At 38.1% G+C, this 288,358-nt stretch overlaps 3 protein-coding genes across 5 annotated transcripts in view; 1 reads left to right on the top strand and 2 right to left on the bottom strand.

Annotated features, from left to right (window-relative positions):
• LOC309435274 (PHD finger protein 7-like) overlaps nucleotides 1-63 on the bottom strand; it is a gene marked incomplete at both ends in the record, with an annotated part of 3,659 nt that extends 3,596 nt beyond the window's left edge. Inside the window, one exon of the mRNA XM_082043336.1 lies at nucleotides 30-63. Coding sequence (XP_081899462.1) covers nucleotides 30-63 — 34 coding nt within the window. The remainder of the gene's footprint in view (nucleotides 1-29) is intronic.
• A 104,662-nt stretch (nucleotides 64-104,725) lies between these two features.
• Nucleotides 104,726-241,871, top strand: SGCG (sarcoglycan gamma). Of its 3 annotated transcripts, none has more exons than XM_082043377.1 (9): nucleotides 104,726-104,888; nucleotides 143,584-143,675; nucleotides 171,224-171,421; nucleotides 189,155-189,256; nucleotides 193,268-193,355; nucleotides 208,280-208,399; nucleotides 215,765-215,837; nucleotides 236,933-237,056; nucleotides 238,610-241,871. In XM_082043377.1, exons 3-9 carry the CDS (start codon nucleotides 171,227-171,229, stop codon nucleotides 238,781-238,783), a joined length of 876 nt encoding a protein of 291 aa, XP_081899503.1. In that variant the 5' UTR covers nucleotides 104,726-104,888; nucleotides 143,584-143,675; nucleotides 171,224-171,226; the 3' UTR covers nucleotides 238,784-241,871. The 3 variants fall into 3 exon arrangements, with proteins under 3 accessions (XP_081899503.1, XP_081899501.1, XP_081899502.1); XM_082043375.1 differs by having other exon boundaries at nucleotides 236,918-237,056; XM_082043376.1 differs by lacking the exons at nucleotides 104,726-104,888; nucleotides 143,584-143,675 and adding an exon at nucleotides 145,464-145,548 and having other exon boundaries at nucleotides 236,918-237,056.
• Nucleotides 241,872-244,950: 3,079 nt separating this feature from the next.
• SACS (sacsin molecular chaperone) lies at nucleotides 244,951-278,183 on the bottom strand. Its single transcript, XM_082043374.1, has 9 exons — nucleotides 278,124-278,183; nucleotides 277,706-277,856; nucleotides 274,745-274,832; nucleotides 271,628-271,713; nucleotides 267,978-268,089; nucleotides 266,562-266,708; nucleotides 263,944-265,426; nucleotides 261,477-261,568; nucleotides 244,951-257,736 (listed from the first exon to the last, which is right to left on the bottom strand). Coding segments are annotated over exons 1-9 (13,722 nt in total). The 5' UTR covers nucleotides 278,126-278,183; the 3' UTR covers nucleotides 244,951-246,175.
• Between the last annotated feature and the right edge of the window lie 10,175 nt (nucleotides 278,184-288,358).

Below are 288,358 nucleotides of genomic sequence, written 5' to 3'. Positions count from 1 at the left end.
AGGGATGTGTGGGGTCACTTTGCTCTCACCGTTCTCCCTTGTATCAGGGGCCTTGCGCTTCATGACAGACACCGTGACAGTGGCAGCGAGTGCTCCTGAAACCGCCCCAGCAGCGCCGGGGCTTCTTCAGACTCTCCTCTGCTGACTCTGTGGGGGAAACGGCATGAGACGCGCTTCCAGCACAGGAGCCCAAGAGCTGCAGACCCGCTTCTCCCACAGCGCCCTCATAAGCCCCTTGTCCCCTGCCCAGGGCTGTCCCAGCCTCAGGCAAACACTGGCAGTTCCACATCCGCCTCACTCACACCCGGGGCTCAGACCCCCAAAGGCAGCGGCTCCTCCTGGCCTGGCCTGGCCTGGCCTGGCCTCAACTCACCTCACCTGAGCGCTGGGAGGTTCTGTCTCCCAAAACAGGGCCTGTCTGTGCCCACACCCCTTTTTATACCTGCCTGGGGACCGTGTCACAACCACTGTGACACCACTGTGACGCCATTGCCACACCCCCACTGCCACCCACTAGCACATGGCCACCACTTCACCGGGGCTGTGGCCAGGGCCCGGTGAAACACGGGCTCCTGAAACACGCTCTAACGCAGGGGCACCCACAATCCCCATAGATTCAGCTCCTGGGGTACATGGCCAACACACAGAGCCTGCGAGCGCTCCCCTCTGTGCAGGGCCAGCCTCCTTCCTAGGGCTGTGGTGAACCTCGCAGCCCCTCACTGTCCCGTCCCACCCCTTCCCACCAGCCCTCAGTCTCCTCTGCAGTGGCAGGGACTTGGGAGAGGGAGGTGGAAGTCAGCAGGAAGGGACAAGAAAATAAATTTGATGTCTAAACACTTGGGGAACAATTCAGGTGCTTACTGTGTCTCCCGAGAGCCACTGCAGCTGGTTACAGACAAATAGCCTGTGAGCATGACCGACAGGGACACCTAGGACACTGGGCACACCCTTTTCCGTCGGTCGGCTGGGATACTCTAGGGCATCTCACATTGCAGAGAGTATGTATTTTAGTTTCAACTGTAATGCTGAGAACTCCATTCACTCTTGTCTACAGGGCATGAGCTCACACCAGGCTGGACAGAGCAGGATTCGGTTGCTTGAAAACAGGCTCCACGGTGTCACTTTGGGTAGTGTGGGGAGTCTCACCTGACCTGGAGCTGCTGCTCCAGAACAGGGCAGGCCTGGCACAATGCTGGGATGTGCAGGTGTGCTCTGTCCAGAGGTCTCAGGCCCCCCAACATCTCCCAAACAACAGGTCTTTATCTGTAGGCAGATAACTGTCCTCCTGTCAGCAACCCTTCCAGTGGGAGACAGAGCTTGGGGTGAGCGTCTCGGGCTGGACCAGCACAGTTCAGCTGTCTTGGGGGTGCAGTGGAGGGGCAGAAGAGAACCATGGTAGAAACTATTCTAGAAACTCCCCAAAAGATAGTGAAGACCAAATCCATCTTGCTGGGGCTCATAGGGCAGGTGGTGTTGACATGCCTGCCAACATGGCAACTGCACTCCTTTAAGAGATGGAAAATCATCACAGGCTCATTTGACAGATGTTTTGTGGGGCTTGGTCCAGATGGGAGCTTTTTTCCTGTAGCTCCTCCACCTTAAGCATTCTTGGAAACAAGAGTTATAGATATCAGAAATGTGTTTTTTCCAGCTGTGTCTTTTACAGTGGTAAATGTCTTCCTGTCTTCAGTTTACAAGCTCCATTTCCACCCATCTCATAAAGAGGTACATTTTTTTTCATCCTTAGTACCCCTTCCTCTGTCATGACACTGCCTCTTCCTCCATCCCTGTCCCTGTATCTATCACCTATGGGTTTGCTAAGGCATCTGTGCCCTTCCACCTGTCTACAGTCTTGCCCTGCATAATCCAGTAATGCTTTTGTATTCATTACTGGGTGACTTCAGGCTCAGCAGAGTTGCTGCATGCATAGTGTATCACTAAGGAAGGTGGATCTAGTCATATACCAGGGCTTCTTGGGGTTTCACTTGTGGTGGGTTGACCTTGGCTGGATGCCAGGTGCTCACCAAGCTGTTCTATCACTCCCCTCCTAAGCTGGACAGGGGGAGAAAAATATGATGAAAGTCACATTGGTTGAGATAAGGACAGGCAGATTACTCAGCCATTACTGTCATAGGCCAAACAGACTCAACTCAGGGAAATTAATTTCATTTATTATCCATCAAATCAGAATAAGATAATGAGAAATAAAACCAACTCTTAAAATACATTCCCCCCACCCCTCTCTTCTTCCTGGGCTCAACCTCACTCCTGATTTCTTTACCTCCTCCCCCTGAGTGGTGCAGGAGGATGGGGAATGGGGTTTGTGGTCAGGTCATCATGTGTTGTCTCTGCTGCTCCTTCGTCTTCACACCCTGCTCCAGCGTGGCTTCCCTGCCATGGGAGACAGCTCTCCCTCAACTTTGCCAATGCGGGACCTTCCCATAGGCAGTAGTTCTTCACGAACTGCTCCAGCGTGAGTCCTTTCCACTTGTCCCTTCCATGCAATGCAGTCCTTCAGGGACAAACTGCTTCAGCGTGGGTCCCCCACAGGGTCACAAGTCCTGCCAGCAAACCTGCTCCAGTGAGGGCTTCCCTCACAGAATCACAGGTCCTGCCAGGAGCCTGCTCCAGCGCAGGCTCTCCACAGGGTCACAGCCTCCTTTGGACATCCACCTGCTCGAGCATGAGGACCCGCACAGGTTGCAGGTGCATCTCTGCTCCACTGTGGACTGCAGGGAGACAGCCGACCTCTCCATGGTCTGCACCACAGGCTGCAGGGGAATATCTGCTCTGACACCTGCAGCATCTCCTCCTCCTGACCTTGAGGTCTGCAAAGCTGTTCCTCTCACATTCCTCCGCCTCCTTCGGCTGCTGTTGCACAGCAGGTTCCTGCTCTTAAATAAGTTATCCCAGAGACATTACCACCATCACTGATGGGCTCAGCCTTGGCCAGCAATGGGTCCATCTTGCACCTGTCTGGGATTGACTCTATCGGATATGAGGGAAAGCTTCTAGCAGCTTCTCATAGAAACCACCCCTGTAACTCCTCTGCTACCAAAGCCTTGCCACATAAACCCAATACACACTGAAGCAGTATTTCCATGGCTCAGCATAGGCAAGGTTACTTTTCATCATCCTCAAAAGTAGTCCAAGGAGGATGTGTTGGAGGAAGCCTGTAATGAGCAGAGATGCATTGCAAATGCATTGTGATTGATCACTGCTGCATCTCGATGAGTAAGAGCATGGTGTGTCCTGGTGGTGTGGTGTACAGGTCTTTGACAATCTTTTTGAAGGTGTTTTCCATTTTCACTAGAGCACCCAAACATTTCAGTCCACTTATTCCAAGCAAGGCACAGCAAAGAAATACAAGTCTGGGACACCTACCATGCACGTAGTAAATCATCGTCTGCCTCACTGCTTTGCATGACTTGACTTTGCATGTCTTCTTGTCCAGGGAGGCACAGAGGTGGTCCTAGGACATGGCTGTCTCCCCCAGTCTGTGAGATTCTCATGAATACGTAGGAGTTTATCCTGTTTGGAGTTTTTCTTTGATTACACTCTTGAGAATGAGTCTTGTCCAGATTCTTTCAAACACACCTGTACATTTTTGCTTGAGGATGCAGGTATGCCTGGTAGGGAACAACAGAGCAGATGCGTGACAAAGCTAGGGACTGACATGTCAGATTTTTCCTTTCATACAGACACCTGAAGAGGATCCATTGCTGCCAGGCCATGGCAGGAAGCCACACTGAGGGCTGGAACCATAATAAGCAAGGAGAGAGCTGAAGGGTGTGCTACAGAGGTGTGGAAGTGAGTAGGTGCAACATGCAGTGGGACAGAAGCTGAGCCAGGATCTGCTTCAAGGCCTGCACCATGTAGGGGGAGCCAGGGATGCTTCCCTGGGACAAATAAACACCCTTCAGGCAAGTGGGCACAGCCACTGCTGTGATGTAAGCTGTTTACTTCTCATCTCATCCATGAACAAGTGATGATCAAAGTGACTTACAAAACTAAGATAATAATCTTATAGTCACTTTTCCTAACAGATAATACTTCTTAAGCCTCTTATTTCATTTGACTGTTTCTTCCAGGCTCTCTTCAATTTGTTATCATCCATTAAGTAAGATGTCCAAACCAGGCGGACTACCATCACCTGCATCCTCACCCAAACCAAACAGAGCAGAATAATTACCTCCAATGTCTCACAGATGACACTACTATTAATACTTCCCAGTATGTGATTTTTCTTTTCTGGCAAGTGTGTCTCATCATTGACTCCTATTGGGTCTGACTCATCACTGAGTCATGTTCAATTAGCTTTTCCAATCAGAGTGATTTCAAGCAGCCTAATCAAAAGGTAGGAGCAGTTCCTTCTAGAAAAAAAAGCCTATTAAAAAAAAGGGGAGGGAGGGAATTAGCTAGTCAATTATTTCAGAGTACTTTATTACTTTGCCATTGTATTATTGAAAAAAAAAAAAACAAAAAACAACAAAACATTTGTTCACTGAGTCTGAAGAAATAAATTTTATGAAGGATTTTCAATCTGTAAACCACAAATTCCTGGGAGCCATGCACTACCTCTGAAAGGTCTGCAACATGTAGCTAAAAGCAGAAAGCCTTTTGTCAGTAAGGCAACTTCACTGCATGGATGTACATCTTCTCACACAATGCATATATGTTGACAAAATAAAAATAGCTGAAATTATTGTTTTGAGTAAATTGCTGAGTATGTTTACTGGGTGATGGACATGTTCTAGATACTGTCATTCAAATCTTTATGTTTTCCTTTGAAGATAAATAAATACACGGGGACAAATTTTCAAAGGCAACTATCAAGTCTGCTAAGCTGTGGAGAGTGTCTCAATATGTACTTAATATAATTACTTAAAGGAGCATAAGAATGTATTTACCAACTTGCATTTGCAGATACAGAGTTTTATAGATACAGGATGTACAGGTAGAGATTGGGAAAGATGGCCCAAATTGTTTAAAGTCTTCTCTAGCTGAGTTGCTCACTATGGTAAATGTTCCCCTTATCCTTTCCTTACCCCATTTACGCTTCTCTTTCTGTGATAGCATTTATCAAAGATCAATGAAAAAAAAGGAGAAGATTGTCAACACAAATGAATAAATAACAACCCTGAAATTGTGTAGGATAAAATGCAGGAAAGTGTCAGGAGAATCAATATTTAATTAACAACTCTACGATACATATAGTGAAAGAGACCCTTCTGATACGCATTAGCTACCAATTCAGCTTTAGGTGTTGGGTTAGCATAAAAGTTTCACCTACGGAACATAGGCTAAATAAGAAGTGAATAGTGTGAAAATAAGGATTAAAAAGCAGATTAAAGTGGGGGGAAATCTTGTGTTGCCAGATCTATAAAGTAGATAAGTAACTTTTGAGTGACACCTTGGACAGTGCAAGGGGAGAATCTGGGTTTTCTCCTGTGTAAATTGTACCTTCAAATTCTAGGGGTTTTGCTGAGCAGATTAATTTACAAAATGGAACTGAAATAATGGCAAGAAATAGATATTTAATGAAGAAATCCTGTTTTGTCTGTTAAGATTTTCTAGAGGTCAATTCTATGTTACTGGTTTGTGCTGTTTTCTGGAATGGCTGATCTAGACTTGTCTTTTAAGCACTAGAAATCACTAGGTGTGAGTGTCTTAATTATAAGTATTGCTATTATTTTATTATTGGAAAAGTCTAGTTATATAGCCCCAGTGGGATGATATATATATCACCATTTGGTAAACCGAAAGGAAAACCTACAGTTTTACACTATATGCTACCAGAGCTAATTGATATGCACAATACACTCCCAAAGCTAATTGAAGTTAATGGAAACATTACTAATTGTTTCAGTGATCCGTGGAGAAGCCACACATTAAACAGGTAGCAAAACAAGAAAATGTAAATGGTTATTCTCTTTCAACTACACATGAGGTTTTGGGCATACCTGAGGATTTGGTAAACCAGTGCTCTTTAGCCCGCGTGCATTCCCCAAAACCTGAAGTAAGCTGTTTTTTTGCTTTGTGAAAGGTCAGGTTTGTACGCAGTACTTGCACACGAGTTTCAGCCTTAAGAGTAGAAAACAATTTTTTGCTTAAAGTTTGCCTTTGAATTAAGGTTGAATATGGACACACTCTTAGCTGTTACTGGAGTTGTTAATTCTTCAGTGGTAAACTTGCACGTGTCTTCATTTTGTAATCTCAGTTTTCCACCCATCTCTCGGAGATGCACATGCTTTTTAACGCAATTCAAACAGAATAATTCCTTCAGAATTTTCTCAGTCCTTTATCACACAAAAAGGGTAATGGTAGGATATACAAACCAGGCATATACAAGGTAAGGTAGTTTAAAAGTATAACTGGAAGGAAAGAAAAATAAAAAAAGCTTTTTGAAATTAGAACCTAATTTTGAAATTTTGCTAGCAGAAGGGTTGCATAATCTAGCTCATGTTGACATGTTGTGGACACATCCTGTATTCTTGCAGGTTCAAGTTCAGTACTAGGACAATGCAACAACATTAAGGCAATAAACATTAATTTATTTTTTTTACTTCAGCATAGTCTAGCTTTCCCCTTTTTGCATTACGGTTTTTAATCAACAACCTTTTGGATGTCACCATTGCCTACCACTCTTGCTGCATTTTCGTATTTGTTGCTAGCTGACAGTGACTATTATGTATCTTAGCTGACTTTTGGCTGGGTCATTTTCTGATTACCATAAGATATTCATGTAGTTCCTGTTCCTTGCTTAATTTTTCTTTTTCCCTTAATAAGAAAAAAAATAGTTTGGGATGTTCCCTCCTTTAATTGGCGTTCACTGATTATGCCATCTCCTTCCTACTATGAGCCAGAGCCTAAAGAGAATTTTATAGAAAAATGTCAAACCTATCAGCATGAGAAACTTCAGCATGGGGTCAATTTGGAGTTAGTTGAAACATTCAGATAATTCATCCTCAAACATCCTCAGCTGCTGCTGCCACCTTTCGCTACACCATTTAGTGATGGTTTGAACTGTCAGCTAAGAGTGGCCAGAAGAGCAAGAAAAACTTATCTATGTCATCATCTGTACTTAAAGCAAAATGTAAAGCAAAAGAAACGTGATTGAGATTGGAATTTTTAACCAAGCAGATAATTCACACACAATAATTTGTTAGTTCTTGTAGCATATTCAAAAGCATAAGCTGACTGTGACATCCTTCATGGTTCACATTTTGGAGATGCAATATATGCAGATTTCATATATAATTATGCAGATACATTTCAGCAGCACTGTGTTTTTCATGATTGACCACACTTCTCACACAGAAATGCTTTTTTTCTACCAAGAGAATGAGGGCTACAGGCCTTTCAGCACAAATTCTTACAGTTTAAAAAAAAAAAAAAAAAAAAAAAAGAGCCAAAAACAAATAAACAACAACAATAACAAAATAGTATTCTCAGTTTTATCTAGATATTTTAAACCCCATCTTCCATGAGTATTTTGGGCCAGAAACAGTCTGTCACATCACTGTTTGTGAACTTGAGAGGGTGTTGACATTACATTTTGAACAAGTTACTTATTACTTTTAGTTATTTCTGGTCCCTAGTACACACCACTGATGCTGATGTTTAGAATATTTTTTCCTACATGCAGATGAACTCACTGATGCAAAGCAACAAGAACCATTTAATACATGTGTTTTCCTACCTTGCTTGCATTGCCAATGTATTGGTAATACACACCAGTAAACAAGGCCAGCTTCTGCAAATTAACCTGGGAAGCATTAAAAAATCAATTAGTAGCATCCTATTATCCCAAACTTTTGAAAGAAAATAAGGTTTTTAGTAACTTGCCTTAAACTGTTAATTTGCAAATTATTAGTATTATTTTAATTACATGAATGGCCTTTGCTTTAAAAACTCCCTCTACTTTTTAATAGCAAAGCTACAGGAAGATGCCAGTGTTGATTGATTGGAAGTGTTTATAGTAGAGTCCAGCAGGATCTGTTATTGCACTAGTCACAGAACACAGCAGGTGATGCACTTGAGCAGTAAATACCACCCCAAAACCCTGCTGGGGAAATGAGCCCTTACCTGGAATAGCTTAGATTGTCCACTCTCAGTAGCACCCTATTAGTTTTTATAATCTCTTCAGTTGTCTCACCAGCAAAGTTTTAAGTCTGTTGAAAATTATCAGCTTTTTTTTTTTAATAGATTTATTGTACCTTTCATTTTCCTTTGACTATTTTATGGAAAATTGTGCTCCAGCATTTAGGAGTTTTAGCCCAGATCTAAAGAACTGTGAAAGTAACTGAAGAATTCTATAGACTGATTTAAAGTACACTCATTTAAGCTAGTGACTGGATTTATATCTCTTGGTATTACATTAGGTTTCATTGGATTACTTGTTCATAAACATAGTAGCCTCTAGTGGCTGGAAAAAGGGAAACATCACACCTCTTTTAAAAAAAAAAAAGGGTAAAAAGGAGGATCCTGGGCACTACCAACCTGCCAGACTCACCTCCGTGCCTGGAACAGATTCTCCTGGAAGATACATGGAAACATATGGAAGACAGAGATGTGATTGGAGACAGCCAACATGGCTTCACCAAGGGTAAGTAATTCCTGACTAAGCTGGTGGCTTTCTATAATCAGTGGACAAAGGAAGAGCTATGGGTGTCATCTACTTGGACTTTTGTAAGGCCTTTGACACAGTCCTCCACAACATTCTTGACACTAATTTAAAGAGATAAGGGTTTGATGGATGGACTGTTAGATGGATAAGGAATTGGCTGGATGGCTATGTCCAAAGAGTTGCAGTCAATGGCTCAGTGTTCAAGTGGAAATCAGTAAAAAGTGGTATCCTTCAAGGGTCCCTGTGGTGACTAGAATCGACGCGCACCGTGACGCAGACAGAGATGCACGCACAGACAGAGATCTTGTTTAGGAAGGAGTGCCGAGCCAAGCAAAGCAGAGAGCTAAGCTAGGCTGAGGCCTTTATTAGCCATTGACAATTTATAGGATTTACAGATACAGGCCTGGACTAAGATGTTGCATAAGATGTTTTTTCAATAATTGTTATTAGAAACACACCACACTTATGTTATGTTTGTTTCAGGTACGTTCCCACTCATTCACAGACCAGGCCCAAGGACATTCACACATCATACATATGAGGGCAGTTTTCTGACTTGAGATATCATTCTCACTGGGCTGGGATATCACTTCTTACACTCATAAAAAACATATTTCTGTATAATCTGTCCAAGGCCCTTTAGCTGGAACTGCTGTTCACACAGGTCCTTACTGGGACCAATATTATTTAATATCTTCATGAATTACATAGTGGAATTGAGTGTACCCTCAACAAGATGCAGATGACACCAAGCTAAGTAGTGTAGTTGATTTGTTTGAGGGAAGAGATGCCAACCAGATGGACCTTGACAGGCTTGAGTAATGAGCTTATGTGAACCTCGAAGTTCAACAGGGCCAAGTGCAAGGTCCTAGGCCCAGATCAGAGCAATAAAATTGATAGAGAGCTGCCCTCTAGAGAAGGACTTGAGGGTACTGGTAGATGAAAAATTGGACATGAACCAGCAATGTGCACTTGCAGGCCAGAAAGCCAACCGTATCCTGGACTACAGAAAAAGAAGTGTAGCCAGTAGGTCAAGGGAGTTGATTCTGCCTCCCTGCTCTCTACTCACCTGGAGTACTGCATCCAGCATTGGGGTCCACAGTGCAAGAACGACTTGGACCTGTTGGAGCAGATCCAGAAAAATAATCCGAACACCTCTCCTACAAAATAAGGCTGAGGAAGTTGGGGTTATTCAGCCTGGAGAAGAGAAGACTCTGGAGACACTTTATTGCAGACTTTCAATACTTAAAGTGGGCATATAAGAAAGATGGGGAGAGACTTTTTACCAATGCCTGAAGTGACTGAACAGAGGGACAACAGTTTTAAACTGAAAGTGGGTACATTTAGACTGGACATGAGGAAGACAATTTTTACAGTGAGAGTGATAAGGCACTGGAACAGGCTGCCCAGGGAAGTTGTGGATGCCCCGTCATTTGAAGTGTTCAAAGTCAGGTTAGATGGGGCTTTGAGCAACCTGAACTAGGGAAATATGTCGCTGCCCACAGCAGGGACATTGGGCTAGATGACCTTTAAAAATCCCGTCCAACCCAAGCCATTCTATGATTCTATGTTACATAGACATCTCCAGCCTTAAGACTTCAAGATCATACATGTTGTACTGCACCACAGCTAGATCTACAATACTAATAAGACAAGTGAAATGCTCTGGAGACCATTTCTGAGCTCTGTACAGCCTGTATTTGGTGCTGCAGTGCCCAGCTCAGCAATTACATCTGTTATCCCAGTGACACCTTGATAAAAATTTCCAGAGGATTACAAATTTTAATATCAGCTGTCCAAACACCATCAAACATGAAAGCATCTAATGTTCAACTGAGTAGAACATGGTACATACTTAAAATAAACAATGCAATGTCCATAGACAAAATGCTTCATTTTCAAGCAGAGTATCATTTTAGGTATTAGAAGATGTTTTCAGAGTAAAAATCTCATATCCTGGCTGAAAGCAAGAGCTTGGGCAGAGACAGAAGAGAAAATAAAAATTGCTTGACAATGGTGCTTGGTACTCGCTTCCCTTGATTTCCCTGGGAAGATGAAGACAAGCCTGTTCCATATATATTCCTGCAAGATGTGTCCCTATCCTTCACTCAAGGCCCTGTACCTTTGCAGGGGGTTGAAGTTATGTGACACAATTTACAGGACAAGGCCTAGTGCTGACAATATGCATGACCATATGAAGGGTACCTAATCTCACAGCTTTATATTGGAAATAGTTTAAGAAAAATGTGAGACTGGTGGGCTGAAGCAAGGGCCAGTGGAGGAAGGACTAATCTGTTTGTCCTCAGTGGTGACTGCAGTCTGCAGACTGTACTTGCTGGGTTCCCTAAACTACAAAGCAACCTGTTTATTTCACCACTGAAGACAAAAGTGGGAGTCAGTTCACTTCATGTCTGAAGGACTCCACTGCTCCAGCCCCTAATTCTGAAAATCATATCTCTGCCAGTGTCACTAGCTGAGAAAGCATGCTAAGTAGCAAAAGGTTTGAGAGACTTCTGGCAGTGTTGTCTTCCTCTGCAAATACTTGGATGTACTCTAGGCCTGGCATGACTTTCCCTATGGGCCCGGGAAACCTGTGTCCATCTATGTATCTCCTTCAGTGGGCTGTGAAACTAGCATCACTAGCCACATTGCAGAGTCTTCAGGTTTCTTCCTATGGGTCCACAGTGTTTGGGGGCCTGTTGCCCCCTAAATCCAGTCAGTTCTTCTGGATCATGCAGGATGGGCTTTGACAGGTAAGAGCAGGAGAGCAGGTTCAGCTGGAGTTCCCTCTAGATGGGTGGATTCTCAGAAGGGTCTCATGGGACACCTACCAAGCTGTTTCTTGTCACTGACAGCCCAAGAGCAGAGTTTAGTCACACATGGTGACTCCTGCCCTTACACGACCTGCATGCCAGCCAAACTCTCCTGCGGGTGCATTTCTTTTACAGCTGCCTGTGGAAGTGAGTATGCACAGCTTGAATAATTGGCTACCAGCATCTCTTCTCAGCACAGACTGTAAGTGTATGATAAAGGTCATCTCACTGCAACAAACATCATCAGCCTTGATGAGCCGAGTCCTACTCTATGCCCACAGTGTCACCAACTGCTGGTCTTTGGATCAGGAGACTTTTCCATCTGGTAGATAAGGAGGGATCTGTTGTCTTCCTTCCAGCCCCTGGACCAGGAGATGTTTGATGGGATGAATTGTGACTAACTCTGATAAAACATATTTCTGACCTCAGACCAGCTTTGAGGAATTCCTTCAGGTACTGGTTGCTGTTGCTGAAAGCCCAGTCAGGTTTAGCCAGGCCATGCCTAATCCTGTGTAGGAGGGCACTAGACCCCTTATTCAGCCAGCTTCTTCTACTAGCTTTTAGACTCCTCCAGACCTTATAGCAGGGTTGTGACTACATCTCTTGGCTCCCTTGCTTCCTTCTGTTCTCCACAAACAAATCCCAGCCTGAGTGCAAAATAACCCCCTTCTGATTTCATCAATTTTCATCTGTTCTTTCATTTTTTTTCTTGTTTTACTAGTTCCTTTTTAGAATCATTGTGATTCATCACTATGTGTTGGGTCCTCTCCTCAGCTCCCAAACTCAAGGAGAGCTTTTTCTTTCAAGCTATCCTAAGAGGAAATCAGCAATCACAATGTCTAGCTTAGAGAAAAGACATATCCAACATGTCTGCAGAGGATAAATAAAGCTTGCCATTAGAAACCGTTGTAGCTTTTATCAACCAGAGGTCTAGACAGTGCTGCAGACAGTGATTTCCTCTATCTAGTTGTGTTTCATATCCATTGACAAACACATTGTCCATACATTTTTCTGCTCTCTTTGTGAATCTAAATTTTGGACTGCCCACTGTCCTTTGACAATCAACTTCATAATTTAGAAATATGTTATATAAAAAAACTTTCGATTTTGGCCTCATAATGTCACTGTCTATTCCTGAGTTCTTGTGCTCTAATGAGTAAACATTGCCTATTCACCTTTTCCATGCCGTAGAATATTTTGTAGACTTCCAAGCTGAAGTGGACTCACTGCTCTCTGATAGAAATTATTCAATACTTTTTTTTGTACTGGGCTAAATCCACCACTTTCTCTTATATCACTTATGGACCTTAGGACCCATAAAATCCAGACAAATGTAGCACATATGATGCAGGACCAGTAAGAACCTGTCTTCTATGGGGAACAGATCATTTCATGAATCTTCACTTGCCCAAAATGAGTCTCCTCCTTCACTCCGTCTTACACTTCAGCAGTGCCTGTACTTTCTCATTAATCCAGGTTTTATATTTTCTTCTACTTTTTTCCAAAGCTAGGTTCTCCCTCATTCTCCAACTCCCTTTTTACATCTTCTTAGTAAAACATACAACAAAAAATTTTAAAAATGTTTGTTCTGTTCAGTGCCTTAGGAAAGGAGATATGCATGAATGGCCTGGCAACTATTATGAGACCATTTGCTGGTAAATATATATAGATTCAGCCTAGATAACTGGCCAGCTGTAAAATGATACTGATAACATTTTCAAGTATTAAACAGGTGGACATCAACTGGATAACCAAAGAATTACCATACATATGGCTGCAAGTCAAAATATGTGATTCCTCCTCATCTTGCATTCAATGAAAATAATTTACAAGTTGATTTATCCCTTGGCAGCTGAGAGCAAAGATTGTTCTTTTTATTTTCAGATTTTACTTTCCTTGTTTAGGGGTGTTTTGGCCTACAATGTTTATTTATGATGGCAATGATGCTGTTGTCCAGGTCTGAGGGAACTGTTTGGTTTCTTTAGGCAAGAGGCCCAGAGTTTTTAATTTCCAGTTGAAGGTTAGTATCATATTCCAGAAAGCGTGCAGAGGAAAACACTTCATAAGTCAATACTTGCATACATGAAAGAATGGGCTGAGTGACAATTTTTAAAAAGTATCATGTAGTCTCTGGACTCTTCTAAACCAGAAAAGTTTGGAGTTTTTTTCAGAAGTGAAGAGTACAAATATTTCAGTAAAAGAGCGAAATGCTTGAATATTGAGTTGCCATTAACATCCCATGTCCTATAAAAGAGCCTAATGGCCTCTTGAACACTCTAGTAATTTGAGTCCATTAGTGTAATAGTCAGGGATTAAAAGCAGAAACAAAGAGATCATTAACCATGAAAGTTAAACACATCTGTTCATATTCAGTCATTAAAATGACAAATATTTAATCACTGAGAAACATAGATCATAGTATAGGAAGATTCAAGATAAAATCAGCCTACTATAATATTCTGCAAAACCTACATATTGGTTAGAGGAAGAATTTTACAGCAGCTTCCATCTTAGATACCAAGCAAAAGCCCTAGTACAGTTTCACCTAGTGGATACAGCAAAGGAACCACACAGGTCTGCAGTGCTCCCATCATTGCTTCTGAGACAAAACCACAAATTCAAGAGAGTCCATCACACAGAATCACAGAATCACAGAATGTTACGGATTGGAAGGGACCTCAAAAGATTATCTAGTCCAATCCCCCTGCCGGAGCAGGAACACTGAGATGAGGCTACAAAGGAACATCACCCTGATGCATCTTCCTACTGTGTTTAAAAAGTAGGAAAAAGATGATGTCACGTGTGCAGAGTCCAAATTAACAAGCTGCTTGTCCACCACAAAAGACACCTATGTGCTTTCATGTGAGGATGACTATTTCACTGTCCTAACCTCTGGGATCAACAGTTCCTAACCTGATCCTTGCAGCTTGGTAGAAACAGTACACCCCAGCTTCTATGAAGCCCCAAACCCTTCACAGGAATAAAGCACCAAAAAAATGGTCTTAGGTTTGCTGTTCCCTGAGGACAGTGTAATCAGTGCTTATGCTTTCACCTTGGGACTATATGTGTATTGATGCGGGTGTAAGAAAACAAATGAAGGTTTTGGTAGAAAAACAGTGTTTGTGCTTAATTCTAAAACTGTAATCAAAGCTACAAAAGAGGAAAATAACGAAGTGCTTTATCAGGCGCTCTCTAAAGTTTGTCCTTAGTCCTTCTTTTATCCAAGCTTTTGTTCCAGCATATGTCACTGCATCCTGTACTGAGAGTCCAAGCAACATCAGAGCATCACTTCACAGAACCACCACTTTTATGGTTTACTGTTTCTCAGTCATTAGCCAGCCAGTTCTGTGCAGTAGCTGCTTACTTTTCCCTTCAATCTGCTCCCTAGGGCTACTTATAAGAGTTTGTTAGCACTCTTCCTCCATCCAAGGTGGATTACCTTGTTCTCTCTTAAATTCACCTATTTCCTAGCTCTGTTATCTAAAAGGTATCTATATTTAGCAAGATAAATCCTCTATTATTGCTAATCAAGTAATACCTGGAGGAACAATTGTTAAATACTAGCAATGGATATTTCTATTTCTTTTTCCTGTAACATCTGAACTCCATCCATCTCCCACTCCTTGGGAGTTTTAGTGAATTTAATGTTCTATTGTAAATAGAAAAGACAGCCAGGCTAGAAGGGGTGCATTAATTAAGAATACAAGATTGTAAATGCTGTTAAAATCCCATGTAAACCAAATAGTGTGAGAAGTCCTTAATGTAATTTTAGTCCATGACCACATTAGCAGGACTCCAACCTTGAGACACAGGCTTAATAAAAGTTTCCGGAGTCTGGAACTCTCTTGTATTTCATTCCCTCGCCTTTACATGCCAGTGATTTTAGGGGACTCTGTTACAGAAGTCAAATTAAAACTAGTCTGAACACCAGATTTATTCTAATTTCAATTCCGAAGTGCTTTTCCCATTGCATCAAGTGCTTTGCCAGTGTTAAAGGGGACGATAAAAATAAAAACTGTTTATTGTACTTAGCCTAAAGCAGTCACTCCTCAATTTGTAATACCTGACCAGCTGTATCTCTCAGGCCTGAGTGCATGAACTTGTTGCCCAGCTGAGTGTGTTTCATGCAACAAGTTCAAATCTGGAGACCTTCTGCCATTGTCCTCCTGGGTGAACCTGGTCATTCACAGTATGGGAATCCATCTGTCCACAGTGTAAAGAAATGATGCCTTACTCTTGCATGAAGAAGGTACCTGAAAAAGTACATGTTTTTCTCCACTGAATGTATATGGAGCTCACAGTGACTTCCTTAGGTGCAGGCATCTATGCATTAGCTGTCTGAAGCTTCATTTCCAGGTGAGTGGTGAGAGTTACCCTGACTTCCCTTCCTCAGGCAGCAGCTCTTCTTTGGAAAGAGGGAATTGCTTTGCATTGTTTTGCCTGCTGATTAAAAATGCTAAAAGAGGAGTATCATCCATGTTAAACAGCCTCATTATTCTGTTAGCTGATGAGAGATAAGGATTGGAAAATGCTGGTTTAAAACATTTGTCATGACTGCAGCCACCTAAGAAGTTTGTTAGATAAACAATGAAAGTTTCAACCTTCACAAGCTCACTATGAGTTCAGGGAGCAGCAGTCCCTTGTTTGTATTTCTCCTCACTCTCCTGTCTATCTGTGGTCACCCTTCATGTGCTTTTCTACATGGAATATCTTGATTCTGGAAAAAAAAAAAGCATCCAAAATCTTATTAGATTATGCTTACATGAATTTTCCAGTCCAGTAATGCATATCTAAATTATTTAATTTAGATAAGTGTCCATGCTATAATCTAAAATAAAACAAACCTAAAATTGTTTTGGAGAGTTATCTATCATAAGACAGATATGCAACTGAACAAAATACCATAGGAAGCCATAATAAATACAAATCTCCACTGTTTATTATACTTCTTCTCTTTTTAGCCTCAGGCAACTCTGTAATAGTGTGTTGTAGGCTGAAAGGACCACATCTGTATTCCCGTCTATCATCTCTCTGTAAAGAATGTCAATAACTCAGAAAAAGGCAATCAGCAGAAACCATAACAGATGAACTCCTTCTGGGAACTGGTTTACTATTCCTTTTTTTTTATTTCCTTTAAAATGTAAATCTACCAGGCTCCCTCCCAAAAAATAAGGAAGGCACTTTTTATTATGTGTGATTTTAAAAGGTCTGTCCCTTTATAAAAAAACTATACAGTGATATGGAGATTAGGGCTCAAAAGGATCTTGTGGTGCAGTCCCAGTTATCCCTGGCATCTCTCAAAACAGCCTCTCTCAAGTTAGTCAAATGCTGGCTTAAAAGCAACTGCAGAGGTGCTCCTGCTGCCCTGCCTTAAGGTAAGTCCAGAATTCCACTGCACTGCTGATTAGAAATTTCCCTCTCATTTCCACTTCAGCATGTTTATGACAGTTATTTTCTTATGCCACTCCTGCTCTTTAACTTAGGGAACTCTTCCCCTTCTTTTCTGTATATACTTCCTAATTTATTTAAAGACCATATTCCATTTTGCAAAGCTGCTTAATCTGTGTTCTTTCTCTCTCCCTACATGCTGAAGTTTTCCACTGCACCTTTTCTGCACTTGTTCAAATGTGAACTCAGCTTTCAGGGACAGATAAGAACTTTCCTCATATTCCAGATGAAGTCTCACCAATGGCTTTGAGTCTTCCCCAGATTACCTTTTTCCCTAGATGGTGGTTTGAGATTCACCCACAGTCGAATAGTATACCAGCTCTTTATCTTCCTCAGTCACTTCCAAATGCTGACATTCTTGTTATCAATCCTCAGATACCTGTCCTTGAATTTCATTTTTCTGGGATCCCCCTCTGCCATTCCTGCAATATTAGGTGGGTTAGTGCTTCCTTCTAAAGAGCTCAAATCAGGTGGTTGAGATCAAGCTGGAAGGGTTGTTGCAAAAACCTGTGTGTGTGGCTGCATGTGCACATACCATAATAATGAAGGAAATTGTACCTCTGTAGATGTTTGTCTAGCTGAATCTCTGCTAAATACATTCAATGTTGACTCTCTTTAGCTGAATTGTCAATCAAGCAGTATCCTATTTGAAGAATTTAAAAGGGTTCTCCTACTTGCTTGAATTGACACAGGGAAATGATGGAAAACTAAAATGTCAGTGATTTGTATGAAGACAAGTAATCAAACTGGAAAGTTGTAGCATCTGTAGTAATTCTTCTGCAGGGAAAAAAAATAGAATTTAAGTCCTTTCAAGTCATGTTGTGCTTCATCCCTCCTCAGACAGTGATTTGTTATCTTAGGAGACACCTGTCAGATAATAGTCCTTTCTTAGACTGTAGAAACAACATCTTCTCAGACCATTTGTTCCCAATTAGGCCTTCATTTCTCTAACTCAAGGGTAGAGACAGTGTCTCCTCAGAAATCATTATTCTTTATCCATTTATCATAATGCAAATACAGAGTAAAAAAAAAATGGATTATTTTAATGCAGCCTGCTTAAACAGGACATTGTGTTTCTCTCCAAATGAATATTACATTGAAATAACATGGGCAATAAAACTACAATTTCCAGCTACTTCCTAAATGTCAACTATCCTTTGAAAAACTAATGAGAAATTTAATTGTTCAAGGCCAACTTAGACAAAACTTGAGGAAAAAATGTCTCTATGGACTGTAAGATCTGAATTTTATTAAAATCAATTATTTGATATATCAAAATACATTAGGAAATTATTTAAAAAGATGGCAAAGTAGCTGAGTTTTACTCAGAGGCTTGAGAGAAACTATTTTGCCTGAAACAACGTAAAGAATACCGAATTCAAGAAAGGAACATAATCTTTTACAACATTAATTTTAGATATCTAACTCATTTACCTTTTGGCTGTGTTTTCTCCTTTCCTTCCATCCCCAGATTTGTCCCCAGCACTCCAATACGCAAGTACAGAGGCTGCCCTGGTTTTACGATGCCAGCATCAATGAGCTAATTCATGACGTCGCATGGTAATGTATTCCTGGAGCTGGAAATAGAGCCTCAGTAGTGTCACTGGGGCTTTTGTGATATAAATCCTCTTAAAAGCAAGTCATTTAATTATCTGGAAGACTAGTAAATGCTCTAACAGTGGGATATGCAAACCTCAACTAAAACTCAGACCTATCTCACATGTGAGCTTTGCCCTTTAGTTATAGAATGTCCTCAGTTGGAAGGCACCCACAAAGATCATCGAGTCCAACTCCTGTCCCTGCACATGACAACCCCACAGTTCACACCTTGTGTCTGAGGGTGTTGTCCAGTCTCTTCTTGAACACTGTCAGGCTTGGGGCTGTGACACCTCCCTGGGAGCCTGTTCCAGTGCTCCACCACCCTCTGGGGGAAGAACCTTTTCCTAATGTCCAACCTGAACCTCCCCTGGCACATCTTCCTGCCATTCCCTCGGGTTCTGTCCTTGGTCACCAGAGAAAATAGATCAGCACCTGCCCCTCCTCCTCCCCTTGTGAGGAAGCTGTAGCTGCAATGAGGTCTCCTCTCGGTCTCCTTTATATCAGTCCGACTATAATCGATTCTTATTCTAATAGGAGAGTGTAAGTTTTGGACTAACATCTCAAATCTGTGCTAAAGTCCTCCAGCTTCTAATGAATATGCTCAGCTACTTGAAATTCTCTGGTGATAAATGAGAGCACACCTTTTCCATTCAAGTACCTTTTTCCCTGTAACAAGATGTGAAAAAATCCTCTTGACCTATACAAAGAAAATTGTGCCAGTAAATGTTAAATATAAGCATATTGAGAGGTAATTAAGAGATAGGCATCGTTCAGTTGTTAAAAATCATTACTTTGAAACTTCTATGAATTTTCTAATGTATGTGATGGATAAAAATTAGATAAATGACTGACATATGCATTTATTACTCTTTTTTTTTTTTCCTATTTCAGCCTTCTCCCTCAGCCCATGTGAATTTAGGAGCGCAGCACTGGTTTTTGTATGAGTCATAAAAGAACACAGACATTATGTAAATAGTTTCAGTGGAGAAATGAAGTGGAAAAACTCATTTTACAATAGAAAGAGTAAGTGGTATTACCATTTGATGGAGCTGAAAACCACTGAACTTTAGAGATGTCTGATCATTTCCATAAGTTTTTAGGTACAATGAGGAGCAATGAAGTTCAGCTGGTTTCTTCCTGGACACAGCATCCCACCTCAAAGAAGGGGAAAGCATGGGGGAAAGTTGGATCTGACTCCTGAACTCTGTAACACATTTGAAGTGAATAAGAAGAACTAACTTCAATGGAACTTTTATGAAGTTCTTGTACAAATCTGTACTGACTTAGAAGTTTCTGTTTCCATTTAAGAATTTAAGAGCTCTTTTCAGTTTTTCTTTCAGAATGACAACTTTTGTAGGAATTATCAATAAGTTGTGAAGGATTTGCAAACATTTAGATTGTCTCAAGATCTGGGACGGCCCTTATAAGTCATTTGGGATGATTTTCATCAACAATAATGGATTTTGGACTAGGTCTGAGTGGAAATTTATTAGTGATGGTGCAGTTGTTGAAAAACACAGGTGTGAATGAGCAGCTAGTACCACATGATATATCTGCTCTACTCCCACAGAAATTACAGGGAAGCTGGAGAACCTTAGCTAGAGTGCAAAGCTGGCTCAAGATCCTGGCAGAGGCACCAGCACTAGTTATAACCTCAGTGCCTCATGGCCACTTCTGACTTCAGTTCAAATGGGTTTTGATTGTCCGCAGCTGGAGATTTCTATTCTGTGATTCTGCAACCTTGAAATCCACCACCCACTTCAATGACAATGTGAGTGATATGAAAGGACACTTTTACTTATTTTCTGTTTTTAAAAGGAGCTGTAGTAAACTGGCCTTGAGACAATTGTATCTGACTCCAAACTCATCAGCTTAACCACAATGAAAATAATACCAAGCCATCATTTAGGGGAACATAATCTCATGAGAAGTTATCTGAGAGCACTCTACGGTGCAATGTAATATATTTATGCATAGGAGAAGTTGGAACAGTTTTTTTTAAAAAGGATGAATAATCAGAAAGGAGCCTATTGTAAAAAAAAAAATACTGAAGGCAGCATGACAGAGACTGCAGAGCAGTTTAACCTTCAGGGGCTGCTTCTGTCTCAATTTTACTACTCTATTTTAATCAGTATTTAATCAGCCATTTTAATCAGTATTATGAAATACTATTACAAAACCAATACAAAGACTCCAAATACATTGCTGTTACTTAGTGCCCTATGGAATGAAGTTAGTGATAACAAACACAAGAAAACTAATGTGGCCAATTGTCATTTTTATGCAACTTTGTTGTAGTAACACTGACACCTAATTGGATTTTTATGTGATATTAGAGGGGAAATGTGTATATTAAAAATGTATTCTGAAAGATTTCTTCATGCAGAAGACTGTTCCATCAGTTTTAACATAATCTAGGATTGCAGTTACTATGATTCAATAATTTAGTGTCTATTCTTTTTACTCATTGTACTGGGATTTTCTTAACCTTTTCCAATTAGTATTAAAGACACTCAGTAGGAAAATTCATTCCACACAGGTAAAAATATCCTCATATAGCAGAGTGATTATTTTTATTGTGTTTCTACTTTTAAGGTGCAATTATGTTACATATTGTTTTGCATGTACGAAGAAGATTAAAAGCAAGTACTTATAATTATTCCATAAACCAATGTTACAGTTACCTCGCTCAAAAATCAGACTTTACCAAAGCTAAGCAAGAATGAAGGGAGGAAAGGAATAGAGAGAGGGAATGATTGAAGGAAGGAAATAAAGTCGAAGCAGAAGCCATTTCTACCAACTTCATTTACAATGAAGGATTTCCAACATCGTTAAAAGCCCTGTCTGAAATCACTACTAACTTGAATTGCACAAAATCAATCCTTGAATTAACAATTAAGGAAAATAAATAATAGGTCACCTGAAGATGCCTTGAGGAATATGCTACAGTACAGATCATTCCATATGACATGTCTTTTTACTGATAACTTCTCAAAAAGCACTTAAATTTTCTTATTTCAATGTCTATTCTTCCTCACACAAACATAAACATTTGTTGTCACAGGCCTAATTTCTAGTGGCCAGAACTAAGGCCTGACATGGCCAATTGCTGTTCGGAAGAAAAAGTGCCCATTTCGAATTTAAAATTAAAAAATGAAATGAAGTTGCAAAATAGTTAGCATATAATAAAAATGAATGTCAGAAAGACCTGCTCCACTAACCTTGCAGAGACTCTTTAATTACACTGGAAAATTTTAATATGCTTCATTCAGAGAAGAGGAAGGGACTTTGGGTATTAGTTTTCCTGACCTACATTTGCACTCGGTTTGCTTAGCAGAAAGGAGTCAGAGAGGTGGGACTCATAATAAGGAAGGGTTATCAGGATATGAATTACTGAATAAAACACAAGATGTTCAGCTTTTCAAAAAATGATTCAGAACTTCTCTGAATTATCCAAGAAATGAGGAAATAATCATGGTAATCTTGCCAGCACTTGTCACACACTCTAGAGATTTTAGGCAGTCTGGGGGTTGAAAATAGGATTTAGCAACACAAAAAAGATTAAGGGAGAAGTTTATGTTTGGTCTGGTTTCTCTTGTTCATATGGCCCAATGACTTCAGCAGCATTATTTTGAGAAGTTTTTCCCTTCTGTGCCTGTTAGAAAAATTAGAGAAAGTAGAATGCAAAAAGCTTTTTTTCATATGTTATTTTTTCATCCTTGATCTTAAAGACTACAGCTCATGTGTCTTGAAGACCACTCCTGTTGTGAACCTTTTCTTCGTACTAGTAATGGATTGTGCCCATGGGCAGTCTGACTCATGTCAGCTTTGCATAACTCATCCAACCACAGAAATCGCTTACCGTTACCAGAAGGGGACACATGATCTGGCCCATGGAAAATCCTAGAGTTTCTGAAACATAATGTTATATGTAAAATGAATACAGTTGTTTTTTCTTTAATAAGAGGTGACTCTGGCATGGTGGAGGTCAAAAATCTATGGTTGTTCAAATAAGTAAAACAGCAAAACATCATACTCCTTTATCTATCATAAAGATCCTTTGCCTATTGAAAGGAATAAAAATAGAACTGGTGACACAAAACAAAACAGAACTTGAATAATTATGCATCAGAGTTGCAACCTAGCGAAGAAAGCAAAATATATTATTGATTTTAAGTCTCCTGGGAGTTTTCATGGTGTCAAATCAACCAATCAGTTTTAGTAATCTAGCACTAATATATATCCACATGATACACAAATTAGATTTGAATGTCAAGATTCCCGCATAACACCTTGGAAATGTAAAAGGGCTTGAAGATGGTTTAACTTTGCTTTGTGTCCATGTTTAAAAACCCTTAGTAATGCCAGTAATAAGAGAAAATACTCCAGTAGAAATGAGCGTTAAGCCTTTCATTGGGAAGCTGCACCAGTTCTCTGAGGAGCTGAGCATCTCTTGAAAGCAGTAGGAACTGAACATAGCCAACATTTTACAGGATCATATTTTACCTTGATTGAAAACTAGTAGGTTTACACAAGTTCTGTAGGCATTTCAGTAATGCCCAGAGATAAACAGGTATGCGAAGATTAAAATACTCAGAGCTATCTTCGAATTCTATTCCCTGGGGATAGTGTCTAATATATGTTAAATCCAATCAGTGCCTTTTAGCTTTCTTCCCTGTCACAGAGTTTCAGTTTACTAATTAGAAATGTTCAGCTGCAATTCCTTGACATCACTTTCTTACAGGGTAGAATTCAGCACCCTCTGAGAATTTGAAAAGGTTACACCACCATTTGTCAAGGTCACAGCAAGAAAGGATTTTCATTAATTTTAGATTGGCAAAGAATAAGAAATATTGTAATTGCTGCATTTAAGCCATTCACTGAACCAGTTCTCTTTCTACTTCACAGACAGCCAATTAGGGACTTTATTTAAAATGTATGAATTGCATGACTGTCATTAAAGCTACGGTCTGAAGAGTTCATTTGCCTTTTTTTAATGGAGGTATTAGAGAAATGCAATCATTTTTCAGGACAATGACCCAATCATTCAACATTTGGTAAATAAAAATGCATCTCTATAGATTTGACCACAGGTGGAGCCTCCATTAAAATTAGTGCTGGGAGGGTCCAGTTCTGCAAGGCACTGACTGGCCACTGTGCCAATGCTGACCATCTGCCTCTTCAGTTTGACTGAAAGACCTGGAAAATTCTCCAGAATGTTGTGCTTTTGTGGTAGGAAAAAGGGGGAAAAAAAAGTCAAACGCTCTTCATTTGTGAAAACTGCACAGAGCCATCGCCAAGACCTGTTGCTGATTAGTGCAGCAAAACTGCATCTCAGTTTCAACCAAGCCAGAGCCAGAGCAATAAGTAGACATCTGGGCTCACCCAAACAGGGCTTCAGAATTCTCCAGCACCCTGTGAGCTTTCTTGAATGAATGTCCTTCTCATGACAAACAGCGACACTTTGCATGTTCTTTCTTTTTGCCATTTATTGAAAATTAGAGGCATCATTATAGATGGCTTTGTTTTATTCCTTTCCTTTTTGTGAGACTTGGCTCAAGGGAATGCATTTCCTCTATTTCAAAGCAACACATTTAGTGCAAAGTGTTAGAACCTGGGCAGTCTGAGACTGCATTTTGCACCATCTTTTCATGGTTTTGCTTCATCAGTAAGTACATCTCTCAGGTGGGACTGCTCCTGCAGACTAAGAGCACAGGAGGTTTAACTTTCTGAGGATTATATGACTTTGCACTGGAGATACAATTTCCTGTCCTGATTTTGCCAAGAGAGATTTGCTTTTTCATGTGATAATATGGTGCTCCAAAAGCATTCCCTGGGACACACAAAATCACCATCATTTTATTTCTTTATTGAAAATATTTTGGTTTATGGACTTTTTTCTTTTTAGAACAAAACCAAAAATCTTTGTCCCGCTTGTACTGTTAGCCATATATTAATCACGCCACGTGCATGTCTTTTGCTCTCATTGCATAGTAAGTATGTTTTTCTTGGTTCCCCAAAACAGGTGTGTAAATGAGCAGCTTTTTTACCACCTCATCTCTCTCTTCTTCTCTGATCATTAGAACTACAGGAAGATGAGATATCCAAAACACAAAAGACAGCAGTAGAAAGATGAACTATTTCTTTCTCCCTTTAACTGTTTCAGATGAATTTTTTCCAACTCAAGCAATGTAGACAATACAGTTACACAAAAATTTGTGTGAACAAAAGAAGCTGCCACAAATGTATCAATTAAAAAAAAATGCATTGCAATGCACTTTTGTGCCTCACTGATATAGAAAAGGGTGAATTTCCAGAAGATTTTCACAGAATCACAGAATCGACTGGGTTGGAAAAGACCTCAGAGATCATCGAGTCCAACCCTTGGTCCAACTCTAGTCCATTTACTAGATCATGGCACTAAGTGCCATGTCCAATCTCAGTTTAAAAACCTCCTTTTGGCTTAGCATCCGGAACTGCTTACATCCTCTTCCTACAAAGGAGCTATACTTAACCAGGTTGATCATTTTGGAGGTCTATGTTCATCAGTCCACGTCCAAACCCCACACTCAATATAAAGCTCAGATGCACGAGTGTGTACCTTTGGCTGCATCACTTCTGGTGTCACTTTGCAGGGAATGAAACTGGATGTGCAGAAGGCAAAGAGACCTATGCAAGCTTCGGATGGCTACCTGACCATAACTAGCAGGTGACAGGGATTGCAGAGGTTTGGTAGTCTCCTTCCAGTCAGTTTCAGCACAGCTGAGGCAATCCAGTAATAGCCAGCAACAGACTGGCAGGAACAGAGAGGAAGTCATGCCCAGCCAACCTGGTAACCTTCTGTGATGAAATGAATGGCTTGCTAGATGAGGGGAGAGAAGGGGACATCATCTATCTGGACTTCAGTGTTTACTGAAAACAAGCCAGTAAACACTGAAGTCCAGATAGACAATGGACACTGTCTACTGTAAAATCCTCGTACTGAAGCTGATGAAGTATGGGCTGCACAAGCAGATAGGGGAACTGAAAACTGGCTGAACAGGTAGGCCCAGTGGGTGACCTGTGGCAGGAAGTCTAGTTGGATGCCAGTAACTAGCAGTGTACCCCAGGGGTCAATACTGGGTCCAATCCTGTTCAGCATCTTCAAGATTACAAGAGAAGGTGACCTCCAGAGTTCCCTTCCAATTTCAACCATTCTGTGAACAGCATGGGGTCCCTGTGGGAGTCAAGGTCCAGCAGGAAAGGAAATCCTACAGTGCTTAACGCACTTCTATGAAGAGCAGTATTTGCTTCTCAGAAAATGTACAAATTCATGAAGATGTTGGATTTTATTTTTTTACGGTCATTCTTGTTTGAAGTCTCTAAGTGGTCTAAAACTGAACGTTCAGAATCATGCAATGAAAAAAATACCCTTTTTTAATCTCATAATTTAAGACTGTGGTGGAAGGCCATAGTAAATGTTTTTAATATTTGAGTTATCAATACTGATGTAGGACGTCTTTTTCTGACAAGATTCAGTGCACCTAACAAAATCTCCCCTCATGGTCCCCTGTCTGCACCAGAGTGCAATTAAATTTATAATCATGATTATTGTAATTGTTAGATATTCTGAAACAAACAATACCTAAAGCACTTCATGGAATGCATAACATGAAAATTAAGAGAGTTTTAATAATTTCTGCATTTCAGAGCCTTGCCAACTAGCACTTTTCTAAAAGAAAGTGAAACTACAGGGGAGTTCCTCTAGGTGAGATCTTGGTGAAGACTGTCCCAATGCTGTCTCCTACCAACCTCCTGACAACCCCAGCAGAGGCAAGAGAAGGCTGAATCAGACAACAGCAACATTGAGAAAAGAAGCTGAGACATGTCCCAGGAGAAAGGCTGTGAGGAGACAACAGGACGCAGGGGTGGTCACAGATGGAAAGATGACAGTGCTGTCTGGGGCAGAGTGGCTTCATGCCCTTGGTCCTGAAGACAAGAGAAGGGGGAGCAAGTCTTTACTGGGAAGGGAGGTTATTTTGCCTTTTGCCCAATAGTAGGTTAATTATGCATGCTGCTGACAATGACCCTGCCTGGCTTTTTTCAGGAGAGACGGCTTTTTCTAGAGTAATTCAGAGCAAAGAAGTGTGTCTCAGAGACCAATTTTCCCCTCAGTAGGGGGAAATTTCCCCCCTTTGGCCATGAAATCTCACCTGTGCTATTCAAACCACAACCTGTTTAGAGTAGCTTTTAGAAATGCTCTGATTTAAGGTGAACTCCACTGAAAAGAAGTCTTGTTCTGTTTTTTCTAAACATGATTAATCACTTGATTAGGCTACTCTTATAAAAGCAATGATGGTAAAGTAAAATAAATATCCACGTAACTTTTCTTCCAGGATGTGACTGGCATCAGCAAGATCAGGGTCGGATTGAAGGGGATTGCTAGTAACACACTATGTGTAGCTTCTCTCTGGGAGGTTGTATAAATTAAACTATTTTTTCCTTTCTCAAAAACATGAATCAACTGGCTTTACAAATAGTATTTTATGCATTAAAAGTAAGTTAGAAAAATAAGGCAGCCTTAAGAGTTAATGAGAAAGAAAATAAGAGGGGAGGGGAGGATTTAGTCTTTGCCATTGGTTAAATTTTTTAAGAATTAAAATTATATGTTTAAACACTGTACCTATTATACATTATATATACACACACACACACACCAAAACCCTTTAATTTTGTTGGATACATTCACTTCTCAAGCTCAGTACATCAAAACATACCTCTCAACTTGCTTGCATACCCACCTTATCTCGGACTGTTTATTGCTCAGGTAGAGCAAGGGAGATAAGGATGACAGTATTCCTTAAATCCACATACATTGCTTTTACCTATTGTTAGTTTATTAGTAGCACTGTGAATTTTGTAAGAACATATTTTTCCTTATGAACTTGTTATGGTATTTCATTAATTCTACTAAAGCACTGACTCAGCCGAGTATTCTTAATTATTCCTAAGACTATGGTTCTTCCACATGACATTTCAAGTTTTTAGGACCTAAACATTCAGCAAACATATCCCATAGGCTCATTTTGCAAGAATGTGGGAAGCTTAGAATGTGTTTTATGCTTGCTGGGATTCTGTGGAACCTTAAAAACAAGATTTATAAGTTCATGTGATACGGAAAGATGTTTATAATGTCAGTACACTGGAACACAGTCTTGCAAAAGTATCTTCTGGTTTTATTTTTTATGTGAGGAAAAAAGAAGAAAATTGTACTTGGAGTACCTGTTTCTTTTGTTTATAAGGGAACAAGTAAAGAAAAGACTCAAATGCTTTGGTCTGCGCAGGAAGAGCATATACTCCTGAAAATACAGATCATACTTTTCTCATCAATGGAAGCATCATTTTTTCTAGCCTGTATGTCATGTATGATCATTGCTGCCTGTGCCCAGGAGGGATATGTTATTTTAAAAGATAGCATGTGATTCCATTACAACTGGTGGGTGCCTTATAAAGCCTTTATTTACTGAAAATGTGCAGGTGAGTTACTACATTTTAAAACAGGAGAAACTGAGCTCTAGCAGATTGTCCTCAGTGCATGAGGAGCCTGAAAATTAAAGTAAAATATTATTTTTATAACTGTCTATAGGATTCAGAAAGACCAATTGCAACAGCTGCTATGGAAAGTCAAATAAAACACAGCCCCACATGCTCTTGTATAAATATAACAAGTGCAATTTTTTAGCCAAACTGTTTTCTTCTTTTAGATGTTGCTGACTACAGCAGAATGATGTGTCTATATACTGTCCTTTTCTCTTTGTTGATAAGTCAGGGCAGCTTTTCTGAAAAATACAAGAAAAATAGCTTTCAGGCACTTTTCCCTGTTTTTCCACTCAACTATTTCACTTGTTTTAAACCACCCCATTTAATAAACAGTAAACATTCACTTATTAATAGTGTTGTTAGAGATTTGAATTTACATGGTATCTAATTTACCAAGCCTCTTGTGTTTGTCTGACTCACTGGTACAAATTTATCTCCCTGTTGCTGTTACCCTCTCAGGAACACAAAAAACCAGTGGTAACATCTTAAATCAATATTTATGTCAGCTTCTGGAGCTTAGGATCTGTTTCTGCTTGAGCAGCTGAAAAAGTAACACACAACAAGACTGGATCTTGCAGATGCAGAAAGCCTCATTTCTATTGATCCCAATGAGAATTTATGCTGTCTTGCAACCTGGAGGATCAGATTTGAATATATTACCATTTTCATCAGCCATTAGAAGTTAGAGCTTGATCTGGTGCTCCCTGAAGTCAATGGAAAGACTCTCATTGTCTTCAGCTTACTTGGGATGAGGTCAGAAGCTCATGGTCTGACCCCACAAGCCAAAACAAAGTAAAGCACTCCAGCAGCCCCTTTTGCTCCCCATGAAGGTTGGTCAAGCTTGGAAAGTAAGAGAGAAAAGACAGGGATTGGCAAGACAATGGAAATGAGATAAAATTAAAGAATCAGCTTATTTTAATTTCTCAGTTCAATTTTGTGGCACAAAAGAAAGTTTATTTTTATCACTGAAATATTGATGTATTTTTTAAAAGGCTTCACCCGTCTTAAGTTGAGCAAACACTGTGATTTTGAGTAGTTCAAAAGTTTCTCAGAAAAAATCAGAAGGATGGAAGAGCTTGATCTGTTGAGTATATTGATAAGGGCTGTCACAAATTGGAGCAGTTTCTCAGCTCCTGCTCATGCCTGATAAGGATACCCTCAACACCTGCTAGCAATAAGATGACTTTTCATAAGCGGTATTAACACCAGTTCTGTTTGTTTATTTTGTGATTCTGCAAAGATGCCACTACCTTTGGAAATACGGGTTGACCTTGGGAGCGTTTCTGTAACCATGTTGTCAAATCTTTCAAATCATCCTGCCAAGAAAGGTTCAGTGACCCAGCACAAAAAGTCATTACTGGATACCAGGGTCTCTGTGTAGGAAACCACATGAGAAATCTGCAACAGCTCCTCCTACATGAGCAGCGAAAGCCATTGGAGGTCAGCTCTTCACTTCGTCTCTCATGAGGCACCCAGGAACTTATTGCCTCCTTCTAACAGCAAGAAGCCCTAGATTTAACCCAAATTGAGAGGAGAGGGTCTCAGCTTCAGCACCACTTCCTGATCCCTGTGGTTTTTGCTTTGTTTTCCAGGGAAGCTTTGCTTGCCTGCTTTACCTCTCAAATAACTTACCTCCCAAACAGTGCCAGTGGCAAACTGGTGAAAATTGTCCAGTTCCTAAAGCAAAATGCTTCTTACAAGTGCCAAGACAAAAAGGCAGCCAAGGTAGCCTGTTTAGGGCCTTCACTGATGAAAAGGCTGCGGTGGAGGTTTAACCTTGATTAGACATCAGAGGATCCACATGGAGCAAGCCATTATTAATATTGTCAAGACGTGAAAAACTTCATTCATAGATTTCGCCTGCTTAGACATCAAAGTCAACCAACCTCAAAATAAATCTGTGGGGAACCAGGGATCCCTAGCTCTCATATTGATCATGTTCTGAAAGCTTCTCATCCAAGCTCTGGCAAAGCCTGACTTTGCAGAGGGAACATAATGTACAAACAAGGCAAAGAGCTGTGCTTTCTTCTTATTCCTGAAGTTAACACCAGGTGAATAATGAATATCAAATCATCTATTGGGTAAATCTTGTTTTCTGCAAATAACCTTGCCCTTCCCCCAAAAATGGCTTTTGAGAAAATGATATTAATTTTTCTAACATAGCCACATAATCTCTGATTAATCGTTGTCTTGTGGCTTGTTTGTGAAACATTTGATGTCTGCCATTTGTGAAACATTTGATGTCTGCCGTCTGTGAATCAGAATTAAAGCTTTTCAATTGGACATAAGGTATAATTTTGTTCTTGACTCAAATAGAGAGTGAATACAATATGAGCATGGACACAGCCAAAACAAATTTTGGAATTCAAGTGAATCTTTTAGGCAATTTCTAGGCAATCTATGTCCAGACGTAATCACAGGCTAAACAAAGAAAGTGCCTAGATGATACCACCCTTTCTCTTCAAGCAATAGTCTGTCTCAGAAGACATCTGTTAGATAATGCATTTATTTTGTTTGTAGAATTCCTATAGCTATCACTGGGAATACTTGCAAAGGGAGTGAGAACAGAACATGCAACAAAATTATCCATTGCTCCTACAACGGAGCTTTTAAAGATGCCATTATCCTTTTGTAAGGTTTGCAGTAGTGTTTTCCATCAACCGTTTTTAGGGAAAGGAAGTATTTTCAGAGAACGAAGCTGTAGCTGGATGAAGGACAAAAAGGCAGTTCAGGGAAGTATCATATGAAATGTGCACCTCTTTTGCTCAAATTGTACACAAAGTTTTGATTTTAAATGCAAATCTCAGAGCTATTGATGACATGGAAGAAATAAATAAATATTGAAAAGTATTTTTGCATTTAGAAGACTTTTATACATGTTAAATTTGATGAATTAACCAGAGGTAATATTTTCATTGCTTTAAACTACTGACTTCTAAAAAAAGTTTAATAAAATTATCAACAGTAAAAATTGTTTTCTTTCAAATAGTCAAAAGCAAATAAGTAGGAGTAGTGACAAAGAAGTCAGCAAATGAGGAAAAAAGCCTATGTAAAGGAGTAATCCATCCTTTGCTGCATTATTTCTCAAATATTTTCTGTGTTATATTTAAGTAAATTATCTAATTTCCTTTCATTTTTTTATTGTGATCTACAACGCTTGATAGTGAAAATTTAATTTTTCAAATTTGGTGGTGAATTATATGTTTCAGTTTTTAATTCCATTTTCAAACTATGCTTCCAAGTAATTTAAGGAACATAACCTCTGCACTGGCATCAGTAGCATTACTAGTACACACATGCAACACTTTTTATTTACTTATTCTTGTACACTGATACTGCTTTCTCCATACCATTTTCTGAATCATATGTAATTATTTCCTCTTATTTAGCAATTCATATTCTTCTTCCAGTCTCTCTCCCGAAAATATGTAATTTTGTTCTTTATCTTTCTTACAATGTAAAGGATTTGTTTGGTTTGGTTTTTTTGACAAAAATTCTTCCTGTTACTTGGAATTCAGCTTGTTTCCATTTTGTTTTCTTCAACATACTCCTGCTTTCTTTACCAGACTTCCTCACTGGGTGGGGGGACAAGACTGATAAAAAGTTTTAGACTGTGTTTAAAAGATCTCAGAGAGGAGTGTTCATATAGACACCTGCCTAGGGTCAACACCCTTTCAGGGTCCCTCTCCTCAGCACACACACAAATTAAGCTACACTCCCATGTGAACTGCTGTCCCATAGGCTGTGCCATCATTTAGGCCACACAGAACCTTCCAGAAGGACTTCCTTTCTCTCCTGCAAGTCCTGTGCTGGGCAGCACCCTGGGCTTGGTGCCTGCTTCCTTTGCCCAGGGCCAGCTTCACCGCACCACCTCGAGCCACCCGTGGGCTGGGATGATGCTCTCAGCTCTTCCCCCCTGGGCAGGTTCTCAGCTTCACCACTGGGAAGCCAAGGGGCTTTTCAAATCCCATCACATGGTCTTCATTGCTGGGCTTGCTGATTATGGCGAAATGGGGGAACGAGGCTCTGCTGGCTGCACGTTCGTGTGCTATGTTGTTGTAATTGGAGCAAAATAATTTCTGCGCTGTTATGTTTTTGGTTGGTTGTGGGGTTTTGTGTGGGTTTTGGTTGTTTGGTTGTTGTTGTTGTTTGTTTTTTGTTTTTGTTTTGGGGATTTGTTTGTTTGTTGGTTGGTTGGGTTTTTTTCATAGGTTTCACTTTAATCTGGAATGCTTGAAGAAGAGAGCAAAAGTTGCATGCTAAAAGACAAGCTAATCATAGGGCTTTATTCAGAAAATGCACATCATTTTCTAAAACTGTTATAAAATCCCACTGAGGGAAAGTGGGAAGTGGAGAACCAGAGGGAGCCCTCCCAGCTCCCCTGGGCAGTGGGAAGGGCCACCACAGTGCTCCCCATGGGGCACTTCACCCACCGGGAGCTGCTGGTGATCCCAGACTCAAGGGGCTGGAGCCACAGTGGAGGATGGTGAGACACTGAACCTTCCAAAGGCTTCTCCATTTGGGAAGACAGCAGCTCCAGCCAGGATTATTTTGGCCAGCAGATTTGTGTTTATGTGCTGGACAGGCAGTGACTCATCATTTTTGTAGGACACTGACCTTTTTCACATAGAACTTTGGGCAAGTGCCTCCTGCTCCAGAGGAGGCACAGGCACATCCTGCATTTGGGTTTAAGTCCCAAACAAAAGGTAGAATATTTATAGAAGCACAGGGCTGTGTCCTTATCCATTTGTACTTTTATGTGGCACATAACTTAGTATTTACAAGACGGTAATTATATTATTTTAATTTCTATGTCACATATTTACAAGAATATAGCTATTTGATTAAATATAAACTAGTAGATAAAGTAGCCCATTTACTGTAAACTAGCTAAATGTCTAATTAAATAGCAAGAAAATATTAATCAGATTTATTATGGTTTAACAAATATGTGAGCATTATATATTAATACTTTAAAATACACTATTGATGTTGTACCTAATTAGTTAAAAAGTCCCTCTGTTAAAAGCACATTAAAAGTAATTCACTGTCAGCAATCCTTGTTCCTAATTTATATTACTTCAGTAGTGGTTTGTTTTACTCTGTTTACAGATCCCCAGACATTCACTCAAAAACCCAACATAATATAACATTCAGTTCCCAGATGTCCAACTCTGATGGAAATAGAATGCAGAGTCATTCATTTTATGTTTTTTTTGAGGTTACAGTCCAAGATACAAAAGCTCACCTTGAAGTTATCTGAAAATATCTATGAAATTCCAGCATCTAATTGAAGTCTAATGAAAAGTGTCCTTTCTGATACACATTTTGCTAAAAGGAGCACAGCCTTACTAGTAGAGGTGGTGTAACATTTTTTCAATGAAAGTATGTTTAAAGGATTTTTCTTGTCCCATAATATCACTAGAAAGGAAAGGGGAAAGTTCTTGTTGCTTTCATTTTTAAATAGCATGTCTTGTCATGGGTTTGGCAGTTACTACGACTATATACTCAATAGATCATTCTAATCTCTTTGGAATAAATGAGTCATGGGTATGATATGTCTCTGCCTCTCTACATTATAACACTGTTAAATAATATTTGAGGTTTCATAGAATCACAGAATGGGTGGGGTTGGAAGTGACTTTTGGAGATCATCTTTCCAACCCAACTGCTCTAGGCAGGTTCACTTAGAGCAGATCACACAGGAAGGTGTCCAGGCGGGTTTTGAATGTCTCTAGAGAAGGACATTCTACAACCTTTCTGGGCAGCCTGTTTCAGTGCTCTGTCATCCTCAAAGTAAAGAAGTTTCTCCTCGTATTCAGATGGAACCTCTTGTGCTTCAGTCTGTACCCATTGCCCCTCATCCTATCATTGGGCACCACTGAAAGGAGTCTGGTCCCATCTTCTTGACATGCACCCTTCAGATACTTGTAAGCATTGATGAGGTCCCCTCTCAGCCTTCTCTTCTCCAGCCAAACAGACCCAGCTCTCTCAGTCTCTCCTCATAAGAAAGATGCTTCAGACCCCTGATCATCTTTGTAACTCTCCGCTGGACTCCCTTGAGTAATTCCTTGTCCTTCCTAAACTGGGGAGCCCAGAACCGGATGCAGTACTCTAGATGAGGCCTCACCACAACAGAGTAGAGGGGGAGGATAACCTCTCTCAACCTGCTGGTCACACTCTCTTAATGCACCTCAGGATACCGTTGGCTTTATTGGCCGCAAGGGCACATTGTTGACTCATGGTCAACTTATTGTCAACCAGAACATCCAAGTCTTTCTCTGCAGTGCTGCTTTACAGCAGGTCCACCCCCAACCTGTACTGGTGCCTGGGGTTATTCCTCCCCAGGTGCAGGACCCTACACTTGCCTTTGTTGAACTTCATTAGGTTCTTTTCTGCCCACTCCTCCAGACTGTCCAGATCTCACTGAAAGGCCCCTCCCTCCCAGTTTGGTATCATCAGCAAACTTGCTGAGGGTGCACTCAATCTCTTCATCCAGGTTATTGATGAACAGATTGAACTGGACTGGACCTAATACTGACTCCTGGGGAACCCCAGTAACTACCGGCCTCCAACCAGACTCTACACCATTGATCACAACCCAAACAAAAACCAATTATTTCATTTCTTAATACCATGTCTAATATATGTTAACAAATCTTTAGAGTTTTTTTTTAAGATGCATTGAAAGAAGACAAAATATTTATAAACGTGAAATATAACGCATTTGAGTATTTTGATAGTATCTTTCTCCTTCCCTTCAACTATAGGGTGTTTTTATGAGGAAGGAATTCCCTTTCTGACCCTGTGACAGCTCTCTGAGATGATGCTTCTACTGTTCTTGCACAGCCAGTTTTAATATGAGAACATCATTTTGCAGAATTTCTTTTTCAGTAGAAGTGCAGAGAAGCTCTTTCTCAGAAGGCAGCTCATATAAAGCCTTCTAACCTTCTGTATGCAGCTTCCTGACCTTCTCTGATTGATGGTTTCCTGAAGAACTGTGGTACTAGGCCTTTGCATCATCTCATGACCATCATACTTTTACTGCTGACATTCCATTTACAACTGGGACATTCACTCCAGAGAATCAGTTACTGATAATATGATGATGTTAAGTGTTTATATCTGGCAAAGTGTTCAGCCCATGCACTACATTTTTATCTTGTTTGCATTTGAACAAATCCTACTTCTCCAGACCTTTCCAAGTTTAGCAAGTCCTAATACCACAAAGGGGAAATTCTGCTCCCTGCTTCTTTTCATGTCCCCTTTCCTTCCTAACACTACTCTGAAGCAGTTCATTCCTCCAGTTCTGTCACTTGTGGTCTTAATTTCTTAGTATTTTTTTCTGTTTTATCATCTACTTCAAGAGCCAGCAAGTGTAAGCATTGTTGTCATTCCTGCATATGTCAATGCTGCTAAATTATTGGTTTAGCATTACCTACAAGGCAGAGGTTGCAGACCTTTACACCTGCCACTTTTGCTGTGCTTATCAGACAGTGTGTTAGATACCTCATGTGCTTGTTACCTCAACAGCACGTAACTGGCTTGACATCTTTCTTTTATCTCCATTCCTTGGTGGAACCAATCAACCAGTTAATTGCACTTTCTGTCTTCTCATGAATTTTCACTATTCTTTCCCTGAATAATGGTGTACTTGTACAGAACAATACTGAGTTCTGTTTTATCTTCCAAAAAAAAAAGGAAAAAAAAACCCTGAAAGTTTAATCTGTTCATGAGCAAAGACACCTTTTCTAGTGAGTGCCTAAGTTAATGATAAAGTAGGTTTTGCACTGTTAAAAATTTCCCAGTATCTTAGGTCACAATAATTTACGACATGAAAAAACATTCAACCCCTCCTAGGAAAGTAATGAGAAAAGAGTGGGGTCGATCAAGCCTAAGACTTTTCTTCACAACTGTGAAGACTATGCAAGAAGCTAGAAATCCTTGGGTGGGGAGGAAGATACCTACACTAATTTAATAAGCTGCTTTTCTTGACAGATAGCAGGGCATGGGCAACTACCAGGACCCCACAGTTATCAGGTAGCAGAAGTAACCATGGGGTGGCCTTGTGTCTACTCCACAGAGACAAGGTTTTTCCTTTCTGTACCCTACTGAACCCTCCTACATAATCTCGAGCTTATACTTGAAATTTGGTCTTAATGCCTATGTTTACCCAATGCCATACTAAAAATAAAACTTAATTGGGGCAATTTTTGTACTCAGTGCCTTCTCATTTTTCTTGTCTAAGAAAGAAGCCAGCCACTTCCTAAGTCCAAGGCTACCCAGCTGCTCAGAATTACTTCTTATCAGAGGAGGGTCTACACATTAAGCAATACAGCCATATGTTCAACAAGCATTAGTCTTTATCTGCCTGGTCAAATCAAACAGGGTATGCTCCAGAGGGTCTGCTGCCCTAGGCAAACTGCCCAGCCCAGCCAGCATCTCACTGAATGCCCAATCAACCTTGCTAGTTTGCATTTAACTGTGCAAACAGTTTTGCTGCCCCTGGAATTTGGCTTGCTCTTAGAAGAGTGCTTGCTCCGAGTTCAAAAGTTATTCAGAAATAATGGAAAAATCTATGTTTGGGGGGGAAAAGCATCTTCTTGGGGCTCATTAACTAATTTGCAAATGGGAAATACAACAAAAAGGACTAGTAGGCAATAACTGTGTATCTTGTTTTTCCCAAGAAATGTTCCTGGATAAAATTATGTACCACCAGTACCTTAAAACATCAATGCAGATGCACACCAATACTAATTATGTGACAGGCTGTGGAAAGCATTTGTTCTACAAAACACATCATGCTGGGAAACCAAAGGAGCACAAAGAACATTAATTTTTATCTAAACACAGAAATCTACATGGGCTAATTAGTCTTTAAAAAAAAAAAGAAAAAAAAAAAAAGATCCCACACATCAACAGCCACAACAATGGGGAGAATTAACTTTTATAATGTTAAGTTATAGAGGGATTTTCTGCACAGTCCACAATACATTTAATTAGTTCTTTTTTTCCTTCAGTTATGTAAACTAGTTTAATCATATTGGTGTTGCCATTTAAATCACACTTCTTATTCAGTTAAAGTTCTTTCAGTGCTACAATTGACAGCAGCTAGTGCTACTTGCCAGGCTTCTGTGTCCAACCTAATTAGATGCTGTTGTCCTACAAATTATTTTTAGATATGCTTCAAACTCTCTAATTATGCTCAGTGTACTGCACTGCAAAGAAAACAATTGTTGCTTTAGTGTCTAGGATACTGTCCTAGGATAAAATAATCTACAGGAAGGGCATTGAACTGTAAGGTGGCTGCACAATAAATTCTCATAAGCTGTAGATGCTGAAATTGAGTAACAGAAACTTTTTTCTTAAATGTGCATTTATTGTTTGGCAAGATACAGAATACAAATAGACATCTGGCCAGTCTAAAGGCAACTATCTAAAATGACTGGCTAAATAAGCCTGGCCATTCTCTTATGCGATCCTTGTTCAAATTATTCTCAAGAGAAATGCAAAATCAGACCACTGCTCCATAAAATCTTAAAAAGCTAATGGTGGTGTCACCTCTCACTGCCTCTTATCTATCTTCTTTGGAAAGGACCAACATCATCTTAAATTCAAAACTGCTGAAAAAAATAGAGTAAGTTCTTGCTTTAAGCTCATTGAAAAATACTTCGATGACAGATGCTTTCCATTTGATCCTCCCAGTTCTCAAGATCAAAATACACCACAGACACACTGATTTCAGGGATGCTAGAAGCCTTTCCCTACCATGCTGGTTACGCTGCTCCTCAATGGGTTAGCTACCAGGTTTCTCTGGAGCTGGGCACCCCACTGTGTCAAGGACTTTGGCCTTTTGCATCCCATAACATCACCTCATCCTGACTGGGGCCTGTGTTTTCTCTTGCTGTTTCTAAGAAGCCTTGCCACATCCCTTCTTTCTCTGATCATATTGGCTTCTAAATATAAATATGCAGTCACAGGACAAGGGGCAATGGTTTTAAACTGAAAGAGGGTAGAGTTAGGTTGGACATAAGGAAGAAAATTTTCATTATGAGGGTGTTGAGACACTGGAACAAATTGCCTAGAAAAGTTGTGTTCCAAGTCAGTTTGGATCAGGTTTTGAGCAACCTGACTTAGTGAAAAATGTCCCTGCCCATGGCAGGGGAGTTGGACAAGATGATCTTTAAAGGTCTTTTCCAACCCAAACAATTCTATGACTCTATGAATTCAAGCCTCCCTCTTGTTTCTCTGTCATGAAAATGTTGTCCATAAACTAGTCAATATCTCTGGTGTCATCTCCCCTTATGTCTCTCAGACTTCTCTGTCTACCCTACTAGTGAATAGTTGCATTTTCATCCCATCTCCCATGCTGCTTGTCATGAACGGACATTAACAATATCTCAGATGCTTCAGACGTCCTCAACTGGTGACAATGCAGATGCCACCAGCTATTTTAATGGTCTTTAGTCTCTGTGGGTGGGACTCATCTCATCTCTGTGTCTAAAGCGTATCTGTCTAAATTCAAAGTAGTCATCTTTCTATAGCCAGCCAAAGGAAACAGGCACTTTCATGGTGGCCTTCATCTGACCTATTTTAAGTGTCTATTTCAGGACTGAAGTGTCCTATGCCTTAGAAGTGTCTATTTCTTGCTCAGATAAATCCTACCTTCTGCATCTAATCAAGCTCTCTCTGCCACCAGTGACCTTGTTTTGTAATGTTCCTAACTTTTATTTCTAAAGTAACAAGACTGGGAGTCCTGGAACAGATTGTTCAAATTTGTTCAAAGTAAATCTATGCAAAAGATCTTCAAAACTAGACCTGGGTCTAGCAGGTTGAGCTTTCCATCCTGTGAGAGCTTCTGAGGTTTTGAAAAATTTATCTCTAACTAAATAGAACAAAAAGTTAAAATGTTGACATTTTACTTGACTCAACTATATTAAAAGAATAATAAAGGTTAGCTAAAGAAAAGTGTCAGTCTTAATACAACTGAAAAATTCTTTTTCATTTTCCCTTTGCTAAAAAAAACCCCTCACATCTTAAGGAAAGCAGTAGATAAAATTTGGAAATATATTGAAATTTTTATTTTAAAAGTTGAAAGGGCATGTTTCAACTATGTCAGTACCACATCAGAAGGTTTCAAAGCCCAATCCTTTCTATTGCTGAGTTTTGCTTTTTACAGATAATTATTTCCTGATCTCAGAGTCTCACCTAAAGGTTTCTAAGCAATTGCAGGGCAAGCAAAACAAACAAACAAACAAACAAAACCCAAAAAAAAACCCAAACCAAAAACAAAACCACATAGATCAAGCTAGGTCAGGCCCACATTTCATATTAGTGCTAGCATATCTATATTTATTTCATACTCATTTTCAATTACTGTAGTAAAACTGAGCAACCCAACTCAGTTAGCAGTTATCACAGATGTTTCCAGATTGAGGTGTTATGAGCTTGGATCAAAGCCAAAACTCACTCCAAAGACATGCTGGAGTAAAACCATCTGTCTTTCAAAAGAACAACACCTGTTCAAGGCAGCTTTTTAAACTTAACATGATTGACTAAATAAACATGCCACTTGAAGGCACATAATGACACAAGAAAACTCCACAGGACTAACGCTGCCTTGTGGTGTCATGGTGGCTGAACACCCAGGATGTGTCACAGTGTGTCTAGGAGAAACCTGTGTAATAGGTCACATGTGATCATGTCGCAGTATTCAGCAGCATTGAGATCTAGTCTGATTTTATTCTGCGCTATCTAGAGCAAGGTTTTAGAAATATGAAGCTAATTATTTCCCTTGTCAGATTGGCAAGAGTTGAATTTTTAATAATTTCAACAGGACTAACCTAACCATCTGTATTTCTTTCCACTTTCATTCTGGAGAAATATCTGGGCCTGAGCACAAACCCTGCTAATCCTAGTTTATATCAGATTACAGAGGATCGAACTGGGGGACTAGAAGACCAACCTCTTCTGTTGTCCTAGAATTTAGAGCTTTTAAATTAATATCTAAATGATCCACTATTAGTAAGTTAGGACATATGCTTCCCTTCATATAGTGTTTTGTTCCCTGGGTTTAAATGCAAGGCATACATCTTCAGTTGTTCTAGAAAAACCCATGTGGCCCATTTTGGTAAATGCCTTAGCTATGCTATATCTTTTCATTGTTGAATTAATTTCCTGATCCCATCAAACATAAGGTAGCCTTACGTTCTAGAAGCATCTTTCTTGCAGTACCACTATTTGAAACTAAAAATTCCTCCCTGAATAAAAATACCTTTAGGCTGAAGATTCTCATATTTTTTCTTGGCCCAAAGAATAGATTTGGAAATATCCATCAACTCCATTTGGCTGCTTGAGGTATAGAAGTTAAAAAAAAAAAAAAAAAAAGTCTATTTTACACTTTAAGAACTTTTTTTCAGATGCTATATTTATATTTGGGTAATTGAAAGCTAGCATCTGCATATGCACATACACAACTCTGTTTTGCCATGGACTTAACCTTGCTACGTTTGCCCAGAATTTTTCATTTTAAAGGGTTAATAAAAGTACAAATGTCAGAATTCTAAAAGCTTTAGTCTTCATATCTAACAACAGTCTGAAAATAAGATTTGTTAAAGGACCCTCATGGGAACCAGGTATTCTGTGTTCTTTACACAGTAGGAAAAGTAACTATTGCCTGCTGTTATTAATATTGCTTAACACAGGTGTTTTGCACCAGGAGATGCTGGTCCCTTATGATACCAGTAAGAAAGACACTCAGAGTCCATAAGGTATCATTCACAAAGCTATTTATTAGAGCTAGTACTATAAGAAAAGAATACCATAGGTAATCTTATGTCCCTTTAGATGCTGGGGACCCAAGGTAGCGTAGCACTGAAGAGGACTTTGACCTATGAGCAGCACACCATGCAGACCCTATCCATAGCAGAGATTCTGCCTTGTGTTTTAACTTGGCAGCTAAACACCACATAGACATTTGCTCACTCCTCCCACAACGTGCAATGGGGGAGAAAATTGGGAAAAAAAAAAAAGAAAAAGTGAAACTCATGGACTGAGATAAAGACAGTTGAATAAGACAGAAAAGGAGGGGGAAATAATAATAATGATAAAAGAATATAGAAAACAAGTGATGCAAAATGCATTTTCTCACTACCTGCTGACCAATGCCCAGCCTGTCCCTGAGCAGTGGCCCCTGGGCCAGCTTTCCCCCTAGTCTATATACTAAGCATGATGTCATATGGTGTGGAATATCCCTTTGGTCAGTTGGGGTCAGGTGTCCCAGCCATGTCCTCTCCCATCTTCTTGTGCTCCCCCAGCCCACTCGCTGGTGGGATGATGTGAGGAGCAGAAGAAGCCTTGTCTCTGTGTAAGCACTGCTCAGCAGTAACTAAAACATCTAGTCTCTTATCAACATTATTCTCATCCTAAATCCAAAACACAGCATTATACTAGGAAGAAAATTAACTCTATCCCAGCCTAAACCATGACAATATCCACCCTTTATTCTATATCATCTACGTCATGCCCAGGTTCCACCCTTTCCTATACATCCCAGCTAATCATCACCACCTTTTCTGTCTTTTGATATATAAACACAGATATCATACCCTTAGTCTGTGGGCTATCCCTCTAAAATGTCCATTGAGTTCATTGAGTCTATGACTTTGGGCTCCATCTGTCATAACAGTCCTTCAGGGCAGGAGAGATGGTGTGTGGTGTTGGATTGTTGCATGCTGAAGGCAGATTCAGTTCCATCAAATTTCATTCTTCATTAATCTGGTTGATCACATCCATTGGAATCTGACAATGTCCATTTTGCCATTTTATTCCTAAAAACTGGATCTCCCGAGCAAGTCCCTTGATCTTACTTTGCTTTATGGCAAAACCAGCTTTCATAAGGATTTGGACTATTTTCTTCACTTTCTCTGTCATTCAAGCTATTTCAGGATTTTCTAACAAGTAAACAACTCGATTTATCATTTCTACAGTCAAATGATTTTCACATAAGAACTTGCTGCGCTTTTAGATAAAGGCAAGGCCACACAGGTGCCATAATCGCTGGTAACAGATGGGAGTTGCCTGCAGGATGCTCTGTTACGGTAAACTGGTTGAGTTTATCCCACAGGCAAGGGATTTGTGCAGCCCAGCACAGGCCTGAAAGCGATGTTGTATGTGCAGTACGGCACAGCACAGACCTGGGCATGCTCAGGTTAACTCTTGTGTGGACCATTAACTGCTCCATGTGCTATGGTCTTCTGGTCAGGGTCACTACTACAGGGAAATATGAAGTCTTATTTAGTCACTTGCTGTTTTCTCTGGTGTTTCTGTATTTCAAAGGACAGAGGAATGACAGAGGAAATTCACCGTCTTTTAAGATAATACATAACATAGTTGGGATGAATCCTGCTGAGGAGATATCTCCTGTGAACAGGACCTAGACAAACAGCTTACATTAAACACTGAATGTCTAGACAGGGAGGGACAGGCACTATGAATGCCACGTCACACGTCGGACACTTGAGTCCAAATTAGGGTAAAACTGTGAGGAAACCTGTAGGAAGTTTGATTTAATAGTGTCACAGTAGTGCTGCAGTAACTGTGTTTGCTGTTCCCAAAATGTTACAGGTTTTGAGTGACTGTCAAGCACTGCTGATTGCGTACTAGCTGTGACTTCATGCATCCTTACAGCTTGCTGAAATGTGGGCAGAACAAGTCTCTGTATGTTAAAATGGAAAAAATAAAGGCTAAAAACAAAGAACCAGAGTGCCCTCTGGGATGAGAGAAAACAGAAGGCAAAGTGCCCAGCACATCCTGTATGGGTAACACCAGAACTTGGAGATAATTCATCCATAACACAGATAACACCATAGATGGGAAATGTACCTCTTCTAGACTGCAAAAGAAATACTTAACACATCCAGGTGTATAGTCTGGAAAGCTGTGGTTTGGCAATGTCTGCAGCCATTTAGAACTTACTTAGTTATTTTCTTCTTCTTTTTTTTTTAAGTTGAAGAGGTTGCAAGAGAGGCTGGGACTGGCAGACAATGAGGAATCAGTATGCAACATTTACAGTCAAGCCATATTCAGGCATCATCCATATGTACATACAAAACATGCCCTTCGGCAATAAGGCCTAATCCTATCAAATATCCAAAGAACCACTAAACTTTCCAGGCTTTTTGATAAATTGAAGGTATCTCTTTCTTTTAAAGCAGCAGCTTCTAATTAGCACTCTTAAAGATAAGAAAATACTGGAAATGCTAAAAGATCTGTATTTAAATTTTACCATTTTTCAAGGGGTGTAAGAGGTAATTTTGCAGACATTTATTGCTTTAGAAAAATATAATAATAAATATTTGTCAAATGTCTATTTTTGAAAACAAATATCTATTTAAGAAAAAGAAGAGAAAATTGGTCTTATTAATAGGGACATTTTTCAGTTATTAGTAACAGTTAAGTACATTCCCAATTAAAAAAAAAAATCTTACATTAGGTATTTCCTTGAATTATTGCAATAGTCTGGGAAAAATATGTCTAGAAGGACTTAATTTGTATATCATTTCACTATAAAAATAAAGGAAAATAAAAGATCATAGATAATGAAGTATTTAACCACTTTATTTTCACAGTTTGATCAACACTTTCTACTAGAGGAATAAGACTCGGTAATTTAATCAGTCTATACATTTATTCCAGACTAGCTTTCAAAGTTGTTAATGAAGTGGTAAAGATTCTGCTATTTTAGTACAGTTGGATTGCATCCCAGTAGAGGTGAGATCATATGTTTGAGAAACTAAATCTTCTCCAGCATTGAGATTGACTTGCAAAAATTAGAGGACAATGCTTTCAAATAGATTGGAAGAATGCCATAGAGATACAGAATGTCATAAAACAGTCTTTGACAGTCGGCCAATAAACAGAGCTGAAGAAAATGTAAAACTAGGAGAAAAAAATTTAAAAATGTCTAAGTGGTTCACAAGAATGCCAATGCAAAACAGTGTATTGTGAAGTCACTAATACTAGAGGTAAACAGCATATGATGACAGAAACCATTAGAAAACCCCTTAGGCATACAAAACATTTTCTGAAAAGGAAATTGAAGTTGTAACTTACTGGCACTACAGCTTAAAGTTATCCAGGAACTCTCTTATTTTACATACAAAACCAACGGGTAAGGGTTATTTACGCTCTCTAATGATGTATATGCTACTTTCGCAGCTTTTTATGAAGAAGAATTCTATACATCAGTCCTCTAAGAAATGGAAAGAAAACTCTTAGAAACAGCAAGCTTGCTAAAGCAATGTGAAACTTATAAAGAGGTAATGCAAAAGAAGCTCTGCTGATCAAGATTAAATATTCCTCTAGCCCAGTTTCTTGTCCCTGGCAATGACTAATGGTGCCTACCCAGGAAACATCAAAAAGAGGACAAGCAAATAGTGATATCTCCTGTATATATTCTTCACACATTCAAAAATTAGGGATCAGAGATTTCCTGAGCCAAATGTCAGGCATTTTTTTAATGTTACGTTTATTTAATAGTCCTTTTTCTTAGGTGCATTTGTCCTACATTTTTTTACTCAGTGTAAACCTTTGCAAGTTCTGTTCCACTCTCTTGCACAGAGTAGTTTCACAACTTTGCCATTGCTGCTTGAACAACCACTTCTTCAGTCTGTCTTCTGATTTCATGTCACTTTTCTTCAAAAAGACAGCAAATATTTTTCCTCTATTTATCTCATCCTTGTCACTTATGATTTTATACAACTGTATTGTATTATCTCTCAGCCCTCCTTTTTCCAAGCTGCAGAATCCTCATCAGTGTTATTTCCTCTATAGAAACTTCTCCATAATTTTTATCACCCTTGTTTCCTCCTCTATGCATTCACTACCAATACTTATCAACATACTTCTTGCTGTTTTCCCTGTTGCTGATCACTGGGCTAACCAAGAAAACCTCAAGGGAGTATTCAATACAAAGCCTGGCAAAACTCTAGAAATCTATTTGTTTTCCAAGTGCATTTTAAGGTATTCTAAGTAAAACTTGAATGGTTTTAATGGTGTTATATTGGGGCGAAAATCAGCAATTTATTGAGGGTTATGGTAACTACTGGCAAAAGCCTGAAAGGTATCTTGAAAAGGTCATCTAATTAATCTCTCTGTCCAAAGACAAGGCAAACTACTTTGGGACAGAAGAATTTAGTATGAACCACTTTATACACAGCCATCTCACCTGGCCATATTATTGTTGGATTGCAAGAGAAAGGGTTCAGGCAAACCAATTGGCTAGGATGGCATTTCTCTAATGTGATTTAAATCACACTCTCAGATTATAGAAACCATGATTAAGCCAGATTCATTAAGGATAAGCAAAGGTGAGATGAGATTTAATGATTATTAGAAACATACAGACTGAAAGACCAAAACTTTTTTGTTCAACAAAGATACAACTATGTAAAGGAGTATTTTATTGAGGACTGTTTTTACGTTTACAATCCCTCTGTAATCATTCCAGATAAAGCAGAGGATGCCATTGGGCTGCTTGAAATAAGAAAAGACTGACAGTGATTGAATAGACAAGAAGATTTAAATACTATTTGTCATTATCAAAGCAGCCATTTTAAAGCAATAGTGAATTGAAAATGCTTTAATTCACCTCTTAAATTTCCAAGAAAATAAAGATTATGTAAAACTTTTTAGAGGAATATAATATTTTTTAAAATGGATTCTTCAAACATATCATCACATTGTTAGACAAATGTTATCTTTTCTATGTCAGCAAGAAGTAGAGATATCAGTTACTATTGCAAGTGTTTCACCACAAGCTATAATCCCAGTATTTAAAAAATGAAAGCAGGCCATTGAATAGCATGGGTCTGTGAGCAGTCCTAAGGGGAACACTGGAAGCAAAACAATTAATTTAACAGTCCTACAGAGCAGGCATTTTGCTGTTATCAGATGTCCATTGCTATTTCCTGGCATCATCTGAATTTCTGAGGTGCATCTTCCTGGTCAAATTCCTCTTGATGTGGCCAAATCGGTCACTAAGGGAAAGAGAAACATCTCCTTGTCTCGCTGTGCTGAGAAATAGATGCAGGACACCCAGGCATTTCCCTTCTGTCTCATACTGTAAGAACAGGATTGTTGTGGTTACAAGGTGTCTTACATGTTGGACTCTCAAGACAGCGAGAAGGCTGCACACAAATGTGCCTTCATCTTCATTTTGCCACTTGTTTAGCTCTGCCTGGTACAGCTGCTTGCTGAGTCTGTGAGTATCCCAGTCACAAAGTGCTGGGCTAGCATGACCACAGCCAAACAGCACTTGGCTGGAGCTCTGGGGAAACTCTGGCCTTTATTTAACATGTATTTCTTTTCAGTGTGCCACTGACAACTGGGCCAAGACCTGGTGTTCACCTGTGCCATGTCTGTACCTGGCTGCTGTTGATGGCCTGCCCCATATCAAGATCATCATTTCACCTTGCCCACCTCCTCCTCTTAGCAGTCTCTTTTGTTTGACACCACAGCAACCAGTTCAGAGAGAACAGATAGTGTGCCACAGTCACAGAAATAATACTTGTGTGTCTCAGTTCATTATTCAAATATTTGGGGGTAAAATAATACAGCCTATTCATATAATGGAATCACCATTGTTCTCAAAGTGGGAGTCAATGATTTGCTGGTGCAGATCATGAGTGAAAGCAGCTGTAGCCATCTGTGTTAGCAAAGAACTTTGCTCATAATATTGAGAGAGGAAACTGGATCCAGCAAATAACTAATAAGGAATGAAAAGAAAAACCTTTCTGTTACCAGAACAACAAAGAAATTAATATAGAGGAGTTACATTATACTGTACCTCTATGTGGCCTGATCCTCTATTGTGTTGAGGGTTCTCAATTACCATTCACTTTAATAGGAATAATGTAGAATATTCACAACTCTCACAGACTTTGATTGTGCTACTGCGACTAGAATGCAAATCAGTAACATGTGAGTACATATTAAATATAAATTAAACTGTAAGGGGTTTATCTTTGATTTGGAAATGGAATGTGCAGGAAAAACTATCAATAGAGGTATAGTTCTTACCATATACATACATGTATGCAAATACAATTTCTTTTTGTTTGGCCCTGAGCAAATGAAAGATGAAAAAGCTCTATTGACTGCTTAATTTTCCCAAAAGAGAGCTAGAGGAACAAGTCTGAAATACAATCCTCTCATCATCAGGTTTCCGAAGTATTTCAACAGGATTATACGCAGAACAATGGGTAATGCTTCTCTTGGAACAGAGTGGTGCCAGTGTTCTCCACATGCATTGTGAGGCTGCAATGTCCAGCCTTTTCAGCCAAGGTTATTGTAACACTTCCAGACAAAAAGAAAACCTGATGAATAATACATTGGAATTAAGCTAGATTTCTAAAAGATTTTGTGTGGTACGTGTGATGGAGAACATAAAGTGTTCACATAATCAAAATCTATTGCACTTGTGAGTTTTAGTGTGCCTGACATTTCAAGGTCTGTAGATGAAGAAGTAGAACTTTCTTGCTGGTTTTCAGTTTATTTGGGGTAATGTGTTTTATTCCCTGGTATAGCCATCTTGGTAGATACTCGAAATGGGCTTGTAAGAACAAATCCTGAAATTATTACATTTCTATGAGATCAGACTGAACATGTTACAGCGAATTCAGTCCCGACCAGCAGAATATTTAAGAGTGTTCTTATTTATCCTTTAGGTTTAGGAGCATGGATGGAGGTGAAGTTTTCTGGTTTGGTGATTGTCCTGGACTTGGAGCTATTTGCCAAAATCCTGGAGAAGGACTTGCCTCCAGACCAAACTGTCTTTTTGCACTTCTTTAGCCACCTGGTCTACTAATGTAAGTACCAATGCTGTACGCCTAACAAGTCTTTTGTTTTTAAGTACAGCCACCTTCAGTTTTATATCTTTCTGCTGCACAAAAGCTGACAATTTTGGCTGGACTTCTATCTTAGTGTGAATGTGAAATTTATATTATTGCAGCTGTGCATGTAGAAATATACTCATCACCTGGAGCCTGAAATTTTCTAGACCTTTAGCCTCAAGCTAGGAAGAATGTTACTTGGGTTTACTATGAAATTACATGGTAATACCAGTCTATTCTGCTAAGAAAGGGAAATGTTCAATCGATGTTTTTCTTTAAGTATTCTTAGCTGTGTTAATGGTTCACCATAAATATATTCAGAATTTGATTTTTATTGTGTGTTGCCTCTGTATTTACTCCATAATGCAAATCTTTGAGGAACGATGTTTATATTACCTGTATATCCATATGTACAAGGAGAACAATCTTGACTTAAAGCTCCTTCAGGATTTTCATGAGCAAAGAGCAGTTCCTCTCTATCTATAGGATCACAGGACAATCCAGACTGGAAGAGAAATGTTTTGAAAATGCCCCCAAGGCACAGACTGCACAACTTCTCTAGACAACCTGTGCCAAAGTGTGACTGTCCTCATGGGGAAAAAATTTCTCCCTATATCCATTCTGAAACTCTCCTGTGCCAAAGAAGAAAAACAGACATATAGACAAAGAGGAATGACCAGACTGCCCATGGATGCATCCTAACCTGTCCTGCTGTGCCCATTCAGAGAGTCCCCATCACTCAAAAAATGATTACACAATGCTGTTAGGAGTATCTGAAGACAATGTTTGCTCTGCAAACCTGTCCATGGCAGTGAAATCTGCTCTGAGGGTATTGTATGGGTTTGCCAATGTAGTGATAACTCTGCACTTCACATAAGACCAACTAAAAAGAGATACTGATGTTCAGATCTTTAGTGGCTGTGTCACACCTGTGTTCCTGTCCTCTGATGAGCATGGGCCATGTGTTTGGTAGTTATTATATGGTTTCAGCTCACATACACATAAGGTATTGAAATTCCCTTTTATGATACACATCCTCAACATAATAGAATTTACAATGACATACAGACACCAAGAGTTTCCTAACAAAATGTTTTATTTTTGCTGTGATTACTTGGGAGGACACCAGCAGATCTGGGAAGTGGAATAAAATATAACTGTTAAAACAGATGTGAACTTGTGAAATCTTTTACTTTCTCTTTGGAAGTAAATTTATTTGGAAAACATGTCAAAGGCATTGCTTTTTAAAACTCATTTTGCACTTCTGTATCCTTGAAATACTTAAAATATTTACTTGATTAAAAACTGACCACTCAACCTTGTCAAATGCTTTCCTGCATGTAAAGACAAAGGAATGTATTGAGCTAGTAAATTATAATAATCCCATAATCCTAAAAGCATGTTTACAGGGTTTTCATATTACTAATTGCCAAGGGAGTTGGCATTTAATTACTTTCTATGATCGCCACACAATATTTCTCTTTTGTCTTAGTTTTTTAGAATACACATTTATTCTTTTTCTCAAATTACCTGGAAAGACCCTAAATAATAAAAGAATCATGTTTGTCTAGTGCAAACTATCTGTAATCTCTGAAATTTAAATACAGTTTTAATTTATTTTTCATGTTCAGATTCCATATGAATTTGCTCTTTGATAATCATGTTATTTATTTTGCATTTATTTTGTTTTCTTTCAAAGTTATTCAAGATTAATAAATACAACTCTTATAGCCTTGGTAGCTTTCCAAATCTTTTTATTAATTTTCATTCTTACAGTCCGTAATAGCAGAAGGTTCACCCTTTCTTTCTGCCTTCTTGGATCCTTGCCTAAATTCATATTCAATCCAAACTTTCATTAAAGCTAAGAAAAAGTTGCCACAATAGGATCTTAAAGATTAGGTCAAAATTCTGCAAGACATAAATAAACTGTCTGCACCAGTATTGTTTCTCTGTTTATGCATGTATTTCATAATTAATGTTATGAAATATATTTTCACTTAAACTACGCAAAAAGTGAAAAACAGTTACAATGTTTGCAAAGAAAAAATGAAAGTCACAATACTATGTGGAAAATTGTCCCCTGTACCATTTTGAAGCATAAATGTGACTGTGTCTCCAGATAGCAGGGATCTGGGCCATCTTTATGAGCTAATAATTCTTGAATGTGACACACCATTTTCATAAAGAGAGGGTGAGTGCTTGAGGGCTCCTTCCCTCGTGCATCTCTGCAGGGACAAGATGCTGCTGGGGTGGCCCCAGCATTCACTGTATGTCTCTTCGCTGCAAGGATGGAAGAGTGAGGGATGATGCCATCATCTTCCAATATTTCCTTAGAAGTCTGATTTATTGATCAGTAATGATTTTCTGCTTCACAGGAACACAGACCTGGCAGCAATAACAGGTGTTGTTGTACCAGATTATCAGAGATTTACAGAGTTCCTTATTTCCAAGGAGTGTTGCTGCGGTGTGGAGGTCACGATCTTGACAAAGAACCACTGTAGAATGTTATATGACTTTCAGCACTGTAAAACTTTGAATCTAAACAAATAAACGTGTCCAATGCAATATAGTCCTTTTTTTATGTCCTGAGCAAGTCTGCGGTTTCCATGGTTACCAAAGGGCAGCCTAGTAGAGAAATTGTCCACATTTCTTTCAATAGATATTTTTTAGGACTATCTTTTTGAAAAGTTAGTACAGAATCAATCTGTTGTAATACAAATCCATGCCTCTTCATTTTGTTCTTCAGTTATCAATTTATGCAAAGCAATTAACCAATTTTAAACAAATAACACAGGGCAACTTTGAATATTCCCCATTCAAAAACACCACCTCTAGTAATAAGTGCAGACTTTGCTCACATGCTTTACTTTAGTTTGTAGTTCCTTCCAGAATTGCAAAAAGAAAACATCACTATGAAGTATTTCATACTATTGCAAAATTATTTCAAACCAATTAAAACCATACTTTTAGAAATATTTCTATCCACTGCCATCAGTTTTTATATTTTATTTCTATTGCTTATGTCCGATGAATGTAATTGCCTGCATTATTTGTACCCCTAAAAGTCCAAGGTAGGCAGCATTCTTCCTGAACAATGAGAAAAACCCAGAACTCTAAAGTTCTTAAATGAAATGCAACTTCTTCCTCTCAGTTCTGATTTGCAAGTTCATAGCTAGGTCTTCTGCAATGATACTCAGTCTTCTAAGTGCCTAGGTAACTTTAAATATTAATAAAATTGTAATAATAATAATAATAATAATAATAATAATAATAATAATAATAATAATAATAATAATAATAAAAATAAATTAAACTATTTAATAACATGACCATAACAAGTGTCTGAGGCTGGGCTGAAGATTTCACCTTTAGTCTATTTCCCTCTTTCTGTTACAGGAAAACTGAGTAATAAAATAGTGTAGTTTATTTCTGTGTAAAGGTCCCAGTCAAGGAAACGTACTTAATGTTAGCTATATAAACTACCCACGTGGATTTAGTGAATACTAATCATGTTTGAATTGTGCTTAATTCAACATATGCTTGTCAAAGGTATTTTTCACAGTGATTTCCTAAGATGGTATGTAATCACATTCAAGAGGTTGCCGCAAAACAGTATTGGCTGTTACCTAGCCCACTTCTAACCTAGGTTGTCATCATAGAACAGTCCAGGGTGGAAGCAACCTTGAAAGACCATGTAGTCCAACCATTTGTGATGAAAGGGAGCCTAGATGAGATTATCCAGCACTCTGTCCAGTCACATCTTGACAACCTCCAGTGATAGGGACTCTATCATGTCCCTGGGGAGGTTGTTCCCATGAATTATTATTCTCACTGTAAAAAATGTTGTTCTTGTATTGAGATGAAATCTCCCCTGATACAACTTGTGTGCTTGCCTCTTGGCTTCTCCATGTGGCTCCTTGTGAAGAGAGAGCTTCTGTATTTTTTGCAGCCATCTGAGCCTTCTACAGGCAGAAAAGACCTCATAAGGCAGGTTTTCCAGCCCCTTGATCATGTTCGTAGCCCTCCTTTGTCCTCTGTCGAGTCTGTCTGCTTCTTCTTTTGAATTGTGGAGACTAAAACGGGACATGTCCTCCAGCTGCAGCCTGGCAAGTGCCAAGTAGAGTGGGGTGGTCACACCTCTATCTCTGCTAGCAATGCCACTGCAGATGCAGCCCCAGATCCCACTTGCCTTTTTTGCTTGCAGTGGAAGACTGCTCACTCATGTTCAGCTTTTTGTTAGAACAAGGACAGAAAGAGTCACAAGTGTTTAGTGGGAAAAAATCTGAATAGCCATTCTAACAGTGGCTGCAATTTTCCAAAGCAGACCTTTTCACCACTTTTCTGAGGTTTCCTTTCAGTAACCACATGTCCTGTGCAGACCTGGCTGGCATTTGTTATTCTCACTTAACATATCAAGGAGGACTCTAAAATGTGTAGCCTTGTAGTTTTCCCTCTCCTGTGTACAGAAAAGGGAGAGGCTGGAGTACAGACAATCCTTGGATTAACTCATTCACTTGAAGGCATGCAGACAGTTCACCTGTTGCTACAAAGCAGATCCAGACAGACAATTTGCCATGTGGCTTACTATTCTAAAATACATTAAATTATTACTTTTTGATTATATTTTGATGTACACAAAAGGAGCCTCAAATACTTTCCTTTCTTCATGCATTCTTGTTTTTTAACAGAACACAGTTATGTGTCTTGTATTGAATTCCCAAGACTACCACATATATTTTCCAAGTAATCTTTCTTCTGATAAAGATCAAGATCAAGAGATTTTAAGGAACCAGAGTAGCAGAATTAGGGACTGAAACCTAGTTTTAGGGTTCACCTCTGATTTAACTTTGAAATTTTGGAATTGTTATTAAACTGTTCTAAGGTCCAAAGTACTTGACATTATATTGATTTTAATGGTATTCAAGTACATATTTAGGCATTTTGAGTATTGAGATTGGACTTCGGGCTCACTACCTCATGTGTGTCTAACCATCATGTTGAATCAGACTCTTACTATACCAATACCAACAGCAACAATAATAGCAACAGCAATGAAGGAGGATGATGATTTTATGAACACTAAGAATTTACATTAACTGTGGACTTTAACGTCTATCAACAGCACTCAATAATCTAATTTCAAAATGTTTCCATATGGTCCATTTACATCTTTGAATCTGCTCTCTCCAGATGGTTCAGAAATCTCGAACTGTTTGTTTTTTTTTTTTTTTTAAGTTATGTCTGTCTATCAGACCTCAGTTTTGGCTTCCAAACATCTATTTTCCTTTTCATATATATTAAATTTCTTTATCCTCAGATGTCCATTAAAAAAAAAAAAAACAACCCTGCACCTTCCTTTGAGCACTCAGAGTGCTTCCAAGTGCTCGGAGAGTTGAGGATTTACCAGGGTAGAAAAAACTCAAATTCTGGCACAGCTTCAGCTTAGATTTTCAACTCAGTGCACAAGTCATGACCCCCCCACCTCCAGTGAAATCTGGTCTCACTAAGTACTCTGTAGCAAGCCCTCCCATACCTCTGGACAGACCCATTAAACCTCTCAGTGTCTTTGATGCCTTCCTTACGCTCTCCCACCAGATGTGCTGGTCCTATCATCTTTCCAGTTCTGCAGCACCACATGCCATGTTCAGCAGTCTAGCTTGGTGAAACTACCAGCTGTGTCAGGCACATGGAATTGGAAAATGAATTAATATTGTGCAAGACCCAAAAGATGTGTTTTCCAGGTACAGTTGTCTGTAACCCTCATAAAACCACATGCACACACACAGCCACATCTCAGAATGATCACACACCACCACTCTGCCGAGCCATGACCTAACACAGCAGTGCAGACCCTTCCTCAGCAATCGCCTGGCCAGAATGAGCAAAGGGAAATCTTACAGCAGCTTCTGTTGGAGCAGTCCTTCCTTGCAGTTGTTTTTGAACTAGTTTTCAGTTTATTTACTTCATTCATTTAAAGACAGCCCCTGAAACAAAGGCAATATTTCAGGAACAGCACTGTGTAGCATGAGACCATCACCAGCTTAATGCAGGCTTAACACAGCTGCACAGGCAGTCGTAATCTACTTTCTTGCTGTATCATGTTACAAATTAACATATCATTTGATGTCCACTATTTCCTTTGCTTTTCATATTTCTCTCATATTGATTATCACAGATGATTTTCAAGCAGGTCTATTAGCTTGCCTTTCTCTAATAGGAACTCTACATTCTCATTTACTGAACATATTAATATTTTTGTATTCTCATACCATTTTTCCTTTCTTCCCTAATATTAAGACAAGCTCTGAGTTTGGTATCATATTCACATTCAATTAGTGTGATTTCTATTCCATGATTAATGTTCCCTGGTATTTCTGCAGCTGATGCAAACTATAGCCACGTTGAGGAGATATTGTAGTTAATGTACTAAGTTTGCACTATTTCTAATACTTCTTAAACTGCTGCATTTTCTAAACCAGTGACTGCGTAGGCATACAGAAGATTGTGTTAAGTGTTCATAAGTCTTTAATTTTGTCCACTGAGATCTGCAGAATATTAATTGCTTTCTGGTCACTAAAGAAGGCTAGTATACTTCATTTTTTCCTAGAGTTTTTCAATCAGCAAATCAAGACCAACTTCAAGTGACAGTGAACTACTACTTACTAAAAGGACCTTGCACCCTCAATGGGTGTCTTCATGGTGTCCAAGGCACGTGCAAAACTATATAAGGCTTCACCTTTTTTGAACATGACTCACCACACAACATTGCAGTAGAGAATCCTTGTCTACTTACTTAGTCTTTGAGTAGAAACAACTGCGATGCGGAATCTCAGGATATAGGATCCTCTGGAGAAGGGCTGGGGCCCCATGGAGAGCATTCCCTCCATCAGTTCTACTGTGGACCATGAGCTAGTTCAGCTTAGGGCTGCCCTACGGAAATGGCCACACGGATTGAAAATACAAGGCCAGAAATTAATTGCAAATATCGCTTGTCAAGCACAATTATTTGAGGACATAAATGTTAGAATGTTAGACACATGGCACAACTCCTGATCTGTGATCTAGAGAATAAGAAATAAATTGCACCTTCTTATTCTACAGGACAATACTAATTTTTTCCTTCAATTGATTGATACTGTAATTTTTTGTGGGAATGTAATTAAAGGCCAAGCTATGGACACTCTGTTAAATTAGCTTATGACCTCATTTATTTATAGCCTTATGTATTTAGATCTGTCTAAGAATTTCAGGGTAGAATGTTTCTTCTCAGTCAGACACAACACTGCAGAGTCACTATTTAGGATCCTCTCTTCAACAAAGGAAAACAAACCTTTTGAAGTTAACTATGCTCACAATTTTCCATTAGCAACTTATTACAATTAAAGAGCCAAGAGCAGAAAGCCTCCCCAAGATTTTTCAAAATACCCCATAAAATCTAGGATGGAACAAAGTCTGAGAATCCCACTTGGATTAAAAATCTGGAGCAGGGGGTACAATTTCCAAGTATTTTCACTTCAGAATTTTTTGTGATATTTACCCTGTGTCCTGTTGAATTAAACAGAGGAGAGAAAGAGTAGAGGGAGATCTTATCTATGTGTACTGATACCTGTTGAGAGGCAATTTAGGGAGTCAGAACTGCTGCCCAATGACAGGGTGATAGACAATGGACAGAAATTAAAACACATTAAACTCCACCTGAATACAAGAAAACCCTTTTTTTTTTTTTTAATATGAGGGTGATTAACACTGGAACAAGTTGCCCAGAGAGGTTGTGCATTCTCCATGTGTGAAGATATTCAAAATCCAACTGGACACAGTCCTGGGCATCCTACTGTCACTGACTCTGCTTGAGCAGCGGAGGATGGACTAGATGATCTCAGGAGGTACCTTCCAACCTCTACCATTTCATGATTCCATGAAGCCAGTCTTTGGAATAAGTATCTTCTTCCATGCAACTTCCCCTTATTCTGTTCTAAGCACTATGATGAGTTTGACGCAAAACCCAAAACACTACAAGGAAAGACTGAGGGATTTAAGTCATTTAGGGAATTGCTTTTTCAGCCTTTTAAATCTTTATTTTTGGCAGCTTATGATAGTATTTTTAAATCTAAAAGATTCTTTATTCTAGTGAACATTTTAATTAGTTCAATAACAATTTCAATATCTGTATTAGATTGTCAAATATGTGTGTGCTTTAATGCTTCTTTGATTCACAGCTTTTAATGATGAGTTTGTTTGATCTGCAAGCTCACATTTCATTATACTTCTAATGAAACTGTGAATTATAATTTTTTAGGCTGATTCCACTGCATTACATGAAGCTGGGTTCCACAACTCTCACTCATTTTATGACTAAGAATCCCTTATTCAATAAGAAATGTTTGTATTTCCTAGTCCTTAAAATACAGTGTATTTACCTTTTCTCTGAAGTAAGAAGATTTTTTAAAAATGTATATCCAACTCACCAAAATAGAAAATGTCTTTATCCTTGAGACTTAAAAGTAAAGTTTCTCATATAACTGTCATTTCCCAGTTGTCCTATTTACTTGTCCAACTGATGGATGTGCTATTCCAGGTCAGGCTGCTGTCTCTGTTGCAATGATTACTCTCTTTCTCTTCTGGCAGCTGTAAAGTGCTTCCATACTATAATTTATTATTTTGTTAATACAATTACTAATGCAATTTTAATATTCCAATATTTTTATTTTACATCTCCACATTGCATTATCTTTGCCACTCTTTGCAGGACTGACATTTTTTCATTGTAAGGTAACAGATGTTCAAAGATAAATGTATTTCTTTATTTGATACTTAAGCATTATTTTTGCCAGCAAATCTGAAAGTAATAAGATAAGCATGTACCAGAGCTGGCTTTAGCCTGGTTGAAGTGTTATTCATCATGTCCACATAAAATAACTATTTAGTAAAGTGTAGGAATTTGAAGCTGCTTATATCCTTGAAGCAGTCCCTCAAGGATAAGTTCTTGAGTTGTTGCTCCTTGGGGTCATATATCAGTGGTACTGATTTGATCTTCTTAACTCAGTCCCCAAATGTCATCCATCTGTACAAGAAACTGTTATTTATGGATTCAGGAATACCTTTAAATTACTTTGATCTTTTCCTCTTGTTATTGTTTTCAGAACTTGCCAGATTAGCTTAAAATGTATCTAGCAGCTGTAATCTCACAAAAATACAGACACTCAGTTTATCTCCTGAAGAACTATGTTTTGGCTCAAAGGCAGATGGCAATTGTTTTGAAGGGCTTTGCCCTGAGGATGCTCTGTATTCTGAGTGCTTTGAGTACGTCTAAATGAAATCAATCTTTGACACCTGAACCTGGGTCTTGTGCTCCATTATGGCAGGAGTGCTCTGCGGCTCTTAGATTTCCTTCTGTTTCTGTCTCTGACTCTGCAGCTCATTATTTATCACAGAGCTCTGCAACCCAGAGGGAGAGTTTTATTTACCCACAGGAGGAGACTGGGGAGCACAGCCCACTGCAGAGCAGGCAGGTGGCTGAGTTGCCCAGCGATGATGCTTTGCCTGCAAAGAGCACTCTGCCCTCATTAGCACAGAGCCTTTAAAGTGCTTCCATGCTTTAAGAAACAGAGATATTCTGACACTTGATGTTATTTTCCAGATTTGAATGCTACTTAATGCTGCTTAAGAAAAAAATGCTCAGTGCTTCTTTTAATTAATCAGGTAGGTCAAAATCTCAATGTACACATCTAATGGGAGATGTTAAGGTTTTCTTCAAAAGCTGACTATTGTAGTCAATAAAAAGATTGCTGGTGAACTGGGTACATTTTGGATTTGGTCTTGAATTAATTATTTCCCAGCAATGCCTACAAGTGAACCTGCAGTTTGCCCATAGTTGATTGACTGCTACAGCGGCATTAATAATTATATCTGAGTATCTGTTGCAGATAGTACTCTATTATTTTGAAATATTTTGTATATTAATCTTTAATATTTTCAAAAGACAATCAGGTGTGGCAGAAATTTATTGTGGAACAGGAAAGAGGAGTTGAACTGTTAACACTGGAGTATCACCCCCCCACACTTTGAATGGGTTTTGCTTATGATTAGAAGTAAATTTTAGATGCAGTTCTATGGTTCTTGCCCCCTGCATGCACAGAGCCTGAAATTATGCACCTAGAGCTATGTCCAGGTAGACAGAGATGAAGACTCAATTGAACTCCACTCAATTTTCAAGGTAGTGTGGATATCTGGAGGCAAATGAGTCGTGTTGACTTCAACAGACAGCCACACAGCTAAAGCACTGTGCTGTACTTTGAAACCACAGAGTTTCAAATAGCTTTATCTTTCACTGCACAGTCATATCATTTTTCATTATTTTTCTGCGTATTCCGTTCATGGGAATTATTACATTATCAAGCAGAGCAGAAAAATGAGACACAGGAGTTACAGTTTCCCGCAAAAGAAGTGCCAGATATAATAGTTTTGTTTTTGTCACATTCACTTTCTTAGGCAGCTGGCCAGCTATTGTCTTTGAATGAACAAAGCTCTGGAAAGATTTCAGAGTCTGAAAACATCTTTTTCAAGCAAGTTCATTCATTTAAGCTGGTTTTGGGCTTTACTTACTACATTAATAATAAGGCACTTTCAGGTGTACTTATGAGCATCCCATTAGGCTGTACCTAATAACTAGGTGTTTAGTAAATTATCTAATTGACCCCAGATTTATAAGGCTACTAGTCTTTTAACCATGACACAAGACCTGCATCAGACCTGTCCAGTGAAAAAAAGTAACTTCAAACAGACTTCCCATATCTCATTGGCAGTTTTGGTGTGCTTGTTTTGGGAGGATTATTATGTCCACACCCACAACAGGCTACTTTTCTTTTTCTCTCCTGAAATATTTTTAGGGGATTAGATTCTTGTTAACAGCACTCTGCATGGACATATTCCTCTTTGTTGGCCATGTCAATGAATAAATTATCTGTACTTCCTTGGTAGGATCAGGTTTTAGTTTATCTATTTATATGGGAGGAAACAAAGGCTCCAGTTAGCACTGTAAAACATCCTCTAACAGATTTGGACACCCCATTGCAGCAAAGCACACCATGCACTACACAAGCTGGTTTTATCATTAGTTTGGACTGCAGATGGCCAGCAAGATATTCCCAGACACCATCTAAAATCCTTGGCTTCCTCACTTTTGCTTTTCTCTGAGGCATTTGAATCTGCTCTTTGTCCACACAAAACAGTTCTGAATGCAGCAACATGGCAAATGAGTTGAAACTACTCCAGGCCTTCAGCAATGGGAGCAGCAATGTGAATGGCAAGGGAAATACATGGCCCTTCACACCAGGTGCACAGATTTCTTGGTAAAGCAGCTTTATTGATCCCTCTCTCCAATTTTTGAGCTAGAGAGATCCCTGGAGCTCCTATACTGGTAGGCAGCCCAACAGGGAGAGGTTTGTGGAAAAAAACGTCTGTCTCTTTTTTTTCATCTTCCTTACAGGATTGTCTCTCACATGGTTAACTAGTTTTAGCTGAAACATTTATAGCTGCTTAGGATCACACCAATGTGATGTCTGAAAGACCCTTGGATGAGACCAGTCTGAAACTTATGTAGGTTTTCCTTCAGAGCTTGGATTACCATATTCTTCTTAATTTTGGTTGGTCTACAGTGGAGTTTCTGAAGTGACAATGTCACTTACAGAGTATGTCTTGAATTGTGAAAACTCTGTTCTAGTCATAAGAACTCTCCCTAAGTATATGCATAACAAACTTCCAGAGTAATTGAAAACAAAGTGACAACATTAAATACATTGAAAAAGTGATCTAACATGAAATAATCTGTTTCAATGATACAGTGTAGTGTATTTTTAAATTACAGCAATTGCTAGAGATTCTTTGAAGTATCAAGAAAATACTTAGTTCTTGTTCTGGAGCAAGAGGGATGTTGCTCATCACATACTATGAGATATTATATTTGCTTAAAATGCTTGTTCTCAGGGAATATTGCCTGGTGATTTGAATTTAAAGTAGCAGAACACTGAGAAAAGAGATGCTTAAGATTAATAAGGATTTGCTTATCAGGCAGATGTTCAAAACAAGTCAGGCACAACCTGTCACTTTGTGAATGCTTTTTATGTGATTGCACATACAGTGATTAGAGTATCAGGCAGACGGATGTTTTATAGTCAGCGTTTCCAAAGATCATTGCCTGAATTAGGGCTCCTCACCGCATATTTTGGTAATTTCACTAGGAGATACATTGTTTATTTGCATATTTTCATGCAAAGGCATTGCCTTTCATTAATCAAGGAAAAAAAATTAATGAAAATAATCTTTAGCTCACACAAGTAAAAATAATATGAATGTTTAAAGACTGAACGTGGCTACTTTCTTTATTCTGTGCTTGAATCAAAATCATTTTTTAACAAGGAGAAAGCTGTTCCTTTCCATAAGGCAATTCTTATGGTCTTATCAACGTCCATTTAAATGGAAAAGTGCATGAATTAAAGAAAAATATAAAAATATGTTTTATCTTCAAACATTCTGTTCTGCAATTGCTTTTCACTGGGTGACAGGTTGGTTTCATGGAAATAACTCCTATTTCCACCATCCTGGTATGCAGAATTATCAGAAGAAGCAGAGTAACCTCAGAGCAGGGACCCTCCAGCAGGGACACAGCTCAGTGACTGACTCACCTGCAGTGATGGGCCGCAGTGGTGCTACCTGCATCTGGCTGAGGGGCACGTTTCTGGGTGAGACTGGAGGTTTTCTAGGTTTGAGAGACTCTCAGACGCTAACCCCAATACAGGTTGCTCCCCTTGCAATGCAAAGGGCTGTCTGTCTCCCATGGGAGGGACCCCACGCTGGAGCAGGGGAAGAGTGTGAGGAGGAAGGGGTGACAGAGACAATGTGATGAACTGACTGCAACCCCCATTCCCCGTCCCCCTGCACCACTCAGGAGAAGGTAAAGAAAAATTGGGAGTGAAGTTGAGCCTAGGAAGAAGGAAGAGGTAAAAAATATAAATTAATTATTAAATAATTAATTCTTAGTGAATAATTTTATAATTATTAATAAATTAATTTATAAAATAATTTCCCTGAGTCGAGTCCATTTTGCTCATGACAGTAAATGGTGAGTGATGTCCTCCGTGCTTATCTCAATCCATAAGATTTTTGTTATGTTTTCTTTCCTCATTCAGCTGAGGAGGGTAGTGATAGAGCAGCTTGGTGGGTACGTGACATCTAGCCAAGGTCAATCCATCACAGCCTGACAGCACATAAAGACACAGGAAAAGGAATACTGGGCTTCCTGCAACTGTTTCTGATCACAATGTTTTTTTGGCTTCCTTTATGTATTTTTTCATGTACATGAATAATGGGGGGATGGGTTCTGCATCTGTAGGTGCTGCTGTGTACTGTAGAGGATGTTTCCTAAGTTAGTGGGTGGGTTTTCAGAGTTTGTATCTCTGTTTCTGTCATGCTGTAAAGCCATCTGGCAACATATTTGTTTAATCTAAATCACCTAGCAATGATAAGTTGTGGAAAGTTGTTTTTATTTTATTTTCATATTATTCTTCTTCTGTTGATGCAGATAATTTCATTTTCTCTACATCATCCCTGATTTTGGAACCTTAGGCTGATATGTATCTTCAAAGTATGCTTACACTGCCACTGAGTGACATAATCAAGCATTTCATAATTATTTTCTCATGCTTACAGGCTTCACTACCCTTTTCTCATCCCTTTAGTTGATGATTCTGAGCACAACGAAGAATTAAGTGGCATGAAATATTTCCAATAATTCTGACTAAAAAGAACACTTCAGTTATTCTGGGCTGAACTGCAAAAGTGCAATTTTCTTCATATTTAGACTTCATATGGAGCAGAACAGCATACCTGGACTGCAGGAGATGAAGCATCACTAAGAATACAAGAAATAATTTCATCACAAGAAGCACAGACAAACAAATGCCCCTCCTCCATACATTACAATTCACACAGGGCAACTTCAACATTCATCTTTATCAAAGTAGGTCATGAATAAGAAGAGCACGGGGCTATGTTTTTAATCTAAACACTTATTAATCTTTCAGAATACACACTTTTCAGAATGCCAACAAAATAACGTGACTGCAATCAGCGCAGAAGAAAATGCTATTCTGTAATCAAGCCAACAGAATTGTTTCTGCCTTTCTTTAGTATTCACCTGAAAACTAGATCCATTAAGATGAGAACCATTAGATGTTATTCCATTTTTCTCAGTGGTTGGTAGTTATATGTCCATTTCTATTAATTCCTAACAGGTGAAGGTTGCCTGTATAAAGCACGACTGCTAGCCAGCAGGATGCTGGCTGCAGTTTTAGGAAAAGCAACAACTCAGTTTGTGACCTTGGCAGGTTACTTGATTGCCACCCACTCAGCATCAATCAGTCCTGCTGGAAAAGTGAATGAATAACAGAATGTCACTGAAAATCACATTCTATAAACATTGAATTTCCATAGATAACGACATTGCAGCATCTTTAGGAAGTAGAAAGAGGTTATAATTTCAGTTTTGCTGAAAGTCACTCAGTATTAAAAATACATATATATAATGGCTCCTCTAAGAAGAGGGGAATCTAGCTGTGAGACTCAGGTATGTCTATGCAAGCATCTAATCTAATCTACTTTAAAGAAGTGGATTAGTACACCAAAAGAGGTAGTGCTGAGCACCCTAATCCCACATAACTTGTGACTCAGGGATATTATCTGGCTGGATTTATTCTGGCCATCATGAAGCATGCAGCCTGAAGCTGTTTGAAGTGTGAGTCTTTGGTTCCTATGTCTGTTGGAGCGAGAAAGGACTCAGCAAAACAATTTGATTCAATGTGAATCACGCTAAAGCCATTTATTACAGAAACAAGCCTCCTTATATATGCAACTATATTCTAATCACACGTCCACGCTCCAAGCATATATTCGCTAAATGAGTATCATGGGCTGTCCATGCACTGGAGTCTCACTGATGATACGTCCGATGATTCATGCCACGCCAGGACCCCGCTGATTGAGGAACGCCCCTCGTTCTCACAGCAGATTCTGTTCTCAGCTTCTTGAAGCGGCCTTGAGATTCCTTTGAGCCTGACTAATTCAGCAACAGATCTTTATCTATCAAAACCCCTCCACATATGTCTATGTGTGTTTGTGCTTGCAGTGCATTTAATGCATCCAGGAAACAAGCTTCTCTGTTCATTTCCTCCAAAAGAAAGCCTGTCCCCACCATCCAGAACTGCTTTACACATTCTGAGATGTGGGGAATTAGGACACACAGGGCCTCCCTTCAAGCTCACACTTAGTTTCAACACAAAACCATCATGGAGATCAATCAGCTGGCTCTAAATGCAAGAGGGGGCACTGGAAGTATCTGCCTTAGGTTTGAACAGAACAGAGAGACACTTTTTTAGGTTATTAGTGTGACAATAGTAGATATCAAGTAACCATGTAAATCTGGAAAGTCTGAGACACCATAGTCAAGACACATATTAGCACTAGTGATGAGTACAGCTAAAAAGAAAAAATTAATAAAAAAGAAAAAAAAATCCACAGACTGTAATATTTTTGCTAAAATGCTTTCTGGTTTCTTGTATACATCCAGCTAGAGATGAGGAATGCTGGGCTCCACAGGCAGGGAGATGAGGCTGATAAGAAAACATTTTTAAAAGTTAACTCCCACAGCCACATCTCTTTCATGTGATCCCAGGGAAGCAGATCCATGGACCCTACCACCTCTCCTCTGGTCGTTCTTTCTTCCTTCAACCACTTCACAGCAGACACACGGAAAAGCCTAAAGCAGTCTTTCTGCTGAGAGACACTGAGACATTCAATTACCAACATATCTATTCCTCACCATGGCTTAAAACATAATATAAGCCTATTCCTTTTGAACTGAGACTTAAAAGTTTGTTAAAAGGAATCAATTATTTTCTGCTTCTTAAGATCTTAAGAGTTATTTATTAATATTTATCATTGTTTAAAGTCTCCACTTTAGACTGCCAGGGCAGTCATTTAAAACCCACAATATAATATAAAACCAATAATATAATATAATCTTAATGAAAATAGAGTTGTCAAAGAAAAATGGGGTTAGAATACCAGTTTCAGGAGCAGTTTTGTTCATGTGTTTATAGAGCAAGACTGCATACCTTTTTTTTTTTTTTTTAAAATCTTTCCCCTGAGTCTACTATGCCTAAGGAAAATCACATATATTTGCATTGTAAATTATTATACTATTCAGTAAGGTCAGACGCTACAACATTTTCCAATGGTTCATATTAGTTTTTCAGAGCAAAATACCAGAAAGAATTAAATACTTATGTTATTGCTGTTTTTTCTTTCTTTTCATGGTTATTTCAAAGCACAAAGATTGTTATTCACATTTCTTAAAGACTAAAAATGAGCAAAATTGGAAGTCTTTTGCATCCCTAAAAAATTTGAAATATTAACATGAGAATATTACAGAATCACAGAATAGTTGGGATTGGAAGGGACCCCTGAAGATCATCTAGTCCAACCCACCTGCTAAAGCAGGTTCACCCAGAGCAGATCACACAGGAGTGCGTCCAGGCAGGTTTTGAACATCTCCAGAGGAGGAGATTCCACAACCTCTCTGGGGCAGCCTGTTCCAGTGCTCTGGCACCCTCAAAGTAAAGAAGTTTCTCCTCATATTCAGATGGAACCTCCTGTGCTTCAGTCTGTGCTCATTGCCCCCCATCTTATCACTGGGCACCACTGAAAGGAGTCTGGTCCCATCCTCTTGATAGCCACCCTTGAGATATTTATAATCATTGACAAGATCCCATCTCAGGCTTCTCTTCTCCAGCTGAACAGACCCAGCTCTCTCAGTCTCTTCTCATAAGAAAGATGCTCTAGACCCCTAATCATCTTTGTAGCCCGCTGCTGGACTCCCTCCAGTAACTCCTTGTCCTTCTTAAACTGGGGAACTCAGAGCTGGATGCAGTGTTGTGCACCAGAACTCCCAAGTCCTTCTCCACAATGCTGCTTTCCAGCAGGTCCACCCCCAACCTGTACTGGTGCCTGGGGTTATTCCTCCCCAGGTGCAGGACCCTACACTTGCTTTGCTGAACTTCATCAGGTTCTTTTCTGCCCAGTCCTCCAGCCTGTCCTGGTCTCAGTGAATGGCAGCACAGCCTTCTGGTGTGTCAGCCCTTCCTCCTAGCTTTGTATCATTATCAAACTTGCTGAGGGTGCACTTTGTCCCTTCATCCAGTTTATTGATGAGCATATTGAACAATACTCAGGTTAGGGTGTATTAAAAGGAGTCAGTGCTGTCACAGCACAAGGACCACGGGATAGGCAAAGCAGGGACAACCACTCCTGTCGTGTGCCACGCAAGCATTCCATATCTTCACCAAGCAGATGGTGGTGTCAGGAATATGGACACACACGGAATGTATCCCATGGCTTGGGAGTGATGGGGCATCTCCCAAAGGCAGCACAGGGCAGGTTTCCCTTATGTCATATTAACATAACGCCAAATAAAAAAAAAGATCTGCACATTAGACTTCTTTGCTTGTGCAGAAATTACTAATTTTTAATAAAATAACTATTCCAGTCCTGAGTTTGGTTCTGAGACAAGAAGGAAGCTGTAAAACTAATGATCTTTTCTTCTGTGTCACTCTATTCTATGCCAATGGATGGAGGATCAGTGACCCAAACTGCAGGGATTTCCTCCTGACATAGAGGCAATACTTCAGTATCAGTAGCACCTGCATGGCTGTTTGTACTGGCAGAATAGTCCTCTGAACTTGCCATCCCAGTTATATGCAGGTTGTGTCTAAAGTATAGAGACAGGAAGTCTGTCTTTTATGTACACAGTCTTGGTATTTAATTGCTTCGTCTTTATATAACCTTGAGAGCATGTCAAATTCTCACTTCCTAATTTCTATAAACTTATTGTATTTTAGGAAAAAGTCTACTTGTGTTTACCCAGCTGTCAGAATCATCATAATATATATACTCAATGAGAAATACCAAGAGACCTGATTTTAAAAAGCATTTTAAATCTCCAGTTTATTGCCAGTGGTTATATATGAAACAGAAGTAAAAAAACATTGTCTGTATTAAAAGTGACAGTACATTTGAAGCTGGTTCCCCAGTAATAATCCAGAATGTAGAATAATGAAATAGTATCTCATTTTAAAAAATGCCTCAAACTAATTTGAAGGAACTGTCTTGTAATTGCTATTTCAAGCCCCAAAAAGATTTAATGGGTAGCTTTGATCTTTTCAGTTCTTGATTCTAAAATATGATATTTTTTTCTAATTTGTCATAAAACAGATGTTAACATTTTTTAGATAAACCAGCCAGCAAAAATGTTACTAGCTGATATGTTGCAATTTTTGTATCAACTCAAAACAAAAGTGTGAAATGGTAAATAAGGAACATGTGCAACGAAATGATACTGATCATAAGTATACATGGAAAGCTGTTTCTGAAAAATTTTAGGCTTTTTGTACTTCAAAATACAGGAAGTTTAAATGAGTAGTTCTTCATTGTATACAAATGAGCTAACTACAAAAGATTCGGATTGCATGACTGACACTCTTTACACTCTGGATAAAAATTTCAAAAATATCTAAATGACTTACATGAAAGCCACTGGTAATTAACCTTCTTCATTTCTTGTGTTCTTTTGAAAATACTTAAGGATTCAGGCTAGAATTTTTATGAGCTTGGAACTCACTCCTGGAGCTATGTTTTCAGAAGGGCTTGACATTCACCTCCCAGCGAAATGCTAGAATAAACAGTCACATTTCAAGAGTTCAAGAGGACAGCAAGTCAAGCTCTGACAGAGCCTGCAAAGGTTATTTGAAACAGCAGCAAACATTTCTCAATCATTTTAATTAATATGAAGCAAGGAAAAAATAAGTTTTTGAGAAGGTCAAGATTAAAGATAATCTTGGAAGGTCCTCAAAACTAAATGAGTACTCGCTTCCTTTGTCAATACAGATAATGATGTTAAATTTGGGGGGAAAGGCAGGGCAGATAATGGGAATGGAAATCATTTCAACTTAAGTGGAAGCAAAACCCAAGACATTAGTGAATTTTAATCAAAGACAGATATCTTCCAAAGCTTTGGAAGAGCTGCCATATCAACTTTGAGATTCTGCAGCAAGGGTTTTTCTAACACTGTATTCTTTACCTTGCTTAAGAAATGTTTAACATGTTTAACAAAAAGGAAAACCCAAGACATTGGTAGTTTGTTTTCCCTGGTCTGTTTTGTGGCACTTAAAGAATGATGACTTTCAGTCTTTTACTGCAGCTTTTAACTTTGTTATAAGGGATAATTCTGTGGATGATTGGCACAGCTGTCATGGTGGCACATGGAGCAGCTCTTCTTCAAGTCCTTCTGCAATAAACATCTCATACACTGCTACCCAAAATTACAGATAGTGCATAGTGTTACTCAGGTAACCATGTTCCACATCCATTGCCTGGACAGTGATGTCCCATGTGTCTGGAGAGTACTAAAAGTAATACCAATACTTTAGAAGACAGGCAAATGTGATCTAGGTCACTACAGACAAACAAAAGAGGACATTAAGGAGATAAGTTAAGAGGAGGGTGCAGCAGGTAAGTGTTGAAGGAGAGGATGCAAACAGATTTCTTGCAGACTTTGCTGTGGTTTAGATCTCAGCCTTACCATTTTTAATGTTTCTATGAATGAAACTGGCACAACTTGTTGTCACGATCCGTTTGGCGATGGACTCGTGATGGTTCTTTTACCTTGATCTCAGAGCGCAAAATTAAGGCAACCAAAATGCCAAGGGGTTATGATTCAATCAAGCAGTGTTACTTTATTAATTCGCCCGTAAAGCAGCACACGATAGAGAGAGAGAAAGAAAGAGAAAAGGGAAAAGAAACGGGGAAAAAGTAAGAGTAAAGATGAGAAATGAGGTTGCGTTTATCACCAGTCGAGTTCCAAAGGCATCCCTCTGGTCTCCGGTCCCGTGGAGTCCGGCTGGTCCTCCGTCGTGGTTTGGGATCCTCTGGTGGGAAGATCTTCCACGGTGTCCATTCTGGAGTCACCTTTTATGCTTCTTCACCCCGCCTTGCTCCCATTGTTTCAGGCCAGTATCCTCCTTGATTTCGCAACCCAGGCTCGTACTGCGCAGGCTCGAAAGATTCACGCTTTCTTTTGCCAACGCTTATGTGTCCAGCATTTGGGGGTCTTTCTCTGGTCCATTGGGTGACCTCAGGACCCTTGGCGAGCTTCTGGGCATGCTCCTTTTCATTGGACATTGTTTGAGGGAACAGGTGAGGGACACGTGTAACTGAGGCAGCAGGTGAGAACACATTCTTCTGGACGGCGGCTATTGTTTCTGGGTCGAAGAGACCCTCATAACAATAGCTTTCAGGAGGTGGGGCTGGTTTGGCTGGAGAAGCAGGCAAAGTCCACACAACAGCCATTGTAAGCAGGAGCCACCCGGTATCAGAGAAACAGTGCAACACAATGCTTCTCCTCGGGCCTCTCTCCAAGTCATTGTCCATCTGTTCTTTCGGTCTCAGCTTCAGTTCTTTAAGTTCTTGATGGCGATGTTCAGGCAAATACTGCTCTATCTTTGGACCGACTCTCACACTTGTGCTGACAAATTTGCTGGTGACATAAAACAAAGAGGCACAGTTGATACCATGGGGATTTACAACACCTAGAGCAGGAGCTTGAAGACCCTAAGGACAAGGATCAGAGGTGCCATGTACTCAGATCTGTATCGATCTTTAACTCAGCACCCCACCAGCTACTTAAGAAGTCTGTTGCACAGAAGCCAATAAAAAGAAATAGAAAGAGGCATCTTCAGAGAGCAGTCCTGTTCTGAAGTCTTGCTGCAAGTCCTTACATCTCTTCATGGTCTACACAAGGACCACAAAGCCCTAAGAAAATGAGTTGGCTGGGATGAATCCAGGATTTGGAGACAGTTAAGAGGAACTTGTGCTGCAAGTTAGAAGGTAATGAATGAAAATTATCACAAGGGGAGGTAACAATGAGCTATCAGTATGAAAAAACAAAATACAATACTAGGCAGTATTGGCTCTACAGGTAGTGAAACATCAGTGCTGTTGTAGAAGGTGCTCGAGACACTTCATCCTCAGTATGGCACTTAATGGGTGTCACTAATGCTCCAGAAGAATGACTTCTGACTTGAAAAAGGTGTAGAATAGCACTCAGACAGGCCATGAAAGACTTTTCTTGTTCGGCCTGGCAAAATGCAGGCTAAGAAAATATATGTCTGCTTATATATAGATGCTGGGTTAAATGCTATGAGCAAATAGAACTGTTTATGCTGAAGAAAAACTCTTGCACAAGAACAACTGGGCTTAATAAACTAGACATGAGTATCTTTTACCACTGAAGCTTCTGAAACAAATCTATCCACAGACCTGTCTGGAACAACTTTCCAGAAAGAGTAATGGGAACAAAACGCTTTCACATGCTTAGAATTGAATTAAATAAGTTTATGAAGGGGATATGTGTTTCCTGTTTGCTCGCAAGGGCAGAGAACTGGCTGCAATGACTAAGGAGATCTTACCTGCAGTGCCTGCCTGTCAGTGAACATGGGAATGAGAGTTGCTGGTTGCTGAACTATCTAGAAAATCTATTCCAGCTGGGTTGCTGACCTTATGAAAGAAAAGCAGTCTGCAATTTAAAAATAAAAGCCTGTATGTATTTAGATACTGAACAAAGATCAGACCAAAAAAAAAGACAGTAAAAAGTATAAAACCTCCTGTGTATGAAGCTCATGATTTCTGGCTGGATTTGCATTTCTGAGGGCTGCTCTTATTCATAATTGGCAACAGAAACAATTTATCATGCCATTTCCGTAATCTCACAATCAGATGGCCAGCCCGTGATGTGCTTTTGCAGAGGTGCATACCAGGGGGAAACTTCAGATCCTTTGGTCTCTGAGAAGTGGATCATATAACCTGGGGGCTACAAACCATCTCCATCTTTATGGACAGGTCGTCTCCACTTCCCACACCTCCTGCCACAAAACAAAGCCATGAGCTCTTCATGGCATATGGCTATCCTGTGAGGAAAATAGATTTGACTTAATAGATTAAAAAATATTTTCCATGTTGAGAGTCAAGATTGGTGTTGTGGTTTCTCTCTGACGGCATCTTTTTGTTGTTTTCTTTTGTTCGAATGTCAGGACAAGGTAGGGAAGACGGATGTTAAGGGAGTTGGTAAACTACACTGACATTGTGGAGAATAAGTCTATGTTAGAAGTAGAGAACTAATAAGTAAATGATAAATGCGGTCAGAAAGATCCAGGATACCAAATAAAACAGGAAAAACTATTGGCTAGTTAGGAGTCTACAGAAAACACCATCATTAAAGTCATGAACCATAGCCTTAATCACACAGATACCTGTGTGCTTTAATCTTTTTTCAGTCTTCTATATTTTAGATTATAAAACCTTTACAGCAGGACTGTGTCTTTCTAGTGCTGCAGTCAGATTTTGTCAATCAGAGTAACTGAGTGTTTACAAAATGGGGGAAAAAGAGTAGAACACTTCATACTTGCCAAATAAATAGCACAGACAACAGCTTTTTATAATGACTTAATGACTGGTGAAATCTTTGATTACTGTTAGGAGAAACACCTTAATTATGTGCTGCTTCTAACATAATATTGTGTACTATGAGTCTGACAACAAATTTTATTTCAGTCATTAACTTCATCTAATAACCAGTTCATATCAGAGAATGAAGAGGTTTTCTTGCATTAAAAAAAAAAAAAATAAAAGCAAACAAAAATCTCTCTTGAAATTAATTTGAAACAGAAGGAAAGACATATCTGTATTTCATAAGCTGGGTAACTTTATAGCTAAGTTTTCAGCACTGTAAACTTTGTATCTATATTCTGATGCTACTTCATATTAACAGTCAGAATGAAAATTCCCATACTTATCTGGCCTTAGGAGAAAACTTTGTGTGGTGCATGTTGATGTTTTTCTGTATGAAATCCTGCCTAGGCCCTGTAACTGAAGTGCTAGACTAATCTTCTTTTTCAGTAGAGATAATAACATGCTAAAAGAAACTTCTGACAAGTGACCCATATTATTTAGCAATTAGCAACTGCCACTATAATAGAATTGAAACATCAACAAGGGTAAAGTGTGAAAAATTATTTTCTACTCCCTGGAACAATAGTTCTGTTGTAGTGTTGTGCTCCTGAGAAGTAAAACCTTTGCAGAGTTGATTTGATGAAGATATTTTGAAGCACGCAAATACATTCTATCTTTCCCCATCAGTAGCTTCAGGAAGTCCAAGAACAGCAGTAAATTTCTCCAAATTCTGTGTAATTTTAGAAAGATTATAGAGACAACCACAAATATAACTTTGCCGCATAGGAAGCACTTGAGTTGCAAAATGCAGCTGAAGAATTATCCTCTGTCTAAGATTATGTTTGTCTCGCTGGGCATGGAAATTCAGTGGCTTTTTCCCTTTTCCGGGTACGCTGCCTTAAATTAGCCAGTACAAATGAAATGAGGCATGAGTGCAGCACAAGATAAGAACACAATTCAAATAGCGCATCTCCCTCACAAGTTCAGTCTGGATTCCCGAGTGCATTTTGTCTGTGCTGAAAGAAACGTGACAGTGACATGACAAGAAGGGCAGAGACGTTGCATCCGCTGATGCTGGAGATGGGAGCTGCTGCCCCCAGCAGCTGGACGCTGCTCTGGGACTGAGTGCAGCAGACAGCAGCACTGCTAGACCAGAGTGGACCAAACCCAGAGGAAAATCTAGGCCAGCTCAACATAACATGATAAAGATATTGCATGTCTTCTTTCAAAAAGTCTAGTTAAATATGTATTACTCAAATAACAATAAGAAATTTGGGGTTTATTGCTTATGTCAGCAGATGGATCAGAGCAAGTGAGATCTTTCTCCCTATCGGTACTTAAATAAGGACAGATCAGTTAAACACTTTCCTTCAAAAAGATTTGTTATTCCAACCAAGAACAGAAAAATTCTTATTAGCCCTCAATATGTATTTATCCTGAACCATCTAATTTACACATGCTTTTGCAAACTCTGACACTATTTATGCCTCTTAGACCATACTCAAAATATTTCGTTGTAGAGGCTCATATATTTACATCACTCCTGTATCAGCAAAACTCTAGACCTACAATATTCTCAAATGTGAAAACCTACCTGGTTTGTTTTGAAAGGTATTTCATTCTAGATTACCTTTATTACCTGACATTAAACAACTTAATTCTAGAGCATAAATTCACTGAATAGTTAATTGTTGTGATAATTCCAACAGGAATAATATGTTCTAACCTGCATATTATATCTATATAATATGCTTTGAATTTTAGATTCAAATATTTGTTAGGGAAACTGGCAGACCTTTCAGGTAAGTCTCTGAAAACTTTCATTTCTTTTTATACACCTTCACAGACATGCAGTGGCATTTCCACAGAATATATGGAAAAAATAACATACTGCCCATGGCTACTTATGTTAAACATCTGATGGCACCATTTCTATCCTATAGATACAGGATGGCAAACACATGATGCAGAAGGTCATCATGTGGACACGCTCCCATGGTTCACCTCTGCTTATAAAAGTTTTAAACTGCAGAAAAATTCTAATTATCTATTTCAAATTCCAGTTAGTGTAACAGAGAGAGCACTGAGTCACAGGGCAAAGGACTTGGACATGTAGGTCACTTTCCTCCACTCAAGAAAAATGGCACTGGCACAGCTACCCAAAAAGAAACCAAGCACAGAATCAGCAGGAAAAATATCTCCCATTGTAGAGGTCAGAGTAATGCTGTGATTGCTTGCTTTTTTTCTTTTTTTTTTTTTTTTAAGGATTTTCCACCTCACTGTGATATTATTGTTTGCTTCTTTGACAGAACATGATGAACAATCCAAGTTAAACACAATCAGCACAACTTCCCAGCTGGTTCTGATTCAGTCAAGTTCTCTGGCTCATTTTAGCCCCTCTTTAGTATCTTTGATAATTGCAGTTGTACTCTTCCCTTTCATTTTCTATTAAAAAAAAACCCCAACTGCTTAATTTTTTGTCCTCATTGTAGAGAACCCAGGAGATGCGGGTCACTTTGTGACATAGGAATAAAATTAGATGTTGTTAATTCACTTCAACATCAGAGTCTTGAGAAACAGCATTGATATTCAAAAAGTACAGTGTGGAATTTTAACTGGGAACAACTGATGACAATTCTGAGGCTTCTTTCCTCTTTACAGATGAAAAAGGTTTAGGGGCACTGCTACCTTCAAATGAGTTCATTATAAGAAATTTCACTCACAGTAGCATTATTCTGACTATAGGATAGATAACCTAGCTAATATTAATTTTTTGCCATTTAAAATACATGCAGTTTTAAATTTTGTTTCTGATACCTGTAAGGTTTTCTCTAGTTACCAATTTGCCTACTTGTAATGCAAAATAATTTTCATTTTCAGCTATTCTTAATCTCTACGTGAAAGAAGGGGTTTGATAGTTGAGGTTTTGTGGTGGTTGCTGTTGCCGGTTAACCTTCCCAATAAACTAGAGACCCATCCTGCAATTAATAATGTGTGAACAGATTGCTGCATCCTTACAGAGCTCCATGGATGTCTGCAGGACTTCTTGACACTTTATCATTCTAACAGCATGCTGTTAGATCAAGACCCTGAAAGGTTAAACTGGAGTCCAATCCATGTTATTTTGATAACATAGACTATTTTTTGAAGTGTATTGAAAATCTGAAAAATGTTGAGATTGGGTCAGTTGCTGTATTTCATTTGCCATTTTGAAGGGATATTGTATCAGTTTTTCCTTTTTTTTTTTTTCACTTTAAACTTCAGAAGGGTTAAAAAAAAGGGGGGGAGGGGCTGTATTTGAGTAACACCTTAACATGAAAAAGGCTAAACTATGACTATGGACTGCTGAATGTTATATATATATGTGGGAATCTTTCAAATACAGAAAAGCTACTACTGGAGCATCACAGTTTTGCAAGATGCAAGATTAACAGATCTTTGAAAGTTATCAAAACTCTCTGAGTTTTGCAGTAGTGAAAAAAGTTACAGTATATAAAAAAGGAGCAAATGGAATGGTTTTACTGCAGTTATAAGTCATTACAGGGTTTGAAGTCAGCAGCAAATTATTTTTGTTAGCAAAGTAGATTTAGCTTACTTTGAATTGTGTGTATGCTACAGATATTAAGAACTTTCTTCATTCATTTAAGGAATTATAAGAACTTTGTTTTTTCTTTTGTTTAAATAAGACAGCAAGTTTGGACCTATGTCCGTTCCAAAAGTTAGGACAGAATATAACAGATTTTCTTTAGCAGAGCGAAAAAAAATCTGTGATTAAAGGTACAGGGAGAAAAGGGAGATGAAGCTAGAGCTTTGTATTAGGATGTCCTTCATAATGAATTAGTCCTATTTTGTTTACAAATACTTTGATATTTCTGATAATGTTTTCATTGTCCAGCTGGCAGTCTTCAGCTTATTACTGAACAACCCACCAGCTTTAAAAAAAAAAATCCAAAAAATTATCTTATTGCATGAAACTGTAATCTGGGAACTGTAATTATAAAGTCACATTATATCTAGCTACATGTTATGAGCTGACAATAACCTGTGGAGACTATTTTTCCACATTTTGAACTCTATACCAAATTTCCTGTATCTGCAGTCTTACAGAGGGTAGAAATTTGCTGAAGTGGGGCAAAAATGTCATTTTGACTTGCTTTGGGTTTTATTTTTCATACCTAACCAAAGCTTTGAATACTGGGTACTGGCTCAGTTCCATATTCATATATTCATGTTCTTATGTTATCAAAGCTGAAGATAATTAACAGTTTTGGAAAGGTCTGCTAAGATGTTTGGGTGGTTCTCTGTGACTTGAATTTCAGGAATCAAGCTGGGTGATCCTCCTGGAAGGACATTTTTCCAATGAGAAGCTATCAGTTTGAAATAGGCCTCGAGGTACAGCTGTAGAACTGCATGACCTGGGCTGGGTAGTCGGAGCAGTGATCAAAACTGTCCTGTTTGTCATTTAAATCTGTGGGGAAAAATCCAAACATTATCAATAATTGTGATATTCAGAGATGTATACGATGTGCTTAGCTCACTAAATCAATTTAAAATATTTGAAAATTCCATATAAAAATGCTATCATTTCATTATTTATATATCCCTTAATATTACACAAGTTGCTCTGCTTTCAGTATGTGGTACCATCAATACCAGAATGTTCCATTTGAATGACAAGCTTAGCCACAATCTGCTCAGGTTTGCAATTGTACTGCATTAGTATTATTTTCACAACCAGCTATACGGAAGTCAATACTGACTCAAGTTACATATTTCATATGATATCAAGCAATCTAAGCCACTACTTTCTGCAAAAAGAACGATCACTTTATCCTTGAGAATAAGGACATACACTGTCTTATTTATCATGTCTTTATCAATCTTCTGTTTCTTAAGGAACAGCAACACTTATTTATTCTTCCAACCCCTATGTTGGCAGCACGATGACTAAAGTGGGGCTTCGACTAAACAAAATCAGGTAGGAAGAGAGGTGACAGGCCAGGTTTGGGGAAATATGCTGTTCTCTTGTACTTGGATTATTCTAATGCTTTAGCAGACAAAAATGCCACATAGCTTTGTTGTGGACTTAAGGCGGGACAGCTGGTTTCAATAAAGGTTATACTACTAACAGCGAGCAGAATAAGAGATAAATGTGAGAAAATATGTTTCCTCTGCAGAAGCATAGCCAGAGACCCTTTGGAGTCAAGGTGCATGGTATTTAAGTTGTGGGGATTAGTGCCTCATGCTAAACCTGCAGTCACCACATGTCCTTTCTCACCAAGCTTCCTGAAGCCCCTCTAGATCAGGAGGAAGAGACAGGGACTACATGAGGCAATCCTTTCTTTTGACCCATGACAGCTGCCTAAAATAAGTGGAATGGATTTCCACTGCAGCCTTTCTACTCCACAGAAAGAGGCTAAACAACTATTTTATGGTAGAACTGAATGTTTAAAGAACTGGCCTCATAGCTCCATGTTCCTAACCATGGCTACATCTTGGAACCTAAGTCTCCAGCTATGATTAATGTAATAAACCTCACAGATGAGACGATAAAGAATCAGTAAAAACTGCAGCAAGAATAATTTAGCTATTTGAAAGCTTTGAAATAGTTTCACTTCATCTTTGAAGTCTAAGGAAGCAAGACTGTATGAAGTCTTACTTTTTAATTTAATTTTCCTTTTGTTAAATGAGTCATCTTTTCATAAGCCTGTACCATCATTCTGTGACAAAAATAAAAGTTTCAGACAGCAAAGTGTAAGGTCAAAGATGGGCTTTGATGACATTTGAAATTCGATGGAAGAAGCAAACAGTTTTTAGTAATTACTGTTTTCAATTGGATTAGTAGTTTATTATAGAATATTTCATATTCCAGAAAAAAATTACACTTGATAATTAGTTCCTTTATAATATCTAGCAACAGTATGTTTCACAGAGGTCTTGGTAAATTTCTCAAAGCACATGTGTAACTTAGAAGTTACGAAATACAACAGACAGTTATTAGCTCTTATGCTACTAAATCACAGACACTTATTTTGAATTTGTTGTGTTTATTCCAATTGAAACTGCAAAAACCAACTGATTTTAGACGACTGAAGATTTCACACCTATTTATATATTCAGAGGTAGGATGTTTTGATAATTTACCAATGTGTAAAATACACATTCTAAATGCAAAGGTCTTTACTGTTGAATGCCATCTAAGACCTATGCGCCATTTAAAAATCCTCAGAATACCTTTGGTAAAAGTATGACTTTTACCCAGAAATATTTTAACATAGATTAGTTAAGATTTTGAACTAATGCAAGGAGTGTAGAAAAATGCACTCTAGGTCTAATCAAAAGGAGGGTGTTCTCTTGGCTGAATAGCACTCTATTGTTGAGATTAAAGAAAAAAATATCTAGGCCAAATTGAATAGTTCTCTTCAACTTTACAACATTCAAATGGGCTTCAAAATTCTACCACCAATTCAAATAAAAACAATAACCAGGTGAACATGTTAAGAAAAAGCAACACAAATCCAAATTCAGGTGAAGAGACAGTGGGGACAAACTGAAACACAGAGGTTCTGTCTGCACATCAGGAAACTCTCTACTGTGAGGGTGACCAAGCACTGGCACGTGTTGCCCAGAGAGGTTGAAGAGTCTCTATCCTTGAAGATATTCAAAAGCCATCTCGACATGGTCCTCAGCAACTGGCTCTAGGCGGCACTGCTTGAGCAGGACGGTTGGATTAGATGACCTCCAGTGGTCCCTTTCAACCTCACAACTCTCTGATTCTATGAAATTGGGGTGTATGATGTTCTATAAAAGACTATCCGCTCCATACATGAAGAAATTATTTAAATGCCAGGATAACACTGAGTGTTAACCCCTGCAGCATAATCATGCTCTTTTTGTGTGTGTGTATTCACTCCCTTTTTTATTGAATGGTTCATCAGTACCTAACTTCTGCTACCAAACAGGTCAGCTTGGTCACAGAACTATGTACAAAGTATTGCACTTCAGAGACAAATTAAATTAGTTTTTCAAATGGGCAGTCATGTTTTAGACAGCACCACCACCTCCCCCCACTCTTTTTTCTTTTAATACATTCAAAAGAAAGTTCCTTACACAAATAAGAAGGGAGTGGGGTTCAAACAACCAATATTTATGCAGGCAGCCTAACCCTACTCTGGAACTCTATAAATTGCTTTAAAAATAGCTGCTTCTACCTGAAAGTTCTCTAGTTTGCTGAAAGCAATAGTCCAGTTCTTGAGTTTGGATTGTTTGGAAATACTGGGGAAAAGTTTACAGCAGAGTATTTAAATCCCACGTACGGCAATATGAATATAGAAAACAAGGAAAAGTCCTGAAAAGGAGCATATACTGCAATTGCTTTGTTCACAGAAAGACACTGAAAATAAACTTAACAACAGTACTTAGGCTAGAGGAGGGTACTATTGCCTAGAGGAGGGTAACTTCAACCAAACTCAGCTTCTAAGAATATCCCAAAGATATCTATTACTTGTCCACAGTTACATACACGAGGTGATCTACAGACACATGGCATGGAAGCAAAAGGCCAGTTCTGTCAGAGGTGTGTTGGTAATTCAGTAAATCAGATCATAAATGGCAGTAAAAGTAATTGCATTAGAACTATGCTAGAGATAACTTTGGTGTGGGATGAACCTCTCATTAGCTAAAATCAACACTGTTAAATTTCTAAATAGACCTGTCTGGAATGATTGCCTGGAATGACAGTGGCCTGGCCTCAGTTCAGTTGGTCTCTCCCTGCTCCTAAACTCAGCAATGTACTAACAAAAAAGGACTTTTCTAATTTTGTCAGTCAGGTCCTCAAAGTATCTCTTCTGGCAACACTCTCTCCCACTAAGTTTTATAACGATACTGTAAAACACTACTGCATTGCTGCTTGGGGCTACAGCTCAGGCACACAAACCATCTTTTCTGATATGCTCAGAATTAAAAGACCATTTTTATAACTGGTTTGTAACGTGATAATATAACAACTATCTCTTGTCCCATTTTACTCACGTAAACGGTTGTACCTAAAGCCTCCTAGCAACAGACCTATTATAATGAATCACTTTCTTTTTGATGTGTGGATTGCACACACACATATATATATATAGCTGTGTATCTTTTAATGTAGAGTTTGCTCTTGAAGTTGCGCTCAAAACGGACCCAAAGCTCCACAATGAACTTCATTTTCTTTTCAGAGAGTATTTTTAGACAAAAGCGTTTTTTTTCCATTTGAAATGGTGCAGACTAAAGTGAAGCTATAATGTACAATCACAGTACTGGAGAGAAATAACAGTCTTCAGGAAAAAGAAAGAGTCATGACACAGTCCTATGATCTTGAATATTGCAGACAAAGCCTTTGAATGAAGCTGATGGTCAGATAATCACGAAATGACTAAGTAAAATATTGCTAAGGCATAAAGATTTATTGGAATATTTTAAAGTCAATTTTGGATACAATATTTTACAGGATTTCCTTGATAATTGGAAATATTTGGGGCTCAAAGAACCTAACCAGCATGTGTAGGCAAAGTCAGGAAGAAAGAACCAGGACTTTTTCTTCATTTTGTTCCTTGTACCAACTTGGGAACTCTTCCATCGAGGAAAAGAGAAGTGCATCCCCATACCTGTGAAAAGATCTGGCTGATGGCCCTATCTGACCTTCTAGCAGCAGAACCATGGCTCTGGTACGCCTCTTCAACCAAGCCAGAAATCTTCCCCAGACTCCCACCACAGCTCTGCTTACATGAGAGACACAGAAACTACAGCCGCCTCTATTTTTTATGTGTTCTTTTTCCATGGTCAGATTAGCTTTTTTTTTTTTTTTTTTACTCAAATGTTACTGTAATATTAAGATTAAACAGAATCATTTCTGAAGAAAATAAACATTTATTTTTGATCACAAGCTTCTCTGTTCTGGACTCTATCCATGTAAAATCTTTGCATAAATGGAAAAACTGTGACTGTTTGCTTGTGGATGTTGGACATTTAATGGTGGTGAGACTATTTTTAAACAAGATCCTCTATCTTAATCTTTTTATCTGTTAGTCATATTTATTCCTTTCTTACAACTGGTTACAACTGACAATAAACTGAGCAGTTTGTAATTTCCTGCTATGCATCCCTAGGATACTTAATAAATTGCTTGTGCTGAAGTTCTTCCAATGTTCAGAAATCACTTTCTCCAAAACCCACATTCTAGATGTCTTTAAAGGGTTCATTTAACTTTTCACTTGGTTTGCACTTTTCCAGAACTATACCTACTGTTCCTTCTCAAAAATGAGATGAAGCATAACCTATATGCTATAGAAAGTCTTGTAATTTTTGCAAGGATACAAAGAATTCTTAGCAATAAGGTTAAATCTGAACTATCCAAGAAACTTCCGCATTACAATAACTAAATAACCTATTTAACCCTACTTAAGTGAATGATAATAAAATACTTAATGGAAAATAGTTTTTCCTAAAAAACATACAGTAAATATTTTCTATACTTGTCTGTATATACACATACACATACACATACACATACACATACACATACACATACATGTGTTACCTAAAAAGGCTATGAGTTTTTGAAGGGCTTTTTGCTGAACTTTTCAGAGTTTTAAATAGAAAGCTGAATACTTCGTAAGCATGCATTTTGAAATGTGAGGCATTCTCCACTTTCTGTTAAAAAGCATTCCGATTTGAAGCATTACTTCAAAAAACATAGCAACAAAACAGTATTCTGAATAGTTAGCATAAGAAGGCAACACTTAGGAAGATGCTACTAAGTAAATTTATATTTTTCTAGACGATGCTGTTTAGAGCCTGAATTCTTGCAAGAATAATATAAAAAGTGGGGTTTGGGTTTTTTGTTTGGTTGGTTTAATTTTTTTTTTATTTGGTTGTGGTGTTGTTTTTACCTGAAGTTGATGTTCCATGCCCAGACCCCAGAGGGCTGAAAACCTGGACATCACAGCGCTTTCTAACACTATGAGTTCAGACAAAAGAGTACTGCCTAATGGGCCATTGATATAATCCCATTTGGAAACATAATTTTTCCATGACAGATACATGTTCCCAGATCATGCAGCCATCAAGCGTAATTCCATCTGTCAAAATTATAGGCCAAATCAAACAGGCACACGTACCTCATAAACTACATGGAAAACACTGTTATAATTTTTTTTAAAATATATTTTTCCAAGTTTACATATTCTAATGGTAATTGTCTTTAATTGATGTTTTCTTTAACTAGATGACAATTAATGAAAAGTAATGTTGCTTTGATGTCTCAGAGGCTAAAGCAAAGCAGAATCTAGACAAAGCAGCTTTCTTATTTGTACTCTTTAATTAACTACATCATTTTAGAAGGCTTGACCCAAAATAAATTATTTCTCTCAGTACTACCATTAATTAGCTCACAATACCCATTACAATGTAGCACTAAGCCAAATTCATTGGAGGCCTTTATTCTGAATTTCAGATTTGAATAAATTACCTTTTACCTTCTCTTGAATGAAGACAAAAGAAACAGTGTTGTAGTTTATGGTTAAAGAGGAAGAAAGCAAGCAAAATATGAATTTCCTCTCTCTTCCTTACCCTGCACCACTGCTCTGATCCAAAATTGTGTTTCTCTTCCCTCCTGGGAGGTATCTGCAACTTGCCTCATGTAGCAGCTTTTTATTATGAGAGTAGAAAATGTTCCTGTAGAAAAGCTGTGGAAGTCAGGTTCAGCATCCAGCTTGCACTGCTGCATCCCAAGTGTTCTACTGGTGAGCTCAACAGCTCAGCTGCAAAGACTGAAGAACAAAGGAGGAAGATCAGGAGAGCAGGCACAGGATCTCTCTGTCGGTTACACAGAGACTGTGTAAACACCACTGTGGGACGTGGTTAAAGAGCAGAGCAGATAGACAGCGTGGGCACAGAAACTCATCGCAGAACTAAGTGCTGTTTTACACCAGCGTAGATTTTCAGCTCTGCAGGTTTGTGTAAAGGTAGGATTGGACCAAATGATGCTCCGTGGTTATAAGGATGATACCATTAAGTCCAACTAAGCACAGGCTGGCAGGGTGCTGAGTTAATTACGGCCAGTATCTTCCTCATGGTACCAGGTGGATGGCAGACAAGTTAGAGTGTGGACTTCAGCTCTGATGTGGGCAAAAGTGACCATGAGTATACCCAAGGACTACCACATACAGCTGCACAATGGCTGCTTTTTCTATCTGCTTCAGATTTATGACTCTTAAGCAGCAGGCAAGCCCCATCACTGGGTTATAAATTACTTTATTACAATATTAATAAAGCCACTAGCATGTGGAAAATCCAGAGATTTGTTTTCATTGTATAATATAATCAAATGAGAACTGCTCCCATACAAATGAACAAAGCAGAAAATAAAATTCTGAGACCTTCAACAACTGTGTTAGGTGAGATTTATAATGCAGGTAGCTGACAATTTAAAACTCTTTGAACTACAGAAAGGATTTAGGGATGGCTATTATTTCATTGTCTCAAATTGTAAAGATTTAACATCTTATTCTAGTACAAGATAATGGGAGTGAAAATATTAAAAGGAAAAAAAACCTATTTTTATCAATTACTTGTTCTCCTTTGAGGATGTAATCCCCATCAAGAAAGCAACTCGTAAGTGGAAAATAAATCCTTCAAAACAATTTTCATAGCTACTCTCAATAGAATAATTTAGACTAAATACCTCATTATATTAATGTAAATTAGGTTTTATTACACATTGGATACTTTTAAATAAAACCTTATAATTTAAATACGGTCAGGAACTATCATAATGCTCCAGGAATGTATGAGTACCCTGAACAGAGGAAAGGAAAAACAGACTTCATATGTCATTGGAACTGAGGAAAAAGATAGAAATAAATGTCACATAAATATTAAATGTAGGTTGCACATAGGTATCTATGTGCAGCACAGGGAAATGATTGGAGGAGATCACTGTAGAGTTTTCAAGATTTTCTTAGGTTCATGAGTTAATATCAGTGTTTAATATAAATTCTTACTATTTTTGTTAGTTTCTATTTTGACATTATAATATTAAAGGTCTTGTATCACCTTAAAGATATATACAGACCAGTTCTGAAGTCCTTACAAAAGGTCTTGTGTATTACAGAAGTTTTGCTGTGTTTACCACAAAACAAAATGAATCTTAAATGTTGATTTTTGTACCAAGTGATTTTCATTTGTGTTCTAATAAGGACTGATATCCATGAGAAGTAAAATGACCTTTTATGTTTCTTTTAAAAACCTCAGATATTTCCTTTTTGTATTGCACATGGGGATAATATGAATTCTTAAAAGCTTGAAAGTCATTGCCAAAGATAATGTTTAATTCCAACACATCATCTATTCCCCTAGTTTATTACCATTCTTTTTCAGCATTCCTGCTATATGATTTCATCACAAGGTTTCTAAGAATCAGATGAAATACAGTCCAACTACTAAGTATATAACATTTCCTGTCTTCAAGAGTAGACACTCTCTGTTATGGTTAACATTCCTCTAATATTTACAAATAATTACAGGCATAACTGAACTTTAGGACCCATGTAATAGAGTTCTTAAAAACAACCAAACAAACAAACAAAAAATATGATTAAAAAAAAAAAAAGGAAAAAAAAAAGGAAAAAAAAAGAGAGAGAGAGAAAGGATTCCCCTTGAGAAAAGAAAATACTGCAAATAACAGGATCACAATCTTAGATTTCAGAAGAGCAGATTTTAGTCTGTTCAGGGATCTGCTTGAAAGCATCCTGTGGGAGATCATCCTGGAGAGATGATGGGTCCTGAAGAGCTGGCTGACTTTCAAGCATCACCTCCTTCAGCATCAAGAATTATCAATCTCCATGCACGAGAATGCACGTAACAGTGGCAGGAGCCCTGCATGGGTTGAAAAGGAGCTCTGACTAAACTCAAACATCAGAAAGAAGTGTAAAAGAGGTGGGAACAGGACATGTTACCAGAGATCTCTAGAGATTGTATCCAAGCACACAACAACAGGGTTAGGAAAGTCAAAGCCTATCTGGAGCTGAATCTGCAGAGGGATGTGAAAGATCACAAGAAAGGCTTCTACAGGTATAGCAGAAGCAAAAGGAACAGTAGGGGATATGTGTTCTTGCTGTTGAATAAGACAGATGACCTGGTGACAAAGGGCTTGGAAAAGACAGAGGTGTTTAATGGCTTCTTCACTTTGGTCATTACTGGTAAGACTTTTTTTCAGGAATCCCATGCCACTGAGATCAGAGGGAAAGCAGCAGCCCAGAAAGCCAGCTGTAACCTGGGCTGCATCAAAAGGAGCGTGGTCAGCAGATCAAGGGAGGTGATTCTGCTCTTCTACTCCACACTGGTGAGACCCCACTTGGAGTTCTGCATCCAGCTCTGGAGCCCTCAGTACAGGACAGACATGGACCTGTTGGAGAGGAGCCACAGAAATTATCGGAGGGCTGGAACAGCTCTTCTATGAGGACAGGCTGAGAGAATTGGGGTGGTTCAGGTTGGAGAAGAGAAGGCTCCAGGTAGACCTTATTGTGGCCTTTCAGTACTTAAAAGGGCCCTATAAGAAAGATGAGGGCAAACTTTTTAGCAGAGCCTGTTATGATAGGACAAGGGGTAAACTAATAAAGAGGGTATATTTCATTTAGATATAAGGAAAAAACTTTACAGTGAGGGTGGTGAAACACTGGCACAGGTTGCCCAGAGAGGTGCTAGATGCCCCATCTCTGGAAACGTTCAAGGTCAGGTTGGACAGGGGTCTGTGCAACCTGATCTAGTTGAAGATAGAATCATAGAATCATTTAAGTTGGAAAAGACCTTTAAGATCATTGAGTCCAACCATAAATCCAACACTGCCAAGTCTACCAGTAAATCATGTCCCCAAGTGCCACATCTACACATCTCTTTAAATACCTCCAGGGATGGTGAATCAACCACTTCCCTGGGCAGCCTGTGCCAGTGCTTGATAACCATTTTGGTGAAGAAATTTTGCCTGATATCCAATTTAAATCTCCCCTGGAGCAACTCGAGGCCATTTCCCGTTGTCCTATCACTTACTACTTGGGAGAAGAGGCCAACACTTACCTCCTTTCGAGCAGTTGAAGACTCTTAGCTTCCTTTTCTCCAAACTAAACAACCCCAATTCCCTCAGATGATCCTCATCAGACTTGTGCTCCAGGCCCCTCACCAGCTTCATCGCCCTTCTCTGAACTCTCTCCAGCACCTCAGTGTCTTTCCTGTAGTGAGGGGCCCAAAACTGAACACAGGAATCGAGGTACGGCCTCACCTGTGCCCAGTACAGGGGGATGATCACTGCCCTGGTCCTGCTGGCCATACTGTTTCACACTGGAGTGAGTCCACTGAAGAGCTGTAAAGATGATTGAAAGGACTGAAATACCTGACATACAAATGACTAAGAGGAGCTGTTTAGTCTCAAGGAGAGGATATTCATGGCAGACTATTCTGAGTGGTGCACAGTGACAGGACAAGAGCTATGGGTACAAATTACATTCAATAAATCCCACTCAAAGTTATGAAAAAGCCTTTTTATTATGAGTGTGGTGAAGTACAGGCACAGATTGCCCACAATGGTCATGGAGTCTCCATCCCTGGAGATGCTCAAAACCTGACTGGTGACAGCCCTGAGCAACCTGCTCTACCTTGACCCCTATTGGACCAGATGATCTGCAGAGGTCCCTTCCAGCCTCAGCTGTTCTTTGACTCAGTGATATTTATAAACACTGGCCCTCCTTCCAAAAGCACTCATGAGTTTGAAAGAAAGCCAAATTATATGGTCTGAGTATTACACGGACTAAAACAAAGGTGTGTTGTGTTTTTTTTCTCTCTCATTTGTGAAAAGGAGTGAAGTTCATCAGCAATAAACTTAAAAGTTCACACAGATAATTTGTTTTACTCTTCTAAGTCTTATTCCACCATTAAAAGGTTACAAATCTGTCTTTTCAGATTTAAAATGTGGTTTTCTTTTTGAAAGCTATTCAAGAGCAACAGCTGGCAAAGAGGGTTTAGGGTTCACTGAGTTTCAGATGTTATATATCACAGCTGTGAACCCTGAAAAACTATTAATCCAACAGCCCCTTCTAATTGTTAATTGAGGCGAGAATATCCAAACTGACATGACACTAAAACTAATAGTTCCAGGCACCTGTAAAAGTCTCTCAGATTTCCACTTTAACTGTTGACTCAAAAATTCTATTGCAAGTAAGGAAGAAAATAAAATCTGGCATAAAAGTGCTTTAAAAGTAGTACTTGATTAACCAATGGATTATTGTTTGTGGGACTTGCCTGTATCTTTGCAAACCTAAGGAGTGCTCTTCATCAATAACATTTTACAATAACATTTTACAATCACAGACAATGGGGAATATTTATGGATTAAAGAAAAATCAATTAGAAACTCAGATCTCGGTTCTCCCCCAAAGAGATTAATGAGATTTTCCCCGAAGGTCTTCATGCTACAACAGTTACAGTGAGGATTAAAGATCAAGATTTCAAGCTAATTTGTTATTTATTTTTTTGATGGATTATTGATGAAAAATGCTAAAATCTGTAGAGTTAATATATTGAGTCAACACTGTAAAGTACCTAAGTTAATTGGAATTTTAAGCCACGTTTCTTTCAAAAGTTATTTAAGGTCAGATTTGCAAATTCATTTAGATAGACACAGAAGTAGCTATAAGCAATTTATATGTCAAGTAACAAAATAACATTAAATTCTCACTGAACACCCATATTTTAGGTAATCATACAGCTATTAAAATATGCTCCTTAGACATTTAAGAACAAAGTGGTTTGGATAGGAGATCCAGAGACGTGCAAATGATTCAAGAGTCTTAACTCCAATGGCAGTCTCCAGGACTTAGATTCTAAATGACTAAGTCATCTTGTGAAAATGGGACAGGCTTCGAAGTTACTTATGTGCTTTTGAAAAGGCCACCCTTTTTGGAAATGAGTTAACATTTACCCAGCCTGGTTACAGCAGCCTGAAGAACATCAGATTTCAGAACAAGGACAGTGACCTCACCTTAAAAATTTGCTTAGATATAAAAATTAATGCTTATATGTATGGCTTAGTCTGAACATTAATTACACAATTTAAAAGCAATCTAAAAGCCAAAACAAACCAAAAATATTAAGGCCACAAAGTTAACCATGCAGAGATTAGAAAATGTTAGAATTAAGGTTTGCCTGTGTAACTTTAAATTTGTTTTCAGGTGCTTAGGCACCTTATCTAACTATACTGTCATATATTACTTTTCTCTGAGGATCTGCCTCATTCAGAAAATGACAGTGCCCACAAAATTAATCAAAGTTTTGTACTTAATGAGTCTATAATGTGATTGCATGCAAAACTATATGCAAATGGCCAGTTGTGCATCTAAGTGGCTACTTGTGTCATTATCTGATTTGCATGCATAATCACTGTAATTATACAGTTTTAAAATGTGGAACCGTAATGTTTGCAGCTGAAAAATATGACTTAATTTATGTATTAGTCATGCCTATTAATCAATCACTTACTTACAATGTGTTTACATTAATCAGTTGCTCTTTGCATAACTCACATCACCTCCTTTCCTACAAGACTCATTCTGCTGCCTTTACCACATCATTGTGTATATCATTCGGGAGGCAGAGACTGCAGGCGCCTCTGTCAAACAGCAAGCTCTCTGTCTTACGTCTGCAATCTGTGGTCTATGCACTCCGCTCTCAGTTACCCTGTATAAATCCAGAACAATTTTTTTTTTTTTTTAAATGGACAGATCTGTGCATCAGCATTTGTTATTATCCTCTTTTCCAAGTAATATGAGGTTCTATTACTCTCACATTTAATGAAATTTGTCAAACACACCATGTCAGCTCTGAATTTCTTCTAACTGGCTGCTCCACACTGTAAACCAGGATTCAAACCAGGAGTCTTATAGTCCAGAGGCTGAAAAGTGCAAAAAAAGCATGAAGACATGTTACGCCACATAAAGCAAATATGCTGTATTCAATTTGTGTGACCCACTAATCTAATTTTACATTTTTCATTGACTACATGCCAAATCCTCAATATAGGCTAATCTATTTTCCTGGTTGCTTGAAGTATAAATGGGAAGACCAGATGACCTCTATATTCTCCACAGAATAGGCTGTTATTATTTTGTGATCCATATGTTCTGCTGTGTTATGCACCATTACCTGTATAAATTCCAGATGCTAAAGGATAAGATACCATGCACATGTTTTTCATTAAGTCTATTATGTGGAGCCCTTTGCCATAAGATAATTTTTACACATGCAATAGTCAGAGAGAAAAATGAAATGGAATTAAGATGTTAGCACTGATCAGCATCATTACAACTTTTTTGAAGACACTGTGGTGCAGAGAAGTGTTCAATGTTCTACTGGGAACCTTGTGATAGAAGAGTTGTGCATAAAAAGAGATCTCTGAGGCTATGAAGTTCAGTGATCAGTCAGATACTACTTTTCAAAATAAATTGAAGTTTATCTTAAAATTAATCTAGTCTCATAACAACAGCCAGGTGGCAGTATGCTTCTGCAATGACATTTGATGAGACACGTCAATGAGATTATCTGACTGAAACTAACACTAAGAGAAAGACAAGGGGGTCTGGGAAAAGGGGATGGAATTGTGCTGCACTGCACATGAACACTCCACAACTCTCATAATTAGAGCCAAATCCAAAGAGAGACTCTACAGACAAGAGGGTTACTATGTGACCATTTAATGGAGAGTCTCCTTTTACTGCATGCATTTCATTAAATTGTTACAGTTAATGAGATGAAGCATCTGTCAGGATAATCCTCATGATATACTTCCTTCAGCATAACGTATGGAGCTGAAACTGAGTACTCTCCCTGTTCTCTTCAGCCATCACCCAGAATGTCCGAATTACCCAACAAAGCATACGCGGAACACTTTTATCTGTGCAGGAGCTCTCCTGTTCCATCATGGGAAGATAAAACTAGTGGAGTTGCCATGTGTCCCTAGAGGTAATAATGCTGCAATACTGTTTGTACCACTAGTATTATAATGGTAGCAACCCTGCTCTCTCCAGCCTTTGTCTTGGTGGGGACAGGCATGATAGAAGAGCAAAAAATACTGTAACTTGGTTTACTTTTTTGTGATACATAAGTAATCCTTATAAGATCAATGCACCACTGGGAGTACCTCTGCAAGTAAACAAAACGGAGTTATGTCATGGACATGTTATATCGCCGTATGGTAATATGCATGCACACTTCATGTGGCATAAAAAAGCCTTACTTTTTCAAATATTGTCAGTGGAAACAATTTTTATTTTTTTTATATATACTGCTTATGATCCATGTTTCCTCATTTTATCCCCATTTACTCATCTAGTCCTATTCAAGACCTCTACATAGTCCAGATCTTCTCTATAGTCAATGGAAAGAGATACTAATCACACAAAGGATCAACTAATTCTGCCAGTTTAAGAAAAATGTACTGTTTGGTTTAATTCCACAAGCACTTGTGCTGAGTCACAGAAAAATTTCAAACTAACAACACAGTAAAAGACTTAAAAATTACATTTCTGAATGATGGCTGTTTGCAACTCACTCCAAAATGATGGCTACTTTACACACATCTACACACTAGCTTGTGTTCTGCTTTCATCCCTTTTATTGCTACTTCATCCCGAGTCATAAAGGAAATATAAACGTTACCTTTCTGGTCAACTCAAATTAATTTCAATGCCCATTATTCTATCAGCAACCTGATAAAATCACTTTTTTAACTAATGAAAAGATTTGTGTGAAGCAGAAGAAAATAATAAATATATATCGAAATTCAAAGATAAACTGAAATCTGCACAAGGAAACTATCTGGACAGATTCATTTGAAAGTGGGGGGACGATGCATAGCTTCTAATAGTGATTATGTGAGACTAAATGTATTTGCTTTTCTCTACAAATACACTCTCAAATCCTGTTAAAGTAGAGAAGCATCATGAACATGTAGGTGCATTGACAGGCAGGTAGGCTGTTTAAAAACAGTTCTGTATGTGACATATGGATGCTACCAGTGAAAGGAGACTAAAAAAAGCAAGGTGTCTTTGCTTGTCACAACACCAACAGTGACCTCTACCTGCTTGTTATAAAATAATTCATACTTGGTTAAAGGTTTTACCAAATTTTAACTAAACAATTGTTGAGAAGAAGCATTTATGAGGCCTTCCTTTCCCAAAGATTCAAAATTTCCCAAGGAATTTTGAGAACAAAGTTCTAAAAAAATTACTGAATCTTGCTAGCACATTTCGTAATATATCTTTAAAAATGCCATCCTTCCTAAAATTGTTGATAGATCTGGCTAGTTTAGTTTTCGTATTTCATAGATATTTTTATCTTCTGAATGCCTTTGTTATCACTTGTATGTTTTACTTCTTCACCAAACAAGGTACTCTGGACAGACTTTTCTTACAAGGAAGTTTCCTATTTGACTATGCTCCTAAAATACTGATCATAAAGCCAAATAAAAGGACTTTTTCCACTCTTTTAGACCATCTTGGACAGTCATTCAAAACTATATGCATTCTTGAGACATTTGTTATAGGAAAGATACTGATAATACAGATCTTACAGACTATTATTAGGAAACTTTCCTACCTTAATTGTAAGAATTTTTAATTTTTTTTCTTTAGTGTCAGAAGGATCTGTGCACATAATACAAAGCAGCAATAGATAAACAAAGTGCTTTTGTGAAATTCCTTCAATTTATATTTTAAAAAAGCATACAAACAAAACACTACAAATGTTTCCAATACTTAAAACAATTATATAATCCATGCATAATCCATTGACTAATGTATCATATTATTTTAAGAACTACTTATTAAAATACAGAAAGGAAATACTAATTAAATAACTTGCATTTTATTGGGGTGGGGGGATATTTTAATTCTATTTTTTTTTTAATTTTTTTACTTTTTGACCAAAAAAGTATCTTTTATTCGGATTAATAATTGCTATTTATTTCCCTCAGTGCAATTGCACTCTTTTTTTCCCCCATCACTATAATCTTTCCCCCACTTCCTATTCATACCCCAATTAGTTCTCTTCAACAGCATTTAGCTCCTTAAGAAATATCAAATACTACTTGCTAACAACTTTGGAATTACCTCTAGCTTAATTGGCTACTAACTGACTGTCCAATGCTTGCTTCTCCAGTGCTCTCTTCTCTATTTAAGTATGGGTTGATCTACAAATACTTACGTGTTATTATCATCAGCTAATATTTTGTGCTGGTCATTTTATCATCGCATGGGTGTTTTTCCATGCCAATGAAAACTGTATTCATAAGTGTGCAGATTGAGGTGTGGCAGCTTCCATTCCTCACTGAAATGAAGAAATAAACCTGTGAGAGTTATCCACAGGCAATCAACTAATGATCACTTTTCCTGCAAGCCTATTAAGTGCATCCCTGCATGAATGAGTATGAAATAATGTCACTTACTGTATCTGAGCCAGGCGACAGTTGAAACAGGGGGAAAAAGTGAAGGTAATTTCCCAGAAAAGTATTTTCATCTTCACAGGGTGTGCTTTTAAAATAAACCAAGTGGGGTAGACAAACCTTGGCAAATTAAATGGCCTGAATATCTACTGTTCCAGAAACATCACAACTATTATGAGAATTTAACTTGGAGATCCTAAGGTGTGTTATGTCAGCTGAAGTTTTTTATTTTAAATGAAATATCACTAAAGTGCTTGATGGATGTGCATGAAAGTAAAGTTTATATTTCTGATTTAACTCTCTAAAGTCTCTATCCCAGGTCCTCATCAGCTTCACATCAATAAGAGGGAAGGATCCACGACAGTTTACACCACATTGTGATCTACCTCCCATGCTTCCTGCCAGAATGATATTTAGAACCACTTTTTCCGCTTGGTTCTCCAAATATAAATATCATAGAACAATTTCTATGCAATTGTGATTAATACCTCAATGTCTATTTAAAAAAAATGGCAGAGGCCATACACAGAATATGTTGGATTTCTTCCCTTCATTTTATTAAAATACCATAAAATTGCCTATCACTGTAGCCCCTAAAGCTTCAGTTTACTTTTATAGAAATAGTTAATGTAATCAATTATATCCTATAACACTACATTCAGCTTGTTGAAATTCGTTTGGTTCTGACATTTTGATAAGGTTATCACCATGTTATTTTTTGATTACATATGCAGTTGTTCATATCACCCTCAGAGATATGCACTCTCACTGCACGTGCGTACCCTGGTGACAGTTGCATCAAAGCTGAATGCTCAATTAATAAGTTGTTGCTAGTTGTAAACCACATCCTCAGATTAATTGCTTAATACCTCTGGAAAGAAGGGGTACTCAAGAGGAAAGGTCTGCTTGCACAACAAGCAAGAGACAAACTAAGTTAGGCAGCACAAACTACAAGTAGGGAAGCAAATCCAAGCTCAGCCTTTCCAAAATAATTAAATGTCTGCAACTGGGATGAAGGGAACTGGCTGAAAAATAGTTTCAGATCAGCTTCCATTTTATTTGAATCAGGTATGTGAACTTCACTCTCCCACTCAGGATAACACTTTACAATAGCTAATTTGCAGTTCAGGATCAAGAGCCATCAGTAACTTGACCAAAAATTCCAGAATTTTTATGCTTTCCTGGTATCTGAGATCCAGAACTTTCCAAATGACCCCATGTTAATCACAGCCACGGAAGTTCAAGTTTTTAGCTACTCTTGGGGAACAGAAAACAGGAAGGCTGGATCAAAACTGGAATCCCAGTATTTGGCCTTGTCATGGAGGCACCCCAAAAGTCAGTTCAGGCAAGCAACAAGCTCTGAACTGACTTTGTTCTAACCAGAGCTGTTGAACAGAAACCAACTACAAATGGGGTTTATCCAAAATTATTCAGCGCTCTGATAACATTATACAACACGGGTTCGGATACCAGTTAGGTGTTCAATTACTATACAATGGACTCGGATCTCAAGTGGATTAGATCCCAAAACTCTAGAGTAATGATTCAAAATGTGCATCTTCCCACTCTGTGTCAAAGTGAGGATGCCCAAGGGTACCCAGGTTGCTTACCAGATGAGTAAGGTGTCTCAGTCCCTGAGGTATGTTCCTTAGATGGCCAGTCTAAGGAGAGCCTACAGCTGCATATCTGCTGCCCCAAGGAAGACCAACTCAAAGGGGGTTTCCAGCAGACTCCATTTATACTCTAGTTGAATCTCAGCTATGGTCACTTATGGCAGTTGTCCAGAAACTTCTCTCAGCCAAGGTGTCTCACTGGTCAATGGCCCTGTCTGTCAATCAAGGGGTATATGCATGACCACAGTGGTCAATCAGCCTAGAAGTTTCTGTTGCTCTCAGAGGCATGGGATCAGGGGGGGAGAGCGTATCTGCCACAGGCCTAATACAGGATCCCAACCTAGAGGGTCAGCCCTGTGCGGAATGTACTGGTGATTATTATTCTTCCTATTATGCAATTATTCCTATGCAAATTACTCAATTTCATGTGAAATCATTATATTTTCATTACTACAGAAGCTGATACTTAATACCGCAAAACAGGCTGCGTACAGACTTCAGTGAGAGCTTTCACTAGACACTCAGCCTACACAATTTGGGTGCTAGAGGAGAAATGATTTTGTTAACACCAGTCTTCCCTGAGTGTTTAAAGAGAGTGCTAAGCCATATAGCCAGTTTTTACCTTTGTGATTTTTTATTTTTTTATTATTTTTTTTTTAATGGAAATGCAGATTCAGTAGTTGCTGCATTCTCTTGTTTGGAGTAGTTGCTGTTTTCTTCAGAACACCGAAGGCTGGGTGCCAAGAGCTTGAAGTGACCAACGTTAATATCACTTTTGACAACGCTCAAAAAAATCCCTTATATACACTGCATATAAATATGTATTGCTTCAAGTGGGTGGTTAGTTTTCATTGTCTGATGCTATGTTTTTATTTCTCATAATTGTAGAAATTATGTCTTTATGGCTTTGCAATTGTCTTGCTAATTCATGACACTATTTTTTATTGTATAACTGAAATAATTATGTAAAATCTTAAAAAATGCATGAAATTTCAATATTATAAAAATCTTACATAAGACCAAAAGCCAGCTGTTAATTGAATGTAAATTTCGAATATCTGGCACCTGCATTGCTTTTGCTCCCTGAACATATGGATGAAACTTGTTTTAATACACTCTGTTTCTCATACAAATTTTAGAAATCAGAAAGCAGCTATGATTAATAAAACCAATTTTGAATGCAATTACAATGCCTGCTGAATGTTTTTTTGGGCATGTAGGCAATGGCAAATCAATTTCTAGTATGCTTCATGACAGCTGAAAGTAGCTGTGCAATACTTAAGCTGAAGCAGTTTAATTAAGCCTTGGCATTTTAACAGAATAAAAGAAAATTAACTATCCTATTTCATTTCCCTATAGTGTAAACAGAGCGCATGACAGGCATCTGTGAGATATATAATTAATCCCACTAGTCAAAAAAAGACTTTCAAGGATAGTTATAAAGACTTCAGCTCATATGTACAATGAAGTTTAGATCCCAAAGATGCTCATCATGTACCCCTCAAAATACTTAGTGAGATGATTTATTGTTGTATACACTGTGCAAGAGAAATGTATGGCTATATATATATATGTAGATACATTCTACATATGTATTTGTAACTTCAAAGAAATATGACTAAAAGGAATATAGAAAAACAAGAAGTGACTACACCTAACAAAATTGGAGAAAAAGTTTGCAAAGCACATTTCATGTACTATAAAACTGTGTGTAAGGAACGAGTTGTACTTTTCACTACATTTTTATAAAATATTTAGTGAAATATTTATTTGTTTGAAATAAGTATAGTGAAGTGTGGAAAAAGCATAACATCTTTGCTAATAATATTGAATTACATCAAAGTATGTTATTGAACTGCAATTTATTTTTAAACTGATTTTAATAAAGCATGCGATTCATAACCAATTAAGTGATAATTGAATGGTGACAGCAGGGTGACATACTACTGCATAGTGAAGTATAGAAGCAGTAGAAATGAGAAAAAGTTTCCACCACATAACCTGAAGTGAAGAAGTAAAAGAGCCAGTAACAAGTTTTCTGCAAGCCAGCAAATGGTTCCTGCAATTTGAGATCCTGTTGGGAGTTTCACCTGGCCTCCAGCTGCAGCCCCAAAAGGACAGTGGTCTCCCACAGATCGTCTCACATCTGTCAGATCTCACAGCTGTCTTGGATGTGCTAGAGCACACCACACTCAGTTGTGTAAGCAAATGAATTTAGTTCCACCTCCCCAGTGATGATAATGGAAGCGTAAACGTTTAGTTTAGATACCTATGGGTACTTGCATGAAGGTTTCTTAATCTCAAACTGAATCCCAAACTTAGAACAGGAGCAAAAAACAAACACTGAGGATAAGCATATGCCCACATACAAGTTGTCTAATGTCTTTTGAGGTGTCTTAGGTTGTCTAAGAAATCCATATGGGGTTGGCAAAATGGCAAAGGACACAGAGGGAAACTGCACACTACAGGAGTGACAGCCAGGTGTCATCTTTTATATCCCCCAGAGAATATCAAAGAGCAGTGGACTCTACAGATAGCCAACTGACATGACTCCTAAAACAATATCTGCGTGGGTATTAAGTACCTAAGACAAAACTGCAGCTAAAAAAATATTCTCTCTGGCATGCCTACTCTTATGGGGTTCCTGATTTGACGTCAAGCTTTCTAGTCACCAAAAGTTCGGCACCTACACATACTCAGAACGACTCAGCTTCCACAGCTTGGTGCCAAGATCCCACCTCAGCTGAAGCGAAACAGATGAGGCAACCTAAAGGATCCAACGTGGAAACTCTGCACAGAGAGCAGTGCTTCTATTAAAGATAGAGAGGAAAAGCGGTGGCTCTGCTTCTCCCAATATCACATAGAAATGAATAGACAGTTGGCTCTCTCATCGCTTAGGAATATACCCAATAATGTGTTTATGCAAATAAAGTTGAATAGATCCAGGAAAGATGAAGCCAGACTCTTATTGGAGGTGCACTGGGGTAGGATGAGAGGAAAGAGACACAGATTGAAACACAGGGAATTCTGATTAGGTATTAGGGAGAAAATTACCTTGAGGGTAATCAGCCTTGGAACAAGTTGCTCAGTGAGGTTGTCTACAGACTTGGAGTTCAAGACTCTGCTTGACACAGCCCATAGCAATCTGACCTAATTAGACCTGTTTTGAGCCGGGAACAGACTACAATGACCTCCAGAGCTCCTTTTTGATCTGAACTACTCTATGGTTCTATGAAGGTAATTTTAAGCATATGGCTTCAGATATCCATACACTGAATTCCCACTAGAATGCATAGGATTTCAGTCAATCCTCATAGCTAATGTAAACTCTAGTTACCAGTATGAAATATAGGAACCTGCATCAGGTACCCAAGTCATACACAAAGCACAATCAAAGATAGGATTCCCATAATGAAATCCAAAATAATATGGGTTAAGCAGAGAGGTAAGAAGCCACAGAAGGATAGCTAAACTTTCCTTTACTGTACACCACTTCTAAAGAATTAAACTGATGTGCTTACAAACTCAACAGTAGAAATGCAGATCCTAGAAATAACAAGTTAATCAGGAACTACATTTATGTTCTTGATAACACTGAAGATTGAAAATTTGAAGTAGAATTTGGAGTAGCGGGGGTATATATAACATTTGTCCCCACTTTAGGCCTATATAAGCAACTCTTACCTTTTAAAATTACATTCATCTTAAATTAATTTATATTTTGCAAATAAACACTATATCCTACACTAATTACACAGAAGCAAAACCTATTTGGTTGTCCTTTCTGATGTCGTAGCTGGCTTTTTTTAAGAAAAAAATCTGCATGTTGAATAGAAAAATAAAGGCTGAGTTACTTCTCTCCCCACTCCCCAAGAAAATATATTAAAGAATTCTATGATTTAATAGTGGCTTTCTTCATTACTATTTCATCTCAATTACTGTTACTGAAAATTCTTGCATTTTCCTGGAATTTGGTTCTAATTTTGCAGAGGTAGCTGCAGTTCTAAAGTAGCTGTTTTATTCAGGCTGCCATTTGTTACAGTTCCTTCTTTTTCAGTGGGAAAGTACGTCTGTCAGTCAACAGTATTGTCTGTCTGTCTATTGTGTTTCAGAACAGCATAAACACAAGACTGAGGGCTCTCACAGGCTAGTGTATTTTCTTACAAGTCATAAGTGATCTGTCACTCTGGAATCTACCTTCAAAATATTTCTGAACTTCCGTAAGAAAATATAGTAGAAATCCTTCTTTGAGCACATGAGGGGAAATTTGGAGCACACTGTGTCACTCAACTCTCAAGGAAGAATACATCTCTAAACATCAGTGTAGCCTGTAGATTAAAAGGTGAAAGTTGCTTTAATGATGCATAATAAGCATGAGGATTCTGTAAAAATTCAGGTTTTTTTGTTTTAGTCAGGACAGAAACAATGGCAGAGGACAGATGGCACATCACTATTCCATGTGTGAGACTGTGGCATAAGACAGGATGCACTTGTAGTCAATGCTATGTTGATTCTCATTAACTATTCTAAATGGCTTTATCTTTAGGTACGATCAAGGAACTCTTCTATGCATTACTTTGCATAAATAAATGGTCAACTCTGTAAATATTTAACCATGTTTATAACCAAATATATTGAGTACAACAACTGGAGTGAGTTGCATATATTCCTAACAGCCTACACATAGGGTAGAATTCATGACATGTTCATGCTAGTACTACTAGGCATCAATTTGCCTCTGTATTGATTGTTGCAATGAATAACATTTTGTTTCTTTATTTTTATTTACTTGCCTTGTGCTCCTTACAGGGACGTGTGTCATCTATATTCTTAAAAGTAAAAAGTGAAACATAAATGCACATAACAAAATAAATGAAACTTAATATTTTATGACAGATACAACACATGATAGCAGACCTAATTACAGCACATCTACTGCACAGTAAAGTGTAAAATAACGTTTAAGTGTAGTAACATAAATGAAGCACTAGATTTATTATTACTTTTACCCATTACTTGTTACATTTAAATGACACACAATGGGTATGCATTCATCTGGGTGACACAAGAGTGAGTTAACAAAACAAAATTATTCCTCTTTCAGGACTATATGATGTACTTGCTAAAGTTTAAGTAACAGCATGAAAGAAATTTCAAAAGTACTGATTACCACTATAAGGAGCCCAAGGAATTCGCATTTCCCTATATAGTGTCCTGGAAAGACGTTGTTAGGCTGACAGCAAAGGCCTGAAAATAAAAATTGTTATGCTATATGCAAGTCTATGCCAATTTGACAAGAGACAGAGTACAAGTTAGATAGATAGGAAAAAAAAACCAACCAAACAAACAAAAACAAGACCACACCAACTTTGTTAACAATGTTGTAAACCTAGTTTTCAGAAGAACATTAAAAGGCTTGTTTACAACCACTGCTAGAATACCTGTAACTAAGATTTATCTTCTTTGCACAATTATAGAAATAAAGATTGTAATAAGTTCAGGAGATGAATCAATTTTTCCAAAAAAGACAAGAAAGTCTTAGTTGTTGTATTTAACCAGTTTAAATATAGCACTATTTAACATATATCATTGTGAAACAAGTACTATTTCAATAAATTGCCACTCTACAACAATTGTTTTACAATAACACTTTCATGCTTCTGAACCACCTTTACCGCGAGGCTACCAAAACACTTATCCAGCTACACTGTATCACTGACTGATTTTTTTAAAGTAGATAGAACTAAACAAAAACAAAACAAAACAAAAAAAACCACAAAAAAACCCCACAACCCCCCCCAAAAAAAAAACAAAAAAAAGACAAAATCAAACGAAACCAAACAAAAACAACAACAAAAAAAACACCTTAGAGCCAATTTGTGCCCTACTGTAACAAGATGTGTCAGAATAAAAGGTTATTTTTGATGAATAATTCCTTATTTAAAACTGCAATATGGCATTTAACATCTAATTACTTTGTCCCTTTCTCCACAGAGGAAAGAAAAAGATAAAATAGCAACTGAGAATAAAGTAATACAATATAAACTCATACAAAACTGGTGGATGTGAGAACAGTGTGTGCTCCACTAACAGTGCATTCATAGTGGTCAGAACTGAAAGGTTTAAAAGGCAAGCAAAATACATAGTCTGAATTAATCATAGTAAAATTCCATTGAAGTAAGGAATTTTCAAAAGCATATGTTCAAAAATAAGAGGGGGAAAAAGAAAGAGGAAACAAAGCAGGCATGCAAAGTCTGAAGGGATACTTTGCAAGAACTGCCCTAAACGGAGGGAATGCGATTTGGAATAGTCCTCAGCCAAACTGCCTGCCAGGAATGAACACGGAGGAAATGCCCCCGTCTGGGTTTCCCCTTGGTTGCACCTTGCAGGTTTGCACTGACAGGAGCCCAGGACTGAACCAGCACTTACACATTGGGGCCCCTCTGTGGAGAAGGTGCCAGAAAAAGCTGCAAACTTCAGTTACTTAAAAATGAATCCTCAAATTATTGCCTAAGCTCCTGTAGATTCACCAGCTGTAGACAGGAATCTCCAAAAATGTTCTCCAAAATGCTCCAGTGATACTTGTAGCTTTTTTAGGCTGTATAAAGAGCTTAAACAACTTTGAGAGACAATCATGGATTCAGATGCTGTGCAAGGAATACAAGGGGTAACAGAAAAACAGAAAAAGACTATGTCTGAATTTGTACAAGCCTTGGGACATTAGGTGCCCACTTCAGGGCTGAGCCTTAGGCAGTTCTGTCCACTGAGGATTTAGAATGATGAGACATCTTCAGAGGTGATACCACAGAACAAACAAGAAAGTTTTCCTCCCTCTGCTTTTTAAAAATGAAAACCTGATTTCTTTAGACAAAAAGTGTGCTAAAGTTGCATGCATCTAGTGTTTTAATGTTACAGCTTAAAATCTTACGTGAAAGACTCCATGATAACTAGTATATTTGTTACATCAAGCACAATAAAGAATGAAAGCTGAAAGATACTTCAAATTAAGATTTTTTTAACTGTCTGATATTTGTTTGTTTTAGTCAATATCTACTGAGCTGCAAAACCAAACTGATGTTTGTAAAAGAAGGGATGTTTTCATCATAAATTCAGATGCTTATCCTTTCAATTATTAGAAGAGATCACAGTTGCTAGTATGAGCAAAAAAAACTGTCTTTTTTTTATGCCACAGAACTTTGAACGATAGAATTTGTGTATCTTCTAGCTTTCCATATAATTTTCTAATGGTATAAATATTGTTATCATTGTCACTAATATCAGTGTTATCACTTTATTACTGTAGTCACTGTGAGTCCTAGACAGAAACCATAAATACTTTGTGCAAGCCACTGTACAAAGAGCAAAAGGGTAGTCTTTGTCCTTAAGAACCTACAATCCAAATACAACAGCAGAAATGAGGGACACAAACCAAAGACCCTACAGATAAATATGGTAACACAATTGTGTGGACTCCAAGTGTCCAAATGGTAATTAATTAAATATGGTCAAATAACGTGTGTTTCACCACAGCTCTTTGATCCCCTGCCAGATCCAGAAACCAACTAGTGTCTAAAAACAAAAATTCCTATGCCAGACCTTGCACATCTTTATGCTTTCTTAGTACCAGTGGACAAAGGTGGCCTCCGCAGTAATATGTTCATTGCTACTGGGCTATGACAGAAGTCAGTGTGCTTCTAAGGGTCCCCCAAGGGCTTCAGTCCTCTGGAGCTCACACCTAGGCTGGGTCCTATTCATGGATCCTGGGTCTGAATGTGAAGAAACACCTTACCATCCTATCCTCAAATTTCAAGAGGAAAACTATTACTGACACCTATCCATGGAGCTCAGAAAAAGCTCTGTCTTTCTTGGAGGGAATAATAGGCTGTCAAGGGCTCGCTAGAAGGCACCTACTTTTTATTTTGTACAGGTCCTCACAGAAGAAGCACATGATCGTATAAAGCCTTGGAACAGTTGTTGCATCCTCTAGTCCTGAGGCAGACCACCTTGTATTTTTTGGACCTTAAACTTACACAATTTGGATGGTGTCCACGGTGATGGCCTCATAAAACTACCTAAGATTTTTTTCTCAGAAGGAAGCTGATCACACAGGCATAATCCCACAAAACATTAAGAACCTGTTTTTCAGTTTAGTGGGGTGGGTTGGTTGGTTGGTTGACAGGGGGGTGGGGGGAGGGATGGTTGTTTTGTTTTGTTGTGCTTTTTCCTAGTGCTCAAACTGGATATGTAGCATGAGCCAGAGAGATTTCCCAGAAACAACATAGCTATTTCACAACCCATCGTACATACTTTTGAAGTTGGGCACCCAGGCACCAAGGCAAGACATGCAATAACCCACAGGCTTTATCTTTAGAGAAAGATGAATAAGCTGCTACCAGCCAACTGAGTACAGGCAGATCCACGCTGTCAGTATGAGCTATTCCCAACTCTGACCTTGAGTTTCCTTATTGAGAAAGTCGTTTACCTTCTGTTACAGCTGAGTAGGAAGAAAAAACAAAGACATAAGCAATGTGGACAGTGGATGGGGACAGATGAGGAAGGAGAAGATGAATTCAGCTGTTAACATAATGGTATAGATGCCACAAAACCCAACACATCAATGTGTTAACCAGTTCATTACAAAACCAAATGTCTTTACATTCATATCTCACTCATTGCTTATTCCATTAAACAAGCAATCTGTCTTTAAAAACAAGTGAATGCACAGTCACTCAAAATAAATGAGTTTTCTTCAGGGATTTTATAGTTACTATCAACAATATATTTTATCTTCCATGGAACAGTTTCTTATGTGCAAGATCTAGGTGCTCAACATCATAAATTCTACTGTTGTCCCAGTGATTAAAATACATCGTGAACATTTTACTTGGACCAATAATTTGGATGTACAAATCCATATATATTATGGTGTACTAGCAGATCATAGTTTTTGAAACAAGCTAGAGCAAATGAAGTATTACTTGCTTCTTGTAGAAAAATATGCTTGTATATAACCATGAGAAACTACAGTTTATGAAGGTACATCTACCGGAAAATATACAGTAAATATATATATGCAAAACTTGCAATGTTCTAGCAAGTTGAATGTTCTTAAAGTAGTTTCACTTACCAGCATGTCATTCCTGTTCTGTATTATTTTTTCTGCAAGAAAGGTTTAATTTGATCACTAGCAACTTCTTTTTTTTTTTTTTTCTTTAAGAAAATGACTGAATTTTCCGCTTATTTTGATGTAACTCACTAGTGTATCCAGGAAAATAATTTGGAGTACATTATCTCAAATCCAGAAACACAGCAGTACAAAGGAGCAAAAGAGATTCGTTACACACAATGCAAACAGCACCTCTGAGTGGAGCCTTTCATAAAAGATTTCACAATTAGCTGCAGATCTCAGTTGCTTCACAATGACCACCAACAAAACCAGGGCAAATGCATCTCAGAAATAACTTGAAAATGCTGACCTCTCCTTCTTTCACACACACAGAATTTTCACCAGTCCTGAGCAGCAACTCCACATGTAACTCTCTGGGACTTACCAACTCCTATAAACAACCAGCTAAATATTTATTATCAATCATCATTATTTTCACCAATACCACAACATTACCTGTAAGTTCACACTGGTACACCATTTTTATGCAAGAGATGGCTACTAAAGTATCATCCTCTAGATCTCTGATAACAACTTTTGTAAAAATATCTATACATACAAAATATTTTAAATTATTTTTAGACATTGGTACAGCAATAGGATTGATGAGCCCCAAGAAGAAGGAAATTTCTGTGCAATTGAGGGCAGGAAGAATAATGAAGAGAGAAAAGCAAAGGGAAAGATATGGATTGCATAGTCCTACACTAAAGCAGGATAGCTTTTTTTTTTTTTTTTTTAATCCAATCTCTACCCTAGTTAGTCTGTGCCTACAATAGCTTGGTTATTATAAATCACTCATACAACACAGGTCTTGTGCCAGAAACAAGTTCACTACAGCTGTCACAGAATAGCTGAGATACAAGGGGTCGGAAGGGATCAGAATGAGACTCTGAAAAACAGTTTGAAATGTTGCAGGTCATGCCAAAAGAGTTGCAGGAAATCAAGGAAGGAAGAGGTTATTCCATCCATAAATGAAAATCTGGATGAAGAGATGAATTTGATATTCAGCATTTCCTCCTCTCATTACACTTCAGTGTAAAACCTACTCCAGTTTCATTAACCACAGTGTGTAAGTGTGTATCCCATCTCATATCTCAGTCTTTTTCCATTTGAGGGACAGCAGCCGTTCATGAACTGCCATCAGCAGTTGAGTCCAGCAGCAGGACCTTCCCTCGGCAAAGCAAACATCAGAATTCTACATGCCCATTCACATTTGGTTGGCTAGAAGTTAAAACTCAATTTAGTTCTCCAAAGGCTAGAATGACATCAAGTCTGTAGGCGGTATTGCTTTTACTGCTACTCCTGGATGTTTAGGATCCAGTTTGCTCTGCTGATTCAAATAGGTTGTAAAGGTGAGTTCATTTTGGGAAGCTGGAATCCAGCTCTCCACTACCCATGTGGAACGTGAAGACTTGCTGGAAAATGGCAAGATACACTGCACAATTCTTACAGAAAAAGTTTATGGACAGTATAACTCTTATTCCATATACAACGAATACTCCCACTCCTTTTGACCAAACACTTGTGCGTGTTCTGTTCAGATTTCATAGCTTTTTAAAGCTGTGACTTGTTCTTTTGATCTCCAAGTCCCTTCTTGTCCAATAATTCCTCTAGTGCTTCCCTTATTTCTTACTTTTCCAGTGCTTTCACTCATACATATTGCTTCTAACTGAAATACCTTTAAAATTAAAATCTTGTCCTCAATGGTTCCTTTTCTAACCTCCATAAAGAAGCCAAACTCTTCCTCCATACCCATCATCTCAGTTTCACATGCATTTCCTCCCAAGCCCCATACAATTATGGCCTCCTCAAACCCTTTATCTCTTCACCTTCTAAACCTCTGCCTTTGTCTGCTTACAGAATACATTTTCTCCTTTGCTGCCTGACGACCTTTTCCTACTCCTTTTTCCTTTGCAGTTATCCCACTGGTATTTACTCCTCTCTGCCTTTGTGAACACCCTTGTTGTAAAATTTGTCAGAAAAGTATATTTATCATTTAACTTTCCAATCTGCAAGTCCTTCATCTCTGAAGGAGAGGAAGGGAAGGGATGGAAGGAAAGGAAATTTTCTTCTTTACCTCCCAGATCTGTTTTTCTTCTCCCAAACTACCCAATCTCATATTCCTTCAGCCTCCTCCAGCATCCACCCCCTGCGCGCCTTGTGCCCTCCACAACCTCTGTGCTGCCCCAGCTCCTACAACACATCTCAGCCTCTCAGGGAAAAGCGCTCTCAAACCTCTACCTCTCCCACTGACCCCGAACGTTCCCTGCGCCGCCCGAACCCGAACTCAAACCCACTCCCCAGCACGTGGGCCAGGCCCGCCCCGAGCCCCGCGCAGGCGCACTCTGCGGAGTGCCGGGCGGGCCGGGGGCGCCCTCCACAGGCGGCGGCTGCTGCCCGCGACGCGCCACAGGGACCCGCCGTCTGCGAGAGGCGGAGAGACGGGGCTGCGACTTGGTGGAGGGGTCAGCGGTACAGCGGAGCTCGGAGGGAGCCGCCTGTACCTCCCAGGGCCGGGCCCTGTAGGGGCCACGGCGCTGCTGCCGGCGGGGCCGCGCCGGGTGCCTGTTGCCACGGGGAGAGCGGGAGCTGCGGCGGGACCCGCCGCCGTGTGGCCGCTGCGGGAGGGGGTCCCGCCTCCCTCAGGGCGGCCGGGCGAGGAGGGAGGCGGTGTCGCGGGAAGAGGGGCTGCAGCCCGGCCGCCGAGTGTCCGCCCGGCGGCGTGAGCAGGAGGGAAGGCAGGAGGGAGGGCACAGCTCGTTTCCCGCCCCCGGCTCGGCCTCTCTCCTCCCTCCCCCTGTTCCTCCTTCGCTCCCGCCGCACCGGCGAGGCTGCGAGAGCGGCGCCTGCCCAGCGCCCGGGGCTGCAGCCCTGCCAGGACGAGAGAAGGAGGTGCTGCCTGCGGGGAGCGAGCTGGATGAAGACTTGTGCCTCAGGGCGGGCTGGCCAGCCCCTCGGGCATGAAGGGGACCGCGGGGACTCTGCCCTGCCCTGCAGCCGAGCGGGGACATCAGGTAACCGCCCCGCAATCTCCCCCTGAGCCGTACGCGTCTGCCCCCCGGCTCGGCCCGGCTCAAGTGCTGGGAGAGCGCCAAGTGTCCTCTGAAAAGTTACCCGAGGGGCGAAGGGCAGAGGAGGAAGGCGAGGAGACAGTCCTCGGTGTAGGGTTGCACGGCGGTTTATTACAGACCTCAGCAAGACCCGCTGCTTCGTGCTCTAGGAACTCAATCGGGTTCCTGGGGCGCTGATTTCCCGCCGGGGCGAGGCGGGGCAGGGCTGGGGAGAACCGCGTTGGTGCCGCGGGATCCCCCGGCCTCGGCAGCCGTGGCCGTGTTGCGGCCGGCAGAAAGTTTCCACAGGGGCAGAGAGAAGCGGGAGAGGATCGCGGTGAGACTGGGGCGGGGTGAGGGAGGACAGCGGTGTTTTGGGAGACACGTAGCGCTGAGGGCAGTGGGTGCTGCGGCTGGTACTGCCAGCAGTTCACTGAACTTGTGTCGCTCTTGCGTCCTCGGGTGCTGTTGGTTGCGGGGAGGTAGGGTTAAGTATCGTTAGAGGTATAATGTTGGTGTCCTTAACAGTCACATTTCAGTCTTCTGTGAAACTTGCCTACCTCCTTGTGTCCGCGTATATATGTTTAGGAAAAGAAAACAAACAACAGAATCTTACCAGAAGGAAAGGCATAGCAGTACGCATGAGACTTCAGTGTATGTGTTGTCTTGTATGACATACCTGTAAATGTACTGCCGTTCTTTTTGAGTCACACTTTGCTGGGTTGTCTTGTATGACATACCTGTAAATGTACTGCCGTTCTTTTTGAGTCACACTTTGCTAGGGCTTTTTTAACTGAATATTTGTGGGTTAAATATGAAGTTTTAATCAAAATATGTAGATTATCATTAACACTATTAGAGATTAAATCCCCCTTTTAAATGTTTTCACAATTATTTTTTTGCGCCTTTGCTCATAGTTTGTATAAAGGACAATAAGTCAGATTAATATTTTTTCATTAGCTCTTCTACAATCATTTAAGGAATAAAAAGTGAACAGGGTGCCCCGCAGAGGTTCTAGGTACCTTTCCTACAAGGTGAAAAAAACAACATTGAGTCATCTTAATGAAAAACAAACAATAAGAAATCTCCCTTCCTTACCAGTCAGAACAAAGAAGTGCACATTACAGACTGCCCTGAGAGTGAAAAGATTTAAATAGTTTCAATAAACCGAGGCTCCCCTCTCATAGCAAATGTTCTGCACTAACTCCATTGGTAAGATTGAAGAGAATCTACCTTGAGAATTATCAGCTGCAGTTCTGTTCTGCTTCCAGATTTTCAAATAGCAAGGTAATCCCTCAATGTTTGCTGCAAAAGCCAGAGGAGAAACTTAAATGCAATGAGTTTAATTTCATAAGATCAGAAAAGTTTGTGTAGCGTTTTGTTTTTAATAATATAGCAAATTTGGGAGCAAATGCAGGGGAGCATTCAAAAGCAGGTAATGCCTATGTTTGTTCTTTGGACGTTGATAAGGCAGTATATTTAACGCAGTTTTTCAGTTTGGGTTTTTTCTTCATAAAAAGTTATCTTCCTTAAAAAGGTGTATCACAGTTAATGACCCAATGCCACTTGGAGACTCTGTATGCTCAGTTTTTTGTTAATGGACTTTTATATAGCATTAAGCTGTGTGAGGGCTGACAAAAGAGAAGTGTAGGCATGTATAAAGCTTGAAATGCATTACACTTTGGGGGGTTTTGTTCTTTGGTAGCTTTTTCTTTGTTGTCAACTTCCAATGTAAAATGTCTCTGGGCTTTCATGCAAGTGGCAGATTTTATTAAACATATGAAACAATTTTCTGTTGTAAAATGTTCTCTAGCTCTTACTTCCTTAAAAAGATAGATATAACTAGTGAATTATCATTTTTCTTGACAGCATGACAGTTAAAACTTGGTTTGCATAGGAGCAAGTATGTGTAGTGCATTAAAAGAAGGTGTCGTTCCGAACTGTCATTGACTAACTTTTCAATTTGTTTCTATGAAAGTGAATATATCACTTGTAAAATGACTGCTAGGATATAGTTAAGAGGTAAGAAGGAATTTAATATAGTGATGTAGGCTCTAATTTAAGATTTTGAGTCCAGATTTAGTATTTTGATGCCTATGGATTAAGTGCTTAATTCTGTAAACAGAATTGTGAGTTACGTGAGAATAGGTGAATTAATTTTCCTCATATTAGCGTCTCAGTTTAAGTCCCAAAAGTGCTGTTGATGCAGCAGTACTTAAGCTACTCGGAGGTGGAGTGTGGAGTTTTGCCTCTTTATAACATACTGAAGCAAAATGCTTTGTTTGCTAATAAGCTTTCTGTTCTGACAACATGTCCAAGTTGTATGTAGCTATAGCTATTAAAAGCTGAGCTTGTGTTAGGAGTCTGGAGCTTAAACTTAACTGTGTGTTGAACAAATGTTCGTTTACATCATGTGAAATCTTAAGCAATGTAAATGACCAGGTGAAGCAATGAATTATCATTAAAGTTTGGAAGTGTGGAAAGTTTGTTAAAAGAGGAAAAACATAAGGAATTTAGGTATTGAGGACTTTTTGAACATGAACTTTTTTGTTTAAAAACTGAGCTACCAGCTTTTGAAGGTAATGCATGTGTTGAGGATTTGGGGTAAAGGTATACCTGGGGAGACACCTGGGAGATTTGCTTTTCCCTGAAAACTGTGGTTGCATATACAGCATTTCTCTTGTAGTTCTGTTTGCAATTTGCAAACCTTGTACCGCTCTACTTTAAAGCCTTCTCTTGAAGGCTTTTTCTGAATCATGATAGGTTTAACAATGAAGTAACAAATTTTCTATCTGGTGTGATTAGATGAGGTAAAATCATGGTGAAACTGAGTGAAGTGTTTCTGTAGCAGCAAGAGACTGATACAAAATAGAATAGTGACTAAAGAAAATTCCATCTTAGTGACAAGTTCAGCACCCAGGCACTGAGGAGTACATACTACTTCTACATACTGTAGAAGGTGAGGGCTTGCTTTTGGGAAAGAATTCCTTCTGGTGGCCACAAACAAGTAGTATTCTTGCAGAATGAGCAGAGTGAGCGAGTGAGCTTTCACTTTGGATGCCCTTTCTGTGTGTTTTTCCCTGTCTTCTGTTACATCTCCAGTCAGTCTTCTCTCAACTAACAGACACTTTTTTTTTTTTTTTACTTTTTTGTCACATTTGCTAGACCTCTAGTAGTTAATATTTTCTGCTGAATTCCTTTCAGTTATTCCCATATCGGCAAGTAAACTGTAAAGATTAGTTTACGCTTTGAGGCAGTGTGTTGCCTTTTATGCAAGAATATTTTATTGCTCATCACTTTTAGCTCTTGGTAAGTAACCACCAAAATACCATTTTGAAGAATAGCCACATATTATTTGTCCTTATCCTGTATTGTCTCAGTTGATTATTCCTAACTAAACTGTTTACCTTCTTGAATTGCATCTTAATTTTCTCCTGGATCATGTCTTCAGTTTAGCATGATTATTCTGAATTTTAGTTTTGTATACCATCTGACTTCTGTCTCTCCTTGTGTTAATGTAATGCTCAGATTTAACAGGTGTATTATGTCATTTAAGTTATTAATAATGCAATAAATATTGTCTATCAGGACAGACTGGAGAAGCTCCTCTTAAGAAAGTCTGCCAGTTTGGCAAGGCATTGGTAATAATGAATCTCTGAATATGGTATTGTAACCTGTTTTTAAAATAACATCAGAGCAACAGGTTTCACTCCATAGGTACTGTATGTGTGTATAAATAGGGGTATTACTGTCTTTTATCAACTCTTATAAGGCCCAAAGCAGGGGTAGTATGTGTTTCTGTTATAAAGGGTTTGTTACAATACATCACAACTTTCAAGGAAAGAAAGCACTCTTGAGGCTTATAGTTTAGAAATTTGTTTTAATACAATAGTTTTCACTGAGCAATCAAATACCTTTTCCTGAATAGCAGGTCAAAATACTCCTGGCCAATGCACCTTGCAATCATATCAGGTATACTATTTGTAATTAAAATGCTGTTCACAGACCTCATGAAGATTACCAAGTCAATAAAGTACTAGTTTTACTTTCTAGTTCTGACAATTTTTTGTAGTAAGTGATGTTAGTCAGCAAATAATGGGGAATAATATGTCAAGTTTTAGATCAGGAGTGTCAAATTTATTTTAACTGGGAGCCACATCAGCCTTGCGGTTGGCCAAATGTAATTTTAGGACTGTATAAATGTAGGAGTAGCTACATTTATACAGTCCTAAAACTACATTTGGGCCTTTGAAGGCAACTGTGAGGCTGATGTGGCCTGTGGTGAAAATGAGTTTGGCACGCCTGTTTTAGATAATTTCTAAAGGTCATGCAAGGTCAACATTTCTACACATTTGTAGTTTTCCTCTAATGTTTTCCTAAATGTTATTAAAAAACCTCACTCCCTGTTAAGAGTGTATGTCCCTGAAAATCGTGGGAATCTAAAGTCTCTTAGATTGATGTTATATTAAATTGATGTTAAATTTACCTGCTTTCTGCTAATACATGGAGGTTTAGATTTAACAGAGTGATAATGAACATCTAATTATCTTTTTTCTACCTCAGCGGAGAGACTGACCATGATGTTCCAAATTAAAAAATTTGTCAATATTGCTGTTGATTTAAGTCACATAACATGTATCAGCCTCTGAAATTGAAGAATTAATTTTGTAAACTGCAACATATGTAAATAATACCCAAATAAATTATTTACTTCTTGTTGTGCATTAAGCATTCACTACTTCTGAAGGTGAACATTTAACATAAATTCTGAAAACTTCATAATTTCATGTCTGTATAAACCTGGAAAGACAGCTTCTATTTATTTTTGATCTATGGAATTTGGATTTTGTATAGTGAACACCATTACTCTATATTATCACAAAAAGTTACTAGTAAAAACATGTTTCTCTGGGTTAAAAAGTAGATAGCATTTGGAACAGAACAGTTTTGAGGAAAAAGTGTCAAGATTGAAGAAATTGTACAATCTGTATAAAACAAAATTAAGCATTAATTAAAAACCTGTCAAAAGAGTACATGTAAGTTTATGCTAAACCCAGCAATTTATTTGATTGCAGAAACAAGGAAATTGTTTATTTTGGAAAAACTGACAGATATTTATGTAAAGTTTCTTTGTTAACAAGGAATTGTAAAGTAATTTGCAACATTTATTTGTGAAAAACGTAATATGTGTGGGGAAGCAGGTCTCATTTGTCAAGAAAACATCATATTTTGTATATATTACCAGTGAAATTAACTTTTTTATCAGTTAGCTTACCTGGTTCATCAAACTCTTACAAATGAATTCAATAGGATTTTGAGGCTGGGGTGGTGTTTAGGGTTTTTTTCTAATAATCATGTGTCTTTTGAAACTATCTTATTTTGATTAGGGTGTTGGTTTTTTTTTTCCTCTTGGAATTTGATTTCCTCCTACTGTTTTTGCCAAACTGGAAAAAATGTATTTTGTCATATATATTAGGTACTCCATCCATAAAAGGAATTGGAGATCAGCCTGTCTGGAAATATTTGGAGCTAATTCTTTAAACAAGATATTTTAAAATTTTAAGGAAAATAATTGGAAAGGCTAGAAAAACATGAAATCATATTTTTTTGTTGAGCATACAACAGCTTTTCAAAAGGGCAGATATTTGCATGTTGCAAGTGGAATGAGCTAATAGAGATTCTGGAGGTTTTCTGCCATCCCAAGAAGTGTTATGAAGACAGACTGTATATCATTTGAATTTCTTGCTTTGAAAAAACTATTAATATATTCAAAATACAGTTGAAGATTTTTCTAAAAGAAAAGAAATTTACTTAGTTTGCATGTGTTCATGATTTTGCTTTAGGGAAACGATAGTCTACAGTAAAGCCTTTGTTTGGTGAAAGAAAGTTGAGAAATCATGTAATTTCTTTTCTAACCTGCTAGAATGGTGCAAGCTATATGGATCGCTTCACATGATGTATATTACAACTAACTTTATCATTGCAATTGTAAAAACATGTATGTCTTGTTTTAGCACAGCACTTGATGCTTTGGCTTCCGCACCCGGTTTCTTAAACAAATGAAGGGCAGTTCTGGCATTCTGCAGGGGAAGGACAATTCTTTCAAGACTATTTAATGTTTTTAGTAAATGATATATTTTTAAGTGAAAAATACATGCTGTAAGGGAGGTTCCACTTTTAACTGACAGAGCAGAACTACCTTGTATGTGTTTATGAATTGTTTGCTGGTTTTATGAAGCTTCTTTTCTTCTTTACATTGTCACCAGCATCAGCAGGAAGGATGATGAGCATCTTTGTTCCAGTTATTTTGTAACAGACAGGAAAACCTGATGTTTAAAATAAAAAAGCAGGAGACGCTCTCAAAACCTCTTGAATTCCAGTGAAAGCTGAATCTTAGCAGCTCCTACCCAGTCATCTATTAATTGTGAAAATTCAGATCTTTTAGTGTTCTGGTCTTTTCACACTTCTTTTCCGCACTGGGTTTTGATTGCTTTGGAGGATCAGTTCATTTGGACAAGGCACTATTTGTAGACACAAATTCCCTACAGAAGCCCTTTGTCTTGTTGTCTGCTGCTTCCACTTTCTCTGTTTAAAGTTCTGTTCTACAAAGAGTGATTTTCATTCTTGCTGCTGTTCTCCTCCTCCTCCATCGCTTGTCTACAATGGGTGTATGCTTCTGAGGAGCTGCTTTAAAATTTAAAGTAGCGGGCTTTCCAAGTTGCTTGTACGAAATCTGATTGACATCTCCTTTGCAAGCAGTGAGAGGGTACTGATGTAGATTCCTAGTCTGTTTGTCAAAAGCTTCAGCATACCTGCTTCTTCCTTGATGTATGATATGACATAAACAGTTCTGGAATAGTGTTTGAGTTTCATCTCCTGGCATGAAGAAAGAAAACATCCAAGAGAACTATCAATAGATTTCCTCAAAGTTATTAAAATATTTTTTACCAAAAACTTGCAAAAAGCCTGAATCTTAGAAGATTCTCTCAGAGGCAAATAGTTACTTAAAAACCTGGGAAGAGAGTTTGGGAATGTGTGTTTTGTTTTGACCCAGATGAGTCAGATTACCAGTGAGGTCTTGGGATAAGAGATAGTGGATCATATGCTGTTCAGTTTGAAGAAGTAAACTAGTAAGAAGGCGAGAGCTTTAGCTGAACATTAGTGAATTAAACAAGGTAGCTGCTACGAAAACAGCAGCATTATTTCCTGGATATGTAACTTTCTTTCTCAGTAGATTCTAAGTAGCTTCTCAAAGGATCTTTGCTTTAGCCCTTGCCCTCAGTCATCTGGTTTTGAATGCTGTTTGATCCTCATGAGGAGTACTGGAATTATTGACTATAACTTTCTGAAAATCTGAGTTCATGGCTCAGTGGTGATCAGAAAAGTGAATAGAGTATTACAAAATAGTAGAATAGGAACCAAAAGCAATATAAATATAATTTTTTCCATTACATATATATATACATGTATATATGTTTCTGTTAATTTTAAATGCCATAGGCAGTTACAATTATTCTATCTCAAAAAAAAAAAAAAGAAGATACAAGCTTATAAACAATTCAGGGAAAGGCAGAAAACATGTCAAGGAGATGCTATGCCTTCTTCAACAGATGATCAAACAGATTACAGTTCTTCAGCTTGTAAAAGAGGCACTAAAAGGTAAAGTGACAGAAGTTGATGACATTGAGTGGCATGAAAAAAGGTGAAGATTGGCTCATTATTCACCATTTCTCATTGTGTGATAACATTCAATGAAACTATCAGTCAGCAATAAAATAAAACAAATTATTAAGTAATTAAGCTGTCAAATTCATTGCCAGAGGATATTATAGTGGGCACATGTGTAAAGGACCTCAAAGCAGAGTGTTCACACTGATGGACGGTGAGTTCACTGGTAGCCATCAGGTGGAGATGTCCAGAGGCAGTTTCTGGGCTAGGAGGTCTCTTAGTCCATCTCATATGCAGAGAGGTAGAAGAACATGCCGATGATGGAAATGTCAGTCCTTGACCTGTTTCTTACATTTTATTTTCATAAGCATCCTGTTTATCAGAAGCAAGATAGTGATTTGATACACGAAATCTGCCCACCATTATATTCAGCTGCACGCTATGGATGCTGTGTTCAGCTGCAAATGGACATCTGTCTCAAACCAATGTGTTCAGATAGCCTTCCACTGGATACTGATTAAATTATCTTGTCAAATGTAGTGTTTTAATTCAAAAGCATTCAATGCTTTCTTCTCATTCAGTCTCTGTAGAGAAACTTACAGCACAAAATTTAGATGGTCTTAATCACTTATTACTCCTTTGAACTAAAACATCTTAAGCAATCATGATGTTAAGTTGTACTAGTCAGTTTAAAGACCACTAAAAAAGGCCAAAAAAAAGCTGTGGTTTGGGGAATAAGTAGACTCCTTCATAATTGTGTTTTTAAGGGTGGAATTACCAGGACAATCCAGTCAAGTTTTGCAAAGAATTTTTCCAAGATGCCAATAAAGACTTTCCCATTTCCAAAATATTTCAGGTAAAGTGCTGTAAATGTGCTTCAGTTCTTGATGCAACTGAACATGTCTTTGAAATCTGTGACAATACTATAGTATTTCAAAGGTCTTTATTGATTCTAATGCAAGGGCATACATTAAGAAATTGAAAATGCAATTAAAGATAGTACATTTGAAGCAGTGTAGTTGGTTTCTTGTTAATATTGAGCATTGCATGTTTAGCATTATAGCAAACCTGAGGCTACTGAAATCTTGAACTCTAACTTCTCAAAAGAAAGGCAAAGTCAACTTAGACCAGCAGAGAAACTCCCGTGCCTCCCCCAGTCTCCCGACTAAAATGAGAGGGTTTCAAGGAAAGCATATACATTTAGGGAAAAAGGTATTTTTTTAATCTTCTTTAATAATACCCTTTGTTAGTATATACTGTCTTAACAGCATATTTGACTGATAGCTGAAAGCTAAATAGCAGTCTCATCAGACCTGCTTTATTATGGGAAGTCATTATACTTCTGAAGTGTCTACAGTAACCCATCAACATGGGTTATTGGGTTCTTAATACTGGATGATTGACACATATATGATTCTGCTCTTTGGCCAGCTTCCACCTACCTTACTATTACCTATTTAGAGAGTCTTTTCATGAGAATTGTATTTTATGAAACATTAGCCTGTTAGCAATAAAGGAAGTATGTATAGATGATAAGGGAGTTTTCACTCTCATTTCTTTTATATTTCCATATTTCCATAAGTGAGGGTTAATCTTAAATCTGAGACAAATGAAATACCTATACTAAAAGAAAGCATCCCTCCCCTAAAGTGTGCTGCTGTGTATCTCTATTTTCTTCTGATTAATGATTGCTAACCTGTTCTCAGTTTGGGGATTATCTGTTCCTGTGGTCATCTATCTAAGGCATAGATATCTGACACTTTTTTCTTTGAATTGTTGCTGTCATTATGCAATGTCTTTTACACAGCACTAACTGAATTCTTTGGAATATTTTGAAAGTACCTGTAAATCATGGCAGTTTTTGTCTGGATCTGTATTCAGGATTATTTGTGTGTGTGTCTGAATGATAGGTTAACTTACAGCCAGTTCAGTCAGTAACCCAAAACCAGCATCAATTGCTATTGTTTTCTCAGCTGAGTAAAAAAATATGCTAATAACAAATCAATTCAGTACCCCATTCAAACAAAAAATGCAAGTGTGCCTCAGCATGCCAGTAAATTCTTGTCTCAGGTTGCTTATATACTTGGCACCTGCACATGCATCTTTGAGCATGCCAGATTTTTATCTGTGATGAATGCAAAACTGATTGAAGACCTCATAGTGCCAGATAATAATTTCTGGACATGCATGCTGATTCATGTGTTTTCTTTAGTCCTATCATCAAGCTGCTGAACAAGTACAGAATTTTTTCTCATTTTTCTAGTCCATGTTTCCAGCAGACATTTGCTGCATCCACTCTTGGCTGGCAGGCATACTTCAAGGTCCATGCCTATCCAGAAATCAGCTCCTCATGCAATATCCAAAAGTTGAGGCCATCTGTGAAATCTGCTTCTCATCTATCCATCATTAGGGTTTATTGATTGTACTGTCATTTTCAGGTATCATCTCTGACTCAGGGTCAGTCTCTTTACCATGAGTACTGCAGCTTCCAGCTCACTGTGTGAATGATGAGCATGGACTCAAAGAGTCCTTTTGCGCAGTGTGCAGAAAATTCTAATTAGCAGCAGAAGTGACTAGACTAAAATAATTTTTATGGCTGCATACAGGATCCTAATTTCATTGAAATTGCAGCTCCATGAGGTTTTGGAATACCTAATGCTGCAGCTATAGGAATACAGCTTTGGATGAGTTGTCTACAAGCTTACGTCACAGCTATGTCTAAAATTCATTCACTTTTCATGGCAATTGCGTTTTTATTCATGTGGCAAAAAGTTCTAAAAAGATAATACGGATTTATTAGTTAGCAGAAGACTACTCCTTAGTACCTAATTTTCTCTTGGCAGTTGGAGTTACTATGTGTTTTTCTGTCACGAGTTGCAACAAGCATATTATTTACAGAGGCTAAGGAAGCTACAAATATTTTTGACGTGTCTCACATATACAGGTTTTTCACAGGGATAAAGATCCTACTGAAACTTCATGTCAAATATCAAGATATCTCTCAACCAGTATAACTACCTGCACAAACAGGATCCTTCCTGTGAATCATAACTTACTATACTTTGAAGGAATTTTGAATAAAATTTCAACCTATTGAGGCCTGCTGGAACTTTAGAAAGATTCAAAGATTATCACACACACTGTCTTCAGGTTTGATTTACTTGTCATGGTTTAAACTGAGCCAGCAATTGCAACCATGATAGCCTCTTGCTTGCAACCCCTCTGCACCCAGATAAGGGAGAGAATTGAAAGGAAAGGGAGAAACTCGTGGATTGCAATAAACGCAAAATGGAAAATAGAATGTAAAGATAGTTCAATTCCTCACAAACTCCATCTGCACTGAGCTGCCAGTCCTGTGAAGAGAGCACCCTGCTCCTGAACAGCTGATCCCAGAGAGACAGTGAAAAAGCCAAAAAAGGCAGAGTGGTCAGAGTGGTCCGGAGGCCACCGCTAAATGGCAGAACCTCAAAAGGCTGAACTAGAAGAACTCCCGAATGGAACTCAGCTGGAACAGAGCAGAACCGGAACATGTCTTCGTCTCCCTAGCTAGAAAATGCAATTCTTTTAAAATATCAAGCATGATGCTAATGGCATGGAATATTCTCATTGATCAGCCTGGATGTCAGTCTAGGTCTGGCCTATCCACGTTCACCTTCTCAGCTGCCTCACAACTGGAGGCAGAGAGCTCAGAAAGACCTTGTTCTCCCAGACAACAACCAAGATAACAGCAAGCTCTTGCATTCACTTAGTTCCGACTCAATGACACTGGAAAGTTACTTGAAGAAAAACATTAGCTCTGTCCTGGGGTGTTATTTTCTTGTTCTCAAACTAAATCCAAATGACTGTCCTAGCTACAAAAAATAAAAGTTTCTAACTGCATGAAGAAAATTAACTCGCTTTCAGTCAAACCAGCACAGTCCTGTAGTGTTGTTTCTGATAAATAGTTTTCCTGTCAGCTTTCTTCTTATTTACCAGAGGAACAACATAATTGTGAGTATGCTTATTTGTTAAATACTGGACTTGTGTTTGTAGCTGTTAAAAACTTTAGCAAAATTGTTCAAAGGCTGCTTTTAAAATACACTTTTAGGGCACAATTCAGTTGACTGAAGATGGGCATCTGGGCCCTGTAGTGTCCTATCTGGCCAGTAGTTGTTGCAGTAGAAGGTCAGGAGTCTCCCATGTTTGGTAGCTCCATGTAGATGCCTCAGATTCTCGAGGGCACCTGAAACATGTTCTTTTGGGAGTAATTGAGAAAGTCCTCCATTGACAGAGTGCGGCTTTGCTGACAGGTGGACACACCTGTGTAGATTTTTTTTTCTTCCAATCTTGATGTTGCATTCTGATTTCCCTAAATCAAAATGATAGTTCCTGAAATTTTTCAATAGCAAAATACACATTTGTATATTAATTTGATGAATAAAAAATTGTTTTTACTATAGATAAGAGCCATGATTTTGGAGACTGCATTGTAGAAAGGGTATTTATTCATAAAAAGTTATTTATGTGTATAAAATCAAATATATTGCATATCTTGGCCTCTTTTCCACCTTTTTCTATCTGTAATCTTCTAAGTTTGGAATCTGAGTTCATCAGGAATTTATTGATAAAGGAAATGGTTCAAAGTGATTTTACACTGTAAAGTCCTTTCAGATTCTAGAAATGCATGAGATACCTATGCTGCCACAGTTGACCCCATTGATTCAAAATTACCAGATTGTCTTTTTGTGGTGCACAAAAATGGAAAATATGTATGGATGGCAATTTAAAAATACATTAGCAAGAAGTAACTATTTCTTTCTTAATTCTGTTTTACAGTATTGTCCAAAGACAATGACTATATAAAAGCAATAAGTTAACTAAAACCACCAGTGAGAGTATTTTTATTTTATCTCTAGTAATGTGAAAGAAAAAAAAGAAGAAAATGCATACCTTACAATAAGTGAATTGACTGAAGCTGGTTGTAGTAACAAGCTGTCTCTGCAATCAGCCGCAGCAGCCATCACGTAGAAGTTACCAGATACTGATAACATTTGGAGAGGCTGCCATGACTTTCTCTGGATAACTCTGGAAAATGAATTAATTTTTTCTGTTAATCCTTTTGAATAGCTTAATAATGGAGACATTATTCTAAAGGAGAGGCTGCCATGTCTTTTCTTCCTCTTAGTTTTAGATGTAAACTAATGTAGCATTAAATACATGAATTATGCTTTTTCACAATCTAGGTCTTTAATGGGAAAAAAATAATGAGATAAAACTGAGATGCTCCAGGCTTTTGTCACAAGAAAGCAATTGGTACTGCATGAGAAATAGGGACAACTGGTGATATCTCCAGTAGTCACAGAAGATTAAGGAAACAGAGTGATTCTAATGGAAAGAAAATATCTCTCTTTCTTGTAAAACAGTCTTACACTGTATCATGATTCTCTAGAATCAGTTGACAGGAACAAGTGAGAATCTTAAACCAAAACTGTGTTGATAATAGGAACAACACAATGCTCGTATGTAAACATGCCTGAAAGATACTCAAAGCCGTTTTATTTTTCTACTCATAATGGGTATTAAAATCAAATAATTTTCTGATAACATTTCTGAGACAGGATATACTCTTATGGCAGGTGAAATAAGTCTTTAACATGGAAGGTATGTCTTTATATCTTACTAAGTGGACAGCATGTCCCAAAAGAGTGCAGGATCATGCAGTAGCCTATATACAATTGGAGATAATTATCTTAGGAGTTAGGGATAGTTATTTGCATAGAGGTGTGTGTGGATATATCCATGTGTCTGAGTTTCAGCAGCTATTGTGGAAACTACTGTGACTATGCTGCCAATATAAGTCTGTTAGATGCAGCAAGCACAATGCCATGGGAGATGCATGAACTATCTTATTTACTTATTGGAGTCTCCTACTCTGGAGACATTCAAAACCTGCCTGGACACATTCCTGTATAACCTCATCTGGGTGCTCCTGCTCCAGCGGTGGAATTGGACTCGATGATCTTTCAAGGTCCCTTCCAATCCCTAACATTCTGAGATTCTGTGATTTTTACTGGCATAGTTTTAACATGCTACACTAGAACACCATTAAACATGACATTATTCAGGGAGGACTCTTGAAACATTTTATAGAACCACGAAACTAATTAAATAACTAAAATACTGTATTTCCAAACATATGTATTTGCCAATATACTTCAAACTTTCGTGTTACATGTTCTCTCTCTGCTGATAACTACTTTGAATTCAATAACTGCCTTGTACTAAGAAACATTTGCGCTATTATGAACAATTTAGTAAGAGATTCTAAAACTAGAATTTGAGTTGGTAGTAGAGCAGCTGAAAACAGAGAAGTTTAAAATTCTTTTTCCTTCGTTGTGTTTAGGATTTCATTATAAGTAAAGTTTAAAAAAATACATGAGGATCGAATGTTTAATTGAATGATTATGACTCCCTAGGAAAATTATATTTATGGCATTTGTAAATGTTACAAAGTGCTCGGATGCTAATGCAACAGAAGATGTGAAAGTGGGAGTAGTTGAAATGCTTTTGTGTCCAGGGAAAAGCAGGTTTATTTTCTGTAGGTAGACACAGGTGAGCTCACCTCTACAAGCTGAGCAAAAGAATTACTTCTGTTTCACAGTAACTGAGTTTTACAATATTCACTATTCAGTCAAGAACTAAAATGAAGTGATTTTGGTGATACTGCATGTCAATACTGAGGTGGTAGTTCTGGTGATCTGTGTTGACTTGTTATCTAAGCAAGACAATTTTTCTAGCTTTCCAATTTATATGTAGTGCTATTAAATTTTGCAAAGTAATGTTGAAACTTTAGTAATTGTCTCTACTCATTAAAAATCATTTACATGAACAAGCTTCTGTTCCAAAGCCCTTCAGTTCTTAAGGAAAGTGGAAACTTCTCTAAGCTTCCAATAATTGATAGCAGCAAGTACTTTCCATCTACTCCTGTGAAGTACTGGACATCTGACTCCTTTCTTATGGGATAATCCTGTTACTCTCTGTTCAGGGATAAAAATAAAATAATATCATTTGCTTATGTAAGGCTAAAATTGCTGTCATTGCCTTTATGACTTCTCTGTTATTTTTATGTTCTCTTTTCTCAGTAATTTAAAAACTTGATTAATAAAAACTGTCAGTGGTGTTATATTTTCTCCTCATGTGAGTTGCCATCAGTCATCTTCCATACCTATGCAAAACAGCCCTGTGTCACTTGAGGAAATGGAGATACTGATGGCATTAGCAGGTCGTCCTCTCCACTACGTATGTTATTACTAGGGCCTTGAAACCTAATTTTCAGTGGATTTGCCGGCAGTCAGCTATTCTACAAAACACTCCAAAATGTGAGAATTTTGAGTTGATTTTCAGATTGTGTATGGGAATGTGCCTTTCCAGATAGCTGTTTCATCTTCCTTTAAATATTTCTGCCTATTTCTCCATATATTGTCCTATTCCATTATCTGCAGTTGCTCCTTGCCAGTGTGTGTTACCACTGCAGGTTGTTTTCATCTTCTCCACCATTTCTCAGTTTCTTCCTTTTGTTTGCTTCTCTCATCTTATTTCTTTGTTTCTCTTTTGCATGTTGTTCCCCTGTCTTCATGTATCTTGCCTCTCATAAGGCAATCTTATCACTTCTATTCATTATCGTATAGATAACATTTTCTTTCTACTCATGGCCTGAGCATAAGCCAGTTGAATTTTGAAAGCTTAGTGAAAAGCTGTCTGCCTCATTTCATGGCAAAAATCCACAGTGAGCTCTAATAACTGGAAAGAGAAACTGCAGAGGAAGTTTTGCTTAGCCTAGAGGAAGATTTCTTATTAAGCAGTTTCAGGAGGTCATTGCAGGTGAGTTTAAAGTAAGATAGAGGTAAAACATTTTGTTTTATGAGTTTGCTTTAGATTTGACTTACTGAAGAGTCTATAGTGCAGTTATAGTATACTGTAGGAAATTAATACATAGTCTTTCTCATCACAGCTGTCATAAGAGATCATGAGGTTTGCTTCAATGAGTTTGATAGTTCTACATTCTTTATAAGTCTTCTCCATCATTATTGAATGATGGTCTTTGGACTTTTCAGTTACAGAAGTGTCTATTTACAGGCAAGAGAACATTCTACTTGCTAGTGCTTCTTCCCACAATTAAACAAATATAATTAAAGCTGTGGTTCTCGTGAGTTACCGTTCTTGAATAGTTCACTTTTGTCTATAGAAGTAAATACCCAAGTAAGACATTACACTATTTCATGCCATTAGGAGTGCATCGTGTCTGTCAGAATATTTGCCTGACATTTTAGTAGCAAATCTAACGTAGATTTTATGTAAATACAGAGAACATATAGTAATATGTTACTGAGAAGTTGTAATCTGGTTATGTGTCTTAATTTTATAATGAAGCCATAATGTTCTAACTTCTGTAAATAACAGACTAAATATGGCCCAGCTTTCCAAGTGAATAAATCTCATAGCTTATTTAGTGACAGGAGATACTTCCCATGCCATGTAACCTTGTGTTCACTGGCAGAAGGTATAGCGTAACTTAGAAATGTCAGATTGTATTGCAATCACGTAAGAATCCAAGTATCTTTTTTTACCTCTTGCTATCCCTTTTTTTATGACCAGCCATGCTGAAATTGTAATGAGAATTCAAACACTTACTTCAGCAGATAGGTGGCAGAATATTTTTATAACTGGAATGAAAGCTGTGGTGTTGTGTCACAAGTCCTTTCTATTATCTTGTTTACCATTAGCAAGGTATGGAAGAATGGAATCCTGTAATATAGTAAGCATTACCTCACAAGAAACTTCAACGAACAACCTCCTTTTTGTTATGTGTATATGTTTTAAATATTTCTATATATATATACTTACATATATATACATGTAAACTTCTTAATATTTTGTTTACATATTTACTTCTCAGGTTGAGTTGCTGATACATTTTGGTATCCAATATTTCCTGGCTACACAAATCACGTTTTCACATGTCAAACTTGAGTTGATGGTAACATTAAAGTCACAGTGTATTTATAGCTTAACTGTGGAAGCACCTTGTCAAAAATGCATTGTGTCAAAGCAGCTTGACCTTGCATGTAATTACTAATCAAAAGCAATCCTAACATGTGGTTCAAATATTCCAACTGCACAAAAATACCATATCTTTGTTTTCCTTTATAAGTAACAAATAAAGTGACAGTAACTGGCCAAGGGGATATTTACCAAACTTTTCAGGGCTAAACTTTTCCCTTATATAGCTGCAAAGCCGAAAATTAAATGTTAAGAGTAATTTTAAAAAATATTTTTCCCCCTCCAGAAATATAGCCTGATTCCATGTTCACTGTAGGCTTCCATGTGTGCTAGTCTTATTTTCCCAAAAACCTTTGCGGGACAATAACAAGGAGAAGGCTGTGGATCATTCTGCGTTAGCTGTCTAGTTCCAGCCAATGACATTTTCTGAAGACTTAGGGCATCTCCTTTGGCATGAGATTGCATTTGCCGCTGTGACAGAGGGTGGATCCTTTGAAAATCAGGCTGCTGAAAATGTGCTGCCACCAGAAGGGCTTGTCCGGTACGGTGTTTGTTCCTTGGTTTCTGTCCCAAGGATCCTGAGCGAAGAAAGCACCAGAAGTGGACTTGCCTCTTATTGCTGATGGATTTAGTTCATCCTGTAGTCTGGCACTGAAAACTCTTTGGAAAAGAGGGTAACTGAGAGAAGGCTAAGTATCAAGTGAATTATACTCATGCACTGCTAATGAGTAAGCACCCTTTACAAGAAATTGTAAAAGCAGATCTGTTGTATATCATTGCATGGATAAAAGGACAAATTCAGCTGTTGACTTCACTGAAAGTCTTATAACAAATCTTATATATTTGTAATTATTAGATATTTGGAATATTGATATTCTTAAAATATATCACACCTGTTTAAAGTATTATGATAAATATTTGGTACAGGATACATACATTTGTAATAATGGACATAATAAACATTAACAGATATCAAGGACTATTAAATGCTATGGAAGTTGTTGTTTTGAGAGGGGAATACTTGATCGTGCGAATACTTCACATGCCCAAGCTGTCATCCTGAAAAATTACAGGTCGCAACCAAATGAATGTAAATTTCTTCATAGTGATGTGTTTTTGCAGACTGTTTTCAGGATTTTATGTTAGGAATTTATGTTGTATTTATGGGGTATGTTTCTTAAAATTCTTGAAAGATTTAAATATGAGTACTGTAAAGAATTGACATTTACCTGCTGTAAGCTAAGTAAAAACAAGCTAAATGTAATTCTTGTTAGATTATAAGAAAGGAAATACTATGTGTAACATTGAGCTTTTTGAATACAAACTTATACAATATTCAAAACTAAATACAGTCTCACAACGACTAGCAAGGTATCCCTTTCTTCAAGGGTACTTTGATTGAAAATATTTTGGGAGGCATTTGCCTGTGCTAAATATAACATACTGTGCATAGTTCAACAGGTCTTTAAAATAATTTTTGACTTTATGTATGTGTAATGCACATACGGTTAATGTAAGATAGACGTATATACTGCAGTGGCTGTAAGTTTTAGAAGTTCAAAATTATTTCTCCAGAACAGAAGCAAAGGAGTTATTTTACACTGGAGAGTACTGAATTTTATTTAATATAACTTGGAAAAAGGTATAGTTGATGAGCTATCCACCTGTTTGATTATAGGCTAGAGAAAGGGATAGGGAAGTGGGAAACCAAATTCAGGAATTTACTAGCTATTGGAGTGTACTCCATCAACTTCCAAGAGAATGCTGGAGCAGCCAGACTGTAGATTAATCTTAGACAGGTTCACTTGCAAGCTAGTCTGTTAATACTGGATCATTGTGCAGCGAAGATTTAAAGATTTAGGTATAACAGAGAAGTAACAGGGATCATAATGTTGTAGGATAATCAGAAAACTACTTCAGAGGAAAAAAGTGATCACTGACTACACATCTTCCTTGAGACAATTAGTGGGGACTGGCTCATGTCCATCTTCTCAATCCTGAGACTCTTTGGAGAGATAAGTTGCATCCCTGCTGCATATATGCAGAAGTATACCATGGTGTAGCAGCTACTTCAGAACACTTTGGATTGTGACATGAGCTATGGCAGCCTTTTAAAGCAGAAAAGGGGTGAACAGAGTGAAACTGTAGCTGCAGTTGGGTAAACAGTTTAAATTTTCCCACCTATCAGGATTCCCATGTCCAACTGAAATTTGGTTACGAATGTTTTAGGTTCACACTTACTGATTCTACCACTCTGGGAATATGTCATCCTTATTGTGGTAGCTGAATGGGTGTATCTGTATAATTATGGATATACATACGTGTGTGTGTTTGTATACATGTAGATGTATGCATGTACACTCATATATAAAATCAGGGAATTGCGGTTTGCTGTAATAGGAGTGTTTAGAAGATTGACGAATCAGGCCAGTTTTAAATTTTAAAGCAAAACTTTGCCACATTCATTCATTAACAACACAGTTTATGCAAATTGTAGGTACTTCAATCATCATCACTACATATATGAAAATATGAGTCTTTAACAATCATATTCCAGGTTAGCTGTCTACGCATAAAACCACAGGGATGGTGCCATACAATTGGCACTGATGACTGTGGTCTTTCGTTTCAGTCATTGAGATCAAGGTGATCAGATTTAGAGCCCTTTTCATGAGAGAATCCTTGCTTTTTCTTCTGTATTTCCCTTTTTTCTCCTCTTTCCCTCTCTGCCCCAGTAAAGGAGTAAGGGATGTCTTACTGTCTCCTGATATCACTGAACTTATTTTGTGTATTTGATGTTCTGCCTCTTTGCAGTCCTTGGTCTTGTTAATATCTTGTGCTTATTTTGTTCTTTGGCAATTTGTTGTTACTTGGAGGCCTACTGCATCTACGCATGTATTTATTTGTCCCTTTTGTAGTTAGGTTGCTCACATATTTACATAAAATATTTATGCATTGTATCTGGCTGTGTCATCACAGTGTTACACTGTGCACACTGGTTTTGATTACAGTGTCTTAGTATGCTTTTTGCAGTACACTTACTTTACACTATTTTTTGCAGTAGTTTTAGTACACGTTTAGGTTCAAGGCAAACTAATAATAATAGTACCCCAATTAGAACACTTAAAATTTTTAGGTGTCACGGGCTTCTGTTTTAGCCACAGTTATCATCCATATCAGGATGAGTTAGAGGTATGTAAGCTCTCTTACGCCTCATTCTTTCTATTCAGTAGTTTTCCCTGGCCAGGATTTTTTCAGAATCCTTTCAAAGTTCCAAAGCTGCATTGGAATTCCAGGAAGTAATGGGAATCAAGATGTTATACACCTTTTTTATCACTCAGACCTCGTGGGTTTGGGTTGCTTGTGGTTTTGTGGGTTTGTTTGGTTCACACAGCATGAATGTGAGTAAAAAAAAAAATCTGAACAGTAGATAAAAAAAGCTTTGTAAGAAAAAAATATACACTGAAAGACAGGAAAGATTTGTTAAAAGACATACCCAACAAGTTAAGAGCCTATAGTTTTAACCATCTGATATATTTCCTTGATAGAGATGTACAGTCTCAATTTTCAGGAATGTTTAGAGACTGTTTCACATACATCTTTATAGTTTCCTTCCATTTTTCTATATCAGGACTTCTAAATAATTCTAAGAGTACTTTCATTTTCAGTAGAACTACCTAGAACCCTCACGAAGTTGTATTTTTCTTTCTCTTTTGTTTTTGCTTGTTTTCCCTCGAAACCAAGTTGTATTACATAATCTGGATGCTTGGATAGTTGTAGTCTTTTGTGGCCAGAGTCTGATACCACCCAGATCACCCACAAAGTTGTTTGCTACAAGAATGATGAGTGCCTAAATCACCTCTCATAGGTTACCCAAGTAGATTTTAGAATTCCTTGCATTGAAATAGATAACTTTATCTATTGTAGCATTTTCTCTTATATTTTCTCTTACATTAATAATTCTATTTCAGTTCTGTGGAAATTTGGTATAACAGCCTCTTCTGCCTTTCTGTAAACCGTAAGCTGCCTCTTTTTAAAGACTCTTTAAATTTTAGCCTGTAGGATATGAGGAAGGGTTCGACCTTGACGAGACAGGCCTGTGCCCGTGAGAAGCTGAATGACCAAGTTTTGAGAAAGCAACAGCAAGAAACAAGATGTGATTCCGGAGTTGCACCTCTGTGTAGACAGAGGACTTTAACCAATACAGTGATAGAAGAATACTCAGAAGAATTACAAGGCTTTACCCTATCAGCATACCGCTGATAGCGTGTGGACAGCAGAAAGAGCTATAAAGCATAGCAGTTCTTGTAAATAAAGGTCTTTAGTCTGTACCCTGCCAGAGTCCGTGCCTTTATCCTCCACATTAGTGTATACCCATCACATGTAAACCTGACCATTTAAGCTGTTAATTTGCTCTCATTAGACTTAGGAACATCCGGCTTGGTTTTTAATACTTTAAAAATCATCTTGCTATCAAAAGTTGACAGTTCTCAACTTTTATTTTAATACTGCCACTGCTTTGATACTTGTTCTTTAATTCTCAGCAAAGTGGAAGCTAAAATAAAAGCATTCTTTGTATTCTGTCAGTCTTTAGCATTGTCGTGTAATTTCTGTTCTTTCATACATCTGATAGTTTTCGATGGAGCTTTTTGACATAGATTTTGTTGTTGTTGTACCCTGAGGAGTAAGATAGGAGATAAGTTCTTAAGTTTCTGAAGGATGTGTCATCTAGGTGTTCCTGCTCCGGCAGGGATATTGGACTATGTGACCTTTCAAGGTCCCTTCCAGTCCCTGACATTCTGTGATGAAGGTAGAGCGGTCATGAAATGAAACAGATAAAGCAAATAATTGTATACATTTGACTTGGAATCTGGCTAGATATTTTTGCTGTCAAACTTTAGATAAGCCTTTTGAGCAATTGCAGTTTAAATTTGATTCTGGAGGTATAACATCATGTGCCCTTGCACACAGAACATTACATCAGTGTCCTGGTTTTGGTTGGGGTAGAGTTAATTTTCTTCCTAATAGCTGATAAAGTGCTATCTTTTGGATTTAGGATGAGAGTAATGTTGATAACGCAGGGATGTTTTAGTTACTGCTGAGCGGTGCTTACACAGTGTGAAGGTCTTTTCTGCTCCTCACACCACCCACTAGCGAGTGGGCTGGAGGTGCACAAGAAGCTGGGAAGGGACATGGTTGGGACAGCTGACCCCAACTGACCAAAGGGATATTCCATACCATAGGATGTCATGCTCAGTATATAAACTAGGGGAAAAACTGGCCGAGGGGCCAGTGTTTAGGGACAGGCTGGGCATTGGTTAGTGGGTAGTGACTGATTGCATTGCGCTTCACTTGTTTTGTATCATTATTATTATTGTTATTATTATTATATCTTCCTTTTCTGTCCTTTTAAGGTGCCTTCATCTCAATCCATGAATTTTACGTTTTTCCGATTCTCGCCTCCATCCCACTGGGGGGAGTGAGTGAACTGCTGTGTGGTATTTAGCTGCCTGCTGAGTTAAACCACAACTGTCAGTTAAAATGATCTTGTTGATTATAGGTTACTTAGATTTCCAGAAAGCTTTCAAGGAATTCCTTAACGAGAAGCTTAAGAAACTAAGCAGCCATGCCACAAGTAGAAGGGTACTGAAAAGATAAACAGGTGTCTAAAACTTAAAAAAAGTATATGCTAAATTTTTGCAGTGGAGGAACATTATCTTTGGAGATCTGCAACAGCCTATGCTGAGACCTGTTCGCATAATGCAGGTCTTGCACAATGCACACAACTTGCACTGTCATAGAAAAGGGCTGTGCGGGGGTTTAGACGTTTGATATTTCAAAAGAAGTAAGAGTTGGGATCAACTGAATAATTTCAGAAGGACCTTCTGATGCTGAGTGATGAGAGTAGAATTGCAAATGAAATCCAGGCTACAGAAATGTAAGGTATGTCAGAATAGTTCAGTTGGAAGGGACCTTAAGTGATAATCTGGTCCAACTGCCATGTTGTCCTTTTGAAAGATAGAAGTCCCTCAGTATGTTTCCTTGATGCTTTCTTCATTACATCAAAATGCAATTAAATTAATCTAGGAGAGTCACCTCCTGGTGTTCTTTGTTGGCGTCATGTTTCTCAAGCTAGCTCTGTTTTGTTAAATACTCAACATCAAAAAGTTGTTCTTGCTCTAGCTTTGCCTTAGGGAACATCCTGAACTCTTCATTTCCACTGTGGGAAGTGTAGCATTTTCACTTGTTTCAGTGTAGCAATTTGTCAATAACATAATTTGTCCTAATGTGGTGTTGTGTTTGGACCTGTTATGATAGCAGCATTTTACCAGTAGCTGAGTGACCTCAGTAGCTGTGTTCTTTAACATCTCACTTTGGACATCTGGCTGTAAACTCACATATCAAGCATTGTGCCATTCCTAAAGTGAACAGTCACTTTCATAATGGAACTTTTCAAAACACTACTGTTTTATTGATGGTTGGGTAGTGCATGCCACAGCAGTTGTTAAAATACTTACGTGAGCCCCTCAGAGAAAGTGATTGATAGTCTATGCATACATTGGATAGAGAAGGCAAGACTTTTCCATGCGTGTCTCTGTATCTGAAAGGAACTGATGTAAGGTGGCAGTGGTACAGAACTGGCAGTAGGTCTATTCTATCTCCTGCAGTGTTACTGGGGCAGGGATTAGAGCATTTCTCCCCTGGGCTCTGCAAGGGGAGACTTCAGTCTTTTGTGGTTAGGGTGAATACACTTTTTGTTAAAACGTGTTTTTGAGTTACCCAAGGAAGGAAGACCGTTACTGGTAAGAAGAATTTTCCCCCTTGGTTTTGAAAGCCACCATCACAAGACGGAGCTTCAGAAGCCCAGCTAAGCAAGAATATCAGGGTAAAGCACAGCCCCAGTTGAGAAGCTGTGGAAGAAATTGGAGGAGAGTAAAAAAAGCATTGTAGATAAGCTTTGTTTCTCTGCCCAGCAACAATATGCTGTGTTTATGAATGCTGATAGGAGAATTCCCATATGTAATGCTGAATTAGAGTTTCACAGACAGCAGCTTGATGAAAAGGGAATTTATTTTTGTGTCTTGAATTAAGCTCTTGGTAAAAAGCTGTAAAATCATCTACTTTAGTGACAGATGCATTGTAGATAGTGAATACTTTGGTTTTATGCTACATTTTTGCATATATTTGTGAATTAGTTGAAGCAGCTGAAAGGTAAATACGACCTGACCAAATTTAATCTCAAATGGAGTTCAATAGCAACTCATCAAATCAGATTTTAAAGTGGAAAGTAAAATTTAGTTTCTAGACAGTGGAAGATAATGTGCTATTTCCAAGTTGGGAAACTTCAATGGAATCACTTCTTAAAAAAGGTTTTCTAATCACTTAAATACCTTTCTAAGGAGACTGCTTGTTTTCTGTGGTTTTTTTTTTTTTTTTTGAAAAAAAAAAGGTTGGTATCATTGTAGCTGTGTAGGGTCCTCATGTTTCTTTTATTGTTCCTATATTGGAACCTACGTTCTAGCTGCATGCTTAGTAGCTACTAAGGCAGTGAGAGAACTCTGGCAGAAGGATTGATGTGGTACACCAGGACTTCATTTTTTGCCCTAAAGTTGTCTGGAAGTTCCACAGTTACCTCTTTCTCCGTTAGAGGCTGATTGCAGTTCCGCTTCCCAGACAGAACACCTGGCACATCCACACTTCTCTCTGTTTGGGCACTTCCCGGTTCTTTAGGACTGTCAGTGTGAGATTCTGTGACTGCCTCACAGTCATAAAACCCATTTCTGCTTTCATCTTAATTTTGTAAGCACTGTAAAGGAAATGGAAGACATGCGGCAAATGGTCTATAGCAGCCAAATTCTCAGCATTGCTATAGTTTGTGTAATTTATGAAAATTTTTAGCTTTAGCTGCTTTGAAGTCTGTCAATTTCTCAAAGCACACTAATTTGTGAAACTTTCTTTTGGGGACTTTTTAGTGTAAACTTTCAGTGGCTTTATAAGGTTCCTTTCTTACAAAATGAATATTCTCCTTCTTTTAATTATTATTTAATTTATTAAGTGAAACATTGAGGTTTTTACGTAACTCATACAAAAGACTATTGTTTCTGATTATTAACCCAGACTAGCACAAATGTACTAGGCAAACTTTTGGCGATTTCACTCACAAAATTATACTTTACATTTTTATTGTTACAGTTAACTGTGATAAAAATTATCTTAACAGCACTGTAGAACCCAGGATTTTCTAATGACTGCAAATGACTAAGGCATCTGTCTATAATAAAATAAAAGTTACAGGTATCTCCAAAGGCAAATCACCAGGACTGCAGTAACTGAGATGGACCCAACTTGCCGAAAAATTTACACTATTCACATTCAGGAAAGCATTAATTTTGAGAATTGAATGTTTTCTCAAAAGAATTATATTTATGGATCCTTACTAAGGCAGGTAAAAACAAGAACTGTATTTAATTGCCTGAGAGTGGCTTAGGAATGAGGTAGGAGATTTTTTATTACTTGACATTGTTGCAGATGCTGCACTGCAATCTACTTAATACAGAGAAGCATCCTTCAGAGGTGGCCCCTTATCAGTAGTGCTTCTTCTGCACCAAACACACCGAGTATGTATCTCAAAGTTTGAAATAATTATTGTTTGTGGGGGAGCAACACAGAACCTTTACTGTGTTGATAATTGAAAATTACCATTTCAATAAGACAAAAAAAAATTACCCACAGCTCATTTATGCATAATTATCTTTTGGGAATGTGAAATAAATATAAAAATTTTATTTTTTTTTAACTTTAATTCATAAGAAATTGACACACTGTTAGCTGCCATATGTGTCCATCTGTTTGTCTTGCTATTTTTTTAGCTCATGTTGCTAACTGGGTCCTTTAACCTCCTCTGGATCTATTCCCTGAGCCTACACAGAACAAACCGTTCATTTTATGTGGTATTTCCAGTAAGAGCATTTGAAAAAAATATATATTTAAAGGTATTTATATCTTTCATAGAGGAGTATAAGCAAGCATGTTAATTTTACTGTTTACTAAGCATGGAAGTGGGATTATGAATCTGCCTTTACATGTCATATATATTTTCTTAATATGCCATGTAAAAATTTATATAGCCCAAAATATTTTCTGTTAATTACATTGGTTTTTTGTTATAAATGGGTATATAACACTCATATTGTAAGTTAATTATATTGACAAAAGAAAGTTAGCTATCTAAGGTATAGGCTTACTTTAAGAATATGCCACCAGTAGATATAATAGTACAAAACAAACAAAATCCACTGATGTAATCCATGAAGGCATACTAATATGTTTGGTGTATCTTTTTGAAAATTGTCTTGTCAGATATGGTCCAAACAGGTAATTACATAGACTGAAGTTATGTGAAAATTTAAATTTATGCTTATACTTATGTTTGCCAGTGATCCCACTACAGTCTAGGAAGTACAAAAAATATATACTCTAATTAATGTGCGTAACTCTGCAAGACTGTGACTTGAGAAACCAGTTCTGTCACTGTAATTTGGAGTAACACAGTATAACAGCTAAAACTTTCCATTTAGTTTCAAAATTATTTAATGCATCTGTGAATGTTAAAACTGTTTAAAACTTAAAGCATGTGATCTATGGTATTTTGTCTGGCTTAGAGTGTAAAGTACAGAAGTGCAGTTTGGATAGACTGACTTGTTACTTAGAAAAATCTACCAGAATACTTCAAATTTTAGAGAGCATTCACGTAAATGAGATGTTTTCTTCATTTCATTAGTCTTATCGAAGTGAAGGGAATATAACCCAGCTAATCAGAAAGTGATTGCATATTTCTTTAAAGTCTGTATCACAGTGCCTACATACAATGCTTAGTGCATACCATTTCATATGTATTTCTGTATCCTGATCAATGTCTGTGTGATGACATATCTATTTGTTATACATAGATCCTAATATTATTTGTCCATTTTAAGGCATGGTTTGAGGATTAATCAAGACTGCTCACATAGTAATCTCAGATTATTTGAATATGAGCAAGGAAACACCATGACCACCACCAATTTCATTAGCAGAAGGCAGCAGCTGTTATTCACCAGAGGACCACTGACTGGCAATGAGAGATCTATTAAATCTGTTCTCTTGCAGAGAAAGACAAGGGAAGGATACAAGACCTTCCAATATATGGGGATATAAAATGCTACTTGAGCAAAGAGGCACAATTAAATTCAGAAGAAGCTCCTTTTATCTGTTGGCCTCTCCTGTAGCGGTTACATTGTATGATTAAATGAATGAACTAATTTCCTGTATCATCCTGCAAAACGTGTTACTGGAAAATGTTGAGTGTGTACAGGTTTGTTGCTCAGAGAGCTGGTCTTCCAGATCTTAAAGGCTGCCCTCCTTATCCTGTAACTTCAGTTTTAAGCATTAAGAGCAGAAGTGATACCTGCCTACAGCAGGCTGGCTACTAAAACAGCAGCCTCAGCATGCTCCTTCAGGGTCTGTCTCTTGTGGCAGTGAGATTAACTCCATTAGTTGATGTCAGAATAAGGTCAAACTTTCATACAGTACTGCACCACCTGCCCTTGTCCTGGTCTCTCTGTGTATGCCCTTCACATGAAGCATCATTAGAGTCTGCCCTGAGGACTGAACAACTTCCCCAGCAAACAGTCCAAACACATTTTCTTTCAACTCCTTCCAGTTTCTGGATACGTAACCTGAAGGTGAGTCATTGTCTTCATCTTTTTGCAGTCACTTGGGCATCCATGTGGCTGCAGAAAGAATATTCCTGTGTGCTGCTGGATGCTGAATATCACAAATGCAACACGTCCCTGAATTCCCAGTCTTCAACGTATGGTGTATTTAGAGACCCCATTATGAAGATTAGTATGGCTGGAGGTAACTTCTCTTCTAGCCCCAGGTGTCAAAATGCCTATCCCTCCTTGATTCAGTCTTAAAAATTTAGGAGAACACAATTATGAAAAAATATTGCTTCCTCTTCTTGTACCATTCTTTGGAGAAAATCTGACTATAGTATTGGCCAGATCTTTTCTTCTTGAACTGTTTCAGTAGCACAAATTAACACCATCCTTTTTGTTTACTCTGTCCTGTGGCAACCAGGAAAGACAATATATATATTGTCACATGCACCCAGGTATGTATCAGGCTATATGTCTGTTTTTAAAATCACAGAATGTCAGGGATTGGAAGGGACCTCAAAAGATCATCTAGTCCAGTCCCCCTGCCGGAGCAGGAACACCCAGATGAGGTTACACAGGAATGCATCCAGGCGAGTTTTGAATGTCTCCAGAGTAGGAGACTCCACAACCTCCCTGGGCAGCCTGTTCCAGTGTTCTGTTACCCTTACTGAGAAGAAGTTTCTTCTCAAATTTAAGTGGAACCTCTTGTGTTCCAGTTTTGAACCCATTACCCCTTGCCCTGCCATTGCTTGTCACTGAGAAGAGCCTGGCTCCATCCTCGTGACACTCACCCTTTATATATTTGTAAACATTAATGAGGTCACCCCTCAGTCTCCTCTTCTCCAAACTAAAGAGACACAGCTCCCTCAGCCTTTCTTCATAAGGGAGATGCTCCACTCCCTTAATCATCTTGGTTGCCCTGCGCTGGACTCTTTCCAGCAGTTCCCTGTCCTTCTTGAACTGAGGGGCCCAGAACTGGACATAATATTCCAGATGTGGTCTTACCAGGGCAGAGTAGAGGGGAAGGAGAACCTCTCTGGACCTACTAACCACCCTAACTACCCCCCTTCTAATACACCCCAGGATGCCATTGGCCTTCCTGGCCACAAGGGCACAGTGCTGGCTCATGGTCACCCTGCTGTCCACCAGGACCACCAGGTCCCTTTCCCCTACACTACTCTCTAACAGGTCGCTCCCCAACCTATACTGGAACCTGGGGTTGTTCCTACCCAGATGCAGTACTCTACACTTTCCCTTGTTATATTTCATTAAATTTTTCCCTGCCCAACTCTCCAGCCTGTCCAGGTCCCGCTGGATGGCAGCACAGCCTTCTGGCGTGTCAGCCACTCCTCCCAGCTTGGTGTCATCGGCAAATCTGCTGATAGTACACTCTATTCCCTCATCCAAATTGTTGATGAATATATTGAATAATACCGGCCCCAGTACTGACCCTTGAGGCACTCCACTAGATACAGGCCTCCAACTAGACTCTGCCCCATTGACCACGACTCTCTGGCTTCTTTCCTTCAGCCAGTTTGCAGTCCACCTCACTACTCGGTTGTCCAGACCGCACTCCCTCAATTTAGCTGTGAGGATGCTGTGTGAGACTGTGTCAAATGCTTTACTGAAGTCAAGGCAGACCACATCCACCGCTCTGCCGTCATCCATCCATCTTGTTATGTCCTCATAAAAGTCAATGAGGTTGGTCAAGCACAACTTCCCCTTGTTGAAGGCATGTTGACTGCCCCTAATGACCCTCTTATCCCTGATATGCCTTGAAATGGCACCAAAGATAAGTTGTTCCATCAGTTTCCCAGGGATGGAGGTGAGGCTGACTGGTCTATAGTTACCCGGGTCCTCCTTCTTGCCCTTTTTGAAGACTGCAGTGACAAATGCAGCTTCATACATTGTTTTTCTTCTTCTGGGCTATTACATAGAAAGCAGCCAAGGAATATTAAATTATATAAGAAATAAGAACTACTAGCTATTCATAGTAAACCAATATGTCCTTGACTTTAGAAAAAGCTTAAAATCCAAGGACATCAAGCACAGTTAATCAGAAAAGAAAAATACATTATCTGCCAGAGCTTGTTTGAGAATATAAAAATTAAATGGTCTGGTATTAATGTTTTTACCAAGCTCAGAATTTTAAGAATCCTATGAGGCAGGTAAAATCAGTTCAGGTCCAACAACCACAATTAAAGAAAAAGAGCCCCAAAGATATCTGCACATTCTGAAAATCTGAAAGGCTTGGTACTCAGTACTTGTGTGTTACTGGTCATCCTTTAAGGCTACTTCTTATCAATATTCCAGGAGCTGGGTCTCTTTAGATTGGAGGAGACTGAGGGGTGACCTTATTCATGTTTACAAATATATAAAGGGTGAGTGTCACGAGGATGGAGCCAGGCTCTTCTCGGTGACAACCAATGGTAGGACAAGGGGTAATGGGTTCAAACTGGAACACAAGAGGTTCCACTTAAATTTGAGAAGAAACTTCTCAGTAAGGGTAACAGAGCACTGGAACAGGCTGCCCAGAGGGGTCGTGGAGTCTCCTTCTCTGGAGACGTTCAAAGCCTGCCTGGACACCTTCCTGTGTCACCTCATCTGGGTGTTCCTGCTCCGGCAGGGAGATTGAACTACATGATCTTTTGAGGTCCCTTCCAATCCCTGACATTCTGTGATTCTGTGAAACATGAAGGATACTTCCTCAGAAAATGCTACGCACAGTACAGATAGCTCTAAGTCATGGTTAAACTGGCTGTGCAGGTGATTATACTGTGAATAAAAGGGTCTATTTTGTTTTGTGCAGTAGCTGACCAGGACAGCACTCTTTTACACTGATTTTGATGTTTATCTGCTTTGAGGGGTTAAAAATCAATAACAGATTAGGTGAGAGTCTGGCAGACACCTTTATTTTAGGAAATGGCCATTGAATTTCTGGAAGTTGTTTCCTGCTGGAGGGGGCGGTCTTTCTGTTTGCTCCTGCTGCTGTTTGCTGGCAGGTGATGGACAGGGAGTTTGACTGTGCAGCTGAAAATGAAACAACCTGCCTGAGTACCACAGTGATCCAGAGCATAAATGAGGTGATCATACGAAGTACGATGCAGCTGTTCTCACTTCAGCCAGTGCAAATCTAACTAAGTGTAAAGAGTAAAGATGTGAAGTAAAATGTTTTGACTAAACAACAGGGAAAAATGCTTTTAATCATAACATCTGTTACTTTGACTAGTTACTCTGAACCTTTTTACAAATCACAAGTTCAGTAGAGGCGAAACTTAGGCATTTGTTGATTATGTTTATTACTAAAATCAAAGCAATTTTCTCCTGTTTTGCACTACAAGATCAGCTGCGTATAACCTACTTCATTTTGTTGCCCATTTCTGTACTTGACTTCTGTTCATTTTTTTCAAAACAGCCTGTCAGAATGAGATGCCCAATTATAATAAACATTGTTCCAGATAGCACTCCAGAAAGAATGTTAAGCATGCTTTTATTCCTTGTTTAAAATAATTCAGCTATTTATTTTCCAGTATATTCTAAATTTGCTTAATAAGGTGGGGTGTCAGATTCTTAAAGGCTGCCAAGATCATTAGTTTGCATCTGTCAGTTTTAAGTCAACAGTTTTACTATGGTTACTCTGCTTGCTGTGGTTGCCCACAGCTCAGCCTTGTGGATAACCCTTCAAAATACTAGATAATTACACTATTCCCATACCTAATTTATGTGTTTCAATCAAATAAGAAATAGCTTATGGTCTATTCCCTGGTTGATTATAGCTTCTTCTATCCTAAAAGGGTTACACTTATAATTTACTTGCTTATGCCAGATGGCAAGTTCCTAATTAAATACACTTCTCCTGTGCCTAATTTTTCTGCTTGCATTTTGGCAAAGCTAAAATCTCAGCAGGGCCAACAGATTGTTGAGGGTATATTATTAACATTAATAATTGTTATTTTTCCTGTGTTTGTGGTGAATGATAATTCAAAAAGATTGGCTGGATCAAGGGCAGTGACTTAACCTTTGGTACTAAGGCTCTACTTCTATACAATTTCAGATCTTCAAACCAGTTTCTTAAAAATTATCTGCCCTACACTTCTGTTCTTGCTCTTTAAAACTGAGTTTTTTCCACAGAAGGTCAGAGCACAAATTTCTACTTTATTATGGTGGATGGTGAGAAAAGTTGTTTGTCCTTCTCCTTCCTTTCCATTGGGGAAAACCTCCTGTAGATCTCAGCTAAACACTGAGCTTCCATAGTCTGTCTGATGAGGAGGATCATCTTGATCCAGAAAAGTGACTCTGCATTAAGTACATCAGTCTGGCATTCTTAAATATGGTTCAGTACAAACCCTCCATGGAGTGATCTGAGGAAATCATCAATTAAATTATATTTTTAAATGTACCTTCATTTTGTTAACCAAACATTGCCCAGGCCTTCAAGGTGAGGAATGCTTTCTGTGAACTGTTTTGCTGGGTTGACTCTGTACTGGTACAGTACAGATCTGAACTGACCTTAGCAGTTCAGAAGTGAGGGACTTGGACTTGGTTCCAGAGTGAAAAATAGAAGCACTACAAAATACTGTGTATTTCTAGTTTCCAAAATAATAGCTAATGTATATGTGGTTTAGGCTTCTTTATAGCACTAAAAATGCTTTTCATTGTGCCTTTTCTCACTCTCTCCCCCATTTTTGGTATTTTAAAACACTGAGATTTTTTTTTCCCCTGATGTTCTTTTAGTGAGTCATAGTGTGTAGCATGATTTTGAGTGCAAAATTAAGAATAATTGACTTCAGAACACTTTGCAATAGTGACTTGTAAAATGGAAAACCATTAATCATTCAGTGTTTTACAGCATGGTTTTAAAGGAAAAGTAAAATACTTCGGGAAAATGCCATTTTCTTAGCTACCAAAAAAAAAAACCACAGGAGATAATCAGTATTGGATAAAAGCTTTTCCTACACTGTCCACAAGAAATTGTTTCATTCAGTAACAGTGGAAATACATCTGATTTCAGAGAACGGGTGATTTGGTTATAATGTGGTGTATACTGTGCAAACTGTTGAAGCAAAATGTATCCTTTTGTCTGTTAGCTAATTCATCGTACTGCATACAGTGCGAATGTGAATGAACAGAGGTGGATAAGCAGATTGCCTTACTTGGGGGGCTTTTTGTTCTTCTTACTTGCTGTGTTCTATTAATAAGAGTAGCTGAATCAGGTAAGACCTTATGGAAGCAGAGAAGGTTGGCTATTGCTTTAAGAACATAGGAAAATACTCCAGAAAAAAACTGATTTCAGAAAACAGAAGTTTACCAAGGAGTAAAAAGGCAAAGAAAGTCAGCAAGGGTCTGGGAGCCTGCAGCTCCAGAGGAGCAGGCAAGAGGAGAAACTGCCGCAAAGGCCACAGAGCTGCAAGTGACAATCCACAGGTGGTAAAATGGAAACCTTGATGCTGGAGGAAACTTCAGAGTTTTCTGCAACTTATAAAATTACTGAGGGGCCAGATGCCAGGCCTGAAAACAAGGATTCTCTTTGAATAAAGAGAAATGGGCAGGAAATGGCTTGTTTATAAGCCGTCTTCTGTTTATATTCTGCCTCACCTGGCTGCTTCCAGGTTCTCTAACAAAAACACAGAAACAAAAGTTATATTTTATAGTGTAATTGAGATTTTAAAACTTCTGGTTTACTTGGAGGAGATCACTGTAAAGGAAGGTTTTAAGCAGACCCCCCTCAAATTCTGGTTTATATGTGTAAATATAAAGACAGATTGTTTAGAAATAGATCGTGTAAACTCATGTAACTTTCTTATACAGCTGAAGTCTTCATTATTCCTCTTTTTCTTTTACACTGAATTTTCATGAGAATGTGTGAACAGAAGCAATCATATAAAACAAAAACATTTTAAACTTCTTTTTGTCTAGATAATTGCTAAATAAGAATATTGATTCTGTATATGCTTCTTTTGCTCACTTCTTGATTTATACTAATATCCTCATTTCTCTTGGAGCAAGATTTAGTTGGGTAAATGGTCACATTTATGTATTAGCTAAGATATACCTGTGTGTTAACTCCTCCCTCAATTTTATTTTTTTCTGTTTTGTTCAGTTAGATTTTAAATTTTAGTTCATTATTTGGAAATACTTCTGACATTTTTAAAGCTGTACCTGTGCAACAAAAGAAATGAAAGAATTTCTCTTTAGAACTCATAACAAATGATTAAGAATGTATTAGTTTCAGTTATACTAGCTAAACAGGCAGTCTTACTCATTCTCTCTGCTGGAGCATACATACTGGTCTGTAGTGTGACCATCCTACAATAACTTTTTCCAGTTGTTTAACAGGGAAGAAGAGTTCCATCTTTTTATCACTGTTATTGATGACTGCAGTTTTCCTTCTGTGAAAAGAATTTAATAGTCAGTTGCTTCAAATATAAAATTGCAATCCACTAAAACTTTCTGGGCATTGAGTCTTTTGGGGAATGAGCTCTGGGACCGTGGTTCCTGTTATAGTGTCCTGGCCAGAGGATTGTAATTTTCTTATTGGACAAGGAAACTATTTCCTTGTGTGTCTTAACTCTAACGCTTCCTCTCTGGGAAGATGCGTGCTCGTACTGAATGGAAAAACTATCCTAACTAATGAAGTAGACTCTGAATCAGAGGATTTAAACGGAGTTCTAGATCCTTTTATATGCTTCTATTTCAAGTGCAGATTAGATACACCTGCTTTATTATGCCAGAATTAAATATATATCATATTACAGAAAAGTAATATTTAATGCTAAAAGAAAATGGAGACACTTCTCTATCTCTCGATCAGCTGTACTTCTGATACATCTGTGAGTAGGGAAGCAAACAAGAAAAATGAAAGGAGATCAAAGAAATAGAAAGAAAGGAAGGAAAAGAGAGTGGTAAACTCGTAATATTCTTTAGGATTTGTATCTGTACAAACCTTTATGTAATATAAGAATATGGGTACAGACGCAGTCCTATTTAACGTATTCTGCCATGGAGGGACAGTCATTCAGTATTTGGTTTTATACAGCTGCCTATACTGGGTTACAGCCATGTGTTTCACTTGAATGCTTCGGAGTTCAGAAGGCAGAAGACTACACTATCCTGTTTGGGATGTTTAATGGGGTTGGGGTTTTTGCTTTTGTTTTTAGTGAAGGACAAGTGATGTAAAAGGAAATATTATGACCAAAGAACATGAAACATGGTTCTTTATTGATTGTCAGTCCTGTTGGCATCTGTTGTATAATAGATGTGATTTGACATGCTGTACAGAATACAACTGTAAAGATACTATTCTGCCTGTCACAGAGTACTTGCAGACGGAGCTGTGAGTAGGTACACAGTAAAACATATCCTAAAATAAAAATCCCAATCCAAAACCAATGAACCTATTAAAGTGCTTTACTCTGCTCTCCTGTCCAGAATAATGTAGAGTTTCATATAAACCAAAGTACACATTTCTTGTTTACTTCCTGAGAAAATCTAACAATTAACTTCCTCAAGCCAACAGTAGTTGAATTTCATGCTTAGGAGAATGCTTAAATTGTACCAGCCATGCAATAGGACAAAATAATTCCAAATCTGCTTGGACATTTAATGTTTTGTGTTTTTTTTTTTTCTCATCAGTATTAAGTTAGGCAACATCTTCTGCCTTTAAGATACTACTATAGCAAGGTCTCTCCCTTGTGCCTTCCAGTTTGCATGCAAGCTGCAGACTCCAAATTAGTCTTTCCCTCCGCAACTCTTAGAAAGGGTCAACAAACCTGGGCCTAGTTGTTTGCTTTTAGAAAAGCAATTTGTCCCATCTTACATCTATCCCAGTTCACCTGCCAGGCTCATCTTTGCACAGAGTATAGCAGTGAGCACAAAGTACATACGCAGCTTTTCACTGGCTGCCTCACTACTTAACCTCTTTAAAGGATTAAACCCACAGAAATGAAATAGTTTTTAATCAGATTGTGCGAAGATGCAAATCCAAGCAGAAGTTAGTGTTTAACATACCCCCCAACAAACAACAACAACAAAGCAAGCAGCAACAACAACAAACCACCTAGCTTTCTGTGACAGTTGGAATCTGTTTTATATGAATTTGTTTTGTGCCCAAGAGAGTGAGCAGAGCTGGAGAACAGGAGGTGAAAAAGGTTCCCGTTCTAGAGCCACTGAATGTGCTGGGGAGGAGAGTCTACATGACAGAATGTGACAAAAGGGATAGAGAAAGAGGAGTGTGGCAGCCAGGAGCTGGGAGATGGCAGCTGAAGCACAGATTGAAATACTGCTGAGATGAACAGGGAACAGACCCACAGCCAGCTGTTTGTGCTCACAGATGGAAAAAATTCCAAGAAACAAGACATAAGGACCTGCTGTGCACTGACATGTTGGGCAGTTGGATACTTATTTATAAGTCCTTTTATTTTTATCTTGTGTTGCATAGTCATTTTCAGGTTTTTCTGGTTTAGTTTGTTTATACTCTAATAAAACAAATATTCTGAGTTTCGGAGCTGTTTTGAATCTCCTTGTACATATCATTGTAATGGAAAGAGTCTGGAGAGCTCTCCCTTAAAGCCTTGTATATCTGAGAGTCCTGTGTTTATATTCCAAAAGGTTCCCATTGGAGTAATTTCCACCTTGTTTCAGTAACTTTTAAAAACAATTACATTTTTATAGCTTTAATAGGTGCGATGGTAACTTTCAAATGTTTCTTTTTATATGTGGAAGATTAAGTCCTCCTTTAGCTCACTGTTTTGCTCAAGTTTAGAAGATGACATCCCTTTCTAGATGTTCACCATAGCTCTGAATCCATAAATGGCCTGCCGTCCTATCCCTTACAGATTTAAAAAGCACATCGGACATAATGAACTCCAAATGGTCTGGACGGAAACAAAAAATTGTTTCCAACAGTTCAGAGTTCATGTCATATTAGAGCCTCTAACAACAGTGGGAAGTCAGGAGAACTGAAAAAAATATTTTGAATGGTGATTATTTTGTTCCATCATTATAGGTATATATTTTCATGTGAATTTTACTTTTTTCCCAAAGTATGTCCCATTTTATCATTAACATAAATTGCTTTTGCTGTAATGCCTGACCTTTCTGAACCTTTATCAAGGTATCTTAATATTTCACATGGCAAACCTTCTGTTTCATCTGGAGTTATACATCCACACAACCTAATTTGAGCTATATTTACTGTTTGCCGCATAATTAGAGTTGTGCAGGATTAGAAGACTTCTTAGTTAACTCCATTATTAACTATCTCTTGCAATGAATATTTGGGGATACAAGAGGCTTTGGATATCTTCCATGTTTTATTGCAGGTTTTTTTTGTTGTTGGGGTTTTTTTGTTTTGGTTTGGTTGGTTGGATTTGTTTGTTTGTTTTTCTGAAGAGGGAGTGTGACTGACTAGTTTTAGACCACAAAGAGAAAGATGCTGCAAATGAAGTAAGAGCATGATTTGAGTTCTAGCCAGATACTCTTCTGGCTGCACGCATGATCTAAGAACCTATTTCCTGACTACAGTATATAAGCCTCTATGGAAACATACTGCCTTTTGACAAATAGAGAAAAATCTAACATGCATAATTTAATTTTTTAGTTTATTAATTACTGACTTCTTTTCCCTGGTATCCAGTGACAGGACACATGGGAATGGTTCAAAGTTGCACTGGGGAGATTTAGATGGGACACTGGGAAGCATTTCTTTACCAAGAGGGTGGTCAAACACTGGAACAGGCTTCCTGGAGAGGTGGTTGATGCCCCAAGCCTGTCAGTGATTAAGGGACATTTGGACAATGCCCTTAACAACAGGCTTTTAACTTTTGATCAGCCATGGAGTGGTCAGTCAGTTGGACTAGATGATCACTGTGGGTCCTGTCCACGTGAAATGTTCTATTCTATTCCTAAAATTTCTTTTTATACTTAACTGTAAAATTCTTGTGTAGTACTTTATTTCTAAGATGAACTCTGTTTTCCACAAAGGCTAGAATATTCTTCTTTTGCCCTAAATGCCCTTTGCTTAACAAATCCTCATCAGACTCTTTAAGCTTGTCACAGACTTGAAAAATGAATAAGCTAGAGAGGCTCCAGGGAGACCTTACAGCAGCCTTCTGATACCTAAAGTGGATCTATAAGAAAGCTGGAGAGAAAGACATGTAGTGGTGGGACAAGGGGTAATGGCTTTAAACTGAAAGAGGGGAGATTTAGATTAGACAGAAGGAATAAATTTTTTCACCATGAGGGTGGTGAGACACTGGAGCAGGTTGCCCAGAGCAGCTGTGGATGCCACATCCCTGGGAGTGCTCAAGGCCAGGCTGGGTGGGGCTTTGAGCAACCTGGCCTAGTGCAAGGTGTCCCTGCCCATGGCAGGGGTGTTGGAACTAGATGATCTTTAAGGTCCTTTCCAACCCAAAACATTCTGTGATTCTGTGAAGTTGACAGGACCAAATGGCTTCTGTGTCTGTTTTAGTTAGATGAATTAGTTAGACTGATACGTGATAGTCTTTGTCTACCATTGTGTTGTCTTGTACTCTGAAGGATAAGTAGGTGTTCTTAAAAACTTGTAGGTATACAGAGAATTTTTTGTCAAAATTTAGTATTTTTTTCACTAGAAAGCAACATCTTTTAATGGCAGAATATTCAAACCACAGTATCTTTTTCCATTGTTTTTTCATGATGTAAGTTTGCCAATAGTTCTAGTTAGTCAGGTGCTGGTATGAGTGGACTCTGACAATGTGGAAGATAAATATGTTTTCTTAGTTAGCTTTCCAGGACTAAGCTGTCAGTCATTGACTTTCAAAATCCAATTGAAAAGGAGGTTGGCAGGTTTTGGTGAGGAATAGGATATCAGCATTCTTGAGCGGTGAAGATAATTGATGGAGAGAAAGACTTAGTTTTTGTATGAAAGCAACGAAACACCATCATTTAAGTCATTGTTCATTGTACTAATGCATGCTAATGCTAGATGGAATTTTAACATTGCAACAGAAATATTTTTTTATTACTTTTCACATAGATTTTTGACTAATTTTCATTTCTCATTTCCTGTAAACTGCACTGTCATGAATATTTGCAGTTCAAACAGGCGTTGGGTGTCCAGTGTTTCATTTATGTTCCACAGTGGATTTTGATTCATCACTTGTAAGATGTTGTCAGTTAAAGCAGTTAGGAGAGCAATTCAGGAATATATCTTGTTCTTTGCTTATATTCATGACAATTTTTTCTTTGTCTTTCCATTCTTTGCATTTAAATAGGAAGACAGCTGCCTTCAAATGATACAGAACTCACTGACAGTTGCTCTTGCTTCAGTCCTACTTCATGAGAACTTCAGAAGATACTAACTGAGGTATTTATTTGTTCTTTTCATTTTTAGAATTTCTACTTTGCAGGTATTAGATAGGTAGAAGAGCAGACAACAGACATCACAAATCTAGGCCAAGAAGAGTAATCATACATGGAAAATAACACAAAAGTTCTGTCCTTAAAAAGAGTTACCAGGTGATACAATCTAACCTCTTTCTATAGCACTATTTTATAAATTGAGAAATCAAATAATTACAAATATGACAAAAGGAAACATATTAAAATGGAGTTAAAATTTTTTGAGGTCTTCTAGTTTTATCTGATTGTCTGCTTTTCTCCAAGAATGGACAGAAGATTTTGTAGGAAATCCGTGGACATGAATACGCAATCACCTAAATAATGGCAAATAACGAACAGTTCAAAATTATCTGGCATTTATAGTTTTCTTCCTCTAATACTTAACAGGGAATTTCAATTAAACAAAAGCTTTGCTGTTAACACTGTATAAAAATGCTTTCATCCTAGTTTATCTTCAATAAATCCATGAGATTAAATTTAAAAGCTGTTTTAAAGATATTGATAAATATTTTATTATGAAAAATATTTGTCATTTTTGTCAGATACCCGTGAATTAATTCCTTTGTATAGAAAAGAACTTCTGCATCTGTATATGTAAACAGAGTCTGATAAAGGATTAATGGCCACAGAATTCATAAAGGGAAAAAAGTGTCTTGTAAGCCTGTGATCAGTTGGATTTGTGTCAGTCCTAAATATATGATCTGCAGCTGTTAAATGTCTGATAGGAGCTTCATCTTTTATAGCATGATAACAACGTGAGTACATGGCTAGAAAAAAATGAAACATTATGCTTTGAGAAATTAAATTGTCCAAACATATAAATGATGGTTGCAATGCTTCGCATAGCACTGAACTTTTTTCTGTAAAACTTACAGATGTATGGTTTAATGCTTTTCGAATTGTGGACAGCTACCAGCATAGACTCTAAAATATAGTAGGTTGAACAGAAAGTCTGTTGGTCATTGTGTAGTCAGTCTAATGTAAGCAGTGCTGGGCTGGAATTCTTGCTTCTGCATTTGAGAACTCAAAGCTTAAATGGCACTGAAAAAATAGGTCTCATAATTTCTATAAAATCATCTTAAAATATGTAATACATGCAACATTTTAAATATATTTCTTGCTATATATATGCATCTTTCATAAATACCAAGGATGGCTTAACTTTTTAGAAAGTTTGATAATTGTTAGTGTAGCTATTGTGTAAAATTTGTATGTGCTATTATAGCTGTGTTATAATATGTTTTCTTTTTTTAGAGAGACTTCAAATACCAGCCAGTATAGATTATAGTTAAAATATTCTTATCATTAAAATTAAAAGTATTCAGAAAAACAACTACTAAAATTGAGTTGGATGTTACATATAGGCTCAGAAAATAAAGCAGACGTCTCTTTTGTATCTAGTTTTGCATCATGTTCTGTCAGCAACTAACTGTGGTAAGAGTTTTTACATGCAAATTCTATGAAGTGCTGCATATTCTCAGATTTTAATAAATCAGTTGGTGTTATGTGACCGGTTGAGCCATTGTAGTATGAATTATGGATTGGTTGTGTCTTACAGTGGGGCAGTTCATTTCTGGAGTCAGTACACAACCATTTTAGCAGTAGAATTAGCCGCTTATGTCACAGGTTATAATTAGCTGCGTGTGTATGCCAGAGCAACAAGATGGAATGCAAAACACAGCCAAACATGTGAACGAATTTTCTTCCAGTGATATTTGGCCAGGCCTAAAATATCTTCCACTCCAGATTTGAAAGTAGTGGAAAAGTTAGACAATTCTCTCTTGGGAAGAGACTGGTTGTAGTTTATTCAGAAGTCCACATTGTTTCAGATCTCTAAGGTAAGTAACAATTTTAAAAATTTCTTTTTATATCTGTATTAAAATATTAGCATACTAATAGATGAATTGAGTGTTGTTTGTTCTTTTCTTATTGGATGTATTGAGCTTCTCCCCCATCTGATTTTCTGTTCAGCACTTCAGGCTGATTCTCTCCTCATTTAAAGATCATGTTGATGCTTGTGTAATTTATTTTAGGACCTAAATTTAAGTGCTCATACTTATATACAATTATTATTTTCGATTCTGACAGTTTAATTATATTTATTTTTACAATTAAATGCAGTATTAAGTTGCATAGCTTAAATTTGCACTTGTATAATACTAAGAAGCTAACTTTTAGTACTTTTAAAATATTTTGCAATATCATATTTCTGTGCTTTTATAAATATTTGAAATAGCAAATATCTGTTGTTTGTAGGTCTAAGTTTTTCTCAGTTTATCTATCACATACTGAAAGTTAAATTTAGTCAAGAATGGATTCATGCTTCTGCTCAACACTTTTTGGCTTGACGGTGTGATAATGACCTTCTGTCTGAGGAGCTATTACCAAAATCAGTTCTAAGTTCTGTGAAGCATACTTGCATTAATATGGACTGTCCAATTATGTGTATGCAGAACTCCTTTTCCAACTTTGTAATCTCCTGGAATTCAAATACATTTTTTTTCTTGGATAATTTCACTGACTGAAAGCAAATTACTAACTGGGTATCAGTGGGTTACTGACCCTCTGTAGAGGGGTCCTAGGGAAATGTGCCTGATGTTGTCTGTGTTTGGCAAGATGAATTCTGGCCTGCGTAGCCACATCAAAATGAGTAATCTGCGTGAGTGACAGTAGTAACTTTGTGCCATTGAGTTATGAAAGTTCGCAATCAGTTAAGATTTTGGAAGTTTTAGTTGTGATGCATAGTCACAACTGATGCCACTTCATCTGAAATGAACACCCATTTATCTTCTAAACAAATGTGCTATTCACATATTAGAGATAGACCTCCTTTCTACTATGTAATGAAGAACAAATGGTCCCAGAATACCACCAAAGGGTAAGAACAACTGCATGGTGTTAAATTAAAAATAAAAGGATCTAAATTAAGCCCAGCATTAGAGGAAGACATTTAAAATCTCTTTTCTAAACCTTTACCCTTTTGCTAATAATGTGCAACTTCTCCCTGGTTAAGAGCAGGTTATATTTTAGTTTTCATTCATAAGCCTAAGGCTCTACTAACAATATGAAGATACAATATTCATCCTTACTGTAATAGGTAATTATACAGACGTGTGACTATACTTTGTGTTGAGAATCCTCATGCAAGAATGTATGTTTTAAGCTAAGGGAAAAGAGCTTTGGAGGAACCGTTGAAAGAAAGCAATGGATGTATTGTATCACACAAACCCAAGCCTCTGTCGACAGGCACAGAGATGTTGGGTGTACAAAGATCCTCTTTCTTGAATAGCCTTTTAAGATTTATTCCTTCCTGTGAAAAGTAATACCTTTTACATGAGATGATAATCCCAGGCCCTGACCTCTTACAGGTTTTAATTATTTTCATGACTTGGAATTAAGTAAGCTGGATTTCCTGTGGACTTATTTCACAAGGTTGATTGTCTTAGATGTTTAACGAGCAGTGACTGAAGGTTTTCTGTAGCAGAGACATTTACAAGGTCTTTCATACAGGTTTTCTGATATCTAATAAGGTTTTATTGCCCACTGCAGTCTCTCAGTGGAGACATAAACGGGGTTTCTTCTTCTCTGTTCTCTCTCATTGTCAGAAACTTTGTAGGTATGTAGTGTTTCTGAGACCTCTGCTTGTCTGTTGAATTTGGTTGAAATTGCCCAAGAAGCTCAAAAGCTATTGTAGGACAGAGGGAAATAAATGGGAGACAGACAATTTAGACAGTGATATAGAATGTGGTTGCTTTTTTGTTTATTAAACCAGGCTAAAAGCATTATGGCAGTTTGGATAACAGTTTAGTTCAATATCCTGGACAAATTTTCAGTTTGGGTAACAATATTCTCACTATTTAATCCATCCATAGCTTTGGCTACCTGGGCCAGTCTTCTCATTAAACCTTTCTGTATATCTGCCAGCAGCTGTTTAACAGCTCCTGCATTTCATGCCATGGTTGGTTATGTTTCTGTGGTGGATGGAAAACTACTACTGTATAAGAAAGTGAAGAGGAATATACATTAAAGTACATTAATATTTTGAAAAATTGAGTATGGTATGTGCTAAGTGTTGGACATTGCTGGTATTAGCCAAAAACCACATGGTTTTCACTAAGACATATAATATGTTTATTCCTGTGTATGTATATCCTGAAGGTTTTCTGTAAGAATCACGTATATATGTATTTTCAATAATGGGCTGTAGAGGTGGACTCATGTTGTAGTAAGGCTTGTTAAAACTCCTCAGTTCCTCCTTGTTTATTTGTTGTGTGGTCAGTACTCTGAGGAAGAAAAGACGACTCAGTTCATTTTCTTCACATTAGTTTTTTCCCGTAGTGCAAGATACTAAATTTTACATGGGCTTTTTGCACCATTGGCTTGTTAGTTCTGCATACTAGTGGCTTTCAGGAAAGGCTGGCTGTGTAGTGTCCATCAGCCTCTGCCAAAGTTTCACATAGGTCCTACTTTGAATTTCAAGTGTGCAGCCTCTGTCACTGATGGCTGCTGATGGAAGGAGAGGTGTCTGCAAAGTTCCGCTGCACCCTATTTCCTCAGTTTTGAGGAAACAGAGATCAAAGTGAGGGACAGTAATAAGTAAGTAAAAAACATGTTCTTGTGACTCCGGACTGTTGAAAGCAGCATCCAAAGGTCTGGTCTAGTCCAGCTTTGAACTGGAATGGATGATCTGCAGAGGTCGATTGCAGCCTAATTTTTTTTTGGCGTTCCCAGAATTTGTTCATAAATATTCTCCTGGATATTCCCCTTACTATTATTATTTACCTACTGGTCTTGATTACTCCACTGCTTCTCTTACTAGCTGATCCAATCTGCAATGTGTCAGATTTAATGTCCACTTTCTGTATGAGGAGGGCATCACAGTTTACCAAATAAGACATATCTGGGGAGTTTGGTTGCTAGCAGTATTCTCAAGTCACTGATGGACGTCCATAAAGTATCTGTAAATCAGTAAGAATTGATTGTAATAATGGATTTAATTTTACTTGGAAATAAAAGGAAGGAAAATTATGAATTCAAAGTTTAAATCCCAAGAAGTAACAGTGAGTATTACTTTAATATCAGCATTCCCTGTGAACTGAAAAGTCACAGGAGGATATTTGAGAGACTAGCAGAAAAGGCTGTTTGCCTGAGTGAAAGTTTTCATACTAGGGATAAGAAAATTATAAGATAGATTTCGTAATGTAGAGGACAAAGAAATTGATTGGGGTTTGGCCCAGGTGACATGGTGAACACTCCCAAAAGTCAGCATGGATGAGGCAGACAAGGCTGTGCCAGATTTGGTTCCCTCCACATTCCTGTAACAATATCCTGATAAGCTTGTACCTCCATATTACACCTCAGGGCTTCTAGTCTGTGTTCTGGTTCTGCAGAAAGACAGTTATATTGGAGGGCTAAAGAGGTGAAAGTTTACCCCAGAGGGCACCCAGAGCCAAGTTTTGTGTAGTATGGATGGATGTAGTATAGAGTTTTATGGCGATGGAGCCAAACTTTCTGTAGGGTGGGCAGCAAGACCTGGACAGTAGATGGTAGTCCTATGCTGCTCATGCTACTTTTCAGGCTATTTTTCTAGGCTCAAAGGCTCAAATAGACTTGATGAAGATCCTATATGCGAAAAAACTTGTCTACCTTTTCAGTCCTACTGTTCGGTGTAATGAAAGATAATTCTTTTACCCACAAAACATTTATTCTCTGTAACATTCTACTTTTAGTTATGTTGTATTATGGTAGGTATTTTCCATTTAATGAAAGTACTGAAGAAGAAAACTGTTATCTTGCTTAAACACAGAACTGCATTACATAATAGTATATTTCATTCTGCATGGTTTCATGAGTCATTTAATAATTATGTTCAATGCATGTGTGAAGATAATTCTTTCAAACAGAAATAAAGTTCTTATATTCATGACATTGTATAAGACTTTATTAATGTATTATAACAGAGAAGAAACAGTTTGTAAGCTACATATTACCGTTTGTGTTTATCTGAGTACCGCACATTCTTTTTTAATTGTGTATTTAATTCAAATTCTGTTGGTAACAATTTTCATGATCTGTGAAAAGCACTTGCCTTTTTAGATTTAGATTAATATATTTTACTAATCTTGCTTTTAGTTGAACATTTATTGAACTGATGGTGTTGTGATTCACAGTTGGTGATTTACCTGATTTTAGTCACGTTTCTGGAAGACAAAGCTATGTCCCCTTAGCCATATTGAAAACATCTAAAATGCTATTTAAATTAATAACATTAAAATGACTTATCTTCCTATATCAGAAATCCTCAGGTATCTAGTAACATCTGACTTTAACTCAGGAAAAAATTCAAAACTATCATTCAAAAAATCACCTAGAAATAAGCTTTGATTTGGGATTGTTTAATAAGTAAAACATATAAATTGCTAGAATATAAAATAATGAAAACAAAGGCAACAGAAAGCAAAATTATTCTCTCTTTCTTTGCTTTATCAGAAGATGCCATCTTTTGCTAAGTCTCCCTTCTCTTTCTGACTTTCTTCAGTATTTCTTGGGCACTTTGTCCCCATATTTTACAATCTCCACATATGTCTTTCACATTTTTTCCTGAGTGTACGCACTACTTAACCTTTTTCTCTTATCCCCAAGAGTCTACTTACAGTATTTAATTGAGTGTACTTAAATTATACTGTGGAGACTTTCTTTGTTACATGTCTGATGTCATATTTTGTTAGTTCACAGCTAAATGAAATGAGAACACTTAAAAGACGGTTTTCACATCCTGAAATAGATTTCAACATTGTGGTAGAAGATTTTAAATTTCAGCTGAATGTTATCCAGTATTTTCTTTTAGATTGAAGTAATAGACTTTAAAGCCATGAGGACACTCTTTACTTTTGTACACTAGAGGTGAACAGAAATGTCTTAGTTATCCTTATATTGATCTAAAAGCTTTCTGACACATTATTACCTTCCAGAAATGTGTGTAAGGTTGTTCTTCAACTGCCAGTTAAGGAATGTATATGCTTCACATGTACTTCTCTGTTTTGTTTAATCTTCATTTATATTTACAGCTAATTGGAATATCAGCTGTGTCTTTCCTGTTGGTTTTAATCCAAGAAGTGGCATACTGATCAAAACCAGTATTTATACATTTTGCTATGTTCTTTGTGCTCTGTGTTCCTTGCATTGCATTATTACTTTGTCACCGTTGCTGAAGAAACTTGGAGTCAGCTGCTGCCTAAGCAGTTAAAGTCAACATCACCAAAAAAGGTTGCCGTAGTATGTCTTTTGATGATTTCCTTATGTGTCTAATACACATTTAAATTTATCTGGTTTTCCTCTGTGTAAGTAAAAATGAGTGACCAGGACTGCAATGCAACAGAAGGACATCAGTTTGTGTTCAGTGATGTTTAAAATTCATCAGAAAAGGGCAGAGATTTAAAATATATAATGAGACACAGTATACATGGGAAAGCATTTTGCTTCCCTTGCTACTGAAAAGCAAAGTGAATTTTCAATTTTTAGTTTAGTTTTGTGTGACTTTTCAAACAAGGTACCGTTGTGACTTCATAGATGCAAGGTCAAGTTATTCTTCTTTCATATTTTTTAAAACATACCTATGATCAATCACTTGAAGTGGAAGGGAAAACATGAGGATTAATTTTAATCTCCGGCCTCTGCATCTAGTTCCATTTCTTGTTTCTTTGGTGTATTTTCACTTCACTATTCAAAAAAAGTGTCACAGAATAGCAGTATGATTCCATTTACTACATGAAATCATTTAGCAAGGCTAAATAAAGAGCTTTTCAAGTTCCTCAACCAAAGCACTGCAGAAAGGAGTTAAGTTATCTGTTTTGCAATTGTGCTGAAGTCTACTGTGTGAGCTGGAAATAACAGAGTGCGACCTGCAAGTAGCACTTTCATAAAAGCAGCAGGAAGAACAGGAAAAAGAGAAAGGTTTATGCCAATACCTGTGTCTTTATATACTTAAATAGAGCTGTTTCTTTTTGTTCTCACAGAGAGTACGCCCTGCAAGCACTGAGTACACAAAATACTTTTCCTGAGAACAAACAACACCGAGGATATTGTTAAAGGACTTTTGCTAAAAGCTCTGTCCAAGCAAGACTTGCATTAGGAACAGTATTTATACAAGAATCATTTTGACTTTGCTGGTTATCATTGTTATATCATAAAAAGAATCCTCTATCACACACCTAGAAAATAAAAATATTTTTTTTAAGTATTTTTAAATTAAAAAAACATGTAATTGCTTTTTTTTTAAAAAAAATATATTATTTTAAAGTATCTGAAATTATTTTTTGTCTGATAGACATCCACAGAAGATGATGATAGCAGAGATTCTTTCATGATATTTCTCCATCAGAGGGATTGCTTTCATTTCCTTCACATTTCTAAAGAACTTCAAGCCTTTCATTACGTTCAGCAACCCCATTGAAGATTATTTCCCCATTCCTCCTCCTGAGAAGCTTTGCAATTCTGGCACATCTGCCACACTTCCCCTAAGTATATAAACACCCAGAGAAAGGACAAGAAATGAGAAAAAAAAATAATAATTTAAAAAGTTTTATGCCTACCAGTGTTTTGAGATTCCTGGTGTTGTCTCCAGGGGAGAAAAACTGAATGACACAAAACAATTCTTGGTTGCATTTAATGGTCCTTAAGAAATGAGATTTTGTACACAGAAACCTAATCTTCACTGCAATTCAAAGTGACAAACTACCAGATCCTGTCTGCAAAGTTTAACTTTATGTGTTAAAGCAAAACTTTGTGGTATTTCCTTTCTTAAGATAATGTGCATTGATGATAAAGGAGGAATTGAAAGTATGCTAAAAAATAGTCTTGAAATAAATAAAAAACCGTATACCTTGTAGTGCAAGAGAAGTGTATTAAGATTAATCCAGATTTCCTGTTTCTTAATATTGTGATGTTTTTATTTATCTTTTCATGAAGGAAGATTATTTCAATTCCAATTAGTATGACTTTACTATGTTTATCTAGAGAAGACAGTTTTTTTTCAACTACTATCAGAAATACTTGGTGCAATGCTGTATGCTAGAAAGAGGTTAGATCCTTTGAAGCACTTTAAATTGTGGTCAAAAACACATAGCAAATTCTGTTTGTCATTTGGACAAATATGTAAACTCTGAAGTTTATAGGCAAAATAATTTTAGTGAAATTATGTACAATGCAGAATACCTATTCTTCATGGAAAGGTGTTATTGCAATAAAAAATTATCAATATTTTATATTAGCAAAAGTTAATCTCAGATTTAATTTAGGTTCACCTTCTTACCAAGACAGAATTAAGATATTTCATTATGCGTGTCAAGTATGTAAAATGTACTTAGTGTGTACAGTTCAAGTCAAAATCCATACCCAGCTTGTGCTTAGCTTCAAAAATAACTTTGTAATGATGAATATGCTTGCCAAAAACGAAGCTGAAAGTATTCAGGAAATATTTAGAGCATTATATTGGAAGGACAGATTGGATATACGCTCTCTGTCAAAAAAAGTTTGAGAGAGGATGAAAGTAACTCAGCATCGCAAATCATCAGATTATGGGTAGTAATTAAAAGCATGAAGTCATATTTCCCAAATCTGAAGTTGTATGCAAATGGACAAAATAGAAAAGATCGTGAACTCTGGCAGGTTAAATCTAAAAACAATCCAGCTGGGCAAAGATGTTTAAAGAGCAATTAACATCATAAGTGATGAGAAATCTTTCTTCACACAGGAGAACCACCAAAACCTGCCAGGTAGTTTGTATGGTAAATGAATGATAAGACTATAAAAAGAGTCATCAGAGAAGGGAAGGAAATAAAAAGTATGCAAAATGAATTATTTGTGTTTCTGTTAACTGTGGAAGAAACTGGAGCACTTTCTGTGCTAGAACCCCACTTTATGGTGTACTCATCAAAGGGTCTATTTCAGATTAAAAGGACTATAGAAAAAGCTTATCTATAGGGGACTTGCAGATAAAATGTTTGGTAATATTTCAAAATCAGAGGATATTGACAAAAGACCTCTGAAAGAACTCAAGAATAAAATAAGTCAACTACTAATAGTGATGGAAGGCCAGCTCTGAAGACTGCGGAATCCTAGATTAATTTAGATTGGAAAGGGCCTCTGGAGATTGACTAGCCCATCCTCCTGCTGTATTGGATCAGGGAATCTATAGGAGACTCCTAGCAGAACATCACATGTCCTTTGATCTTTCCCATGAGCTCCTGAATGTCTCCTTTTCTGTTTCACCGCAAAACGGTGTGCGTTTGCCTCAGCCCTTGGCACATCCTGCAGCCCTCCCGAGTGCTCGTATCCCCCCATGGCAGCACTCCCATCATGCGAGCTGTCCAAATGCACTTCTGGTGGGATCATTGCTCTGGATCTGTGCATGAACTTCTAATTGCTCTTGTCTGCCATGCTGTGTTAATTCATGTGTGGGCGCTGGAGATGGACCCCCCAGTCACACCGCTTTTCTCAGGAAAGGGAAAAGACCTTTTCCATCATGTTGTTCCCTGGATGCTTCTTTGCTGCTCGCCATGCATTCACTTCTCTTAAGACTGTAGCTACCCTCTCCTGATGTACCTGGTTTAAAGCTTTCCTCACTAAGTTAGCAAATACGCCCTTGCCAAACTTCGTGAGATGGATCCCATGTCTTGTCAATAGTTCTCATTCCCTAAAGAGGCTCCTGTGGTCATAAAAGCCAAAACTCTGCCTCTGACACCAGCTAAGTAGTAAGATGTGGATGTGCCAGATATGTTCACTTTGGTACAAAACTTTCACTTGGAGGATTGAGGAGAAAAGCAGCTGGCCTTTATCCCCTTTACCCCTCCCCCAGAGCTCCACAGTCACTCTTCACGTGCTCACCCTTAGGAGTATCATTGCTGCCTGTGTGATGAGCAGCAAGGGCTGGATAAGCCTCAGAAGTCTCTGCAATATCCTATATCTGGTCACTCAGCAAGCAGCAGAACTCCCAACACATCAAAGTCAGCAGCTGGGTGCCTCTATCTCCTGCTAAAGGAAGCCTCCAGTGACTCACCTACCAGCTGCCCGTGCAGGTTGCCACCCTCCGTCTTTTTTTACGTCTCTGAAGGGCATGGTGATAAGGCTGGTGAGGGGTCTGGAGCACAAGTCTGATGAGGAGTGGCTGAGGGAACTGGGGCCGTCTTCCTGGAGAAGAGGAGACTGATGGGAGACCTCATTAATGTTTATAAATCTGTAAAGGGTGAGTGTCATGAAAATGGAGCCAGGCTCTTCTCAGTGACAACCAATGGTAGGGCAAGGGACAATGGATACAAACTGGAACACGGGAGGTTCCATTTAAATATGAGGAGAAACTTCTTCTCAGTGAGGATGACAGACACTGGAACAGGCTGCCCAGGGGGGTTGTGGAGTCTCCTTCTCTGGAGACATTCAAAACCTGCCTGGACACCTTCCTGTGTAACCTCATCTGGGTGTTCCTGCTCCGGCAGGGGGATTGGACTGGATGATCTTTCGAGGTCCCTTCCAATCCCTGACATTCTGTGATTCTCTATTCACTCATGTTCAGAAGAAAAAATGTTCTTTATGTTCCTTTCTGGTAAAAGAAGCAAGATAGCATCTTAATTTTCTGCCTCAAGAGCTTTGAATATGTTTTGATATTGCTAACTACATGATTCTAGCTTTGCTTAAACAATGTATTCACACTGTCCATTATTCCAAGAGCTGAAGTATGGACTAGAATAGTGATGAGAAACACAAATAAACCTTCAAATATGATGCAATTCCTATTAATTTTTGTATTCAGGGAGAATTTCAGCATTGCCAGAGCGGGTAGAATACCCCCAGGCAGATTATCCCTCTGTTGATATTTTGAAAGAGCAATAATGTCAGTTTAAGCCAAAATGTGATCTTCATTTTGTTTAAAAATGCTTAGAAAGGGATTTTAAAGGAAGAGTTTCTTATGAATAAGTAAAATGTAAAGTAGGCAAACAGACACCCTCCGATGTATGCAAGCGATTGGGAAAGAATGTTTTACGTTACAACCCTTGAATAAAATGATAAAGTCCTGTAAGCTTAGACTTCCGAAGGTATTGTGGACATCTTCCTAGTCCATTGTAATGCAACATGAAACCATTTTACTGAAACAACAAAGGCAATGTCTTAAAAATATGTATTTCTGTAGTTGTCTCACAAGTGCTGTAGCTTTCTGGACTTGCCAATAATGTTGTAAATCCAAGTGAAAGAGGTTTTCTCTAAAGGACAGTAGAGATTTTAATGTGTAGTTGAGAATACAGGAATAGTTCTGTAGAGCAATCTGGAAATGAATTACAGACTCATGTGTTCTTGGTTTTTTGTCTGGCACTTTCTTCCAGCTCTGGATATATTGGTTTTGCAGGTAAAACAGGTTGTGGTATAAAAATACAGTACCAAGAGTAAGAATTTGAATTGCATGAAATATCGTAAATGTCAAATTATTTGCCAGGCTTCCAATTTCTAATATAAAACAGAAATATATCTTTAAAGAGCACAAACTTGTTTAACCTTTGGTAGAATTTTCAAGTATTTTCAATTTGGAGTAGCTATTAAAATGCTGTAGCTGGGAAGAAAGAAAAATGGATCTATAAATATCAGAGCATATTCCAGAATTTTTGTCAGTTAGAACGCCATCTTTCGTGCTTACATGCAAATTTAAATAAAAACATAAATTGTAGTTCTATTGTATAGGCGAATGGAGCTACCTAATGATGCAAAACAGTTCACTTCCTCTGGACTGTCACAAGTTTGGGAAAACTTTTTCTATTTCAAATTATTAATTATTCCCTTTTATAAAAGCAAGAACATTTTTCTGAGAAGATGGTTTGAAACTGTGAAACAGATGGCATTCTTGATCAGCACACAGGGATTTCATAATCTTGGTAATCTCCTCAAAAGACAGACTGAAATGTTCATGAAATTTAATCTATATAGGAAAATGAGTGTCGCTTACTATTTTAGAACTCATTACTATTCTGTACCATATATTTAATTAAGACCACTTAAATGGTATCACAAGTTCTTATTAACACAAACCAATGGAGGAGAGATAGTTCGCTTAAGTGGAAAATGAGCATAATGTTCACTTGAACTGAGTTGAATATTTTTTCTATTTTTTTTCTCTTTTTTTGTGTGTGTAAGCCACATATGTGCTAGCAAAGGCTCATCCTCAGCAAATGGTGTGACTCAGCTTGCATCCGTATGACTAATTCTCATCCCCAGCAAAACCCTTTGGGAGCCCTGGCTGCTCCAGGACACACACGGTCAGTGACACAGCACGGTACTCACAGCACATGCCTTGGCCTTGCTTAGTTTATTATTCTAGAAGTAAGGTTGGAAAATTCCTTGCGTAAAAAATGGCCTGGGTTGACAAATCAAGGATGCATTTTTATGACCCTGTAAAAACCTGTCCAAATGTAACAATTTTTTTAACCCTAAAAATCACAGTTAGTTTCACATCCCTAAGAGAAAAGTTTCAGTCAGTCTTTTAAAGTTTCTGCTTATACTTTATTTTCTTGCAACCGTTCTCCAGACTGTATCATCATGTGCCATCACCATGGAATGACTAGTTAAAATTCTGCCAGGAATACAGAGGTGAAGTACCGTTTTCCCTGCAATAGGTTTGGGTCTGGAAATGGGAAATGAGAGCTGAGATCACAGAATCACAGAATGTCAGGGATTGGAAGGGACCTCGAAAGATCATCTAGTCCAATCCCCCTGCTGGAGCAGGAACACCCAGATGAGGTTACACAGGAAGGTGTCCAGGTGGGTTTTGAATGTCTCCAGAGTAGGAGACTCCACAACCCCCCTGGACAGCCTGTTCCAGTGTCTGTCACCCTCACTGAGAAGTTTCTTCTCATATTTAAGTGGAACCTCTTGTGTTCCAATTTGAACCCATTACCCCTTGTCCTACTGTTGGTTGTCACCGAGAAGAGCCTGGCTCCATCCTCATGGCACTCACCCTTTATATATTTGTAAACATTAATGAGGTCACCCCTCAGTCTCCTCTTCTCCAAGCTAAAGAGACACAGCTCCCTCCGCCTTTCCTCATACGGGAGATGCTCCACTCCCTTAATCATCTTTGTTGCCCTCATCTTGTCTCCTCTAGGAATCTATACACTCAGTGAGGTGTTTGCCTACACCTCTGCTAGTGTCTGCAAAGGGGATGGAGAAATAATTGATTTTAAAGCAGAAGGAACAAAAGCCATAGAAAGAGAGGAAAGAATAGGAAATAGATAGAGTGGGTCAGTCCTCCAGAGGAACTTAGCCTGATGAGCTATGAATGTTGGATTTGGAAGACATGCTAGGGATAGATGTGACAAAGAGATTGGAGCTACCAATAAATGTGAAGGCTAAAGGAGAAGAAACTTTTTAAGGTATAAGTGAAATCATTAAATAGCTGGAGAGAAGGAGTCAGAAAATTGGAGCAGAGGGAAAGTGGAAAAGAAGAGATGAGAAGGAAGACTGAGATTGTACAAGAGGTGAAAGAAAGATGTTAAGACTGTAAGAAAGTAGGGAAGCAGAAAGAGATTTAACAAAACCTGGGAGAAATTCAGCTGATGGGCTGGCTAAAATAAATAAGAAAACAACAGATATAAGGTTTGTTTTACATGGGAAGAGCTGATCCAGTTTCTGGGACAGATGGACAGAAATAAGATACTTCCACCCAGCGCATAGAAGTGAATCTGTAGTTCCTTAGTATTATTGCTGTCCTGCTGTAAAAACAAATAAGGGGGAAATGCACTGCTACAATATCTCATTCTCTCCTAGTGCTGTTCCATAGAGTAGACTAACATCTACTGCTGCAACTGGTTTTATCAAGGTCTGTGTGATATTAATAGATCTAAAGATGCAGACTCTACAGATGAGTCAGTTCAATATGAATAGTAGGTCATATTTCCTTTTTTTGTTCTTGGTGGGGGGGGGAGAGATTGTTTGTTTGTTTGTTTGTTTGGGGGGGTGCTTGCATTTTTTTTTTTTTTTTTTAATCTAGGAAGTTACATTAAACAGAAATTTTTATACTTTAGAGCATCCTAAAAGTAGAAAAATCAAGTAAGTTAAAAATAATCCAAAATAAGATCTACATCTGTACTGCTAAGTTAAACATGCCTGTGGAGGAGTCCAACAGGAATAGAGTGGCTGGCATTCATGCAATTAAACTCCCTTATTCTCTAAAACAGAGAAGCCACAACCATGCTATCCCTTCTTAATTACAACATAATAATGACAGTGTTAAATATCTGATTTGAATATTTACAAAACCCCAGCCCATGTACATGATATCTTGATTGGCATCAAGCAGGGATCAGCGGACCAGTGAAGAAATCTTCTCCATAGATTTGTAATTACGCCATCTATTTTTGAATGACAGTTTTCTTAGGAGAGAAGAGGACTTACTTGTGAGCTAATTTGTGTTCTTTTCACAGAACATCTCATTGTGTGTAGTTCAGAAACTGCTAGCTGTCAGACTACAATGTTCCCATTTGCTTCAGTGCTTGTTTTCTGGGGTTTAATGTGTTCTGTTACAGAAAAAATACTGAAATTGTTTCTTCTATACTTACATGCTTGAAGACCTGACTTGTAAGAAATTGCGTTCACTCATTTAGTAAACAATTCACTATCAAATGCCATGGAACTACAAAAGTAATATATCTTGGAGATTACAGGAGAACAGTTTTAACACTAGTATTAGAAATATTATTAATGTATGAAGATGCAGATCAATAAATAAAAAGGATCACTTATTTTTTTACAATACTTTAACAATTTCCAAGATACAACTGTATCCTAAGAAGTATCTTTTCATTAGACACATATTCTAGTTCTTAGTTCATGCTGAATTATTTCTGCTTTTTTTTTTCCTTTATTGCCATGAATGTTAACCAGTTAAAAATATTTTCCTTGAATTTTAATCCCTATAATTATTAAAAATTCAGAATACTTTCAAAGATGTTGGTAAGTACTGAATTGAATCAACTTTTTACATCAAGTTGTGCTGACAGCTACTGGTACTGTTATTTTAATTACTGACTGACTTAGGTAGATAGATACACAGCAAGATGTTGCTAAATCTTGGTCTGACTTAATATGTGTTTTTAATTGTCATGTTTAGCTTCTGATTTCAACTGATTCTTGTGTTGCCTGATTTATTTTTTTTTTAATAATAATTTTAAATTGGATGTCTGGGATGTATCACATATCACAAGAACATCATTTATGTACTATAGACAGTAACTATCACAGCCTTGTCTGGTAACTAAAGCAATTGTTGGATTCTACATCTCTGAAATTGTCCAAAATTCTGTAATTTGATATTTTACTCAGAATTTTGTTCACCAAGTTACTTGCAAACTACCTTAAGAATTCAATGCCAGACTTTTTCAGTAAATTACTGTAATAAGAATAGAAAGGCCTTATCTGCATTCAAGGTAATGTGCATGTCTGTTCTGAATAAAGGAATTATGTAGCTGTCAGTGAATAAAAGAACTAAAATCCTAGTGAACAAAACCTACCTCTGGTACATTATAGTAAAATTTCTGTAAATTTGCCTTCCATCTTCTCTGCATTTCTCTTCTTGGAGTGTTAGATAATACCTAGATTGCATTGTAAAACAATACTGCTTGCGAAGAAAGACAACCCAACGGGAAACCTTCCACTTCTACCTGAAGAAAAGCCTTTTGATACCCGGAAGGATCAAATGATCAGAAAAAGAGTGTACAGTATTCAGCTCTCTGTGTAATTTATAATCATTTTATAAATTATAGATGGAAAACTTATTAGAACCTCAGGTCATCTCTCTGTGCTTAATTTTGGTTTGTCCTCTTCAGTGAGTAAGCCTATTCCACGGTAGGCTAAACCCACACTGTTCTTATTTTCCATAAAGACAGTATTTTTATTAACTTGTAAGGAGAAGAAGTGGGAGATTCCTCTAGCCTTTCCATAAGGGCAACATAGCTCTTAGCATTCCTTGCCTAAAATTGATCCTTACTTCCACCTATCTCGTGATAAGTGCAGCAGGGCTCAAGCTAATCATTTAGAGGCCTGTCCATGTAAACACAGGCAGTTAAACAGTTCCTCTTAACAACAGGGTTGGATTTAACTATGGTGTTACTTATTCTTCCAGTCCATTTAGTTTTCTTTGATTGTTTTTGTTTTGTAACTTCCATGTCAAAATATATCATTTATATATTAAGAAAGGGTATTTGTTATTGTGGGGTTTTTTAAGAGTATATGATATATTATTTATCATTCAGGAACACATTTGTGGTTTTAATTACAGAAAATAGGCCTTTTAGCACTACCAAGAAAGGTTGTGTTGTGGTTTTTTTTTTAAACAGTAGCATTTTCTGCATTCATATTTCATTTGTATTCATCCTGATACAGGAGAAAAAGGAAAGAAAAAGTAATGGAGTTGTACAGGGAACTCTCTTTTGGTCTATACTGTTTCCCCATGAATGCCAAACGTTTGGAATCCACCTCCTTAAAATTCATTCTGCTAAGATGCAGAGCTCTACAACTCTTACCAGCTAAAATAATAAATGTATGTGAATGCTATGTTTAACTTTCGGGCCTCAGTTTGTGGAGCAGGTATTCCTGAGGCAGTGACCGCGGGAACATCTTCCCTGTGCTTCAGGCGCCACTTCCCAGCATGAGCAGCGGGAATTGCCTTTCCCTCTTACCCTGCAAGCTGTGTCACACTATCCTCACACTGTCCTTCCTTCTTATTTAGCAGAAACCTCAATTCTTGGCTTGTTCATCATTATGAAGAGGGGAGGAGAGAAAACGCAACAAGTCAGGGAGTGAAGGACACAAATTATGGCAGTGGAACTGACAGTCTTTATGTGCTTGCCACTATCAGCCTTTGCATGACTTCTGAATCCATTGTATGTAACTACCCTAGACTAGAAAATCTGAAAGCATTTTCAAGCTCGGAAGTTCACTGGAATTCACACTTTCAGTTGAGCTATTGCTGGATCCTGAGCTAAGGAGATGTTTAGAATCTAGGCATGACTATTATCCTGAATTTGACTCCTATTGTCTCAATGGACTACACTAGGTTCCCTTGGCTTTCTCCCATCCTGAGCAAATACTTCAAGGAAACAATTATTTATTTCAGTTTTCTAAAATTTGCACGGTTGATGACATCTAGCTTGACCCTTCAGGTGATTGAATTATAAGCAGTATTTCCTTAAAATATTATTTAAAGGGATCATGGACAAGTTGCAAAAGAGCATAATTCCCTGGCAGCTGCACAGGTAGAGAATTCCTGACTGGGAGACAGCACCAGTGTACGGCATGTTCTGTAGCTGGGAAGTGAACAAGTGTAGATCCCTGGTTTCCTCCTCCCCCATTTAAGAGGAAGTGAAATTTATATTAAGGAGTGCTGCAAGGCTTAACACAAGTTACTGCTACCAGAGTCCCTGTTACTTGAGAGCTGGAATGATTTAATCATATCCCAATGCAATTTGCAAGACAATAGAAGCACCTTAAATTAAAATAGTACCTTAGTAGGAGGGCAGGAACAAAGAGGAGGATGTCAGGCAAGTTCTGCATGTGCTGTCTCGGCAGATTCATTCATTTTTCTAACCTCTTGATTTCCTTGAGAGGCAGCTACTAGAATCAGCCTTCGAAGAAATGAGTTGCAAGCCCACAAAAAGGCAAGTTTGACAAGAATATCGTCAAATACAGCAGTGTCTTGGGATAGAAAAAAAAACTTCATTAGTAAAGTCCTGAAGTTGGAGGGGGAGAGGAGAGGAGAGAGAGGAGAGGAGAGGAGAGGAGAGGAGAGGAGAGAGAGGAGAGGAGAGGAGAGGAGAGGAGAGGAGAGGAGAGGAGAGGAGAGGAGAGGAGAGGAGAGGAGAGGAGAGGAGAGGAGAGGAGAGGAGAGGAGAGGAGAGGAGAGGAGAGGAGAGGAGAGGAGAGGAGAGGAGAGGAGAGGAGAGGAGAGGAGAGGAGAGGAGAGGAGAGGAGAGGAGAGGAGAGGAGAGGAGAGGAGAGGAGAGAAAATTTTAGGAGAGTGAAGATCATGTTAAGTTAGTATACTAAACTTGAAGTCACCATTTTATCATCTATATATATGTTAGTAACATTTAAGTAGAATGAAACTTTCTGCAGATTCAGGAAATGTAGTATATTTTTATTCTAGAAACAGAACTTGTCATTAAGCATAGAATCTCAGTCAAGTGAATGGCAATAACATATCCCTCTATGACTTTAACAGAACCACCTATTAAGCTCTGTTCCATATATAGCTGGCTAATTTATCTTTTTTTCCTCCTTTTTTTTTTTACCAAATCCGGGTGCTGCAGCTGGATTTCAGATCTGCAGCAGCCATATAATCTAGAATTTTAACACATATGGAAAGAAAGCAGCACTTTTCTTGACTTGGAATGTGGATATAGCACCAGTAATTCCAGAACTGCATGCAAGACAGGGGAAGCTGTGTCAGAAATAGTTGCAGCTGCTGTTCGGCAAGTGACTTGGATTTAAGTTGAGTAACACTAGTGATAATTAATACCTAGTATCAAAATTTAGGAAGCCTTACTCTGTCTATTTGGCTGATAGGTGAAGGAAGTCAGGAGACTTTTGTGGAAAATTGCTGATTCAGTCGACTGCACTGAGGAGAAGGGTGCAAATCTGCAATCCTGAAATTGAGGGAACCACTAAAGCTACTGAGAGTCTAGAAGACTAACAAAGAGGTTCTGAAGGCAAAGCTTAGACTGAGTTATGGGCAACTGAAGACCAGGACCTCCATGGCAGCAATCTGAAATATTTATACTACCACATGCAAGGCCATGTGGAAATAGCATGAGTAAGGAAGGGGGCTCAGATTCATCATGAGCTGGGAATATTTTTGAACTAGAAGGAACCAATAATAGGAGTGACATCTTCATTTTAGCAGCAATGTAATCAGGCAGCTGACACTTAAAAGAGGTTCGAGCTTTCTAAACTTAAATTTGGGGGAAAGCTGAATAGTGCAGAGCGAGAACATTTGGCATGATATGAAGAGGGAAGTCATAAAAAGCAGACATCCCCAGCTACAAGGTACAAAAAAAAACCCTGGCAGAAGGAGACGGTGAACAAACAAAGTCTTATTTAAATTGGAGGTGGATGACTCAGAAAAAAAGGAAATTATATGTGTTTCTGTAGCCTCAAAATAAGATAGGAAAATTAAAATGCTTAGCGTTAAGGAAGCTAAGAAACTAAATGAACCTGAATAGTCACGCTAGTCATGTTGAAAACACAACAGAAGAAAGCAGTCAGTGAGTAACACCAAGGACCTACAGGAAAGACAGAATAGGACATGCAAGTGGTGCCATGTGTTAACAGAAGTTTATTGTAAAGACAGATTGATAAAGCAGTTACATCAACTACTCAGCAATTGTATCAATGAGGTCATGGACTGAAATGTATGTTCTGAACGGAATAATAATTATAATGGTAATAGTATAAATAAAATTGATAATATTAAGGACTATATTGCTAATGACGTGAACAGGGTGATTACAATGACTGTGACTCACGTTAGTGCATCAGAAGCACTATGACACTCTTTTTCCTTTTACCTTTGTAGTATAAATGTCATAATTAGGTCCAACATTCAGACCACATTTTTAGATCCCATAATTGACTGCTTTGGGGAGCAGTTTCTCAGAAAGCAGAGTAATTTCCTGACTTAATTGTGAGCAGTGCACACGATCTCTTTCATGTTGTTGTCGAGGAGTGTATTGTAACATCGGCCATTTTGATGTTAGAGTAAATATCTTTGATGGAGTATCGAGAGCCCCTATAAAAGGGCACTGTGTAGAAAGGAGGCAGCCTATGAAAAGAAAACAAATTTTTGCATGTGACTATTTCAAAATATAATATCAGATGCTGAAGTAAAATATGGATTTAAAAGACATGGCCAAACCAGCATAGCTAAAAAGCAGGACAAGATAAGTTGTTAGAAGCAGGAAGGTATTCACAAAAACGTGTTAGTTGTGTCAAATGGGGTAAGAAGAATCAGAACTCCAATAGGCTAAATGTAACAACACAGTACAGGAGTCCAAGCAGTATTTAAGAACTAGGAAAAAAACGTAAGTATGTTTTTCAAATTGCATGTAAGAGTGCCACAGAGACTGTAAACAATCAGAGTTTAACAAGAGTATTCAGAGACACAAAGGCTATTGAGGAAAAGAAATTCTTGGTAACGTATGGTTGCACCGGTTCTGATGTCAAAGTTAACCCTGTTTTGAGCAGGGAATAGGAATAGATGATCTCCACAGGTCCCTTCCAACTTTCATGTTTTTTGATTCTATGATTCTATTCTGGGAAAACTGTTACATGATAAATCAAAGACCTGCCTCTCATCAGCTCATGAACAATTGAACAGAGTAACACATGTATACCATCATTCCATGGTATTATTAAGCAGTCTCCTTCTGCTTTGTCTATTTGTGTTAGTTGAAGTCCTTAACTAAGAATTTAAATTACTCATAATAGGAGTGATTTAGTTTATACCTAGCTTAATTATAAACAGTTTGTTAAATGTATGAATAAGGAAAAAGGGCTCTAATGGAATTAATCTATTTTGGCTTCTGCTTCATATGGAAAAGATTTTAAGTCCAGGGAAGAGAAAGAGAAACCTCATGGCCAGAAGAGCCTGCAATGATCTCTGTTCTGATGTTGACTGCAATACATCTTCCATTCTCCTGGTCGATTTGCAGTCCTTTGTGTAAACACTTAAATGATCTTGACACCATTATTGGATCTCAGTCTTTCATTGTTAGGTGAAAACAATGGCTGTACAGCCTGCTCTTTTCTCTCTTCTGAAAGACTTATTTCTAAGATCAGTAATAGTAATGAGAGATCCCTGAGGTGTAGCCAGTAGCCTTGTGGGTGAGACAGTCATCTAGCTGTGGGTGTCTCACCCATATCTTCATCAAATCACTTTTACATCAAATATTCTAAGCTCTTTGTGTTCTTGAAAAGATTTTTATTGTCTACCAAGGCAAAGTAATATGTTGAAAATCTCAGGAAAGTAAATAATTGTGAGATTTATTTTTTGTGCGCATTACAGTACTCAAGGTCACTCAAGGAAACCTACCTGCTACGGTGACTGAGTTTCAGAGATGGGAGGTTCACTTTTTTTTTTTTTTTTTAGAAAATGAGCATTTTAAGGCATTTCACATGAAAGGCATGGGATTTCTCATAACAGAAACTATCTACTTCTTAAAATATTTTAAATTATACAAAAATTAGAAATAATTTACAAAAAAATCTGTGTAGTATTTTTACTTGTCCTTCTGATGGAAGTATCATGAAAATGACTTTCTTCTGATGTTTTGGGAATTTGTGAAAGGTGGAAAAAATAGTTAAGTTGAAAGATGATTGAAAACAAAAATTTAAAACCATTTTTTACTGTAAATGAGATTCAAAAGTACACAGATATTAGACAAAGAATCATTTTTAATATAGCACTTCCTCCTATGCTGCCAGTGACTGCCTGTCAGCTATTGCAGTGGTACTTAAGCTGTGCAGACGTGTTAATTGTGACTGCGTCATGGTTATTATGTAAGTTTGCACTGCAGGGTATGCAAACAGTTAACTAGGCCATATGAATTTCTTTGCTGGTTTCCATAAATTATGCTGCAGGGGCCCAGCTCTTTCTAGCTGATGGCACTAGTTTACAATTCAAACTCTAATATACTGTATAATAGACAAATCTCAGCAAAGCAGGGTTGAGCGGGATTAAATATGTTAGAATGAGGGAGGGTTGAAAGGAATTAGAAAATTTTCATCTAGTCATGAAATTTCATTGAAATAGTGTTCTGTCTTCAGTAATTCCTACAGATAAATAATTCCTGAAAATAATGCAATTAACAAGGTACTACTCAGGCTTGCTTTCCCAAGAAGGCTTACTGATAAGTTTGCAACTTCCTTCTTCAAAACACAGCTGTCTTATCTGAATATTCCAGAGCTATCAGAATACCTTTTTGAACTTGATGCCCAAACTAACCTAAATCCAACAGTAATGTTATTGCTGGACAGTTTCTCAATATCTAGGTATTAATATAAAAATCTCCTGGACCTCTGAATCATTCAAATCACATAGGCCAGTCTTCAAGTTCTGCATGGAAAAAGCTAGAATAGATCCAAGCAAATGTTCTCTCATAGCTACGTGTTTTTAGAGGGCAGCTTTAGCAACAGAATATAAATAACGTAGAGCTCTTTCATTGGTGGCTCATATGCGTATTCCTGTAGGCATGAATTCCATGCATTATGTGCAACACTTACAAGTAACCATTGAATACATTAGAAAATCTCACGTGGTCAAAATATCTGCGACGTACAAGCTAATTCATAAGTTATGTCTGTCATTTAAAACCTATCAAAAATCTTTTGGCAGCTAATTAGCTTTCAGTATCTGTAGTAAATGGGCAAGAAGTAATTGGATAAAAATGGATCCCAATAAAACAGATTATGACAATTGGAAAATACTTTCAAATAGCAAAGTACCATAATGGAGCTCAATCCCATGAATTATTGCCACATACACAAAAATCCATAAGGAATATGCGAGTTGGTGACCTTAATCCTATTTGACTTCTGGTTGTGTGGGTCCTTGAATAGGAACACCAAGAAATCACACTTTCAATTAAGTAGAGGATCCAAATAATACATGTTTTCACAGCCCATTTAAATTATGTCAGAATTTTCATTCTGCAACTAAATTGCCATTTTATCTATGCTATAGGTTGCCAGGACTGTTCTTACTCTCTGTAGCTGGTCACTGTGCTGCATCCTTGTAAAAGTCTATATCGATAACAGTGGCCGAAGTCATCATTCATTGTGCAGACTTGTTCCTTCTCCAGTTAACTTGTGTACAGCCCAGTGTCTAAGTAACCACTTCCTTCTTGGTGTCTGTTTAGCGTGCTCCTAAACAACCAGCCTGCAGTTTCATAGTTATTCCATTTACAAATCACATTTTTTATCATAGTACTAAAGGTCTGTTGTTTTCCTTCTGTCCCTCTTGAATCCTGGCAGACTTCACCAGCCAACTGTCGGATCTGCCTGTCTAAGGCTTTCCTTTCAGCACAGCTACCTGAAACAGCACTAACCTATAAAAGAATTTCGCTCTGACTTCCCCAGGCAGGTCTGAGATTATTCTTCTGTGTGTTTTCAGCTCATGAATGATTAGGGGCCTATAGCACCTTTCTTATGAAGAGAGACTGAGAGAGCTGGGTCTGTTCAGCCTGGCGAAGAGAAGGCTGAGAGGGGATCTCATCAGTGTTTATAAATATCTCAAGGGTCGGTGTCAAGAGGATAGGACCAGACTCCTTTCAGTGGTGCCCAACGATAGGACGAAGGGCACTGGGTGCAGACTGAAGTATAGGAGCTTCTGTCTGAACATGAGGAGAAACTTCTCTACTTTGAGGGTGCCAGAGCACTGAAACAGGCTGCCCAGAGGTTGTGGAGTCTCCTTCTCTGGAAACATTCAAGACCCGCCTGGACACATTCCTGTGCGATCTGCTCTGGTGAACCTGCTTTAGCAGTTGGGTTGGAAAGATGATCTCCAGAGGTCCCTTCCAACCCCAGCCATTCTGTGATTCTTCCAGAAGAAACAGTCCAACAGTATTGATTCTTAAAGGTTTCCTCTATAATTACTTGGTACTGGGCCACTAATTCTCCTAAAATTAATGAAATATTATATTAAGTAAAAAAGTTCAATCCTGTTCAAAGGAATCGGTTGTCTAGGACAGCATTACCCAATTGCTAAGACCAAAGCAATTTTGGGGAATATTAATAATGCTCAGGAACAACAGAACTGTTTTCTGTCAGGAAAAAATAATTTGTGCAGGGAGCAACACACAGATGTGCTCTGTGGCATTTCTGAAGGGCTGAAAACAATCACAAAACTCATAGGCTTTTTGGTGAAACACGTAATGGATTTTGATCTCGCCTCATTAAACAGCTTGTACATACCTTATGTACTCGCACAATAAACATTTTACCAACAGGCTAAAAATGGAACAGATGAGAATAGGAATCAGAAGAATCCTATTTTCTTGATAAAGTACATGCTCTGGAAATCATTCTCATTGGAATTAATTTGACCAAATGCTTACATTTAAAACGTGTATGTATGTACATCTGAAAAAGTAATACCAGGCTCTATTTATTTCTCTTTTTATTGAGAAAAGTTTAACACATTTAAGTTGCAGTTCACTGAGTTTCTAAAGTATACATCTAAAATAAGTCAGATAAGTAATTCCCAGCAGGGGTAGGTTTATCTCCATTAACCATAAAGGGAGTCCAGGCTGACTGGCTCAGATATTGAAGGCTATATTGTTGGTATCTAACACTGTGAGATGAGTCCCAACCTCAGGGACCCCTCTGATGAGGCTGACATAAAAACATGAAAATCTGAGAATTCATTTACTCTTTATCAAATGGTGTTTCTACTGAAAAATTTACCTTGAAGATGTATGGGACAGCAACACAAGGAACAAGCAAAGCTTAGGAGAAATCTGTGTGGAAGTAAGGGTAAAGATTTTCCAAGCATGTGTTTTACTTGGCAGAGCATGGTAAAGTAGGTTTAAGAAAAAAAGCAACTTCTATGTGAGTGATATGGTATATTATACAATAATTAGTAGGAAAACAGTAAAAGAGTAGTAGCAACTCACGTAAAAACAGTATCCTATAGTTGGTACTAGGTGCTTGAGTAATACATGGAACTGAAAATATGATCTGATAGTTTTAAATGTAGTTCATGGGGTGACTATTAAGTACCATCTTGTAAATTTACAAAGTTTAGCAGTAATGTCAAGTTATTTCAGAATCTAGGATTCTCCACTAATAAATCATTATACTATTATCAGTATTTTCAGCAGATGAAAAAATATATATATATACACACTATCATGAGCAACCGAGACTGATAGCAGCAGCAAATTATTATAATATCATCCCCTAATACTGTAGCAGTTACATTATGAACTACTGATGATAGTCTCATTTTTTAGTATAAGTAAATAACAAATTAAAATATTTTTGAATGGAAGTGCAGAAATAAGATGAAGATTGCATATATGACAAGCAATAATGCATGAACTTCTGTTCAATTGTAAACTTATATTGCATTCTCTGTCTTGTAGTTCAATAAAAAGCTACAGGAACAAAAAATGTGATGTATTTCCAAAGATGAGGGTTAGACAGAACCGAGGGCCACAAGCTTGTTCTAGACACAGGCCGGCTCTCCAGGAGACTTGAAAAGAGCTTCTTTAATGACTTGGAGTAATTCAGCAGCTGGGCAAGGATGTAATTTAATCACGACATGAAAGCTGTGTGCAGAGCCCAGTGATCTCATTACCAGAAGGAAATTCAGTATTGAGAGGAGACATTGTGGGAAATCTGTGTGAAGACACTCTTATTATTGTAGTTTTTGGGTGTAAGATGCCTGTGGATATACCTGTCTCATGGGAAGTACTTGAAATTCCAATACCTATTACTGGGTTGGTTGGGTAAGCTTTTTTTGTGGTTTTGTTGGTTTTGGGTTATTTTCTTGGTTGGTTGGGGTTTTTTTTTGCTTTGTTTCATGTCAGTGGAAATGAGACAGATGTTGCTCACTGTTGTTCTAGATAAAGAGTTTCAGCCACTGAGATTTTATTCTCTTGGCTGAAATTGTAAACTTTAATCAATGATTTGAATTGTTGGTGATCTCTGTGCTGTAAAGGCGAAAGTTAGTGAATATCGTCATGTTTTAAGAAAGTACAAGCTGGTAAGATTTCTTCAAATTCAAAGAATGCTTCTTTAAGTAGTATAATATAAAGTGAAGGAAGTTGTTTAAACCCAGTAAGTGTTGTTTTTATTGCTAATACATCTTTAAATATGAATAGCAGACAAATTAAGAAATCATTATTTCTTTTACATTATTAAGAACCATTTCATTTCTTTATATACAGATTCTGCAGTTTAATATATTTTGGCATTCCAATGATACGCAGTTAAGTTTTGCAACAAAAACAATGCATCTTATTGCTGAATTAAGGAAAGAATGTGTAGAAGTGTTTTTAAACGTGTACTTACAAGGTACCATTACCACTTGTAACCATTTTTACAGTAAAATAATATTGTTCTGTGAGCCACAGATTGTTATATGATCCTATGAAATATTGTGTGATGGGAGAATTAGAATATTATGAAAAACAGGAGGAAAGTGTTGCCTTTCTATGTAGGATAAATTTAAGCCTCCTGTAAATGGCAGTTCATGCAGTTCATATATTTAAACATCACATTGTGTGCACCAAAAAGTAAGATGTAAATATAATTTGAATGGGACATGATGAAAATGCTTTCCAGATAAAACTTCATCAGAGCTTATAGTTTCTAGTAACTTGCTGTTATAATTACATCTTTGTATTTTCCTTGAGTTTTTATATAAATATTTTTACTTTAACTCAAACAACTGAAATGTTCTTTTTTTTTTTCTTTACATAGCAGATGGTACGTGAACAATACACTACAACAACACCAGGCACTAGCCTAGAGAGGCCGAAGAATGAATACATCTACAAAATTGGAATTTATGGCTGGAGAAAGCGTTGCCTCTACCTGTTTGTTCTCCTCCTGCTTATCATCCTAGTTGTGAATTTTTCTTTGACAATTTGGATTCTTAAAGTGATGTGGTTTTCTCCAGTAAGTACCTTCCTTTAATTTTCCTTTTTTTTTTTAATATTCTCTTCCCTGCTGCATCACTTTACTTAATTCATATGTACATCAGCTTCTCTGTATGCAATAGATCATTCTTTTTTCTTCCTTCTCAACTGTAATTTCTGGTTTCTTTGGAAGTATATAAGAAATATCTATCTTTGAACATATTTACTGATCTGTAATCCCCGTAATAATCTTTAAAATACTGCAGTTGATACAAGATAAGTTGATACTTATCTTGAAGTCAATTCTAACCATTCTAAGATAATGTGTTTTACTGTTGTCTCATAGTTTGTGTTTAGTTTATATTTTATAAATCTGGTTTCTGTCATTTTATCTCATGCAGAATTCCTTAGTGTTAAAATATTACTGACATTTGCTGGTTTTCGTAGCTTCCTTCTACTGTTTATCAGCATCTAAAATTTAACAATTCATTCGCCCAGTTAATTACAGTTCAGAGGTATTAATAATTATCACTACTCTGTGCTTGAGGCTAAGCAGCTATATATTTTAATTTTTATAATGTAATTTAGCATGTAGTAGATTAAAGTATAACTTTCAGAAGTCTGCAAGATGTGGCTTTAGTCAGAATGTGATAAAATGCATCAGTGAATATTGAAGCTAAGGTAATTTGTTCCTACCATGCAGGTATGATACACACATGATGTGAGTAGACTTGTTACAAGGAAAACAATAGTAGTAAATTCCTACAGGTCTGCCCCTGCTACTGGAGAAAGTGCTATATTAAAGTTCCCATTATCAGTTATTATTATAATACCTCTGTCACTAAATGAAGGGCCTTTTTTCTTCATGGAAGCATTTCTGTACTCTCTCTTACTGTAAAGTAGGTTAATTTTAAGTGCTGCTTACTAGTATAGTTACTACTGCTTGACTTCCCATCAGGTTTCTTCCTCCACATAAATTCTTTTCAGCACTGTAACTGTCATACAGATTACAATGCAGAACATCTTAGATCACATATAATTTTTCTGTTATGCAGTTCGCATGGAAAATGTGCACTTAGTGACTGCACATCATGAATCACAAAGAACACAAATAACTGTTAAAATTGTTTATCCGTGTGGCTCAGGTTTATATTTTTTAAGGAGTTTTAAAAATTATTTACTATTGGTTTGTTTGCGTTGTACAAAACTGGGTATTTCATCTCCAAAAGCAGTCAGGTCTAAAAAAACAGCATCAGAAACTCCACTTGTAGAAGCTCCTGTCTCCTACTAGTTGTCTCTGAGGAAGGCACCAAATGCCTTGATCTGCTGAGGCTCAGTGTCCTCCTGCCTCGGCATCGAGAGCAGTGAACAGTTCAAGCAGCGCGGGTTTACATTCTCCCACAGGGTGGAATATTAATTGAACGGTTATAAGAGTTTCCCAAATTCTCTGGTAAATAATCTGTATTTCTGACATACCTGGTTAGATAGTGACTTAACTGTAATGCCTTCGTTCATTTGGGATAATTTTAGGGATATATCTATATTTCAGATAAATATTAGCTAGAGGACATTTGTGCGAATTACACGTGTATGTCACGATCCTCAGCAAAAATATGAGTGAGATCATTAAGAACAGAGAACTTTTGTTGCTGGGTATTTTTTATAGTGTATCTGTCAAGAAAAGAAGTCGTTCTGAAGATACCAGAAATATCATCCAGAGAAGCACTGCTAGCCTCTAAGAAAAAGTACATGGGTTAACTGCATGTTTAAAGTCTGGAAGTATAACTGAAGCATCACAGTCCTTTCCTGTGTCTATTATGTATATGGGTATATTATGTGGAAATCAGACTACTTGTTATGTTTAATATTAGTAATAGATATTGTATTTTTAGCTAATACTTTAAAAGTATTTGGTGCTAGTTTTCAAAATGCAGTAAAATGTTATCCCTATTAACAATATTAGAATATTAATAGCTAATAAAATATTAACAACTTTTCCTCTTTAAAGTAATACAAGAAACAAGTTGTATTCTTTCTAAGGTTGACAAATATATTTAGAAAAAACATTATAAATATTCTTAGAGGTATCTTTATAGTACAATTCTGAAGAGACTTTATGCTAAAAAAACTTATAACAGTGTTATAGTATCCATTTTTATTAGAAAAATAGTTTTGCAGTGTACCGCATAGCGTTATTGATGCTTTAGTGATTGCTCAGCATAGTGCTATAGCACAACCCTTTTAATGAGCCTACTCAAAGCTGACAAAATTGTTATTTAGACCTTAAAGTTTATTTTATAAGATGATGTGGGTTTTTTTCTGTAAAGTATCCTTAAATCTTTCATTAAATAATCACTTGCAGTATACAAAAATCACATGCTATGTCTATTCATAAATCCAGATTAATAATAATGAACTATGAAGAGAGTTTTAGCAAGATCTGGCATAGTATTAATCCATGCACATTTCTTCTGTCTCAACCTAAATAGACAGTGTGATAAATACTAGCAAACAAGCTAAATTGATAAAGGAGAACGTGAACCAGATATAGACATGTTGCAAGACAAATGGGTTTTAATCTCCTTGTAGAAATTTGGATGATGAAAGATGGAGACTTTTCTAAACTCCATTGTTTAAGAGGCCTTCAGCATTAATTGAACATGACTAAATTGAGCAGAATTTTGTTTCATTTCAGAAAATCTAGACTAAAAGGGAGCAACCTGAACAGAAAATATATTTCTTTTCTCATACTACCCCAGTTATGTAACATATGAGCATTCTCAAGTTGTGTAGATTGATTTGCAGGTATCAGATATGCCTCATTTTTCCTTTTTTTCTCCAGGAATCTGGAGGAATGGGCTCTCAAGTTTTTGTGGGGGTGAGAGAAGAAAGCGGTTCATTCATTATATTCATCTGTTTTAGAGAAGACGGGATCAAATAATTATGCCTTGAGCTTGGTGAATAAGATGAAATAGAGTAATTTAAAATTAGAATTAGTTTTTTATGAAAATTAGAAAGATTGGAAAAAGGAAAAAAAAAAAAAAAAAGGTTGGGTTTTTTCCCTGGCCAAAACATATCAAAATTTTGCATGAAATGGAAATTCCAGATTTTATTTTTAATGCATTGAGGCTTTCTGAGAACTAAAGGGGACTGCTAGTCCTAAGAGTGTAGAAACTGAGAATCCTAAGGGATTTACGGCTTCATCAGCACGAGGATGTCAGATAGGGTCTGGTAGGTCTGAAAGAGTGGATCTTTTAACATCCCTGACATCTGCTGAGAGGACTAACACGGCAGGGTGGTGGCAGCGAGGATTTCTAGAGGGTGTCACAGATAACTTCTGGGTGTGTATACTGGACAATGTGAAAAGCAGCGTAGAAGAGTTGGAAGGAAGGACACACTACAAAGAAGAAATTTGGAAACATTGTCTGGGTCAGGAAATGTGTCAGGCTTCCTGGGTCGGGGAAGCAAAACTTAGCTTTAGTTAAGACTTGAAAGGGACAACAAGGTCTACAAGGTGGGCTGCATCCATGGGTGAAAAAATAACTGTCTGATTTTCTTGCAAAGTCACACTCTGCCACATCTGGAATGTTATGGAGACTGGGGAGATCCTCCGTGACTGCGGGGATGCAAGGGGACGCAAGTGTTGCACGTGTCTTCAAAGAGGCCAAAAGGAGAGTCGAGTAAATTTTGGGCTGCTCAGCCTCACTTCAGTCCCTGGGAAAATGATGGAGCAAGTCCTCTTGGAAGACATTTCAAGGTCCAAGAAGGAGAACAGGGTAATGTGGAACAGTCAGCATGGATTTACCAAGGGTGAATGATGCCTGACCAGTGTGATTACCTTCTATGATAAAATGTCTGGATTTGTAGGCAATGAGAGGGCACAAGATACCATTTACCTTGACTTTAGCAAGACTTTTGACAGTCTCCTACAATGTTCTTGTGCGCTAGTTAGAATATACAGCTGTGAGTGGTGGACAACCAGACAAGTAAAAAAAAAATGGCTGGGTGGTCCGGCTCAGAAGGTAGTTATTGTGTGTCGTACTCTACATGGAGGCCAGTAATAAGTGTTACAGGGGTCTGTCCTGGGTCCGGTCCTTTTAAACAACTTTATCAGTGACTTAGAAGAGGTGACAGAATGCTTGCCAAGTCTTTGCAGATTATACCAATTAGGGTGTGCCATTCAGTACTTTAAAGGCTTGGCCTGACATTAGAGGAGCCTAGACAGGCTGGAGGAATGGTCCATCCTTACGAAATTCGAGGACAAAGGCCAATCCTGCTCCTGGAAAGGAAGAGCCACTGGCACTAGCACAGGCCTGTGTCGAGGGTTAAGATTGCGGGGTGACAATAAAACCCTGGCAGATGTATTGTTAACCCCCTCTCCCCCCCCACTTCCCCCTTTCGCCCCTCCCTCTCCCCCCTTCCCACTAAGGACAGGCGATCGGGAGGAAAAGAAGAACAGAGAGAAGAGAGTTGGAAAAATTAAAGGTGTTTTACTAATGCTACTAATAAGAATAGAGAAAATAATACAAAATATACAAAACCAATCTTGAAAGTCTCAGCAACTGCAGAGCCGGCACCCAAAGTCCTGGATTGGACTCCGCAGCCAACTGGAGCTGGATTCAGTCTCTCACTAGGCCTCAGTTCACAGGGATGAGTAGCAAGGTCCTCTCCTAATGTCAGCCATAAGGAAAAAGGGAAAAGGGAAGAGGGACGAGATCCTCGTGGTCTCCCACTTTTATATGAAGTATTCACGTGAATGGAATGTTATACACAGTTGATCAGTTTCTTAGTCACTTGTTTCTTGTCGCCCCTCTCGCGAGATGTCCATCCATGCTTATCAATAAGTTTGCATTCCATTGCTAGGTTTACCAAAACATGTGTCTGGTTCTCCAGGAAAATGCAGTTAATATGAAGGCTTTAGCTGACAGGCAAAATTCACTGAAAGAGAAACTTGTTTTTAACAAAACCAGGACAGCCTGGCTGGGGGCAGCTCTGTGGAGAAGACCCAGGGCATTGGTGGGCAGCAAGATGGGCATGAGCCAGCAGTGACGCTGGCAGCAGCAAAGGCCAACAGCATCTTGAGCTGCCTGAACAGGACCAGAGCCAGAGACCAAGAGAAGTGATCATCTCCCTTTACACAGCACTCATTGGACACGTGTATAATACAGCCTCCAGTTTTGAGCCTCCCAACAGAAGACATATATTGACAAACTTTAGTATAGTTTTTGTTTTTAAGTTTTGTCTCCTGGTTGGCCATCTGATGTTGCTAAGACAGAATCTCCTTTTTGCTATAAATAATATTACACTAATTATTTCCTCTGAAAAACTCATTATTAATCTTTCTTATGCTTCTGACAAAGAGAACAGAAATACTTCACAGGAAAAAATACATTCATTTCCTCTTTTACCTTGTCTTAATTCATTAAAATGACTCTGTAATTTTTAAATGGTCCACTGACTCTTAGCTTATAACATTTTAATTTCAAGTCCATCAGTTACACTAGACTAGATGCTATCATATGAGATGAAAATTCATCTTTCTAGACAGTATTAGATCCTAAAATATTTAACTAGTAAAATACTGAAGGTATTGAATGCAAGAATATGTCTTACTCTCATATTCCTTTTCCAAATTGTTATTGTGGAGGAAGAGAAAGGAGGAATTTTAATACAGGAGTGCATCAATCCTGCTGAGTCCTGCAACCACTTGTTCTTAGTTAAAAGGACATCAGGACCTCCTCACATGGTCACTCTTTATCCTTGTAGACTTTATTTGTAAGACAGTCACTTTTGAAATTTTGGTTGTGTTCGTGTCCAATGGTGATAATTTGACTGCAAGAATATTAGTATACCTAGATCTGTTGGACAAGTGAGGCAGAATATTTAAGGATCTATATTTTGGGATTCGATTCTTAAATTATTTAAGTTGCTCCCATACTAACTGCCCAATATACAAATTCCATATTGACATGACTGTGCAAGGCTGCATAACTGGCAAACAATTTGGAAAAGCTGGACAGTGTTCAGCTAATCTGTATGATAATATTTTATACAACACTGAGCATATGAAAGCTTTATCGGGGTTAGCTGCTTGGTAGGAGGCATTAACAAGAGGCTTTTGGCAACAGGAGATCTTGTTCAGAAACCCCATGTTTATTCAGCTATATCATTCAAGTTATGCTGCATTATCGTAACACCAGAACAGCAATGTACCAAAGATTATTGCTAACTTTTTTAGCCTCTGAAGGTGGTACCTAAGTTTCCATGGACACCACAGCTGTCACAGTCTCCTGGAATGAGAAAGGTCAAGGCAATTGTCCTGTTTCATGTTGATTAGGACAGTCAGTCATGAAACAGGGGTGTTTCCCAGGATAACTAGTTGCCTTTCTCCAGTCCAGAGTTTGGCATGAAGGTTATTCTCTGACAAAAGATTGTAAGCACAGTATGAGTAGGAGGCAGATAGGTTGTTATCGTTTTAGATGCACTGTCAATCAAACAATCTGCACTCAATCCCATGTTCTGCCATGCATGTTAAACCTTACTTAGGTTTGAGTAACTAACAAGAGGAAAGTCAAGCCCTAATTCTAAGTCTTAGAATAGCCTGTGGATCACCTTATCATGACAAGAATGAACTTGGTACATGGAGGACCACAAACACAATGTCCAGTCTGTCAATGCGTATTCTAAGCATGTCCTTCCTAAGAACACCACAAATCAGAGAATCATAGAATAGTTTGGTTTGGAAGGGCCCTTTAAAGCCCATCTAGTCCAACCCCCCTGCAATGAGCAGGGGCATCTTCAACTAGATCAGGTTGCTTAGGGCCCTGTCCAGCCTGGCCTTGAATGTTTAGCCTGCTCTTGTGCCTGCACTTCAGTTGGACATAAAGACATAGGCAATGAAAATTGTGAAGGTCACTGCACATTTAGGCTAGCCAGTCGTCTTTACTTGCAGTTTCTCTTTTATGCACAGCTGTTTCTGGCGCTGGAATAAATAGGACAGTTGCTACAGTTGGACAAACAAATACAAATGGGGTTTTCCAAATACTGTTCAGAGCAATTTTTTTCTTATGGCTTACTTGTAATTAGTGAGTGCTCTGTGTATACCCATATACCTGTTCTCAGAAGCTTTTATCACAGACATCACTCTGTTAATCTTCGTGAGTTCTCATGGACAATAATTAATATAGACACAGTGTTAAAAATAATTTTTAATTATTTTCCAAAGTTTTACATAAGGCAATCCTAATTGATTTATGTTTATTTATATAAGAAAATGTTGGAAACTTAACGATATATAATCTTAAAGATTGGACTAGATGATCTTTTGTGGTCACTTCCAATCCCTAACATTCTGTGATTCTGTGATTAGTAGGCTGATAATTATACCCATCTAGATCTATAAATATTATATAGATTTTATAATCAGAAACTAACATAAACAACTATGTAAGCACATGAAAAGTTCTGGCACCAAAGATGGAATGGGCTTACTTACGGAAGTATAAAAAATATGGAACTATGAATGTGATGAATAAAGAAAGCAAAATTTTAACTGAAAATCAAGTAATACTTTCTGACAGTGAGACCTACCAGACTGTGTAATAGCATGCCTTGTTAAATTGGAGATGCCCAATCATTTGCAACATTGAAAACCAGACTAGACAGCAATAAAAATGTACAGTAAAGAACACTCTTTCACAGCAAGAGTTCTCCTTCACTGCAAAGACATACACTAATGAACTTGTACAGCCTTTCCATGCATTTTATCGTTAACAGTGTATGCTTCATAGAATTAGTTGTCAGTTGAGATTGCTACATTTGTAAATACTCAAATGAAATAAAATATTTATTTAATTATTCGCATATTCTTATCCTAAATTTTACTAAAATATTTTCATGTCAGAATAGCAATATTCCAGTTTCTACTCTGAATAATCCTGAACAGCTGTATTTTGCTATTTTTCCATTAAGTTAAAATAAAATTTGCCTCCAACTAGGCCACATTTATTCCCATTGTCTCTATCAGATGGTGTATATTTAAATATTTAACGCAAAAACTAATAGCTGAAAAGAAAGATATTGCTATACTTATTGCAGAAAATCTATTATCAAGGTAAGTGAGACTTCTCAGTACCATGATATATACTTACGTATATATAATGTATTTTCTTATAGCATTTGGTTAACCTGGATCATTTTATGAATCAAATCGTGTATGTAAAAGAGTGTGGAAGAGCACTTGTTTAAATGAGAAAACAAACAAACAAACAATAACTTTGCTGTTGTTGAAATAATTTATATTGATAAAGAGTTAAAAACCCTAAATACAGTGAGATTATAATGTACATGCAAGTTTAAGAACTTTGGATCAGTGAGCTCAGAAGGGCTTTTCATTCTGCTTTCCTAGTTTTAAGTTCTATGTGGAAACTTAAACAAAGCTGCTTTTGGCAAATCTGCCAAAGGAAAACCAGATGTTCTGGTCTTATGATCTGACTACCATCTTATTTTCTGAGCCTTGACACAATCAGTAACTTTTTAACATTCGGCTGCGTGTTTTCCTGGGGTTTTGGTGTATACTTTTGCTCCCAGGAGCCAGGAGACCTGTTGTCCTGTAGGAAAATAGGAATGATGAGTGAGAGACATGGAGAATTTTACAATTTGTGTAGTTCAGGAGTGACCTGAAAAAGTTCTCTGTCCATAAAACTTATTCTGTTTTTTCTAGTGCTATCACCTGACTTCATAAAAGAAGTTAAATCACCCTAAAGATTTTTTATGTATATTTAGATCGTCATATACTCAACAACACTTTTACCAAAATTCACATACAAAAAAAATCTACTGTAGCATTTCTTAGAATAGCATAAGTTGACAGAGAATGGTTGAGGTTGAGGACACTGGTGACAACAAATCAGCATTTCCATAATGTGAGACCCAGGGACTTCCCAGGTGCCCAAGTGCTCATGGCAGTGCTGCTGGCCCTCTCCTGCTCCAAAGCCACATTCCCTAGGAGTACTGGCATGGGTGATGGGGGCACACTGTCATGTGCCTACTCTACAGTTTAGTACCCAGAGTCGAGCCCAGCCTACTGAAATAACCACAATATGGAGAAATTTAACAACTTGGGTTTAATTCCTATTTCTGTGCTCTGTACACAAATAATTGCATATGTATTTGTGTACAAAATCCAGCCGCCTGGTCAGAAACTTTGTGCGGAGTTCCTCAACTGCCATTTTTCCATGTGGGACACAGAGGACGCATCAGTTTTGAGACTGAAACTGGAATGACCTGAGCCTGCCAAGCTCTGGTGGAAATCAGTGAGACAGAAAAGTCACCACTGTTCTCAGACAATGGCTGCCCGAGACATACGTTGTTTACATGGTTCGTATGTCATGTTCCAGTTCAAGTCTCGTCTGTTGTGTTGCAGCTAATGAGTGCCTTCTGTTTGTTCCTGCAACATCCATCACAACAGGACCTCCATCCAGATTGAGACCTGTAAGCGTGATAAGATTAGGAAAGAACAATACAAATACTATATAATAAATATAAATACTATAAATATTAAGTAACAAGTAGTTTCCCATTGAACAGACTCAACCTCTCATAATATTAGTCCAAGCTTAAAAATCCATTCTTCTAAAATGTAGAGATCTGGCTGCTCTCAGGAGTATTAATATTGAATTATACCTTTGGAGTTTTGCTGTTTTATTGGTTCTTTCTTACCCCACACAGAACCTGTGTTTCCGTATAGGCTTTTCATAGAGGACCAGTATGTAGAAGACATGCAGAGTCAGAACAGGATGTATCACTCCTCAAAAGAATCACACAATAGCCTGTGTCTAAGCTGTACCACCATTTTTGTTTTCCTTGATGCAAACTAACAAGAAATCCAGTGGTTTCTATGATCTTTTACAGGTCTTCAAAGACTTTGAGATATTTAATAAATATCTTACTAGTAGCCTTACAACTGTTTTTACAAATCCCCAGGCCTGTGAATTCTAGAAGCACCTGACCACTCCTGTGATTTCTTCCATTCCTTTTTATCTAGCATGTTTTTTCCTACTGTTAGTCCTTCACCTTAAGAAACCTACCTGCGCTGGCCACAGAACTAAATGGAAAATCTTTACATTCTTGATTCCTCAAAGGCCTTCCACAGTTCCATGTCAGATCTTCATGCCTTTACCTCCTTAATGACCCAACCCCCCCATCACCTGTTTTATCTGTTCGTTTTTTGTTCTAACAGTTGTCCTTCTTCCTTTTCAGTAAGCATCCAGGTGACGACTTCTTATATATTCTCTGTACATCTTACAATGGTCTCATGTATTTTAAGATATTTATTTTTCAGCTTTTAAAATTTCTTCCAGTTAAAAGCTGTCTGTGCCTCAGTATCTGCTCAGACAAAATGACTATAAGAACTCATGTTTCTCTATACTGAAATTGTCTAATATGTAGCTCTACCAACTGCTTACTGAACTTTTTCAAATATACATTTCTGTATACAGAAAGTTGTGGGGAAAATGTAATTTATGGAGGTGTAATAATAATAATAAAGAATGAAAATGCAGTTGAGTAAAAACTCTTCAATTACCTGTGCTGGGAAATATGTGAATTCCCCTAAAACTTTCTCCTGACTTTTTATGTTGAAAAATCTATTTCAGGAGTGCAAAACAGTTTTAGTTTTCAAAATATTCTTGTTTCATCTTTAACCAAACAAAAAGTGTACTATCTTTGAAAATGTGGGATCAGGTCCTACCTACAGACTAGGGCATGGATTGGAAATTGTCAATAATTCTAAATGTAACATGGCAGGAATTGCAAATGGCTCTCACCCTTTCCAACTTCGTATTTCATTTCTTTGTCATTGATGTTATTGTTTTAGGTATATTGTATAATGAATTTATACAAACACATGTTAAGCTATCAACTTGTTGATGTATAGAATATATTTATGCCATTGTATTAAAGACGATAGTATTTTCAGTGCTAGAGTAGAGCTTGCTGTGATAGGGAAAATTGAAAAAGTGTTTTCCATTTTGCTTAATAAGACTTAGAAAAATGCACTTATCAATAATATCACTAGAGAATTTTCATAGTAGGTGATTATATTTTTATGTGTAAAATCTCTCTGGTCACTATAAATATTTGCACCATGAATAAAAATATGGTCATGGTAGCATTTGGTAGACATAACCAAAACTTTGCTTTTAGACCTTATTTAATCAGTAATACTAAGATGAGAGAAAGGCTGGGTAATTCAGAATGAGGTTGGGTTGTTACTTAAGATGATCTGTCTTTCACTGCAATGTACTGCAGTGGTTGACTTCTAATATGATCATATCATTTTAAAATAAATTTGCTTGATAGCTGCAAAACAAAACATAAGGTAAAGTATTTAGGTCATTCTTTTTCACACAGAGCTGTAGACGTCCTCAGCAGTGCTTTGTGAGGGCTGAAACGTCTCTTTGTCCTTTCTCCATCTCACATTTTTGGCATCTTGACTATTTAGACAGTAAATTCTGTCAGGATAGAGATGCTTGTCACTGTGTGCTTACAGAAGGCGTAGAGCACTGAGACCATAAGATGAAATGTTCCCTAGTACAAATGATAGGATTTACAATATTGAATCAATACATAGTCTGTGTTATCATATACACCATGCAAATATCCCTGATTCCTCACAGTAATTCAAGAAATAAACATTATGCACTGTTGTTCAGCAGAAACTCCTTTTCACAACTTCTACAAATCAAAGAAAAATATTTAATTCCATTATTTAACTACATTGCTTAACTATAAATGTTAATACAATGAAATTAATTAACCAATTTATTAAAACTCAAATCCTGAACAAATACTTCTAACAGTGGGAGAAGCAGTGCATTTTTCTAATCTTGAGTAAATCAGTCACAGAAGTTGTAATGCCAGATGTAATGGTATTTTTATTAGCAGAGTATTATCCAGCTTTGAAATGTCTGTCTGTGCAGCACAGAAACAGATACAGAATTTGGTCCTTTGCCAAACAAGGAAACAAAGCTGTAACTAAAGCTGTTTTGAGAAGCTATTTTTTCCTCTTTAATAATACATGTTGTAATTAATATCGTTATTTAAGAAAGTCTGTTATTCTATATATCAAGACAAAGAGGAGCTGAAAATTTCTTGGAAGTATGCATCTTAAATATGAATCCTGTCTTAGGAAAGAAGTCTCATCTAAACAGATGGTAATGGTATTATGAATTTGCATCTTTCATAGACATTTCCTTACAAACCTGTTGCGTTCAAGACTGCCATCTACTTTTCTAGATCATGGAATATTACCTACCCACTTTCTAGTCATATCTGCAAAGAGTGTTTTAGTCTGTGTCCAGCCCTAAAGCCAGCTGAGACCTACTTCTATACCGGGAGTGCTTGCTGTTGCTACGGCTCTGATTTGACCAATGTCTTTGACAGAAAAGACTCTGCTGTCGCCTAAGTAGAGGAGTCTGATAACCTTCTCTGTCTGAGCCCAGGAAATAGAGTCCTTGCAACAGAAAATGAGATGAGGCATCAGTAATGTTATTATACCAAGCACGTACTTAGCTCCAAAATAGATATTGTAAGTCAAACAGAGGGTTTCATCAGATTCATTACCAATCCTGTTTTGCTGATTGCTCTTTAACAATCTCAACCCACAGCCCTATTATCTCAATGAAACAGTATGCTCTTGTTTGCAAAGCAAGTTCTCTAAATAGTAGTTGCTGCAAGAAGTACTGCAGTGAAAGCCGGATCTGTAAAGCCATTAATTGAACTAGCTTTGGGGCACAACAAATGATGCCTTGGTCTGAACTTGCCAAAGTCTTTCCCTAGGCTGGCCTAAAAGTAGGGTGTAAGTATCCTGTAAGTAAGAAAAGGTGTTATCCGAGTGGAAATGCTGCATCCTATCTAGTCTGAAGTTAATATCATTATTGGTTCCAATCAGCAATTGCAGTATGTGTAGGCTTCTACTATTTGGAAAATTTGAATATTCAGGTAGCAGGTATTCCAAATCAAACATGCTATTAACTCCTGAGTCAGGAGCTAGTTCAATGCGAACTGAATGCTTGAATAAATTTAGAGACTTTATTGCTGGAACCATGCTAACATATGGATATGCCTGTCTTTTCAGCATTTATTCTCTCCCCAAAAGAGGAAAATACACATCTTCCTGTGCAGCTACTAGCTGATACATAGACCAGATGTTTAATTTCCATTTTTAAGAGGAGTCTGAGGACTGGAATTGCTTAACGTGAGAAGGTGCAGAAACAGTGGTGATATAAGAACAGTTGTTGATCCAATATAGGAGGCCCCTACCTTGATCAGTTTTTGTGTTGGTATAAAATGCGCAAGCTACAGTTATTGATTGAATTTAGATGATTAGAAATACTCATCATAAACTGAATGACTCTTCCTTGTCCTCATCCTAATTTCTAAGGACCATATGCCTACAGCAGCAGACATCTACATTATTATATTGACTTGGGTGATAAATCCCAAATATATCATCTGATGCTCTTTTGACTCCATAAGTCACAAACAGCATGAGGCTCAGCTGCCTGAGAGCAAGTCACTGTGAGCACAAGAGCCCTGCAGCTACAGCTGCTTACTTCCACTCTTGGTAGTCCCACAGCAATGTGCCTCTCTTTCCAAGTGACTTTCCTGGTCCTGAGACAGAGCAGCAGGTTCCACTATGACAACAGGTGAAAAAGGGAAAGGTCTTGCATCTCGTTTTAAGAAGACAGGTCTTTAACACTAGCTATACCAATCCTGTCAAACTTGCTTTATCCAGTCTTGCCTATATTTTCCTCAACATAGATACTCATAGCCAGAAGAAGGCAGCCATACCACCAGACCCAGCAGTATGGCTTTTGGAACTTTTTGGTCCTGATGAAGGACTTGGTCCTTCCATAGCTCTCTGAAAGAAACTTAAGGACCTATCCACAGTTTGTGGACATACTGCAATTCTCTACTGGCTTTGTGGAGAAAGGAACTACTTTTTTCAAAGGCAAAATATTTTACATTTGTTTTGTCTAGAGCCTAAGAGAATGATAACTCATCCAAGATGGTCCTTCCATCCAGATGCTCCACAGCACAGTTAATCTTGCCTGGGATTCTGGTAGTGGTAGCTACTTGTTTCAGGTGGTTTGGAGTATCCCTATGTAGACAATTTGCTGAATAGCTGTCAAATATCCTTTAGACCATGATTTCTGAATCAAAGAGCCTTTTGTTGAGCTTTTATGAGGCTTTAACCCACACCAAGAGCTTGAATTCCTTGTAGAAGGCCTGGTCTCTGTTTCTACAAGGACTTACCTCCTCAAAAGCATTTTCAAATGATGAAAAATGCTGCTTCTGCAGTTGAAGACATCCTGTTACTCCAATTAGAATACACCTAGCAGTTTTGAAATGAAGACTGGTCATACCTTTGTGAACATTAATGCTAAATTGCATCTTTGGTGCATAAGGGTTTGGCAGCTGCCAGTAGTTCCCATGCCAGTAAACTCCTTGCAGCAATAGCAAAGTCTGCTTAGTGTCTACAGAGAGACCGTTTCATCCTCCTCTTCTATACAGTTCAGTCTCTGCCTCACTGGGAGCTTTGAGTGATTAGAAAATACTGATCTTGGGGTTATATGCACAACAATGTGTTACAACTCAGGGCCAAGCACACTCAAGCAGCAGCATCAGGATAACAAGAATCCAGACTGGCCATACATCCTCTATGTTTAATGAAGCTTTTTTTTTCCCCTAAAAAATAGTTGATTGTATAACTGCATCAAAGTTCATGTCTAACTGATTTTTGGACCCTTTCCTACAGTCAATAGAAATATTTTTACTCAACAATTAGAATAGGAACAGAATCGGATCCTTGAAACTGAAAGCATCAAGGTTGTTCCTCACTGAGGGAGTCGCAATACTCAGGAAATAATATCTGGCTTCTCCTAAATGGTAATGTAAGAAGCATAGTGGTTGTTGAGAGAACATTATGTGCAACTATTATACTCCTCCTTTTATGGAACCTATCATTGGATCTCAGTGCATTAGAGTAGTTGTTTATCCTAAATCCCTCTCTTTTATATTCCATGTAACTTCAATTTGCCAGTTATAAACAGGAGATAATAGAATTTCCCTATCTCACAGTACTGCATAACGCAGTACTTTTGAAATCTTGAGGTGCTCAAATATCATGGTGCTAAGGAAATAATAATTGTTTACAGTCACAATGGTAATAGAAGTGAGGTTCATTATACGAAATCCACGTTTTTGTTGTTCTCATGCATGTTACAGAGTTTATCTGTTTGTCATCACAGATAGTCACTTATGCAAGTAACCCAAGTCAAAATTTCCATATGTTTTTGCACTTGCCAAGTGGTCAATGAGACTGGATAATGAGGCTCTTATTCAAATATGTGAGAATATGAGCTTTGTGTCCATGCTTAAATGAAATATTTGATGAAGAAAATAGGACATACTTGAGAACATACTTATACAAAATAATCCTGAGTGATATGACTGGATTTGCTGAAGAATAAGAACTTATTTATAAGTTCAAGTGCTAAGTTTTGTGACATGGCAGATTATTCTTGATGTCAACAACATTCCTTTGTCTATATGGCATTTTTAGAATAATCATTGTTGAAAAATCTGAATCCATTAGAAAGAGTAAGCCAAGTAAATGGAATAATCTTCTTTTTCAAAATCAATTATAGTTTTTTTGCCTCTACTAAGAATTTATTCCTGGCAAAGCCGAAGGCAGGATAGAGACTGCCATCCTGGGGTTTTCTAATTTTCCCCGATCTGCTTCGGAGCAAGAATCAGTTGCTACTTCTTCCTCTGCCTTCTTAAATCTTAGTATCATTTTTATACTTACTCTATAATACACTGTTTATTTAGTTCCTTATATTCCAAGAAAAATATGCAAACTGTGTTTAAACCTGATGGTTAATATAATGTACTTTCACCAGATGAGAAAAGGCATGGGATCAGAGCTATAATGAGATTCCTAAATTTAGTTAATTAAATGAGACCCATTTGATAGTGTTATTTCTTTAGAATATCCTGATATTTCATGTCATATTTTTTCAAAAGTGTTTATTTTAAAACCTTTATGTATTTATGATGTTGAAGTGATCTTTGTTTTGTATTACAGGTTAGAAAAAAACTGTCCATAGTCTTCACTGGAAAAAACATATTTCTAAATCACTAAGCCTGAGAACTGTGATTATGAAAGCTATAAGGGGCTCATCATAGGTGTTATTTTAGTTTTGCCTCATGAGATATCAGTATATAGTAGATACTTTTTAAAAGCTTTGCAATGGTCTAGAATTTCAAAATTGTATCCACTTCCACTGAGAAAAGTCAGTACGTTATGTATTTCAGAGCAGTTCAATAATTGACACTGAATAACAGATTCTATAAATCGCTGTTCTAAAAGCCTGTTTCCTGAAATAAATCCTTGCTGAGGACGAATTGCCAGCGGAGTGAACTGCTGACATGAATATTTCTTACCTTATGGAATTCAAGCAAAGCTTGTTTCTCTCTTTGTCCCTCTTCAAGCCTCTTGAAAGAAAACAGCTACAGCTTTTCTTTGAAGGATAGCTAAACATATTATTTGCATTATATATGTATATATAAAACGTATGTTTAATCTCATTGGAGAGAACATACCACATTTGAAAATAATTACAGTCTCTTAAAGTTGCAACTTTTTTCAGTGATGGGCATAATTCATTAGATGAACAGTTTATTGATATATCATCAGTGGCCTGTGATGTATCTCTTCTTCTCTGCTTGTATGGAGAGTAACCCAAAAAATATTTGGAGGGGAAATAACTTTTGGATTTATTGTTTATTAATTAGTCCTCCCACATATTACTTGTAGTTTGAGGCAGTTGACTCAAAATATTTTCATGTGTGGCTGATCTGTAAGGCTGCAAATTTTTTACCAACTTTTCTCTCACTTTTTATGGCAGGGGAGGGGTGAATCCTTTACAAATTAGCTAAATAGCTGTGAAATACCTTGCAGCTGAAGCTTGCAGGTCCTCAGATGTACTTACTCTAGTAATTCCTCACTCATTTTTCACATTATCAATTCTAGGAAACATTGAAAAAAAATATAAGATATGGCTTGGAAAGCACAACTGGGCTAAAATCAGGAGGGAGCAACTAAGAGAGAATAAGGAAGGTACAAAAACTCACAAGCAGATGAAAGAGAAAAAAGGAGATGATAGTGTGATAGATCCTTGAATTACAATTAGAGAAGAAAAAAAATAAACCAAGGACTGAAAAATGTAATTAAAAGAAAGAAGTAATTACTGAAAATAGAATCAAATAAAAGTATTACATTCCTTGTAAAATACATTATTGATAAGATAAACCTTGAGGTGTTAACATAAGGTTTGTTTTATGTGAGTACTTACATGTAAACATTTATTGTTCATGATACTTTTAGAAGGCAAGTACAAATTGTATTTCACCACAGCCAATAGAGATGCATTTATTTTTAAGTTAATGACTGTAATACTGTATTTGTATATTTAAAAAAAAAAACCACACCACTTTAATAACTTTTTGTTTTTTCTTGACAGTTACAATTTGTTAAAGAAAAATACTGGAAGAAACGATGAATTCTCAAAATTTCAGGTGCATTAGTGTCTTTATTGGTAGACTGGAGGCAGGCAGCTCTGGAAATTTCCAGTTTATGAAAAGAACAAAAACTAAATGCTGGAATAATAATAAAATGTGCGTAATTCTTGCATCTTCTCCTCAGACTGGAATGGGTCACCTGCGTGTTACGAAAGAAGGCCTTCGTCTGGAAGGGGAGTCAGAATTTTTATTCCCTCTTTATGCCAAAGAAATCCATTCTCGAGTGGTAAGCAGATAATCTTTCAGTAATGCTAAAATAAAATTAATGTACTCCTGAACACTTGAATTTAGGCAAAGTCCATACACCTATCATGGAAATAAATATATGTGTGTGCGTATGTATATATGTGTGTATATAAACATATTGTTCCCTACTTTATAAGCGTGATCGTTAGGTTGCTAGTCTGATACTATGGCAAAATTAACATTTTTCTCTTAGGCATGCAATAAGAAATATCTCAAAAAGGAATAATAAAGGTCATTATATGTAAGTGATGCTAAAATTTTAGGAGTGTGTAGAAAATTGTTTGTTATTTTTACTAAGATTATTTTTTAATGCAGGCTTCCCTATGAAACTGCTTGTTGTGTTTGTTCATCCATTCCAGAATAGTTTAAATATCTCTAAAATTAATGGATCTTTTTGGAAAAGTTAGAATTTTACTAATAAGTTCAGTTTTTGTCACTTCTAGAACAATAGACTTATGATATCTTTATTTATGTATACAAAATATACAAGACTAAAAGGGAATATTTAGGATTGAATGTTTTTTACATAGACAGAAAATATTATTATTGGGCTAAAAAAAAAGTAACATACTTGGTCAAAGAAAATATTTATCAATGAAAAGAAAGAAAATATTTATCAAGCTTCGAAACATCAAACTAACTTCAAAATAGCCCTGAGAATGGGTACGGTATGGAAGATTTTTATTGAAGTACAGTGTTTAGAGGAAGAAAGAGAGAAACTGAATTGGTTTTTAATTATCCAGGTGATCTCTGAAACTTACTCAGTATTTCCAGTAGCAGGAACAGCTCCTTCTTAGATGGTGAAATTCCATTGCTAAATCTATATTTCCATTTTGTTTCTTATGCTGTATTCTTTCCTGCCTCGTAGGCAGTGGGAATACTATTTATGTCTTTTAGTGGCTTTCCCTAGAGGTTTTTTATCCAATAAGACATGTAACATTTTAAGACCAGCATAGCTAATACTTAAGAACTCCTCCTGTCTCAAAAAATCATTGTGCAGTGTTAAGCTACACTTTGTGTTCTTTTAATATTCGTTCCAGCTCTTAATGTATTTAGCAGAATATCAGAACAAAGAGGTGTGGCAGCATCTAGTATAAGTTTAGCTGTCTAATGACCCATTGTGATCATTAGTAGCATGCATTAGTTAGAGCCTTCGGGCTACTGCATATCTCTGCCCCCTATGAACTGATAATCCATCAGATTTTTTGTTTGTTTGCCTGCTTTTTAAAAATATTTGAGCTCTCTAGAGGCTTCATTGCCTGTAGCTTGATCTCCTGAGTGCCATGTATGTATTTATTCTCATAAAGTTGCTTATTTGGTATGATTTCTTTTTCTAAGTTTGTCTGTTAAAGAATTAGGGCACTCACAGCTACCAGAGCAGCTTTCTCCCTTGCCTGACTGGTGTTCCCCTTGCAGTCTCCTCACAGCTTTTCTCACCTAATGAGGTCTCCAAAGTGCTAAGAAAATACGTGGCAGAAAATCTACTTGCTGTGCGTCATCTCTGAAGCCTATTACAAGTTTATGCCTTCATTATGAGTCCAACACACAGTTATGGGCAACACTGTTGCATCTTAGCTAATAAATATTCGTGGACAGATAAAAGATGGGCATTTATAAATATGTTACTAGATTTTAATTAGTCAACAACAGACATGTGAAAGCTGCAGGTATAGAATACAGTTTATTTGCACTTCCATTTGATATCACAAATTACTAATTTATTTTTCTAAATCAACCAACAGCAGACAAGTAAGTGTAATAAAGATGCCCCGATTTGTGGGTCATTTAGCACGTGAACTTAAATGTAATATATTTATCTGATCTTTGACTTTCCTTTTCTACTTCATACTAACTTATTAACATTAATATTCAATCTGACACACTGCTTACTTTTTTCCTAAGACTTTTCATTATTTGTGTTAATTCTGTTAGTTTTCACTTTTTCCTGATATAATTTACAATATATTTTGCTCACTTAGTGACTTCTTTTGAGATAGCCTGTCTTCCTGCTTGTAAGATACCTTTTAAACAAACCAAAACAAAACATATGTTGGATTCCAAGTTGTGTATTGTTTCTATCACTGTTATTAGATAAGTGTTTTGTAGCAAAATTCCACACGTAGAATTCTCAGGTTCTCTTATACTCTAAGCATTAAATTATGATGGGAACATGACTTGGGAGGGATTTTCAGTGATTAGCCCTTCAAGGTGCTGCATAGTCTCTCTTGAGTCCAGAAAAAGTACCAGAAGCCATATATGTGAAAGAGACTGATCTTAAGAAGATTCCAGTAGTTAAAAACTCATTTATCTAGGAATGAACATCCCCTCTGAGGTTGCAAGCAGCTTGATAATACTCTCTTCATATCACATGTTACCTGATCCTCATGTAAGAAACTGAGATCTGCTTAGGCACTCTTATCGGTTACTAGGTTCCTGTCCTTTAGATATAAAGTATGTTTTAGTATGAAAGCACCTGTACTGCAAAAAACTTCCTCCCCTCTTTTTAGATCTGCTCATGTGGCCCAATTGGCCGATCCAAATGAATGTGATCAGACCTTTTTAACCCCAGGTTATTTTCTGATACTTAAAATCAAGTAAAGATAATGGCCAGTATGATCTCCCTGAAAATCATCTGCATTTAAAGATAATTAATGTGGTAAATTGAAGAAAAACACAAGAAGAGCCCACTCAACGCACTCCTCACAAACTTTTGGGACACTTCCAAATGACCCCTGCCAGATCTCTGGCCGTGAGCCTGTTTCACTACTGTCCATAAATCTGGTCTGACAGAGCACAGAGTTTCAAAACAGTTACTCATCTGCTCTTCAAAACAAGGAGCAGTTTGGAGAGGCTCCAATGGGCCTGAAATACAGAGAGTTTGAGTTGGAGGGTCTGGGAATATGTAATGGAAATTGCATCACCTGGAAGGAGTTGAATAAGCACAACACCCAAGTCATGAGTTAACACCAGGGGATATTTTGGTGAAGTAATTCCTTGCTGGCTGCAGTCTAAGAATGATGTGAAATTTTGAACTGCCTACCCCAGCTAGTCTGGATTGTCGTAGGGGTGAATGAAGATACTGACTACACCTGCTTGATGTGCCCTGGCTTCCTTAAGTAGCACAAAGCAATGAGTAGGCCTGAGGCTCTGCAGATGTCCCAGCTGTGATGCAACCTGTGAGGAGAGTTAAACTGAATGCGAGTGCCATTGCTTTGTGACCTGCAGGTGGTTTTGTGTACTGGGACACCAGATATGGAAGAGCGCAGGATGTGTTAGCCTCAAGTCGTGGTGCAGGGATGTGGACAAGCAGGTGACACTGTTTAGTCTGTTGTTATACTTCTGTCATCCTTCTGAGTGCAGGACAGGGAGACAATTTAATTTAGAGTGACACTCTAATCTATACTGTCACCTGTTAGAGTCAGCTTTGAGCTACTCAGCGTCCCACTTCCGTTATCACCCACTGTCTGAGTTTTCTTGGCAGGAGATCAGTGCCAGCTGCCCAAATCAAGCCGAAGCATATAGGCTGCATTGAACGTTGAGGAAGCAGAATGCAAATGCATGTTTCTCACCAAGTTAGTATGACAGTATACATTTTCAAAGTGGGGTACTCTCACTTTAATTAAATGTCTGTCTTAAATGTCTCACTTCAATTAAATGTCTGTCATACAACTGTGTATTCAAATATAGTAAATCTAGTACTTAAACATTTTTTCCAAATGATAAAATGTTAGCAACCATGTTAATTGGGCCAAAAACACAGACATTGTTTACCCAAAGTATTGTCTATATTTTTTTTTCTTATTTTAACTCTTATATAGTAGAAGTAATAAAAAAATTTCTGCCCGAATTATTTGATGACATCTGTGGATGGTTTGTAGCTGCAAAGCTATTTCAGTGACTGAGTTAATATAAACACTAGACTAAATTTTTAAAATTGTTAACAATTCTAATTACCGTGCTATATCTGCTTTTTTTTTGCTCTACACTTCAGGACTCATCACTGCTTCTCCAGTCTACTCACAATGTGACTGTAAATGCTCGCAATTCAAATGGGGAAGTCACAGGGAGATTAAATGTGGGTAAGTCTAAGTGATTTTTCCGTGTTCACTGTTTTGGAAACATTGTAATGAATATTTGCAAGGAACATTTGAGGATATAAAGCACTATGCACATAATTTTTTTTTTACTGCTGTGGCCAGATTTGAGTAGTCCAGCTGCCACTCAATATGAACCAACAATATATTTTCAGTTTCTCAGTTAAGCATTAGTTCTGTAAATATTTAAAGCACTTTTTTATTGCAGAGTCATGTACAAAAGGTCACTGCAGAAGTTACTCTTTTTCTTGTGTAAATATCAGTTGATAGTTGTGAATAATTTTCTAGGAAAATGCAACAGGAGAACATGGCTAGAAAGATCTGTATGTCTCTCTTAATTTCCTGGTATTCCAGAAACTAACACATTTAAGCAGATGTCCTAAAAACTTCATATGCACAAGCCTTTGCTAAAGAATGCCTTCCACAGTTGCCAGCATGCTGGAATTATGTCTTAATACTCTATTCATCTTATAAATATGAATAGTTGCCATTGTGAAGGAGCTGTACAGATAAGTTTGGGATCATGCCAAAGGCGACAATATAATATAGTATCACTCATAAGATCATAACAAAAAGACCTTTTAGCTCATGGAAAATTGTGATTCAAATGATCTGTTAAAATATTTTAATAAGTTACTAAGAGTGATTTAAATACCCAGTCTTCAACAGAAGTAATTCACAAGGGAGATGTGAAACTAATCTTTACTTGAGGAGTTTCTATGAAATTCCTCACATGAGGATAACAGGCACATATTACACAAGAATGAAAAAGGTTTTCCTCATGAATCACAGATACAGTAAAATGATATAAAATGCGAGCAACTTCCACCATAAGCACTCTTGTTTTAAAGTCTCTACATTCTCCTCAGTTTAGCTGCATGACATACCTCTTGCAGGAGTTATCTGGACATTGTAGCTCTTTAAAAATGCTGTGGATTTTGTTGTGTTTTGGACAGCGTTCCATAATTACTCTGCATTCAGCAGCTTCACTTAATGCAAATGCATTTATCTGCTTGCCAGGAAGAGAATACTTTCAAAATAATAGGGATAATAGCTAAAAAAAACCCAATTCCATACTTTACTCTTTTTTGACTTGGCTCTGGATGACAAAGGTGCCCATTTTTGAGTTACTCTTTAAAATAATTTGAAATTCACATATGACCAAAGAAATTCATATTAAAACCAAGGAAATAATTAAACTAATAATTTAAAGCAAAAAAAAGAAGGGACTTTTAGTTAAGGGATTACAGGGATGTGATTGCTTTGGGAATATTTCTGAGATAAATGGGACTTCAAAAAAGGGTGTTGGCCAACCGAGAGCAAGGAAGGGATCTAAACAAGGCACAGATGTGGGAAGGTTCAGGATGAAGAGTCAGAGGGAATTAAGAAAGCCATGGAGAGAGATGCCTATAGGCAAGGCAGGGATGTCTACAGAACAGATGGTAACTATTTTCATTAGAATAGCTCCTGTCTTTAAAATAATGAATAAAATTCAGATGTCATTATCACAGCTTGCTCATCAGCCTTCAAAACTGAAATGTCTAGAACTTTCTTTGATAATCCAAGCAAGCGGTTGAAGAAAGCTGCTAACTATCGTCCAAGATTCCTGTTCTTACCGCTTCAAAGCCTTATTCAATCCTAGAATAAAAAAGAAATGTAGCAACTCTGATTTATACCCTGGGTCATAAAAGCAACTTAATTTAAAACATTATCAAACTTTTTCAATAATGAATGATAACAAATATATAATATGTATAAAAGAAACATATAGACTATATAGTTAGTTTTCAAATACTTAAGAACAACATTGATATCAAACAGTAAATGACTCTTCATCTAAGCAAACGTATATTTACATATACAGCCTCCCAGCAGATTAATATAATAGAGTCAAATTTTGCTATGGTGTTGCAGTGCCTCATATTAAGGAAGCAGCATGTTTCCAACTATTTTTACTGAAAAGTAGGACCAGTTTTTGAAAATATATGTTTTTCAAGGATTATGTAAGGAAGCTTCAACTTACAGAAGACCCTAAGTTCTGCTTGAAATATGTCTTTTTCAGGAGAAAAACCAAAACAAAACAGAAAAAAAAAGAAGACACAACAACAACAAAAATTTAAAACAAACAAAACCAGCACCACCACATGCACAAAGAGTCTTCCAAAGTCATGCAAGGTCTGTGAGAATAGATCCCATACAGTGGGCTGCTGGCCCTTTTCTAGTTCAATCATTTACACCAAGGAACAGTAACATCAGTTTTTAGATCCACAGAATCACAGAATCGACTGGGTTGGAAAAGACCTCAGAGATCATCGAGTCCAACCCTTGGTCCAACTCTAGTCCGTTTATTAGATCATGGCACTAAGTGCCATGTCCAATCTCAGTTTAAAAACCTCCAGGGACGGCGAGTCCACCACCTCCCTGGGCAGGCCATTCCAATGCCTGACCACTCTCTCTGTAAAGAATTTCTTTCTAATATCCAGCCTAAATTTCCCCTGGCAGAGTTTAATCCCATGCCCCCTTGTCCTATTGCTAACAGCCTGGGAGAAGAGACCAATCCCCACCTGGCTATAACTTCCCTTCAGGTAGTTATAGAGAGTGATGAGGTCACCTCTAAGCCTCCTTTTCTCTAGACTAAACAACCCCAGCTCCCTCAGCCTCTCCCCATAGGTCTTATGCTCAAGTCCCTTCACCAGTCTTGTTGCTCTTCTCTGGACTCGCTCCAGCACTTCAATGTCTTTCCTGAACTGAGGGGCCCAGAACTGAACACAATACTCCAGGTGTGGCCTCACCAATGCAGAGTACAGGGGAAGGATCACTTCTCTTGTCCTGCTGACCACGCTATTTTTGATACAGGACAGGATACCATTGGCCTTTTTGGCCACCTGGGCACACTGATGGCTCATGTTGAGCTTCCTGTCAATTAGTACCCCCAGGTCCCTTTCTGTCTGACTGCTCTCCAGCCACTCTGCGCCCAGCCTGTAGCGCTGCAGGGGGTTGTTGTGACCAAAGTGCAGCACCCGGCACTTGGCCTTATTGAACTTCATCCCATTGGAATCAGCCCATTTTTCCAGTCTGTCCAGATCCCTCTGCAGAGCCCTCCTGCCTTCCAGCAGGTCGACACTCCCTCCCAACTTGGTGTCATCAGCAAATTTGCTGATGATGGTCTCAATCCCTTCATCTAAATCGTCAATAAAGATGTTAAATAGGACTGGACCCAACACCGACCCCTGGGGAACACCACTAGTGACTGGCCGCCAGCTAGATGCAGCCCCATTCACCAGCACTCTCTGGGCACGGCCCTCCAGCCAGTTCTTAACCCAGCGTAGAGTACACTTGTCCAAGCCATGGGCTACCAGCTTTTGCAGGAGTATATTATGGGAGACAGTGTCAAAGGCCTTGCTGAAGTCCAGATAGACCACATCCACAGCTTTCCCCTCATCCACCAGGTGAGTTATCTGATCATAAAAGGAGATCAGGTTGGTCAGACGGGACCTGCCTCTCCTAAACCCATGCTGGCTGGGTCTGATCCCTTGTCCATCCTGAAGGTGCTGTGTGATTCCGTTCAGGATGATCTGCTCCATAATCCTGCCAGGCACTGAGGTCAGGCTGACAGGCCTGTAGTTGCCAGGGTCAGCTTTGCAGCCCTTTTTGTGGACTGGGGTAACATTGGCCAATTTCCAATCATATGGGACCTCCCCAGTGAGCCAGGACTGTTGGAAGATGATGGAGAGAGGCTTGGCAAGTTCTTCTGCTAGCTCCCTCATCACCCTAGGATGGATCCCATCTGGTCCCATTGACTTGTGAGGATCCAGATGGCTCAGTAAATCACCAACTATTTCCTCCTGGAATACAAGGGGCCTATTTGGGTTCTTATCTCTGTCAACCACCTCCAGACATGAGTTGTCCTGAGGCCCACCTGTCTTACTGGTAAAAACTGAGGTAAAGTAGGTATTAAGTACCTCAGCTTTCTCCTCATCTTTGTTAACTATATTTCCCTCAGAGTCCAACAGAGAATGGAGATTTTCCTTGCCCCTCCTTTTGTTGTTAACATATTTGAAGAAGGACTTTTTATTATCCCTGACAGAATTGGCCAAATTAACTTCAAATTGCACTTTTGTTTCCCTGATTTTTTTTCTGCATGATCTAGCTATTTCCATAAATTCTTCATAAGTAGCCAGCCCTTTTTTCCACAGTCGGTAAAGTCTCTTTTTATTCCTGATTTCATTCAGAATCTCCCTGTTTAGCCAAGCCGGTTGTCTTCCCCACCGGCTAGCCTTTCGGCACACTGGTATAGCCTGTTCCTGTGCACTCAAAACCTCCTGCTTGAAGCATGTCCAACCCTCCTGGGCCCCCTTGTTTTTAAGCATTGTTTCCCAGGGTATGCTCTGAACTAGACTTCTGAATAGGCAAAAATCTTCCCTCCGGAAGTCCAGCGTAGAGGTTTTGTTAATGGTTTTCCTTGCATCTCTGAGTATTGAGAATTCTATTATTTCATGGTCACTATGCCCCAGGCGGCCTCCAACCACTACATCTCCCACCAGCCCTTCTCTGTTTGTAAACAGTAGGTCTAGCGGGGTCTTGCCTCTGGTAGGCTCATTTACCAGCTGATGAAGGAAATTGTCCTCTATACACTCTAGGAACTTCCTAGACTGCCTCTTCTGTGCAGTATTGAGCTCCCAGCAGATATCCGGCAGGTTAAAGTCACCCACAAGAACAAGGGCCGTCGATTTTGAGACATCTGCCAGCTGCTTGTAGAATAATTCATCTCCTTCATCATCCTGGTTGGGTGGTCTATAACAGACACCCACGAGGATGTCAGCCTTGTTGGACTTCCCTCTGATTCTGGTCCACAGGCACTCAACCTTGTCACTGCTGACCTCAAGTTTAACAGAGTCAAGTGACTCTCTAACATACAAAGCCACCCCTCCACCTCTCCTACCCTGCCTATCTTTTCTGAAGAGCTTGTAGCCACACATAGCAGCACTCCAGTCATGAGAGTCATCCCACCATGTTTCTGTGATGGCAATCATGTCATAGCTTTCCTGCTGCACGATGGCTTCCAGCTCCTCTTGTTTGTTGCCCATACTGCGTGCATTAGTGTACATGCACTTCAAGTGGGCTGCTGGTTTCACTCTTAATTCAGGCTTTCCATCTTTCATCTCGTCTTTGGAGAGCCCAGTTTCAATCCCTTCCCCCTTCAAACCTAGTTTAAAGCCCTCCTGATCAGCCCTGCCAACTTATGGGCTATAGTCCTCTTGCTCTCCCTAGAAGGATGAAGCCCATCTGATTTGAGGAGAGTAGGTACCATGGAGCTTGCCCCAGCTGTATTATGAAGCTGTTCTGCACTTTGAAAATATGAAATCAGCACCACTCAGAAAGCATGGGAATATGGTAAAAGTCAAAATGCTTTATGTAGCCTGAAACATAATTACAGTCAAAACTCTGCCTAGAGACTGTTTTCAGGTCCATCACATTAATCTGAACAGCTGTTACAATGAGACTATTTGTGCTATCCCACCCCTCTTTTTTCAAGCTAGAACAACATTCTAAGGAAACAGATGTCAATCCCTAATATATTGCTTCATTAGCATTAATTGCCGTCTATAAACTGCTACTTTCCGATGTCAAATAATTTCTAGTTTTCGTCTCAGCACTTTGACATTTCATTTTCAAGTGATGGTATTTTTTCATCAGAGGCATAATAGGAAGAGAACAGTGTTAATGAAGCATGATGTATGCAAGAAGAGTTTGATGATGTTTTTACATGGAAAACCCTGAAGCCAGTTTCGTAAACTCGACTTAATTAATGACATTGTAAAATCATTTAGCTTTTATTTTTCCCAGAAGGCTTTCATTAAAAACTCCATTTTTGTCCAAATAAGTTACTTTTTATCTTTAAGATAAAAGCCAGGACATATTTCTTGAAGATCTTTGTACTGCAGGAAGATGATTATTTGCACAACTTTAATTGCTCTCCAACTGGGTTATAAGAAGGAAAGATACAGCATAGGAGTAATTAATAGAAAGATAAATTGGAAACTTCATTGAAGTATTTTTGAGGTGATTAAGTCTTCCTATGATCAAGAATTTACAATATTTGTTCCAAGGGTATTAAAGTAGGGATTTTTACTTCCGGAAGTATAAAAATTAGGTATCCATGAATCTGATCATATCAAAACATAAATGCTAGTTTTATTTTAAAGTGAAATTTAGTTGACTCAGATCAAGCAAAATTTAGAGAATGACAAGTGGCTGCTAAAACTTCCTACGGACTTCTAAACAGATCCTCTTCTCTAATTTCCTGGTTTGATTCACAGTTATGTTTTGTTTTATATTAAATGCGTATGCTGTTAATCTTTTTGTGAGACAATTGTGTATTTAAATGGATGTAATATTGAAAAGAATTTAAACAAATCGCAGAAAAAAGTAAGTAGCAAATCACTGTACATTTAATTTAAAACTAGCTAAGCATATCACTATGAAAACTTATTTATGAAAAAAAAAGTAATTTAGTCATTACAGCTTTAGTTTAATATTTAGACTCAAATGAAAAGTATACTTTTCTGCCAAAAAAACCCATTGATGTAAGGTGCTTAACACAGCGAGATTTACACACCCTGTCACCAAATATGATAAACTTAAGAAGAAATATGTGATAATGTTCAGGGTCAGCAATGCTGACTTAAACCAGACTTTAAAGACCCTCTAGAAGTTAATCTGCATTGCCAACTTGCTTAAATATGCCAGCATCACAGTTAAGGGGAAGTTTAACCTGGTCAGGGGAATTTGAATCCTGTGCTGTCACTTCTCCTCTCTCTCTGTCTAGAAGAAGAGAAAAGCAATATGCATATAAGTTTACAGAGCTTAGCTCTGGAAAAAAAAAAAAAAAAAGGCTAATGTTTGGGAAATAAATTTTTATTTGGAAAAGGAATCAGATAATGGATACCTATGTCTCATCAGAGAGCAATTACTCACCTGAATAGCTCAATTTTCTGTTTATTTCAATGGGAGTAAGTGAAAAAAAAGGAATTATTAAATACTGTATAACCTTCTCAACTTTCAGTCTTCAGTAAATTTGAAATCCCAAGCATATTTTTGTTCATATGGTGTAGTAAGAATTAACGTAAGTCATTGGATGATAATGTGAAGATAATACTTATTGCTAAAGGTGAGGACAGTTCTGTGCTTCCTTCCTCTAAAGTATAAAGAAGATCGAATTGTCAGAATTGGTTAATGCTAGATGAATTTGTAGGTTAGCTTTAAATAGCTGACATTTCTTGTGACTAGAATCTATTGGAGAATTTGGATAATTAAGTACATCTAAAATCCTAGTCATTTCAAGTGTAACGGTATTTCTTAAATGTAACAAGATTCCCTATGGCACTTAGTGGCAAAGAAAAAAAAAAAGGAGCTAGATCTCTATCTTTCTTGTGACAGGTCTGCAGAAGAAGTGGCGTCTGCCACACTGGTGGACTACTTGAACATATATCTGCAGTGTACCCTTGTGGCAATGAGGGCTAATAGCATACCGGGCTGCGTTATTCCACTCCTAGGAGGCTGCATCTGGAATACTGTGTCAAGCCTTGCCCCTCCAGTAAGACAGAACAATGAGCAAACTGGGGACACTCCCACAGGGAGCCATGAAGACGGTCAGGGAGAAGGAGCACGTGAGGCTGAAGAAGTTCTGTTTGTTTAACCTGCAGAAGAGAGGGCTAAAAGGAGGCTTCTAATTTCTGCCTGCCACTAGGAGGGCTAGAGACAAGAGGAAGCCAGGCTCTTCTCAGGGTTACACAGCAAAAGAGCAAGAGGCAACGGTCATAGGCTGCAGTGAGGCAAAGTGCAACTGGATAGAAGGAGAGGAAAAACACCACTGTTAGACTGGATAACCATGGGAACAGATTGCCTGGGAAGGCTGTTGACTTGCCTTACTCAGAGGTATTAAAATTCCACTTGGACAAGAGCCTGATCACCTTCATCTAAGTTCCAGCCAAGCTAACCCTGCTGTGAGTAAGAGGTAGGACTGGGTGACCTCCAGAGGTGACCTCTGGCTTGCATTCTTCTGTGATTCCACCTTGCCCACTCTTAAGCTGACACTCTGGAAAAGCTCAGGTTGTTTACAGACCCCATGTCAGACTAGCTAGCCCAATGTAGAAGTCTTGGATACTCTAGCTGAAGGCCAGGCAGGGAGCACCAAAGTGCATATTAATATAATGGCAGTAGACCGTAGGCAACTAAGTGACACCCCATCTCTTTAATGGTCCTCTCCCTTTGTTCTCTGCCCAGATCCAATAGACGTGCACACAATACTCCTGAAACACAGTGCTGGAGCTTGCCTTATGAAAATAAACTCATGGCTTTCGTAAAAAAGAATAATTGGTGGAAGAGGAATTATCCATTGTGCAGGAGACAGAGTGGTTAAAGTATTCACTCAGGGATGAGAAACTCAGATCTGCTGTCCTCTGTGCATATAGGGTTTCAAATTATCATCCTCATCTCCTTTAGTACTTTCCTTTTCAGCTTACCTGTCTGAGGCCTGTGTGTTTCACCCTTTCCTGTTGGAATTATTCATCATGTGACAAATTCTTGGTTCATTAGGCCTGAGAGAAAAGGTGACAGCATAGCCTTTTGGTCAAATTACTGTGTGAGAAACATGGTCTCCTATTCCTGCAGTAGTTTCTACATGCAATAATCCATTTTACAATGAAGTATATAATGGTTTTATTTTTAAATATTTAAATAGAGTATTTTGTAAGGATAATGCCTAGATAAATAAATACATGAAGTTACCTAAATCACTCTGATAGGGGAAAGTACTGCCACCTAAATACCTAATACTGTGTTGGATTTCCAGTGTCTGCAGTGACCATTCAGAACTAATTTTTTAAAGATCTCTAGACTTGTGTTCAGCCATAGAGAAGTGCTGCCAGTAAGGTGTCCTTACTTTGATGTGAGGTGGCATAATTGTTGCATCCATTGCATAAAGAGAAAACTGAGAGAAAAAGAAGAAACAGGGGCAGCAAGTGTTCTATTAATAAATTAGAGATGTTTTTAAAGGCGATGTGTGATATGGATGTAAAATGCATATATGCAACATGCTGCAAATGCTCTGTAATAATGTACTTGTTATAATAAAAGACAAGCAAGTACTTCCATACCATTCCGTATGAAAATCTGACTAATTTTATGTTTCTGGAAGTAATGACTTTACATTTATTAGTATTGTATTCCTTATGAAATTAGAAGTGACTCTGTAGGAGTATTACAATTTTAGTATGCTTTTAATAAGATCTTATTTTAAGTAAGGTGCTTTACTATAATAAAAATTAACTAAAAAAGGAAATTGCATAGCGATACACCAAAACACTCAGGATTTTGGCTTCTATTCAACACTTCAATGACTCTAGGTGGAAGGAGAAGACCAAAGCATACAGAATAGGTGACAGCCATAGGTGATCCAAAATATCAGGTAGCAGAAAAGAGTAAGAAAATAAGATATATTAAATAAATAACTTTGGTGTTGGAAAGCGTCTTCTTCTGAAAGATCTAAAGATACACTAAAAGTGCTTAGTACTTGACAGAACTAACTGAATTTGAAGAGTCTGTCTACACATTACCAGTTTTATTGACGTTAAAGTCTTTGTGGATATGTATTTTATGGCAGGTCCTGTTTTTGATAGAAGATTCTCTGCCATCTTGTCATTATACATTTGTATTGGCCTGGAATTCAAAGGTTGGGTAGCAGTAGAAGAAAATTTATTTAAATGCTTTTCCACTGAAATGAACTCACTAAACAAAAGGCTTTCCTGCCATGGAAAAGCCACCTAGGGCAGTCGGGAGTGAGGAGGAGAAACAAAAAGGAATGCTGTTTAGCAGTGTGCTTTTTTGCAAGCAGTAGGTCATTTGTTTTTGGAACAATTTTTCACCATTTAAAGTGACGTCCTCAGTGTCAACAGGTGTGTGATGTGATGTGATGGTCACATATGAGGTCTGTATCAGAACTACACATGTTAAAGAAGGAAGTGAAAAGAAACAATGAGCAATTACTGGTCACCCTGATTAGCGAGGATAACTGATTGTCCTGGGAATTCCTGTGATGCCTCAGGCAGCAATGGGAAAACAGTTCAAATGCTCTCTATAACCTGCATTCAGTCGTGTTATGTTTTTAATTGTAGGATTTTATCAACAAGTATTACACAGTATTAGTTGATTTACATGCCGTTAGTATACTAGGGTTGTAAACAAAATGCATTTAGGAATTAGGAGATTAAAGTTTCAGATATGGAATTTGTCTGCTGTTTATGAGCTGAAAATTAGTCTTACTGGGGTCACAATACAATTAATGTTATTGCAATATAGCTAATGCATGTGTATTGTGAAATACAACAAAGAGAAATTAATGGCTACTTTTGGTTACCTAAATTTATCTGCATTTCTTTGAAAGCCTATTTTTACTTTTTGAAAGTTGTTCCACATATACTGAGATGTCTCATCTCTAGCATGAATAACACATACGCTTGAATTCAGTTTACCCTAGCATTCCCTCTGAAGAGCTAATATGCATCATTTGTTATGCATACTATCCTTTTATAATAATGATTATCTATAGTACAATCCTTGTCACACTTTACTGGGGCATTCATGTTGAGAAAACTATTACAAGATTCTTGTAAAAGATGTATGCAAGTCTGCAAGGACCAGGATAAACCAGAAGAGAACTATGGATGCAAACCCAGCGTGGGCAAGGCTGTGAGTTGTAGTTTCAAAGAGCCTCCAGTTAAGACTCCTTTGGCAAGCATATGGTGTGCAATGAGTGCTGTTAGTGCTTGTAGTGCTTTTTCTTATATAAGTCTAGCTTCAATATATAATAGGCATAGGTCATAATGGACCCATCTTAAATCCTACCTAATTGCCCCTCTACGTGCTTAAGTTCAATGTTTAGATTATCCTAACTCTTGTGCAGGAAAAAAATAAAAAGTGCTAAGAGCAATAGGCACCAAACTTTTCTTAAGCAATAATAACCCCTACATACTTTAATGACTCACTCAGTGCATGAGCAGAGACATCTAAAGTAGGGAAGTGTTTAGTGGGTAGGAATAGACTACATCTACCTTAGCGACCAGGCCAGGCCAGGCCCCACAGTGTGGCACAGCAATCAGGACACAGCTCAGCGTGCTGCCCTCCTGAGCTGGAGAGCTTCGTCCGTCCCGTCTGCGAGGAACAGCCCCAGGTCAGGGACACTGTCTGGGAGGCCACTGTGTGGCACAGGTTGAGATTGTACCAAGGTGCATGCCACAAGATTAGCAGAGATTGGCAGTGCTTGTGTCTCCTCTGCCTTGACTTTCTCTAATTTGTTGATAGAGATGTATTGATTAGTTTGCTAAAGCTTACTGCTCAGCCAGGATGAGCACTTTTCTACAAATCCTTTATACCTATTGTTCCCCTTCTAAGGAGATTTTTCTCTGTTTTTCCCCTGTCTCACTAGGACTCCCTCAATTTATCTGGGTAAAGGTGTTCTGCTTTGCCTGGAGTAATGAGATATTGAGCAGAAGAAAAGAGGAAAGTCCAAGAATGGGCTTAGGTGGTCTAATGATAAAAACAATTAGCTGGGAGTGGAAAGGCTGGATCCCAGCCTTGTTCTAGTCACTGTTGGAATGGGGTTAGTGCATGCATGTATCAATTTAATTAAACTTGTATAGATTGCATCTCCTGTTGTATCAGTATGGTGTTCTGTATGGATACCATGCCTGAAACTTGCATTTGAGAGGACAGCTGAGAAAATCAGTCTGCACAACATGTGTTGTTTACTTTGGTTAGGTGAAAGGAAAATAATTTGGTCCAAGGGATGTAAATGCTATTTAGTGTGTATATATGCGTCTTAATTCAAACAGTTAAAGCAGATCCTTTATCCCATAACTTCTTTCTTTTGTCATGTCACATCTCTGTGAATTAATCTACATTCCGTAACAATGCAATTAACAAAAAAAACCTGTCAATTTTCTGGCAATATGCAGATGTAAAAATTGAATTAATTGATTAGTGCTGTTTGAGGTAGTTCTTCCCTGTTCTAACTACAAGAAACATGAAAAATCTTCCTTTGACAAGACTGTTTCTAAAATAGATTCTGCAAATTAGCATATATCAGGAAGATAAATGTACTCCTAGATGACATCAAGCTAGGGCTGGTGCATATCATGTCACACTTCTTCAGTTCTTTTAAATCCATTGTTCTTTCCAATGCTTTATGATCAGTTAAAACTTCAGTGTCTACCAAGGTGCTGAGAAGGAAAGAACAGAAGTGCTGCTATTCAGGTCCAGCAATTTATTTTCAAAGCTGACTGCCTTTGTACCAAGGAAATCAGTAGAGGCATTCCTTCTAAACATACAGTATTTTATCATAGTAAAGTATTTTTTTGTGATCATGTGCAAATAATTAGCAATTATACATAAACTAACAATATCTATTTCTTAGTTGTCTTTTAGAGATATTATATTGCTGCCTATTGTTTGCAGGCTTGCACAAACATACTTACAGCATTTCTTAATTAGTATTTTAAAGATTACTCGCACGATAAAACCTCTTAGCTTAGAACTGAGTCTGCGGAAGTTCTTGGGCACCTACTTTACTTTAAAGTACATATACCTAAAATGTAAGTCTTCAGGATTCTTACTCAGTTATTAATGATGTTAATCAATAAATGTTCTATTGCTATATAAAAATATTCGCTTCTGGCATGCCAGACCTACTAAAATATTGACAGCACTCAAAAGAAAAATACTTAACCTTGTCAGAGCCTACGGAGTAAGCATTCTCATTTCTGTCTCATCTACTGGGTCCAATCCAGCAGATATTTTAATTGCCTGCTTTTTAGAATGAGCTCTGACAGTAAGCAGCATCAGGAGAAGAGGTGGTAGAGCAACTTCTCTCCAGCAGTTCTACAGCCAGCATATTGACCCTGGAAACTAGACACTTGAGGTCCCTTCCTGTGGAGGAAAACAAGGCTCCAAATAGTACCTTCCTTTTCTATCCAGTATAAAGCATCTTCAACAGAAGAGACTGAGAATCAGTCCTTAAATCCTTTCTGGCAAAAATGTGGTACCCTCTATGTGCCCAAACCTCTCAACCTGTGTTATATTGGGCAGCAGAGGCTTTAATTTGTGTTTCTCACACTCATAGTGAGCACTGTAATCATGGTGTTGGATGAATGGGAAGGATGAGAAGAGGAACCGGGCCCTGCAGCACCAGGGAAGTCGATAACAGCCAGTTTACTTAGGTCTTTCATTTGTTTGAATAAACAAAGATCTACCTACACTACATAAATGGGCAGTTTGATTACTGCTGCTGGGCAGAAATAGAAACAACAAAACACCTTAACCAAGATTTTCTAGGAAAGCATTGATAGTGATCCATCCTTTCTTCACTTAACCAGAACTGCTTCTTTCACTAAAAAAAAAAAAAATTAAAAAAAATGCGTAACACGTTTTCACTGAATGAAGATGTTTTCACAACTCACTTTTTGTAATACAGTTCTCAGAAATAAAGCCATGTGCTTTGGAGGGGCTGTAGAGAACAGCCTCATGGAGATTGGTGAGGTGGTGCATGGGTGCACATGTCCAACAGAGTATAATGTGCTGAAGAGTTCAGCCCTCTGTCCTGGTCATTTTCAAGTAGAATCGGGATTGGGCTCTCTGGCCTAGTTTGGGACATTATGGCCTCTATAACCCTTTCCATGCTTGACGAGCCATTAAAAGCAATAATTTGCATCTACTGAGTGAAGTAGTAAGCAATTTGTATAGGACCTTATGCTGTTTATCTCTTGCATCAGCTTACTATGCAGATTTTAGGAAGTACCTGAATGTATTTCTTAGCAGGATCAATCATCCATCACCTAATGCTATTTTAACATAAAAGCTAATAAAATATCCTATTTGCTGTGAGAATTACTGCCTGGAAGATATTTAATGTTTATGGGAGTACACATGGTAAGACAGGTTCTTCCTGGGGAGAAGGCAGCTCAGTGCCTCTCGACCCCGTGGATCATCTGTGAATTACCTTTTTAAAAAGTGCTGAAAAGTAATCTTAACTGCTTTGACCATTCTCTGTAATTTTAATTCTGAACATAGATTTAGATGATTATTCTATCCAATAGACATTCAGACTCATGTGATGCGAATTTTTAATTGATCAGCTGGTCAGAAAGTAGCATATTAAGGATCTGATTTATACCTGCTTACCAAGACAGTACTGCAGAACAGAATGATTTACTGAATTTAGGATCTAATAATATGGAAAGACTTTCTTGCATACAATTACTTTCATTTTTTGAGTACTAGATTCAATTGTAAATAGCATTGCAGCTTTTTGGAACTCTCCTAAGAACATGTTCAGTAACATTTGGTAGATAAACTGGAGCTAAACTGGCATTTGTTACGAAGAGTTGAGGGCCCTGCCCTTACATGGGATGCTTGTAAATTTTAAAGCATTTGAGCCTCCAAAATCAAAAGGGAAAATGCTGTGAAGATTTTTATAATTAGTTTCTATGTTAAAAAAAAAAAAAAAAAGAAATTATAGACTCATACTGATAAAGAATCTTAGCTGTTTCAACACCAAGAACATGAATGTTTGCATTGATAAATTCATGAGGGATTTCCTAAATTCCCTGGAAACCTAATTTGAAGTTATGACTCCAGGCAGAGTTTTGAAAAACAAATCAGATCATGTAAATAGACTTATCAGACTTAAGTACTTACATGGCCACTGTCCTTAGAATAGCTGAGTGCTTCATGATCCTTAATGTACTTAAATGAGTCACTAAATTATTAAGACCACGATTCAAATTATTAGCCATTTATATAGGAAGTTGAAGAAAACTGATGTAATTATTCCATTATTCTACTGTGCTTTACAGGTCCTAAAATGGTAGAATTCCACGGTCAGCAATTTCAGATCAACTCAAAGGATGGCAAGCCGCTTTTTACAGTGGATGAAAATGAGGTTGTAATTGGCACAGACAAACTTCGAGTCACAGGTTTGTAACAGTTTAAGAGATGCCCAAATAATAGCCACAAGAAAAGCACAATAAAAATGTATATACAGACTTGCATGTCTGTTTGTGTATATTTTATTTTAAAACCATTAGTACTGGTGCATTTTTTTTTCTGAATTATTCAATGTTTCCAGTGCACACTATTAATTGACACTGAAAAAATTCTAAATATTCCAGTTTGAGTTGTATTGAGTTTTATTTGTGAAAACTTTTTAGACTTCCTCTGATATTTTTTTATGGTTTTATCTTTCAAAGTGAAAGACGTTGTATTTCTGCTCTGTGTGTAGCACATATGTCACAGGATGATATTTGTAGTATATTTTAAATGTCATCTGTCAAAAGGCAAGTTTGTCTTAGGCTATTTCTGCAACTCACCAAAGTACTCATTTACAAAGTAAGATGTCAAAGTTAGCACATGAAAGGTATTTCCTCTCGTATGACCTGATAAAGTCAACCTTCATTCTCTAGGTGTAAGATTATACTAAAACAAATAACATCAAGGTGTGATTTCTCTTTAAGCAGAAGAATCCATTAAAGGAAATGCTTAAATTATCCTGTAACTTGTTTTCAGTTACATTTTTAATATTTTTATCCTGATTGCAAATATCATGTTTAACTTTTGCTAATTATGGGTCCTCTGAAATCTTAAGGTCTTAATTTGGATGGATATGTTCATATTTTTTCACTGTGCAAAACGACGAATGTGGTAGTAACTATACAATTAGTGTCTCAAAGACGAAGTTAAGTTATGATAAATGTGTTAATAAATTTTGTTTACGCCTGAGGGTCTTATCTTCAGTTTTTTACTTTTTAACCTAATTGAAATTACAACTTTGTTTAACCAGGAAACCATATCATATAATTATTGTTTGCCCAAGGGATGCTAAACTTTAATAGAAAAGCATGTTTAACAAAGATATGAAAAACTGCGTAATTGTTAACTGATTTGGAAAAGGTCTATCTATGCTCAAAGTAAGTAAAAATCATTCATACATGAGTTGAAATTGTTATGCTAAAATGTGTATTCCGACTTGTCCAATATTAATCTTTATGCTGCAAGGATAATTGTTTACTTTAGCAGATATTGCAGAAAGACACATTGCCTGCTTCTTTTTCACACTGTAGTACAATTCGAAAGCACATCCATTAAAGTCATTGAGGTTATTTCAGTGTAAAATTAATACAAGTGAGAGGAGATTCATGCCTACTTTGCTTCAAATTAATTTATTAAAATTGTGATTTAAATGATACTATTCGCATGAAGGATAAATTAGTAATACTTAGGCTGCTGAGAGAATTTTTTAAACATTTTAGATAGAGAACACGATCGATGTGAAATAAATTTTGAGAAGTTCTACAGACTTCCTCAGGCTTAAAATACACAAAGAATATTTTGCAGGTTTTTATGTACAATATAGTAAACTATTTGATTTTACTTCTCCTTATTTATGTGAATTATGAAAAGCTCAGTAACAATCTGTAAGAAAACCTGACAGTTTTCAACTAAAATATAATACAGAAGAGTGCAAATGTATGTAATTTATGGTACTTCAGGAAAAATGAAAAGTCTAAGAATAAGCTAATCCAACCCAACACCTCAGGAATTGTCATTTTCCAACATTTAGTATGTTTGACCTCATACTATTGCAGTTGAGACATTTTCTGGCCCACACGGTAGAATAGAATTGTGGCAGACTCTCTCTGCTCTCCTAAGAAGAGCAAATGGCTGGGGAAAACCATGATCAGCAAAGTGTCTCAGGTACTCCTCAGAGTCACAGATGGGTCCAGGTGCCCATGTTCACACAAGTGAATTCAACCCGCAGTCAATACAGCCTAGAGCGTGATTCATCTCACCTTGAAAGAGCCACCTAGTCTCTTGTAGAGAGCTCTTCTGCCAACCAAATGCTGTTGTCCGCTTTAGGATGAGCTCAATGGTTGGCTCAGCATTCTTGAATACAGTGACTGAGTTCAGATGCTTAAACATAAGCACCCAGCAGTGTTTGAAACACCATAGATAGAGTATGTGAGACGCCACATGGCAGGATGTACAAGGGTATTTTAGATGACAATAGGTACACATAATTAGGCAACTAAATTCTGTGTATTGCTTATCTGTGACACCTACATCACAGATATTTAAGTGTATGAAACTGAAGTTTAACTCTTCATGACAATGCTACCTGAAGGAGCGTGTGCTCCAATTACATCCTCTTTAATATTATTTCGGCAATGTCCTGCATCTTTTGCAGACATTTATAGAATCATAGAATCATTTTGGTTGGAAGAGACCTTCAGGATCATCAAGTCCAACCATAACCTAACTCTAGCACTAAACCTCATCTATACATCTTCTAAACACCTCCAGGGATGATGATCCAACCACTTCCCTGAGCAGCCTGTTCCAATGCCCGACAACCCTTTTTGTCAAGAATTTTTTCCTAATATCCAATCTGAACGTCCCTTGGCACAACTTGAGGCCACTTCCTCCTGTCCTTTTCCTTGTTGCTGGAGAAAAGAGACCAACACGCTCCATGCTACAACCTCCTTTCAGGTAGCTGTAGACAGCGATAAGGTCTCCCCTCAGCCTCCTTGTCTCCAGACTGAACAGACTGCTACAGAGGTATCAAACATCAGCATTTTGTTCTGGTAGGGTTTTATATATTCAGTTGGCATTGGTGACAGTCGAATCCACCTTGTAACAGGTGGCAAAGAGTCTATTGCTTTATAACTAAAAATATAGTCATGGCAGAAGGAGTGGGGTCACAGCCCTGGCTGGAAACAAAGTTCTGCACAAATGGCTAGAATCCATGACTGCAGGAGTCCTGTTTTTCCACTCCCTTGCACGGTCTGCAAACTTGCCAACTAGAAGACTGTCCATAGAAGGCAGAAAACAGGCTTAATTAGCTAAAATTATATACAAAGCAACAATAAGTGGCATTCAGCAGCTATAAAATGGTCACAACTACTGCACAAAATTTTTTTTAAACAAGTATAAATAATAATTTATATATCATGACTGTTGTATCAGGTAATATTTTGGTGATGAGGGCATAACAAAGTAAGAGAAGGCAGCTGTTTACCCTTTTCTCTTCTTGAGGAAAAGCTGACAAGGCAGAGGGGATCAGTATCTTCAGGGAGAAGCACCTTACATCACCCTTTCTCCAGGTTACTACTTGTCCGTCTGCTTGCTTGTATTTCATAATCTCTTACAGATTTTGCTGAGTATTGTCGTTGATTTTCTAGCACTCTAAGGAAGGGTTTTTCAGTTTGAGTAGCTAACGCTGAAGCACAATGTGAAGATGTGTATTTAATTTAAACACTTCTGCTCAGAAGTTAAGTCGGAGACAATTTGAAGGTATGAATAAACATTCTGTTAGACTTTGAAGAGGCAGGTAGTCCTTGCTTGATAATGTGTGTGGGGAGTGTTAATGAAACTTGCTGACTTCAGTCTTCTCATTAAGAAAATTAATATCCTGATCTTGTATATTTCAGGATTAAATTATGTTGTATTTATAAACAATAGTATAGAAAATAGTAAATATAGGAATATGCGTATAATAATTAATGTTATTTCTTTAAAGTTTAGAAGATAAACTAGGTAATGAAGACATGAAATTAATTTAGGGTCATTTTCCAAAATAATTTGCCCTGAGGTTTTTTGTTTAGGGTCATACTGTTCAATCTTAATGCTGTTTGATGAAGGAATTTATCTCACAGGAAGGCAAGTTTACTTGCTTAAACATGGCAGCTCTAGAATACATAAAGAAGCCTTTTCATTCCCTCTTACAGCACACCCCACCCGTGACACCATTAACACTGGCGTTTCCAGTTGACTTTCTTCCATTAGCCTCCATTACCATGCAACTCACACCGTCTCTGTTACCACTTCCCCGCCTGTCAGAGCAGGGTGCCTGTTTTAGAAAGTGAGAGGCCTGGGTTGAATTCCCTCCTTGGCCCAGGAGACTTCAATCCTGCAGTCCCACCTCCCAGGTCAGTGCTCAGTGTACAAAATGTTGGGTGCCCAGCATGAGGGTACAGCTGGGAGCAAGCGCTCTTGATGTCTGCCAGCAAAGTGAAGCTCTGCCTCTGGCTACAAGATCCCTCATTTCTTCCTCTTTCAGGGCTCGCCTTCAAAACGAGAAGAAGAGGGTGAGTGAGATCACTGGAGTTGTTCAATGCTGAGCGTGGACTTCAATCTCCTCCAGTGAGGAGGGAATGCTCCAATGGCAATGCTGTTTTATAAAGGCTTTCAGGAAGATTATTTTTGCTCTAATTTTGTTGATGACTCCAGTGCTCTTTGTTTGCACACGCTGAGAACCAGCATTACAATTGGGCTTCTCTGGGGAGTTTGGTCTCTCTGATCTCTCTCTGGTCTCTCTGCCTTGTTTCTGAGGCACAGTGGTGCTCACACCAAGAGACATGCCATCTGGAACCTACAGAGAGGAGCAGATCCCTAAAACAAGGATCTGCTTTATTTCACACAAGGCCCCAGCAGCTATGATTGCCTCACAAATGTGTCTTTGTAGAGATGTGTGCTCCCCTCCTTCACTCAGTTTTGCCAGGCTCCTCTTGATGACATCTCTGTGTGTATCTAGTCATCTTTAACACAAAAAGTCCAAACCTTGATAGGAATGTCAAAGTTGGACGAGAAGAGGCATCTATCAGCTCACATCCCTTTCATAGAGAGACAAGTAGTTCATATAATTTCTTTTGTAATCTCATCAAGCTACATCTCAATTGCAAGCAAAGAGGGTTTTTTTTTTTTCTGTCACCAAATGTGAACAGATGTCTTAAAGGTGCTGTAGGAGGCTGTACTCCAATTACATACTCTTTAATATTATTTCATCAATGTCCTGCATCTTTTGCAGACCTTTATAAAATCATAGAATCATTTCTGTTGGAAGAGACCCTCAGGATCATTGAGTCCAACCATAACCTAGCCTAACTCTAGCACTAACCCATGTCCCTAAGAACCTCGTCTAAATGCCTTTTAAACACCTCCAGGGATGGTGACTCCACCACTTCCCTGAGCAGCCTGTTCCAGTGCCTGACAACAGGTCTCAGAGTGAAATTAGGAAAGCCTGTGAGATGGAAGAGTTGCCTCCACTGCCAGGAGCTCTTCCTTCCTTGCACCTTGCAGCTCCGTACATCCCATATCAAGACACCCTGAGGGCACCTTTGGCACGTGGCATCCCGTGTGTGCTGTCACGTGCCCCGGCACTGTGAGATCTTGTGAGATCTAGTCTTGAGAACAGTTTTAAAAGTGACCTCAAGACTCTGGGGCATTCTGAATTTTAGTTAGAAGAGAAGAAGATTTCTGAGTAATAAAGCTCAGGAATGTTGTCAAAGCAAAGCAATCAGGATTAGAAAATATTATTGGACAAGTTAGTTTGAGCTTAAATAATTGAGACAGGAACTCATGCACAGAGAGGTAAGCCTAAACCTGGCTGACCTGATAGTCATATTTGCAAAATAATTGAGATAACCGTTTATTAGTGACTTGTCCTTTTCATTCCTGTCACCTCTTTCCCACTGTCTGTACCATCTGAAGTAATCAGTAATTACAATTTTTCCTCCAAGTCCATGATAAAATGTTACATCACATTTGGCCCCACTAGTAACTCATCACCTCACTCATAGTCCTCTGTTTGCAATTATGTTTTAAGACCTATCAGTCAATTTTAACCCTTATAATGCATTCCAGGCTGATTTGTATTGCTTCAATCTCTTAATCAAAATGTGATGCGATAGCAAAGGAAATGCCTACTGAATTTTATTACACCCATACTATTACCTTTATCAGCCAAGCTTGTCATCACATTATCAATTTAAAGATATAAATGAATTTAATAATGCCATACCCAGTGCTATACTTCATACAAAAAAAGCTGCAAGAAGTACAGAAGATTATGTTTAATTAATCTGCTAGAGGACTTTAGTATGTTGTGCTTACCTTTCATGTTCTGGTACCTCAGTTTCTTGAATTTCACCTTAGTGTATGTGAGAAAGAGTGCAACGGGATTTCTCATGTTTTTCCCTGAAGCCACTGATACAAATACTTACAACCTTTAATTCCATTTTTAATCAGTTTTGAAACTACAAATTAATAATGATGAGCTATAGTGATTGTACGGATTTCTAAAGATGACAGAGGAATTATATGAAAATTGGGCAGAGCACAGAGTGGAGTCTGCTCGTTCTGGTGACATCAAATGTGGAGACAAAAGTCAACAGCTGAGCTTTAGAGATGTGTCTTTTCCTTTTGAAGTAATTATTTATTAATTTGTCGGTGTTGGCAGATAATAGACTGTGTTCATATAGTTAAACTACTAGGCTCCACTTACCTTTTATTACTCTGATCATCACTCTGATAGCTGGATACACCATTTCATTATTCTGGGAAAAGCCATTAATGCTACTTTTGCAAAATATAAATGGAAGTGTTTTTTTCCTTCCCTAATCTTTCTAATGATTGAAACTATATGGTTTATAGCAAGTGGATGAAATTTTAAAAAAAGGATTTTTTGCACATGGACATAACAGGAAAAATCTATAAAAATGCAATCATAAGACTAGATTTTTTATAGCAGTAAAACAGTGTCATACCATTAGGTTCCATGGAGCTACTCCAGCCTGCACTGGCTATTTCAGTGCTTTCAATCTGAGGATTGCATCTACAGTAATGACACACTATAACATGCAAACAGTTAAGGTGCTTTACAAATGTACCACTCAAAATACTTCACTGAGATAGAGGCTTTTCAAGGACTTCAATGACTTGCTTTGCCCCACCAAACAGAGGTGATCACTGTGTCTTCCCTGTTGGGATGAAACTACTCTTATTTCAAGATGGAAACTATCTGAGCCCAGAGTCTTTACCATTTTATGTGCATAAATATAATTCTGTATTCAGCAGTCTGCCCCAAAATAGGGGAAAAGCTTTGAAGCTCTATCCCAGAATTTGTGCTGTGTATAAATATGATGTTCTAAGTCTGTAATATTTGCAAAGATTTTGTGGGATTTTAATTATTAACTCTAATGAAAGTTACATTGTAAAAGTCTTATTTATTTATTTAGTTGTCCCAACTACTTTAAAACTATGCTGTCTTCAGACTTTTTAGATTTCATTTTAAGAATTTACACCTGTATGTTACATTACCTGTGCATAATGTTGTTCTAGTCAATACTGTAATAGTAGGACTGTATATGTATTTCAATTATCTCATTAATTGTTTATATGTATTTTTGTATCTTAATTTCTGGTATCAGTGTGGCCATATAAATCACTGTTCTATTTTTTTTTTTACATTTGAACTTGTTACAATATAGTATTTTTCTTCTTTTCAGGGCCTGAGGGGGCACTTTTTGAACACTCTGTAGAAACACCGCTTGTAAAGGCAGAAGCTTTTAAACAGCTTAGGTAAGAATTTACATATAAAAACATAAATCTTGTAAGTAAATGTTGTTTGGTATGTCTGTATTTTTCCGAACAAGAGATTTTCAACAGCATTTACAGAACTACTAATAACTTTTTTTGCTTTTTATGTCACAAAATATTGTTTTGAGGGAAAATTATACATTGCTCTGCAATTTTCAAGTATATTATGAATGATTTATTCGTGATGGTGAATATTTAAAGCCACATGAAATACTGTGGAGCTTTTCTGTAAACTTCTACTTTTCAATCTTGAAACATTTAAGTATGACTTTTTCTACAATAAGAGTTGCTTGTCTGCAGTAGGTCATCGACCTATTATTAGTCAAGATTTTTAGAAACCACTATCGATCTGAGGAAACAGACTAACAAGAAAAATTTGGAAACGTGCAAAAGTCTGTATAACTAAAAAGCTACTTGGAGTGAGAAAATATTTATGAAGTACCTTGTATGCTTCAGAGTCCCTTAACTCTGGGATAGCATTTCTTTGTGCATTATTCTATGTAATTTTGAGTATCCCAAATTAGTTTATAATATGTTGGTTATGATGAGGTAATAAACTCAATTTATGCTCTGTTCATGAACATGTTATGTTTCATTTTATAAGCCAGTTCACAGAAAGATTTGAAATGAAAGAGGATCTCTTTAACAATTATACTTCTGTCCTTTCATACCTTGGCAGTCTGCTACTTTCTGTCATAATTTCTCTTCTAAGTGTTTCTTTTCCAATGGGAATAACTATTAGAGAGTAGCAGAAGATGATTAAAGCTTTCAAGAACATGGCCTGTATCTTGGTGACTGAATTCTCAAACTAAGAATGGCAAATTAAAAGAGAGACTATTAAGATACTACTTTTAATTTTCTTCTTGATATATAAGATTTACTTACAGTAAGATACCTTGTGCTTGCATTTTAAGGCAGAATGAGCGCAAGACATTAATTGTTACATGTTGATCTCCACTTTCAAAAAGATGTTTCTTCTAGTATGGTAGAATTTGGATGTGACTGACCAATAAGTAGGATTCTACATGGTGGTGAACATTGTCTGGTTTTGGAGGGACTGGATTCATTATGTTGCAGTTTTGTCGCTTCTTGTGATTATCTCGATTATAATAAAGTAGGACATCGAATTTCATAATTACAAAGCCAAGAATCTCTCTGCCAATTTTAATAGGAAACATATCCATTATTTTCTGTGGTTGTTACTTTGCTTCAAATGCATCATCTATTAATAATATTTTAATAAGCTTGAAGCCAGCAGTTTTATCCTAAAGCCATTATGCTATGTTACATTTTAAGTTCTTATCTGCATTTTGTTTAAAAATAATTACACTGTTTCAGATTACATAAAACTATTGTTATTATAAATTTTTCATCTGTTTTTGAAATAAGATATCATTTGAAGGAAACCATTGAGATCAATTCAAAGTGTTTGTAAAGTTCTCCTGCACAGATGAGTTTACCTCATGGCTTATCTCTTTATGATTTTTACCCTGTCAACTATAAGCACATTTTGATCTAGAATGTTGGTGTTTGTTAGCAGAGTTTGCGTGTAATAGTTAAAATCCCACTCAGTTTTGTCTTCAGTTAACCTAAAATACAAGTACAGATTCCTCCAGAATATACAGAAGTTATGCTAGTAATTATTATAATGTCAGGAAAGTACCCACATGGCCACATCAACACCAGCACTTGTGACTGACATTAATATCTGACATAAATCCAGAGCTGCTGAACAGCTGCACTAGAAACCAAATCGGCTTCACCCAAAGAAAAATGCTAAATATCAGGGCATGAAGCTGTGCAATGAATGCAGCACTCACTCACGTCCCAGCTGGCCCTCAAGACATGATGCTCACCCGGAGCAGTTCAAAATGCCTCCTTCCTTTTTTTTTTTTTTGTTTTCTTTTTTTTCCCCCTCTTTACCACCTGTAATCAGTGTCAAGTCTGAAAACGGAGATGGCAATGATTGCATGGAGGATTTCTGGGAAGGATCGAGAAGCGAATGCGTTGTCTGCATTGCAGATGCTAAGTTAAGATGTAGACAGAGATGAGCAATTTACATGCTGGAAAAAGGTTATTTTCAAGGGTAACCTTAAACGTCAGTGCAAACAAAATCCATGCATTCTGTTGTGAAAGGGCTGAGACAAGTTTACCAATGAATGGCAGTTTTGTAATGCTTTATAAATATTCTCTTTCATTCCACACTGTTAAGTACAGGAAGCTACCTACTGAAAAGCACTTCAATATGAAAATCTTAAATGCTATTTTAGGTATTACTTTTCTATTTTAAATTTGAAAATGCTTCCTTTCCAGATTAAGGTAGTATCAGGTTATAGGTAATAGAACTTATTTGCTCACGTCAAGCCTTATCTTCACATTTTCTCCATCTGTCAATCTTCTGCTATTTTTTCTTCTATTTTTCCTTCAGTGGTTTTGCTGTGCCGTGGGAATGTGATGTGCTGGGTGAATGTGAGATGCTGGGTGAATATGATATTGGGTGTCACGGTATGCAGCATTAAATATAGGGAATATCACTTCAGGAAAACCCATCCAATAGAAATGTAGTTGCATGTTTCAAGGAGCTGACTAGAAAGCTGTTAATGTTCATAACTTTTCAACTTCTGTCATATGAACAGAGACCGCATTCAATCTTTGTCATTCAGATTTAGGGCAGGATCGCAAACAAAGCTGACACAAATGGCCTTCTAAATTACACATTCTGCTGGCTTTCCTGTCCAAATGCCAAATTTCAAGATAGATGACTTTTCTGGAAACAAAGAGAAAGTGTGTTAGAACATATCTTTTTATAGCTAAGTAATGGAGATAGAGCAATGCAATTACATTGTGGTCAGTAACTCTCTTTTCATCCCATAATTTCAAGGAAATATATAGACTCCTTTTCTGTCTAATAGATTGAATTCATGACTCACCCATAAAGAAACAGAGATGTGCTTGCACTTCCAACTGGCAAGAAGAATTACAATAACAAAATCTACATTTCAAAATTGAAGCATTCCTAGGTTTAAAATAACATTGCCTACTTTGAATTCCTTTCCTGGAGTTCCTGTCTCTGTGTAAGATACCTAGTTTCCATTTACAAAATTTCTTAAGACTTTAGGGCGTAGTGGAGACCTAAAACCAGGGTCTTACATGTAAGAAACATCCAGCAAACATCTCAGTGGCATATTTACAGTCAATGTGCAGATTTGGGTATATCCAGGAAGTATCCTCCCGAGACAAACACCACTGAGGATGTACCTGGTTAAAATGAGCCAACTGTAACTAGTGAGAACAGAAATATGTCTGAACTCGTACTTCTCTGTGCAATTCAGTTGCCTGGTATAGTCAAGTGGTTACACAGCGTCCAGGTGCAGGAGCGCTTCTTTGACAGCAAGCACCTATCTATTGGGACATTTCTCCTTTCCTTTGGCTGATCCTGTTCTTCTGTGTGGTTATGGGACCACCAGAGAGCAAGCAAGAGGAAGCACAAGTTAATCTTGTGTTCAGGGCATTCATCCAAGAACAGAAGGAGACCAGGGGTTTGCAGTTACGGTTTCAAAAGTAATCCTGGAAAAAGAACCAGATGAATGTCCTGACAACTAGCATACCTACTCTTTATTTGCTCTGTTTCTTGACATATTACTTGGTTGTGCAAAGACTGACAGTCAACCCAGGGATGGCCATAATCCAGCTTTTTACTCCCTCCAAGCTGGTTTGTAGTCTGGTAAATACAGGTAATGGATACAGGTTTCATCCCCCTCAAGATGAGGAGGAAATTGAACCGATGCTTCATAATTCCTTGCTGAATATCAAAATCAATAGGATTGTATTATACGTAATATAACATATATATTATAATGTATATTTTATATATTAATTAGAATATTATACAAATATGGAAAGTGTTACCTCTTCCATGGTTTTCCATGAAAGTGGCCACAGCCCTTATGCTTTGATGTGTATTTGGCATGTTGAGAACTTGCCTTAATCAGATCTTCTGGGGGCTTCCATGAACTTTAGCTGACGATTCTAACTGGATCACAGCAGAGCTTTAATGGAAACCAGATACCTTGCTTTCCAAAAGAAGGAATTTAAACAGTATTATAGAAGCCCATATTCAGACATGTAACTTGTGACCCAAAATATAAGTGGGAAACGTATAACAACTACTAGTGGAACTAGCTGCTGTAGTCATTTTTAGCAATTCCCTAAAAGCCAGCTTCTCCCCAGGTTCCATGTTAGGTACTGGAAGAAGCCTCTTCTGATATTACCCAGAGTTTCAGATCAGTACGTATACCCTTTTATCCTCAGTTATCTCTTTATGGAAAAAATAGTGTCTCAGTTTAGACATTTTTCCAGTCTGACGGTAACATATTTTTCTAATAATTTATAGAAGTTTAGAATATGATCTAGCGTATTATTCTATTCATTTATATTTCATATTCTTAAATAACATGTAACTCATACATAGTTTTGTCATTTTGATATTGTTCGCTTCTTGTGATCTACACGTTTTGAGGTTTTCTAAGAGAAAGCAATGGGTCAGCAAACCTGTGTAAATCTCGATGTTTTTGAACTGAGGACTCGAATTTCCCAAACTAAAGGAAATGTGCTTACAAAAGTGACATCTTTCTATATATTATCTGTATACTATGTGTAATTAACAAAATGTTCATAGATGTGTGCTAGCTTTGTTCTTGTATTTGCCATAAATGGATGTCTGACAGCCAGCAGCTCTACCTTCTGAGCACAAATCCCATGGGCAATCACTTCTAGTACAGTCAGTTCATGGTATTTTGCCAGTTCAACTGAGAGTTTACATCCAAGTTCAAAAGTGACCCACATCATTTCACCCTTTTTGCATTTGCAAAGCACTATAGCAGGAATGATGTTCCAGACAGTCGACATTTGTCAGACTATGATTATAAATATATATAAAATACTCTCATTTAACAGCTTATGGGTATATTCTGAAAAGATTTCAGTATTTCCTAGGGAATAGACCTAAACAGACCTAGGGAAATTGACCAATAGGTCAATTGACATTGACCAAAACTTTAAATATATTATTTAAGAAGCATTGCTTCATATTTTAATGAAATACCTATGTCCAACACTGAAAAGCATTAAAATATATAATTGCTAGCTTGTGAACTCTGTGTTATAGAATATTATTAGTTTTACAGCATTCTTATATGCCTTCTGGATATTTGGTTAAGGTAAATTGCTGTACTGATTACTTGTTGGTAGAGCTCCCTATCTGTATATTGAAAATTAATATGTCTCACTTAGTTTTTGCTTCTGTGGCATCCTATAGCTTCACTTTTCTTACAGCTTCTGCTTCTCTTTACTAAGCTTTACTTTTATCCTTTCCATTCCCCATTCATAATATGAGTTCCTTTTGCATGCAAGGTATAGATTTGCTAGGGTAAACTGCATAATAAGACAGAGAGAAAGGCTGGAAACTGAAGTTGTGGGGTTTTATGAGCATACGAGTAAAAATTATTAAGGACATCTAGAAAGAGATGTATAGAAGCCAACCAGGGTAAAAACATTTGCTAAATCATTGCTTAATCATGTTTGTAATACTAATGCTTACATGCTAATTGCCTAAAAATACCATCTGACTAATTGAAATACAGTGATTTTTATTTGCATTCATTATGCAAATAAAAAGCCCAGTCAGTCAGGAGAGAATGAATTTTGTAACAGAAAATTGAGTCTACAGTTATGAGTCAGTTATTTGTAAATGTCGTGGTTTAACTCCAGCCAGCAACTAAGCCCCACACAGCCACTCACTTATTCCTCCCATATGGGATGGCGGGGGGAACAGAAAAGTAAAGGTGAGAAAATTTGTGGTTTGAGATAAAGGGAGTTTAATAGATAAAGCTAAAGTTGCGCACACAAGTAAAGCAAAACAAAGAATTCGTTCACGTCTTTGCATGGGCAGGCAGGTGTTCAGCCACCTCCAGGACGGCAGGGCTCCGTCACATGTAATGGGAAGACAAACGCCATCACTCCAAACGTCCTCCTCTGCCGCCTTCTTCCCAAAAAATATATATTGAGCATGACATGATATGGTATGGGATATCCCTTTGGACAGTTTGGGTCAGCTGCCCTGGCTGTGCTCCCTCCCAGCTTCTTGTGCAGCTCGCACAGCGTGAGAAGCTGAAAAGTCCTTGACTACTTAGCAACAACTAAAACATCAGCATGTTATCAACTTTATTCTCATTCTAAATCTAAAACACAGCACTGTACCAGATAGTAGGAAGAAAACGAATTCTACTCCAGCTAAAACCAAGGCAGTAAAGCATCTCTGCTCCCTGACTAGTGAGATATTTCTACTGAAATGTAATTTTATAAGCCCTGACATTAATTTGCTAGGTATAAATTTTCATTCACATACTTTACTGCATTCAGGTTAACTAAGAACACAATCAAATACTTATTTTGCCAGCTTAAAATATTTATTTCCAGTCATCCTATGGACTCAATCTATGAAAAGACATAGATTAAAAAGATTGAATGTGGTACAGGACATCATGTTTATCAACATTTTAGAAACGCTTCTGACTCCTCAGATATTTATAAATACCTTATTGGCAAAGGATTGGGTAATACTTCACATTTAGTAATCTTTTAAGCAGTGATTTTTGTTGAAAATACTAATCTTAAACTGAAAAGAATTTTCCAAATACAATCTGTTTTGTCTGTCTTGTCTGTCTGTCTAGCTATTAATGTGCACCCATGTTCTTATAAAATCTTGTTCATTGCAATTGAGTTTGCAAACTACAGTGCTTCAGCTGCAGGGCTTATATGTCATTGTATGGATGGACCATATGACCTTAGGACACAGGCTCACCTCTGCCACTTAGATCATCCTCCCTTCTGTAATTCTGAGTCTGTAGAGGAACTCTGCCCAGCTCTTACAGATGATGTTTCCCTCCTGAGGTAGGAGGGACATTGGGTGACCGGTGGGAACAGAGCCTCAGGTCTCCTGGTGAGCCTGTGTTGGCAGTCAGACGTGTTGGCAGTCAGACCTGCTCTCCTGAGCACCTGCAGCACCTTTCCTGTGTCAAAAGACTGCTGGCCTCTGAAACCAGTGAGGGATTGAAATACACCTCAGTAACAGGAGGAGAAGAAATCCGTGCACCAATGTTAGTAGCCCTTCTGCCAGGTAAGATCTCCCTGAAAACAGATGACAGGTTTCTGCCCACTGCCATCATTGACCTTCCCTTAAGCCAGACAGGTGGCTGATGGTCTTCCTAAAGATGATTAGGGGCCTAGAGCACTTTTCCTATAAAGAGAAACTGAGAGCTAGGTCTGTTCAGCCTGGAGGAGAGAAGCCTGAGAGGGGATCTCATCAATGTTTATAAATATCTCAGGGGTGGATGTCAAGAGGATGGACCAGACTCCTTTCAGTGGTACCCAATGATGGTCTGAGAGGCAACAGGCACAGACTGAAGCACAGAAGGTTCTGTCTGAGGAGAAGCTTCTTTACTTTGAGGGTGCCAGAGCACTGGAACAGGCTGCCCCAGAGAGGTTGTGGAGTCTCCTTCTCTGGAGATGTTCAGAACCCGCCTGGACACATTCCTGTGTGATCTGCTCTGGGTGAACCTGCTTTAGCAGGTGGGTTGGACTAGATGATCTCCAGAGGTCCCTTCCAACCTCAACCATTCTGTGATTCTGTGTAAACCCTCAGTTTTTCAGAGATTTCACTTAACACATTAAAATCAATAGTTGTTTCTGCCGCTTGTACAGGACGAAGCCATTTACCTGTTTTCCATAGTTGCTTATATCAGTAGTGCAAAAGTGTAATGATTTCTATGCCTACACTGTTCAACTAGGTACCTGACAATGTCAGACTGCTCAGTGAGATTGCTAAAGTGAACTTGTCATCAGTGATTATAGCATACTGCACTGGGGCGCAAGCTACCGTGAAAACTTCATTAATGACTGTCACAGTTATAGACACCTTGCAGATGACCACCTGGAGCTCTATTTGTGAGTCTGTGATTGTCCTGTCATTGGTCTAAGACGAAATGTTGAGCTGGGTAGAGCGTCTTTTGCGTTATCTTTCACCTACATACCTGTCTGCACTTACATCAAGAGAGCTGTGGGGGAGGCATGAAGCAGGAGTCATCCACCATAGGGATGTGTGTGTGGCAAACACTGGAAGAAGCAAGGGAGGCATTTCCTAACAACAGTAATTCTTCCAGGGTATGTTGTACATGTGCACAGTCGCTACTCACACTGTTTCCCCTCTCCCTCAGCCTGTGTGTGCAGTCGTGATACTTCAGTTGCGTGTAAACTGATGGGAGTTGGGCACATTCAGCCACCGTACTAATAATTGAAAGAGGGGAAGGGTAGGACCTGCTTGTCAGCAAAGCCCTCTTCACCTGAGTGTTTCTTTTCATGCAGAACAAGTGGACACTATGAGCAGCACTTACTGAAGAATTCCATTTACTTGAAATATTTCTATGCTTCTGCATATGAAAGAAAAATGTGGTTGAGGTATATAAAAGAAATACATGGCAAATTTCAACCTGGAAGATAATTTTATGAAAATAAAGACTCATAATGAAAACACTAACCAGATTTTTACAACAGTGGTGCAAAAAGTGTTATTTTATAAGAGTAAAATTTTATAATATAAGAAGTTGTTTTATAATATCATTAAAGTCATGTGAAAAAGATAGCCATGCTGGAAATACCTGTGATGTGCCAGATTCAGTCACATTCAATCACATTCACTGGGGCCTTCGCCATTTTTAATTACCTGGAGAGTCAGCACATCATAAAATCGAGGTCATCACAGAGACCTCTTTTGAATTAGCTTTGCTTACCACTCTTTATCACAACTGTCAGTCTTGAGAGAAGCTTCTATTTTAATCATATCTTTGTTCTGATCTTTAGTCTTCATTCCTTTAACAACTCTGCATTGAGTGACAGTGGACAAACAGGCAGAAACACCTCAATATTTAAGATGGATGGAGAATAGGTAAACAAATAACTACACTGTAATAAGCACATCTACTGTGTTTTTGAATAGGTTATAAATGTTGGTTTCAATTGCTTTTATAGTCTTTTCAAAGTACTATTAAAACTAGGCACTGTTTTATTTTCTTTTTAAGGGAACATGTAAGTGTATTTGTCCTAGAACTTTGAACATTTCTTTTATATTGCTTACATAAAATAAGTTCTGTTAACTAAAACCTTGGGAACTGGAAACATCTGTTATTCAAATCTGCTTTTTTAATTGTGCTTGTGCACAGAGATCACCCCCTAAGCCGTAAGCAGTGTCAGTGTCTGCTGTGCTTACGCTGAACAATTCCCTTGAATCCAGAATCTCATAACTGAACTTTACTGGAATCATCTGTTGCCATTCATTTCAGATTTAGAACATAAATACGGAACAAATTTGGAACACAGACTCTTTCAAGAAATAAAACTATGATGAGATTTTTTTTTTGTTTAGATTAAAGGAAAGGAAAATATGCTGAAGAACATACCAGCTGATATCTTCAAGAACAGCAAATACTCCCAACAATTGAGAATGCCACCCAAAAGCAGTGGAGTGCCTCAGGGATCTGCCCTTTATCCTTGATCATTTTTAGCATAAGAAAAGATAATATAAAAAAAATAGACTTATTTGTTTAATAATCAACCACACTTATACATATGGAGTAGGGTTAAAAAAACAAAACCAAACATACGAACAAAAAACCTCATCTGTATCTGCCTAGCACTTTAGCTGATCCTAAATGATTTATTTATTATTCTTGCATGCGATTCTGCTGCGAATTCAGCACACACTTCTGGTTACCTTTCAGCTCTTCCATATTCAGGCTGCATTCACACAGCAGAGTCCAAACCCAGAGGACTTCCTTGTACCCAGAATATGGAGATGCATCTCAGATGATCATCTAGATTCAGAATTCCCTTCTCTCTGCAAGCAGAGGCACTGATTCACCATTCATTCACTGAAGTAGGAGGGCATCCTCCCACAATCTTCCCACAGAGGTGCATTTTTTTTTCAGAGACACTAATATGCCTGGAGCATGACCCTAGGTGCTTACAATTGCTCGGGCAAAGAGTTTAGGTGTAATTAATTCAACTCATTTAGACATCTAGAGTGTAACTATCTTCATCAGATCCCACCATTTTGGTGGAAGGCAACAGGTGCTGTTAGAGCATGTTACACGTTATCCTAACAGAAACAACTAAAATAGATCAGATTAATTATGTCCTAGTAGTGCCTATTTCTCTCCATTCATTCTGAAGGGTGCACGGGGGACCACCTACACTCCTTTCTATAGGCATTTACATTTGTTTAGAGGAATCACGCACTTATCGACTATGCCGTGTTTGCTTAAGGTCTGAAGAAACGAAAACTCATCATAAGAAACAAAGCTGTGCACTGTGCTGGGAAATGTTCAAATCCCAGAGTAAAGCTTTTCCACTTGTAACCCTATATTCTGTAAATTCATCTAAATCGTTAGTCATAGTTTATATAACCTTGTACCTAGGATTATCAAATGCTGCCAATTACTGGCTCTTGGTTGATATCAGGCATGAGATAATGAGTCCTTCCAGGCTAATAAATAGCTTGGAGGCCCTGGCCGTGCTAGAACTTTATCTTTTCAGGAAAATCGTAACACCATCATATTTACCTAAAAGATGTGTCTTTTCTTTCTAAGTTGGTAAAAATCCATAGTCATCTTATACTCTCTAAAGACATGGAGAAATTCAAAAACGGTCTTAATGTTGTCATTGCTATCAATTTGCTGAATCCCTTCTTTCTTCAAAACCTTCTGCATGTCTTCTGCAGCAAATTCAGACTTATTTTCCATAGTAATCTTAATACTTGTGCGTCAGCCTCCCATGCTTGTAATTAAATGTATATTTATTATCTTCTATAGCTGTTCCATTGATTCCAGAAATTCCTGTTTTGGGGTTTTTCTGATTTTCTGAACTGCTCTGCAGCAATCATCTCCACTGTCTTCCTGTAATTTACTTCTTTCTTAAAGCTTACAAGTCTGCAAGTTTGTATGAGGAAAACAGCACAATCTCTTTTCTTCTAATCTTGGATCCTCAGGTTGCCCACAACCTGAAGCACAAGAGAGGATGAAACAACCTTATACTGTGTTTGTAGTCATTAGAGGAACACAATCCATTTTGGTTTCTTGGGTCCTTCAGCTCAGAGGCCCCTCCAGGTCGGATGGGGCTCTAAGCAACCTGATCTATTTGAAGATGTTCCTGCTTATTGCAGGGGGGTTGGACTAAATTTTTGAAGATCCCTTCCAGCCAAAACTATGCTATGATTCTATGACTCTGTGATGTTGCAAGTCTTAAAATTTAGGACCGTGATTCAGCACTAGAGCAAGTAACGGACTTGACTCCATGGATAGATGTATCTATGGACAAATGAATTTATCCACAGAACCTGATTAATTCTGATTTAATTTCTGTTTAATGTAAAACACATGGTCTAAGAATCCATTACTGCAGCAGCTCATGATTCTATGAGGTCATTAAAAGATTATTTTAGCTTTAGAAAACGCATTTCCTATAGGTGAGCTATGCTTAGTTGAGCCTAGTGATTTTTTTCTGATCTGAATTCTTGGTCTCTCCATTCCATCCACCATATGGCTCTTCATGAAGTGTCGATGCCATTGGTGTCAATGGGATTTTGTCATTTCACTGTGGCTCCCCTTCATTCCAGCCCAGCACAATAAACCCAGCTGTGTCATGTATATCTGTATATATGTGTCATGTACAGCTCCTTCCTGAGAGCTGGCAGAAAGGGAAACATGAAAGGGGTGCAATGGTCTTTTTTTCCCCTACAGAGCTGAGAACTCAGCCCTGAAGTGGTTGAGTAATGAAGTGCTCCTAGTCCTTACTGACACAGACATCTGGGGGGAAAAACTAATAAACTTTGTGCCCTCCATAAATTCTAGCTATAAAAGTAACAGCAGCTTTTTAGAAGACATTTTTCCCTTGATCATATAAAATCCATTATAGATTTGAGAGTTTGTTTTTTGAGCTCAGTAACAACACACTATTAACACTTTATGCCTTGTTGATATCAGACAAAAATAATCTGTTTCATCTTATTATTTTCCAAAATGATTTTTTAAAGCACTCCTACAGCAATATGATACATGCCCTACAAAAGTCCTGTCCTGCTATTAGTAGCCTTCTTGTAGCAACTGCTAGTGCTTCACACATTAGAACTGTCAATATATGTATATTATTGTCCCAAGAAAGAGGGCTACCAGAAAAAGCAGAACCTCACATACTTGTGTAATTATTTCGGAGTAGCTCTCCTGTTATTGAAGTATTTGAGATGTTTCAGTGCATTACAATACGCATTTGTGTCTGCTTTTTAGAGGTCAGAGATGTTACAAACTGCCAGCAAAGCCCAGCACATCTTGAGAGTTTCCGGAGTGATTGCAGACAAAATGATAGACCTTCCAAAATTACTTTTTCATTAACTCATTTAAGCAGTATGCAGAAGAGAGTCAAGAAAGAAGTTACTTTTAAAATCAAATTACAACAAATTGCTTGATTATTTTATCACCTCTAAATTGCAATGTAGTGCCACTGAAGATTTTAAAAAGCTTCATAATTACTAGAAAAAGGAGTTGCTTTATGTACAGCTGCTTCATTCCAGCCAAATAAGTTTTGTTTAATGCAGTTCCTGTGTATGTGCACTTGCCTTTAAACAGACACCCTTGTAGTATGTTTCTCTGAATTAAATTTTACCATATTCATTCTCTTCTGTTATTATCAGACAACTTTTCTGTATTTCAAAAGATGCCAGTGATCTGCTTTTTCATTTCTGGGACAGTAACTGTATTCTGGAGAGATATTAGCTTTAGCATACTTAAGTTGAAAGTACAATTCTAATATTAAGCTCTATTTTGTGCTATTATAAGTTTTCCTATGAATTTGTCTGCAGTGAAGTAGCCAGATGCACTTGGAAGAAACTGCATTAAAAGTTCTTTTTTTCATTTTAAGTAATTGTTATTCAAATTGTGTACTGTTTTGCATATTACATTTTATTGTGGTGTAAATAATAGACTAACATGGGATTCAGTATAAGGGAGCTGTAGATATTAACATTAGTCTTACTGAAACAGAACATGTGTCCTAGTGCAGGCAACTCCAAGGAGCAATAACCTTTGGAAAATGGTTTCTTTGAACTAAGTTGTAAAAATTGGGATGGTGTAATATAACCATTGACCAACTAATAGACTTGCCAGAGGAAAATGGATGCTGGTTTTCAGTCAAATTTTTTTCATTATACTTCATTTAGTTTAACTCAGTGAAGCTCAGAGTATCAAAGTGAAAGGAAGAAATATGGAAGACAGCATCATCCAGGTAGGAAGCAATTATTCCACCTTTAAATGAAGAAATTCAATATGTGTCATGCAAAATGGGAAATTTTAGAAAGAAAAATCAGCATTTGAAAGATTTACATTAGTTATGTCAAATCAGAATTTTGTGCCAAGGCTCGACTAAGCAACTGCTGTGTTTCCATTACTGTGCAGAAGTTGATCAGGGCAGAAGCTTTAATGAGTCATTAGTATTTTGTATTTTGGGGCATTCAGTAAGAGCTATCAGAGTTTACTGTTGAATATTAATACTTCCATGTCCTTAAGATATACATGGTTGTTGTAACAGGCTGCAAAACTCATCTTTCCTGTTTGCAAGAAGATGTAATTTTAGGAGCCATTCCAAATAGAATAATTTTACAAACCAAACCAGAAATGAGGCATATACCGAGGCTGAGATCTCAGTCCTGTTGTTTTGGCCTTCTTTGCCTTTGGACCTGCTGGCAAATAACCAAAAGCAACAAGGCAGAACACCAAAATCCATAGCTCTGGGTAATCGTGTTCTTCTCCCACCCTGATCACCCTCCCCACTTGCCTGACCTCAGAACAGTGGGCTACTGGGAGATAAGTGAACTGAATATTGGTGGGAACCGGCAGCCGGCATTAGTGCATGCCTGCTGCTCACTATTCACCTCCACAGCTCCAGCTTACTTTTGCTCAGATCACGTCAACAAGAATCAGCTTCCTCATAAAGAAAGAATATGGTTTGAAATTCTGTATATTGGCCCGTAAATAAATGCTGACAATCTCTTCTTCCTGTGTAACTAGGGCATGCTCTGGCTATGGTTTACTCCCTTGCAATGTCTAGCCTCATTGCCAGTGAATTAGACTGCTCTTAGACTAATCGAAAAGCCAATATGCTCCTATTGCCTTTTAAAGGTTAACATGCATTCAAAGAGCAGAGCTGAAAGCAAACACCTACAGAGAGCCAAGGCCAATTAAGCCCACAGAATCCTCTAGGTTGCTTTTTAACTTTCAAGAAATTAGTTTCTTGACAAGTTAAAGATTCTCCTTTCCACCCTTTTTTCCCTCTTTTTCCTTTTTTTTCCCCTTTATTTCTTACCTTTTCTATTCCTTCTCTGCTCCATGACCTCCGAACACTGCCTAATTTCCTTTCTGTTCCCCTTTCACCTTTCGAGTGGACTTGAACTCAAGGACAGGTGTTCATGACAGGGCTCTTTTCTGCACACCAAAGGCATATGAGGGTTTCTTCCGTACTTAACAATGTGAAAAAGCTGGTTTGGTTATGTGCCAACAGCATCTGATGCTCTGTGCCCCATTTTCACAGCTTGTCCCCTATGCAGCCTCAGAACTTCTGCATCTTCATAGACTGTGATAAGACCTGTCACCATTGCTCTCCTGACTCTTCACATTTCTCTCAAGCAAATAAAGCAGGACAGAAAAGTTCCATATATTCATAATCTCAGGAAAAGGTGAGCCTGGTCTTGGAAGTACGTGTGCACAGGGAGAATCACATGGTGTGTGCTTTCACAGGAACGCAGGCTCACTGTAGTGCCTTTATTTTGCCCCGGAACAGATTAGTCAAACCACTTCATTTTTTTTAAATGTTTTCTAACTCTGGGAAGTCACAGAGATTGTTTGCTGAGAGGTGGGTCTAACAGCCACATACTGAAAAAAGAAGAGTAGGGGACATCTTTATAGGGTAATCAGGTTTGATTTTAGCATCTTCACGGAAGTTCAAGGGAAATAAGAACAATATGCAAAAACACACTAGTGAAGCCTGTACCATTATTCCAGCTCCAGCTCTTCGGAATTACGTTTTCTAATCTCCTCTTTCTTCTTCACATTCTTCAGTATTTAATAGTGTATTTCCCGTGCATGGTCCCACGCCAATGCTTAGGAAAAAGTTTGAAGCAGTATCTTCAATTCTACAAGTACTGAATGACAGAAAGGGGCATGGGATCTATCACCATCTTCTGCCCCCTCATATGACTTTGTTCTTAAATCAAACCTTAATATAGATGTTTATTTGACCCTTTTGCATGGATCCATTTATTTTAATTATACTAAAGCGCTATGGGAGGAAGATTGAGTGTATTAGAGAAGTGGAAGTGATGGATTAGTATATTTTATGAACTCATAAAAATCAATACTAGCGAGCTTTGTGAAAAACTTTTAATGAAAAGGCATTCTGAAATAGCCAGCATTTAGGTTCCATCTGGACCCATCTCATGATATTTCGTTGCTTAAAAGGGCTTCACACAAAAATCCCACCATATAGGTGAACACCAGACAAGTATCTTGTTAATGACCTAAACAAACTTACTGCTGTGAAATAATCATCTGCTATAAAGTAAAATAAATCGAGTCTAGTATATTTGACATTTTATTTTCTCCTGCGTACAAGGGCCCTAGGTGTTTCTCTTTTACTGATATAAGAACACATTAACTTAATACACTATACACTGCTAAATTCTTTACCATGTCTTTAAAACTTTAGTGCCATGTTTACATTTCATAAAAATCTTCTCTGTATGGTAAGGTTTATCAGGCTATTTTAACCAAAAAGCAAGGGGGGAGGGGGGGGAAACAAACAGAAAAAAAACCCAAACAACTGTATATATGTGTGGGCACTCCAGTGGGGTGCACCACAATTTCAGAGGCAGTGTCCATCTATCTGTCCAGTCGATTTACAGTAACACTGGTCTTCCTCAGGTAGGTGCTGGGAGGAGTTCATACGTTTGGGGAACTTCTGTCTAAAGTCATACCCAGGAATTCTGTCCCCATTGAATTAGGGAGAGATGCTAACTCATAAAATGGAAAGGACAAGAAGTGACCAGAAGGAAGGAATAAACTGTACCCCAAATTCACAAGAGCAAGCTGGTTCCTCTGTCCTGCTCTAAGAGTCAAACTATGCCACACTGGAGTAGGAAACTTGGGCTCCGTAAGACTGTGGTACTCTTTCTGCAGTACTAAAACCAGGTTTTAGTGGTACTTATAATTGTGGTACTTATAATATCAACAAGGTACTCTTCCATCTCCTGCCAGGACAGGATGAAAGAAGAAATCGATATTCCCGCAGCGTGCACCAGCTCAGAAGGGACATTCAAAGTCAGGGTTCAACTCAGCTGCTTCTTTACCACAGCCATAGCGGGTTATCACTCCTCTCACATCCTCCTAAACACGGCCAGCTGAGCAATTTCTGGTGACCTGGTATCTTCACAAGCTAGCAACATGCCTATAGGAAAGGGTGAGAATCTCCAGGCTTATAGCTCAGGGGTGTCAAACTAGGAGTAGTTACATTTATACAGTCCTAAAATTTCATTTGGCCCTTTGAAAGTAACCACGAGGCTGATGTGGCCCTCAGTGAAAATGGGTTTGACACCCCTGTTGTAGGTTGTTGGGACAGTTTCAGATCCAGAGCCGGGATGCTGTCCACATTCCCTCAGAAGACTTTCACACAATCCTTCATAAACTATTCTGCACACTTCAGTACCAAATTTCTTTGGCAGCCATCCAAGACAGTATAGTCAACTTCTGGAACTATCTTACCAACAAGGAAGAAGACACCAATAAAAATATTATCTTCCTTGTGATCATTTGCTTTAGTTGTAATGGACCAATATCCAGCAGATGACAGAGCTATGAAATTGCTCTGGAGGGGGGGACCACTTACTCCCCCACCCCTCCCTGCCCTTCATGAGCTCAAGTGGTTTCCCTGCACTTTGCCAACAAACCTCCAGGTGGCTGCAGGGATCAGGGTGGAGGAGAGCAAGGCAAAGCACCTACTCTGCGAGTTGACCGAGGTATGGTTTCCATTGCTTCCTGTTCCATGGATATGGCTACATGAGTGTTTTAATTTAAAATGAGGAATACGCTTTTGAGGGAAATCTCCAAACTGCCTGAGCGCATCAAATATTTTTTCTCATTGTGGAAGTGTTTGAGACGCATGAACTGGATTATATTTGGATTAAATTAACCTGAAGGCTGTGCTCTCCTGGAGAATACCTAACATGCTCCAGCCTTTCTGGGTGTCCAGTCTTTGAATTCAGGCAACAACTAGTCCAGAGTGCTCCTCAGAACACATATAATGGGGATGTCAGGTCCTTCACATCAAATATTGTGCTGTCCCAATCAATTCCTCTTACCCCACACCACTTGCACAGTACCTAAAAGCTACAGAAATACAGAATCCATCTTCCCAAATGAGATACAGGCTGTGACAGATGTCTCATTTAGGAAAGCACATTACAAAGATTAATTCCTCTAGATGATAAAGATCCTCACTCCATTCTGTTAAATGTAATTTATATGCCTGTAATTTAAAAATATTATATAAAAGTGACAGGTAACCATAGATTTCCTCATTAGTCTACTGCCTGAATTCAAACAAATGCTAAAAAAGGACCAAAAACTCTAAGACATCAACTTCTGTCCTCTGAGTGTCCATGCACCCTCCAGCATTTGGAAATATATTGAATTCTTATTTTGCAAAGACTTTTGAGGGATGCACATCAGCATTTTGCTCTGCCCAACCTACTCTCTGTCTCTTTTTATTGCCTAGGGAATAGATCTTGAAACTTCCTTATCAGCCATTATCTGCACACAGTCATGTGTCGTCTTTGTGACTGACCAAATCATTCACAGTGCAGAGCAACTTCCTCCTGTCATCTGTTCACTGATATAAAAAAAGAGCACATTTTACTTTATTAATGTCTATTTAAAACACCATCAGTGTTAATAATTGCAGTGCTCTATTCATATCTTTCTGGGACACCCTGAGTTCATGCAAGTTTCTCCATCAGTCAACTCTTCTGCTAGGGCAGTTCTCTGGTCCCCAGGTCCCCCCTGCAGCATACAGAAGTTCACACCTGCCCACCAGTGACAAACTAGAAGTGCCTCAGGGCCAGGACCACTGAAGATTTTTAGGTGACTTTAAGATCAATGTCTAAGGGGCTGAAGAAGTCACTTGTCTTCCGAGACCAAGTGGGGACTGAAAAGGGACGTGTAAAGTCAAGGTTCAACTCAGTCATGTCATGTCTGCACTGGACTTGAGGCACTGAACCTTGTGTGAAGAAATATCTCATTAGTGTTACTCTATGTTGCCTTTGCTAAAATCTCACGCACGATAGCTCCGGAAGGCTTTAAAATCATTGCTTAAGCTTCACTGCACTTGCCATTGCCAGGAAGCTCCAATGACTTAATCAGGTAAATCTACCCTTAGTTAATCTAGAAATAGGACCTGTATAAACAGCAGAAATTAAGGATTGTGATTAATATAGCAAATGTAATTCTGCCATGTAATTTAAATAATATGTAAGTCATATAATAAACCTGTAAATGCTTCTGAAGGCTGTAGGCTTCTTGCCAGCATTAATTTTGGTAGAAAGTAAGAAATATTTCTCCGATGTTTGAATGCTTTTCAAACTCCAGGTCTGATATGCTCTTCAAAAATCTGTCACAATCTGCCTTCTTGTAATATTCAATAGAGCTTAAAAATAAAAATTTATGGCTACCTATAGATTATTTATATAGATTAAATACTTTTTTTCAATGTTTATAGCTTTTTGCTAAAACAAACCAGGGCAACAATTGTATTCAACTACCCTGACACTGACTTATGAAAATGTATTAAACTTTAAATATTAAAAATACAAACTTTGATTAATTTTTCATTATATAATGCATACATATATGCATTGGAAAGTAGTCTCTTGAAGCAGGCCTCCCATACAAATCACTCAAGGAAAAACTGACTTCCAGTTTCCTAAAAGTGTACATCTAAGGATCTAAAGCAAAAAGTCATAGAAAAGCTGTTAAGTCACAAACACTGCTTAATAAAGATTACTAATACTATGTTAGATGGCTGATGCACAACAGACTCTTATTCATGCCCTTGTACTCAGCCTGATCATGACAGTAGTTTGTGCCATCTCAGAGTCATGGGATAAGACATCAAATTATTTTATGGATGTAGTCCTATAATATGGAACCATGATGCAGTTATCCATTGTTAGGATTCAAATTATCAGTCTGGAGTTTAAATTAATTAAAGGTGACTAAGCCAGAAGATGTCGAGGAGAGGCAGATCATAGAAACATAGAGTCATAGAATGGTTTGGGTTGGAAGGGACCTTTGAAGATCAAACAAGATAGAAATCTCCTGTTACCTCTGGTCAGCAGTGATAAGCCAATATTGCCTGAGTTATTTTCAGATTTGGGGATAAAAAGTAAAGCTTCAGTGGCTGTGCTTGACTGTGCTCATATATCATGGGTTTAGGTTTTGAGATATCAGCTGGCTTTATCTTCTTCAGAACTCCAAGGTACAACTGAAGTTTCCCACAAGCAGAAAACTGACTTCTTTTAAATTCTAGTTTTAATCAAGTAACTGTGAAAAAAAGAAAGAACAGCGGCAGTCTGAGTAAATGAAACCCTTTAGACAGCTACATCAGGATCGTGTGTGAAATCGTTGCATTCCTTTAGCGTGACTGGCAGTCAGCAGCTGGACTCACTGTGTGACACGTACCTAGGGAAGGACCTGCTGGGGCACAGTCCTGCCCTCAGCCAGGGCAGCAGCTGCGGAGCACACGTGGGGCCAGCACAGCACCTGCTGGGAGTGTGCACACACACACATTGTGCAAACACACACCCCCCTGCATTTCCAGAAGACGCAGTTCGAGAGCACTTGCAGACCTGGGAACAGGGACCCATGTCTGAATTCTGTGTTATGGATGAAGCCCACATTATTTTATCTGTGTCCAGGGAACGTATAGAATAGAGAAGGTAACATACATGTAAATAAAGTGGGAACACCAGCTGGCTGATTTCCTCTAGCCTCAATATTCACCTGTTTAATTTTGGCTGAAAGTGTAAAATTCAGGCTGGTGACATCAGGAAAGAGGAGCAAAGCCCAGTATGTATCAACTCTGATCCTGTGGTGTTCCCAGCACCTCCACATGAAGCAGTTCTAGGTGATGGTCAAAAGAAGCAATATAATAACTAGCTTGTTCCTAAGCTTGGGCTTTTTCTTTCCTTCTCATGATTTCTAATTAGTACTTCTCTGCCACTTATCATGGAAATGATACCAAAATTCTGAAGAAACAAAGACTTATCTCTTTGGAAAATAAAAGTCATTAATCCTGCACAGCTGACTTGCCAAGGTGATTGCTCAGCTAATGCAGCACCTTCCTGCCACCTTGTGGCACTGTAGGGTTTGCAACTTTCTGCTATATTGTATAGTTTTTATTTCAAATGAAGTTGTCGGGTTTTAAGTTTCAAATGTCATCTAGTTAAAAAAACATACACAGAGTGAAATCTTGATCTGACTGATAGTGTCAAAACTCAGGTTGATTAAAAACTTTCAAACTGCACTAATTATATTAATTTCAATAACTTATTATGTCAAAAATGAAAATGAATTCAAACTAAAGAATGTATAAATGGGTTTCAGTTTTAAAGAATAAATTAACATTTTACTGAAATAATAGGAAGTTATCTCTGAAATAATACCTTGCGTTTCTGTTACGAATTCATCTATATTTTTCATCTGGGAAACTTTGCTGTTTTTAAATAGCCACCTCCTTTTTGAAGCCTGCCTGAAGAAAAAAGGAGCTGCATCTTATATGTGACTTTGGGCAAGATCCTTCGAGTGCTTGTTCAAAGTTTACTTATTTTTCAAAAATAAAGAATGTGCTACTGTCAGATTTCCTGCTTGCAGGCTGGAATCACCGACTCGATCTTTGAGCATGGATGCACCTCGAGGAATCAATATGAAAGCGCAAGCTGGGAATATTGAAGCTCTTTCACAGATGGATATCAAACTTCACAGCAGTGATGGTGTGGTGAGTACAAGCCCTTCTGTTTCCATAACTATGGTTGATCTTGCTGTCCAATTACAATTAATAACTTCAAGTCTTTTTTCAAGTTCTGTTAATTTAATTCCTCGCAATTTAGGAGGCGGGATATTAAAATTCATGGTGCCAGTAATAAGACATTTATTTATGGCTCTGATTAAATAATACTACCGACTGACATAATGTTGGATAAGCTTAAAGAAATGCTTTCTAATAAAACTCTGATAGTGCTCAGCTCCCCAGTAGCACAGTGATCCTCAGGCACCCCAGGGGGGACCTTGGCCCAGAGTGGACATTGAGCCCCAGAGCTGCTAAATCAAGGAGCGAAGCTCTGCTGACATCACTAAGAGCTGCCCCATGAGCAACAGCACGCACCATGCAGCAGTAGGTTTATCCCCTCTGTGAGGCTGTACAAAGCCAGTTCTTCCACAGAGGGCCTCCAGACCAACCTGTATGTCCATCCTTAACCAGCTGGCATGGCTGCGAGGCTTCAGCACTCAGGCCAGGACAGACCTGGGTCCCATGCCCCACTGTGGTGTATGGGCACGGTCCTTGTCTCTCACCATAGAATCATAGAATGGTTTGGGTTACAAGAGTCCCTAAAGATCATTTAGCTCCACTCTCCCTGTTATGGGCAGGAACACCTTCCACTAGATCAGGTTGTGCAAAGCCCCATCCAACCTGTCCCTGAACACTTCCAGGTTTGGAGCATCCACAACTTCTCCTTGGCATCCCGTTCAAGCACCTCAACACCTTCATGATAAAGAGTTTCTTCCTTATATCTATTCTAAATCTACTCTTTTCAGTTTAAAGCCATTTCCCTTTGCCCTATCACTATATGCCCTTGTAAAAAGTCCCTCCCCATCTTTCCTGTAGCCCCCCTTTAGGTACTCGAAGGCTGCTATCAGGTCTCCCCAGGGCCTTCTCTTCTCCAGGCTCAACAACCTCAGCTCTCTCAGCCTGTCTTCACAGGAGAGGTGCTCCAGCCCTCTGACCATCTTCTTGGCCCTCCTCTGAACTCTCCCCAACAGGTCCATGTCTCTCTTATGTTGGGGGCCCCAGGGCTGGATGCAGCACTCCGGGTGGAGCAGAGAGAGACAATCACTTCCCTTGACCTGCTGGCCACACTTCTTTTGATGCCGCCTGGGATACAGTCGGCTTTCTGGGCTGCAAGCGCACATTGCCAGCTCATGGTGAGCTTCTCATCAGCCAACATCCCCAAGTCCTTCTGCTCAGGGCTGCTTTCAATCCATTCTCCGCACAGCTTGTATTGATACTGGGGGTTGCCCCCACCCATGTGCAGGTCCTTGCACTTGGTCATGTTGAACTTCATGAGGTCTCTGCTGAGGAAGAAGACGGGCACCAGCTTATCCCTCTCCCATGTCCCATGTCTGCCAACCCTAAGCCTCAGACCAGCTTTGTATATAACAAGTCTGGGCAGAAGGCTATTCTTAAACCACTGCCTAGACAAAGTCGTTTTATGGCACGCTATTGCATTATTATCTCTAATGAGCCCATTTATCCTGCTTTTTCCCATGCAGCTGTTGCTTGATGCTGAAACTGTGCGACTGCCCAAACTGCCCGAGGGTACAAGGGGTGGATCCGGGATTTCTCAGGGGCTCTACGAAATCTGCGTGTGTCCAGACGGAAAGCTCTACTTGTCAGTGGCCGGTGTGGGCTCCACTTGCCAAGAATACAGCCGTGTCTGCCAGTGAGGCACCGGAACAGGCCACACACCCCCTTGCTAGTCTGAGTTTTATATGATTGCTGAAGCGAATTACTGAAAGCAGAATTTTAATAATTTGAAAAACAAAGTACTTCACTTTAGGAAACAAATCTGTATCTACAATTCTGGACTACAGGGTGAAAGGGGAAGAAGCACAAATGACATTTCAACTTCAGAAGAATGACTTGAATCGAATTATATGTTCTGTCAGTATCACTTTGAAAACAGCCTTACAGAGAGCATAAAAAACAGTAAAAGGAATATGTTTCCTTTCTCAACTGTTATTCAGTCAGATGATTATGTCATTGTTAACATTGTTGAGCTCTGTGTTTTTTTTCTCTCACTACATGTAAACACTGCATTAGTGGGTGAAATTAAATTGAGGAAACCACTTGAACTATTTGCTAAGACAAAGCATTATTTGGGAAATTCAGAAAGTGCCAGCAAATGGTCTATGCAATTTCATTCTTGCAATAACACAAGATATGAAAAACATGGATTTGTATAAGTTCTGTGTAAAAGGTGTTAATTTGCTAATGGCTTTCTGTTTTTAATTTGGCAACATATATGCTGATTTGCTTATTACTGATATTCCTATAAAAATAACTAATAGAAAAAACTCCAGGAGTCATTTACACCTCCCAGTGTCTCAAAGCTGTTCACTATACAACAGAGAAATATGTTAGCATATTTTATAATAGCAATAGTTTGTTGTACTGCCTGTACCATCATGCTCATTTAAACCCCTTTATATTTTAGGACACGCTAATTCAACAAGGCAATTTGCTCTGCCAGCCTGACAAGTATAAAGAAAAAAAATCCTTACTGTGGCTCCAGATTGTCTGACACAAGAACTGTTCGGGCAGTGGGAAAAAAATACTTTTGTACAGCCCACAAGATTCAATTAAGAGGATTATTTCATTTGCATCTGCAGCTGTTGACTGATATTTCTGATCCTGTCAGAGTGGGACTCCATCACAAACTGAAAGAGTAAAACTACTCTCGATTATTTTTTACATTAGGAGTTTGGATACAAAGTAAATGCTCACCAGAGTTGACAAACCATTTATTGACCTTGTAGAGAAACACAACTGGAGACCCATTCCCCTGTACAGTGTTGCACTGAACACAAATAAATTGTTTGCACATCTCTGGGTAGCAGGGTTTGTATTTAGTAGTCTGTTTAAACCTCATGGGTTTTTAACTCCTTTGATGATGTTTTGTATATACTTGATGATATTATTGCCCAGGTGGGAGCTACTATCACATAGTGCCTTGGTGTCTATTTGCAGGAAAAACTTTACCTATAATCATTATTAAACAACAGAATTTCCATCCTTTAGAGAAAAGAACCATCATCTTTAAGACAGAAGAATCAGAACAAAAGGATGACTAAGACTATGCCGGTTTTTAAACTCGCTACTTCAGCGCTGATCGACAAACAAAGAAACCATCACTCAGTTATGATCCCAGATACCCACAAAATACTGAGTTGAGAAAGACCCCCCAGTTAACAGCATCCACTGCTATTGTAATAAACTCCTGGGTAGTCCCTGCCTCAAGGGCTGCCTTTGCGATTTATCCAGCGAGTCTAATGTACAATGCTGAAATTGCCCTTCATTAGCAGGGTGTTGCCTTCAGCAATTAATGCAGGCTAAAAAAGTTTCAATAGGAAAAGTAGAAGACATGCTTAAGCTGAGCTTTTGGGTCCCTTCAGGCAAAGGAGGCAAGGGAGTGGAGGTGTCCCATGTTATTTGGAAAGTGCTCTGATTAGTGACATATTGCCTAAGGGCAAAGTAGAAAGCCACACAACTTCCATTTCTGAAATTGCCTTCTCCTGGGCTTAGACATTCACCTTCAGGAATGAGTCCAGGGCTGTTGGCCCTAAAGAGAATAATCTCTCTCTATTGTACAACTATATCTCTCAATTGTGTCTCTACAGCTAAACCCTCAGCCAAAACAGGCTTAAACAGAAACCTGTCTTTAGCATTCCTTTGAAGTCAGCCTAGGTGGTTCCAGCTCCATGTGCAAGGCTTTACAATCCAAATTATTAATAGTCTTGGCTTATTTATTGGGTAGAAAGTCTGTGTATTAAAATAAAGGACTGCAAATTCCATTGCATGTGCCAGATATCTAAAAACCGCTGCTACAAGTTACCTGAGGGCTGTGACATCTACAGTCTTTTATGGATGTACAACAGCAAAACTGGGACTCAGTCCTTAGAGAATTCTAGTTTCGAAGGCATTTCAATTGCCATTGTACCTATGTTTGTGACATCAAGGAACATGTGCCCACTTCCATGTGGTACCAAACTATTCATTCACCTAATCTAATCCCTACATGTTAGCCAGATACTGTAAATAAGTACATTAGTTATAATCTGCTTATTATGCTGGCAATGGAAACAGCATTTTAAGTTATGCATTTCAAGCTTGTGTTTTGGAGGCACACTTTCAAATGTGATTTGCCAGTTAGTACAGAGCACGGGACTGTACATCCATACTTTCCCTGTAGTGCAAGAGTAACGTAACCCCTAAACTACTGGGTATTTGAAAGCCACTTCTGTTACAATTTCTGGCATTGAAGTCGCTCTGGTTTAGTTAACATTTTCACAAAGCTGTGGTGTACAGCTAGGAAAATCTGGGTGCAGTTCCCTGGCTCAGCACACAACTAAGCATTATGGCACCTCAGTTAGACATTGCAGTAATTACTGCCTTTCTGGTGGAGATGATCATTTTGGACTTGCCTCAGTCCACAGGTGGATTATGAATAGTACCAAAAACTAAACAGGTCTGCTGCATCCTCAGCGCTGCCGTGATCCAAGTCACCAACTTCCCCCTCTTCTTTGTTTAGACTTCATTCTTCTTGTCATCGTGCTACAAAACTGACATAGAAAATAGTGTTGCATTATGTAAGTTGTGCAGATTTTTTTTTAAACTATGGATGGCAACTTCTTGTCAATGAAGAATGTTTTTGGGATTTTTTCTTTTAGTTGTGGTTAGTGGAGAAACAAAGTTTATGCTAGAATTACCAGTGTAATCAGCTAATGTTGTAATCTGAATTGTTCATCTCAATATAGTTCATACACCACTAAATTGTCATTTCTGATTATCTCCATATGGATGTCTTTCCATCTCTCTTCAACACTCCAAAATTACTGTTTCAACCTGAATCAAAGTTTAGTAAAGTTACAGAGTAACAGAAGATTATGGCACAGGAAAGTGAGAATACACACTTCTCTAGTTTATTTTCAGGAGTGTTATCCAAATGGAGAAAAAACCAAAACAAAACACTACACAGCACAGTGAACTGTACTGTTTGCATTTTTTTCCCTCAAAAATAACTATTTACAGCAGTTCTTGTTGGGATTGTTATACACTGGAAAAGTAAAAATATCAAAATAATAGTAAATCTTTATTGGTGACTGCCCGAACACAACCCTCTTTGTTTCCATTCCACAGTCCTTTAGTATTGACTTTTGTCTGTCTTTATATAGCTTTATGAAAAAGGAAATTGCAAGAATTAACTGAAAACTGAGTTCTTGAATAAACTTTATACATTTTGAAAAGTCTGCTTCTCCTTTTGTGTTAGAACAAAACACAGCTTAAATGAATGTTTTCATTTTTAAAACACAATTATCTTCCCAACACTCTTGAGAATGTGAAATGCACGTTATTTAAAACTATTAAAATCTTGGCCCCAACTACAAATCTACTTTCCAGAATTTAGAAAATGCTTTACAGTTAGGTTTCATTGGACATATAGAATTCTCTTGTCTTCATCTCTAGTAGGTGAAAGTAAGCCAAAAATTATGCCAGTGCTCCTGAATTAATCAACCGGAAAGCAAAACAAAGAAACTATAAATCGTTTTGATGAAAAACTCATTGACAAACACCTCCCTGTGACAAAAACCGTGTGCTGTTTCCAATGAAATCGTCTACTGGCTGTCAAGTTAACTATTTTTGAACTATTACTTCTGCCCATGTTCCACAATAGCAATCCAGCCATCCTCAAGGTGTTCAGATCTAGCAACAGGAAATCTCAAAGTTTATACTACCCCTCCTTTGCTTTAACTGGAGCAATTACAATAGATTTTATTAAAGCTTCATTTAAAGCAACCCAAGTACCAAATCAATGCAGTCCTTATACTAATAGTTCTTAAATCCTTCAAATCACCATAGTAACTTTGTTTTGATGATATTTTGAGTACAAATAACGCAAAATTGCTTTTCTTCATACAAGAAACCATTTCTTTTTCTTTTGGTGATTGGTTACACAAAAATCTATTTCCTCGAGAGATTAAAAAAAAAAGGTCTTGTCACTAATTGCTGAGGCAAGTGACCAAGGCTTTCTAGAACAGATGCTAACGCCATTGGTTTGGAAGTAAAATATGAAGCTTCCACAAGAACATAAATAGTAACAAAACTGCCAAGGCTTGTTACAACCACAGTTCCTTAGATTTAAGCTATTAAACCTACAGTTAAATCAGCTTCTTGTTCCACTGATCGTCGCTAAGTCGCACAGCTCTGGTCCTGGGAGCCAGGATTGCTGAAGCTGCTTTTCCTGGACACATTACTGGCACCTGTTGAAGGTAACTGTGACACATAACTGGCTGAAAAGACCTATTTTCTCATGTGAGCTTGTGTAATGTGCAGAATTACTTGTAACACGCACTTTCGTGGAACCTACACGGTAACACTTACTTCTACAGACCCTTAGAAATCATCACACATTGCTCTGAGCTATGCCCAACTTAGGAACAAATATGTTATTCTGTGCTGCCCAAGACTCCCAGCTGAGCCAAAAGGAAGCATGAATTAAGCATTTTATTTCTTTCTTTTCAAACAGGGATCAAAGGGCACTTAAAAAATCAATTTCTATCACAATATGGCTTCCTGGTCTCATAAGGCCTCTTTATTTGGGCTGCTACAGCGAGGTAAGCAAATAAGAAGAGAAAATAAGAGACTTCCAGTTGACTGTCTCTGCTCCATGTGTAAATTTTATTGTAACTGATTGACAGTATCAACCCCACAATAATAGAATACATTATTTTTTTCTCTGTCATTCAGGTTTTCTTGCTCACTTTAATTCAATATTTAAAGTTACTTCAGACCATTGGCTTCTGGGACCATTTCCTTTCTCACAGTGTCAGCACTCAACAATATTTGCAAAATAAACAAAATAAAACAAACTAGTTCTGTAGTTCTGCACAGTCATTTTAATGGTTCTTAATAATATTGGGAAGGCAACATAAATTGCTTAGAAAACACAGATATGTGCTTAAAAGATTTCCTTCCTCAAGATCTCACCTACAACCAGGAAAGTGTTCATGTTGCTCCTCTGTTATTTCTTTTCATGCTACTGTGCTGCCTTATGTTTTAGCTCCGTTTAAACCGAAAAACACGAGAATGGTTTCTTTTTGTTAGTATTTTGCTTACCCTGAATACTATTCACCTGACTTCATGCACCAAGAGCCACAAAGGAATCTGTTTCAAAAACACAGGAAATGAACTAAACTGATTTATTTCATGGCACACTTGGATTTCTGTTTTACTTGCATGCTAATTATTGCAAAAAATCAGCAAAATATACCATTTCTTGGAGAAAACTGCAAACATTTGTTATTGCAAGAAAAAATAATTTTTCCTTTTAAATAGTATTTTAATATTTGTACAGTTCTTTAGAATGAATTGAAAAGAAATTGTGTATTTATAAAAGAAGGCTTGAAGTAATAGGTAAATATGGTCTCCTTTATAAAACCAAAACACATTAAACTGAAACATGTTTGCATTTTTCTTTATTAAAAGTATGGCACTTAATATTTCATAGCAGAAATAATAATAGGCCTTCACAATGAGAAGCAGTATTGTTTTCCAAACATCACATTTCTTCCCACTACAATTTGCAAGATTTTTCAGAAGAGAACAAGCCCTTTCTAATTTGCACAAAACTGAAGAAGCCTTCAGCATGATTTTTTACTTGGGGATTACAACACTACCACAGTTTTATCAGCCCTGCAAGCTCACTGTTGTTTATTTTAAGTTAAATTACAGTTTCACTGTGCTGTCAAGTAAACATTGTGATAGTATGTCACTGGAAAGTCTTTTAAAGTTTATGTTAAATGTGTCTGATCCAGCAAAGAAAAATCCTTCCATATAGCATTATCCTTCCATTTTTTTTTTATTTTTGAATTTTTTTACAAATAGCTGATGTTGAACATATTGCATGACATTACCAAAAGTATTACAAACTATAAGAGTGTGAACTAAAAATCAGACTTCTCTGGGGCTGTAGTGAACAACAAAATAAAAAGAGCGTTACATTGCAGCACCTTTAAACATGTAACAAAAACCAGTGCTCAGTGTACACCAAAAAAGGGTTACTGAACTGTACTACTATCAATGTTTGTTTGTGGAAAAATATATGTATATATGTACACACACAAAGGCACAGACACAGGAAAAAAAAAGAAGAAGTCAAGCATTTAGACATCTGAAAACTGAGTTTTGGTGTTTAAAACAAAAATCATAAACCACCATATAATAATGTTCACCATTTTTATATCATTCACATGCATTATTCATTAAACAAAAGATGACAGGCTCTAGGAAAAAAAAAAAAAAAGAGTAAATTAAATATTTAATTACTTTATAATACAGTAAATGCAATCAATGCATGACATGAAGTTGCGTGTTAAATCAAGTATCATTATTCAGCATGAAAATAACAGTACCAGTTCATAGGTACTAAACTATCCTTTAAATGTTCACAATGTGATGCTGCAGCAAATTTATAATCAGATCCAGCTGATAAGAGTATTACTGAGTGACAGAATGTCCACGGAACACAAAAGAACACAGAAATGCTTTGGAGCAATAACCTCCAAAGTTATCTTAATTTCCATCCCACCTCCCATTTCATTCTATCTCCAGTCTTAAGATTAGTACATTGAAAATGGACATAATGGTTTTGGAAATATTATATTAAATGAAATAAAATCTAATAAGGAGTTATAATTACAGACTTCATCTAACAGAAAGCTAAGCTTTGGTTATATAAAGTGCAGTTCAATAATATGCCAATTAATCACAATATTGTACATACAGCTAATTTTTGCAGCTCAGTTTCCTTGCAAATTTTAAAAAATATTCATGGTTTATAGTTTGCTTATACAGTAGGCTCAGTTTTTAAAAAAATCCTGTTTAAATAAATTTCACTTCTAAGTACTTCAGTACTATCCGCCTTTGTGCACTATGCTTCTAAACTGCTTGGCAATGTGTAACCTCTCAGATGTTCAGTAACCTGCACAATCGCATTTGTATGCCATCCCATTAAATCCCCAAGCTCTTGACAAAACAGTTCCCTGACCTCTTCAAATCTCTTACAATTTTTGTTGTATAAAGTTTTCAAGTTTTATTATGATGCAAGCAGTACATTCCATGACTCTCATCGCAACTTCTGAAGTAAACCTGTCATTGGGAATCTGCGGGAAAGGAAGTAAGTCAGGATACCTAGTTTTTAAGCTGTCTACTCCATAAGCTTCCAATGTCTGTACATCATTTGTAAGCCCTTCAAGTTGTTGACTGTACTCCTCTATTTTTTGAGCAAGGGCTGCTGGTTTTACGTCTTTGTCTGATTTGCCCTTCACAGCGTAGTCAGCTGCAATCAAGGCTAGTTTAGTAGAAAGGTAGCACTTAAAGCAGACCCATTCATTGGCGTTTTTATGAAGGTCATTTCTTGCAGCTGAGAAGTTAGCTCGGGCCTGCCTAAGCCATCGACGTGCCTCTACGGGATTGCCAACAGACCTGAAGGTAGGTGGGACAAAAAAGCGTTGTGAGTAAGATGGCCCTGTGGAAGATGGACACTTTTCTTTATACTGTTGCCTTTCAGATTTGTGGCTTGTTGCTTCTTGATTCCATGAAGTATAAAATCTCTGAAATGAAAATTTATCTGACTGGAATCGAGAAGCTGAAGATGAAAATGGCCTTCTTGAGGCTCTGTCCATATTTTGATCCATAAAGGCCTGTTTTTCTAGCCTGTTAATCTCATTCTGTAGATGTTTGAAAACTTCATTAGCTATATCAAGATTCTCTGCATTTTTATCTGGATGCCATTTAAGATACAGCCTCCTAATAATCTTTTTTCTTTCAGATTCTGGAAGCTTCCAAGCCTGTTCAATCACAGATGTCACTTCTCTTAATATTTCTGGCAATGAGTTTGACTTTATCTTTTTTGGAGAGTGATGTTTTGAGGGCACTGGTTTGTGGCTCTCTCTACCAGTGAAGAGAGGTGGAATCATCCTCGGTCCATGTGCTGGAAATTCTGTAGGACTGGTTGGGGTGGAAGGTGTGCTATCCCTGCTTTGAGAGCTTTCCTCCGGTCTTGAAAATTTGTACAAGTCAAGAGAGCTCACTATTTTATATTCACTATACCCAATATCAATCTGGTAAATCTTCCCTAGAAAACTGTGACTTTCATCATCTTCTCTTTCTACTTCTTGTACAATGATTGCATAGGTATAGGTTGGTTGATATGATCCATATATATCACCACCTTCAGCATCGACAAGGTAACCAACATATTCACCAGGATAAAATACATTCATTGGATCCATAAGAAGCGTATAGTGAATTTCAGCTGGTATAGGGGTGCCAGGTGTTGGTAGTTCAAGTTTTGATGGCTCAGAAGAGTCATACTTCACTCCTAAACTGTCAAGCTTCTCACTGATCCGGTAAATATCATTACAACCCAGCATGGCAATTAAATACGAGGTATCAGAAATCAAGTTGTCAGTTGCAGATTTTAAGGTCATAGCTAATGCTAACAGGAAATTTATGTCTTTGCTGTCAGAATGCTGTATGTAAAGCAATATTACTGCATTTCCGTATCTCTTCAGGAAAGCAAACGTTTCACTTTTGCTGTGGGGAATAGGAGCAAAACCTTTAACTCTTAATGTTGTTTGCAACTTCTCAAAACAGGAAACTTTCAAACCTTCTCGCAAAGCTTTGCAAAGTCTTATTGCTTTTTCTTCATTAGCTAAGAAAGCATTGTCGTTTTCATGCTTCATGATCCTAATGAGTCCTGTGATGAACTGTTCTGAAGACAACAGTAACTGTAACCTTCCCTGCAAAGAACATAAGGCTCCAAACTGACAAATTTTGGGGGACTCTTCATCCAACTGTTCTTCAAGAATACTGCTAAGTAAGCGAGGCCTCAACTTCTGAGGGAATAACATTATCAATTTAGTGTGAAAACCATGGTCTTTGCCTAAGTAACACTGGCTAAGATCGACAAGCATTTGCACGCCAATGTTACCCTGGATTCTGCTTTTGTAGTGGGGTGCATCATCAAAAACTAAGATACTAGACTTTACCAACCTACCGTCTTGACTGGGAAGGTAAAGGGCAAAATCCCTCATATTCTCAAGGTCATTCCTAACCTTAACAGAATCATTCTGAAGACTTTTGAACAGTCCAGAAACTACTCTTTTAACTGTGCGCATTTCATTAGGATCCAATTGCTTTCCTTCAGAGTTCTTGAATATGCGACCTAGAACTTCAACATACTGCTTTGTTGAAATAATATCTTCAGTACCCAAATGCTTAAATAACTGATGGAAAGTGCCAAGTTCTAAAGGAAGCTTGTAAAGATAAGGTTTAAAGTCAGATTCATACTCAAGGTTTATTACCACTTCTTCAGGCTTAAGGAGCTTCCAACCTTCTTCCACCATTACAAAAGAAACTCCTCGAAGCTGAAAGCGGAATTCTCTTTTCTCAGTACTAAGAAATTCATAAATGCTTCTTAGGACCTTGGCCCTAGTTTTCACCATGTCATCATCCAAAGTTGTTATATTGCATATGTTCCTGCAGTTATTGATAACTTTGTCCAGGGGAGGGTCCAAATTAACATTCAGCATAGTTAAAACTTGCTCAAGTTGTTCTTGTGCACCAAGACTACTTCCCTCTTGCTCTTTGATGCTTAAAGGTGTTGCTTTTTCAGGAAGAATGGGACACGAAGTCCACAGCAACTGCAACACATCAGTCTGTTTGAATTTGGGATTCACCTGTGCCCCATTGAATCGTATAAGAGGAAGTGTCCCATTAACTTCTTGATACTGAGGATGGAATCTGACAAATTCTGCTGGAGCTCGTTCAGGGCACAGAAAAGGAATTAATGACAATTCTTTCAGAAAATTTCCTGAGAAAAGGTCAGTTCTTTCTTGAAAGATGTGATGAAGGAGGACATCAACAGTATTCTGTAGTGTTTCTTTAGACCAGTTTTCTGTATTCGCTCGCATGCTGATCTCCTTAGCAAACTGCAATAACTGTTGCTGTGAAATGATGAATTTCAATCCGATATGTCGTAGAAAAGTTACCCATGATGGAAGAAATGCAGCTGGATTTTTTGGTTTTGTAAGTTGCTCCAGTTTCTTAAAAAAGTCTTGAGGTATAAAGAATTTTTCAGGAAGCATAACTTCAAAGACTTTTACAGTCCTGTCGTAAAAATATTTTGCAGGTTTTAATCTATTGCTTGCATCATGAATGATCAAAATGCTTTCAAGCTTTTCAAACAGCTGTTCTTTCATTTCTGAAGTTTCTTCAATGCTAGTTAGCCGATTCTTTAAGTAGATCAAGTGTTCTAACTTTGCATCGTAAGACAGACTTTCAATTTTTGGCAAAAGATGTTTCAAGTACACTTCAAGATCATCCACAGAGACACAGCCAAGCAGAGTATACAAATCTGTCAAATGAACCTTCTCTTCAAGAAAAGCTGATGAAGTCGACTGTGTCCATCTGTCTACCTCTACTGATGGGATGCTTTTTGTGAGGACATAACACGTCCCATATTTTGAAATGCTGATGTATCGGCCACTAATCGATTTATAGCATGGAAGAGACTTTAAAATTTTAATGTCCTCCTGAGATGTCAAATGACATAAATTGCAATTGAAGTACATTAAGAGAGCCTCAAAGTCACTTTCTGCTAACTTTTCAGTCCTAAAAGCTGACGTCTGTACCATGTGTTGTATGGCTTTCAGAATGCTTGAAGGATTATCTATATTTGCTGTACATCCTGACAACAAAGGCACTAAAGCACTGTCTTTGGAGCAAATTTTGTTCAATGCCAGCTGGATACAGCCTGTTTTCATTAAAGCATGGAAGACTTTATCACTCTGAGCATTTGGAAAAACAGCTATATGCATAATGCTGAGGGGCAGCAAAACATCGCACTCCGGCACAACAAGGTGATTAGCTGAGACAGTAAACCTTACACCTGGGAGCAAAGTCCAGTCCTTCAAAGTTTCAACAACATCATCAAATTTTGCTTGCGCGTCTTCTTGTTCTTCCTTAACATTTATAGACTCACTAATAAAATGCCAGGCATTTTTAAGCCAAGATTCACTTGCGAAGTTTTCCTTCCATTTCATACAATTTCTAGTTTTATATTCTCTAGGCAACACAGATGATAACAATTCAGAAAAGCTTCTGATATCAAAGACTTTTGCTACTTCGCTGCTAAGTAAAATATTGTTGTATCTCAAATACAATGTGTTCATAAAGAGATCTTTGCGAGATGGAATCAGTTCATGGTATGTTGTTAAGAACTTGGGTCGTTTTGAATCAAAAATTTGCAAAACATTGTCAAGGGTAAGAAGGAGTGGCAAGCCCTCAATCTGGATTTCATTTTCTTCTGCATCTTTAAAACAGTAGTCAACCAGAAGTTTGAGACTATGGAAGAGTTTCAAATTTGTCTGCTGAAGACGACAGGGTAACTTTCCAATGTGGCAATTAGAGTCTGGAAAAGAAAATGTCATCAAAAATAATCGTACATCAGCAGGTGTCACATAGGTGACAGGAATATCTGCATCTACCAAACAGTGGTAAAGATTTGCAGTTTCATCACAGTTATATACCAAATTAAATCCAATTTCTAAGAGTAAATGCTTGAGTCTGTAAACATTTTCAGCCACTGTCTTCCGTGTTGTAATGTTGTATTCTGTATTTTTGAGATGTTGCAACTCATCTTGTAGTAAATTGTCAAAGAATGGTCTGCCTTTGTTCACAGTAGACATGTTAACCCATGTGATGATAACGGCAGAATGCAAATCAGAACCATCAATATTGGGAGCTCGCATAACAGGTAAAAGACGTTTCAAATCTTCATAAATGCAACTGTAAACTGCTTTCACTAAACAATACCAATCTGGCTGAATATCAAGTCTATTAACGGGAAAAAATGATAAAAATTTCTTTAAAGTGTCTTTCACAACATGAATAGGTGTGTTTTGCAGCACTGATACTGTAGGATCAGTGCCTGGAAAATACCGTTTCTTCAGCTGAAGCAGCAGTTCAACATAGGCCGGTGCTATCAGCGCTGTCATTAGGCTACTATTCCAGTCACTTCTTACTCCAACACCATTATCATCACGCCATAGATTTCTTCTTGCAGAATCCAGAGCAAAGTGTCCATTGACATGAAAAGGTAATCCAGTTTCTAATGATAACGGTAGGAAACAGAATGCTCTGTGGGGTTTTTTGTAATTATGAGTAATGCAAGCTGCTACCCCTCCACGTGGAAAAAGAGTAATGTCCTCATTCTTGTGAGCTGAAACCACACTTTTGGAAACCTTTTCCATGGCAGAAAAGCCCGACCTGTTACAAATTAACCAAGTTGTAAGATTTCCTTCAGAGTCCTCAGTATCCATTGTGTAAGTAATCTGTTGCACAGGTATTTCACTTAGCTGCTTTTTTTTAGTTACACTGTCAATTACGGACGCGTGGAATTGCTTTCGTTTCAGTCGGTCTCCATCAGTGATTTTGCCTTGCACAGAATACAACACATTCAGGGCTCCTGTTGTCTTTTCTATCTCACAAATAGAAATTTTTTCCATATGGTTCAAAAACATCAAGAGTTCTGCTCCATCTGTACGCAGCTTATCTAAAAGATTTTGGACCATTCTATCTGAGCAGGGAACTGACGAAATTTCTGACACTTTTGCCATTTCTCCATTTCGAAGAGGGAACCTAAACATTGTGCAATTATCCAGTTTAAAGTGATTTCCTAAGTAGAGGTCCAGTACATCTGAGAACTGCGTTCTGAAATCTGCATCTAAGTCCCTAAACATGCGGCCAGGACTTGTTGATGTCGAACCTGGTGCATATCTAGCATGAGGATCAAAAATACAAAGTATATCATTGCCAGATATGAAAGAAGGGCAATCAGTAATGTGATAAACAGAATTGAAACCTATACCATATTGTCCAGTTTTACAGGGATTTCCTACTTTCGTACCTTTTCCAAGGTTCTGAATTCCTCTAATATCATCTTCTGTGAAAGGCTGATTGTTGTAAACACAGAGTGCTGGTCCTTGAAGTGGTGCCCATTTCTCATCAAATATTCTATCAGCTGGATGCTGCCTAGGATCAAACACAAAACAGATCTCCGTAGCTTTTGCATCATCTGCATTCTGAAGGAGCTCTTTCAGCATTTCTTTTTCTGAAGGGTAGGCATTAAGAATGCTTTTAATTCTACTTGTCAGTTTTTCTTTCTGGCCAAATTCTGTTCCAAGAGTAGTAAAGCAGATATTGGATGCATATCTTTCTAAAGCTTTATGGCGTTTTGGTATTGCTCCAAGCTTTACTGCAACTTCTCTTGGAATATCACCATGACAATATTTAACAGTTGTGTCTTTAACTTTAATCCATGGACAGTCATTGTAACACAAAGATTTTGCAGGCAGAAGTGCAAGACGAGTATCAGGTAACAGAATCCCACCATACTTTTTCTCACAAAATTCCTGCTTCTTCTCTCTAATGAGGCCCCATATTCCTTCACTAATTATTCTCCTGCACAGCTGAAAGTTGTCTTCTGTTAGTTGTTTGGTCCCTCTTTCTTGATTTATTAGTTCCAAAACTACAGCAAAATCTTCAACTGTAAAAGCCTGTCTTACACCCACACTTTCAAATAGCTCACGGAAACTATTTTTATATTTATTAGGCAACTGATAGAGATAGGGTGCTGCTTCAAAATTCAAATGAAAAGACACTTTTGTTGGATCAACATACACATTCTCAACCAGAATAAAACTACAGTTTGTCAGTTGTTCAATTATCATAGCTTTTGTTGATTCATTCTGTAACATTGCTTCGTGTAGATATTTGTAACAAGCATTAGTGATATTTTCCTGATATAACGTGATTCCATCAAATGACTTTGCAACTTCTTCTAACTGATTTATGACCAAATCAACAGCTGGTTTCTTCAGTAAACCCAAAAATTCTTTGACAGCTAATGACAAAGCACCACAACCTTTAAAGGAGTGGGAGTTTTCATTAAGGATTGGTTCTATAAGACAAACTATATCTTGATGATCAGCAGTGAAAAGATCAGTTGCTGAAAACATGGCTTCGGGCTGAAAATCACTGCCTTTCCAATGCAGTGAGAAGCCTGCTGGTTTGCTAAGGAAAGGAAGGAAAGGGATGGTTTGACATTTTGAGGCAAATTCTTTAGCTCTGGGGTCCCTAGATTTTAGTTTTTCATCAATAAGACTCAATATAATACTGCTTCTGAGACAAGCTGCAGTATGATCAATCTTGTTAATCTCGGCTACTGACTCAGCACGTTCTATCAGATCTTCCCATAAAATATCATCTTTAGCCATTCCCAACTGAACAAGTTTAACCAAAATAACTGGATTAAGATAATCCTGAATGGTGCCATAAGGAAATCTTCCATCTTCAGCATCGTATAACTTTGCAACTCTTCCTTCAGGATGGATCAGTCTTGACGGTGTAACTAACGGATGTCCATCCAATGAACAGGGAATGCATGGAGTAACACGAAGAATTCCTGAGAACTCCTCAACTTTTTCATTGAGAACATAACGCATCAAAGGATCACGCAGTTCTGCATCAATCTCCTGAACATTGGGGAAAAATACTTCAGAAAAGAACTGTTTCTCAGAGAAAGTATTCTCCAATAAAATGTATTTGCATCCTGCTTCTTCAAATCCTGTCTTTACCCAGGATGGGAGATCTACAGCACACAGATTTTTGGAACCAGCTTTTTTAAGGTACTTCAGAAAGATCTTAAAGGCTGATGGTCCAACATCTGGTCGTTTCAGAATGGAATCATCTAAAAACCTTACATTCTTCATGGAAACCCAAGAGGAACCATCAGAAAACACTTTGATCCCTTCTTTGCTTTTCATATGAGCTATGTCTTCATAAAACCCTTGACAAATAATAGAAAAATCATCATGAACTGAATCAGGATCTGGCCACACTGCACAGTAACTGTAGTCAACTAGCTCACCATTGATCGCCATGTCACGTAGAACACAAAGTGCTTCTATGTAAGCTTTTACAATAACATGCCTCATGAATACGGTATTCCATCTTCCTTTAGTATCTGTTTTCCAGATCTCTTTCCGATTTGAAGTAACTGCAAAGCAGCCATTTATATGAAGAGGTAAGCCTGTTTTTATTCGTAGAGGTAAATAGCAGAATATTTCACCTATGTTGTTGCAATTAGGTTTCACAATCCACTTTTGATCCTGGGTTTCAGACAGCAACACTGCTACTCCACCACAGGGAACAAGACCTAGTCTTCGTCCACTTTCATGCAATGAAAATTTTAAAGCATCTCCAGTGTCCATGCAAGAACATATAAGCCATGTTGTTGAATCTACTGTCTTCTGCGGTAATTCATCAGCTGATCTTTTTATCTGTCCTGATTTAGCCATTTCAAATAGGGAAGTGGGATCATCTTCCGTACCTCTGAAAAGTGGAGACTGTAAATCCGCGATCCGCCTAAATACATGGTGAAATTCTTCTACTACTATCTGTAAGATACACGAGGACTTTGGTGTTTCAGTGGGAGGCTTTTTATTACTGCTGCTGCAGACCTTCATGAGTTTAGCTGCTTCCTTTAAAACACATACATTTGGAGAAGTCAAGGCTTTGGAGGAACACAGATTTTTTTTTATAGTGACAACATCTTGTGCCATCCCAGGATCATCTGCCTCAATTTTCAAGTATTTCAAAACCATTGAATTTACACTCTGAGAGAATATTATCAGTCTGTGACCACAAAGGCTAAATTCATCCACAAGAGAGTATATGTCTGCTGTATTGTAACATGTGCTGCTGACTTCACTTACTTTAGCTTCCTGCTGAGTTCTAAAGGACAGCCTGAAAAGCGTTCCTTTGTAGCTGTACGGAGATTCTACAGTCAGTGGCAGCTGGCAACCAAAAACCCCTATAAAAGGCTTAAATTGATTGGGAAATTTTCGGAGCCTCTTCTGTTGTTTACTCCAGTTGATTTTGATCCCAGGATTAGATTTATCTCTAATATGTTTACTGATATGGTTAACATTTGGATCAAACATAATCATGAACTCCCGGCTCAAAATAATGGGAACATCAGTGATATGATAGACAGAATTGAATCCCAGTCCAAATTTTCCTACTTTGTCAACTTCACTCCTTTTTAAAGACTCTCCTAATCGAGTTATATTTAGGAAATCAGAGTCAGAAAATTCAGAATTATTGAATGACCACAAAGCTGGACCATGACATGCTGCCATTCCTGGATCCAGAAGATTCTCTCTTATGTCCATATTTCTTCTCATGTCAATCAAGAAACTGCATTCCGTTGCATTAGCGTCATCAGCATTTTGAAGGAGCTCTTTAAAGATATCTGAAATGGAAGGGTATTCTTCCAATATGTTTTTAATTCTTACAGTCAGAGGCTCTCTTTGCCCAGATTGCTCAAATCCCATATTTTCTGGATTAATCAATCTTGTGCTAAGGCATGGGACATTTAACCACTCAGCGGTTTTCATCGGTATGTCTTCATGCACCAAAATTATTGGTTCAACAGAATCTTCAATCAAATCGTTTAAGTCATCAACTTTGATATCACAATAACAGCACTCATGAATTGGCCTCATTGCGAGTTTATAAGGAAGTTTCCCACTGTAGAGCGGCATCGGCGTATGCAGACTAGCAGGAATCTGATTGCTGTACAGCCACCTGATGATGCTCAACATAATGTGAAGGTTTTGTTTACTCTCTTGTTCTGAGAGAGACTGCTCACTTTTTAGATATATTTTCTGAATGACCATAGAAACGTGGTCTGGTGTTAACTGCTCAATTGAACCACAACATTTAAACAACTGGTGAAACTTCGCCATAGTTTTTGGTACATAATGTAGATAAGGCTGCAGATCAAGGTCAGGTACTGACTTTATTACTGCTTGTGAGAGAGAACAGAACGTTTTGCCCGTCCAAACCCAGGGAAATTTCAGGGCTTTGAAAGCTTCTTTGCCTTCTTCTAGATGATCATGCATAAATCCATAAATCTCAAGCAAGATATGCTGAAATTGATAATAGTCCTCATCACTGAAGGTTTTAGAACCATGCCAATCGACCACCACCTTGAAATGTTTTAAGACTGCTTTTATGCTGGGCTTGGTGGGGATGCCAAGGGCTTTAGCTGTATCCAACAGCACATTTTCCACAAGAGGAACTGATGAACCAACTAAAATTGCATGAGATATTTCACACATTTCTGGTGGTGAACACAGATTACAAGTATCTCCTTTCCAAACTAGGGATCCTGGATAATTTGGAGGTCTTTCCTTATATGCAGGAATCCATTTGATTTTTTTCAGCACAGTTTTTGTTTCAGATGAGTGAAGCAGAGTATGGTTTTTGTTCAAAATCATCAAGAGAGTTCTGGCTTTTCTTAACAGTAAATCATGATCAGTGTTGGAGTTAGCATGCAAACTTTCAATTTTATTTGCCACTCTTATAATATCATTTTCCTCAAGATTAGCCTCATTTTTTAAGCCTATTTGTCTCAGAGAATGAAGAATATCTGAAGATGTAAAAATAACAGGGGGGAAACAAACTTCCTCCTCAGCATAAAACAAATCCTGCAGAAGTTCTACCTCAGGATCAAAGAGTTCATTTGCTGACATTATCTTTTCCTGTGAAATCTTAATAAACTTTAGTGATGTCAGCCAATTTATCACATCTGTATTCTCATTTTTCAGAAAAGTCAGATTTTCAAGAACCCATTGCATTATCTGTGTTGTTTCATCATATGAATAAAAATCACTTCTTATGTCTTCTATAACAAACTTCAAGCAATCTGTGCTCTTTAGCTGTTCTATTTTCAACAGGTTAGCTAAGCGAATAGTAGCTTCATCACTGCTGTCAATTATTGGCACAGAAAATCTTACACCAGGAGGAATTTTGGCAGTGTGGTGTAATACCTTACTACCTTTTAGCCCAGTAAAAACAGGGACACTTTCATCAGATGATTTTTCGATTTTTTTAAATATTGGTAATTCCTGAATAATTCTTTTCTCTTTTTCACTTGCATCAGTCAAACTAGCTAAGAATGCCCTAAGAGCATCTTTATGTGTTGACGGGAACGATGCAACCTGACTGCATAGCTTCTGTAAAGACATTTTTTCCATTATTTGTAAAACAGCACTTGGCAATGGTGGATGTACGTATTTTTTTATAAGTGGATGTTGGATAGAAATATCCAGTTTCTTAAGTACAACTCCACCAACTTTCTGAATAATATCAGCTAAATATTCTGGGAGCTGAGTCTCAGATTCGTCTTCCAGAATGATAGGTGATGGATTCCTAAATCTAACCAGTTCCACTGATGTTTGGTTTTCCACCAGCAGCATCTTGGGGATAAGTGGCATGTCATCAAACACACTCAAGTCATCAGAAAAATGTATATATAGGTTCTTCCAGACCATCTTAAGCCAGGAAACTGAAGGGTGATTTTTGTCTTCCAAACCTGGATACCACTGTACCACCATGTCTCTGCCAGGCCATGTGCTATTCATAACTTCTTTAATCAGGCGGGCAAATCTTTCTGGATTCAGAAGCTGCAGCTGAGTGCATGGCCTTCCTGAAATTATAGCAAAAGGGCAAGCCATGAAAATCACAGAGCAGAGTTACATAACAAAGTGCTTTTTGTTGTGGGCCAAGGGGAGGAAATTAACTTGTGCCCTGCCTTTTCTTTTTGTGGAAAAAAAAAGTTTGTTAAATAGAAATGCAGATACCAACTCCCCTTGCTTTTAGGAGTTAATGACAAGTGAATACATTCCATATTAGTATAAAAATAAAAACAAATTGAAAATCATCAATATGTTATCGCATTTGTTAGTTTGACACGAGTTCTCAGGCATACATAGCAGCTACTGATTTACAATCAAAGAAGCAGCTTCAAACATTTTTTCGTTTGATTCTTTGCGCTACTTATTTGCCTAGCAGTAAACAAGAATCTAGTCCATTATTTGTTTGCCTATAATTGCAAAACTGACAAGCAACAAAACTTGGTTGTACAAGGCATGCTGAAACTAAGTTTAGAAGTATATGCTTTTATTCTTATTATAAAAATCTTCATTAAAAGAACGAACGTTAACTCTCATGTGTTAATTATCATGATTAGCTTATGGTTGGACTCCATGATCTTAAGGGTCTCTTCCAACCAAAATCATTCTATGATTTAGACAGCTTATACTTAAAAACTACAAGATGTCTGGGGGTATGAAAATAGCATAGAATATAAAAATACCACTACCTGCCAACATCAAAAACAATGAGACAAATGGAAGCAAGACATCTATTTGGATTTCAGATCTTTCTTCCATCTAGATAGCAACAGTCCAATTAAAGGTGTTATCTCCTGTCCCTGCTCTGCTAGAAATTGGTAGTAAGGCATCCTTCAGAAAAAAAAAAAGTTTCAGTTCGTGCCTACGGACCTACACATTGTTAGTTCTACTGAACAGAAAACACAGGGAAACACAGCAGCCTTGTGGAAGTGAGAAATATTTGCAGCAGCGGGCCAGCAAGAGCAGAATCTACTGACAAGCTAAGCTTAAATCCCATTACAGAACTTCAGAAATACTGTTCAAAAATCTATACATGTGATCTGAAAATACTGGAAATCTTCCTACGGCATGGGAATTTATTAAAAATATATTTTAAAACAATGAAAATAATGATAATTTCTGTGTAACATAAGTACAAGGGTTTTTTCATCAATATGCATTTTCCCCTCAACTGTGTTGAGAACTCTTTTCCTAATTATATTTGGTAGCTCTCTTTTGGCAGATCTATTTGGCCAGTTTTGTTTACAAGAAAGCTGGGGTAAAGAGAATAGCTAATCATCAAATTCACACAAATATCAAGCTTCAGTCCAAACCAGTACATCTTCAGTTAATAACCATACCTGAAAATCCCCAGAGAAGCTGTTGGGCTAGAATATAATCAAATCTATTTTTAGTAATAGTCTTGTGAGTTACACATTAATACACTAGATATAGAAACAGTTATTAACTAGAAAAATACAGTAGGCATTTTAGGAGAGAAAAAACAAGATCTGGTTGTCTTTGCACAACACAATAGAAAAAAATTGCATCCCATCTTCTCAAAGAAATAATACAAGAAATTGTTTATTTCTGCAACTGTATCAGGAATCTCTCTGATACAATTTCTACAGCTATATAAGAAAAGTTCTTGACAGGCAAGGTTTCAAAACCTGCCCCAAACCCCTCTAATATTTATTATTTATAATAACATACAACTCTGATGGTACTGTAGTTCTACTTTATGATTATGCAAAACCTTAGAATGGAGAACAATTTAGGAGGAGGTAGAATGAAAAGTAGGCCACTACAATCTTGCAATGGATTATCTAAAAGTCCTTAGGCATTTCTAGAAGGTATAGAAGAATTATACTTGTCATATTCATTTACTAAAAAAATGTTCTTCAAATCAATGAGCAACAAGAACAAGTACCTAGAAAAATGTTCAAAGAAACTGCCAGAGGAATAACAGTCAGAAGCAAAACCTTAAATGTGACCAAAAACCTTCCCAGGAACTAAAATACTAGATAGACTTTTTTGCAAGCCAGAGACCAAGCTCAGAAATGAAAGAATGTCCTACAACTCAGCAAGGGATTGCTCTATGAATATACAGGGTTTTTTCATTTCAGTCACCTCTTTTTTTCTGTTTAAGATGTATTCAAGCAAATAGTCTATGAGACCTGTATTCTGTTTTGGTTGGTTTGCTCTGATTTTTTTGAATTTAAGCATGCGTTTGGACAGCTTTGTGATGTTCACGTGGAGAAAATTCCCTGGACAAACATCTTCGAAGTCAGTTTAAGGTATCATCACAAGGAAATGACATTTTTCAAAGCTAGCATTCCTGGCTTACAAACAATTTTTCATCCATTTAATCTCACTATGGCTGTCTCGATCCCTGTATATTTCTGTTCTTTTAAAGTCTCAGCAACTACTACTAGAGTGAACAGTAGTTCTTTATTGTTCTATCCTAGATTAAGAATATTCATTGCTTGGATACACAATTTAAAATAGTCATTACTTTCAATAGTTTCTTATCTGTATTAAAGCAAAACAAAATAAATTAAAAACTGTACTGGGGGAAATTAACCATGAAAAAGTAAACTAAGCATATTCTACTGCACCAATAAACACAATGCCCATCATATAATATGGCAATAAGGCTTTGACAATTCTACTTTTTAGAATGAAGTTTTTCTTTATAGCAGTTTCAGACTTGCTGTTCTTCATACTGAATGAAAGTTCCAGCACTGATTGCGTATCTTCTATACAATGAATATTATTTAAATATCTACACTGTTTACACTGTGCAATATGTCACTCCCAATTCTTAAAATCTTTTCATAGATCTTTTACCATAATTTAAAAATTTATCACTGAATAGCCTCAGAATTACCCTATTTTTCTATTATTTTTGATAATGACATAATGGTCAAACAATGGAGAAGGAGGGGGTTTACAACTTAACAGAAAGAATAATAAACAGAACATATAAAAGATTGAAGGGGAAGAAGGGGCCACAACATAGAATGAAGAAATAGAGACTGTAACTGAATGAAGACCATGATAAAGGGTATCAAGAAAACCAAATCATCACAATGATTTAGAGTATTCTATGTCTGGTTCTAACGTCTTCAGTCTAAAAAAGAATTCTGTTACATTGAGCAACTTAAAAACAAGAGACAAGGATCTTTTTCTCAAAAGTACATTTTCTAGACATTGAAGAGTAAAATTGCCCACCATATACTATTTTAAAATAAGCTGAAGAGTGACTTGTTTGCAAATTGTGTTTACATGAAAAGACTTCTGAGATTTCAGACTTCAAATTCACCAGTCGAATCCATAATGAAATGCAACAGTGGAAGGGTGAATACAAACTCCAAGTAGAAAAAAGGCAAAAATACTGTCTTAATAAGCATCGTATCTACAGACGCAGCAAACTTCACCAATCATTTTGGTCATTATTGGAAGTATTCCAGTAGGCCCACGTTGACACAAACATAAGCTATGAATTAAGACTCAGGGAACACTGGATGAAATTATATGGTCTACAGCATGCTTGAGGCTAGACGCTTGAGCTAGTTTCATCTGATTTTTTAAAAATGCATTGATTTGAACACTTGTGATACTGAGATAAAAGATGATTCATAATACTAAAACCATGACATAACTGCTGCATGTGCCGATACTACGAAGGCAAAATAGAATTCAGAGTTTGGAGTTCATCTGTTCAGCCATTAGCAATCTGTTTCACTGTACGAGAACACAAAAGACATATTACCTCGGCTTTTGGCAGCTTCTTTCAAAGCAGCTAGGACCTCAGGCTTCAGGTCATCAGAAAGTAACCTTCCTTCCAGGCCAGGAAAGAGTGATCTAAGCACATCGTAAAAAAAGAAAACAAAAAACCCCACAACATGCTTTAGCAAAGCATCTAATTTATTTATGTTGCTGCATAGAAATTATCAGCACAGTAATCATCATGGTAAGACAGTCGCAAGCAAAGCAATTGCTTACATATGCAGAATTGGGCTTTCAGTGGGCAGTTTGCTTATAAATAAGAAAATCATACATTTAGAAGCGGAGAGTAGTAAGAAACTAGTTTTTCCAACTACTCTTCTTTTCAAAGAAGCTCTAAGCAAGTTTTCTTTTGATAGAAAAACTGGGATCAGAAAATTATTTTCATCTATTTGTATTCTAACCAAAAAAAGAGGTAAAATAGTGCCTACTAGTCTATGTTTCATAAAGATTCTATTTAAAAGCATACAAAAAATAAAACACGTAGTTACAGGACTTCATGCAGATCTATGTATCCCAAAAGATCTGCAGAGAGTGGTTAAGATTATTGTAGCCAAGAGTCAGTCTCATCCTGCCCATCCCTCCCCTTTCTGTTAGCACTTTAAACAGTTTTTTACGGCTTTGGTCTTCCTGAAATCAAAAATAACTATCCAGTTAAATTCTGAGAGCAGGTACATCAGTTATACATAAATCAACATGGAATCTTTCCTATTCTCCCTCAAGTGTTAACAGAAAGAAATTTGTAAGACCGTATTTCAGCTTTTTAAGCAGACTCCAAATTTGAATACACAAAGAGTCAAACTCTTAAGCTGAAAGGGTTTAAAACATTTAGCATATTTATAAAATTAGAATTAAAAATAATTACTGTAGGGAAGAATAGAGGAAAATAAAGCATTACTATTTCAAATTTCTGTATTATCACAGCTATCAAGTAGATTTATGCCTTGTATAGCATGCTTTTGTATCAGTTTGACAAGACTAACCAAACTAAGTCCATTAGTGGTATAATTAAATTCCCCAAAAAGTGTCTTATGACTAGTCTGAAGTAGGGCTGTGATCTGTTAGTCCTTGTGGGAATGTTTTCGATATTAGTGTACCGGCTTAACAAAGTGAAAAAATAGCAAAAGATGAATCATCTCACAACAGACACCAGAGAAATTTTTAAAGAACACACTAGAATCGCAGGCTCTGAGTAGTGTCAATCCCCTGATAAATTAACTGCATCATTGTCTAGAACAGGAAAGATGGTGGGTTTAGAACATAATAGAAAAAGATTAGTAGCAGACCTGAAAAAAAAAAAAAAATGAAACTCCTCTCAAGCAACATGGGAGACCAGTTACCTGCATCTAACTGCTTTTTGTGAAGATATGCTGTCTATAAATAAATTCAAACCACAATTTACATAAGGACCTTATATGGAGCACTTCTTACCTTAATAATATCTATATTGGCACCAACCTGCCCCTACTTCCCTTATAACCAGTCCATAGGGCAGTAAAAGCAGCAAAACACATGCCAAGTGTCACATTCTCTCAAGCTGAGCATCTGAAAACTAGTGGAACTTTGAGGGAAAGGAGAGGAGGGGTGGTTGTGACCATACATACAGGTAACACTTCATCACTAAGAACAGCTACAGGTAGGACATCCAGTGTGTCTGAGTGACTTCAGGAAGTAGCTCGTCAGAGACTGCTTGGAGGAGGGTCCAGATTTAAGAGATCTTCTATACATGCATAACCCCGTACAGACATAAAAAGCAGTAGTCATGCTTTCTCCCCAGTGACTCCAAGGTCACTTACTCCAGCTACCCTGCTCTTTCCTGTTCCCTGCCCAGTGTCTGTGTAAGCTTTTTTGGCAAAAGAAATGCGAACTTTATGGGAATATTGATGCAGCTGTGAAATAAGCAAGGAAAAGAAATTATTGGAGAGAGACTGGAAAGAACAAAGAGAAAGCAGATGCAGAAGACAAGCCAACTTCTTTCCAGGGTAGTACCCACCTACTTCCTAAAAGCAGCAAGTCTTTAGTATTAATATTAAAGCCTTCACTGAAACTGTGTTATATAAAAAAGCCCAAGTAATCTCAAGCTTTAAGTTTAATAAAAGCACTTATCATTATCTAATTTAACGTACTTCCTAGTATGCAAGTTTCTAACCTTCTCCTATTTATAATTCTCAGAAGAAAGCCAATTTGAAATACATCTTGAGGTATTCCCCTAAAGCCTGGATCCCATGATTCTTTATAAAGTTATAATGGCAAGTAGCTGTCAAACATTTCAAATGAGACATATGCACACAAACATGTACATACACACAGAAAACCAAGTTTTATCTGTGCATTATTTCATTATATTACAGGCTGCTGCATATCATCTTGTTTGCCAATAAGCAAATAACAATCTGAAGTTCTGGTTTAGCATTTAAACTAAAAAAAAGCAGTATTTAAAATATTAAGTATACCTGGGATATTCTTCTGAGGTTATGTAAACTACATCCTGTTCTGATACAGATGAGGAAAAAGGAATAAAATTTCCATTCTGTAATGGCAAAAGCTCCAATCCAATCAGTTCACTGTAGACTCCATCAGAAAGCACGAATTCTAAAAGATGAAGCTTTTCTTCAGCAGGTCCACTGTGTCCAGATTTCCTTAGTACTTGCCGTACCACAGCAGGAGTCACTTTTTTCACAGCTTTAGCAGTAGAAATAGTAAGATGCACTGCACTAGCAATATTTGCTGGTACCTTGGCAATCTGCTTCCCTGAATTCTGGAGGTAGCTGAGAACAGACTGCGTGTACTCCAAACTCTCATCCATTTCAGAAAAGTGCACCTGTTCCACCTTTATCCACTGATTACTCATTGAGTAAATAACTGTATGCTGGAGCAGCTCTTTAAATAGAGGTACTACAATTGGTTTCCAAGGTACCCTGATTTTGCTCTCATCAGGCCATAACCTATAAATTCTTTCAGCTGACAACGGAAAATCTGAATTCTTTTCAGTCTCCATGCGTTTGATCGCTTCCGAAATAAGTGTGGTATATGCCTTTGGCACTATATTCACCACAAGAAGATCATTCCACAAAGCTGCTGGATCTCTCCATTGATCCAACTCTCGCCATTTGATACTCCTCCTATTGTCTGTGAGACCAAAGAAACCACTAACATGAACTGGGAGTCCAGTTTTGCTTTCTTCACCTGGAGGCAAAGGCAGAAAACAAAATGCTCTTCCTGAAAAATCTGCTACGGCTCCTTCTTCTGCCCCATTAGCTGACAAAGACATGGCTATTCCAATAGTAGGAACAAATTTCAAGTCATCAGCTAAACAATCCAGTTCAGTACACATGCCTCGACCACCTACACAATTACATACTAACCAAGATGTTTTCTGTGCATCCTTAACACTCTCATCTTCTACAACTATATTTACATGGTACGTCACACAGGTTATGCTATTGCTTGGAACTCTCTTACAATACTGATTTATTGCAGTTCCTAAGATTTTGATAGAATTGGGTCTTTCATGTTTCAAGGCCTTGTTCTCACTAGCAGTTACTCTGAAAATCAGTCTCTCAGTTCCATCAGCTTCCCTGACATGCAACGAAACATCCTGAACACTCTTCAAGAAGAGCAACACTGTGTCTGCATCTGCTCTGAAGGATTCAAACAGCTCCAAAACCTTCTGTTTGTCGTAAACATTGCTGCTCAGTTGGGAAGGCTGCAGACGAAGTGGGAAACGAAAAAAGGTACCAGGAAAGTTTCCATTCTTAAAGGTTTCTTTAGTGCTGCCAAATACACCAATGAATGGTGCAAATTGGTCTGTAAGTTCACTGATTTCCTTGCTGTCTTCCTTTAGATTCCAACACTGGCCTGATTCATGAGGTCCAAAAAGGGTTTGATGGGGATCAAGCATTCCAATCTGGTCACCACTGAAAATACTTGGGACATCTGTATACATAAAAACCAACAACCATTAATAACCCTATGACAATATACTTTTCAAATACAGTCTTACAGAACAAACTTTAAAAGGGCAAGAAAAACAAACGTTACACAATTGTGATGAACCTAGTATAATTCTGATAACACATAGTTCAGTGCTTATTGACAGGAAGAAACAAGCTCATCCCTATTCTGCAATGAAATATATAAATAGTCATTCACCTACTTGAATTTTAGCAAATGGTGAGCAACAAGAAGTATATTTTTTTTCAACTCTATGCTTTTTATATTTACAATATTTTCAGGAAAAAACACAATTTAATTTACTAAAGATGCATTCTATTACATTCATACTTTGCAGACACTGAAGGCTTGCAAACAGTAATCATGTACATTTAAAAGCATAAATTCCAAAAATTATCAAATCACTGAACATATTAATGAAGCTTTAAATTATGTTCTACTATATAAAATATTGTGAAAAAATACATCTTGTGTCTTAAACTCACTTCACAAGTTAAAAATGTTATTTTGGCAAAAATTTGCCGCTTACCCTGTACTATTATAACTACTACATAGACTCCAAGCAGTTTAAACTATATGGTTCTTCTGTATAGCAGTAAAGCATTTTGACAGAATAATAGGTTTCAAGACTTAATACTACCCGCTTGTGAAAAATTATGGACTATCTAAAATGTAAATGTACATACAGCTCTACTATGGAATATCTTTTCTAGCATGAAATACAATACCTGCTAATTACACAAAGAACCTGCATAAAACTTGAGTCTAGTCTAAACTTTCATGTCTACTTGCATACCTACCCTGTATTATGGGCCTCTGTAAAATGAACAACTGTGCATAACTGAAATAACAGTGTAAAGGAATGTTCATTTCAATATAAGGAACTAAGTACATAAGGATGTTACTAGAAGAAACAAATCTCCTCCAAAAACCTTCAAAATCCAAAGGACACCTTACAGAGTTTTTGAAAAATAAGAACATTTCTTAAGGAAACTTAGCCAAGGATCTAGTTTAAAAATGCACTACTGAGAAAATACTAAGTGCTTGATGAATATCTAAAATAATTAACCAATTTAAAGCTTCAACATTTTCTTTTTAAAATATCTACTGAGAGTACCTGTTATATGATAAACCGAATTAAAGCCAATTCCAAATCTTCCAACTTTCAGGGGATCATCTTTCTTCCTGCTTCTTGCTATTTCCTGTATACCATGCCAGTCCTCAGGGGTGAAAACTGCATCATTGTATGCATAAAATGCTGGCCCTATAATAAATAGGCAAGCATTAAAAAGATGACAGAAGAAAACTATTTACTGTTAAAAATTTCTAGGAAATGAACTGAGAAATCATGTCTCTAAACTATGCATGTGCACATTCAATGGGGAAGCTATGTCCCAAGCTGACATCAAATTATGCTTAGTGATGAAAGGGAGATATAGGGTAGCAGCAAAAACAGAAGCAAGAAGATGGATTTACCTCTGTATATGGTACTTAAGAGGTTTATATTCTGATGTGGTATCTAGTTCTGGTGTCCACATTTTAAAAGAATTATTCTGAAAATCTGAACAGAAAGCAGAAAACAACAGAACTTCTGAAAGAATACATGTCCTGTGGCACAAGGCTTAAACTCAATCTGTTCAGTCTATCAAAAGGATGTTGAAAGATGTACTCATCACAGTCTATTAATACCTCCACTGGAACGGAATACATGGCAAGATATGACAATAACCTGTGTCTAGAAAGTAAGACAGACAGATTCAAATTAAAAGATATAATGAGGCTGATTAACAACTGAAAAAAAACAAAGCTAGAGAAAAAGAACTATTGGGTCATTCATCATTGAAATCTTCATATCACAACTGAATGCCTTTTGGGATTATTATGCAAATTAATTTGTTTGATAAATACATAATGGACACTTATCACACAAAGCTGTATTAGATGACGTAAAAACCTTTGCATGGAGAAAAGTTTGGTATAAGGGTGAGAGAATGAAAGATGGGGAAGCGAACAGAACTGCCTGGAAAGTGCTGAAATGTAGAGAGGTAGGGTCATTTTTACATTAAGAACTGGAGATAACTCTCAAAAGGTAGAGGTTAATATGTAAAAAATCTGAAAATGGTTGTCTAATGCCCCAAGAATTCTTTTATCCTAGGTCTTACTTATTAAATCTTGTTTACTTGCTCTACTAAAAATCCTTTCTTGTATTTTGGGATATAGAGTGAACTATAGGACACACAGTCACCCTGGGAGAATTGACTTAGTCTTCACGTTCCGTTTTACTCCTTCTCAACCAATATTAACTGGAAGTAGCTGGAAAAACGCTACTGACAACCTGCAAGAAGACAGCATAAGGCCTTCAATATGAAACAGTGGCTTTGGAAAAGAATTATCAACATTAAAACACAGACAAAATACGCACCTAGTAAGGTAGCAGTAGCAATGAAGTAATCTCCATAAGGAAAGGAGAAAACAAACAGAACTACAGGCATATTGAAGAATAATGGCCAAAATTAATACAGATTTTATTTACCCTGATATTGTGCCATGTCCTTTGACCACAGAGTTTCTGTTCCATATTGAGTTTCATCATATAAAAACCTAACCTCTGTGGCACCAGCATCCTCTGCATTCTGTATCAATTCCTGAGACAGGGAAAAAAAAGAAAGTATAATGCAGTAATGTTGTACAGATTCTAGCAATGGATTTCCAACTTAAACAGTAGAAAATAATAAAGCAATTGTCTCAGGTGTAACTGTTTTCCTACTTTTCAACCAAAATAATTTTATCTGCTTTACCTAAATGAAAACAGAAATAATTATAAAAGGAATATTCAGATAAATACTATAAAAGTTATTTGAATTTGGAGCTCCAATACCATACATAATCAGTAGTTATAGTTTAGAAATAAGCTACTAAACTCTTACTACTATAAATATATTATCCCAAATCAGAGTTGTACAACTCTCAAAACAGTGCAAAATGGCAAAAGAAAAAAAAAAAATCAAAGTTTAATGTTAAGCCCACAAAACAGCCTTAAGACAACTGAGGCAACAAGTCATAAAAAGGTAATACACAGCACTCTGCTTTACATCAACTCGATTACATTTAAGTTAACATTTCACAGTATGAACCAGTTGTTCAAGAGCCACAGTGCCCATTCCCAGCACCCTTTCAGCAAAGGTCTGCAGAACAGTTCTGAACAGTAACTCTGTAAATCATGAACCAAGAGAGATCACCAGTTGAATGAAGCCCATAGACTGGGAAGAGGATTATGTTAAACAGAATTAGTAGTGGTAAGAGCTATGGAAAACTCTAGGAACTAAAATTACAATAAACTAGTTCTGTAAATAGTATCATTAAGAAAATATGGCTATCCAGTCCCATTTATATAAATAGCACTATACACTGCAGACATGCAAGCATGATTAAAAATACATTCACAAAATGCTCTGTTTACATTGAATCAAGGTGTACCAGGGCTCCAAAGATGCACACCTATACATATGTATATACACACACACCTGTGTGTGCTTGTGGGAGTATATTTAAGTTTGACACAAGAAAGTATCTCAGCTGAATTGAAAAGCTATGTAGGTACATCACAACACATCCAATGTATTCATACAACATAAATTTCATTAAATTATGCACAAAAATAAAAGACTTGCTAGCAAGATGAACCTTTACTTTAAAAATACATCAAATAGTAGCAGTTATTCCAGACTAGGCTGCATTCTAATCTACTGCTGACAGTAAAATAAGCTCATTGTTATCTAATACCTGGTTTCAAAACTATAACCCCTCAATTTTTCACTTTGTAACAGTATGTTCAGTCTATAAAGCACATCACACAACTAACCAAAATACATTTATATTGTTTTTGAAGCAAGATGAGATAACAAGAAATATACCCACAGTTCAGCATATATAATACATTTTAAAGGATCTCCATGAAGTACTTAATTACAAAAAATATGCAACTCTTCTTCTAAAATAATTAGAATAATCATTCAAGAAAAGATAGCCAAAGCCTCTAGAAACATTAAATAATAGGTACAGAAACCACCATGTAGTGAGAGACTTGCATTCATGCTGTGGCACACGGAGCATCTGGTACATTCAGCTGTAACAGCATTGTAGTTGAAGACTCCAAACAGTGAAATTCATTTTAACAGATCAGCAAAATTACTGACAGTAACCCCTCCCTAGAAGTCTCTTAACTCTAAATTATAAATAATGAAAACAAGAATATTTTTACTTTTCAATGTACCTATCTTATTTCTTCACGTTGGAATGAAAAATTGGATTTAAGTTGTTACGAAAGCCTGAACCCTTCATGATTCAAACACATCTTAGAGATTTAACTAGTACTGGGAAACAGTAAAAATGTAAGCACTCATCCTATGAATGGACACTGCTCAGAACACATCCAGGAAGCAGCTTGCCAAAACAATTGAAGTTATGCTTATCTTAAGCATTCACACTAAAAATAATCAACTTCTAGTTCCACAGTTGCAAATAAACTCTTCCAAGATATAGCAGGAACTCTCATCATCTGTCACCATTTGTATGGGTGTGGTTTATATATACAAATAGATATACACTTATATCTGTACCAAATCCCATTAGTTAGAGCCTAGTGTTCCCATACATTAAGGAAATGAATCTCCTAACATCCACGTGGTGAAGCATTCTGGATGAGAAGTTTAATATCCAACTATGAACTAACCACCCCAGATGCTCTTCAAAAAAATCAAATTGGCACTTCCAGATGTTATCATAGGAAGCTATGATAAACAAAACAAATCATCTTCTACAGATACCTGTCTTTCCCCTTGCAGGACCTGACGAATTTAAGATGATCTGTATTGTTTCAGATCATAGAATCATAGAACAGTTTGTGTTGGAAGCGACCTTTAAAGATAATCTTGTCCAACCCCCCCTCTCTCTCTTGGGCAGAGACATCTTTTGCTAGACCAGGTCACTCAAAGCCCCATAAAACCTGGCCCTGAACACTTCCAATGATGGGGTATCCACAACTTCTCTGGGCAACTTGTTCCTGTGTCTCACTGCCCTCATTGTAAAAATATTTTTCCCTTATGTCCAATCTAAACCTACCCTCTTTCAGTTTAAAACCATTGCCCCTTGTCCTGTCACTACAGGCCTTGGTATAAAGCCTCTCTCCATCTTTCTTATAGGCCACTTTGTATGCTGAAAGGCCGCAATAAGGTGTCCCCAGAGCCTCCACTCTCTCAGCCTTTATTCACAGGACATGGGCTCCAGCCATGTGTAAAGGTGGGGTGAACAGCAGTCTACCAGTGCACCATTCTATTTACCAAAAAAAATTTTAGTGCTTAAATCAAGGTCGTCACTTCCATTGTGAGGCTTGTACACATAACATTCAAATGTGGAGCACCACAACATAACATGTGCTACTGTTGCATAATTTGAAGTCTCCTGGATCCACGATAAAACACCATAAAGAACACCGACCTCAGTTCAGAAAATCCTGTGACATTCTTTTGTTATAAGAATCAATATCTAAACTAAAAATGTTTTTCAGGCCACATAAAACTGATGGGTTTGTTATTCTTATCACTCTAGAGCAAGTCTCTCAAAAGCTACCCAAAGATTCTCATTTAAAAAGTGTTCTTAGTCTAATGATAAAACTTTGTGACACTGTCATAGTTCACTGAGGAAAATATATTTAGCTACCAATAATCTCTACAGCAAAATCTTGTATTAAAGCCTTCATTTTATCCCAATCTTATCCTAGGATAACCTCTCCCAAAAATTTATATGTATTATCATGTGGGTTTACCATAGCTTGTAGAAGAGATGAATAATAAAGTAACAAGCAAAATAAACATTTTAGATAGCTTACTTACAGAAAGTACCGCACAAAGCCTGACTTAATTATAACATCTGCATTTTATCTCTGTTTTTTTATAAATTACAATGGCATCTGTGACAAGAAAACTCAGAGAAGATAAACACACACAAAATAAAACGCCACACAATTCAATTTGCATTGTCCACAGAAATGGAAACATGTCTCTCCTGCACTAATATGAATATCTAATGAGATATGACAACTGCAAGGTTTGCTGGAAAGTGTTAAACTAATGGTATTATGTAAGTCATACGAAAGGACTGCTAAAAATACCATTTGTTGTATACCTTAAGAATCTGTCCTCCTTCTGGGTATCTTCTTAAAATATCCTTAAGAAAATCAACAAGTGGTGGAGTTGTTTGTCCAAAACGACCTAAAAAAACAACCAAAAATTAATCTGTGTATTATGATACTATGCATTTAGTTCCAGGTTAAAAAAATACTCCCTGAACAATTACTGTGACTTTAGAGATTTTTTTTTTAATTAACTCAAGGGCTGATATTGTACAACTTTGCTATTTCCAAAATCGACTGCAAAAACACTACATCATAAACATTTTTACTAAAAACAAAATAGCAGTCTTGATGTTAATGTCAGCATACCATTACATATCTGGATGAAAAAAATTTGGGGGCTAAGTCTTTGCATTTGTTATATCTCAGCTCCAACTACTGGAGGTTAAATATAGCAACTTGTAAAGGACTACTACTTTTTAAGTAGCAGGACAGTATTCTAGGGCAGCAGTGGCTGTAATGTTTTTGTAGCCAGTGACAATCCCTCCTGACAGCTACAGAGAGGCACAGTACAGTTTGGCTCCACTGGACACGTCCTCTTTTGGCACATGGTGATGCTGGGCCTGGTGCTGGCTTTGGTGTTCCCTGGGCTCAGCACAGGAGGGAAGAGTCTCAGAAAGGTACTACCAAGCATTATGAAGTTCTGCTCTAAGAGACAGAGTCTATCACAGAATAAAAGGATTCAATTCAAACTCCAGTCTGAGACTGAAGAGCAGCTCCCTAAATCCAAACCTCTAAAGCATGCTTCAAACAAATATTAATGATGCAACCCCCACAAAGAAAACTGACTCTACTGGTGCTGCATCACTTCCCTTTAAAGTTATTCATACCTCCCCTTCTGCATACGTGTGTTTATGAACTATAGATTCAAACACACATACATTATATATGTTATAGAATAAAACAAACAAAAACCCCCTCCACAGAATCCTCAGCAATGTAGAAAAAATGAAATAGATACAAGAGGTCTATTTGCTGAGAAAACACCCAACATCTTTTCTTTCCAAAATTTTCTTATCACTCTTTATTTAAAGTAGCTTAATAGTATCAATTAAAAAAAAATGACAACTCACAGCTGGAAGTGTGCAAAGTATTTATAAGTTCTCCTATTATTTTTACATTACACAGAAGTATATGTAAGTCAACATGCAAGCTTCCAAAATAAGGTGAGCTGATGAATAGTAAGAAAGTTTTGGTGTTTCTTTTCTTAGGAGAAATTCTCTAAAATCAAGAAACCAATCTTCTCTAAGTCCGAATTGGGCAGGCAGGAGGAAGTGTCTGAACAACACATTTCACTATGGAAACTACAACACATTTCACTATGGGAACCACAAAACCAGACAACTAACTTTTAAGTGATAGCACTTAAGATAGACATTATTGTAACTCTGTACATCTAATAGCAGAGCTGTTCTATGTATGTCACAAAAATTACTTTATCATGAGATCATGACTTACTGCACCCTGTCAAAGGCTGAACTGATTTTTGTTAAGTGTTAGAGCTTGTCATATTTCACACAAAACTTCTGCCACACATCTGAAGGAGAAACTTCTTCCACAGTAAGTACAGTTAAGCATTGGAACTGCAGCCCAGTGCAGTCTCCATTCCTGGAGGCTTTCCAAACTGGACCAGACCAAGCCCTGAGCAGCCCAGTCTGACCTCAGAGCTGACCCTGCTTGATGCTGAAGGTTGGAATAGAGACCTCCTGTTGTCCCTTCTAGCATGAATTATTCTGCGATCTTATGAAAAGATCATGCATTATGTGACAGACACCAGTGATGAATGAACACAGAGGTGACATGAGTGATCTTCAGATTAATTCTGCAAACAATGTGCTTGGCTCTGCTGACCATGCACTTCCTGCAGTTAGAAATTCAGGGCCTTCCTTGATTTATCTGCTGTAAGGAAAAATCTCAGAACTGACAGACTCCAGAAGAAACACAAAAGGCTGGTGGTGCTAAAGCCTTCAGAGGTTTACATTGACTTACATCAGAGCTGTGGGCCAGAAAAAGTTAAGTGCTTTACCTAAACATGGACTGCTTAGAGTGATATCTCTAAGAAAATCTCACAGTCAAATACTCCACTCATAGGCATGAAAAACAGCAACATTTTTTCTTTCCCATTAAAGATTTCTTAGCACTACTACACTATCTTATCCATATACTTGCACAGCAAAAAGCGGCTCACAAAAGAAAAAAACCTTTGTTTAGTCTAGCACAGCTTACATACAGCAAAAAATTATCAGATCATACAGAATGGAAGAAAAATGTTTGATCCATAGAACCGTGAGGTCCATTTCCATAGATGTTTTCTAACCATTGCACATTCTAGAGAATGTGAACATTAATTTCTGGCTAATATACAAACACTTATTTACTCTCTGTCACTAGAAAACCACCAGGCAGTGCATTCATGACTTACATAGGCTAAAAAACACCAACATTTTGTGGTATCACATAACATATCTGCATGAAAAGAAGGGTCTCTTTCTTCAGCCTACCATCTCATTAGCATTTCTTTCATTCCCTTATAATAAATTTATCATTAAAAGAATATTAGCATTAGCAAACAAGTAACACAATCATTGCAGATTTTAATTAGAGCATTTCTGAAGATATTCAGGTATCATAATCTAACCCAGGATATTATACAGATATATCAGCAATTTTTGTAATAAAAATGTAACTAAACATACAGAATTAAAATAAAAACAAACAAAAAATCAGAAGAAATCAAAAGCTTTTTATTAATGCTATAGTTTTCTACATAGTGGTTACTGAAAAGATACCCTTCCAGTATCTGAATTGCTTGTAAGTACTTCACTTATTTTATATGAGACAAGGCAGCTATTAATACTACTGCGAGGCAAGTTTCATTAGCGGCAAAGGAGAGCAATATTCTAATTTGTACACATGAAATCACAAAGAAACAAAAAGCACCAGGGCACTTAAAAAGAGAAATTTGATTTTCCTGAAGCAGAATGAAAAGAACAAGTGAAATGATACGTAAGATCTGCGAGAAAATTGTTTCCAATTTAAAGAGTAGTTTCAATTAACTCCAGACTACACTACAAAATGCTTTGATAAACAGAGACAAGTATTTTTCCTACCTCCTCCTTTTAACCCTTTTGACTGAAGATTCAGAAAAACTTGATTTTGAGACTTCTGAAGATCCACAATCTTGATACCATCAGATAACTGTAATAAAAAATAAGATGGATCTTGATCAGAACGTTCTGCAGCATAGTTTACTGTAGCTTCATTTCCTAGATATATTTTCTATTAAGTTTGGTTTTATCTAGAAGTACACAAATACTCTGAAACATTCAGTACTCAGTTTGAGCAGCACTTTCATTTGTCCATGTCTAGGTTGGTCTCCCTTGCCTATTGATAGTCCTCAGAGGAAGTATCAGTTTGTCAGTTACAGGACCAAAAGAAACCAGCCACAAACAAATCAGGTGGAAAAAATACCTATAGAAGCATACCAAGAGCAAGGCATGACCTCCTGTTTTCACATTTGAAAAGTTCTATGTTCTGGGAACTTCTGGAAGCATACGACTAAAGCAGATATTGTTCTAAGGTGCACGTACATTAAAAAAAAATAAAGATACACAGGAAGTATGTGGTCTATGTACTCCAAAAAAGTACACATGGGTGTGCAATTTCATAGGAGTTTTAAAACAAGTAGTATCAGCTCAAAGCAGCTAGCAATACAGAATGCGTAGAGACAAAAGTATGTCACAGAAACACCTCTGAAAACTTTGACAGCCTCATCTCCCCAATACCTCTCCATGAAGATCTACGGACTTCACCAGGAAGACCACAGAGAAACTGGGGCAAACTAAGCAATAAATTCCCTAACAGGAAAAGCTATTCAGTAATCATAGCACATTATGGTTTTGTTGGAATTCAAGTTTCATATTATATGTGTGTCCCAGTCATATATGATGTGATGCTAAAACAGTCAGCTACAATGTGATGTGATACCGCATACCACAAAAACAAATGTGCTGTGCTAATTAGAAACTTAACCAATCAAAACTAGCTTCCACTTATAGTAAACTATATTAAAATTTTATTGTGTTAAATTATATTATTTTATTAGTCTCCGTTTATAACAAAGTTCAGGATTACTTCCTCACTTCAACAGGTAAAAACAGATCACTAGAGAGAAGCTGGTGCTTACACAGATGTTGATGCTTAGAATCTAACTACATTCAATAAGCAAAGGACTGTCCTAGTCCACAGTATGTAGTCATAATTTAAAAACATTAATAATAAAAAAGTCATATTCCTTTTTACTTAATCCAGTTTTAAATAGTACTTACAACAACAGTGTGTTTATTTTAAGTTCCCACAGAAATGTTACTCTTAAGATTATCTTGTCTCAAGGTGTAACATAGCTTAAACTGGGTATACCACCCACTCCAGACTCATTAAAATGAAAAAGAATCCACAGAACGCTGTAATCCATCATCAAGTATTAAAGGGATACAATACCTGAGTTTTCTCAGGTAGGATTCTTGTAGCAAAACACTGGCAGAAAGTACGAGAATCAATAGATTCAAATTAATAATCCAACACTTGAACTATGAGAGAACAATATACTGGATTTTACTTAATATCTGTAAATTGCATGCAGTAGCTTTAATGGAAAAACATTTACTGATGATGATTTTGTTACCTCAGTAAATTAAAAAATAATTTGATCAAAAGTTCAAAAGTTAATAAAATATTTTCAAAATTAATATGGTACAAATATTACCATATGTATCTTAGTTTAATCTTTAAAAAAAAAAAAATCAGAATAGCTGTTGCAGTCTGCTTACTGACTGTTCCCTGCCAAAATATAGTTTTCTGTGCCAGAGTGCTGTTCTGATCTTTGCTTTCAGATGAATTTTAGAAAGTGGCGTACAGATCTCATTCTTCCCAAAACAGGTAGGCCTGAAGAGAACAAATTCAAGGACACATCAAACCAGGCAAGAAAATAAAAGATAAACTATGTGGATGGTTTGTTTGAAAACCTGAGCACTCAAAGATTACTTGTGTTCCCCATCGAAGTTCTTGAGCAATACAACTACTAACATATAGTTCTTTCCTAGCATAATAGAATGGTTTGGGTTGGATCTTTAACGATTACCTAGTCCAAGCCCCCTGCCATGGGCAGGGACACCTTGCACTAGACGATGTTGCTCAAAGCCCCGTCCAGCCTGGCCTTGAACACTTGCACGGATGGAACATCCACAGCTTCTCTGGGCAGCCTGTTACAGAGTTTCACCACCTTCATGATAAAAATAGTTCTTTTCCTTATATCCAAACTAAACTTACCCTCTTTCAGTTTAAAACCATTGCCCCTTATCCTGTCACTAGAGGCCTTAATTTAAAATCTCTCTCCTTTCTTATAAACCCCCTTTATACATTGAAAGGCCACAAAACCATTTCCCTTTACACATTTGCAAGTCCTCTTACCCTATTTAACCCTAATTTTCAACCTCCTTTCGCTTTCTTGCCTCTACTCATCCCATCCCACCAACATCTCCAGGTTCCCATCTCCCAAAAGTGTGTCTAGAAGAATGCCAAGCAGTACTGAAACAGTAACCACAGGCTGATGCCTTCAACAGAACAAGGTCATTCATTTGACTCTGTCTCCTGTATCCAGACCTCAATTTTTTACGTGTAAGAGCTTCCTGTCATGGTGATGTCAACTCTGCTGTTGAAGCTGGTGAGCAGGTAGAAAATCAACTAAAGATCAAAAGGAAGCCAGAACAAGCACATAAGCACTCTCACGTGACTCTTCTGCTGACCCCCAAAAGAAATAAGGATAAAGCACACGGATTATGTCAGAAAAAGACACATAAACTCAAATTATTAAAGCTGGCACCATTGACTACAAGGGAAGGTTAGCTGCTTGTCCAAACGACCTCCTTCCTTTGCAATACAGGCTCACACCTGAGGCCACACACACCAGAGCACCCGGCAGGATGCAAACGGCAGCCGGTGGGGACTTCCAGCACCACGGCGGTGTGAGAGGCCACCAGCGGAGCGGAGGTGTCCCCGCTGCCCCTCCTCACCTCTCTCCCGCGGTGCCACAGCCGCTGCTCGGCGCAGGGGAAGCCACCTTCTGCCTCGATCCGCGCCTTCACGTCCCGCACCGCCGCGGAAGGCGGCAGCTCGAAGGTCCTGCAGCCCAGGCAGTCATGGAGGACGGTCACCCGGGCCAGCCTGCGACAAAACGAGAGACACCAGCTGAGGAGAGACACGCAGCGCCCTGTCCCGCCGCCTGTTCGCCCTCCCCCTCGGGCATCCGGGAGGCCCGGGGCGGGCACCGGAGCACGCGCGGGTACCGGGATGGGCGGGCGGGCGCCTGCCCGCTCTCCGCGGGGAAAGAGCCGCCCGGCCTGCGAGCCCAGCCGGGCCTGCGAGCCCAGCCGCTCCCGCAGCGCCGCACGCCCGCAGCCTCCCGCCCCATCCCATCCCGCCGGCACTCACATGCCCGCCGCGGCACACAAAGAACCGTTAGCCGCTGCCGCTGCGGCCGCCGCCGCTCCCCACATGGGGAAGGGGTGGGGCTGCGCACGGCGAAAGGGAGGGGCCGGCCCCGAGGGCTGCGCCGCGAGGAAGAGGAAACGGTGAGCGAAGGGAGAGGCAGCCGTGAAAGCAGAGGCAGCGCCTGACAGATGCCCCCGGTCCGGTCTCTCAGCGGGTCCCCGCAGCGGATGGCGGCCCGGCCCGGCCGCCGCCCTCGGCTTTGCCTCTGCGCTGGGAGACCCTGCAGACGGAGTTTCCCGGCTCCGCGGAGCTGGGGGCGGCTTCCTGCGGCCCAGTTCGTGGGACTCGTCGCTCCCGCTGCCTGCCGGAGCTCTCGGCGGAGCGAGCCGGGGCTCCGCGGGCGGGAGAGGAGGTGGCTTGGCTTGGTTTGGCCGGCGGTGCGTGTGTGGCCTGGGGCTGCCGGAGCCGTGACTAACGCTGGGATCCAGAGACGTTGCCGCAGCCACATTCCTCCTGCAGCCGGGCAGGCCGGCGCTGACAATGCTCGTAGTTCTCGGCATTCAGGCACCACCGCATGGGGCACGCGAAGTTACACCTGATAAACCTTTTGTTTTTCAAGTATGCAGAACACAGAAGGAAACCTCATTTTTCTGCTCTTTTGTCTGTCATTTGATTGATCATGAATATTTATTGGCATGCATTCAGGCTACGAAGATGGTTAAGGGCCTAGAGCACCTTTCCTATGAAGAGAGACTGAGAGAGCTGGGTCTGTTCAGCATGGAGAAGAGAAGCCTGAGAGGGGATCTTATCAATGTTTATAAATACCTCAGGGGTGGATGTCAAGAGGATGGGACCAGACTCCTTTCAGTGGTGCCCAACTATAGGATGAGGGGCAGTGGGCACAGACTGAAGCACAGAAGGTTCTGTCTGAGGAAAAACTGCTTTGAGAGTGCCAGAGCACTGGAACAGGCTGCCCCAGAGGGGTTGTGGAGTTTCCTTCTCTGGAGATGTTCAGAACCTGCCTGGACACATTCCTGTGCAGTCTGCTCTGGGTGAACCTGCTTTAGCAGGTGGGTTGGACTAGATGATCTCCAGAGGTCCCTTCCAACCCCAATCATTCTGTGATTCTGTCTTCTACTTTGGCTCATAAGGTATATGGTATGTCCTCATGCCATTCAAGACTTGTGGAAAGTGTGCTCTCTCTTGAAAACAGAGCTTTAATCTATCTGTGATCTCAATGAGCTAAGGCAACCTTGAGAAACAGGAACCTCCAAGCTTCATTGTGTGTAAAGTTCTGCACCTGGGACCAGGGGTTGTGCATCAGTGATGGGCTGAATAAAAGCCCTGCTTCAAGGGAATTGGGGGATACCAGGCTGAAGATGAGTCAACAACGTGCTCTCTCCAGAAGAAGGATGACCAGCATATCAAGGGAAGTGAGCCTCTGCTCAGTGCTGATGAGGCTGGATCTAGAATATTGTGACCAGAATGTGATGTTACGCACTTCCTCAGTTCCAGATCCCAGCAGATAACTACTAACGTGGTCAGGCACCCAAGTATGTGACTTACAAGAAGAAGATAGAGGAGCTGGGCTTGTTTAAACTGATGAATAGGAAACTAAGGTGTAATATAGTAACAACTCACAACTACCTTAAGAGCAGTTACAAAGGCAATGGAACTGAACTCTTCTTAGTAGTGCAAGACTAGCACGGGTCAGTGGCAACAAAGTGCAGCTTGGGAGTTTCACACTGGACGATAGGAAAAAACCTGTCACTGGGAGAGTAGCACAGTACTGGCATGGGTTGTCCAGAGGCACTCTTCATATGGGATTTTCAAGACTTAGCCATGACTGACCTGATCCAGTATTGGTGATCCTTCTGCTTTGAGCAAGAAGATGGACTAGAGACCTCCAGCCAACAATTCTATTTAATTCCAACAGGTCCTCAGTTCCAGTGCATAACTAAACTGAAATATTTGACTTCACTCAGTGTCAGGGAGTTAAAACTGCCACTTGGCAGCAACAGACAGCAGAGTTTCTCTGGAGGTGGGAAAAGACAAAATGTACCTGTTCGCAGAAAGTGTATCAAGCTAGGAAAAAATGAGCCACTAAAATGGAAGGAAGCTTAAAACTCACCAAGGTCAGGTTGATCAGGATCCAGCATAATATCTACTGTCTACAGAATGTGAGCTTTGCCAGAGCTGCAACATCTTATTTCATTAATCAGCAATATTTGTATATTAAATACTACAGGATTATAAGAAAATGTTAGAAATTTTGTAGGTCTGATTCTGCCTTCACCAGAAATAATATCAAAACTGTTTTAACTTAAACAAGATGGATATAACTGTTTGCTTTACTTTAGGGCTTCCTTCAATTTTGCACCATTTCATTTTTTTAACTTCGCATATTGTTACATTCCCTTCAGAGTTTATCATCATGGATTTTTTCATACTATGTCCAAGTGAATGAGAAGGCTGCTTTCCAGTCTTTAATGTGGGTTTTTTGGTGGTTGGTTGGTTGGTTTGGGGTCTTTTTTGTCTTGATACCAAGGGAATATACTACCTGCAGAAGGGTGTGGGAGGAGGGGTACAAGTCTGGATGACTGGACCAGATGGAAGGGGTGAAACCTGATGCAGACTGATCCCTATCAGCTACTAAAACAGACTCCAGACCAGTTGAACCTCCAAGCCACACTGGCAAAATCAAGTTCTTCTTTGCCAGCTGAGATCACAGGAGTGATTTAGCATTTAATGAAGCATGCATAGTTGTTTGAGTGGGATCCTGGTGAGAAACAGCCATCTCACCTAACAGCCACCTCTCTATACCGAACATCTCAAATGGTGGGACATTCAGGGGCCTAAACAATTGTGCTGTCAATGATTGGCTCAAGTTCATCAAGCCCTGTCACATCACATGACAAGGCAATACTCCCAAATTATGTCCTGTGGTGATTTAACATTAATATTGGAGGAAAAAACTCTGGGTACCACAGTTTCTCTCTAGTATGTGACCTCTGCTGTAGAGGTGGAGGAGTTGGAAGGAAAAAGTGGTAAAGAACTGGAACTGTGCAAGGTTCTGGACAAAGGAGCTGGACTCCTGAGCTCCTGAAAATTAGCCATACCTGTTCCACTTATAAATCTGATCCTCTTGTTACAAGGGAGACTATTTTTTTCATACTGGCAGGAATGAATGTCCCATTCCTATTTACTATGGGGCATCTTTCATTTGCCTCTCTTTTATCATGCATTGTCTATTCTGTTTTCCCCTTTTAATAATTCCTGCCTTTGGGTTGTTTTTTTCCTGTCCATCCGGATAGATGAAAGATGCTCATCCTCTTAATACCTCTGTATTAATAGAGCAAGCATGGCTAGGGCATGTTTTCCAATGCAGCCCTTTGATCAGCCGCAGTGTTTAATTGCTGGCATGCTTCTTGGCACAGTTCATCCCATAACCACCACCAGTCTTCAGGACAATGATCAGGCATGGTTCATAAACCAGGCACAACTCCCCACAGGCAAAATGGACAAGGACATTTTGGTTGAGTGTTTTAGACATGAGCTGTGCCTTTACCCTTCAAGCTCTGGCCCCTTCCATGGGGCAACATCCCATTTTAGTTATTGGCTTGATGTTGCTGTTGATGGTAATAAGCAAGACTCACACTGATTTCAGTGATGCTAAAGTTGCGAATTACCAATTTCATGGCATAGCCTCCTAACAAGAGTAGGCACTGATTTAAGTAACGAAGATGAGTAAAGTGAACACTGCTGGGGAAAAACAAGCTCTTCTCAAACTCTACAAACAAACAGACACAAAAAGCAGAAGTATTCCAAGTACAGTTTCAGTAGAAGCCTAATTGCAGAAAGGTAATTGGAATTTAAAGCCACTCCTACAGCATTAATTATAATGCTGATTTCTATCAGCAACATTCTGGCCATTTATCTGGCAAGGAATGTAGAATATAAATCTCCTTTTTATTACAAAGTGATTTATACATATCCTCTTATCCCTTGTCTTTTTCACAGCTTACTACAGTGACCTTTGTAAACCTTATTGTTTTTCCTGATATCTAAATAAAAATGTCCTAGAAAAGTGATTATATAGAAATTACACTGTCTGAACAAAAAGGAGTACATGTTCCAGTCTGCAGATTTTCATAACAAAAAACAATTTTTTCTTTTAATTTTTAATCTTGCTTATGCCTTTAGAAAACAGAACTACGGAAGCTGTGTAATCCTAGTGAAGTTAAATGTATCACATACATATTTGTATGTGAACTACTCTAATATTAATGATTGTACCTGACAACGTAAAACATTCCATTTGACCTGACTAGGTGAGAATTTTGTAGCCATGGCAGTTAGAAAAAAGCGTCTTTTAAATCTAAAATGATTGGGACTAAGTTCAGAATTTTTAAATACTACATATAGAAATTCCTGTGATATAATTTTTATAACTATTTTTCCAAGAAGAACAGCATTTAGATTTAAAAATATATATGGAAAATTTTCCCGTGGCTATAAACAAGTGTTCAGAATGAGGTCATATAACGTCTACAAGAAGGGATGTGCAATTAAAAATAAAAAATGAAAGAGTCTCTGCAACATTAAACTATTTTTGTAAAATGAAATGAAAGCCATTTTCATAGTGACATTTTCTTGAAAACAGAAAATTCTGTGTCGTGGGATGACCTCATATTTTCAGTAATTTAAAATAAGCGTGTGGTAGCAAAAAGAGGTGGATGTAAGTCCCTTATCACTGTGCTTAGAAAGGTGGAATGCAGTCTGCAAGAGGAGCGGTGTGATAAGAAACAAGCGTTACTAGGTCAGTAACGTGGGAGGAAACACACTTCAGTGCAGCACAGAACAGCCTGCAGAGCTGGCAGCCCAGCAGCAGTGACTCAACAACCACCGCTAGACATGAGACAGGGCACACCGAACGTGAAATCAAAACTTGCTGTGACACAGCAAGCACTTACCTTCATTCTTAATTCCTTAAGAGTTTCTAGTAGATGTTTTTAACACTACGTGGTATATATTTCACATTAGCTGGAGACCAGGGGTTGAATTGGTTTGTTGTCACTGGCAGGAGCTTGCTTTATCCTTGCTTGCTAATGCCTTTTCAAGAAGTTTGAGAATAAATCTGCCATTTGCTGATGACACGTGCTACTCATTGAAAAGCCACCCCTTACTGAGAAGTTTCTATTTTATTTGAATAGCTCCATTAACAGAAAACAAGTATTTTTTCTTAAGTCATTGAAGTGGCTGTAGTCCTGTCTAATGTAAATGACAAAAAAAAAACCAAACCCTTCTGGCCTATGAAGCATTTGATTAAAACAAAATACCTAGTTTTGCCCTAAAATCTGTTACGCAATGTAATTTGCTGAAACTATTTTATTATAGATTGGTGCAGTGAGTTTAAATCAGTTCTCGTACTCTGCACTCCTCATGTGAAACCATTTTAGGCAGCTTCAAAGCAAACTATCTGTAGGACCATGTTTTAGTCAAATATTAAAGAACTGAAGGAAAGTATTATCTTATTCCTTTTGCAAGCTGACGTGTTTCTAAATGTCAAATATCAAAAGAACAGGATACTTTCTAAATACTGCTAAAAATAAAGAAAATATTTAAAGGCACAGAGGCCAGGACCATCCATTTATTTCCACGTAATGATTTTGATTTCTCAGTTTTTTGCTTTACTGTTCAATCCAGTTATTCAATGGCACTAAGCAAATGCTAATGGGAAGTACTTAAAAGACCCATAAAATTGTTTCAGTTTATTCTGTGCAAAACAAGGCACAAATAAATGATAAAATTTAAAAATCTTCTCAAATGCAGAAAACTGCCTCTTAGATCTACCTCTAGGTAAAGATTATTTTAAATTAAGTCCTCAAAGTGAGGATCTAACCTTACTTTCAACTATAGTGCAGTAAACATTTCTCTAGAAATGTGAATTTCTAAGAATCACAGGGTTTTCTATTCCAGATAGTACAAACAACAAAATACCAGTACAAAATACATGGCATTTAAATTTGTGCAAACGATTAAACCAAAATAGTGATAAAAATAAACTCCTCAACTGCTCTTTAGAGAATTGCATTAGGAGGGACTTCAGTGTTGCAAGAGCTGCTGTTGGCATACATTTTTAATAAGCAATATGTGAAATTACTGTTGGTGTTTTCTTGCAGCCATTGGTGCCAATACAAGGGCCACATTTAGAACACCCACTTTAACCTTGAAACATCAAAAAAGCAGAGCCTAAATTTGAAAATTGATTTCAGTGCCTAATGTAGCTTCCTAAATACCATAATGAATCCAGGACTAGGGGTTTGCCTCCATTGAGGACACGCAGTAATCAGCTTATCAGAGGTATTTTTTCCATACAACCTAAAGACATTTTTCTTATTTTCATTCTAGAGTACTTAACAAAGCTATAATCTTTCTACATAAGTGAGGAAAATCCACTCAATAACTAAAATGAGATCAGCGGCACCAGATTCTTCATGCATTAATCACTTTAAGAAGTATTTCTTCATCCCTATTGCTTCTAAATACTGCATCTAATCATGCTTCAAAGCTTCATAATATTTTCTAGTCATCAGTGAACAGAGTCCTATGTATTTGGAAAAAACTAGAATATCAAAGAGAAGGAAATTCAAGATATGCAATTTTCTTAAATTATTAAAAGCCACAACTTCAAGCACTTCTGCAAGTATCTGTACATCAGGTAGCGGATGATACTGAGAAATTTCCTTTCAGATAATGCTAGCTTTTTACCACTTCTGTATCAGTTTTATCTCCTTCATAACAGGGTTTCATACAGAAACACACGCAACAATTTATCCTTCAAACAACAAGGATGGGTGACAGGGAGGAAGAAACATGAGCCATAAGTAAGGCCTAGTGAGAGGAAGGGAGGAAAGGGGGAAGAAAGGACACAGGACATCCTTTTCTGGGAAAACCAAAAAGGGACAAGGATTCCTGGGTTACGTGACAACTCCAGTCACACGAGTATAATAGCTGCAAGTAAATACTGCTCCAAACACTAGCTCGTACACAAGAGTTGCAGAATTGTTCATTGGGAATCAGAGGCTATGTTTCCCTGCCCTGTCCTGCACAAGGTAGCATGGGGTAAGACATCAAGTACCTCCAGCCTCCTACACCCCAACTGCATTTCACTCTTCTTTCCAATTTACTGGTGGAACTCCTTCCACAATTGCCTCTTGCCCTGGTTCAGATGGTGTCATGGTTTAACCTCAGCTGGCAACTAAGCCCCACAAAGCCACTCACTCACTCCCCACTGCTGGGATGGGAGACAGAATCAGAAGAGTAAAAGTGAGAAAACTCATGGGCTGAGATAAAGACAGTTTAATAGGTAAAGCAAAAGCTGCGTGAGCAAGCAAAGCGGGGCAAGGAATTCATTCACTGCTTCCTATGGGCAGGCAGGTGTTCAGCCATCTCCAGGACTGCAGGGCTCTATTGCGTGCAACTGTTTTTTGGGAAGACAAATGCCATAACTCTGAACATCCCCCCTCCCTTTTTCCCCCCAAATTTATATGCTGAGCATGACATCATATGGTGTGAAATATCCCTTTGGTCAGTTGGGGTCAGCTGTCCCAGCTGTGTCCCCTCCCAACTTCTTGTGCACCCCCAGCTCACTTGCTGGTGGGTGGTGTGAGGAGCAGAAAAGGCCCTGACCCTGTGTAAGGCTGCTCAGCAGTAGCTAAAACATCCCTGTGTTATCAATGATGCTTTCAGCACAAATCCCAAACATAGTCCTGCAGTAGCTATTATGGAAAAAAAAACACTCTATCCCAGCCCAAACCAGCATAGATGGTATTATCCAATTTATGAAATTCCTACTACTTGGATTGTTCAAGGTAATTTGGCTCATTTAGACAGAGTTCAGAGTGCTTTTAGAAATGGCATTGTTGATTTTTATATCTCTGTCAGTGTGACAACATATAGGGTGTGCTGCTTGGCATACCTCTGTATATTTGAACACAAGAGAAGCAGAAAATGTAGAAGTCAAGGGAGTTTTCTACAAAGGTTAAGGAAAGTGAGATTGGGACTTGGACACCTATAGAGACTACAGAGCAGATTTTTAAATGTACAATAGATTGTATGCTTATTTATTATGCATACATATTCATATTTACACATACACACTAATGGAAAGAGTTGATTAGGTACAATATGGCCATTATTATAATTTATGTAAAATCTCTATTGAAATATGGGTATGACTTAAGTGGAAAATTAACTAAGCCTGTGTTAGCTTCTCTTCAGTTAGCCTGCTTGTGCCTATCTTGAACAGAAGCAGCCACACTGCAGAAAAGGAAAATTGCAGCAATAAATCGTTTCCCAGTCAGTGATGTCTGGATTAGCAGCTGATGGGTTGTGCTAACTAAAGCTGTAGTGTAACTGTACTGCCTCCCTCCTGCCATGGACCATTTTAAAGCACTTCAGTACCTAAAGATTTTTGTAGATGTATAGTAACTAGATTAATGGCAGCTTGTGCTTAACACAAACTAACATGTAAACTAAACCTGTCTACAGCATAATTAATGAAGCCTTTCTGGAGAAGCTCATTTTAATTAGCTAAAAAAGTTTTGTTTTGTTTTTTTTTCAAGTGTTTGCATTACATCTGCATGTTTATGGAAAGAGTACTGAGGATGGGAATTTAAGGGAATTGCACACCTATTACCATTCATTAACTTAATAGTACTGAATATATATAATGAAGGGAAAAGTTTTAAAACTTCAAAACCTGGACAGGAAGTTGGTACTTTAGCTACCGTTTTTTGTATATATTGCATAAACTCCATGGAGCTCCAGCTGGGAGCACAGTACCTGTTATTATATACAGCATGCAAAAAAACCTAAAAAGCATGAAAGCTTGGCCCCGCCCCAAAAAGCATCTATGTGCTGTGGACTAAAGACATGCTGGAAGAAGGGCATACATCAAAATATGAGAAGCAGACTAACTTGATATGACATCACAAGGGTCTGCTAAAACTGATATGTTTGCTTCAAGTTAGGTATCTAATGTCCTAATTTTGCACAGATTTGAAAACTGACATGACTACTGTGAAAAATAATTAGGTATGATATCATTATTAAAACTGAAGTTCAGGTAAAATACTTCACTAAGATATTTGAGATCTGTAATTTTTTGTCATTGACTGATACTGGAATAAAAAATTTCCACTGGGGATCTTGAAATATCACTACATAGTCTAGTAGATACTCACTTTAAATGAGATTTACATAAAAAATATAAACTTCATGAAAACAAATGAGCAGAAATCACTATATAACTGACATAACAGGATATTTGTCATTTATGATCTAGGTGGAACAAAGCCCATCATTTAATAGTATCAAAAAATGTCAATATTGAAATATAGAATTTTAAATTGTTGGCAGCATGAGTAATACTCACTGCAAGAAGTCTGCTTTGAGCAGAACAGATTGAGACATTCACGTGTAAAGGTCAGTTATGTGTCAGGTCAAGTTTGTTTGCCTCTCCCACCTCTGAAACCTGATTTTTTTCAGTCCCACCTCTGTCTGATGCAGTCTCCAGACTGAATATTGGCCCTGCATCTTAATCTAGGACAATCCATACTTGCCAGCTCTGGTCCCTGACAGTTCTGTAGTTCCATCTCTGGTCCAATTTTAGTCCTTCGTGCCAACCAAGCTGACTATCAGACTAGGTCTTCACAAGAGACCTTCATGTCTTACTGGATAATAGAAGAACTTGCTGCATGAATAATTTGCACAATGTCTAAACCTCAGAGATTTCCAAATGTACAAAATTTGCATCAGAAGGGCCTAGTTAATTGATCTAGAAGAAAAGGAGAGAGATTCAAACCCCCACATTTTCCATCCTGCAGTCACCTTGTAATAAAAATACATTACTTTCTTGAGTTTTCACAAAATTATCCAGGAAGCCAGTGGAACAGACTTGAAACAATAGTCAGCTGTTGCCAACAAAGACTTTCTAACACAATGCAAAGCCCACGTTCTTCACACACAGGCAAAAACAGAGCCTGTATATTATAGGGTTACACGTCGATGGGGATTCTGCAGATTGCAAGGCTCCGTGTGGAAGCTCTTGTCTTCATACAGGCCCACTGACAGCAAATAAGAACATTTCTAATTACAACTTCATATTCAAAGCAGCATTTATCTCGTAAGATTTGTTTATATACTGTTCACCCAAGGGTCTAGCTTTGCTT

Source organism: Streptopelia decaocto, assembly GCF_964273445.1.
Source record: "Streptopelia decaocto genome assembly, chromosome: 1".
NCBI classification, from domain to species: Eukaryota; Metazoa; Chordata; class Aves; order Columbiformes; family Columbidae; genus Streptopelia; species Streptopelia decaocto.
The sequence above is the reverse complement of the archived record's forward strand: the minus strand, read 5'-3'. Positions and strand labels throughout refer to the sequence as shown.

What these genes read in the sequence shown, in the direction of transcription:
- SGCG (XM_082043375.1), top strand. Translation starts at nt 171,227, where the DNA reads ATGGTACGTGAACAATACACTACAACAACACCAGGCACTAGCCTAGAG. An exon ending in CACAGGGAGATTAAATGTGG is followed by an intron (nt 193,356 to 208,279) that starts GTAAGTCTAAGT and finishes TGTGCTTTACAG; the next exon opens with GTCCTAAAATGGTAGAATTC. An exon ending in AGACAAACTTCGAGTCACAG is followed by an intron (nt 208,400 to 215,764) that starts GTTTGTAACAGT and finishes TCTTCTTTTCAG; the next exon opens with GGCCTGAGGGGGCACTTTTT.
- SACS (XM_082043374.1), bottom strand. An exon ending in AAAAGGGTTAAAAGGAGGAG is followed by an intron (nt 271,714 to 274,744) that starts GTAGGAAAAATA and finishes TTGTTTTTTTAG; the next exon opens with GTCGTTTTGGACAAACAACT. An exon ending in GGACATGGCACAATATCAGG is followed by an intron (nt 266,709 to 267,977) that starts GTAAATAAAATC and finishes TATTTATTATAG; the next exon opens with GGCCAGCATTTTATGCATAC.